At 30.0% G+C, this 288358-nt stretch overlaps 2 protein-coding genes and 1 non-coding gene across 3 annotated transcripts in view; 1 reads left to right on the top strand and 2 right to left on the bottom strand.

Annotated features, from left to right (window-relative positions):
• Positions 1-396, bottom strand: part of LOC123302305 (IDLSRF-like peptide) — a gene marked incomplete at its 5' end in the record, with an annotated part of 24843 nt that extends 24447 nt beyond the window's left edge. The window contains one exon of the mRNA XM_044885175.1: positions 255-396. Within this exon, the coding sequence (XP_044741110.1) occupies positions 255-396 (142 nt within the window). The remainder of the gene's footprint in view (positions 1-254) is intronic.
• Positions 397-43832: 43436 nt separating this feature from the next.
• Positions 43833-43989, bottom strand: LOC123303144. Its single transcript, XR_006535578.1, has one exon. It is a non-coding gene; the product is annotated as a 5.8S ribosomal RNA (ribosomal RNA).
• A 48836-nt stretch (positions 43990-92825) lies between these two features.
• On the top strand, positions 92826-266703 carry LOC123302680 (inositol 1,4,5-trisphosphate receptor). Its single transcript, XM_044885721.1, is given in 40 exon segments — positions 92826-92942; positions 93096-93236; positions 93317-93387; positions 96458-96573; positions 98282-98863; positions 103249-103351; positions 103793-104318; positions 111246-111411; positions 114553-114699; positions 118619-118920; positions 124168-124485; positions 124833-124988; positions 125597-125741; positions 130916-131063; positions 140581-140759; positions 146981-147150; positions 148971-149262; positions 149413-149452; positions 156345-156661; positions 159307-159507; positions 167738-167853; positions 170164-170299; positions 171933-172190; positions 179197-179317; positions 180887-181029; positions 188999-189416; positions 194384-194616; positions 197623-197793; positions 215185-215484; positions 216482-217144; positions 220953-221145; positions 227432-227554; positions 233745-233917; positions 235679-235843; positions 246737-246921; positions 247873-247879; positions 250572-250790; positions 252358-252523; positions 265651-265811; positions 266256-266703. Coding segments are annotated over 39 exon segments (8307 nt in total). The 5' UTR covers positions 92826-92942; positions 93096-93138; the 3' UTR covers positions 266535-266703.
• Positions 266704-288358: the final 21655 nt, after the last annotated feature.

The raw sequence follows: 288358 nt of genomic DNA, 5'->3' as shown, positions 1-288358 counted from the left end.
ATATGTACGTAGTATTAGTAATGATACTGCACTTCATATTAGGATATTGTGTATATGCATATAAACCACAAACAGTAGTTTAGTATCTTACCCCCTTTCAGTTGTTATATTTGGCAAGGTTCAGAATAATATAATTATTTTTTTGATTAAAATTAAAATTGGCCATTACCTAACAATTAGTTTATAGCTCATATTTTAGATACCTTTTAGAAGGTACATTTTTCACTTCGTATCTATTTAAATTTTTTTCTCACCTGCAGTACACAGTCGGGAATCTTCATCGTACCCATCTGGACAATCTGGTGCTCCATCACATAAATATTGAATTGAAATACATATTCCATCTCCAGGACATTTGAATGGCTCATATGGATGACATGCATTTCCTGCAATTGTTTAGTATCCTCTATTATAAACAAATATTTAAATAAACAATTAATAATATACTATGTTAAAATATCTTCAATTACAGATACATACATATGAACTTTGATATTAATAAAATGAACTTTTATATTAAATATGATCAAATATGTATGTGTACTTGACGATACCTATAAAAAATTATTATTATTAACTATGTTAAAAGGGATTATTGTAACGCTCAAATAAATGCTCTGTAATTATTCCTGAAATTGAATAAATATTAAATTATTTAAAAAAAATTATTATACAATCATTTCACACTTGGCATAAAACACTTTCACCCACAATTGAAATGATACAAGGTATCTAGAATAACCTCAACTAATACTAATTATTATATTGCGTATATCAGTAGTCATGGTTAGCCTACTTACGTCCCTGACGTCTGTAATGCGGAAGCTTTAGACATAGGGTACACGTTTCTATATCATCCTAATACGCGTGCTCCATATGTTTGTGGGCGTTGTTTATACATATTATATAAACTAAGAATGTAAGAGAATACGTACTGTTTTTTTTCATATTCATGCATGAATTTTGGAAATCATTTCAAATTCATAAAATATTATGTTTTAAAGTTTTAATGTTATATTATACAACATAGAAATGAATAATTTATTAGCAGATAGCAACACCTATAAAAAATTGAAAAAAGACCCGATACAAATGTAGTTAAAACAAGGGAATAATATTATAAACGAATTAATTAATATCTTTAGGCATAATATTTACGAAATATGAAGAAAATTCAAAATTAAATATCCTACATCTCCAAGAATCTATGGCGTACGAAAGACATAAAAATAAACTTGTAAATTAGCAGCAGTGAGTTGTTTAAATTCACCCAAGTACAATTTGGCATAACACCTTCATGATATTTTATCACCATTAATAGAAAGATCACAGTTTACTAAAAAGAATTCATTTGAATTTGTGAATTTTAGTAAAACTTCAAAAATTAATGACAACTTTACTTTGGTATCGTTAGACATAGTATCATTATTTACTAATGCCCAAAAGACTTTGTTTTAAAGATTATTGATGAAAAAAAGTTTAAAGTTTAATAAAAATTAGAAAAGAGATTGTAGTTACATTAATATGGCTTTGTTTAGAAACTAATTATTTTTGTATGAGAGCACTCATTACGCTTAAATTTAAATGTGCAGTATGGGAAATCCAGCAAGTACAGCAATTGTAAGTATTGTTATGGAATATGCGATCAGCAAATTTATTAGTATTATTTCTTTCGAAATACCTTTCATTAAATTATATGTAGATAACACTATTTTGGCAGTACCAAATGACAAAATAAATGAAACATTAAATTATTTTAACGCTTTTCATAATGATTTAAAATTAACTATGGAAATTGAAAATGAGGAAGCATTTTTGAATGTAATGGTCAAAATTGTTCGTAATAAAATAATAACAGATTGGTACACAAAACCTATTTATTCCTGAAGATTTCTAAATTTTAATTCAAATCATCCGTTATCACAAAAAGCTGGAATGATAACTAGGCTTCTAACAAGAATGACCCGTTTGAGTAAAAAATGTTTTTATGCAAGGAATTACGCAAAATAAAATCTTTATTAATAGAAAATAATTATTCGAAATCATTTATAGAAGCTAACATAAATAAATTTAAAGAAAAATTAAATAGTAGAAATGGTAATATTGTAAGAATAACAAATCAAATTTTATACTCTTGTTACGTATTTTACGAATTTTAGAATTATTGAAATTAATGATTTTAACAGAATGAAATGAAAATATAAAACACCCACCAATGTGCCGATAAAACGACGTTAATTTATATTCAACTTACCACTGGAGAGATCGAGGGGGAAAAGGATTATAGGATCGTGGTTTTAGTTTGAAGCTTCTTTGATTTAAATTCGATAGCTTCGAGATTGTTTAAACACTTTTAGATAGTTAATACGGAAACACAAATAACGCGGTGGGTAATATGCACAAAATTACTATTTAGTTACCGATGAATTATGAATACAAAAAAATTAGAAAAAATTAGGAATTAGATTGACAATTGGTTCATGAAATAATTTATGTAGAATATTCAAACGATTCGAACTTTATTGTTCTAACATATTAATTAAAACTAACGATACACACACACTTTTAAATGTAATTAACAGAAATTAATGGCCGACTACTGGCCATGGCTAACGTACTTTTTTGAATGAATCGATCCTGACCGTGTCAAGCATTTGATGAACCTGAATTTTAGTGCACGATCAGGAAAGCAGATGGCAGCGTTTGCCAATACGTTAATTAATTAAAAACGCCATTGATTTGTACTAAAAAACAAATCGGCGTGAACAACTCTAAATTCCCTTATATTGACATGTACCCAAATGGTTTACTGCCACCAACCAATCTTAATTATTTTACAAGGATAAGTATTGGTAAAATCCTTGAGGGCAAATTTAACACAAACACTGTTTCACGTTTAATTCTAGTAAGTCGTTTAATTTTAATTGAGTTTCTTGATGAATAAATTATTATTGAGTTTCTCGACGAATATACTTTTCCGTGGTAAGGATTATTATCAGTTGATCCCAATTTTAATATCAAATAATTACTGTATCCATATTGTTTAAGTTTGTATAATCCCTGTATCCATATTGTTTAAGTTTTTATAATCACTGTATGCATTCTAATCATTAAGGGAGACTTTAAATACAAAAACTTCTAGGTCACAATATTAAATATTGTGACGTAAAATTAATAATATTAAATATTAATTTTGCTGACTAGCTAAATGATCAAAACACATAACATGCTATACAAAATATTAAAATTGGGTTATTTAAAAATATTATTGCTTAATAATAATAATTTGATTGATTTAGTGTTTTAGAACCACGATTTTAAGGATAACGTCGTCCAGGGCCTAACAATATATCAAAATTATCGCAAAAAATTAGTAAATGTTTTTCCTATACTAACATTAGTTTGGCTTTTTATAATATAGAAAAATTATACAAAATTAAAAGATTCTTTTAATCAAGATTATCAAACGGGAGTAGTATGTCGTATACCTTACAACGATTGTCATTTATCATACATAGGACAAACTAAACAGTATTTGCAATCGCCTATTAAACCACATCAATATGACTGTAAAAACAACAAAATTTTAAATGATAATTAAACAGCTTTAGCAGCACATCTTTTTGATTTGTTTGATAAAACGATCATTTTAGACAAAGAAAATTTATGGAGTAAACAGAATCTAAGCGAAAAGATAAATTTGAAAATGTTCACAGTTTACAATTAGGTTTCTATTTTGAAATCGAAAAAAATGTTAATTAAAAGACTTTTTAAGGGACAAGCTTTTATTGTACTAAAAAGTAAAAAATAATTTTATCTAGAAGTCACTCATACCCGACTATTTGTAAAAGCTTGAGGCGGTTAATTTAAAATATCAAAAATGAATCGGAACGTCTCATCTACTCCACATGCCTAATTAATTTTCGATTCATCCTTGATATTAAGCGCCTTAAGCTTTTACAAATAGTCGGGTATGAGTGACTTATAGATAAAATTGTTTTCTACTTTTTATTACAGTAAAAGCTTGTTCCTTAAAAAGTATTTTTTATTAAAATTTTTAATTTAATAGTAAACAAATGTGTTTATATAAAATATGGTGCAAGCGATGGGAAAATCAGGACGGCGCAACCTTGCTATGCATTTTCATCCAAACTAAATGTGCATGCAAAATTTCAGCTCAATCGGTTGGAAATATCTACTTCAAAATTGAGTTCAAAGAATTCACTGTATTAACATACATACATACAATGGTAAGATAATAATTTTGTAAAAAAACAATTTGAGTATGAAATAGTCTTTCCGTAGAACCTGGAGAAGGATTAAAATTAATCCGAAACTAGTCGTAAAAAAAATTTGCAAAAAATAAATAAAAAATTGGTCCAAATACCTGAAAAATAATAATTTTATTATGTTGATATTTCACCTCACGCAAGAATATAGTTTTAACTTACACGGTACTATTCTTCAACTTTGAATGGTTCAAAGTTACAATATTTCCGAATTTTTTTTATTCTAGATAAGTTCAGGTTATGAATTGCTTACAATGTTTGATTTTTTTTAAATCGTCACGCGATTATTTTCTCATATGCTAACTTATCAATTATAAAACTTTTGCTTTCATACACTCATATCTTCAAAATTATAGTGGTGCCTGATATTTTGAATATATAATTTACGAAGTTCAGATTTTTTGAATTTTCCATCGCGAAAAAAGATTTAACTATTTAGGTGTGAAACATTAATGCTGGGAGGCGCTGGCAAAAATTAATATAGTAACTGCAAATGTTGCGGAAATTTTTTTTATTTATTTTATTTTTTTTTTTTTTTCACTGAGATTTTGTCGAAAATTATTCGAGAAAGTTACACAGTCATATAATAATATAATAATAATTAAATAATAATAATATAATATAAATAATATCACAATTGTATAATAATAATCGAAAAAGTGGGATAATTTGACCAAACCAATTAAATCATTCTTCAGATAGTCAGTGAATGAACAAATTTTCAATGTTTTACATACCTATATCTCTCAAATTAAACCTCAGATCGAAATTTGGAAAACAATTTTTTTTTACTCTCGATAAGCTTATTTTGGAAAGCTAGATTTCTGCAGTAGATTATAGAACACCGTGTATAAATATGAAGTTTTTAAAACTTATATGACTGCACTGGGAACCTGGTTGTGTATGACATTTACGCAAACACACCTTATGTATAAAAAAGAAGATGTTACGCAGAAATTGAACCGCTTACCTACAACAGAAGTGACGAAGTAAGGTACATCCTTGGCCAGATAAGTAGAGCACCCCGGCTCGAATCCCGACTTCTGTGTAATTGTTGTACTTCTTTGTATTTGTTTAAATGTACAGTGCGTAATGTACGCTAATCCTCTGAAGTAGACAGCCTCGCCCCCATATGTTATGTGATATAATGTATAAGTATTATCAAAGATAATAAATGAGAACTCTAGGATTTTTTGAAATAAATTTAAATTTTTGCCCAATTTCATAGATAATTTTTTTATTCTTTAAATACGTACTTCAAATACCAAGTAGTCATCGTCAGTATGAATTAAATAATCGTAATTACTATTATAAAGCGTATGTTTGCGAGTATGTACGTGCAGACTGTAACCAAAACAGCTCCGAGTAACATACACTTTATAATAGTAATTAAGATTAGCTAATGCATACTGATGATTGCTAGTCGAAATACATTTATATAAAAACAAAAATTGATCTAGGAAATTGGTGCAAAAATGGAAATTGATTTATATAATATACTTGATATAATGTGCTAATAGGGGAAAAGCTACTAAAAATATCATGTATGGGAGAGTCCCTCATATATAAATGTACATTTGTTTTTATAATGAAAATTTGATTTTAAAAATTCAAAAAACGACGGTTGATTGCAGCACTTTTTGGATACTTTCAAGGTTTTTCTCTTATGTATTAGCTCAAACCCTCAAAATGGAGCTTTGAAAATCGGCATGCACTTCGAACTATTCTCAAAGAAGTGGTGCATTTTGTGGTGTCAACTTCCCAACTTTCCCCTTTTTATGACAAAATATCATGGTTTAAGTCTAAATATCAGGAGGTAGTGTTTGTAATGGTAGCTGTAATAATCATGTTCAACAAATGAGTGTAAAACCGTGAAGAGCTTTGATTAAGGTGAAAAAATATGTGTACAAGTATTACAAATCTTCAAATATGTTAGTGAAAGTAGCATGGGCAATAGTAAAAGGAACAACACAATTTTTAAATCGGTAAATGTTGTAATGCACTGCTCACTGAAAGAAATATAACGTGCTCCTAAGTTTACACTCAACTTAGCAGTTAATTTAGAACTGGAAACCAGGAGCATCGGCTGTCTCTTCTTACAGAAAGCGATCAGCTATCGTAATAGATTACAAAACAGCGATAAATTGCTGCAAATATCGTATATGGTGGTCAGTAAATTGGTTGAACGAATAAATATACAAAGCCCTATGTGAAGCTCAGTCACTCACTGACCTAAGCAAAATTTTACATACTTCTAGATATGATAGGCCTTAAATTACGATTTTCAGTTGTATACATGCTAGAAAGAAATTATATATTTCCTATAGTTATAAATATAGTCATATTTCCATTGCAATCTTTCGAAAATAGGAAACACTCCCTCTCCATTATGATTTTTACTGCTATATTTGCTAGAAAGATGAAATTTCTTCTATTCGGCGGAGAACTTCTCATTATTAAACGAAGAAGAAACGATTACGTCCTAACTTTACCATACTGCTGTAACTGCTTCACTACTTAAAACTGCTGTAACCTTTTCATATAATGCTAAGGAAGACTAGCCTATAAATAAATTTTAAAACTTTTCCTCCACTTTTGTTTACAAAGCCTTCATAACGACATGTATAGATTTTCTTTTAAGTAACCTTTCAAAATAGCAATAGTTTTACATCTAAATTCGAGTAATACTTATTTTTAACTTTACACTCAGGGAAAACAATAATGTTAGTATGGTATTTTATACTAATGGTGAATATGTATCTGTATAATCAACACCACGTTTCTGAGAAAACTAATGCTTTTTGCCACTAGTTGAGCTCGAAACTGCAAATTATCAAAATCAATTTTTTTTACTAAGCACTCACCTGCACCTCACTATAAAAAAATCACCTCAATTGTCAACCAGTTCCCACGCTTCACTGTCTTCAAATGACTGTAGCTCAGCCACTGTTCGATCCACTGCTCTGTCTCAGGCCGCTCAAGAGCCTCTTAGAAAATAATCTTCTCGAAAATTAGAAAAGTACTGGAAACGCACATTGACGCTTATTCACATCTGTCACTTGTACGAGCGTTGATGTTGACTAGATTGGAATTTCTTCTGTTGAAATGGCAATTATTGTTTCATTACCTTCAGTATACACAGAAGAATCTGGAGAGCTGTCAAAAGGATGCACAGTTTCTGGAATATTCGATTCCCCCGCTGAATGTATTGTTCTCTACCAAACAGTCCGCTGGTGTTTCTGCATCAAAAATCAAGTAAGCTGATATTTTCCTGAGTTTCTCGACCCTTGAGTCAACAAACAACTTTGTGATTGAAATCTCAACATATTAACAACAACAGATAAATCTGCAGTCGCAGATTCTACAGCATTGTTTTATTTCGAATAAACCAACGCTCTTGCTTGATCACAACATAATTTCCATGATCAATTAGCTCACTTACCGATAATAAGTTAGTTGTTAAACTAGGGACATATAGCTCCTTTTAAACTGTTATGTGGCATTCTTAGTCAAATATATATCTCCGAAACGGATGACTCTTGCAAAAGTCAACCGATAGTTAATCGAACACCGAGACTGTGTAATTTATTATAAATAAAAGAACAGGAGGGATTCTTCCGTCAATCACCATATTCGAGCGGTAGCTGCGATTGGTCGATGACACGGATGACTTAGGTATTATGCTAATTGTACAATATATGTATCCACTGTGTAATATTTAATGGTAGCGTTCACTAGGTCATTGACATGGCCCTTTTTGAAGTTTATGTATTTCAAACAACTTTGTTTAGTTAATTAATTAATTTTTCTCATTAGCGTTGTAAGAAGTGGTGGGACATTAATATTTTAACTTAGATTTAATGTAATTAATTTCGCTCTCTTTATTTTACATCGAAAATTAAAGAAAAATTAGGTGATCCGCCTCAATTTTACATAATTTTCCATCATACTTTTACCTTAGATTTTTTAGGTAAATTAAATATAAAAAAACGTCGCTAAATATAAAGTTATATATATTTGATATAAAAAAACTAAATTGGCAAGATAATGCATTAAAAAATATATCCTTCTTTTCATTCTATATTCATGGCTTAAATGTTTGGAAATAAAATTTTGGTTTTTAAGAATTTTGTTTTAAATAGCAATCAAGTTTTTAAATTCCTACTCACGATATTTAAAAATTAAAGGATTGTTATGTTACATAACATTGTTCACATAACAAAATTTAAAATTTTACCTGCGCATGATTGAAGGACATAGCCGAGGTGATGTCAATGGAGAGGAGCATTAAAACAACCTCTTTGCTTATCGAAATTCGTACGATCAACATCAAATCGATAATCGTTGTAATCATCCTACAACAATATATTTGTTCAAAATTTAACATTCGTAAAATCTAATAAAATTGTACTTTAAAATTAATGGCCCAAAACGTGGGCACGAACATGTATATCTAAAATTTAATAAAATGATAAATTTACAATTGTGTTAATTGGAATTTGGAATATTAGAGTAATTGGATTGCTGATTCAAATGGCGGTATCCCAAAGATAATTATCCACATAATTGAAATAAAAGGTAATCTTTAATTATTCATTAAAATTCAGATTTCCGTTATGGATTGTTTTCTTACCTCGCTATAAATCCTCGAAACTTCACAATAAATTGTAACTAATTGAATTTTGGAACAAGAATAATTGGATTCCGATTCAAATGGCGGTATCTCCAAAAGGATAATAATCCCCATTATTGAAAATAAAAGGAAATCTATAATTATTCTAGAATTCAGAATTTCCATTGTGGATTGATTTCTTTTCACATAGTTTCGTCGTCCATTTTTTTTAATTATCAAGTGAAGTCAATCAAGGTTCGTAACTACCAACTTCAAGTCGAATATAAACGTGTTTTATAAAATTTCTTAAACTCTATTCTTATAAGTATCAAGTTTCGCATAATGTTGTGTCACTCGTAAAATGGGCCCAGAATAAATTTCCACTAATTTCCACAATAAATATCAAAATATAAATATATTCAAATTTACTCTCAAATTTAAAACAACTACTAAAACGAAATAATCCCAGTGCGGCACCAATCATTAAAAGGCAACGACGTCTACATTTCCGACCAATAAGCTAGTTGATTGATAATCAATTATAGATCACTAATAGCGCTGTTGTAAGATTATTTATTTTAGTCAAGAACCAAACCTAACCAACTTTTAATTACAACACACTACCACACAACATATGGTAGCAAAGTAATCCGAAATAATACTCGACACCTGGTGACACAACAGGATATAAAATGTTTATTTTAAGAAAATAGATTTCTAAATAAAAAATAAACTATTATCTCTTCTGTAAACTACACTTTTATATAATACTTTTAATTTTACATATCATTTAAATTCTTGAAAATAAATATTTTAATTGTACAAGCCATGGTAACATTGTTATCACAGCTAAAATGATCTTTTTTGTTTGTATGTAGTTTAAAATAACTTGTATAAAAACTATCAAACAACCCACGGCCAGAATGTTGAATGACCTGATGTGTGTGATATAAGGCTTCGGCTTTTATTTCACAAACTCCAGAAAATCCTTATTTCTGGCTTAGGGTAAGAATATACTATTTTGCTAGTCGTACTTAGTCGATTAAAAAAAACTTGTGATTCAAATATGATGAAATTAGTAAAAATCAATTTAATTATTTAGAATATTTCTCTGTTCTAATATTTTCTCTCTCAAACATCATTTAATCACGTAATCAAACTCTTTTTAATAAGCTATTGCATCAAAATATAAATTTATATAAAATTATGTAGAGGTTATGATTTACAAAGTTAAAGAATATTTAACGTGCAAAATGTTTGACGCATAAGTAGAACGAGTGAGCAAATACCTCATCACGCGACTAAAGATTATCGAACAGTTGACGCATGTGCTGACAAGTTAACTACGCATTTGCTTGTGGTGATCAGTTCGACCACCACAGATTATATAGATGTGTTAATTGTTGTAATTGTGCTAAATTTATAAAATTTATTTTTGATGAACAAAACTCATAACATAATTTATTAACTAAAATGTATTTATGAAAGCCAACAGTGGCGGTTCATTCCTAAACAGACAATTATATTTACGACTGCAATAGTACTCACAATGCTTCCGTCCTAAATTCAGATATAATATTTGTCAGTCCGGAAATCCAACTATCATTGGGATCACGTAAGCTGGATGTGTTAAAACAAAAGCTTAAGCAATATGTCAGTCACTCTAAGACATTTCAATTGGAAAAAGTGGCCTGCTGAAGCAAAGAGTGCACGCTCGGTTACTTGAATGAATTACGAAGCAAAAATGGAACAAGATCATGAAAGTTCGACGAAAGGAGTCTTAAATTCTGAAGCTACTCTTTCAGAAACAAGTGATACAGCGTAGGTTCAAAAACTTAACGATTTCCAAGGAGAAAGAAATAAACGCAAAAGCCCTTAAGCCCTTCCACAACTCACAATGTTATAATATATAAATGCTATATATAAAAATTGAAACCAACGCCTTCCTCAAAAAAATTTTATGTGCTAAAAGAAAGTTCAAAACAACATACACCGTTCATATTATAATTTGTACAAGCCTTGTCGCCACTGATCAATGTAAATCCAGTAAGATATTGACATAAATAGTTACTTTATACAAATAATGAACGGTAACAACGTCAAGGTGCAAGTCAGCCCTATTGACAATTTGAAGTTATTAAAATCTGTGTTTGATGCAAATAAAGTCGCACGACACACATATAGTTTGGAAGAATAAAAAAATTCAGAGTGGTTCTTAAAAATATGCAACATAATGAATGTTACAAATAGATAAATGAAAGAAAATAAAAATATTTTCTTCATGGACATTAAACGTAGCGATAACAACAACGAGATTTTTAAAATTAAAAGGTTCTTGAACTCCGTGGTTATTTTCGAAGAACCGCTCAGTGTACGCGTTCATTTCGCTGCTTGAAGTGTGCAGGCAACCATGATTATAGAAGTTGCTTGCAACACAAAGAAGATGGTAAGCCAGCAACATTTGTTCTTTACAAAGGCAAATACCCTGCAAACTATAAAGGATACATGACATATGACAACAGAAGAATGACAATTAGATACGGTATGGGTCTTGAAGTGAATACGAAGCAAAATTCGGGCCAGAGTACTCGACGCATTCCGAACAATCTATCCGAACATAAAACAAAAGCACCAAGTTCCCAAAATTATCCCACTACGCCAGTCTAGAGGTAGTCAAACGGGGGTAGTCAGGCAACTTATGCCCGAAGATTAGTAGGCAGTTAACCAACTTTTGACCAAACTTTAAGAGCGGCCAAAAAGTATACGGCCAACACATCTGGTGACGCCACTGATCCATAATTATTCAAATCAATTATATCGATCGTTTTTAATAATCGATCTTGTTTACAGATTTATATCTATTTTTAATAAAAAATAATAGATTATGCAATTTGTACAAGCAAGTTCGAGATACTCAGTTTTTGACCTCCATGAGGACAAGATAGATAGTTTTTTCGCTGCTTGAGAACACACCCGTCGTTGTGAACTCAAAATTTTCTATAAAATTTAATAAGTTCCGTATATGTGTATAAAGTTTAAAAATTTATGTAAGAATACTTTAAGTGATAAGTGCTCCTATGCATATCTTTTAACCGTCACCACTCCTTAAAATTTTCCTTAATTTTATGGAGGCGGTTAATTATTGAAGCCACGTGGAGAAAATAAACCGGTAAGTGTTTTTACATCCTGCTATTTTTTTATTTTGTGCACATTTTGTGGAACTGTTGCTTCCGCTGCACAGTCCACTTGCTCAGCATTTTCGAAGCCGAATTTAATCGACTTATTGCTAGAAGATTGTCGGCTTCACCATATTTTGGACCTAGCGAACCGGATCTGGATCATATTTTTATCCATAACGCGGATCTGAACCGGTTAATGATCTTGTTATTTCAGTTTTAATTATTTTTCTTAATTATTATTCTATAATTTATGTTAAATTAGTTTTATTAAAATTGAAATATTAATAATAGTAAGAAGTGTTTCAATTTTTGTTAAAAATTTATTGAATTATCAACTTGCTTGTACAAATCTGTTTGGGTGTTATTTAGAATTTAAATCACTGAAACTTGTAATTGTTTATTCCACATTCCAGGTGTTAGAGATACATATTGAAATATTATACAGCGTGTTTACTTTGTATATATATTTTTTTTCTCATAATTTATAAATTATAATAACTTATAAATTGAAATTCCACAAAGCTGAATTGTTTTATTGTATTAAAAATTAATTTATCCGCTGCTTAATTTTGATAATTTCTTTAATTCGCATCTGTAAACTTGTAATTAATTCAAACTCATAAAATTTTTGTGAAACACATTATATATTTCAATAATATTATTTTTTGTTATATTTAATTCGTTTCAAAATGACTCGTGAACAATCACTTAAACGTGAGTTAAGCCAATATGAAGGCTTAAAACAAATGTACTTTTTACAAATTCAACGTATTCATGGTTATACCAAATTATTGAATGACCAATCTGTTTTAAAAACTTTTTTGGCTGAATATACCACTGTCAACGAGATAATGTCTGAAATTAAGGATGCTGTTCTGAAAATAAATGACATTAATTTACAATTAGATGAAGCATATGAAGTAAATTATCAAACTATTAGTAGCAGCCAACAATTGGTTGCTCACAGAAACGCCGCTTATAATGAAGTCAAGCCTCAAACCTCTAGCTCTGTACCTACAACATCTTCTAATATGACACCTGTTCTACCTAAACTTGTATTACCAACATTTGATGGTAGTAAAAAACATTGGCCTTTTTTTTGGGAAACCTTTCAAAGTTTGATTGACAATAATAGATCTTTGGATGATAATTCGAAAGTAAACTATCTACTTTCAGCATTGCGTGGACATGCATTAGAAATGTGTACGGGCATTATCCCCACCGCTGCCAATTATCAAATAATTAAAGATTTATTAAAGGAACGCTTTGAAGACAAACGACTTTTAATGGACACTTATCTATCACAGTTATTAAATTTTAAACAATCTAAATTGGAATCCGCTGCGCATTTAAATTCATTTTTAGAAGTTTTCGATACTTCGGTTTCTGCTTTGAAGAATTTAAAAATTGATGATTTGCTTGATTATGTTTTAGTTTTTATCGCTCTTTCCAAATTAGATTGTGAAACTAGAAAGTTTTTTGAAATGTCTTTAAAGGGAAACACACTTCCAACTTATTCTGGTTTCATCTCTTTCATTAAAGGCCATATTAGAACGCTATGCAATTCTTCCTCGTCTGATGCATATAAAGTTAAAACTCAAATTCCAAGTGCAAAAACAATTTCAATTAATCCTCAAAAATCAGCTAAAAGCACACACAGCTTTGTAGCCAAAAAGGAGGATATTTTTAAATGCCCTGCATGCACTCAACGTGTGTCACATAGCATATATCGCTACAGTAAATTTAAAAAATTGTCCCCACAGGAAAGATACAAAATCGTTATGGACAAATCATTATGTTTAAATTGTTTATCCGATAAACATAAAATTAACGTTTGTAAATCTGAAAACTTATGCTCTGTCTGCAAGTCAAAACATCACACGATGCTTCATTTTGACAATACAAAGTCATTCAATTCGAAAACTAATGAAGATAATTCATCTGTTGATGTATTAAATGTTGTCGAAAAATCAAAAACAAATACCAATGTTACTGCTTGCTCTGCGGTTCGAAATACAGTAGTAACTAAAACTGTATTATTATCTACCGCAATAGTGAATGTACAAGATAAATTTGGAAATATTCATTAACTGAGGTTTTTATTGGATTCTGCATCTCAAAGTAAATTCATTACCTCCGAATGTTGTCAAATTCTAAATTTACCAATAGTAAAAGTTTTTACATCCTTTATAGGTATTGGATCGCATACGAAATCAGTTAGAGGTCAAACCTATATATTGGCATCGTCTAGATTTGACCCTACTAAATTTTATCCATTAGAATTCTTAGTTATAGATAAAATCACCAACCAGCTTCCTTCAACAAACATCGACATTACGTCCTTTGAACATTTGAAGGAGTTATATTTGGCTCATAAGACTTTCCATGTTCCTTCAACTATATATGGAATAATAGGTGCATCCACGTTTGCACAATTATTAGGAACAGCTAAAGTTATTGGCCCGTCGCTCAGTCCTATAGCTGTTCATACCCCCTTGGGATACGTGGTAATGGGTGAAGTACCTACATGTTTTGAAACAACTACGACTCAAAACTTCTATGCTATTACCACTCCGGTCGAATCGTTAGTAAAACAGTTCTGGGAACTAGAAGAAGTTCCAGAATCCTCTAGTCCAAATCCTGAAGATATGGAATGTGAAAAAATATTCACTTCTACCATAACTAGAGAATCTTCCGGGCGGTATACCGTGTGTCTGCCTTTTAAGGAAAATCTTCAAAGACTAGGAGATTCATATAATATGGCACGAAAACGCTTTTTTAATCTGGAGAAACGGTTCCAAACTGAACCTTCGTTAAAAGAAACCTATTCGTCGATCATTCATGATTATATTCAACAAAATCACATGACATTGGTTCCTTTAAATGATGTGACTTCTCCAAATTATTTTATTCCACATCATTGTGTGCGCAAAGTTGACAGTCTTACTACTCCACTCATAGTAGTGTTTGATTCAAGTGCGAAGTCCAGTACATCAGTTTCCTTGAATGAGTTATTGCATACGGGTCCCAAGCTTCAATCAGATCTGCAACAAATATTATTGAATTTTCGATTATACTCGATTGCAATGACTGCAGACATTAAACAAATGTATCGCCAAATAAATATTTGCAAAGAGCATCGTAAGTTCCAGTTAATATTGTGGCGTGACTCTCCTGAACTCCCTTTATCGGTTTATTCGCTGAATACCGTTTCTTTTGGAGTAAAGCCAAGTCCATATTTAGCTATTAGAACAGTTCAACAATTAGCCAAGGACGAGGCTGCAAATTATCCTTTAGCTTCTGCGGTTGCAACTCGTGATTTTTATGTTGATGATTTGGTATGCAGTGTTGCAAATATTTAGAGTGCAGTCACTCTTCATAAACAAATGGTGGAGTTATTCTTGGCTGGGGGTTTTCCACTAGTTAAATGGTGTTCCAACTCTGCCGAGTTACTTCATCACATTCCAGAGAACCTTCGTTCGTCTCAGTCTATAACTTTTGATACGGAATCCTTAAAAATTTTGGGATTAAATTGAAATCCTAGAGCAGATATGTTCTCGTTTAATACGGATATTTCGACAGCAAAATGCTCGAAGCGAAATATTCTGTTTTCAGTTGCGAGAATGTTTGATCCTTTGGGTTTTGTATCACCTGTCGTTCTATTTGCAAAAAATTAAATAAAGGAACTGTGGAAACGCAAACTTAATTGGGATGATGAAGCTCCATTACCTATCCAAAATAGTTAGAAGAAATTTATTGAAGAACTGCATTTATTGGAACAATTTAATGTTCCTCGCCATCTGCAAATTAATTTGAAAAGCCAAATCGTATTAATTGGTTTCGCAGATGCAAGTGAAACGGCCTACGGCGCTTGTATTTATTTTCGCACTATAAATGACGAAAAGGTAAATATCAGTTTAGTTTGCTCAAAGTCCAAGGTTTCCCCTCTGAAAACAGTGTCAATACCACGATTGGAACTTTGTGCCGCGCTTTTACTTGCAAAATTAATTTCTTTTGTAGTAAAAACTTATAACGATCGTCACAGTATTTCAAAAATTTTCGCCTTTTCCGATTCAACCGTTATATTGAATTGGATTCACTCGTCCCCACATTTGCGTAAAACATTTGTTGCAAACCGAGTTTCTAAAATACAGTCCACAAGTAATTATAAATGAACATGAATTTGATCCTTTGGATATTTAGATTCCAAATCTTGGTACCACATTCCTGGAGTCGAAAATCCTGCAGATTGTATTTCTCGGGGCTTATTGCCAGCTGCTTTCATAACAGCGGCCCTTCATGGTTAATAAATCCTCTTGAAACTTGTCCTTAAGAATTTATTCCCGATATTGAAGAATATACTGACGAAAATTCAATATCTCTACATGTGTCTCAAAATCTCCCTAATGGAATAAATGAACTTATACTCAGGCATTCGAGAGCTATTTAATTCAAGTAATTCAGAATAAACAATTTTCTAACGAAATAAAGGCTATTGAAAATGGCGATAATTGTTCCAAATCACTTATAACGCTTCGTCCATTTTTAAATAATAAAATTTTACGCGTTGGAGGACGCTTAACAAACGCTTCAATTGGGTTCCAGAACATTAATTTGGTTTTCGTAAGGAGCATGGCACCATTGAACAAGTACGCCGACTAGTTAAAATCATAAATCAGACATTCGAAGAGAAAAGTTTTGACAAAGTTTGGCACGCAGGATTACTTTTCAAAATAAAAAGATTGCTTCCGCATACATTGCATTGCATCATCGAATCATATATTCAAGAGAGATACTTCCAAATCGAGTGTGATGATGAAATAAGTGAACTACGTAAAATTCAGACCGGAGTTGCTCAGGGAAGTGTTGTTAGCCCAACTTTCCATTTACTATTCACTCCTGACTTACCAAACGACACTAGCCACAGCGAATGTATTTAATATTTATTGTTATTTTTAATCTATCTATTTGTTTTCGGTTATTGGCTTTTAAATTAAATTACAACGCATTGGCACATTAAAATATTCATTATTTTTATTTACTTATTATTTATTATTAACCAGGATACATAAGTATATTGTTGGATTCCTCTTGATCGGCATCCTTTCTCAGACTTGACGTCACCACAGGATGTTCCAATTTATTTCGTTCCAATTTATTATGCAGTCGCTGTCGCCAGGGCAGTTGAGATGGCAACTCTGTACCGTTGGTTTCTCTTGACTAAATTACAAGTATATTCGGTCACTAATTTAGTATATGGATCAAGTCTGCCTTGATTCGTACTATTTTAATGTTCCTCGACTAGATTACTAGTATGTTTGGTCACTAATTAGTGTTATATAGGGGTCGTGGTCGCGGTCTTTCATGTGCTCAATATAAAAAGGTTATTGATCGGTATTGTGATTCCATAAATTGTGCATTTTGTGATGAAATTTACCATATTGCATGCTTTAACGTTAATTTGGAAGAATTCAGCAGACTTTTTGATACAAAAGAAATGAAAGATTGGAAATGCAATAATTCTATCATAACCCCAAAAGTGAATATCAAAACAGTCGTTAAAAGTGTTTAATTTGAAATAATTAATATACCGGAGGAAAACAAATATGTGCCTACACAAGTAATTATAAATGAACACAAATTTATTAATCAAGAAAATGTTTTGCTTAAGAAATTAACACAAGAAATATCAGATAAGAATAAAATGTTTGAAGAAAAATCAAAAGCGGCTGAAAATCATATTAGAGCCCTAAAAGTAAATCAGAATAGAGTTGTAGAATGTGATATGGGTATGGAAAACAAAAATAACGTCTCCCAAAAGCCAGTTATAAAAGAAAATTAATAAGAAAAAAAAAAAATCAGAAACAACTACTAATAAAGATGGTGTAGGCAATTGTAGTTACAAAGAAGCTGTATGTAATGGCTATACTAAACACGGCGATGGAATTTTAAAAAACTCAAACGGTACTTACAAAAATTGTTACAGCCGATAAAATGGAATCAGATAAAGAATTCAAAACAGTAACATATAAAAAAAGGGCAGATACAATTATTGGGACAGGAAAAACAGACGAAACTAACTAGCAGCCGAAACACTAATTTAGATTTACATTGGAAAAGTAAAAGCAAATGTTACAAAAGAAAATGATTTCATAAAAAAAAAAAAAAACAGGAGAAGAAAATATGATCTGCGAGGTGCTAAAGAACTTGGGATCTAAGAAAACTTTAAAAAAAGTGGGTATTAACAGCAAGTACAAGGAAAAAATGTGCCATCCTGCCTTTTGGCGCGTGGAACCACCTCTTAGAAGGTTCAATTTGAATTTATTCCGTTCCAAACCAATGAAATAACATATGAAGTAAACATATGTCTTCTTCATTTCTTCTTATGCACTTTAATATACAAGGTCTAACAAACAAAACACCATTTTTAGAACTATATCTAAGTGAACTACAAATATCTTTGGATGTAATGTGTATAACTGAACCCTGACTCGTACAAAAACAGTTGTCAATGCTATCTGTCAACATTTGGTTGTTAAATCTTCTTTTAACAGAAGTAAAAAAAGAGAATTGTAACTTGTATTCTCATAAACCGAAGATTAAAAATAGAAAAAGGAATTTGAAACTTTGTCATCTGAAATTGACTTCGAATGCAGCGCTGTGAAAATAGAAGAATTAAATATTGTCGTTATTTGTATATATAAAGCCCCATAGGGAAACACTGAAATATTTTTTACCCAATTGCAAAAGTGCCTAAATTGTGTATCCAATAAGAAAATATACAAGAAAGTTATCATATGTGGGAACTTCAATATCGACTTACTCCAAAAAGACATCACTACTAATACACTTCAAGATATACTTATATCATATAACTTTCAAATAGTCATTAATGAGCCAACTCGAACTGCAAATAACAGTGCAACATGCATCGATAATTTTTTCATGAATTTTAACTATTGTGGAGTAAACATTCACCATAGTCTATTATCAGACCATACATTACAAATTTTCACGATAGATTTAACAAAAAAATTAAGCACCAAAGATTATTATGAAAGAAGAAATTTCTCTTAAAGCAACATAAAGCACCTTCAAGCATACGGAAACCACTTTGTTTTACATGTATACTACGCTCATATAGATTCAAATATCAGATTCGGTATACTGTTTTGGGGAAACTCCCCCAACGTAATTAAAATACTTTTCTTACCCCACGCGACAGCTTAAGATGTCGCGTGGGTTAAGAAAGAAATATTGATTTTAAATTATTAAATCATAGATTTTTAATTATTTTCTCGATTAAATATTACTTTCTATTAATATATACTATTAATTTACCAATTTATAAAATTTTTAAGACGAAGTTAATTCAATTCCGATACTATTTTTGATGTAGAAGAATTAAATATTGATGATTTTTTTTATATTCAAACAGCCATAACTTTTGAGTAAATCTAATTTGAAAAAAATCAATTTTTTTTATTTTCGTCGATTTCTTTCATTAATTTTTTTGGTGTTTGAATCTATTTGAATTAAAAATTGTTGATTTGCGAAATAAAATAACATAAATATTTATCCATACACGTGTGATAATAATCCAGAACATAGATTGCTTACACAAGCTAAGTGTTTCTTTCCGGTAGTCACAGATGTCACTCTATCAACAAAATTATTAATTTTATACCAGTACAAAATTATTAATTTTATACCAGTGTTGGAATAATTAATTTACGTCATTAAAGAACGCTGATTGCATTAAGTAAAATATATCTGCTATTACTGGAGTAAATCTAAGCAAAAAAAGGCTGTTATATGGATTAAAAGTTCGAGCAGCGAAACTTTGGGGTTTTTCTTTTCACATCAAAATAAGTATTTTTTGAAATTTTTTACTTTCCTGGAGTGGTGCAATCGAATTTTGCACTAGATTATCAAGAAAAAATAGTAATATTTTTAGGGGGTGTACTTATTTGGGCCAAAAATTCGAGATCAGCGACCCCAAAAACCCCTTTATAAGTCATAAAAATTTTGAATTTGCAAAAATATGAAAGCGGGACGGGGAGGGGTGGATGTTGTAAAAAGGGCTATATTAATAAAAACATCTAAAGTTTTGGGTTACTTTAGCATTTTAAACTATTTTGACCTCTTTTTAAAATCTTTTAAGATACATTTATTCCATACACCCCTTCCCCCTAATAGCGCGGGGGTGAAAACTTAAAAATTTTGCTTTAAACCATATAGACCTCTTTTAAAAATAGTTTTCTGAAGCCAAAGCAAAAAACACCCCCCAAAGCCAGTCCATACACCCCCCAAACAATTATTTCCAGAAAGTGTTAAATTTTCCGTTTTTCGCAAAAATATGGATCAAGGAGTCATTTTACGGGTAATCCACTTATTAGAAAATCGAAAGATAATAAAAAATGCTACAATTTTAAAAAAAATTTAACCCCGTAGGACAAAATGGCATAAAATAGCAGCCATTTTAAACAATTTACTAAATTGGAAATTTTGGCCGAACTATGTAACGGATTTCGCTAAAATTTTAACCGAAAGTTGTAAGTAATGAAACCTACTATTGATATTAGTCTCATTAAAATCAATCAAATAATTTTCAAGTTACGGTCAAATGAACTGTTTTACCATATGTATGTATACATATATATAACTGGGAGGGGAAGGGACGAAACTCCCCCAAAAAAATATGAGGAGTAGTTCTTAACATTGACTACAAACCTACCAAATTTGGATATCCACCGATGTCCCCTTTTGCGAATATAAAATAAAAATGATAAAATTTCTGAAAAAAATTCCATTTTTGACGCCATTTTGTTTTTTAAACATGTTGCACCACTGGGAAAGTAAAAAATTTCAAAAAATACTTATTTTGATGTGAAAAGAAAAACCCCAAAGTTTCGCTGCTCGAACTTTTAATCCATACACAAGGCGTAATTTCACTCTACTATATTGCAATTGAACTAACACAGACCGGAAAAAAAGGTATTCTATAAGATATTATAAAAATTAAAGCAATCTCACCAAATGGTATAAAAATTAGTTAAAATTTAATAAAACTTAAAAAAATGCTATGAAGTTTAAATAAATTTTATAAAATTTGATATAATTTTATATTTTTCGAGAAATTTGAAATAATTTTATTAAGTTTAGAAAAATTTTATAAAATTCGAAAATATGTAATAAAATTCAAAAAGTATTTGTAAAATTTGGAGAAATCTTATAAAATCTAAAAAAATTTTATGCAATTAAAAAAATTTTTATACCATTATCGTTAATCAAAAATAAATTATGAAATTTCAAAATAGTTTAAATTTATCTAAAAATATACTTAAATATTCTGATTTCGAGTCAGAAAAGCACATTTTTCTTTTAAAATATTAAAATTAAAAATCGTAATTTTTAAACTGTATATCACGTGATCTTAAACGCGAGCAAGCCTTGCTGTGATGTCATATCGGTATGAGCCATAGACCATCAATTAGTTCAGTGTAGACAGCTGGGTATAATATATCCATAGATAATAAGTATTTATATTTATTACAATCAGATGTCTATGAATATATCTGTCAAACTTATTTGTGTTATTTCGTGTAATGATACCGATATTACGTCATCAAATTGGATGCCCGCGTTTTTGATAGTTTAAAAAAGGTTTAAAATTTAATTTAATTTTTTGGCAAGAAAGCGTGTGTATTTTTCAGAAATAAATTTTTGGTGGCTTTTTATTAGCAAAATCAACATTTTGAAGTACTTTTTCAAAAATAGTAGGATACCCTATTAAAAAAAAGTTTATGAAATTTGAAAAAAAGGTAAAAAATATTATACTCTGAAAAATACTAATATCTTGAATTACCGTAATGTAAAAATATTTATTAGAAATTCTATAAATTTTTTTCAATATTCAATGCCTCCACAACTGCTTTTGGAAAACAGAACAATCAGTAAATTTTATTTTTAACTCACCGTCGCGTTGCATGAAACGGCTCCTACTGTACTTCAAGTCCCTGTAATATAGTTTTAACGACTTCACCATGGATCTCATGCTTGGAAATAGCTTTTATATAAATTAAATTAAAAAGGAAATAAAGCGGAAAAAATAAGAATTTCTTAATCCTGACGAAAGTATGATAAATACGCAAAAACACTGATAAACTTTTTTTGAAGAAAATAAAATTCCCTGAAACTTTTGTTTGAAATGTGCTATCCACTATTTCCAATAGATAACCCATATCATAGATTAATAGAGCAGGAATTTTGATTCACTTGCAGTCTCCGACCAAGTGTCAAGCATGGCAGAACTATGATTGGGAGATTGATTTGTTTTAAAATATATAATATAAATTTTGAATTAAAATTTTTTTGATGATTTTAATATGGCAAAAAAATGATCTTGTCGTTTTTGTTATCGCTATTAGTTACAGGTTGAATATTGTATTTTTATAGCTACAGATCCGTGCAGTATCTTTTGATAATAAGCTTTCGTGAAATAAAATCTTAGTTAATCCATTTTAAATTTATAAGGATGAATTCTTGTTGACTTCGAGTTGAGACATAGTTATTGAAATAAATACCACGATACTCGAAATAAAATTGTATATTAAGAAATTCTATTTAAAAAATACAATTAAAAAACATACAACGGACTTACATGTCGCTAAATATCGATATTTCGATTGCAACGCAATCATCGTCAGTAGCAAAATTTATTCGTATAACCCATTACAAACATTTTACATAAAATTAAAAATAAACAAAACATTACCAATAACACAGTATCGATTTACAAAAAATAAAATTACAAAAATTATCACAAATTTGAAGAAAAAATTTCTCAATACCACCAAACTTTTTGTAAACATTGCACAACAAATTATTTAGTGGGTTTGAAAAATTCTTTTATCGACCTTAATTTATATCTAAAATTTGGCATCGTTTGTGAAATGGGTGTGTCCAAGTTTGCTATAACTGACGAGAATTGTTTTATGACTTGACCTTTAACAGTTGTCCATTTTATCAATTCAGAGTCAGGTATAGGACCTTTATCCCAGTTCAGAGTCTTATTGCCTGCTTTATGGATTAAAATGTTTTCGTAAGCATCTAAACTATTGTGATGTCTGACTGATTTAATTAACTTGGCAGGTAGAATTTTGTGTTCTGTATTTAAAACATGGTCCGCAATGCAAGATTTCTCGATTCGATGATTCTTGACATCACTTATATGTTCTTTTTCGCGGATTGACATCTGTCGCTTGGTCTGCCCCAAATAAATTTTAGGACAATCCGAGCAAGAAATTTGGTAAATACCCGATTTCTGGGCGTCCGGAATTGGATCCTTGGTTTGACCCAAGGCGTGTTGTAATTTCTGAGATGTAAAACCCACAGACATCACAATAGTTTAGATGCTTACGAAAGCATTTTAATCCATAAAGCAGGCAATAAGACTCTGAACTGGGATAAAGGTCCTATACCTGACTCTGAATTGATAAAATGGACAACTGTTAAAGGTCAAGCCATAAAACAATTCTCGTCAGTTATAGCACACTTGGACACACCCATTTCACAAACGATGCCAAATTTTAGATATAAATTAAGGTCGATAAAAGAATTTTTCAAACCCACTAAATAATTTGTTGTGCAATGTTTACAAAAAGTTTGGTGGTATTGAGAAATTTTTTCTTCAAATTTGTGATAATTTTTGTAATTTTATTTTTTGTAAATCGATACTGTGTTATTGGTAATGTTTTGTTTATTTTTAATTTTGTGTAAAATGTTTGTAATGGGTTATACGAATAAATTTTGCTACTGACGATGATTGCGTTGCAATCGAAATATCGATATTTAGCGACATGTAAGTCCGTTGTATGTTTTTTAATTGTATTTTTTAAATAGAATTTCTTAATATACAATTTTATTTCGAGTATCGTGGTATTTATTTCAATAACCATTTTAAATTATCAGAAATTATAAGTAGTATTGTTGCAAAAGTGGAATAGAGTAAAGAATTTCTTGTAAATAACCCAGCGATAAAAACTCAATTAATACCCCTTATATCCTTTACCCCTATATCCAACGCGATGTCGTAACACAATATATACCCCACGCGAAAATTATCCAAAAATTGCAATAATTAGCTAAACATTGCTAAACTTTGACATAAATCAAAGTAAATTACAATTGCACAAATTATTAGATCAACTAAGACTATACATGTTTGACTGAAAACAAAAAATAATAATAATCTAAGATCTTATAAAAAAAATAAAAAAATAAAATACATAATAAAATAAAAACACACGTAACGGAAACTCTTACACCATTTATTTTCATGCTATTCCATCTAAAACCATACATTCCAAAAGTAGCAATCACATATATTTCAATCTCTCACATAAACTTAAATATCTGGCACATTTCGCGTAGCATAGCAAACATGCTCAGACTCCCTTTATTCCTAATATCTTCCAGTCAGAGCAATCTTGTTGACCACTCATTTAACAGATGTTTTGTCATCCATTTCATTCAAAAACTCATTCAGCACACTCATTGTTCTGTCATTTATACAAGTTATTTGCAACCTTTTATCAGAGTTAATTATTATATTACGACAATTGATAGCTTTTTGAATACAGAGATATTCAACCTTCATAACTCCAAGCTCAAAATTAACTGTTGAGCTTGGCGTAGATTTAGATAAACACAGTACTTCTTTATAGAAATTATGCAGTACCAAAGTAATTTTTTTAAATTGGTGTTGTAGTTATTACAATTTGTGGTCCATACTTCACTACCATGGGTTAAAATAGGCAAAACCAAAGCATTGCACATTTTCACAATCACATTTACTGGGAAATTCTCATATTTGTACACATAGCGTCTTATATAAATAAATATTATTTTGGCTTTATCTCTCATTCGCTCCACATGCTCATTCCAACTTCCATTCCCAGATAACACCACTCCCAGATAAAAGTTCCTAACATTCTCAATCATTTGCTCTTTATACATCCATACCTCATTTGCACTACACTTTCGTTCATTACTCACAATCATCATCTTTGTTTTTCTCGCATTCCCGATCGAATTTCCACTTCTCGCAATACTCCTCTAACGCTCTTAAACTTCTTCTCATCCCACCAATTGATTTGGATGTTAGTAGCACGTCATCTGAATTTAAAAAATCTTAGTTTCATAGCCTTTAATACAGGGAGCCGTAATACTCATTTTTTTAGATCAGTCTAAGGCATTGGATCAGTCTAAGGCATTTGGATCAGTCTAAGGCATTCGATTCTGTTGTCACAATCTCTTACTTCAAAAATTGTATAAAGTTGGTTTTAGGGGCGTCGCAAGCGAGCCTTTGTCGGATTACTTAGATAATAGATACCAAAGAGTTGAATCTAGTTATGATGGACATTTTTATTATTCCGATTGGAAAAAATTTGTAAAGGGTATACCCCAAGGAAGTGTTTTAGGTCCAAAACTGTTTCAGCTCTTTATAAACGATTTACCAGCATGTATTTTAGATTGTAAGGATGCGACGTGTGATATTTTTCTATATGCGGATGACATCACGATGATTGAACATGATGGAAATGAATCGATTTTGGGCAACATGATCGAGAGAGCAATTAATTTAGTAAATGATTGGTGTCGTTCTAACGGTTTATCTTTGAATTTGAATAAATCTCAAATTCAAAAATTTAAAATCAGTAATAATAATAAGCGGATAGATATTATTCCCGGCTTATCAAAAAAATAAAATTTTTGGGTATCACATTGGGTAGATAAAGTCCACATAGATTCATTATGTGCAAGGCTAAATAAAGTTTGTTTTCAGATAAGAATGATGAAGAAAATAATTGATATAAAATCTCTGTTGCTTATTTATTATTCAAACTTCTACTCGATCATGTCGTTTGGAATTATTGTATGGGGCTCTAATAACTGCGCCAAAAAGTTTTACTATCACAAAAAAAGGTTATTAGAATTATATTTGGTCCAAAAAAGACTGAAAGTTGTAGACACATATTTAAAGATACGAAAATTTTGACGTTTCACAGTGTTTATGCACTTGAATTGTTAAAGTTTTTCCTGAAAAATAAATATTAATTCAATACGAATAAAGTTAGTATAAATCGTTATACAAGACAGCAGCGCGGTTATGTGAGCTCCTTATGAAATTACAAATGTATAGATTTAGGACCTCGAAACCCGGCAATTCGCAATTCGCCTGTGTAATAAATTTATAAGTTGTAAGACAATTAATTCTATAATGGAGAAAGATAGATCGACTTTTATAACTGCAGTGAAAAAGTCCTTATTGATTATTTGTCCGTATTCGCTAGACGAAGTGTTGCTATGAGCCTTAGACGAGATTTTTTTTTCATTTTTATATTTGTTATTTATTGATACAAAGACTTTGTTATTAGGTCACTTACAAATTGCTTTGCAAATTGTATTATGGATAGGTTTATTAAGTATTTTATTGAAAGAATTTATATTCCTTAAATATTTGACTTCTCAGTTGCATTGATAATTATGAGAACATTGAATTTTAAATTATACTGGTTTCATTTCAAAAGAAATGAATTTTTGTTTTTTATCTATTCAACTGAGATAATATTTTAATTTGACTTATGTAATTTACAGTTTAATTTTTTTATGTACTTCATCTAAGTACCACTTGTATTCCAAATCCTTAACCTATTCACACAATGAGTGATACTCAGGAGGCATTTGATCTTTTAGTATCAGATATATATTTTTCGAATTAAAAAAATGCAGATTCTTCTTTTCGTTCTATTTCATGGTTTAAATGTTTTGAAATAAAATTTTTTTTATGAATTTAGTTTTAAATAATAATATTAAATTCCAACTCATTTTAAAATTAAATGATATAAGGTATATATTTTTAAGAAAATAGTTTTAAACAGTAAAGTTCCAGTAATTCTACAAACGACCCAATGATAAAATCGAATTTGATGCTACCAAGACGTCGTGTAGATTGAAACATCCTTAAAAGCTCTGTAGCTGTTGCAAATATAACCTAAAAAATGCATGGAGTCGAAAATTCGGTTATTTTTATTTTAAAGAAAACATCGAAGCTACAGAAAAGTTTCAAGAAAAAGATAATATAAAGATCTATCGAATGACCTGGCTTAGATTAAGATATGTTATATATTTTACAAGAAAATCGCAAAATACCCTCAAAACTTGCTGTTTTTTTATTTTTAACGTATTTATTTTAATTTTTAATCAAATGACTCCATATTTGGTGAAGAGGTAGCCTTTGTTGAGTAGAAAAAGTATTTTTGCAAAATTAAAAAAATTAAAATTATGATATTTATAGTGAAATTACGAAGAAAAGACCTTTCGAAAACTGACCTTTGCCCAGCTATGATAGGGCCTTCATGATTTATTCGAAAGTTTAATTCTTCGTAATACATAGTAAAATTGTACGATAAACGTTTGAAATATTCACCATTTTTACCTCAAATTATTGAAATAAAATTGTCAAATTTTTCGGATTTATTTTTTGCGATAATATTCTATAGATTGATAATACATTTTGTTAAAAGGGAAGCGTTTTTAAACAATTATGCAAACATTAATAACTGTAACATAAGCTTGTTAGAAAAATATTTGTTTTTTCTTAAATTATAATTGAGTTTAAAACAAATTTTCTTTTTCCAGTAGTACAACGGTAAACTGGTTCAATTTTAAGTATAATTTTTTTTGCATCCACATTTCCCACCTTTACACCCTGTTGGGCATCGACATGCTATTTTTTTGGCAATATCGTTTGGAATGAGATCGTCTCAGGTATAAATCGGTACTTTGATTTCATTCCATATTTTACATCCACACTTTGTTACAACGGTATCCTTTCCCTGGTCATACCAGGTCTCGTTTAAAGAACCTTGCCAAGCAAAAAATCTTTACATTATAAGGATACTATTATCTTGTTTTCGGCTAGTTGATCAGTATTTGATCTGCCTTTATAAAAAAAAAGCTTTACATTTCAGAAGCGTTTGTATCTAATATTTGGATAAGTTTGCTCTTTCCCTGCTTATAGAAACACTATACAATGTCGCTGCCAGTCACGGTGTAACAAAATAAAATAAATTTTTTGAATTCCGAATAAATGAAGAATGCAAAAAAACATAACAAAAAAAAAAATTGTGATATGTTTTTTTTTTTTTTTTTTGTAAAGTTTGACAATTTTGTTACAATTTTTTTAGATAAAACAGTATGAATAAATATTTGCAACGTTTATCGTTCAATTTTACTATGTTTTACGAAAAATTTAATCCCCGAATTGATCCTAAATTGATCCTGTAAGCCCTGCCAGAGCTGGGAAACGACCAATTTACGAAAACACCTGTTTTCAAAATTTCACTATAAATCGGAAAATTTTCTTCTTTTTTTAAATTTGCAAAAATTTACTTTTTCAACTCAACAAAGGCTACCTTTTCACCCAATATGGAGTCATTAGCTTGAAAATTAAAAAAAATACGTTAAAAACCGCAATTTTTTATGGTAATTAAAATTTAACTGTTTTCATTTGTGTTGTCTCGATATGTATTATATTCGATCATATTTCAACTTTATTTTTTTTTAATACTCTTTTCTGTTATTTTTTGTTTTTTCCTTATTATTTTTACTGAATTTGATTTTTGTCGGTTTCAGATATTCATTTGGTAAACTTTATTTTTTTTAAATTTTTCTAGTTTTTTTGCTTTATAATTTTGCTTACTTCAATTTCATTTCATTTTTGTGTCTGTTACAGGATCTCTAAAAATTTTTAATTCTGTTTGAAGTTCACTAATTAAGAATTTCTTTTGTTTCAGATCTTCCTTTGGTAATACTTATTCTATTTCTTTAATGGATTCTCTTTTCTATTTTTTATTTATTTTTTGAATTTGCTTATTTTAATTTAATTTGATTTTTGTCTGTTACAGGATTTTTTAATTCTAACTATTTATTCTGTTTCAGGTACACTAATTAAATTTTTCTTTTTTTCTTTTTCTTTTGATTCAGATCCTCATTTGGTAAGGTTTATTATAATTTTATTTTATGTTAGACATTTTCCTAGTTGTTGCTTAATATCCATTTCATATAATTTATTTTGTCACAGTATTTTGTTATTTTTTAATTTTTTACTATGTTTTAAGTACAGGATAAATTGTTACTGAGGGTAAATTTTTTAAGTTTTTGGTAATTTAATTTTCTCTTTAGTTTTATGATTTCTGGATTTTATATCATATTTTCAATTTTGCTTATTATTTTAAATTTTTCTTTTACTTTCAGGCTTAATTCCTTATTTTGTTTGTTTATATATTTTATAATAGTATTCACAACGATAATTCTATCTTAGGATTTAAACTTAATATTTTATTTAGTCTAGTACAATAAAAATTTTGTTTCTAGTCCTAATTTAATAAATTTTTAACAGGTAGTGACTAGGTGGAAATGTGAGTTTAAGGTGTAAGTAACATAGTAAACAACAATTAATTCGAGACCTTTGTAAATTACGAAATGGGGGTTCGTTTTAGGGGTTGAAATATTTTTTTTTTTTGCCATTTAAGGCAAAAATGACCTTGTAGCGGAAAATGATAAGCAGGAAAGTTCTTGATAACAATTAATTGTAAAACTTTTGTGAGGAACTTTTTTCAACATAACATATTTCTTTGAGATTTTTCAAATTTTCCGTTAAAATTTCTCATTTTTCAACAACAAACTCTCTTTATGTTTTTTCGATTTTCATATTCTGCTATAGCTTATTTAAGCCGTTGAAATGTCTATTTTAAAATGGTCTATCTATGTGTATGGTTTACTTTTCATTCAACCGCTTAAAATCCTGAAAAACCAAAAAAATCGATTTTTCGTCTGTAAACACAATTACTCCAAAACAAAAAAATATATCAAGCTAAAATTTTATAACGTGCTCAAGGCGTAAAAAGTTAGTAAAATTTAGTAAATGAGCAACATAGGTCAATAGGTCAATTTTTGTAGTTAAAAAGAAACACTTTCACCAAGGTACATGAAAATTAAATTTGTTTTGACCGAGAAAAAAAAATGAAAACGAAAAAAAAAGTTTTTCGTGATTTTCTCATGGAATTGGAGGCTACGTTGAGAAAAGTCCATTACAAAAGTTTTACAATTAATTATTATCAAGAACTTTTCTGTTGAACATTTTCCGCTAGGAGGTCATTTTTTGGCCTAAATCGCAAAAAAACCTTTTTTAGCTCCTAAAATGAACCCCCATTTCGTAATTTCCAAAGGTCTCGAGTTTAATTGTTGTTTACTATGTTATTTATACCCCAAACTCACATTTCCACCTAGTCGCTACCTGTTAAAAATTTTATTGCTCTCAAAACCTAATTAGATTAGGCTAATTGTGTTTCAGGTGAACGAAGGCAATTATATTTTTTTAGAGGGTGTAACATAAATATTTATTTTATCGTTTCATATTCTGGTAAATTATTTTATTTTAATTTTAAGGGTAATATTTTATTATTTGTTTTAGGGCGTTGCAGTGATTTTATGTTTTTTAATTTTTCGTACTTAGGTAATTTATGTTTAATTTTAAGAGGTTTAAGTAATGCTACTGAAGAGGATTTCCAAAGCAATCAAAATCGGTCTAGCTAATTAATAATAATTTCATAATCTAGGTTAATATTTTTATTGTGGGTCCTGAAGGGGATATATTTTAACAAAATGCATAATACAGCCCACAGAAATGGACATCCTAATTTGAATAAGAGAAATGCATGTGTATATTTATAAACATACATCATTTTAAGTGAGTGTACTCCCACGTTCTTATGGAACGGTGTGTAAATAACGGAAAACTTTTCGAATTACCGAGATTGTACTGATTTATGTCTATGTATTCTAGATTATAACAATGGTAAATTATTAATCGTTATAAAAAGTACACAATCACAATAGCAAGGTGAAGCTTAAGAAAATTATAAAATAATTGATCTGTAATGCATTTTTTGTTTTTAAATTAGAAATCTTTTAAAGATTACGTATCCTGTTTATACTGTACTCTAGTATTGATAGATCAGGGATTGTAAATGCTTTTTCCTCTTCGAAATCTCTCATAACACACTTTTGCGACGAATATAAAACCTGAACGCATATTTATCCCAGCGGTTTTTAGTTGATGAGAAGATTGAACATCCATACTCTCCAAAAATCTTATCAAAGGCTCAAGGGATACATATCGAAAAAATTTTTTATTAAAAGGAATTACAATAGTTATCAATTATACTTTATAAATTACCTAGGCCTGCACGTCAATTCGTATCATAATGGGTTTTGAACTTTTCTTACCGATTTTTGATCGATTAGTGAAAAAGCAATCGTCACAATTTATTTTTATTTTTTTCCACATCTTTTTCGATTTTTTTCTGTTTAAATTGTTTTATAAGTCCTCCGTACTTTCCTTCTAATTTGAGGCATATTTACCATACAAAAATATTTTTTAAATTTTATTGGCTACTTAGAATTATTTTTATTGGAAATAATGAAAATTTTACACGTCTGTTTGTTTACTCAAAATATTTTGAATTATAGTAGTATCACACATGTTTAACCGTTATAAACTACCAGTACCCTACCTAATGATGTAATTTTTATTGATTTATTTATTTAAGCCTCTTCAATTCCCTGGTAAGAATATCTAAGTAACAATTAGATCTAATAATTTCTAAGTAACAATAATAATAATATATTGTTGTGTGCCCACTTGGTTAAGGTCCTGGAAAATGCTGCCGCTAACCAGTCTTGAATGTTTTATAGGGAAAGGACTGGTAAAATCCTTGAGGATAATTTGTAGTTAAATAAATACAAAACACAGACACTGATATTCGTTTAATACTTGGTATGTTGTTTATTTTAAATTTGTAAGTCTTGATGATAAATTTTCAACTTTTGAAGTCGTAGTATATGGATTATCGTATGATTATTAAATGATCCCAATTCTTATCTCGAATAATAACTGTATTGTTCAAGTTGTATAAATACTGTACAATTCTTATCATTTAGCGATGTCTTCAAATACAAAACTTTTAGGCCAAAATATTAAATATTGTGACGTAAAATGATCAATATTAAATATTAATTTTGCTTACTCTAAATAATCAAAATAATACTTGTTTACAATTACTAAAATTAAGTTGTATTTACATTAATAAAATATTACTTAATAATATAATTTACTTGATTTAGTGTGTTAGAAACGTGATTTTAAGGAAAACGCCGCCCAGGGCCTAACAATATATTACATAATTTTACTAAGGACCTCTCGACAAGTATAGGTCTCTTCCATCTCGCTGCACTTTTTCCTATCTTTGTGTATTGTATGCACATATGTAATGTGTATAGGGACTACTCCCTATAAAAATATATACAGCCAGACTAATGAAAACATATGAAGAACTCATTCACATAAAAGAAGATACAGAAACGTCGCTTGAAACGCTATCCTCTAAAAATCACATAACACATAAAATTCTCAAATAACACCTATATGAAATTCAAAGAATTGAAATCAAAGCTTCAAACTGTGTCCCCTAATCGAACCAAAAGATGAAAAAGAGGACTAGTCAACGGTTTAGGTTTGATCATAAAGTGTAGCATTGGTAATATGGACGATAACGACGCGATAGAACTAAATGACGAAATTATTTCTCTAAAGACGAACCAGCAAGACATATTGTTATGAACCCAAATGTTATGAGCCCTGGGAGGCTGCCACCACCAGTCTTAATATTTTATAAAGAAAGACTTGGAGATTCCTTGAGAATTAATTTGAAGTAGGACAAAATTAAACACTCATATCTTTCTATTGATATTTCGTATAATATTAATTTGTTTCGATATGTTAGAATATATTATACAAAGTTATCACTGGTATTGACGTAGATGAAACGATTTGCTTGAATGTTTATACGATTTTACAACCTTCTAAGTATTGTATTATCCGAGTTTGAATAATTACTGTATGATTTTTGATTATTTAGTTTGTCTTTAAATATAAAACTTTTAGGTCAAAATGTGACGTGAAAATAAAATATTATATATTAATTTTGCTTCCTATAGCTAAATAATCAAAAATGTACTTTGTTTACAATTACTAAAATTAGGTGATGTTTACAGTAATAAAATATTGTTACTTAATTATAATTTGATTGATTTAGTGTGTTTGAACCACAATTTTAAAGATAACGCCGCCCAGGGCCTAAAAATATACCAAGGAGGAAGACATTATAAATCGAATAAATTTATCAAATCAATTATATAAATTGATTTGTTACTAAATCACTCAAATAACATAATGGAAGCTATAGTTTTGGCAAAATTCAATATTATTTCTAACAATTATTAAATCACAATGAAATAGAATATATGGATTGCGACGCATTAACCAAATGTCGCGGATAAATATTTATTCTAATACTATAAAATATTAGTATAAAACAACAATCTCAAAAACATAAATAAAGTTAAACGTTTTGAATTTAAACTCTATTCTCCAAGAATTTATTTAAAAAGGAAACGTTAGAGTTAACTTTGAAAATAACTAACCATTGATTTGAATCGAAGTTATTATACTTAAGTTATAGGACCACACCAACAGCTGCGTCATAAAAACTGTGAAAGGGCCAGAGGCCAATCCCTTCAGGTACGGTCGAGAGTGGAAGGTAATAAATGGATTGAGTTGGAAAGTGGGAAGAGACGCCGAAATGTAAAATATAAAACGTTTCTTTTGTTTTACGAGGTTTACTTCAATAAACCATTTATCCAATTTAAAACAAATTCTGTACAGAGTATGATTCAATATCGTCGAAATATTTCGATAGTAGATCGCGAAACTGAAACTTCAATTTTACCCAGTGGCTAAATACAAAAATAAAAGAATTCTCGAGCTATTTTGCAACCAAGTATGTAAGGCACTGCAGCATCAACGGTTACAGCAATTGATTAGAATGCACTCCAGTTAATAGCGAAGACATAAACCTTGAAGACGAAAATCTTCAAGATGAAATTCTTGAAGACCAAGTTTTAGAATGTTTTGATTTTCCAAATATATTCTTGACAAAAATTTATCAAAATATAATAAATATAAATTTAAATTTGTATGATTTGTAACAATTTGTATGATTTTTAATAATTTTTATTTTCATAGTGCTAATTTTTCAAATTTAAGTCATTAAAGAAATGAAAATAATGAAATAAAAACTCTTAGAAAAGCTTTCAAATATAAACATTTCATAATTTAAATATCAAAATTCTTATTCAAATTAAGATGAGCATTTCTGTGGACTCTATTATTTATTACATATATGGGCTTTATTATATATTGCAATATATTGAATGGAACTGTGCAAAAATACTATGAATTTGACAATTTCTGAAGTGTTTTCATAAATTTTTCAACAATTAATGTATATAATGGATTTTGTTAAAACATATCCCCTAAAGGACCCACAGTAAAAATATTTAGCTAGAATTATAAAATTATTATTAATTAGCTAGACCGGTTTCGATTGCTTCGGCAATCCTCTTCAGTAGCATTAAACCTCTTAAAATTACAAATAAATTACAAAAATCCGAAAAAATACGCATCATCCTGAAACAAATAATAATAAAATATTACCCTTAAAATTAAAATAAAATTATTTACTAGATTATAATAATAAATCTTTATGTTACACCCTCTACAAAAATATAACTGCCTGCTTTCAACTAAAACACAATAAAATTTTAAGTTAAAATCCTAAGGTAGGATTATCGTTATGAATATATCAAACAAACCAAAGGATTAAGCCTGAAAATATAAGATTAATAAGAAAAGTTGTAAATATTAAAAAAACCAGAAATCAGAAATTAAAAAAAAATAGATAACCAACACCTTAAAAAAATTTTTTTATCCTCGGTATACCTAAAACAGAAGAAATTATTGATTAGTGTACCTAAAACAGAAGAAATTATTAGTTAGTATACCTAAAACAGAAGAAATTATTAGTTAGTGTACCTAAAACGGAATAAAAATATAAAATAAATAATAAAATGAAATTGAAGTAAGCAAAATTATAAAGAAAAATATAAAACAAATAAAAATACAAGAAAATAGAATGAAAAAATAAAAAATTTACCGAATGACTAACTGAAACAAACATAAATCAAATTAAGCAAAAATAAAAAAATTAAGTCAAAATTCAAAAAATAATAATAGGAAAGAGAAATAAATAAAAATAAAGTTGAAAAATAGAAGAGAATATAGTATCTCGAGACAACACAAATGAAACAGGTATCTAAAAGAAACACTGCCCAGATTGTGTTGTTTTTCGATCACCATTTGATCCCGTCAAATAAAATAGGTAAAAAGTGATCGAAAAACAACACAATCTGGACAGTGTTTCTTTTAGTTACCTGTTTCATTTGTGTCGTCTCGAGGTACTATATTCTATTCTATTTTTATTTATTTCTCTTTCCTATTATTATTTTTTGAATTTTGACTTAATTTTTTATTTTTGCTTAATTTGATTTATGTTTGTTTCAGTTAGTCATTCGGTAAATTTTTTATTTTTTCATTCATGTATTTTTTGTTTTATATTTTTCTTTATAATTTTGTTTACTTCAATATCATTTTATTATTTATTTTATATTTTTATTCTATTTTAGGTACACTAACTAATAATTTCTTTTGTTTTAGGTACACTAATTAATAATTTCTTCTGTTTTAAGTAGGGGAGGTTGGGGTTGATTGTATCAAGTATTGATTGTCACATTTAACATAACATACAATCAAACGTTATAATAAAAAATTTCATCGGTAAACAAAAAGAAACAACAAAAAACCTGTTAGTTTGTTGTTGTTTAAAGTTCATTCAGGACACCGCTACAGGTAGACGTGTTTGTGTTTTTTTTATTCAGTGAAAGTTTTTGTTTGTGCAATTACGTTGCTTTGGTAAGTATACTTAAATTTTGCATTTTAATATATCTTTATTAATATTTATAATGATAAGTATACGATCTATGATATCGATATATAGTTATATAAATATACATTGATTTGAATTAATTTTTGAAAGCTATTTTCTAGAACGTGTTTTGGGGCAGGTTGTCTCAGCTTGACGGGGGCTGATTGTCACATGTGACAACTAACAAGATATGGTTAATCGAACATAAAAAAAATTGTTTTCCATTAAAATTTTTTCAAATATTTATGATAAAACATCGAACATAAAAAAATTTTTTTTTCCATTTTATTATGTAATACAAACATTCATGGGTAAACAACAAACTTGTTGTTCGATGTTTTACCATAAAAATATTGTGATTCTGTGAAACAATTGTGATTCTGATTATTCTGACTAAATATTAAATCGTTAGCTTATCTATACACATAATATATGGACATATGTTATATAATGTATTACAAAAATTATTTTATAATAAAAAATGTATAATAAAAATTTTTTTTAAATTTTTTATACCCTTTTTTTATCATAATTTTGACAGGGTCCGATATAATACATGAGATATATATGTAGATTTTCTAAAAAAATTTTATACTATTAACGATAGCATATTGATATGTAATGAGCATTTCGGTAACAATTATTATAAATGTTGATAACTTAGAGTATTATCGGTAGCAATTATTATAAATATTGTTTAGTTTGTTTATATTTTGATAATATTTATTAAAATTATTTCAAATAATAATTATTATAAATTATTCGTAGTATATATTATAAAAATCGTTAAATTATATTTAGTTTATTTCAATTTTTATTCATAAAAAAAGCTCTTTAATTTAATAAAGAGCAATTATTATTATAATAATTATTTATATGTATTATTATTATTATTAATAACATATATTATGAATATTCATTATTATTATTATTAATAATTCTTATTAGTAATTATTATAAATATTATCAGTAAGAATAATTATAAATATTATTATTATTATTATAATAAAAATAATAATAATAATAATAATAATAATAATAATAATAATAATAATGTACCGCGTAATTACCTCCCACGCCAGCAAGGAGGTAGAGGTCTCCTATCCGTTGAATGTCTACATGATAGGGTAGTTTTAGGAATAGCTTGTCAGGTCATAAATAGTTCTGACCCTCTTATGGAACTCGTGCGCGATCACGAGTTACAGGGTAAAGGAGCATTCTTGTTCTCTGCAGCACAACATGCAGCGTCTAAATTGGGCCTTGCTTTTGATCCGTCTAATCGTGATCTTGATGATAACGTGGTCCTTCTCTCCAAATCTCGACTTCGTTTAGCTGTAAAACGAGCTGAAATACGCTCCCTCTTCGAGGATCATCGGCATCGTGACCATCAGGGAATGTTCTACCGTCATCTAGACTCCTGTGGTCTTTCCGTTGATCTAACGTTCTCTTTTCTGCGATCAGCTGGACTCAAGTCCGAAACAGAAGGCTTTATCATCGCTGCCCAAGATGGTGTGATAGCGACGCTAACTCACCAAAAGTATGTATATAAGAAAGCAGTCTCCACAACTATGTGCAGAGCATGCAAATCTCAGCCGGAGACGCTGATGCACCTCATCTCGGCATGTCCTTCTTATGCCACGAACGCCTACATACATCGCCATAACGCTGCCCTCCGCGTGCTGTACTACTTCTTGAGACACAAGTATGAAGTGGACCCTACGCCAGTCCTACCGTATGCTCCAGGCGAGATCGAGTCCGTCGTCAAGAACGAGAAATGCAATATCTTCTGGAATTTCTCGTTCCCAACTACCAGGCAGCTCTCTGCTACTAAGCCTGATATAGTGCTCCAGGATATCTCATCTAAGACTATGTACGTCATCCAGTTCTCTGCGCCTGCAGAAACGAACATAGTCACGAAGGAGGAGCAAAAACGGACTAAATATCTTGATCTCTTACAAGAACTACGACAACTACACCCTGGCTACTCTGTCAAAATGGTTGTCCTCATTATCGGTTGCCTAGGCGGAATTCGTCCCACTCTCGAGACGAATCTATCTCAAATTCCGGTCTGCAGGTCTCATCTTCGTCACCTTATCTCTTCCATGCAGAAGGCTGTCATTATAGGCACCCTTCGTACATTGAGATCGCATCAGACTGTCTTCAAGTAACAGCCCTTGAAGTTTCTTTTTTTTTCTTTTTCATTTTCTATTTTTTTAGTAAGTTCCACATCGCTGCGGTGCAGGGACGGAGCCTGCTTGACCAGGACATTAGACAGACTTACGTACCACCGACTCGGAAAACAGACGGACCAACAGACGTCGCGTGGACTGACGGACGTACAGACTACACGGCCACAAGTCAGTGAACTTTCTTCAAAAGACGTAGCTGCCTTGTGAAGATTTATGTCTCTCAAGGAGATGGGAGGCTCTGGGGTGTAAATCCTGTATCCTCTCTCCCTCCTTGGCAGGCATGAATTCGTTAATTTCAAATTTTAAATCATAATAATAATAATAAGGGCAAGCAATCCCTAACCTCACGTCCGAGCCTAGCACTAGGACACGTGCCATACCCGGTAACCATCAATTCCGCTCAAAGTGATGGGCTAACGAGGTGGTTCCGTGCTGACTCAGCGGAGCTAAATAAGTCAAATCCAAAAAATGTCAAATTTGAGAGGCAGATTTTTCGGTCCTCAGGCGGGTAGTAGTCGACCCAGTCCTACAGAACTCCGCCCCCCTGCAGGTGACGCTTCTACCTTACCTATAGGGGGTAGCTCTCACGGATATGAGGGAGAGCAATCAAATTTGGCTTTGGATCCCAGGCTAGTCCCGGAGACTAGACGTGCCGCTGACGACGAAGAGCCATCTCAAGGCACTTCTCAAGAAAGTCGAGCGAGCACTCAAAACAGTCGTCTTCAGCGCTTTCAATGGACGAAGGCACTTAAGGCTGACCTGCTCACTTGCTACGAAGCAAGTGAACCATCGAGACGTGGCTATATGAGCAGGATGCACACCCTCTGGTGCGAAAAGCATCCCGAACTTTCCCATATGAAATCGCAACATCTACGCGATCAAGTATCCCGTCTCAAAAAAACCGAATTTGACAGACCCCGAACAGGACAAGAGAAACGATGCAGGACTACGCAAGCGGAAGTGAATCGAGGTGATGAGATAGAGCCGGCTGCTATTGGTGTAGTTCATTCAACACGTGAGACATTAGTCGCTGAGACGTAGGATGGAATATCTCAGGATGAGCCAGTATTAGAAAGTGAGAGATCTGATACTGAGACACAGGATCGGGTATGTCAAAATACCCCACCACCACCTGTGTTAGAGGCTTCACCACCTACGCCTCTGATACCCGAAGATATCCCAGCACTACCTGTGTTAACGGCGGAAACAGCCACGCCACTCACTTCGACCACGGAAGCGAACGTAGAGGAAACTCCGATCCTTCCTGCTGAACCACCAAACACTCGTTTGGAACAGCTTAAAGAACGGTTTCAAAATATCCTGTTCAAAACCGATAATGACCTTTCCAAACGCAAACGTCCCAAGTACCGCAAAACGTTTGCCAAAGCACAAGACCTTGCTTTAATCAACCAGATCGTCGACGATAATCTAAATCACACAAGTTGCCTACTCGAAATCGATGGCTCAGTGCTCTTTCTCCTGCCCCCAAGTCTACTGAGACAGCCGAGGAAAAAACACGCAAGCGTATAGAGCAACTTGACTCCTAGTTGACCCCTCTTCGACAGACGGTATCACGTATCGAGTGTGTGTTAGAGTACCAGAAAGCTGGTAAACCCTTCACCCCAAAGGTGCGAGCCTTCGCACGTGAACTCAGGCACCAACACCACACACTCAACAAGGGTATCCTGCTCACTATCAAACAGCGAAACATTGAAAAGATACGTGCACTAGCTCTCGCTCGGAAAAAGCTAGTTAAACGCGAGAAGTGTATTCGAGAGAACAAGATCTTTGTAAAAGACATCAGTATATATATATAAAGAAGCTGGGTGAACTACACTTTTGACACACAGAGTGATAAAAGTCACTTAGTCTCGATGAAAAAAAATTATAGGAATTATAAAACACAGGATCGGAGCAACATCACGTTCCTGCAAAGCGCCTGTAGGGGAAGTGGTCGTTCGGTGGTCCACTCGAAGCAACATGTCAGTCATCCTATGACACGAAATGTGCTAGTAATGAAACCCAACCATCCGAGCTTGGCGTCTCTCCCCTAAAACGATAAGACAGAGACGCCAATCAGTGGACGGAAGGTGGCTGCATATATACTTCCCCCATCTACACGACAATGATCGTAATTTAATAGGATCAGTCGTTGATCCACTATGGTGGCTACCCAGGTATTTCGCAAACCAAAGTTTGCGAGCGTACCGGGTCAGTGGATGTTTCCAATGGGCACCCTCAGTGCGAGGCAAAACACTTAGGTCTACCTAAGCAAGAGGAAAAACACTTAGGTCTACCTCCTTCATATTGGGCTGCTAATGACCATGACCCACCACCGACTCTATTTCGTCATGACCATACGGTGGAATCCCACGTAAACGGCCACATCCCCGACAGACAGTCGACAGGCCCGGTGAAGCTCATTGTGTAAAAAGGATGGAGTCGAAGGAAACTAAGAGACGCAAGATTGTTTTGTGTACCATAGGTACTATGTGCGTAGGTAGTGAGCGGAGCTTAGATGTTATAAACCTAGGGAGTTACGCTCCACATACAACACACTGTTATAATTCAGCAAAATTCGGATCGATATAATTCCCAAAGAAATTAAGCATAGCGGTCAGTCATTTGGTTGAAACGTACCCAATTCATATGTGATCCTCGCAACGCGCATTCTCAGATGGTACTAAGGGTTCTACGGCTTGCACCTAAGCCCATGAACGCCCCAGCAGAAAGCGGAGACCAAATACCCCGATATGAAACTGTTACGCTATAAAACGAAACGTGTTCCACAGAATATTCGGCAGACATCAACTCCGAGAGGTTACAGTAGTCCTTATATTTCGACACTTTGCGCTGATGTGATTCATCCAAAGAAAACCCGTCTCCTATTATCTGGGCATCAATTACCACAACACGACGATCTCGTGAAGCGATAATATCTGGTTTTCGCTTACCCTGATTCGTAAGGAACGCACGTTCACAAACGACGTCCCACCCAATACGCCTAAGTTCTGCGGTGACCATGGGTTCTGAAGCACTTCTGGATGACATGGTGTGCCGTCTCGGATGCTTGGCATCCAGCTCGACATTGTAGATCGTAATCACGACCTCTAGAAGTTCTGGCACGAGTAGGAACGGTGTTCGCTCGAATATGGTGAAAGTCCACATAGTCTCTTCCAGTGAGGCAGGAGGAACGAAGCGAGACCCAGTCCGAAGACGCAGGAACCCGATGCGAATCCTTCAATCCACCACCATCTACAGAACCATGCAGAGCTTTTGCCATGGTGTTATTCACAATCACTTTCGAGGTCAATTGTACACCATGACTTCGCAGGACGCGCGAACACCACTCGAGTTGATTACAAACCAACCACGAGTGGGAAGCGGCCTGGAAGTATGGGGAATTAGACTTCTCAAGCGATTATAGCCGACTCTTACGCATAAGCGGGATAGCCATTCTTAAACATGGAATACCAATTCCTTCCTGTTTAACAGGCGTATGATAATATTCGACTTTCGTATCTTTTGGAAGTCTGAGCCAGAGTCTAACATACTTGCGTACCTGGAGATCCAGCTGGTTCAAGTATCCAACAGTTGTACGTCCTAACACCCAAAATTGATAATGCCTGGGGAGTAGTACGGTCGTTAGTATCTTGAGACGTTGCTGTGGTTTAAGAGGACCCTTGGTCAACTTAATAAGATCTTCTTCAAGTTGTTTATCTCCGAAACGGACTTTATTGCTACTGAAGTTAATGCCGAGATAGCTCCACAGATCAAGCACAGATTTCTGTGGAAGATAGTCACCCGCGAACGTGAATAAGGGTTCGGCAATATGCTTCACCTTCTTATCACGCCCACTTGCTATCTGGCTTGTAGCGAAGGACTTCTTAGTGTTAAGGTGAAGTCCCATCACATCTAGTATGCCGGTAAACCGGTCTAGGCTATCTTGGAGACCAGCAGTAGTTGATGAGATCAAAAGAACGTCATCAGCAAAAGCTAGACCCCCAACGATGGTACTACCATCCAATCGAAGACCAACCTCTGGGTTCAACTGGTTGAGAGCGCATAAAATAACCAAGTTGAACAGCAAGGGTGACAATGGATCGCCTTGTCGAACACCCCTCCTTAGTTTCACATTCCTACATATTCTCCCATCGTGCACCAAAGATTTTCGTGCCTCATTGTATAACCCCTCTACACTTGAAATAATGCAGAGTGGGAAACTGTATCAAAAGCCTTTGCTACAGAGTTCTTAGTCTTAAGAGTCTTAAGAGACTCATAGTTACTCCCGCCGTTTACCCACGCTTGCTTGAATTTCTTCACGTTGACATTCAGAGCACTGGGCAGAAATCACATTGTGTCAACACCACGTTAGGGCCATCACAATGCTACAATTTAATTAGACAGTCCGATTCCCCTTGTCCTTGCCTGTTCTGAGTTAATCGTTAATTGATATATATAAAAAAAACAATAAACAAACAAATGAATTTTTGGTTTTTAATTTTTCTTCAAAATAAATTTTTAAAAAAAATTTATATAACATATAATTCAATTTGTAAAAATTGTAATTATAATATATCTCGATCCTCAGAGCCAATCCGTATCCCGATGTTACGGATATATTTTGCCGACTTACCTTACCTACATTATTCTATCGACTAGAGGCTTGCTACTACCACCAAGATCTGCACCGATAACGGCTCCAGATAGCCTCACGACTAATCCTTCCGCGCACACCATCGCGACCCTCCTACTCAACGTCCTACATGATAAAAAATGCATATTTTCTATTTTTAATTAAACAAATAATTATTATTATTTTATTAAAAAAACAAATAATAAATTATTATATGTTTTTACAAAAATAATATTATTATTTTTTAATAAATTTTTTTTCCAAAAAAAAAAAAAAATAGATATATTAATGAATTTCATCATTCGATCTTTGAGTTTCTCAGGTTTACCCCTAAACGGTTTCACGTACTATTTAACTCTCTCTTTAAAGTGCTTTTCAACTTTCCCTCACGGTACTTGTTCGCTATCGTTCTCGTGGTAATATTTAGCCTTAGATGGAGTTTACCACCCACTTAGAGCTTCACTCTCAAGCAACTCGACTCTAAGGAAACTTTATCTATCATTAATAATATTATCACTAAGGGCCTGGCACCCTCTATGGGTATATGGCCCTATTCAGGATGGACTTGTATATATTATATATATAATAGATTTAAAAAAAAATCTTCCTAAACATTACATTCCCCAAGTGTCTGTTTATCAGGCACAGGGTTCAGTGCTGGGCTTATCCCTATTCGCTCGCCGCTACTAAAGGAATCCTTGTTAAATTATAAAAGAATGTTTTGTTGTTATAACAACTTATTTATTCATTCTCGTAATTTAAAAACGTTGACAAAAATAAAAAATAATTTTTATTTTTGTTTCTTTTTGGCATAACATTCATATTAAATAAAAATATAACATTTTAATTTAATAAAAATTTATATATTTTTATTATAAGTAAAAGAATATATTTTTCTTTTACTAATCTTTTAATAATAATATCAGACAGACATGGTCTAGAAATATTTATTTCATAGACCGCAATATGCGTTCAAAATGTCAATGTTCATGTGTCCTGCAGTTCACAAGTTGACGCGCAATTTGCTGCGTTCTTCATCGACCCACGAGCCAAGTGATCCACCGTTTAGGGTTAGCTTTTTTAATAAAATAATATACATATAAATATTATTATTACTTAAAAATAAATATATATTTAATGTATATATTAAAAAATATTAGTGCTAGCTAGATAAATAACTAATAATAATAATCAATTAATTAATCATATATTTATTATTATTATTAAAAATAATAATTATAATATATAATATTATTATTGAAATTATTATTAATTTATTTCAATACATAAAAAATGTGTATATAATGAATGTCTAATAAATATGTATTTTTTTTTTTTTATAAATGTATGTAAATATTTTTATGTAATTAATATTATTATTATAATATGTTCATTATAAACATACATAAAATATATATACATATATATTTGTATATTTATTTTAGTTATAACAATTATAATAAATATATATTAAAATATATATCATTAATTGGTTTCATTTTATTGAAATATATTAATGATAAAAATTTTTTATTGATAACAATTTATGATATAAATTATTTAACTCTTCTTATATAATTTTAGTAAATTATTTGATATGTTAATTTATTATATTATCATATTTACATTATTATCAAATACTATCGCTATTTTATTTCATTAACTAGTTTCATATATAGAAAATATATATGAAATATGTTTATGAATTTGTTTTTAATTATTTATACATTTAAACAAAAATTATTTATGACATAACATTATATACGTATCTTTTAGGTTAAAAAAGAGTATAAATATATATACATATATTTTTAACCCTCCAACTAAAAAGCCTTTATAGTTAAAATATATTAATTACTATATGTTTATTAAAAATAATTATAATTAATTAATTAATACATATGTAATTTATATATATTTTTACCATCCAACTGTAAATCTTATCATTTTTTAATTTTTGCACATTACAACGTAAAATATAAAATCTATATTTATATTTACAAAATATAATAGTAATTTATTTATTTGTAAATTCTAATATTGGATTTCTTTATTTTTGTGTTTTCTGTATATGCTAAATAAAAATGATGTTACCTCGAGAACCACTGTTACTCGTTGTACATTGGAATATGTAAATAACAGTTTTATTTTATGTATGATTCTTTTAATATACACAAACACACATAAAAAATACAATCAATTAATATGATATGTATTAATATATATGTATGTATATCATATATATAATTAACATCAATATAAAAAATAAATAAATAAATAAAAATTAAAGATAAAAATATTTAAATATATAATTTTTTTATATTATTTATTGATTATTCATCGCAAAATTACGTTAACACTCACATCAATTATTGTATTCCAATAATGGAGTACATATATTTGAATCAAGAATATTAACATAAAAAAATTATGTAAGTATCATATGACATATACGAACTATATCATATTATGTTTCTATTCATTATTGAAACAAATTGTTATTGATCATGATCGTTTTTGTCCTCTTTTTGAAAGGTATCTATCCATATAAAATTGAAGAAGAAAAAATGTGCTATATATATGATATATATTGAACATTCATGTCTCATCCCCAGACGTTATGCTGAGTTTGGTATAACAAAACTAGTATGCAATAGTATATCAAGCAGCTTGTTGATATAATCTTCAATATGGTATGATTCCACTGATACACATATTAATTATATTATTTTATTAAATCAACGAGAGCTTATCAATTTAAAAATATAATTTTAAATAAGTTTAAAACACAGATACACAATTATTTTGATACAAGCAACTAAGTATTTATGGTGTATATTTATAGTGCGAAATTTAACTCAAACTGGGCCGATATCTCTGTTGAAGGCATCGCTATTCGAACTTAGTTCCTATGGACTCACTCCTTTCAGTTTTCGACACACCCTCAAATATGAAAAATGCATATTTTCATAATCTTTCACATATATATTTATAATATATATGAACATCACTATATCATAATTGGTATCTGATCGAATAATCATTATAAAAAAAATACAATATTAATTCAATTTTTATTTTTATTTTTTTTGATGGCAAATCTTTCATATTTTACGGTCCTACCCGTTAAATCATACTGTTAAATCATATTCAGATAATTATTCGCTTAACCCTGTTGAAATTCTTTATTTCAATCGAACAACAACATTATATAATCTCCATTATATATTGAATCGCTAATATGATTGGATTTTATCATATCAACTTGCGAATAAAAATTATAATTATTCGCTTAACCCTGTTGAAATTCTTTATTTCAATCGAACAACAACATTATATAGTCTCCATTATATATTGAATCGCTAATATGATTGGATTTTATCATATCAACTTGCGAATAAAAATTAAAATTATTCGCTTAACCCTGTTGAAATTCTTTATTTCAATCGAACAGCAACATTATATAGTCTTCATTATATATTGAATCGCTAATATGATTGGATTTTATCATATCAACTTGCGAATAAAAATTAAAATTATTCGCTTAACCCTGTTGAAATTCTTTATTTCAATCGAACAACAACATTATATAGTCTCCATTATATATTGAATCGCTTATTTGATTGGATTTTATCATATCAACTTGCGAATAAAAATTATATATTTTTCTCGATTATAACATAATTTTTATTATTTTTAGTAAATGAATAATAAAAATAACTTTCGTTTGATTCTATTCATTTACAAAGTGCTAGCTAGATTTTTATATATATTTAATATATATATAAATATGTATACATATGTATACATATATTCTATTATTATTATTATATATATTTTATACAAAACAAAATGTTTTTAAAACAAATAAATATAAAAAAATTATAAAATTGATATGAAGAATTAAAATAAAAATATGTAAAAAATATACATATATATATATATTTTTTTTCTTTTACTATTTTATTTTAATTCATAAAAATATCCTTGTTCTAATAATTTTTTTTATTATTCTTATTGTTTTAAAAGTTGGATGGATTTTTTTTTTATTAAAAACAATACAAAATATATATATATATATATATATATATATATATATATATATATATATATATATATATATATATATATATATATATATATATATATATATATATATATATATCAATAATGATCCTTCCGCAGGTTCACCTACGGAAACCTTGTTACGACTTTTACTTCCTCTAAATGATCAAGTTTGATCAATTTCCCAGCAACATATCAGAAATATCAGAAATATTCCTGCGTACCAGTCCAAAGATCTTACTAAATCATTCAATAAGTAGTAGCGACGGGCGGTGTGTACAAAGGGCAGGGACGTAATCAACGCAAGTTGATGACTCGCATTTACTAGAGATTCCTCGTTAATGTGAAATAATTACAATCCACAATTCCAACAATGGTCGAATTTCAAATGATTTCCCAAATCTTTCGACTAAGGCTTATGTATCACATTCTGATATGACCATTGTAGCGCGCGTGCGGCCCAGAACATCTAAGGGCATCACAGACCTGTTATTGTTCATTCTCATATGACTTAAAAGTCATTTATCCCTCTAAGAATATATAATACAATAAAACTATTTTAACAATTAATAATTAAATTTTTATATATAAATTAAGAATTATTGTTTACAGCATAATTAGTAGGCTAGAGTCTCGTTCGTTATCGGAATTAACCAGACAAATCGCTCCACCAACTAAAAACGGCCATGCACCACCACCCACAATATCAAGAAAGATCTCTCAATCTGTCAATCCTTATTGTGTCTGGACCTGGTGAGTTTCCTAGTGTTGAGTCAAATTAAGCCGCAGGCTCCACCTCTGGTGGTGTCCTTTAAGTTTCAGCTTTGCAACCATACTTCCCCCGGAGCCCAAATGCTTTGGTTTCCCGGAAGCTCCCTATTGAGTTCAAAGAAGTAAACTTCAACAGATAGCTAGCTGGCATCGTTTATGGTTAGAACTAGGGCGGTATCTGATCGCCTTCGAACCTCTAACTTTCGTTCTTGATCAATCAAAACATTTTTGGCAAATGCTTTCGCTTCTGTCCGTCTTGCGACGATCCAAGAATTTCACCTCTAACGTCGCAATACGAATGCCCCCATCTGTCCGTATTAATCATTATCTCGGAATTCCGAAAACCAACAAAATAGAACCGAGATCCTATTCCATTATTCCATGCACACAATATTCAGGCAAAATTTGAGCCTGCCTTAAGCACTCTAATTTGTTCAAAGTAAACGTACCGGCCCATCTCGACACTCAATTAAGAGCACCGCAACGGGATTGCAATTGGGGGCTGTCACCGCTCTTAACGGTTAAACACTTACGACAAATTACATAATAAAAATATATATAATGCATTAAATAAATAATAACACTAAAATATACTTTATACATAATCTGTACCACCCACCGGTAGGACGTCCCACATAACATGCTAGTTAAACAATGCGAGCATTGAACCAACAGTGTAGGACACAGATTCGACTACGAGCTTTTTAACCGCAACAACTTTAATATACGCTATTGGAGCTGGAATTACCGCGGCTGCTGGATCCTCGTTAAAGGATTTAAAGTGTACTCATTCCGATTACGGGGCCTCGGATGAGTCCCGTATCGTTATTTTTCGTCACTACCTCCCCGTGCCGGGAGTGGGTAATTTGCGCGCCTGCTGCCTTCTTTGGATGTGGTAGCCGTTTCTCAGGCTCCCTCTCCGGAATCGAACCCTGATTCCCCGTTACCCGTTACAACCATGGTAGGCGCAGAACCTACCATCGACAGTTGATAAGGCAGACATTTGAAAGATGCGTCGCCGGTACGAGACCGTGCGATCAGCTTAAAGTTATTCAGAGTCACCAAATTAAACGATGCAAATTAAAATTTACACCGATTGGTTTTGATCTAATAAAAGCATTCCTTCCATCTCTGGTCGGAACTCTGTTTGCATGTATTAGCTCTAGAATTACCACAGTTATCCAAGTAAATGTGGGTACGATCTAAGGAACCATAACTGATATAATGAGCCTTTCGCGGTTTCACCTTAATTTGGCTTGTACTGAGACATGCATGGCTTAATCTTTGAGACAAGCATATGACTACTGGCAGGATCAACCAGGGAACTATTTGTATTTATAATATTAAATATATAATAATATATATGATTTTTTTTTTCTTATTATAAGATAATTAAAATAATTTTTATATAAATATTGTGTGCTCATATAAGAGTGTAAAGTTTAAAGTTTCGTAATATCATGGTGTCCATAGACATGCAAAAGCGTCATACCAAGCCATATACATGCCTACACCACCTTTGTTGAATGATACACTTAGAGTATGAAAAATAAACAACTTATACTATATCATACTATATCATAAATGTGATACTGTTGAACATAATACCACAAAATACAATATTTTATATAGATATACATTCATTTCATTGAAACTTACAAACACTATTCATATATCTCAAAGAGATTAAAGTCGCTGCTTCAAACTCGTAGCCAGTTCTATAAATTATAAATTACAAACCATAACTGGTGGTATAAATAGTACTTGCCCATTATATAGCTAAAAGATATTTAAATCATAGCTTCAAACTCGTATTGTCAGTTTACTACCGATAACCGTACTATATACATATATACATATGACACATACACAATATATTCAATTTATTATAAATATGCTATTAACAATCACCTATCTGTATAACATCTATTAAGACACTCTATTCGTATGGTACAGTAGTAATATGTTGTGATATAGATAGTATTCATGCACTTATATAGCTTAAAGAGATCAAACTTCTTGCTTCAAACTCAAAAATATAAGTTGCGTTAAAATGATTTAAAATGTTATAAAACGTAAAGATATATCAAAATTTTCGAAAAAAAAATTAAAAAAAAAAATTTTTTTCAGCCAAAAATCTTCGATTATGAACAAAAAAAAATTTTTTCTCTTAAAAATGAAAATTATCATATGAATTGTAAAAATTACTATTTATTATTCAATAAATACATATTATCAAAGATATTAATAAAAAAAATTTACAAATTTTTCATAATTCATATACACTTTTTTTTTAATCATTGAAAAATTTTTCATTGTTTATGATAGAACATCGACTATAAAAAAAATTTTATTTACATTAATCTACTTTATTATGTTATAAAAGGCAAAGATATTGAAAAAAATTTCAAAATTTTTATTTTTTATATATAAAACTTTTTATTGTTTATGATAAACATCGATTATAAAAAATAATTTTTTTTCAAAAAAATATATCATCTTTCATATACGATATGCGGTGACCGGTATATGGGTACCATAAGTACCCACAAATCATATTTTCAATAATTCTATTATAAATGATAAATATTGTGACTACCTAACCCAGACACTGTGACAACCATCCCTGACACGGGGCTAAAAGTCACAATTACCTTTTTTTGAAAAATGTAATATTTCGTCAATACAAAATGTTAGAGTCAAAAACTATTTCTTTAGTTGTTATCTAGATTAGATAAACTATCCATTGATGTATAAATGCTAATGCTAAACTAAGCCTATAAGCCTTAAAAATTCAAAAGACTGAAAATGTGACTTTCAAACCCAGTCTCCCCTACACTAATCAATAATTTCTTCTGTTTTAGGTACAGAATTTTACTTCATTTGGTAACACTTTTTCTATTGTTCTTTAACTAATTCTATTTTATAGTTTTAGGTTAAAGCAGGCAGTTATATTGTTTTAGAGGGTGTAACATAAACAATTATTATTATAATCTGGTAAATATTTTTTCGGATTTTTATAATTTATTTTTTAATTTTAAGATTTTTTAATTTTAAGGTTTTTTAATTTTAAATGTCATATAGTTTAAAATCAAATTTTTAACCAAAACCACAAAATAATCTTCATTTTCGTCAATAACGAAGTTTTAGCAAAAAAAAATAATTTTAAGGAGACCCCCCCCCCCAAATAGGAGGTGTAGTTTTTAACATTTACTACAAACCTAACAAATTTGGAAATGCGCCGATGTCTCTTCTTGCAAATATATAATAAAAATGATAAAATTTCTGAAAAAAATTCTATTTTTTAGGCCATTTTGCACCACTTCCGAAGAGTAAAAAATAATCTGTTTCAAAAAATATTTTGTGGTGAAAAAAAAAAGCCTTAAAGTTTCGTTGCTCGAATTTTTAAACCATGTAACAGCCTTTTTTTCTTAATTTTATTCCACTATTACAAAATAAATAAATCTGCCCATAATACAATTTGCGAAGCAATTGCATTTCTATTTGACATGCGCTAACCAATAATGATTTTCAAATAAACCACTGGTTACTGTTTCTCGCAATGTGAGCAATGGTAAACCTTCTACCTATTGCTTAGGTTTTTATTATAATTGATTTTTTTAATAGATTTAAATCTTTTTCAAATATAATGGAATTTTTTTTTTAGTATTATTTAAATGAATAAAAGTGATAATATTTAATAGAGGTGTAAAAGTTAGATAGTCAGAAGATCCTCATAATAGTAATTTCCAAGGAACTTTAGAAGTTCTTGCTAAATTTGATCCATTTTTGTCTGAACATTTGACGTCTTTTACACACTCTGGTAGTAGAAATACGTCGTTATTGTCTAAAAAAATCAATTCAATTCAATTCAATTCTGTATTTGCTCTTTTCCTATACATTGTTGTACGTAGAGTAAGTCAATTTCATATATAGTTTATCATACATAATAACATGTGTTTTGGATCTGTAATCATTCATAATAACGAGGATCCTGATAATAATTAAATAAATAAAAACATGATATGCAACTTAGAAGAAGTAGAAGCGGAACAACCATTCGGTCAAAACCGTTCAATATTACAATTATAATCGATCAATGGATAAATCACATTTATATAAGTTGACTGGAAAAACGGGTGAATTCCATATTTCTTTATGTTTCAAAAGACGTGTCAAAATAGTTAATATTAATAAATAAATAAATTAGTATCTAAAACCCATATCTTTATGTTTCAAAAGACGTGTCATATGGTTAAGAAATAAATAAATACCCAAAATCCAAATATTTATAATTAAAGAAACATGTCAAATAGTTAATATTATTAAATAAATATCTAAAATCCATATCTTTTTGTTTCAAAAGACGTGTCATATAGTTAAGAAATAAATAAATACCCAAAACCAAATCCCAAAAATAAATATATAGGTAAAATAAATAAATAGTTAAAACTCATATCTTTATATTTCAAAAGATGGGTCAAATAGGTAAAAGTTTTTTAACTAAAACTACTTACATCCCATCTACACGCACCCCAAGCAGTTATGCCGTATGACATTACACTAAAAAATTTACGTAGTAAATATTTATTAAAATTTTTTGGTCTACTTTTTGTCGCATCATTCGTAATTGGTAACAGATTTTATTTAGGTTACTAGACATAAGTCAATATAATTGTTCCAGCTATGTTTATTGTCAATTTCTAATCTTAAGAATTTGGCATGATCAACCAAATTGACTTCAGCGACAGGTGGCATTCCCACTTTCCCCCTCCTATAATTGATAATCTTTGTTTTTGATTTGTTTAGATGAAGGTTGTTCATTTCACACCATTCATTTATTTTTTCGATTGTCAATTTCACTTTACTATCTAAAAGATTTACATCTTTATCTGATACAATCGCTTTTGTATCATCAGCGAAAAGAATTATTTCATTATAAATTTCATCTTTTAGGAACATGGGTAAGTCGTTGATATATAAAAGAAAAAAGCAATGGCCCTTAGATCGAACCTTGCGGAATGCCATACTTAATGGTTTGCCATTTAGAATTATGAATCTCAACATCCTCCTTACTTGAACTCTCTGCCTTCTATTTTCCAGATACGATGCTACTAAGTTATGAAAGTGTCCTCTGATTCCCATTTGATGCATTTTATGCAACAATAGGTTGTGGTTAACACAGTCAAATAAAACATGTCACAGAAAATGACTGCCATATTAAGATGTTTATCGAATTTTTTAAAAATTATGTCATTGGGTGTGAATATTATCTCACTCGTATCTTTCGATTTTCGGTATCCCAATTGATAATAGGCCGGAAATTATCCAACATGTATATTTTTCGGTTATCTTTTTTGATTGGTATTACTTTTGTAAACTTACAGCGATCAGGAAAAGTGGCAGAGTCTATCATTTTGTTTCCTATGTCCATGATAGGATTTATTATAAAATCAAAAATAGTTCTAATAATATGGTTTGAAATATGGTAAATATACATTGATGTCTTATTATTTCCTCTTACAAAGTTTGCATATTTCATGTTCCGTTAGGTTTATGAGACCCGCAGACTTCATATTAGTTGTTAACTTCAATCCAGTAGTGTCTAGATACCGGTCTTCCCCGTGCCCACATTAATGAAATAGTTATTTAGTTCTGAGGCTATTTTAGAACTAGAAGTGACAACAGTATTGTCGGCTATGATAATGTATTGTATACTCGAATCATAATGTGTCGTCATTTCATTTTTTATCACTTTCCAAACTGTTTTTGGATCATATCTCAATTTTAATAGTTTTTCCATGATCGAATGTTGCTTTGCCCTCTTAATGACTTTATTATAAATATTTTTATATGACTTATAGAAATTATTAATCTTCCTACTCCCTACAAATTTACTAATACGGGCTAATTCTTTTAGTTTTATACTCGAGATTTATGCCCTTAGTGACACATTCAGGTTTGCGATATTTTTGCAGTTTGCTCTCGTTAGTGGGCAAGCCAGATCCAGGTGATATACAAATATATTTAAAAAAAACGTTAAATTTATTGTTCACGTCAGTTTCCAAGTAAACATCATCCCATGTTCCAGCTTGAAAAAACTCACGTAGTTTATCTATGTTATGTTTGGATAAGTTTCTATTAACGACCGTAGAAGAAAAACCAGTTTTTTCATTCTTAGGAAAACATTTACTAAAAGTTATTGCATTGTGGGCAGGGAAGGTAAAATCAATTATTGAAGTCCTGTATTCTATAAAGTTCGTTAGGAAGTTTTTTGTTTTTATTATCTAATAAAAAATTAATATTAAAATCACCACAAAGGACGTATTTTTTAATCTCAGAAGTTATTTTGTCTAACATGGTTTGTATTAACAATGAAGAAATTACATTGTTGGTTAAAAATAAAGTGATACAGCATATTTCTACTGAAATAAAATCTGCTAAGCATTTTTCTATCTATGTAGATTCTACGCCTGATATTGCACACATCGATCAGTTTACTGTAATTGTTGTCATATATGTTCAAGAAAATGGTAAAATCGTTGAAAGATTTTTAGAATTCACACCAAATACTGGCCATAAAGCTAAAAATTTTGAAAATGGTTTGCTAAACTCTTTGGAAAAATAGTTTAGGCATAAAGAATTGCCCTGAGCAATCTTACGATGATGCAAGTAATATGTCAAGAATGTATTCAGGGCTTCAAAAACGAATAAAACCATTAATTCTTTAGCAGATTTCGTTACTTGTGCTGCTCATTCTTTGAATTTATTAGGAGATCTTGATACAGCGTACAAAAAGGCTCAAAAGTCTTTCTCAAACTCGTTGGTCTGCTCGACATGATGCTTTTTATGCTTCAGAAAAAGAATGGGCTGCAATAATTGATGCATTGCACTATACTGAAGTACACGAGTACATGATCTGAAACTATTGGATTACATTGAAAATTACTGCATTTGGAAACAGCGTTGCTAGTAACTGTTTGGAATGTGATTTTAGATCGTTTAAATGTTGCCAGTAAAAAGCTTCAAGAGTTCAAGTGGATTTATCATCTGTTGTCCAAATTTATGGCTCACTTTTTTTCTTGAAGATAGCAGAGGTAAACAGTTCCTTCAATATGCAGAAAAAGCCAAAGCATTGTCTGACGTCCAAGATTATTATCGTTATGATATTCATCCCAGAAATATCAGAAAGCTTCAGTCGGACGAGTAGCGGGAAAATGAAAGAGCACCTATTTCTGGACAAGAAAATTTGCGTACAAATATTTGTTACTCAATTTTATGTATTCTAAGTACAATAAGCTGATTCGGAAAAATGCATATGATAAGCTTCATTAAAACTTCAATCTTTTGTTAATTTATCTGAAATTGATACAAATCAGTTATAAATCCAAGCAAATGAGCTCATCAGTAGGTATCCTGACGAATAATCATTTGGAAATTAATGTATTCATTTAAATTATGAACTTATTTAATGTGAGTAAAGTAAAATTATTTATACGAGGATAAAGACACTTTAGCTTTTGAAGATATAGATATTGCTCTACCTATTTCTTCAGCATCCCAGCTACAAATTGTTCAGGAGAATGATCTTTTTCCATAAAATAGGTAGCAAGGGTAAAAAAAATACTTAAGTGTAAGTATAGACCAAGATAGACTTAATGCTCTAGTATTATTGTCTATTGAGTTGAATTAGTGCGCGAAATTTATTATAAAGATATAATCGATGTTTTCGCGCAAACCAAAGCCAGGAATAAGAAAGTGATTCTATGAAAGTGAATGGTATATATACCAAAAAATCCGCCACTGCCTGAGGTTAATATTACTCTAGAAAATAAATAACCTTTAACGTAATAACTGTTCTAAGGCCCCAAAAGTTCCAAAACCTCAAATTTCTTTTTCCGAAATTTTGTTCATTTTTAACAACGGTTTGTTAATAAGCTTTGGCTTTATTTGGACGCTTCATACTTCTGTATGTAAAACAATACAAATCTTGTGCACGCTTAAAGCATGTTAGAATTACCAATACACGGTTTGTGAATGTAAAAAAATAAAAAATACACGGTTTGTGAATGTAATAATAAATCTTGACGGAATTTATATAGCAAAGAGTATAATTGTGTAAATATTGACTATATTCATTTCCAACAACATTTATTTGAGTTCACACTGAAAACATAGGTAATTAATATTATTAAAAGTATTTTTTATTAATAATAATTAATTCTAATTTTAAAAATGTGTACCATTTTCACCTAGCAAGTAGCTACTAGCAATATATTTTCGATATAAAATTCATTGAACCGAATAAACAATTACCTTTAACACATGAATATTTTCAGTCTAATGAAACATGTTGAATATACAAACTTTTTGTATTAATTAGAAAAATTCGTCATAATTAGGGAAAAATCATTAAAGGTATATTTTCATGCTGACGCTTCACGCTGAGTTTGAGCGTCAAATTGCTGCCATTTGGAAATACACTTAGCAGCATCATATCGTAAAATCCCAAATACAGTTTAGCATTTAATATAAAAATACGCGTCAAACATAGTTATTCAATATCGAAAGTCGATATTTCGAGATATTCATACTAAAAGTATTATCCTAAGTTCATTCTTAATAAAACACTTAGTAATGATAAAAAGTTGAATATAATTTTATTTAGCCAGTACTCTCAAAATCAATCCTGAGAAAAAAGGATTAACATCTCGAAATATCGACTTTCGATATTGATTAAATTTTTTTGACGCTTATTGTTCAAATTTGACACTAACGCTTGACGCTGAACATAATTCTATTTTATTTATCTATGTGAAACCCTAATTTGACGCTGAAAGTCAGCGTCAAGCGTCATCATGAGGATACATGTTAAGAGTTTTTTCGACATTTGATTTTTTCAATTTGATGCTTTGATTCGAGTTTTTGCCGTTTTTCCGGGGAAATTTTGTCGAGGGATACAGTGACGATACTGTTTTTCCAATATAGTAGCATCGAGTTACTGGATTTTGGTGCTTAACTTCATACCAACCCCGCCTGATAATATAAAAAAGGTCAAATGAGGTGCCAAAGTTTGTGAATAATACAAAAAATATTCAAAAGAAATTTTTATGAGAGAAAAAAAAAAACTAACGAGAAGTTATTTAAAAATCTAATTTTTGAATTTTGAAATCTACAGTCCTTAAAACGAACTTTATCTCATTTTTTTTATGAGAAACAAATCTAAAAGTATTATATCAGAAGTATCGTTCACACGCCGATGTAATTTACTTTCAAGTAGCGGTAGATTCATAAAAATACTACCAAGAGGCTGATGACACTAGCAGATAATTCTGTCATAGATATGTTCATCATTTTTATAGATTGAATTTTAAAGAAAATAAAATATTATTTAAGATATTAAAGAGTTCAGTACTTTCAACTTAAAGTTCCAAAACAAAAAACAAAAAAAAAGATTTACTATATATTCGACTGTATTCTGAATTAATATTTATTGATCAATTGTCTGTCGTTCCGACGTTCGTGGCAAATCTTTCTTCATAAAGCAAAACTTCATGCAACGATGTTGTTTCAGTATTAATAATACTGATTACAATAATTTGTAATTATATTATATAACAATAAAATTTAATCGAAAATAGTGCAATATTAATGACTAACAGTTCATTTTTCAACATTATATACATTATTCAAATTAAGATGAGCATTTCTGTGGGCTGTATTATGCATTTTGTTAAAACATTAGTGTACCTAAAACTGAAGAAATTATTAATTAGTGTACCTAAAACAAAAGAATTCTTTATAATTTTGCTTACTTCCATTTCATTTTATTATTTATTTTATATTTTTATTCTGTTTTAGGTACACTAACTAATAATTTCTTTTGTTTTAGGTACACTAATTAATAATTTCTTCTGTTTTAGGTACACCAATCAATAATTTCTTCTGTTTTAGGTACACCATTTTACTTCATTTGGTAATACTTATTCTATTGTTCTTTGATTATTTCTATTTTTATTTTTTTGTTTTTAATTTGCTTATTTTCATTTGATTTTATTTTGGTTTGTTACAGGTTTTTTAAATTCTAATTATTCTGTTTTAGGTATACCGAGGATACAAAATTTTTTAAGTTGTTGGTAATCTATTTTTCTCTTAATTTTTTGATTTCTGGTTTTTTTATTTTTTTATTTAATATTTACAACTTTTCTTATTAATCTTTTATTTTCATGCTTAATCCTTTAGTTTGTTTGATATATTCTTAACGATAATCCTACCTTAGGATTTTAACTTTTACTTGAAAGCAGGCAGTTATATTTTTTTAAAGGGTGTAACATAAAGATTTATTATTATAATCTGGTAAATAATTTTATTTTAATTTTAAGGGTAATATTTTATTATTATTTGTTTCAGGATGAAGCGTCTTTTTTCGGATTTTTGTAATTTATTTGTAATTTTAAGATTTTTTAATTTTAAGAGGTTTAATGCTACTGAAGAGGATTGCCAAAGCAATCGAAACCGGTCTAGCTAATTAATAATAATTTTATAATCTAGCTAAATGTTTTTATTGTGGGTCCTTAAGGGGATATATTTTAACAAAATGCATTATATACATTAATTGTTGAAAAATTTATTAAAACACTTCAGAAATTGTCAAATTCATAGTATTTTTGCACAGTTCCATTCAATATATTGCAACTCTTACTTCCATTCAATCGAATTCTTTCATTACATTCGAATTAAAAAAAGTAAAATGGCTTCTTTGATGGCCAAGCACTGAACATTGCGGCAGGTATATTGGAAATTGGGTCTGGAAATACCTTAAACCATTAGCTCTTGTAAACTGGAGAGAAGCACATTTCACCAATCTGATTAATCAAAATTGTATTATTATTGGTAAGGATATCCCATATTGTTTGAATGATTGAAGGAAAGAGATGGGATAATTTTATACATTTTGGAAACTAATTTTATTGGGTACTAGCTTTTGCCCACGGCTTTGCTCGTGATTATGATTCATTTTAATATATTCCAAAAATGATTCATTTAATGAATCGTTGATTCATTAGAGACCAATTTTACTTACATCACCTTTGAAAACAATGTGGCATTCATCCATGGAGTTCGCTGTGCTCCTTTAAGGAATAAAATAAAAGTGTGATACAGTATACTTCTTTCTCAAACCATGAGCACATATATCAATTTGTACAATCCTACCTTAAAAAATGACAAACTTTTTTCCCTATTTTAGCCCTTTGAACAATGAATTTCTTGAAAACAGTAAATAGTACAGTAAACTTTTCTTTTTAACCATGAGCTCATATACCATTTTTTGCAATTCTAACTTCAAAATTGATAAAGTTTAATGCAAACTTTCAACCCTACTTTGAACCCCTCACAGAATAAATTTAAAAAAATACATGCAATAAAAGAGACGGTGTATACTTGATCTTCACCCATCTACTCCGTGGAATGAAGCTGAAAATAGGAAAATTTTGGAAATAAGCTCTACTTACCATTCTATTCAAAATCTATACCATGCCGAAGGGCGCTTTTTATCCTAAGGGGGTGAAAACTACCCCTTATTGAAAAAATACTATAAAAATTAATAAAAAGTGTTTTAAGGGCTTTGTAAGAGTGGGGAATGATAAATCATGTTGAATATGAGTTATGCCATGATTTATCATCACAAGCATAATTTTCAGAATGTTTCAACCCTTAATAATTACCATAAATTACGATGAAAAAAACGATTTTTCGACATTTTCACAAGATTCAATGCTTAAAACTCATGGGATTTTTTGAAATTTTGTAATTAAGCTCTACAAACCATCCTCTTCAAAATCTACCCTATGCCGATGTTTTATTTTTTCAATTAAGGGAGAAAACTACCCCTTATTAGAAAAATGCAATAAAAACAATTTAAAAGTGTTTCAAAGTGCTTTGCAGGATTGAGTATAATAAATTATGTTAAAAATGCTTTGAAACATCATTCAATCCCAAAAAACATCCCCTTTATCCGTAGATCATCCCTTGTATTTATCAAAATGAATAAAAATAACAAATTTATCTTATTTATCGTTTACTTTTTTGCAATTTTGTAATTAGGCTTTACTTACAATCCTCTTGAAAGCCTGCCTCTCCCAAAGTGTAGTTTTTGCCCTTAGAGGGGAAAACTACCCTTTATAAAAAAAATTTATAAAAAATAAATAAAAAGTGGTTTAAATTGCTTTGCTGGATTAGGTAATAATAAATCTTTGATTTTTAAATAAAGATGCAATTGAAATTTCACATAAAATTGTGTAACTTACGAAGGAATAAGATACATACTTTTATGTGAAATTTCAATTGCATCTCTATTTAAAAATCAAAGATTTATTATTACCTAATCCAGCAAAGCAATTTAAACCACTTTTTATTTATTTTTTACACATTTTTTTTATAAAGGGTAGCTTTTCCCTCTAAGGGCAAAAAGTACACTTTGGGAGAGATTGGCTTTGAAGAGGATTGTAAGTAGAGCCTGTTCTGTTGTGTGCATGCAGAGAGTGGGAGTTTTGTTGCACACATATGTATAATACCTCTCACTTAGATGCATTGCTTAACGCATGTGTTCTGTCATACTAGTGATATACTCATCTAGATGGTACAAAAACACATAGTATACGTTTTGTCATCATATAGGTGCTATAAATTTACTTTGCTCTAAAAAGCTTAAAAAATTTTTTTTGGTTTTTTTGCGATAACTTCCGTAATTTTTCATCGATTTTGATTTTTCAAAAAGCATTTGGAAGTTAATTTTAAGGACTATAATATCTGAAAGGCATCTTTTTATAACCCTTAGTTTTGAAAAGGTAAAGGGTCAAAAGGCTCAAAACATGGGATGTTCACGCGGGTATGCGAACTTAGAACGTTAATATCTCCGTTAAATTTCATCTTAAAAAAACAAAAAGAGAATGAAAATGTTTGTTAAAAATAGGCCTACATTTTTGTTACCAAGTATGTTTTTCGTAACTGTAGTAGTTTTTTAGTTATTTCGAAAAAAAACAAATTTTTGATTATATTCGAAAATTTTAAAAAAGTTGATCGTGCCTATTTCTAAAAATAAGTCTTCAAATCCAGTGAAATTTCTTGATCACATATTCTAGACTCAAATGAAGTGAATTGTGCAAGGAAATTGATTTATTACAATTTAAGTGAAAATGGTACCCATCCTGTGTGAGATTTATCTTTTAAAAATTTGAATAGCCCACGTTCTTTCAACTGTACCTCTTTTGTCCGATCGACTTTTAACACAGCTAATTTTGAAGGTATTTTCAAGCACTACAAAAAAGATTCTGCTTATAAAGCTATAAAATTTCATTTTTTCCCCGTTTTTAAACGTCAAACACCAAAAAAAAAAAATGAATAAACAAAAAGATTTTTTGATACGGTATTACTTACTGATCGTTGTATTTAATAAAACGATTAAGCAATCATTCTCTTTGTTTTTTTATTGGCTACAATTTTAAAAACGCCTAGTTTTTGAGTAATTCAGGAAAAACCTACTGAAAACATGCTTTTTTTATATCAAATCTGCGCGCTTTCTATTGCAAATAGCTCAAAAAGTATTTGGTTAATAAATGAATGTATATGACATTTTTTGCTCAAAATTGGTCACTCTATCGATTCCAGGGGTTATTTTGACCAAAGCTATTTTCACCCACGAGAAGGAGTGGCAGCCACCCCCAAGAAGGAAGCGCCCTTCGGCCTGATATAGATTTTGAATAGGGTGGTAAGTAGAGCATATTCCCAAAATTTCATCAAAATCGATTCAGTTACTTGGATTTCGGAGGTCAAAACCTTCATTCCCTGGAGTAATCTGATAATTAATCAGATGAGACAATAAAATGTTTAACTAACTTTCCACTTTTTTTTTTTTTTTTGTGGCTATTTTTAATTCATTTTAATCAGTTTTCCGTGAACCCAAGCCAATACCATCATTTTCTTAAATTAATTATCTTTCTCCTGGTACCAAATTCGATTGGTTAACAGATCGGTGTAGATCTGTTGATACCAAATGAACAGGTGTAAGCCAATATAGGTAACTACATCGATCTGTTAACCAATTCAAATTAATATAAAAAAAAGATACTTTAATTACGATAATAATGGTATAGGCTTGACTGTAAAAAAATCCTTCATGGAAAATTGGTTAAAATTAATTTCATTAAAGATAACAAAATATATAATAATAGGAGTGTTCAAAAATCAATAAAATTTTGTAAAAATTATGTCTCGTCGGGTTATCAGATGGGTGAAGATCGACCTTATACAGTCACCCTCTCTGGATTGAAAACTGGAGTGTATAATTTTCCTTTTTTGATTAGTGTATTATTTATTTTTATGAACAGAAATTGGATACCAATGTCAACATTTAAAATATGAATAGGAACATAGGGCTTATGAGAGGAAAGAAAAAATTTAGTAGATATTTAGAAACGTTATTCTATTAGTAGTTGTATAATAAATATTCTTTCTAGCATATTTGATTTTTTTTATAAAATAGCTCTATTCTATTTTTCCTTTAAAAATAATTCAAATCTTTATCTTCGATGGGTTTTCTCTCGACTTTTCTGTCGATTAAAACCTTAAATATACAGCAGTATAATCATCGTTTCAAATATTTTGTACAACGATAATATCAAGTTTCAGACTTTGAGTTTATAAATAATGATTCCAAACATACCGCTTGTGAGAAATAAAATTAAAATTATCTGTAAATATACATAAACCACCGGAAGTTAAAAAAACTGTAGTAACATGACAAACATGCATACGTTGATCCATATTTGTCTAAAAAATTATTAGCATGGGTTTTCCATATACAAAATTCGCATCCCCTTTTTACCCCCTTAAGGGGGGAATTTTGGAAAATTAGGCTGTGCAATGAACCGCCAGTCATTCAGGTCAAAGCATTTTAAAGATACAGATTTACAATTGACTGTTGTTGTTTTTACGTTTCAAGGTTTTGATTTTTATAACCATAATGATTTAATCGTAAATATGACAAAGAATTTTTTAGTTCAATACCGTTTCGGAGTTATTATTATATATATATATATATATATATATATATATATATATATATATATATATATATATATATATATATATATATATATATATATATATATATATATATATATTTTAGATTTCGAATGTATAAAAAAAATACTTTATTTAATTTAACAACAATACAATGTTAAAACTTATTTTAATTTAAATTCAATAACAATTATACAACTTATAATTCTATCGCTACAATCAAGCGTGCAAGAAGCCGAACTTGTGTAATGAAAAAGACAATCGATTATCAATTTAACGATGGCTTATATACTAAATTTTGGTATGTTTTAGAAAGTATCGTATAGATTGGAATGCAGTTTTTAATAGGAATGTTTTTAGAAAGCTGTTTATAAATGATGTGTATAAAATACGTCATTGTATATTTGTTTATAACGTCCTTGACATATTTTATATAAGTATACTAATTAATAATATAGGTGAACTAGGATATATAACTCCTCCCTCCTTAAGATGGAGCTTTGAACAGAAAAGTTATTGGGGCTTTTTGTGTAAGCTCCACAGGCTCTTGGGGTGCTATATTTTATCTTTTCGATAATTCTAGCATGATTCTTTCTAATTTATAATATTTAATATAACTAAAAATAAATGTTGAAATAAGAAAAATAATTAAGATAATAATATTTGTCGAAATATGAAGTTTAATACATCCAGTGTAGAATCGTTGGATAATTGCGTTATTTCCATGTTGTTGTAGATTATTTGTTCCAATTTATAAGTAGAAATACTTGATGAGATGGTTCCATAAATTATACCATTAATAATAACCATACATTTGTTGTAATGGATATACAGTTTTCCAGTAAATTTGGTGATGTTTTTTCCGCAGGTTGTATTAATATTTATAGGTTTATTAACGTAAGCAATTATGTGGTTACTTTCGATTTCTTCTATGAAACTTGTTTCGACAGTGTGATGTAACGTGCATTGCGCTGGTTCGTTTTGTAGGATTTTACTTCGCAAGTATTAATTGAGTTATTTTGTAATTGTAATTGTTTACACATATAGAGTTGTTCTATCTGCTTGCAAGGTTTGGTTACGAATGAATATTGTTTTTGATTAAGGAACAGGTAGTTGGATTTTGGGATAATTATTGTACTATGATTTGTGGGTAGAGGTCTTAGTCTGTAGGTTGTGTATGATTCATTGGTCATTTGTGGGATTTGTACAGCAAAAATTAGGTTAGTGTTGTTGAAATACGCTTTTAATTCTAGGATTTCATAAATTTGTTCGTCATTATAATTTTGAATGATTTGTGGTAGTTTGCTTTTAACAAGTGATAATTAATTTTTTATTTAAAATGTTTTTTGATAACAAGCCAAGTTGTGCCAATTGCACTGATTGGATAATGTTATCTACATGGTCGGTAAGTGTAGTGATTTGGGTTTGTAAAGAAAAGTAAACTTGGGTGGCAAGTAGTTGATGCTCGATATTACTGAAGTTTTTTATGGATTTTGATATTTTGCTTGAGCACAAACTTCACACGAATTTATGTATGTCGTTATTTTTTGTTTCATATTATCGAAATAATATCGTCTCTTTAAGTGTTGTAATGTCTCATCGATACCTCTGTGTATAGATATATCGTGATAGTCTTTTATGAGTTGGGATTGTTCGTCGATATTTTCAAGTATTTTAGTGCAACGTATTATTTTATAATTTTGAAAGTATTCTTTATGAATGTTTGTTATTGTAGAAAAAGTTTCGTTGTCTGTGTAGACAGCGTTTACTTTATTAGGCGAAAAGTATTGTTTGATAATATTCGTGATTGATTCGATTTTAAAGTGGGGATTTTCAAATACTTGTCGTTTTCTAGTATTTTTAAAAAATGAAAGATTAGAATGTTTGTTACTGATGGTTTTTTTAAATATTATTTGATTGTTGAATTCATTTAAGGCTCTTTCTGCTATAGGTATGCCTTTATAGAGGTTTTCGTCGGCGGAATGTTGAGTAGATATTTCAACATCAACAGAGTGAGTTTCGTTGTTATTTAGTTGTATGCGAGATAATGCATCTGCATTGGTATTTTGTTTACCAGGTTTGTAATCGAAAGAAAAATCATACTCGGAGAGTTTGATCACCCATCCAGTTAATTTCGAGTTAGTTTCTTTGATGGAATGTACCCATTTTAAAGGTTTGTGATCTGTTAAAATTCTAAATTTTCTTCCATAGAAGTAGGGTCTGAAAGTTTTACATGCCCATACAATGGCTAGTAATTCTTTCTCTATCGTAGAGTAATTACATTCAGATTTGTTAAGTGTACGTGAAGCATAACTAACGGGTTTATCTGAGCCAGGTGTTCCTTGGGATAGGACAGCGCCAATAGCATAGTTGCTAGCATCTGTTGTTAAGATAAATGGATTTTCAAAATCAGGGTATTGTAATATAGGATCATTACTTAAGAGTGTTTTCCAGTATTCGAAACATTCCCTGTATTTCGTATCATTTATATTAATGACTGTGCCTTTCTTTAAACATTCTGTCATAGGTTTGGTTATTTTGGCAGAATTATTAATAAAGCGCCTATAGTAACCGATTAATCCTAAGAATGATTTGATTTCTGTCACTGTTTTCGGAATTGGGAATCTCTTTACAGTATTTAGTTTCTTAGGGTTAGGTTTTATACCTTCTATAGTGACTATGTGTCCTAAGAATTCGATTTCTTTATGGAGAAATTCACATTTGTCAAGCTGTACTTTAAAATTTGATTTTCTGAGTTTATCGAATACTTTGCGTAACATGTCAATATGTTCGGTTAGTGAAGATGAGTAAATTATGATATCATCCATATAAACTAATATTCCTTTACCTATGTACTCACGTAACATATTGTCCATTACTCTTTGAAAGGTAGCAGGAGCGTTCTTTAAACCAAAAGTCATTCGAGTAAATTCATAATGACCATTGTCTACTGAAAATACAGTTTTCGGGATATCTTTCGGATTCATTTCGATCTGATGTAAGCCGCTGGCAAGATCTAAAGTAGTGAAGTATTGACTTTTTCCTAATTTGTCTAAAACGTCTGTTATGTTTGGTAGAGGATATTTATCGTCAACAGTTTTTTCGTTAAGTTTTCTGTAGTCTATGACCATACGCTATTTTTGTTTACCGGACGCGTCGGCCTTTTTACTAACTATCCAGATGGGTGAACTCCAGGGTGAATTAGAAGGTCTTATGATATTCTTTTCTAACATCTCGTTTATTTGTCGAGTCACTTCATCTTTGTATGTAAGGCATGAAAGTCATGCCTTGATCTGGTTTATGAAATATGTCTCTATAGTTAGAACAGAGCTTAAGGGTATTATTTCTTTCTTCGTTGTTTAAGTGAGATGTACGTAAATTATCTACAGCGAATTGGTAATCGTATGCGTTCCTGTTTTCAATGTTGTTAAGTTCTACTTGTCTAATTTTATTAACGCGTTCTGCGCGGATTGGTTGTGAAATTATTATTTTTTGTTTCTTTTGTGAGTCGTTAGTCACAAGTACTTTAGCAATGAAGTTATTTGCTTCGTATACGCCAGATAAGATTTTTATGTTATCGTCAATTTCAACATGGGGGATAAGCACGTCGCCATTCTTTATATTGGTTTTTATGGAAATAAACTTTTGTTCGTTTCCGTTAATAGCATGAATTTGGGGTCTGTCAAGGGGTTTTAAATGCAACTTGTTTATGATTCCGTTTAGATTTATAGTGTTTGAATCATAATCAATATTTGCTTTGAGTTTTTTCAAAGTTTCATTACCGATTATTCCGTCAAAGAAATGATGGAATTTAAATATGAGGAAAAATATGGGATTGTCATTATTTAAATTTGCTAAATAATCGACTCTGACTTTCTGCGTTATTTTGTGTTCTTTCAATGCAGTTTTTACGATAGTATTTGTTGGAATGGTTGTTGGGAAATAAATAAGATGTTTTGGGTCGAGAAAATTGTTGTCAGCTCCAGTATCGATTAAGAATCGTAACTTATCGATCTTAATATATGGGAAGGTACCGTTGGTTTTATGGTAATTTAGTTCTAACAGTCCGGAGGATCGGATGTCGAGGCTACGTTCGTAAAATTTTCATTTAAACATTCGTTCGTATCGTATTGATCGTACGGGGGGTCATAATATTCACCCTCTTGATGGTAGTCAATTGGATCGTCTTGGTAATCGTCAGTTTCGGTATTATGTAATACTTTTCTTGTATCACCCGAACTAACATCCATTGGGGTTGGTCTATATGATTGTTGTTGTTGTGGTCTATAAGTATTGTTTAAGGGTTGGTTTGATTGTTGTGGTCGGTATTGCTGTTGTGCAAAGACAGGAGGTCTTTGATGGAGGGCTTGACTTTTATAAAAGAGGTTTTGGTTGTTGTACATTGGGGAATTTGACTGGTGTGGTGGCTTGAAGTTACTATTGTACGTGTTATTTTGAGGATTTAGTGGTGGTCTAAAGGTATTGAAATTATTTGGGGGTCTATGCATGTAAGACGGGGTGTAGTTAGTTTTTTGTTGTGGTATCATGGGTTTTGAGTCATGAATAGGTCTCCTAGAGTTATCAGAATTATAACTAGGTTGCCTATTGCTAATCCTAAACCGGTCTAAATTTGATTGTTGCATACTTAATTCGTTCAAGCATATATCGTATGCGTTTTTGATCGAAGTTGGATTGTTAGCCCTAACTATGTATCCTAGTTTGGGATCTAATCCTGCAATAAATGATTTTAGCACAATCATTACATTCAGGTCCGTTTGTCCAAGGATATAGTCTGCTGATTTTGATTGGTCGATCGAATTTAGTAATCCCGTCTGTAAATCAGATACTTCTGCAAAATATTGTTCCAAAGGCTTATGAAATAGTATTGAGCCGATGAAGAATTGTTTCTACAGTGCGTCTATCAGAAAATTGCGTTCTTAAGTGTGTTTCAATAGTTGTCCAGTCAGCTGGGTCTCTTATGGAAATTAACACGTCATTTGCTTTACCGATTATTTTGTTCCTTACTAAATCAGTGATAATTTCTTCGTTCGTAGCATCGGTTGCTGCATTTACAATTCTGTTTGCATTACGCAAAAATCGATTTAGGGTTCCAGAGGAACCGTCAAAGGTTGAAATGTTTTTCAACAAGTCCATTACAGTTACTGCAGAAGCCATTTCGTTACTAATATTATTTTTTAAATTTACGTTATCGTTCAATTCAATTGATTCAACTTGTTTTATTATTTGGTTTAACACTGGTAAATAAGTATTTAAATTATTATTTGTTAAATCCACAGAGTCAGCGTCTGAGTCTGTGTTTGAGTCCGAATCGTCTGAGAAAATCGATTTTCGTATTTCAACAGGGGAAGATTTGGGTTTTCGTGTTTTGGGGAATTTGGGCATTAAGGGTGTTATAAACAATAATCAAAAGTAATACTACTCACAGTTGGATTACGAACAACATCCACATTATGTTTTAACAATTTAAGTGTTGATTGTTGGACCAGAGTTAACTCCACTTGCATCAATATCCACTTGAAGTGTTCAACAATGAACCACAATGCTGCTTACTTTCCAGAATACAATTTTCGATTGAAAATATAATAAAATTTATTTGTTTAGTAGATTCAATCCATTAAGCATTAAAATGCACTCGTAAATTTCACTAAGTCGATTAGTTTTTGTTGTGATTTTACGATGGACGCTGATAGTGCTGTAATAACGACACTATCCTACCGGCTGCGCCATTTATATTTTAGATTTCGAATGTATAAAAAAAATACTTTATTTAATTTAACAACAATACAATATTAAAACTTATTTTAATTTAAATTCAATAACAATTATACAACTTATAATTCTATCGCTACAATCAAGCGTGCAAGAAGCCGAACTTGTGTAATGAAAAAGACAATCGTTATCAATTTAACGATGGCTTATATACTAAATTTTGGTATGTTTTAGAAAGTATCGTATAGATTGGAATGCAGTTTTTAATAGGGATGTTTTTAGAGAGCTGTTTATAAATGATGTATATAAAATACGTCATTGCATATTTGTTTATAACGTCCTTGACATATTTTAGATAAGTATATTTTTTTTTTTTTTTTTTTTTTTTTTTTTTTTTGTAAGGAGGAGGGGAAATCTTGCATAAGACATCCTCGTGGATAGTGTCGAGATTCCTACCAGATAAGTATACTAATTAATAATATAGGTGAACTAGGATATATAACTTATATATATATATATATTTATTGCCTATTCAACTATTTTCGCTGTCGACGTCTCCTTGGTCGATCTCCCTGGAGAATCTTCATCATCATGGCCGCTGCATCGGCCACTGCTTTCCAATTTTCCTCACAGCGAACCATAAGGCCAACGAGGTTTTCTGGCGTACCATGGCAATGGAGACTTGCATCCAGTGCCGCTCTCTCTGCAGCGAAACGGGGGCACGAGAAGAAAATGTGATCCGCCGTTTCCTCTTTATTTGGACAACTTGAACATGGAGGTTCGAAGTCCAAACCGAACCTGTTGAGGTAGGCTCGAAAGTTGCCATGTCCGGTCAGCACCTGCGTGACATAGAAGTCCACTTCTCCATGCTTCCTGTTGAACCATTTCGCGATGTCTGGAATCAGACGATACGTCCATCATTTGACGATGATTCCCAGCGTCTTTAACACATCTCGAGTGTGCGGTCTCTTTCTTCTGACGTGAGTGTTCTTATGTCGTCAGTGTCACTTTGCCTTCGTTGGTACACACAGCATCATATGATACCGTACGGTAAGCGCATGCGACGCGCAGTGCACTTCTCCTGTAGACACTAATCATTGGGCGAGCTTAAGAAGCGCTATCCATGGCAGACGACTAGTTTGGTGCGGCGTAAAAAAGAATCGAGCTGGTGACCGTTGAGAGGAGCTGTCTACGGCTCTGCCTTGGTTCTCCTGTCTTTGGTATGAACCAGGTCAGTGCGTTTACCACCTTGGTTGCTTTTTGGCTAACTATTCGAAGATGTTCGTCGAACCAAAGCTTCGCGTCGATCTGGATGTCCAGGTATCTCAGCGACTTTTGAGATTCAATCTCACAATCTCCGATGGAAAGGGTGATGGACTCCCTTATTCTTCGGCCGGTTACCAAGACGACTTCTGTCTTGTGTTCGGCCAGTTGCAGCCCAACGGATGTCAGCCACGGATGTCCAGGTACTTGCCGACTACTACCATGGCCACGTCGTCGGCAAAGCCTACTGATGTACAGTCTTCTTCAGGCATCGTCAGGTTCAGCACAGCAACGTACATGATATTCCACAGGAGGGGCCCAAGAACCGAACCCTGCGGAACACCATATAAATATATATACAAAGATATATATATATATATATATATATATATATATATATATATATATATATATATATATATATATACGGGCCCGCAGGAGGGGCCCAAGAACCGAACCCTGCGGAAAACCATTTTATTTGACTGTTGGTTATTTGCACTGACTCTAATGAAATAATTAATACGTTGACTTTATTAACAATTAATCATGAAAATTTTTATTATTCCATTATAATATATGTAAATGACTTTATATGTTTCATTTGTTTTGTGTGTTACCAATAGAACAATAGAGTAAACTGTTTATGCTTTTTTTTGACATATGTGCGTAATAATTTATAAGAAGAGATATATTAAGTTGTATTAATAACCTGTAATTTAATTTGTAAGTTGTTTTTACTGATTTATTTATTCTGAAAGAATAAATAAATCAGTAAAAACAAAGTGAAAGAGGAATGAAAAAGATTTTGAATTAGCTGGATTATCAGAAAATAAAACATTGTGGTATACACTACCTGTAGAGTACCAAAATTTAAACGATCACAAAATATTATTTGAAAAATCAGCGGTTAAGAGAGCTGTTTTAGCTATTAAACCGATTAATGGATTTCGGAAAATTGCTTTAAAAATTGATGACGAATTAAAAGAAGAATATTTTGATGATGACGGGAATATGTGTTTCAAAGATATTCCATTAGAAGAAATTAATTCAACTTTAGAAGACAGTGGATTGGGACAAACTGAATTTGACAATATTTTAATTAAAAAAATCGAAGAATTGGAATTAAAATTGAATCGTGCTGACTTGAAGTTATATGAAGTTGAAAAAAAGTTTATTTTGGAAAAATTCGATAGAAAAGTAAATTCGACAGAATGGTTGGATAAGTTTGAAGAAGAATGTGATAGACATAACGTAAGAAACGCTTCAAAAAGGGTGGAAATTCTTCGCTTCTTTGTAGTAGGTTCGTCCAAAGACTGGTACGAATCTAATTTAAAAAAGATTGGTTTAGTAGATTGGGTGAAATGGAGGGAATCTTTTTTAACAGTATTTGAGGATAAAGGATGGACAAAAGTCAGGAAAGCACATAGTTATAAATTTCTAGGAGGTTCGTTAATTGATTACGCGTTAAGTAAAGAAAGACTATGTTTAGAAATAGAGAGAAACGGTACAGAAATTTCACGTATAAACATGATTGTAGTTGGACTACCCATAGAAGTACAAAACAAACTAGATCGTCAAGACATAAAAACTATTGGCGAACTTTTTACTGAATTAAGAATATTAGATGATTCATTCAATAAAAAACAAACAATAATTAATTTAAACACGGATAAGCGAAATGAAAAATCAAAAGAAAAAATGGATGAAGTTAAAAAAAAATCAAATGATGTACAAAAGAAACCTTGTACCATATGTGAGGGGTTAGGATGGCCTAATCGATTCCATCCGGTTACAGAATGTAGAAATAAAAATTTATCAATAAATAAGAAACAAGTAAATCTAAATGAAGTTCAGAATGAAACAAATGAGACGATGAATATTAAAATAGATGATGAATATTTAAACTAAATAGCCCGGAGAAATTGAATCCATTAATAAAATTAAACGTGATTGTCGACAATAAAATGAAAATTCAAGCGGTTTATGATAGTGGTTCAAATGTAAGTTTGATTAATCAAAGAGTTGTAGACGCTTTAAAATTGAATTTACTTAGACATAAAGATGTATTCCAAACAATTAATGGATTGAATTTCTGCACAGCCCGGGCAAACATCACCTTAAAAATAGGAACTTTAACAAACAAACTTAACACTTACGTTGTTAAAAATAATAAATTCTCTTATGACCTACTTTTGGGCCTAGATGCCATTACAAAATTTAAACTTTTACAAGATGATCATTTGAATGTATTACAAAGAGTGAAACCAGATGAATTAATTAATTTAGAAGAGATTAAAGATGATACTTTTGAGAAGAAGAAAAATAAAGAAGTAGAATTAGATAATTCTACTGAAGTGAGATTTAATGAATACGTAGAATCAATAAAAGATAAAGTGAACTTGAATCACGTTGAAAATGAAACAGGAAAATTACAAATTTATAACTTATTGCAACAATACGCGAATATTTTTGCAGTTGAGAAATTTGATGTTGGAAGAGTTTCCAAAGAAGCTGAAATTAAGTTGTTAAGAAATGAGTACGTAACTGCTCGAGCATATAAGTGCTCTATACCTGATGAAAATGAAATTAAAAAGCAAGTGAAAAAACTTTTGGAAACGGGCCTAATAGAAGAGTCAGATTCGCCATTTGCGCCACCAGTTACTCTGGCTTATAAAAAAGAAGATGGTCGTAGGACTAGGCTCTGCATAGACTTTAGACAATTAAATAAATTGATTGTACCTGAATGTTATCCTTTTCCAACAATAACTGATGTGATAGATAAAGTTTCTAATTGCAAGTTTTTTTCGGTTATGGATATAAATTCAGCGTTTTGGTGTATTCCAATAAAAGAAGAAGATAGAGATAAAACATCATTCGTAACGAAATTTGGCAAGTTCAGGTTTAAAGTTCTTCCCTTTGGATTAAAGAACGAACCAGCAATTTTTCAACGTACATTATCGAACATCTTAAGACGAAATAATCTAGACGACTTTTCCATCAATTATATAGATGATATATTAATATTTTCTAAGACATGGCAGGAACATATTCATCATATTGAAAAGTTATTATACACTTTGAAAAATGAGGGTTTTAAACTAAAATTAGAAAAATGCATTTTTGGTGCTACGATGGTTAAATACCTTGGACATACTATACAAGAAAATAAAGTATCCCCGGCCCAGGAAAACCTGATTGCAATTAAAAACCTCAAACGCCCAACAGATAAATCAGGTGTTCGAAGCATATTAGGATCAATAAATTTTTATTTGAAATACATTGAGAATAGTGCTCAAAAATTTGAACCTTTACATCGGTTACTTAGAAAAAATGTTGAATTTCAATGGACTGACGATTGTGAAAATTCTTTTAATTTAATTAAAGAATACTTGTGTTCATCCCCGATATTGGCTATATATGATATGAACAAAGAATTAATTATTGAAACTGATGCTAGCTATAAAGGTATAGGAGCAACATTAAAACAGCCACAAACTAATGGTTTACTACATCCCGTTGCCTATTTCTCAAGAAGATTATCAGCGAATGAGAAAAAAATGGACGTCATTCACTTAAAGTGCAAAGCAATTAAGGATGCAATAAAGTATTGGTAATATTATGTTATTGGAAGAGAGTTTGTGGTTTGTAGCGATCATAAACCTCTAGAAAATCTAAAAACTAAAGCAAGAACGGATGAAATATTGGGTGACTTAATTCATTATTTGTCTCAATTCAATTTCAAAATTGTATACAAAAAAGGCAAGGAGAATATATTAGCGGATTTGCTATCAAGACAACCGGTTTTAGAATATTTTGAAAATGAAGACGCTATTAAAGTAGTGAATCTTGTAGAATTAAATGAAATAATTAACGATCAAAAAGAAAATATTCAAGAACTCAACACTGCTACAAATACGGAAAAACGAAATAATATTACTTTTAAAAATTTACGGGGTAGATCAAGAATATTTGTATCTACTTCATTTGGTATGAAATTAATACAAAGAGTTCACGAAAATTATGGCCATATTGGTGTTTTCCAACTAAGAGAAAAGATAAGACAATTTTATTATTTCAAAAATCTTGATAAATTAATTAAAAAGTTTTGCAAGAATTGTTCAATATGCAAGGAAAATAAAGCTCGTCGAAGCAGACCCATTGGTTTATTATCAAAACTGGGTCCAGCAGTGGAACCATACCAAATTATGTCCATAGACTCCGTAGGTGGTTTTAGTGGAAATAGGTCAAATAAGAAGTTCATGCACATATTGGTTGACCATTTCAGTCGATACGCGTGGATCTCTACTACCACAGGTCAGTGTGCGAAGGATTTTATAAAACTGATAGATCCCATTGCAAGAGAGCATAGAATTAATATCATCCTAGCTGATCAATACACCGGAATAAATTCTGATGAACTTAAACATTATTTACGGAAAATGAATATTGAATTAATATTTACTTCAATTGACTGTCCTCAATCAAACGGTCTCAACGAAAGACTGAACCAAACTCTGACAAATAGAATCAGATGCAAGATTAATAGTGGAGATCGAAGAGCCTGGACAAAAATAGCGGATGATTGTGTGGCCGAATACAACAAGACCATTCATAGTTCAACAAAATTCGAACCACAATATTTATTATTAGGAAAAATATCTAATATAACACCAATTGAAGTCTTAGGAAAAAGAAATTTAGCCCGTGATCGAGAAGAAGCTATAAGAAATTCGAATAAAAGTTTTGAGCTAAATAAAAAAAGAATAGACAGAAACAGGAAGATATATGAATTTAAAATAGGAGATCAAGTGTATGTAGAAAACGGAAATAAACTCAATCGTAAGAAAATGGATAGGGTCAGAATTGGTCCCTTTCCAATTTTAAGGCGTATTTCATCTAACATGTATGAGGTTGGGTGTGGAAAAACAAAGAAAATATCTAATTATTTCCACAGTAGCAAATTGTCACTTTATTCCCCAGAAAAAGTGACTTCAGAGGGGGAGGTGTAAATGACTTTATATGTTTCATTTGTTTTGTGTGTTACCAAGAGAACAATAGAGTAAACTGTTTATGCTTTTTTTTGACATATGTGCGTAATAATTTATAAGAAGAGATATATTAAGTTGTATTAATAACCTGTAATTTAATTTGTAAGTTGTTTTTACTGATTTATTTATTCTTTCAGAATAAATAAATCAGTAAAAACAACTTACATATATAGTGCGATCATTTCAAAATTTGCTTAATTGTTAATAAAGTCAACGTATTAATTATTTGAATATTTTTGATTTGAATAGAGTCAGTGCAAATAGCCAACAGTCAAATAAAACAAGTTGCATAGCTGAAATTATCATTTCGCAAGTATTATGCTCATCATACTAGTAAGCCTAGTTATTATTAACAGGACGTTGCCATCGACAATTCGAAGGACACCATCTAAGGAAGAATATCCGTAAAGGAAGGATCGTAAAGCAATTGGCTGTTGTTGGTATAAAAAGTAGCAAGTATATGAGTATGAATATACATACATACACAGTATGATCATTTCAAAAGTATCCACCATTAATAACTCTTGATGTGATTATTGTTTTGAGTAAAAACAAGTCGATTTAGATATCGAAGGGTAATTTAAAAAATGGTACCTAGAGAATTTTAAGTTTCACCCTTCGCCCGTAGCCACCCCAACTTTGAAATCTCAAATGGCACTCCCTATTTTGTTATACGCTATTTGAAATGGCATAAAATGCTCTATACCCTTTCAAATGGTTTATAACAACATAGTCTATTTTAAGAACCAATCGATCAATTTCAATTTTTTATCATACATAAACAAAGAATTTTAAGCCCCTTCAAATGAGGTATCACAAAGTGACTTTTGAAATTTCTAAGTTGGGGTGGGTAGGGGTGAAGGAATGAAACCTAAAATTTTCTAGTTACCATTTTTAACTTTCTCATCGATACATAAATCGATGTGTTTTCACTCAAAACAATAATCACATCATCTCAAGAGCTATTAAGGGTTGAGACTTTTGAAATGATCACACTGCATATATGTATATATTCTTACTTATATAGATAGGTATTTGCAACTTTTTATACCAACAATAAAATCTTGCTTTGCGATCCTTGGATTTTCGTCCTTTTCGAATTGTCGATAGGAGCGTATTTTTGATAATAACTAAGCTTACTAGTATGTTTGTAAGTTACTTGCGATGTTGAAATGATAATTTCATGTATGCAACTTGTATTACTCGACTGGTGTTTTCTTGCATTGACTCTAATTAAATAAATATTACGTTGAATAATTAAAAACTTTATTATAACAATTAATTATGAATTTTACGTGTGAGCTTTTTGTATCTAAATATTCGCTTTCCAATCAAAACTGACAAATATGAAATAATCATAGCACTGAAATTTTTCTGATATCATTTCAAAACTTATACTGCCTTCCTTTAAGCCCTTGTATATTGTTTTGTAAAAAATTTTACCAATCTCCCAATTCGCTTTTAAAACAAGTCAAAACAGAATTTAGATTACATCTTTCCTTACAAAATGGGAGCCGGGTGAAAAAACGCCTAAAATATGGGAAAAATTTGTTTTTTGATATTTATTAAAAACGAAAGTTGGGAGATTGGTTAAATTTTTTACAAAACAATAGGCAAGGGCTTACAAGAAGGCAGTTTCGAATAGTGTCAGTTTTGTTAGGAGAGCAAATATCTTGGGCCTAAAAGCTCGTACGGAAATTTTTTTAGCTCATTTACAAGAAAAATAAAAAATCTTTCGAGTGGTCTTCAAAAATTTGTTCTAAGACAATTTTTAAAATTTTGGTACGTTTATGAACTTCGTGCAACAGGTGATTAAAATTGATTCCAAAACTGTTAGCAATAGATTCCAAAACTAGATAATATAAGATTTCAAACGAGCTATAGTTGTTCTAAATTCGATGATTTTTCGCAAAAATACAGCTGTTTAGACTTGTGGTTGAAATTATTTGTACTTTATTTTCAACTTTGATGATAAATTTTGCTATAACTTCATTACTCCGGTTGACAACGAGTTTCAGGTGGAAAAAGGTCAATAGTTAATGAAACTTTGAGATGTTGTTCAGGGATGGGTAATTAACATTTTCTCAAGTTTTCAACCTCAAGGGCCCTGTGCGAAAAAAGGAGGGGGAAATTTCAAAATTGTTTACCTTCCTCCGATTTTTCATCAATACCTTTTTTTCCTTGTGTCCTATGGCACAAGCACTTCGATACATTTTTGTAGTACGTTAAATTTCCGACAATTGACTATACATGTATGTATATTAGTTCGTTACCGAGATATGGCACTTCGAAAAAAGGTCCTTTTTCAAAATTCGCTAACAAATGCCTAGAAATACAGAATTCCACCTTATTCTTTTGTAGCCGAATTATGATGAGTTATGGTTACTGGTTACAATCACCAACTTTGGACATCCGCTCCCCACAAATGGCAATCCCAATTCACAAAAGGTAATTTTCTTCTTTGATGAAAACAAGCCATATTCACATCATATTGGTATTGATATTAGTTACTTTACGGGTCGATATTCCTTCCCCCCCCCACTTAATTATTATCTCAGAGTTGCTGGGTGACAGGTACCTATGTTATATAAAGAGACGCCCCCTTATTATTATGTTTTCGTTATTATACTAGCATACCTACACCAGACCAAATGTCAGCACAGTAGAGTACAGAGGAGAGAAATAATCAGCTAACCAAGGTGGCTTCTTCCGACACCCTGATTTCACTCTACCACATTATAGGTAAGTACCTATACTTTTTTCAACGCATCAGTCTGCAAGGTCGTTCGATGTTTGTTTTTTGTCTTCATCCTCTTTTTCTTACTGAGCTAAGTAGATATTTAAGTACAGATTACTATAGTAATTTATAATAAGTCAATGTAAGTAGCTTAGGTAAAAAAATACTTGCATTATTACGTTCGTAGTAATATTTACTACCTGTTTTTCTGATTCCTGACAGTAAGAAAATGCAGAATTGTCAGGAAGAGGTTATTTCAGTTCGGGGTTATTTCAGTTCAGTCGTTGAGTTATCATATCAAGAAAGCTTGGTGAATCCGTGTTCACGTAAATTCAAGTACTTTTCGAAGATGGCGTATGGCTTTTACATCTAGTGATTCAGACTTTGTATTATAGATCAAAATGGGATTTTTTTGGTAACAAAAACCTCGAAAACCGAATACAATATTATTTTGTTAAGATACTTGTTTTAATCTCGTTTTATGTTATCGGTAGTTGTTAGAGATGAGATGATTAATTTAGCTAATAAACGATAAGAAAGATATTAAATAACACAAAGATTTTATTCTTAAACCAATCAATAAATAAAAAATATTGCTCAAATGAATTATTGTTCAAACAAAATAAAGTACTTAATTAAAAACGTAAATTAATGAAACAAAATAGAAATATCAAAGTATCAAACCGGAGAAGGAGAGTGTTCTCCTGGACTTTTCCACTGAGAGGGTATTGGACTATAATCAGAATTTCACCGTCGAGGAATTTCAAGAAAACCTCCACTCGTCATGTGATACATCACCTGAACCGGATGACATTCCGTATACCATGATTCGGAATCTTCCACTTGAGCAGAAAGCCAAATTGGTGGATCTGTTCAACAGAATATGACGCGGTTTTACTTTTCCGGACACTTGGCGAGACGTTACACTCATTCCTTTTCAAAAGAGGGTTAAGATCCCTCTTACGCTGCGAGTTATAGTCCAATATACCTTACTAGTAGTGTTGGCAAACTCCTAGAGATAATGGTGAATTGCCACCTGGTCTGGTATTTGAAGACCCAACATCTTATCTCTTGGTATCAGAATGGGTTTCGGAAGGGTCATTCCACCATTGACAAACTAGCCGCTTTCGAGGATGCTGTATTAAACAGTTTCATGTCAAGAGAGCATTTGGTCGCCGTAGTCTTTGATATTGAGAAAGCATACGACATGACCTGGAGATATGGTATCCTTGAAAGGTTATCGCTCTGGGGTCTTCGGGATACTTTGCCAACTTTCTTAAAAGCCTTTTTATCTCCTCCAAGATGCAGGGTACGGGTCGGATCGACACTCTCGAGGCCGTATAACACTGAAAACGGTATACCGCAAGGCTCAACCCTAACTGTGACTCTTTTCTGTTGTATATTCAATCAAGTCACTGCCACTGTAAGTCCCCGTATATTGCGCTGCTCGTATGTTGACGATGTTACCATTTTCTCTAGTGGAAGTAGTATGACTCACATACACGAGAGTCTCCAGTACCATGGATAAGGCGGCTAGAGTTGGTTTCAAGATATCAATACCGAAAAACCACCTGTATGCACTTTTGTCGGAAGAGCATGACGACCCTCAGCTCTTTGTTGGCACCTCAAGAATACGGGTGGTGGACAATGTTCGATATCTTGGTTTAATCTTGAATCGGAAGCTCTCTTGGAAGCCGCATGTGAGTTACTTACTGAGAAACTGTCAAAGATCTTTAAATATTCTTCGCTGTCTGTCGAGCACAAAAAAACGGTACCCACTTCAAAAACTAATGAAGAATAATAACACCAAAAAATATATAAGAATGTTCACAACAAAACTTAAAAATATTTCAAGACAGCTTTTCACAGATTCACTATTTTGTAGAGCGATAATTCGATGGATAACTACACAGATGATATTGATAACTGACGATAGATAGTGGCACGATCACTTCAATTAATTTTTCACTAATGGAGTCGATTTGCAATGCTCTGCGAGCTACGCACATTTATTTTTGTAGAATGAGGAGGGCCACTTTCATTGGGTCTGCCATTTTGAAATAGATTGAAGTCGAACGCAGGCATAGTATTTAATAATGAAAGTCAAAAATAAAACTATCGGACTTGAGTCAGATTTAAACAAGGTGATTCACCAAAGCTGTTGTTAAGCATGGCTTAATTTTCGTTCAAGTCAGAAATGTTTCAAACGGTAGCCAAAATGAGGTTTATAGCTAAAAATTGAATTCGGATTCCAAAGTTGGTGATTGAAATCAAAAACTATAATTACACATTTTATGATAATTCGGGTAAAACATCTGTATGTTTTGACATTTTTTAGCGAATTTTGAAAAATTGAGAAATCACGTTTTTTTTTTTGAAGTGCCATAAGTATGTCGGTAACGAATTGACATACAAACATGTTTGAATAGTCAAAATTGTAGAAAATTTAACGTTCCTTAAAAAAGTATAGAAGTACTTTTGCCGTAGGACGTAAGGAAAAAAGGTATTGAGGACAAATCGGAGGAAGGTAAAAATGTTTTCAGTTTCCCGCCTCCTCTGTTCACACAGGGTCCGCGAGGTTGAAAACTGGATAAAATATTAATTAATCATCCCTTAACAACGTCCCAAAGTTTTATTAACGTTTGACTTTATTCCACCTTACCCCAATTTTTTTTTCCTGTCGGCTGCCTTGGGTTTCGAGATATCGAAAGCTAAATAAATAAAACAAAATTTTCATTATTTTGAAAATTACTCCAAGTATCGAAAAAAAAATTTCTTACCTTTCGTCTTATATTGTCAAGTTATAACATAATTCACCATCAAAGTTGAAAATATATATTTTTTTAATTTCTGCTCCACTACCGTGCTCATGTATCCTTAATTAGTCGGGCTCAACGGGTTTTTTTTTAAATTTACAATAATTTATTAAGCTTTTAAATTTAATTTATATAGTTTTTTAAAATTTCAACCACTCTTTTTGGAGAAATATATGAAAACATATCATCCATCTACCGCTTTCCCATAAGACCAATGTTAAATATGCCTACTTTTGAAAGCATTCATTTATTTATTTAAATAATCGGGCAACCTACCTAAAATTTTCAAAAATTGATTAAGACTTAATCCAAACCACGGGGGTTTTTGAGATTGCTGTACACGAATATTGCGACGAAATCGGTCTTCGAGGTACCTGGCGACTAGAGTAAATGGTATCCAAAAACCCCCGTGGAACAAGTTTGAAATCATTTTCATCACTATTAACCGAATTGTGAATTTAATATTTACCGTAAATTTAAAATGCAATTTTAACGCACATTAATTATGCTAAATGCATATTTTTAATTTCTTATAAATCAAATTAGGTCTCAAAATTTCCTGACTCTCTAACGAATCAAATGGCGAAAACCACATTCAAATTCGACTTATTGCTCAAATTTTTGGAACTTTATTCCTTCGTTTCTTGGCCACAATTTGATAATGACATTCACTTGACAATTTGACGCTGTTTTTTAAATAGATGGCAATCTGATCGAAATTATACGATGTGATCAAATTTGACACTAAAAGCTGTCGTCATCATAAAATTGCAGCTTAACGCGGTAGTGTTCATTTTTAAAGTTGAAATCGGTCAGCGAGCCGGGCGAACGACTGCAAGTATATACAATTATGTATTGTTTGTATGTATATCTAAACGAATTCACTTATTCAATTTTATTGTGGTGTTAAATGTAATGACGCCATATTCTGTCCAAACAAAATGATATACAACAAATAATATTATAATATATGATTATGATGATTATTATCATAAGATAGATATAAACGTAAAACGTGTAGTGTGTGACTGAAACTGAAAAACATATCTATGTGAACATATTACTGTAGTAAGTCATCTATGTACATACCTCTATGTACTTATTGTTTCTAATCTAGAGGTCGTCTATTACATCCGATTACAACCGAGAGAGTGACTTCGTACCGGAATTGATAGATTAATTGCTGATTTCATACCTGCATATGCATAATAAATCAGAAGTATATTAAACTTATTCCAAAGTTTGTAATTTCAGCTTGATATCTCTTTTCGTTTTTGAGTTATCGTATCCACATACAGACGGACAACCGAAAAGGGACTAATTAGGTGGTTTTATGAACACCTTTACCAAAATTTTGTTCCTTGCAACAATATTTTTAGGCGTTACAAACTTCGGGCTAAGCTTAGTATACCTTGATATATATATTACATTTATACAGGGTATAATGATAACATCATTAGAAATGTTGATAATACTAACAAAATTTTGGTGTTCACAAAACCACTTAAGACTGTTGTCTACCTACAATATAGTAAAAATATTTTGGTTTATATACAAGGTAATAGAATATGAATATGTAATCAAATTAATTACAATTTTTAAGCATACAGCACCAACTATTGCACACATAGACAATATTTATAATAAATATTGTGTGTCAAGTGATGTGTATTTATAAAGGGTATATAAGTACACATAAAAATATGTTAATTAACGCCATATATTAATTTTTGTAAATAGGTGATTTTCACGCCAGATTTAGTCATTTAACTCCAAGATAGGTAAAAAATACGCATAAATTGAGTATAGAACGACAACACAAGCTTGTACAAAATAGAATTAAAAACGATAAATATTTTTATTTATTTAATTTTAACATTATATAGCATACAACATATTATACATTATATATCATAATATGTTGTATATAACTAAATTTTTATGAGTTATTATGGGTCTGCGGGTTTTTTGGCCCTTGCGTTCATCCTGTGATTGAATTCACTCTGTGATCTACGGGTTAGCCATGCCTTTAATGGGGTCGAGTTAGTACAGGTCTGCAGGTATTTGGTCCTTGCATTCACTCTGTGATTGAATTCATCCTGTGATCAACAGGTTGACCATGCATTTAATGGGGTCGAGTCAGGGCGGGTCTGCAGGTTTATTCATTTTTAGGCTTGAAAACATTAACCAAGAAAATTGAGCATATTTTCCTGAATTAAAGAAAAACTGTAAGTTTCGGTATCTCCGCAGACGGATTCGTAATCTACGTAAAAAATGCTTGAAATTGTTTTTTTCCCTGATGTTCTAGGATGATTTTTAAGGAAAATAGCCCAAACTGAACTTTTACCAAATTCGGTTTTGTTTGCCTCCCTCCAACGTTTTCTTTGTGGAGCATTTGGTCCAAATCCCTTTTTTAATATAATCATTAGCTTCTTCAGTATTTTGGAATTCCGACATACCAATTTTAATTTATAACCAAAAAAAAAACTTTTTAATTTGACATTTAATTCGGCGGGTAAATTGCAAATCTAAACATTTTTACCAACTTATTATACCATGTATATATGAAATATACATAGTATTATAAGTTTAGTCCCAAGTTTGTAACGCCTAAAAATATTGATGCTACAAAAAAAAAATTGGTATAGGTGTTCATAAAATCACCTAATTAATCCATTTCCAGTTGTCCGTCCGTCCGGCCGTCCGGCCGTCCGTCCGTCCGTCCGTCTGTGGTCACGATTACTCAAAAACGAAAAGAGATATCAAGCTGAAATTTTTACAGCGTGCTAAGGACGTAAAAAGTGAGGTCAAGTTCGTAAATGAGCAACATGGGTCAATTGGGTCATGGGTCCGTAGTACCCATCTTGTAAACCGTTAAAGATAGAATAAAAGTTTAAATGTAAAAATTGTTCCTTACAAAAAAATAAACAACTTTTGTTTGAAACATTTTTTTGTAAACATCACTGTTTACCCACGAGGGCGTTAATTAGGTACAAATTTTATAGTATTTATTAATTCGCGATCGCAAGATACGGTGGCGCCGCGCAGCGAGGATTAGTGAAACTATTATAGAGGATTTTGAGTTTTGACAGCTACACAAGTGCTGAATGTTTTTGTTGTTGAGATGGAAATTATCAAAAATGAAAAACGTTGTGGTGTTCCCCAGTGTGGGAAAACAAGATCTACAGGCGTCAGTTGTCGCACAATGTCGCAAAAACATGCTTGCACTTGCTTCCCGCGCCCGCTTTGCAAGAACAATAGCATTCGATTTTTTGTTGTCATTGGCTACAAACACTTTGATTTAGATCTCATGAGGTTTCTCGGTGATGTTCGACGTTTGCAAACATGAAGATTTGATTAATAAACAATTATTTTGCTTCGATTGGATACCACAGAAAAACAAGTTTTGGAACGAGAAAGCGCCTCTCCTTCCATCAACGGCCTTACTGATCCACCAAGTAGATAAAATATATCACCAATAATAATATCCAGGGCTTTCTCCATGTTAAAAAAACAAATAAACAAAAAAAAATGCAAAAATTTATTTTGACAACTTGAACGAAAATCCTCTATATCGGCCATATTGCATTCACACGAGAGCCATCTCTAGGTAATTTCGTTCGCCAATATAGGAATATCAAAGTGAGTATCTTTTGTTATTTACATGACGTCAAAAAAAACAAACGATTGCGCATCAACACTTGCGCATTATATGAGAATATCAGTTAAATATGTCAGATATGTATGTGAAATGTGACAGAGTTATCAACACTGCCTATACATGGTATTTCAACAATTAACTCAGTCAGTTGTTTGTTTTCACTTGTTATAATATTAAAATGTTGTTGTTCATATTTAAAATAATTTTACGTTATATAGCTGTAAATTAAATTTTAATGCTGTTAAATAACCATTATTGCAGTTTTTTTCATACATAGATGTTCAATTTAATATTTTTCTGTGTATATTATATAAGAACTGTCCCCTCTTATTATCTGGCGTTAAAACACACTTTTTTGACGTGATTTTCACCTTTATCGACGTAGATTTAAATCGCACCTTAATATAAATAAATCTGTTCAACAATAAAATGGAATAACTTTGGGTTTATATATATCAATAATGAAACGGTCAATAATTTTATGGTTTTTTTCCTTTTCTTTAATTTCAGAACAAATACATTAATGTTCAGTTAGTTTTTTGAAAATATCTGAAGGTAATTTTTTTTTTGAATTAAGAAAAAAAAAATTTTTTAAACACAACCTCATTTCGCTCTCCATATAAATTATCCAAACTTTGATTAAATTTATCTCGAGATAGAAACGGTCAATCGACTTCAAATTTTTATGGTAATTGTTAGTCCACCATTTTCGTTAGTCCATCCGTCTGTTTATCCATGAATACGATAACGCAAAAACCAAACCAGATAGCGGATTTGGAATTCTATAGCGTGTTGAATCCATTTTTAAAATTAATACAAATTCATCGATTTTGCGACGATTCGTCAATTTATTTTGATTATATCAAGCTCTGAAAAATTAAAAAAAAAATTAAAATAGAAATTATTATTTCATGGTAAAGAACAATAGATAGAATTAGTGTAACAAAACAATCACCACAACAGTTTTTTGCTTTGCTTTTTTCCCCCGTTTATAAATGTAAACACTTTAAAATTATCATTATACCCTGTATAAATGTAATATATATATATCAAGGTATACTAAGCTTAGTCCGAAGTTTGTAACGCCTAAAAATATTGTTGCAATGAACAAAATTTTGGTAAAGGTGTTCATAAAACCACCTAATTAGTCCCTTTTCGGTTGTCCGTCTGTATGTGGATACGATAACTCAAAAACGAAAAGAGATATCAAGCTGAAATTTTTATAGCGTGCTCAAAACGTAAAAAGTGAGACTAAGTTCGTGTATGAGCAACATGGGTTAATTGGGTCTTGAGTTCGAAGCACTTATCTTATTAACCTTAAGAGATAGAACAAAAGTTCAAATGTAAAAAATGTTTCCTATAAAAAAATAAACAACTTTTGTTCAGAAATATTTTTTCGTAAACGTCACTGTTTATCCGTGAGAGCACAAATTAGGACAAAACTTTGGTGTCTGTTTTCTCCAAAACAATTAAAGATGGAGAGTTGATAATTTGCAGATTGCTTTAACTAGCGGTCTTGAGTCTTTTCTCGAAAAACGACAAAAAAATTCTTGAAAACACTTTCGAAAACCATATAAATGGCGGCCGAAAGGCCGCCATAATTGTGTTGGTTTTTTAAAGGAATCCATTTTTTTTTTAAATAATGCAAGCACTCATATTCAACACTATCTATACAAGGTATTTCATCAATTGAGTCAGTCAATTGTTTGTTTTCACTTATTATTATTATTTTTTTTTTTTTATTCAAAAACAGTATAAATAAATTAAACACAGCATATTTAAAACTCCATAAATAATTCAAACTAAATTAAATTAAATAATTATAATTAATTTATAATTAAATATTCAAGACATATAAATTCGGAAATACTTACGTTTGTTGAATTAAACAATATCACTAAAACAAAAAACAAAGATTATTGGATAGAGCGCCACCATAGAGTACCTATGCAATTATATAATTAATATCACAGACTGATAGTTTCAGTAATGTTTAAATTATGCAAATTGCAAAATTATATTGTTGTTGGATACTTTTGTTGTGATATTTTAAATTATCAACTTATTTATGGAAAGCTTGAAATCAGATTTGTACCGTTCAATAAGAGATAGTATAGAATCGGAACAAATCTGGGTATACCTACTGCACTTAATGTTTGAATGTCGAGCGGCAATTCACTGTAGCATTCGTTTTTATAAAAAACATCTCACATTTGTGACTCGTATCGAGTTTCTCTGTGACGTTTGACCTACGTAACAAAGGTCGTAACAACATGGCATCTTGTATGCAACATCAGTTTTATTAGCATTGGCACCTTTCTTGAAGTTTTGAATAAATGAATTTTGAATGAACCGTTTTTAAATTGTGAAATACTAAATTAGCCCTCCCCCTTTTTTCAGAAATACATAAAGTAAGAAGAGTTATTATGGATGCTCTTATGTATAAAACAAAGAGGGAATTTACGGTGTGTGATGTGCGCTGTATCGTATGTTCATGTTTACACATATACAATTACAGATTAAATGATATGATTACGCATCACAAACATTCAAACAGTACATCTTTCTTTGTTTTATACATGAGAAAGTTCATAAGAACTCTTCTTACTTCATATATTATGAATCCCAAACGGGATGCTTGCCAAACTGTATATAATATTCTTCATACAGTATGCTTCTTGAAGTATATACTTCTTGAATATATACATATATGAGAAGCCCTCATGTAAGGTTCATTAATTATGTTTATAAGAACGTTAAAAATACATTTATTTAAAATTTTAGTAGTGAATTTTTGGTTCTTATTAATTGTACCCAAAAACAGCAGTTTTTAATATTAATTTCTATTAAAGTTTAGTTAAGTTAAATTAAGTTTTCTATTAAAATCCTAAAATCCTATACTAAAACCGGTAATATTATAAATAATATATATATATTTATATACAGTAGAATCTCGATAACTTAAACCTCGGTAACATAAAAACCTCTGTTAGTTCAAAAAATACTATGTTCCCTTCCCATCAGAGCCCAAAACCTCTATAACTTAAAATACGCAACCTCTATAACTTAAATAAATAATCTCTGTATAGGCCCTCAGTAACTACAGAGAAACATGTACATACCTCTATATTAACTAGGGTACATAGAAACATGTACATACCTCTATATTAACCTTTACCTAACATAGACACTTGATAACTTAAAACCTCTATAACTTAAAATATTTTGTGTTTCCCTTGGACTTTAACTTATCGAGATTCTACTGTATATATTTATATATATATATATATATATATATATATATATATATATATATACCGTGTTTTATCACTGACTGCAGAAAATAAGCTCATCAAGAGCAACAAAAAAACTATTTTCCACATTTGGATCTGAGGCCTAATTTTTTTTTTTTTTTTTGGATTTGGTCAAATTCTCCCACTAAATAGGATGTCTTACAATCTATTAACATTCATAAAAAAAAAGTCAATAAATAGACAATATTGTATGTTTGTGTAAATACAAATACATACAATACATAATTACAATTAAGTTAACAGCAAAACATGTTTTAGTCTGTTGGTGAATTTACTTAACAAAACCAACTGTATAGAGCAGGAGCCGGTCGTTTCATTAATACATTAGTAATGTGTCAAATTTATTATTTTCGAAATAGCTTAAAAATTATTTACATTCCTATATAACATATGCTCAATGCGACCTTCAGATATCTAGAAGGAAACTACGTAGGAATTTCGAGCTGGAATTTACAAAATTTTTCATTTTCTAAAAATCATTATTTCTTCTACAAATTCAAGAAAACCTTTTTTCGGAAACTTAAATAAATAAATGAAGTATGTTTAGCGTGGTATCCAAATTTTAAGCTATTATCAAGCTACAAACGGCCAATGAAATGAATGAATTATGATTCATTTGTACATTAATCAAAGCACAGATTACATTAATCGCAGTCTTCTGATATTCCTAGATAATAATTACTAAAATTGGAACGTATAAGTATTTATTTTAATTTGAATTTTGAAAATTATATGGACTGCAAACAGAGAATAATGATTATCTTCTGATCTTCGTAAAATGTTATTTACAGACCACTGGACCATTCCTTTTTTCCTCTTTTCTTCGAAAAATTGACATATTGGTCGTTTATTTACCGAGCGATAAGATGTGAATGAAAAATAAAAATTTTTGGGCAAGACCTTGCAGTTGTTAGTTCTTTTTTTAATATTTAAGCTCATTCGTCGAGTGTGAAGTTCAATACATTTCACAGAAAGTCGCTTATCGTGAGATATAATAACGTGAGATATATTAACAAAAAAAAAACAACAAGAACTATGTATTTTACAAATAAAATACAAGATTTGACTAATAAAATATCCAAATATCCATTAGACCTTTTTTTGAGCATAAACATTCAGAAAAAATGGATAATTTAGATTTTTTTTTTGGTTCTTGGTTATCAAAACTGAACGGCCAAAGCCAAAAGTCGAAAAAACGTCGATTGGTTTTGATATTTCCGTTTATTATATAAATAGATTAATCATAGGAATAATGAATTTTATATATTTAAACGAGCAATTGTTGTATATATATATATATATATATATATATATATATATATATATTTTAGGGTGAAAAATCGATCTAGGCTAGGTTTCATTATTAGAAAGGTATTAAATAGAGCTAAATAAATATTTTTGGCAATAAGACTAGGTAATATTAGAAATTAGAACATGAGATTAATTATAAAAAAAATTTTTTTTAGTTATAAAATTTATTTTACAAATATAAAAATTCGCTAATTATAGTAAAAAAAACCATCGTTGGCCTACATCTTCTATAAAATTCGACTGGATACAGAGCCTGTAGCACTATTGAGAACTACTTAGTTAATCTATAGCAAAAAATGGATGATATGTATCACATATTCGTGTTCCTATGTCAATAAGACTTGAATTGTAATAAAGAGCAGTAATATTTAATGTTATGAAGTACGTTCGAAGTACTTTCATACATACACACATAAGTAGTTTCATACGTATACTCAATGTCAGAAAAAATGCTCGTTTTAAAACATTCTAAGTGTTACTATTATAACATAACATATGATGAGTACGCTTAGAATGTTTTAACTGTAGCATTTTTTCTGACAGTGAGATACATATGTGCGTACTTTCATACACATGTACCTTTTTTGAGCATAAACATTCAGAAAAAATGGATAATTTAGATCATAGCTCAACAGATTTCTGATCAAACATTTTTAAAGTGCTGATCGCATGTTTGTCATTTTATTGATTTGATAATAATTAATCTATTTGCCTTTCTTTCATATAGACAAGATTCTATCAATTATTCCAATTTTTCAAAAAGAAATTCACTTGTTGGCGCAATTTCAGCGTAAGCGGGCTTTTATGCATAATAATTGATATTTTTTTAAATTACTCTAACACACATACAACACATGTATCTATTATGTATGTAGCGGAAGTGGTATATAATGATCCCTTAGGATAGAATGATCCCTAGTTGTTTTAAGTGAACCATTAAAGCCATCTAGTATATTTATCGATAGATGACTTCAGCGTGATCAAATTAAAAGTTCAGCTAAGACTTGTGGCGATTAATTAGCTAATTTGTGTTTAAATATTAATTTTACTGCTTATAATTTATGGTAAGGAAAATTTCAACGTAAAGTTCCTTTTTTGTTATAGTCTTGCCGGTCGGTGTTATGCTGTTGGCTTAATATTATAACATATTTTGAATGGCGTATAATTAATATTAAGGTCAGTTTTTATGACGATACTCAAAAATGTCGTTACAGGTAAAATGATCCTCTTTATATACGTTAAAATGATTCCTATTTTGTGCGTAAAATTATTATAGATAAAATGATTCCCCATCATCTGACGGGTCTTGAATGTGATAATTTAGATGATTTTACCAATTATCATATTTTCATACTAATCGTTGATGCTATATAAAAGATAATATTTTATGTGTACTGTTTGGTTAAAAATGCCATGGGATCATTTGGCCCACTATTCTTACAAGATAGTTAAACGATCCCTTTTGAGAAATATTGAATAGTTCTAAAAATTTGAACATATCAAAGGCAATTGACATGCCAATATTGTAACACTTGAATAAAGAAACCAAAAATTTGTTTGTTTGGCTATAAACTAAAATATCAATAGACAAATTGAATTACGGTTTGTTAAGAGAAAATTCGTTGCAAGGCCGGACCCATTTTTTATGTAGGAGAAAATAAGTAAGTAACGGGGGAGGGGAAATAATTAAAACAGCTCAATTTAGCCACGTACGCGGAGGGTGAAAAGTGGTTTTTCACGATTTGTGGCTAAAGTATTGATTTTAGAGAAAAAAGTGCTAGATAATAGATAAATTCAATAACTTTAGTACTTACAACTTTTTGACCTAGCCTTAAATTTAACGAGTAAAATGTAAAAAAATAATTTGTTTGTTTTTAGTTTTTCTTCTTTATAAAAAAAAGCAGAAAAATTTGAAATTTTTCAGAAAAGGGATGGAAAATATATTTTGTTTCATTGACTTCAACATGGTCTCATTTTCTTCGTAAAGATGCATATTTTACTTTAAAAAATTTCAAATATATGGTTGAATGGATAAATATTGTTGAAATTGCCAAAAACTAAAAATTCAATATTTTTATATACCATGTGTGTTTGTATCATCTAGGCATAATATATCTGTAGTATGACATAATACATACGTTTAGTAATGCATCTATAAGCGAGAGATATTATATACATGTATTAAACATTAGTTGGAAGACGCTTGGAGAGTGGGAGTTTTTTAGTTATAGATTACTAGTAAGTTCATCAATCATCACTGCATACAACAAAAGATCTGTCGTATCGTATCTGTAGTCTTAAAACACATGTATATAATACCTCTCGCTTAGATGCATTACTAAACGGGTGTATTCTGTCATACTACAGATATGTATATGCCTAGATGGTACAAACACACATGGTATACATTTTTTCAATGTCTATGATAATCATACAATTAATAGTAAACAACTCGTTTGTAATTAATATTTTCGATCTTTCTATTTATTTTTTAAAAAATTTCAAGATATAAATAAAACAAGTGAAAATAAACAATTGACTGAGTTCATTGTTGAAATACTATGTATAGACAGTGTTGATGACGCAATCTTTTGACGTCATATAAATAAAGATATCCACTCTTAAATAGCCACACACACATAAACCTTTTTTCAGGCGTTAAATGAAAATTATATATAATAGAGATAGACTTCCGCGAGTGGGAGTTTTTTATTGAGAATTTCCTCCTCTTTCATAATCTTTTTTTTTTTCTTTATTTATTATTTAAATTTTATGAAATATTAATATTTAATTATTATAAAAACGAAATACTTTTTTTTCATCTTTAATTGTTTATGACTAATTGAATTTTATGTTCCGAAAAATGCTTCTGGCACATTTTTCTAAACACTATTCCTAATCCAACGAGCTATCACACTTATTTTTTACTACCATTATTTCTGTATTTCACCAATTTGAATTTGTCCATTAGACAGACTAAGTTTCATCATCCGTACGCACATATTCATTTACTGTGATAGTAGCAGAAGGCAAAAGGTCAAAGTAGATTTCATAACAGACGTTATCATTAAAATTTGGACAACTTAAAAACCAGAAAAATTAAATTCGATGTTAAAAAATATAAACTTTATTTTTTTTTTTTTTAGTCCAGTGTAGTTACGTAAATCGAAGAGGGGTGACACAAAAATTAGTGTCATTAGATTTATTGATCCAACCATTCGATATAGAGGGCTGTTTGGAGACCTTAAATCTTATTTTGCGTTTTCGGAAAATTAACCCTTTCAACGCCATGTTGGAAAATGCCTTTTTTTGCTATTTGGCTCATATCTTTGGCTCTTGTCAAAAATAGTTTTGATGCAAAAAAATTTTCAACTTTTGTTTGAAACATTTTTTCATTAATATCATTGTTTTCCTGTGGATAAAATTTAAGTTTAATTAATTTTCGAAAATCGAAAAATAAAAGAGTCGTATTTTGCAAATAATAATTTATATACCTATTATTAGATGCAAGTTGATACTCAACACAGGCGTGATTGTCATGGAATAGCTTCCATTCCATCTTTTTTTTTTTTGTAAAACTAAGGTTTTACGTGAATTTACTCTTTCAAAGTAATTTTAATTATAATACATATAGGTATATATTATTGATGTGATTGAGATAGTGCATTATATACAGAGGTTGTGTGGTGGCCACATAAGATTTTTATAATAAAATGACAGACACAGCACAGCACACGTCTCATATAATCTGTTATTATGTTCTGCTTATATTATTTATAATTCTTATTCTTTGCATGTTTTATCTGCCAGTACTACCTCCTACCTTCTACCTGAACACAGGCAATAATCATACATACACATTACACACAGCATTCTCGCATATCACAATTATAATATATGAATACACACACTCACAGTCACACGGGTGTTGGTGTTGGTGTTGATATAGAGTGTAGTCATGTAGTGTACACCAACTACCTATATCACTAAATAATATACTCAGTCTCAGTAATACATTACTTATATACTGTAGCAGTTTTATAATATTTGTAATTGTGAGTGTATGCTGTATATCCAGTTACATTTTTATTAAAAAAAATAATACACAACATTTATCTTTCAAATTAATGGCAACTGATAGTACTTAAGAAAATAATTTTATTCATTTATGTAACAACATCTAATTACAATATTCAATTCAATTCCATATACAATTATACAAATTCAATGTAAGTTTAATAACTGTCATTTTAAATTAACAATTGTCACTTCTAACCTTTTTGGACTAAAAAGACATTTTGTTACATGAAATATGCCCATTTTGGGAATATTATTTGTATATAATATTTTATTGTATTCGTTGGTAAATTCATTCTTTTTAGATGTTTGTGATTTCGACAACATCAAAATTTAACCTTTAAAAAAATGAGTGAAATTGACAGATCTGGAAGTTTCCTTCATCTAGGAGATATTGTATCTCTATATGCTGAAGGAAATGTTAGTGGTTTTCTTAGTACTTTAGGGTAAGTATTCATAATTTGTTTTTAATTTAAAAAAATAGTGTTTCCATGCATTTATCGTTATATGTGTTTATATTATATAGGTTAGTTGATGATCGTACTGTGGTATCTCCGGAGGCTGGAGATTTACAAAATCCGCCAAAAAAGTTTCGGGGTAAGTAAATCTTCAATTTTTATATAATGATTAAATAATGTTCCTGATCAGCAAAAAAGTAGATCCGCAGAAGTGGATTTTTTATTCTAAAAATTTATTTTTGGTGGAAGTTTAAGCTCATTCAAACATAAATAAAGTAAAAAATAAAATTCAAATATTGTTTAGGTAAAAGTTCAGTTCACAAATTTTTTTTATGTATGTTCAGTTAAAAACACCGAGAGAGCCGTAAATATATATATATATATATATATATATATATATATATATATATATATATATACTGTTATTGACTGCAGATCGTCGGCCTACAGAATAACCTCACATAGACGAAGGAAAAAATCATTTACCAATTTTGGATCTGAGCCCTAATTTGGGCGCTACGGGTATGACTAAAATTTTTGCCCGATTTTGTTGTCATATTTTCCCTGTAGAGATTACCAAAAATTAGATTTTTCAACTATTACCTTAATAGTAATATTTTGATTTCTATAAAAAAGTTAAAGTACTCTATATTTTACAGGTATGGACTAGTCATAATTTTAAAAAATGTTACAATTTTTTATGTTTTGTTTGCTTTTTTTTTATACCATGCATATATGTATGGTATAAAAAGTATATAAGTAATATGCAAGGTATACTAAGTTTAGTCCCAAGTTTGTAAAGCTTAAAACTATTGATGCTATGAACAAAATTTTGGTAAAGGTGTTCATAAAATCACCTAATTAGTCCATTTCCGGTTGTCCGTCCGTCCGTCCGTCTGTGGGCACGATAACTCAAAAACGAAAAAAGATATCAAGCTGAAATTTTTACAGCGTATTCAGGACGTAAAAAGTTAGGTCGAGCTCGTAAATCAGCAACATAGGTCAATTGGGTCTTGATCTATGGGTCCTTAGGACCCATATTCAAAATCGTTAGAGAGAGAACAAAAGCGTAAATGTAAAATATGTTCCTTATCAAAAAATAAACAACTTTTGTTTGAAACATTTTTTCGTAAGCATCACTGTTTACCTGTGAAATTAGGCGTAAATTGTATAGTATGTATTATATAAGTTGTATATGTATGTGCAATGTGATAGAGTAATCAAAACTATGCATGGTATTTCAACAATTAACTCAGTCAATTGTTTGTTTTCACTTGTTTTTTTCGAAAATTTGACTTCAAGATGCTATAGAAAAAAAAATTTTGACTTGTCAATACATGAAGAAACTCAAGACGAACAAAATAAGGCCATCTAGAACAAAATCGATAAAGTTGGCATTTAGTTTTCAGAAAAAAATTATACTTTACACATTTCTAAACAATTTTTTTCACCTAACCACGCAGTTTTTGAGTTGTTGCCGCTGCAAAAAGTTTGTTATCAACAAAATTTGACAATTATCGACTAGTTTTGATAAAACATTTTATTAGAAAATCCAACTTATTATTATGTATTTTTCACTATTTTAAACATTTCTAGAAGAGTAAAAACTAATAAGCTAAAAAATCGATTTTTTTTAATTTTCGTCGAAATTGATTTTATTAAAATTTTTTAAACACCTATATCTCGATAACAATGAGGTTAGGTACAAAATGTCAGTACACATAAAATAGTCAAAAATATAAAATCAGTTGAGTTTCTAATAAAATATTTGATCAAAACCATTCTATAATCGTCATTTTTCTTGATAACAAAATTTTAGCCTGAAAAAGTGATTTTGTTTAGAATGGCAGATATCTCAAAAAGGGCGAGGTTAGGTGAAAAAAGTCACGAGAATATTTGATCAAAACTACACAACAATCGTTAATTTCGTCAATATCAAATTTTCATCAAAATAACTTTTTTTTAATGCTTGTATCTATAAAACGGTGAGGTTTAGAAAAAAATTTCAAAGGACAAAAAACGCTTGGAATGGCTTAAAATATATTATAGCCAACATGTTTCTTTTTTTCTTGATTGGTTGTTATGAACTTGTAAGGTTGAACTTGGTTATTACAAACTGACTTTTTTCTACAGCCTCATACACTTTGTGCCGGGTCTCTTAAAAGTCGGAATACGATGTACTTTTTCATTAAACACTTACTACTACCACATAGCCGTGCTAATTTGTAAAGCATCAGGTAGACGTAAATACATAGTTATCACAATGGCCAAAAAACCCACAGAGCCCTGCTTGATTTCATTAAAGACATGGCCAACCCCTTGGATCATAAGGCGGGCGTAATCAAAGATTTATCACAAAGCCCAAGAGCCGTGCTAACCTTACCGCAAGAAAGGCATGGCTAACACGTGGATCACAGAGTGGATGAACGTTATCACCGAGTTAATACTCTCAAATTATTATTTTTCACGGTATTAATTATGAAAAAATGTTTCCAATAGAAGTTTTATTCCAAATTTGTTTCCGCAAAGTTTGCTATAAATCTTGTAATTTTTGAGATGTATATTTTAAGAACAGAATAAAATATTAACCTCTTTTAACCCCTCTAACTTCAATGTGCTAATTTTTAACACTCGGCGCAGAAAGAGGGGTGTTCATGTTTCATCGCTATATATATGTATGTGTGTGTGTATGTGTCTGTCTGAATGTTTGATTTTTTTTATAGATAGTTATGAAGAGTGTTAGCTTCAAGAGAATCGGTTCAGTTGGGATGTTGAAGTCCGAGGTTAAAACTTAGAAGAAACTCCACTAATTATCCAAAGAACTCCATAAAGTTGTCAATAAAAATGCTTGATATATTGATTACCATAAAATTAATGATAATTTATCTGTAAATAACTAGCTGTAGCCGGACTAAATGAGTAATTATTAATGTCCTTGCTTGGTGTACAGACTCCCAAAAAAATTCATACACTAATAAAGTTTCAAGGGAATGTTCAAACGCGGTTAATAATTGTTTGTTTACGAGATAAGTTTGAGAAATATCAAATCGTCCAGAAGGTATAGACAACCATTACGGAAGTAAGGTTACAGTTATAGAGAGGGTTTATACATTTTATTAAGACACCGTCGTAAGACATTTGTTTGTTTGAGCGAACCATTCAGTAAAAAATTGATTAATAAGTATTACTGATGAATTTTTATTTTTCAGATTGCCTGTTTAAAATATGTCCTATGAACAGATATTCGGCTCAAAAACAATTTTGGAAAGCTGCAAAACAAAGTGCAAACTCAAACACGGACACGACTTTATTGAAACGTTTACATGTATGTACTTTATTATTCATTTATAATACAAACAGCTTTTGTTCGAAACATTTTTTCGATAATAAAATGAATAGGGGCAAGATATCAAATTGTTTTAATTTATTTTAATTTTTTTTGTAAAATAGTTGTGAAGAATATGTGCACGTTTTTACAAAGTGAATTTTTCAAAATTTCAAATAGCGGATGCAATATGGCTCATTTTTAGGCGGGCGTAAAAATGAGCCATAACGGATGATTTAACGAAAGTGAATTCAAATTTCTATAACAGGGTCTTCGCGGTCGACCATTACTATTCTGAAGTAACAATTGAACAATTCAAAATGGCGAAGTCAATATCAGAAAAATTTATTTAACAAAAACGCTATATATAACGAAAATGAACCAAAATATCTACTTGGTAGTTTTCAATGCCGCTGACCTTTTCAATCGATTTTATTAAATCCCCCATTTTGAATCTTCCAATTTTCACTTTAAAGTCACCATCAGCGACTTCCAAAATCTGTGAATGAAAATTTAATATAAGTTTACCTTCGTTTTATTTTCTTTATGTCAGTCGACTTGCTACAAAATCACAAAAAAATGATATTTTGGGATGAGTATATCTGTATTAGTGTTTGCATTAGATTTCTTTATTTTTAATGCAAGCCTAAAAGAGGCTTTTTTATGCTGTTTTTGGTTTGATTGATATATTTCTAAGAGTAAAAAACTTAAACGCCTTATTTAGATAAAAATTGATCTAGTTAAACAATTTTCGATTGTTTTGTTGTTGAAAGTTATAATATACTAAAACTATATAGAGATATCATCTTTACCAACCCGAAAACAGTCTAAAACTAGCTTAAATAGTGAAAATAAACAATTGATTGAGTTAATTGTAGAAATACTCTATATAGACAATCTTGCATATGGGTGCTTGTATTAATTTTGTAAGTCGACCCTAGTGGCTAAGTTGGTTGCATCGTAACCAACTCCGCACGCGGTATGCCCTGTCCCTATAAAAGTTTATCTAATTAATGGTTGTGGTGGGCTGCTGTAGTGCATGATATATGCTTGAAGGACCCAAGACCCACATGACCTATGATACTCATTTACGAACTCAAATTCACTTTTTACGCCCTGAGTACGCTATAGAAATCTTAGCTAGATATCTCATTTCGTGGTTTGAGTTACAGGACCCATCTTATAAACCGTTAGATATATAACAAATGTTCCTTAACAAAAATAAACAACTTTTGTTTGAAGCATATGAGCAACAGAAGTCGATTGGGTCTTTGGTCCGTGGGACCCATCTTGTAAACAGTTTAAATGTAAAAATGTTCCTGATAAAATATAAACGTTTTTTGTTTGAAAGATTTTTTCTTAAACATCTCTGTTTACCCTGCTGACTATTTCTCTTTAGTTACATGACGTGAGAAAACAAACGATTCCGTTATCAACACTGTATGTACATGGTATTTCAACAATTTTCTCAGTCAATTATTTGTTTTCGAGTAAATTGCAAAAAATTGTGAAAAAACGTGAAAAATCGTAAATTTTTCCCGAATTACCCTTTTTTCTGCACATATGAAAATTTTTATTCTGCAATTTTTAATCTAATTGGAAGGAAGTAATATTATATTGGTAATTATACTTATGAGTAATCGTATAGTATTCGTAATTCGTGATAGGTATATTTGTTACGAATTGTTAAAAATAATTATTGTTACAGCATGCAGCCGAAATAGAAAAGAAACAGAATGATAGTGAAAATAAAAAGTTATTAGGCTCGTTTGTACAATATGGCAGTGTGGTACAATTATTACACTTAAAATCAAATAAATACATGACTGTGAATAAACGATTACCTGCATTATTAGAACGTAATGCAATGCGTGTATACTTAGATGCGAATGGTAATGAAGGCTCTTGGTTCTACATTCTACCTTTCTACAAGTTACGTGCCAATGGTGATAATGTTGTTTTGGGCGATAAAGTTATATTGAATCCAGTCAATGCTGGCCAACAAGTCTTACATGTTGCTGCTAATTATGAACTAGCAGATAATCCGGGTTGTAAGGAAGTTAATGTTGTCAATGCAAGTACATCGTGGAAAGTCACGCTGTTTATGGAACATCGTGAAAATGCTGACGAAATTTTAAAAGGAGGTGATGTTGTACGACTTTTCCATGCCGAACAAGAGAAATTTCTTACTATGGATGAATATAAAAAAAGACAACATGTGTTTTTAAGAACGACCGGTAGAACAAGTGCGACTGCTGCTACTTCGAGTAAAGCGTTGTGGGAGGTTGAGGTATGTTATTTACTACATTTTACTTAGGGTTTCTGGTTTTTCGACCTTTCTTATTTCTTGAGCCGCGAGAAATCTTTACCAGGATTTCTGGAATTTCTAGCGAAACTTTAAAGTTTTTTATTTAATAGGATGCTATTTTCTAATTTTTGCTTTATTACAAGTTAGACTGACGTATAAGATCAATTAAATAAAATAATTAATTAACAAATCAACAGCAAACACTAAATTTAATAAAAGTATACTCAGCTGGTCTATATAAAAAGTAAAAAATATGGTATCACTTCTCGTTTTATATAACTATTGGATCCCTACCAATTCTTTAAATTGTGTAATTTTAATTTGTTATATATTTTAAAAATGATTGTTGGGTTGAATAAGTGATTTGGATAACAAAATACCTTAAGTTGGTAGCGAAATGTTTATTTTTTTAAATGTAAGTTTTTATAGTTATCTAAATATGTACTAGTAATTTTCTTAATTAAAGACTTTTGTACAACAGTCTTTAATTAAATAAAAAAATAACTAGTGAAATTAAATCAAAAAAATTACTAGTGTGTATTCAGATAACTATATAAACATATTATGTGATAATTCTAGCAAAATAAATATTTTTCTACCAACTTAAGTTATTTTGTTATCCAAATCACTAAGGCAACGCAGCAATCATTTTTGAATTGTTTTTTTTCAAATAATGATACAAAAAATATATAACAAATTGAAATAAATAATACGCAGTAACAATAATTAAAAATCGTAAAAACATTTTTTAAAACTGAGTTTAGTTTTAAAAATGAAATTAACTGTCAAATTTAAAGATCAGCTTTTGCTTAACTTAAATATTCAACTTCAAAATTTCCCTTTTTTACAAAAGCCAGTGTAATTAAAATTTATATATTAAGAATAAAATAAAAACTTAAAATTATAATATTTGCTGACATCTAAACGTGTTATATATAATCAAAGGAATTTTTTAAAACTCAAATTTGCACGCGCAATGCGTTATAACATTTCCGATAAACAACAGAGATAGAAAATCAGATGATAATACTAAAAAATTAATTAAACAGAAAGTATAAGGTAAATCGTTTGGAAATTCTTTTATGTACGTTAGAGTCTTTCTCTTACCTATAAAAAAGTTATTATTGGAAGCTCAAGTTTGCCGATTTTTTATAAACCCGCAAGTTATTGAACAAGGATATCTCATGAACCATGCAGTAAAAAAAATTAATTTAAGTATAATCTTTGGAAAAAATATAACTGAAATTAGTTACAAGTTTAAGTGATTTAGGTAATAAACTATTTTGATCTAAAAATGCCTTTTCTTTGATATTTATAAACTATTATGTTAATAACGTCACAGTCTTTCGATTAAGCAAATCATAATTAACTTTCAATAATTATACTAAATAACAACTTGGGTACTACAAAATAAATAACTAATTTTAATTGTTCAAAACTTGCAACGTTTTATTGATTATTTTCAATTTTTTCAGGCAATCTAAAAATTATACAATTATAAGAATTAAAAATGAGAAAACTATGTAAAAATCTGAACCAAGTTTTCATTTGAGGATAACATCTTCATTCATTTCATTTAACCAATACAAAATATGTATGGGAGCCGGTGAAAAATATTTGCCTGAGTGTACTCAACAAACTTATATACATGCGTATTTGTGCTTTTTCGATTTACGCCTATAAGGTGGGACAGAAGTACACTACTTCCGAATACCACTTTCTCTTTATTTAACCTTAAAAAAAAAACTATTGAATTTCATATTTTGGACAAATCTCAACATTTTTTACCTAACCTCACCGTTTTCGAGCTATAAGCATTTGAAAAACAAAAATGAGGATTTTCGCAGACAAATTAATTTGAAAACCATTAGAAATTATATTTTGGACGATTTCGTTATTTTGGAAAATATATATTATTATGTGCTTTTGGTAAAAAAATTGATGTGAAAACTATATGACTTTATATTTTGTACAATTCTACACACTTTTTAACTCGTGAATTTTTTTACCTTACCTAACTGAATTTTTTAACCTATATCAACGTTTGAAATTTCTTTACATAAGAACACAAACTGCAAAGTTTATATAAAAAAATAGGAAAACTATCGCAATTATAAAAGATTCGAGGAGTAAATATGGCATAGCATAGTATAGTAGGCACTTTAGAGTGTTTAAAGTATGGTTTTGATATAATCAGGGTTCGAAAATATCCGATATTTATTATAAATATAAAAATATCGGATATTTTTGATATATATCCGATATATATCAAAATTTTGATATTTAAAAAAAACTAAAATGTTTTAAAGGTTTTATTTACCTAAGCACTTCAAATCAGACAAATGAAATCAAAACATAAAATATTCTTCTAGATCAGGCAAAATCAATTAAAAATAATAAAATTTTTATAAATAAAAATCAACTTTAAAACAAAAAACAATTTTATAAATTGTTATCTGTCAATGGTCATACCTACACTTAGGCAACAAAACAATAACATTACAAATAATAACTCTAGAGTATAATCAGTCTTTTAATTATCAAATCAGTTATCAGTCATTCGTAATAAACTGTTAATTATAAAATAAATTAAAAAAATGTATTTTCATAATATTGTGCGTGGTTTGACTGCAAGGAATATAAAGCTAGATCATCTTCCGATTCTGAATCTTACTTAAACTTACTCTTTAGTAACGAACTTTTTCTGACACGACACGATTTGAGCTTAGTATAAGTAGGTTTTAACTCTACTCCAATGCCATCAAAATTTGGGAAATAGAAATACGGTAACAAACGCCAAAAATTACTAAATAATATTAAATTTTTTAAAATCATTTTTGTATTGATATATATCATAAAAATTCACGTATTATATATCATGATATATATCCATTGATATATATCCTCGAACCCTGGATATAATATTTTGACATTTAATAATAATTTGTATTGGTTAAATGACCTGTATATTGATGTTATCCTCAAATTTAAACTTTGTTCATATTGTTAATATATTTTTCTTATTATTAATTCTTACAATTTTATAATGTTTAGATTGCCTACAGAAATTCAAAATAATAGATGAAACGTTGCAAGTTTTGAAAATTTAACACTAGTTATTTATTTTGTCCAAGTACCCAAGTAATAATTTAGGACTATTTTTATACCATGTATATGAAATATAACAAGGTATACTAAGTTTAGTCCCAAGTTTGTAACGCTTACAAATATTAATGCTACGAACAAAATTTTGGTATAGGTGTTTATAAAATCACCTAATAAGTTCATTTTCGGTTGGCTGTCAACACGATAGCTCAAAAACGAAAAGAGATATCAAGCTGAAATTTTTATTGTGCGCTCAGGGCATAAAAAGTGAGGTTGAGTTCGTAAATGAGCTGGAGTATGAATCAATTGGGTCTTGGATCTGTAGGACCCATATTGTAAATCGTTTGAGATAGAACAGAAGTTTAAATGTAAAAAAAATATTCCTTATAAAAAAATAAACAACTTTTGTTTGAAACATTTTTTCGTTAACATCACTGTTTACCCATGAGAGCGCAAATTATATAGTAATAATATGGGAATATCAGTTGAGTGCCATGCATGTATGTATGTTTGGCTGCTTCTTTACTTATATGACGTAAAAAATAAACGATTACGTAATTAAAAATGTCTTTACATGGTATTTAAACAATTAAATCAGTCAATTGTTTGTTTTCACTTGATTTAATTTGAACATAGTACCGCAGCTAAAACGGAACTAGCAACCTGCAAAATAATTAACAAAGAGATTTGTTCGTTTATTTAAATAAATAAATGACTTCAAAAGTAGGCATATTTAACATTGGTTTTATTCTGAAAACGGGAGATGGATAATATGTTTTCATATATTTCTCCAAAACCTGTCGGTGGCTGTTAAAACCTTAATGGGGAAACAAGTTAAAAAATTAATATTTTTTTAATTTTGATGGTAAATTATGTTATTACTTGGCAATATAAGACGAAAAGTAAGAATACAATTTTTGGATATCTCGAATCATTTTCAAAATTACGAAAATTAAAATTTTTATTTTATTATTTAGCTTTTGATATTTTGAAAACCAAGGCAGATAGCGAAAAATTGTATTCCTATTTTTCGTCTATATTCATGAAAATATAACAAAATTCATCCTGAAAGTTGAAAGTAAGGTACAAATAATTTCAACCACAAGTCTAAACTTGCTTTGACGCTCGTACTACCTTAATATGATAAAGTAATTAAATATGTAAATAGAAAAAAAAAGTAATTAATATAAGAGTAATAGATATTGATGCGGTTAATAAAAACTGGTGAAACAAAATTTATTTGTCTGTTATATGTTTTTTAGGTAGTCCAACATGATCCGTGTCGTGGCGGCGCTGGACATTGGAATTCGTTATTTCGATTTAAGCATTTAGCTACTGGACAATATTTGGCCGCAGAAATTGATAGTGACCAAACAATGGATCATATGCGATCAAAATTAAAAGGTATGTACATTTTAAAAAATTTAAAGAAATACTCTTCCGGGCTTCTGATACTAAAGTTAAAATTTTTATTTTTTTTTTTAATGAGTTCGTTCGTGATGATTACGAGATGCGATAACTTTTGCTTGTATGGATATAAGAAAACAAAAAAAATTTCAGTAAAATTTTCAAGTAATTTGTTTATTACGTTATTAAAAAAAATTCCAACGAGGCTAAAGCCGGATTCACACGTCCATGCATTTTGTACAAAGCATGCTAGTACAAAGAAGCTTGATCGTCTGCAGGATGATTTTATTCTAGTATCAGGCTTACACAAGCGACATGAAGATTTGTCGTTTTTTCATTATACGGCTTTACCAGCCGAACTCGTGCAAGCTTGCATAAGCATACGCATTTCACGAACAGTTGTTGCAGCCATAGCAATTTCGTCATCATCACCCATCGCTGCAGCAAAAATTAGTGTGATTGTATAGTGTGTGGAGTATGGAATTTGTGACCGGCTTAACTGATTATTTTATGAATTTATTAACAATTTTCTCTTCGTTGATCTAGAATCAACTGGAAGCAACACAGTTTATCATTTGGTATCGGTAATGCATGGTCATGACATCGCTTCCTTGTTTGAGTTAGACCCAACAACTATAACACGTGCTGACTCATTAGTACCGCAATCGAGCTATGTACGATTACATCATTTTTGTACAAATACATGGGTACACTCAACATCCATTCCTATCGATAAAGATGAAGAGAAACCAGTTATGTCAAAAGTTGGTTGTGCAACAACAAAAGAAGACAAAGAGGCATTTGCATTAATTTCTGTATCACCTAGTGAAGTACGTGATTTAGATTTTGCAAACGATGCATGCAAAGTGTTGTCGGCAATGTCTACAAAATTGGAACAAGGTACAATTTCACATAATGAAAGGCGGTAAGTGTTCTTCATTTTAATATTCAATTTAGAGAAGGTTTCTAATATTTTTTAGCCAAAGAAATTCATTTTTTTTTTTTTTATTACAAATTCGAATGTAACAGTTTTTATAGATGTTTTCCGAATACTGAAGATCTCATTAAAAAATAAATCAGCAACAAATAAAGATATTTCAAAGAAACATGTTTAAATCATGTTCTTCTAATATCAATTAATTTACTTTTGATTTTTTCCTTCATTTTCTACGAAATTGTTGTTGTTTTTTAGTCACGAGTACAGGGTAGCCGTGAGTTACGGTAGCCACGGGAGCGAAAGTCCGTATGGGTCGAGCTAGTACATGTAATTCCTCATTAACGTAAAAGAGTCCGTCGTACAAGTCCATTAAAAACAAACCATATAGATCCATTAAATGCAAAATTCAGTTTTTTTTTTATGTTAGTTTACTATCATTGCATTTGTCCAAACAAATTTAATATTCCAGGGAATGAAAGTTTTGACCTCCGAAATTCAAGTAACTGAATCGATTTTGATGAAATTTTGGGAATATGCTCTACTTACCACCCTATTCAAAATCTATATCAGGCCGAAGGGCGCTTCCTTCTTGGGGGTGGCTGCCACTCCTTCTCGGGGGTGAAAATAGTTTTGGTCAAAATAACCCCTAGAATCGATAGAGTGACCAATTTTGAGCAAAAAATGTCATATACACGTATTTATTAACCAAATACTTTTTGAGCTATTTGCAATACAAAGCGCACAGTTTTGACATAAAAAAGCATGTTTTCAGTTGGTTTTTCGTGAATTACTCAAAAACTAGGCGTTTTTTCAACATAGTTGTCATGAATAAAATTGTAGCCAATAAAAAAACAAAGAGAATGATTGCTTAATCGATTTATGAAATACAACGAACGATCAGTAAGTAATACCGTATCAAAAAATCTTTTTGTTTATTCATTTTTTTTTTTTTTTTTGGTGTTTGACGTTTAAAAACGTGGAAAAAATGAAATTTTATAGCTTTATAAGCAGAATCTTTTTTGTAGTGCTTGAAAATACCTTCAAAATTAGCTGTGTTAAAAGTCGATCGGACAAAAGAGGTACAGTTGAAAGAACGTGGGCTATTCAAATTTTTAAAAGATAAATCTCACACAGGATGGGTACCATTTCCACTTAAATTGTAATAAATCAATTTCCTTGCACAATTCACTTCATTTGAGTCTCGAATATGTGATCAAGAAGTTTCACTGGATTTGAAGGATTATTTTTAGAAATAGGCACGATCAACTTTTTTAAAATTTTCGAATATCAAAACAAATTTTTTTTTTTCGAAATAACTAAAAAACTACTGCAGTTACGAAAAACATACTCGATAACAAAACCTTCACCTTTTTTTGACCCTTCACCTTTTCAAAACTAAGGGTTATAAAAAGATGAAACTTTCAGATGTTATAGTCCTTAAAATTACCTTCCAAATGCGTTTTGAAAAATCAAAATCGATGAAAAATTACGGAAGTTATCGCAAAAAAAATTTTTTAAGCTTTTTGGAGCAAAGTAAATTTATAGCACTTATATGATGACAAAACGTATACTATGTGTTTTTGTACCATCTAGATATATGAATATCAATAGTATGACAGAATACATACGTTAAGCTATGCATCTAAGTGAGAGGTATTATACATATGTGTTCAACAAAACTCTCACTCTCTGCATGCACACAACAGAAGATCTGTCGTATCGTATCTGTAGAGGCAATTACATGCTAAACACATGTATATAATACCTCAATTAGATGCATTGCTTAACGCATGTATTCTGTCATACTAGTGATATTCATATATCTTGATGGTACAAAAACACATAGTATAATACTCATATAACACACAGCACATGGACACAGACTCACACACACACACACATATATTTTTGCAATTTTGTAATTAGGCTCTACTTACAATTCTCTTCAAAGCCAGCCTCTCCCAAAGTGTACTTTTTGCCCTTAGAGGGAAAAACTACCCCTTCAAAAACTACCCCTCATAAAATGGCAGCCATTTTAAACAATTCACTAAATTGGAAATTTTGGACGAACTATGTAACGGATTTCGCTAAAATTTTAACCGAAAGTTGTTAATAATAAAACCTACTATTGATATTAGTTTCATTAAAATCAATCCAATATTTTTCAAGTTATAGTCAAATGAACTGTTTTACCATATGTAGTATGTATACATATATATATAACTGGGAGGGGAAGGGACGAAACCCAACCAAAAAAATATGATAAGTAGTTCTCAAACCTACCAAATTTGGATATGCACCGATGTCTCCTCTTGCGAATATAAAATAAAAATGATAAAATTTCTGAAAAGAAATTCCATTTTTGACGCCATTTTGTTGGTTAGACATGTTGCACCACTCCGGGAAAGTAAAAAATTTCAAAAAATACTTATTTTGATGTGAAATGAAAAACCCTAAAGTTTCGATGCCCAAACTTTTAATTCACACACAAGGCGTAATTTCACTCTACTAGAAGTTTGAGGTTTGTTTTGCAATTTATGATACAAAATGATGATGTCTTTTTGTCAAAAACATTCGCATCTTTTTTTTGCGTATGAAAATGTTAAAAAATACGCGAATATTCTCCCTATCACTACTAAGGACTACTAACCAAGCCAGCTCACACAACACACACTACTGCAAAAGCAAATATCGTATCATACAATTCTAGTGCAATAAATAAGCCGGGAAATACCATCAAATGTGGAAAAGTGGTGGAACAGCTCCGATTTCAAGTTCTCTTTCTTTAAGTTCGCTGTTCATTAATTCAAGGTCAAAAAGCAATTGAGGATGGTTTCAACTCCATTGAAACTACCCCTAGAAGTGTCAATGATAAAAAAAATTTGAAAATTCTGAATTGCACCTCAGAAATTGTTTCTCTGCGGTTTTGTCGTTGATAATGAATTTGAGAGCAAAAAGCAACTGAATATAGTTCCAAGCCACCCTTATAAGTAACCCAAGTTACTTTTTGACCTTTGATTCGTGATCAGCGACCCCAAAAACCCCCCAAAAGACGATATTCGAGGAAGAATTTTAAATTTTTTCTCTGTCACTTCTAGGAGTGGCTTCATAGATAATAAATATTTATATTATACTATAGATAGGCATCTCTATCATCACCAAGGAAACTTGAGATTTAGTTCTCACTCGATCCACGAGATAGCGCTTCAATCAATTGACCGCCTTTTTTAAAATACTCAATGCCAAATTCTAAATACAATTTAAATTTTTACATTTTTTTTGTTTTACTGTTTTAGAACATGTTTTGGTATCACATTTTTATTTGAAATGCTATCAAATATCCTTTTTTCCAAATCATTTACTTAAAACAGTAAAACAAAAAAATAATTCAACATTTTAAAGGAAAAAAAACGCTTTTAAATTATAAAATAAATTTATTAAACAACTAATCTTTTATTGTTATTTATACTTTTTTTATCTAATTTTTTGTTTAAATATTTAATAAAAATTTTTAATTTGTGTTTCTTACAACTAAAATTAAAACTAAAAAATGTTTGCATCCGTGTTGTAATTAAGAGTGTAAGATTTTGCAAATACGCAAACTGAGGTAAATACGAATGCATTATCTCGAAGCATTTTGAATATATTTTTCGAAAATGTGTGTTTGGCCACAACAATAATTTTTTTTTGAATATGTCCTAATTTCAATTAAGGTATGTTCATTATCTGAAGCAGCATCTTCTGTTCATGGTGGTAATGCAACTGCGGTTGATTCGCTGATTTGTTCCTCTTAAATATTTAAAGCCACAATCTTTCGACTGGTAGACGCGATAGGTGATCCTAAAAATTGATTTCATTTAAATTTGCCATATCGTTTACAATAAAGATTTATTAAAAAAATTTTTGGAACAACAATTAAAAAACTCATGGTCTATATACATAATAATATGATTTTAGGTATCAAATAGTACAAAAGCTGTTAAATTTCAATAATAATTCCATTTTTTGTGATTTAATAAAATATAATTGAATCCAAACATATTGTAAATGGATACAAAACATGCCTTCTCATAGAAAATCATAGAAGATTTGGATGTTTCGCTATCAAAAGCTCTCCTTTAAAATAAACGCTAATAAAAGCTACATTTTTCAAACTTTTAAGGAAATAAACTTGTGTTTAATGGCAATTAATACAGTAAACATAACAAATTAAAAAATTCATTAATGAATATTTAATATCTCTATAGCTTTTATTTTTATTCTTATAACTATATTGTTATATTTACTTGTAGCGTAAATTATAATTGTTAATTATAAGTGCATAACAATTAAATTCGGTATACCTGAAATTCACTCACCAGGTCGTTTTGATGCAGCTTTGTTTCAATTTATGTTTACCGTCTCTGTATGTATAAATTGTGAACCTAAAATAAATAAAAATTACCTTATAATCAAATCGTGACTACATTCGTGGATTATCTGTAAGACCTACTTACAATAGTAAATTAAGCACATTTATTACATAAGGATTTTAACTTACTACTAAAGTGCAGGCTAGGAAAAGCATTAGCCTTTAAGTTAGTTCGAAATTTTCCTCTTGAAACTTGAAATTTCCTTTCGTCGGCGAAATGTAAATCGCAGACACGATAGTTTTCTCGTTTAGAATATTCGATGTCCGTTCGACCAATCGCTATCGTCCATTCTTTAAATCGCTGTAAAATTAAGTCTTTCAAGAAGATTTCTTCCCAAGTTAATAATTTTTTTACTTACCTCAGAATTCTAAGGAATCATATGTAAACTAATCTCGTTTTGCATTTTTCCACAAGCTTTCACACAACAATGAAAAACCATCTTTTAATTTTAATATTTAGAATAAATATTTTAAAATAACTGACACTATTTCAGAAAAGTTTTTGTATTAAAGTCTGTCAAGTATGACCAGGTAACTACGATCAAATGGTTTCTATGGTTATATTTTTATGTTTGTAGAAATTAAGAAAGTTTATGTGATACATTAAACGTTTTTGTAATATTCATTGCCTATAATATTTAAGTTAAGAGCTTGAATTTACTTTAGTGCCATCTCTTGAATCGAGTGATGAGTTTTTGGAGCTCACATGGTAAAAACTGTTCAACTTTCCCATCTATATTGTAATTTATTGTCTATGGGTGGTTTGGAGCTACATTGAGTTGCTTCTTGCTCTTAAATTCATTATAAACGACTTCAAAAGCCGCAGAGAGACAGTTTCTGAGGCAAAATTTTGAATCAAATAAATATTTGTCTCAGTCACTGCAAGGGTAGTTTTAATGGGGTTGCAACCGTATTCAGTTGATTTTTAACTTTGAATTCATGATCAACGACCTCAAAAACCCTCGGGAGACGATTTTTGAGGTGAAATATTGATTTGTTTTCACTGTAACTATTTGGAAAGTTTTGGGATGGGAAAACTACTCTAATTTTCTCAGTTTTTTTTTTGTTATGCCTAGGTTAGTGCGGCTGAATGTTCCTAGAGGTCTAAGGAATACGTACACAAAAACTTTTTGTAATCGGAGCTGTTCCACCACTTTTCCACATTTTCCGGCTTATTTATTGTACTATTGTAAAACCCCACTATTTATATTTGTTTATTAAGCATTGTGTATAGTTATTATAGTAAATAATATTTGACAATGATTCTTTTGTAGCAATGTTTTTGAACGCAATGTGTATACTAAAATATTTGCTATCTACAACTCATTTCACCGACTCTGATTCGAAAGGACGTAAGGCGCCAATGCGGTTTGCGATGGTTTTTGTGGAGTCTTAATCAATTTTTATTTTCCGGTAGACATTAATAAAAAAAAAAGATTACTAACTTAATAACTATTAGTAAATATGTAAATAATATCACCCAACTCGAATGTATAAAAGTTAATAACTATTAGTAAATATGTAAATAATATAACCAAGTCGATTCCAAAAGATCCTAGCCTAGTACGAACTTTTTTTAACTTTTTGTTTTTCAAATTGGCTCCTTTCTACTCAAAACACTATTTTTTAATCGGTCGGTACTCATTCTCCCTAAAAGTGTACTTTTACCGATTGACCTAAACTGTCGGTTTTATGTTGGATAATACATTTTCGAGTGAAAAATTCACTACCTAATTCTACAATCATTGGACCAAAAAATGGAAATTTATTAAGTTGATTTTTAGAAATCTGCACATTTAGTAACATCTTAGTCTATTTTTTTTAAAATGACATAATCTAAAATTCAAGAAGTCTATTTTGACGCCTGCTCAAAACAGTAAAATTTTTTATGGAGATGTACTCTCACGTGCAAAAAGTTTAGAATGAAAAATAGAGTCACTAAAAAATTAAATAATAATAAATTATTGGCCCGAAATTATAGAAACCCTCTTTAACAATCATTATTTCATGTACGAAACATCATCCATTATCAAATCAGGTCCTATATAATAACATATCGAAACGGATATTAGTACCGAAAACCGTTTTATAATTGGTCTTCCTTGTCCAGTGTAAATTTTCATTCAAATAAAAGCAATTTGTTTGTATGTTGAAAATAAATCGCATATTCATAATTTTCGTATATATATTTTATTTCAGTAGTTTAAAATTTCGAATTTTAAAAATAAAAATTCAATTTAATTGAAAAATTTTATAAAATCCACTTTTGAAGATTTTTACAAATTTTTGAAGAATTTTCCATTTTCCAGAGTTTTTTCCAAAGAAATAAAAATGCAAATATTTTATGTTCAATATTTCATACCCATATCTGAAATATTCTTTCGTGAAAAAGGGGCTACAGTCTATTATATTTGAATTGGATTCGCACATCATTTTGAACATACTCGTATACAAAACTTTCCTTTTTTTATGTTACTATAAAATGCATTATATTTAATTTTCAGAGCATTAACAGCTTTACTTCAGGATATTGTGTACTTCATAGCTGAAATGGAAAATAATCAAAATAAATTTGAAGCATTAGACTTAAGCATAACCAATCCTAACCGTGATAGACAAAAATTATTACGAGAACAATCAATTTTAAAACAGTTATTTAAATTACTTCAGGTAAGTTTAATTTATTAAAAAAAATTACATTTATTCTTTTATATATGTCACAGTCAAAACTCTTAGCCAGTCAAAAGTACTTTTAACTGAAAAACAGGCACAAGTACTTTTAACCGCACAGGTTCGTTAATAGTAGTTTTGTCTGAAAATAATTGGTTAATAGTACTTTTGACTGTAAATTTGCGGTCAAAAGTGATTTTGAATGGCGCTTCTGGAAATCACTAGAGAGGAAAATCAAAAATCAAAATAAATTTCGATTTTTGCCCCAATTTCCTCGATCAATTTTTTTTATTATATAAGTACGTATTTCTACTACCAAGTAGTCATCATCACTATGAATTATCTAATCGTAATTACTCTTAATGTGTATGTTACTCGTTGCTAATTTGGTGGCGAACTACACGTGCAAATGCGCTTTGTTAGTGAATGCGAAAGTCTTTCAAAAGAATCATTTGGGATGGATTTCAATCGTAGATTGTACGATTATTTTTCTTTACTTCAAAGGTACTCCACGGGTCTTATAGTTTTAGAAAACCATAAGATATCTGAGCGACACTATTAGGCCAGTCATATTTTACACAAAAAATCGCTATATTTGCAAAAAAACGGTTAGTTCTAATTTTTTAATATGCACTATCAGTAGCGCATATCCAAGTTTGCAACTTCGAAAGACCTAACTTTGCAGAACTCGAAAAACTTCAAAATTTTTGCCCTTTTTTTTGTTTTCTCAATATAAATCCAAAACTATGCGTTTTTTAGAAAATATTTTCTATAATTTTTTAAAATAAAAGAAAATTGCTGCAATTTGAGATTAGAATCAGCTCTTTAACTTCAATACTTACCGAGATATAGCTCTCCGAAAATTGGCAATTTTTTCGAACAAAGTGAAATTTTAATACTTCTAGTTTTATTGCAAATGTTATTAGCTTTAATATAAGCAAAGAACGATGTCTTTAGCCCATTTTTTGCCAAATTGCTCTGTTTAGTTCTCAAAATGGTTTGAAGGTAGTTTGAAAGTATAAATCATATACATCCACAATATATCGGATTCTAATCGAAAAATAACTTGTCTTATCGGTAATAGATATGAGGTAGGAATTATGTTTCTTTCGTTTTAAATTAGTTATTTTTTAAATTTTCGTTTATCAAGTTCTGAAAATAGATAGTTTCTTATTAAAAACTTAAAAATCAGAAATTACCAAAAATCAGAATCAATTACCTAATTATTTTTACATAGGTTTTTTCTTACCCTTTATTTTGTTTTCATAGGGATGATATATATTTGTTACACAAAAAGTTGTTACGATTTTTTAGTCTAGCCTCTCCACCCCCAAACAAATCAAAAACGTGCTATAAGGAAGTAGTAAATATTAAAACTGATTATTTTAGTACCTAAGTAAAATGCCAACATATGATTGCGAAAAAAATGTATCAATTTAATCTGTCTGAGTTAGTACTCGGCCAACGAAAATTTTTAAAGTAAAAAAACTTTGACTTATGTACAATCCCACCGTGCTTTAAATCACCGAACCAGAAAGTCTTGCGCACAATATATGCTACCACTTTATGGAAAATTGCAACAACCAATGTGAATTTAACGACACAATCGAACCATTATGGTTTGAAGATTCCTCAAAATCCACATGTTACTGATGCCATGATAACGATGACAAAATCGAAGAGGATATTTCAGACAAGTGACTTTGACTGTGATGTAGATATTAGTTTCTGCAAGTAAATAAATGTATCAATATCTGTGTAATTCTAAGCTCAAAATTTAAGCTGTAAATTTGGAAATTTAATTTTCACAAATGTCTGTATTATCGTATGATGTAATAGCTTTTAGTCCACTTATACACATAAAAATGTAGCGCATGTCATAATAACTTTAAAAAATAAATATCAAAATCTGAAAATAATAAATTATTTATCTTCGACACATCACTTGCACAGCCTTTTAGAATTATCAGTGCTCTAAGAAACAAAAAATTAGGGTATAAAAGTTGCTTAAGACAGTCGCCTAATCATATATCGACATTTTACTAAGGCACTAAAAAAATCATTTTCCATATCTACTATTTCCTAAATTTATTTTAAAGTAATAGATGACCATATCGCAAATAACAGAATCGCTAAACTTTTCCAACCGATTTGGACTGGTAACCTATTTTTTCTTGAAGGGTATATTGTAGGCTATAATTTCATGTGAAAATTTTCCGGTTATCCTATGAGCAAAGTTAGCATCCCAAAAGACAAAAATAAAAATAAGGATTGTTAGACTTTATCGACCATGTTCACCTGCCAAATTATTTTTTTCTAGAAAGGGTTGTGCAATTTTGCATTACAAATTGCCCTGGCTACATTATTGCAATCGATCTCATAGAGTTGTTACAGCCTATTATTTTTACGGGTTTAATTCCCGCTTTAAAACAAGGTTTAGACTGATAACCGATAAAATAAATAATTTTGCGATTCGCTTCCGTTTTTCGACATGTTTGGATGTTTAAGATTTGTGAGTGAACTCTATGGCCTAAAGACATCGTTATATTAAACATTTGCTATAACATCTTTTCCTATTATTTTACCCATAAAATGAGTATTTTTCCCAATATCAAAGTCAAAAATAGACCAAATATTAAAATTTCAGTTTTTTCGAAAAAATTGTTAATTTTTAAAGAGATGTATCACGGTTAGTATTAACTCTATAAAGCTGGTTCTGATAACAAATTTTAGCAATTCTCTTGCAAATTTTAATGTTCGATATGACTGGCTTATATGGAGATCCATCCCAAATGATTCTTTTGATAGACATGTTTTCGCATTCACTAAGAAAAAAGCGCATTTCGATTGCCCCTTCTTCATGAAAAAATCTTTAAAGATCGTTCCCTTCAAGATTGATTTTTACATATACTTGTTGAATTTACAATGGCAATAGTTTTTTATATGGCTTTGACCATGAGTATTTGTCCCAAGTGAGGACGAACTCGTATACCACCAAGTGCTTTATTTGAGTGTTTATCGTGGTTTTTGGCATCTCCTGGTTCTCATCGATTCTTGAGTATACAGGCCCAGCCAACAATAACTTATGTTGTCCCAAATTTTTAATGGATTTTAACATTACTAATACGTTATTTATTTTAGGGTCCATTTTTAGAGAGTTCGACTGGAGAATCATCATTTTTAAAAGTGGAAGAGTTAAATGATCCTAGGCATGCACCATACAAATATATTTTTAGATTGTGTTATCGAATATTGAGATTAAGCCAACAAGATTACCGTAAAAATCAAGTGGGTATTACGTTTTCTCAATTTTTCTAAATATGTAGAAAAATTATCTAATAAATAATAATATCCCTGCATATGTATTAAAACTTTCTTGATTTGATATTGTTCGTTTCAACTTGAAAAATTAATTGCATTCGTTCATTGCACGTACGTTAAGTCATTTCAGCTCGTAGTGCTGCCTCTGAATAAGTGTTTCACTAGGCTATTCTACAGCGTGTTCCATTGGCGCATTCATGCAATTTTTCTGCTTCTATGAGTCAACCAAATTAAACATGAAAAGAAGGGGCTGAACGTTGCATCAAATCAGGTATGTTTTTTTTTTTGATATGTTGTTTGCAATGTAAAGGCTATGCTATATCCAAATTTTCGACCTCGGAAAACGACCGGACGAAAAATAAGAAAACCCCTTAAAAATTTTGTTTTTGCCGATTTTGACCTGGAAGTATGGTTTTTCATAAAAAATATGGTATTCATTTTTAAAGAAGGTTAAATTTGCAACAATTTGAGATCAAGCTGGTTTTTATGGGACCGATAGTTTCAGAGATACAGATTTCGTCTCTTTTTTCAAGTTATACGATTTTTCGCAAAATTCCATCATGCAAATCGTTAGAGATAGAACAAAAGTTTAAATGTAAAAAATGTCCCTTATAAAAATAAACAATGGTTTGAAACATTTTTTTCGTAAGCATCACTTCCAAAGAATTTCCAAAAACACAAATTCTAGAAAACTAGAATTCGACATATACAGGAAACCTACACACACTGAAAGATACATCACAGCAGATTCAAACAGCCCACCACAACACAAACTAGCCATTTTTAACTTCCTAGTGAATCGATTAATAAAAATACCATTATCCACCAGAAATTATTTCAAAGAATTTAAACACATCCACCAAGTTGCAATATACAACGGATTTGATCCAAAAATAATCAAGAATATGATCCGCAAAACAAAACTCTGAACACAAAGAAACAATTCAACAAAATTGGAACCAGAACAGAATAGCATCGATAAGAAGAAATGGTGCAAACTTACATATTTTCAACCATGCATCAACAAATTAACAAAAGAACTTGGAGAACATAACCTTAAAATAGCTCCCATTAGTAGAACAAAATTAAAACAATTACTTGGAAATCCGAAAGATAAAATCAACATGGAACAACAATCGGGTATATATTGCATTGGATGTCAAAATTGTTCGAAGAAATATCATGTGTAGCCGCTCACGTTATCGAAAACGACCACAAAATTGACAAATCAAACCTTAAGCTCCTGAAATCAGTACCCAATCCTTGCGAATTAGACGCTTATGAAAGCATCTACATTCAAAAACTGGGTAATGAAACAATGAACTTGGACAAAGGACCTATGCCAAATTCGGATTTAATAAAAATTGCAAAATCGAGGTTGAATTCTAAAATTGTTAGTACGTTGTAAAAATAAATTATTATTTATTTTCATGATTTATTTATAGTTTGTAATTTAAGTTTGGTTTGTAATTTATTATTTTAAACGTCAAAAAATACTTGAATAGGCTTGCGCACAAGTATCATGCTCATTGGCCTAGCACTAGTCAGCTGATGGAAGCTGATTGGCTGTCGCCAATGACATAAAATTTGACAGACACTGTGAACAGTATAAATTGTAAGAACACGAAAGTATCAGTGTGCAGTCCGCCACCAAATTAGCAAAGAGTAACATTCATAATAAGAGTAATCACGAGCAGCTAATTCTTACTGATGATGACTACTTGGTAGTCGAAATACGTATTTATAAAATACAAAAAAACTGATCTAGGAAATTGGGGTAAAAATCGAAATTTATTAAACATCACTGTTTACCCAGAAGGCGGAAATTAGGACCAAATTTTTATATTTTTATATCCTTTTTCTCCCAAACTTTAAAAGATAGGGAGTTGATTTGTAGATAGCTTGAAGTAATGGTCTTGTGAAACATTTTGGAAAAACGTAAAAAAATTCTAGAAAATATTTTTCGAAATTTTCGAAAACCAATGATGTTCCAACCAAAATAACTTTTTATAAGAAACATTTTTTGCATTTAAAGTTTTGTTCCAATTTGCGAGATGAAATTTTACGTAAAATCGTGTAATTTGAAAAAATAGACAAACTTTGAAAAGCTATATCCCCGAAACTGTGGGTCCTATAAAAACGAGTTTTATCTCAAATTGTTGAAAATTTAACCTTCTTTAAAAATAAATACTACAATTTTTGAGGAAAAACCAGCCGGAACAAAATGGCCATAAATTGAATTAAGGTCAAAATTTTCGAGGTTTTTTTATTTTTCGGCATGATCCGGCCATCTGCTGACATCGGATATAACGATGCCTCTACAAATCAAAAAAAAAAAAAAACCTAATTTGATGCAGTGTTCAATGTTTAATTTAATTGGCCTACTAAGTATTTTTGAAGTAAATATAAGATTATGGGTTAGCCATTCATTAAAAGAACCTTTTTTTAAAAGAAAGAAATATGATAATTATGTAGTTTTTTGATAATAAAAAATATTATTTTTCTATTAAAAGAAATTTTAGTGCTGAATGAGTGTTTGCTCATCTGGCTTTGATAAGGGCCTGGAGTCTTCGATGTATACTTTGATTTTGTTTAACTTTGTTAATTCATCTTGAGTTCAACCTTCTTGTTTCATGTCTACCATTATTACAAATAAAGCAACCAAAATTATTACCGAATTTTCTTAAAATTATCAATAGATGTTTGTATTTGATTTCTGCTGGTTTTAGTACACTTTCGGAAGAATATTTAAAAATTGTTTGTTATTTTATAAAGAAAATACTTTCAAGTTTAAAATTTCCCCCCAATTATTATCAGTTAATCTGCGTATTCAATTCAACTTTAGTTGGAAGATTATAATTTATCAATTAAAGTTGAATGGACTCTAAGATATTGAGAATCATTGTTTTAATTGAGTTCATCAACTTACTACTGAATCAACAAAAAAATAAACAAACAAAACAAAAAATGGAACCGACCAATTAATTCTATCGTTCGATTTCGCCTTTTACATTTTTACATTCAAGTTGAAACCAAAAGACAAAATTTTTCTTTCAAATGTTTTAGACATATGAGTTTCACCTTTAGTTTATAGATAAAATAAAAAGATATTAGAGTGTGGCAAGATAAGCTAAAATAGTTTCAATTGAAATATATGAATTTGTTGGTCAGATTAAGTTTAATTGTGAATGCACCTTTATCCTGTTCGCCGTTTGATAATTTACTGAGTAAGACTTTTATTAAACTAACAAAAGTACACGAACAGGCTGAAATATTTTCGAAATTAATATTTTTTTGCTTACACCTTGACAGGAAATTTACTATAACTTTGACATTAGCTTTCAAAGTCGCTTATAAATTAACTCATTTTCATAACTCGTCAGCACTCACGTTATGAGCATTATGCTCACGATCGATTTAAAAGATGAATAAATTCTACTTTTCCAATGGTATATGTGGTTGAAACTTTTTATATCTTCATATAATTTTCTAATATTTCATAGAGAGAAATGCTCACAATTTCAGAATGACTTGGAAAAAATAGAGTTTTAAAAACTATAGATAGGTTGAAAAAATTTGAAAAATTCATAATATGAAAATAGATAAAATTATATGAAGATAGAAAAAGTTTCAACCCCATATACCATTTGTAAATAAGATTTATTTATGTTTTAAATCAATATGAGTTGATTTATTTATGAGCGATTTTGAAAGCTAATGTCATAGTCACAGTAAATCTCTTATTCCGACCAGAAAAAATTTTGATCGGGCCTTATTTTCTTATAATATTTGATATGTTCAAAAGTTTGCTTAGGTTTTCCCAACCTTTGGTTTGCTTAGGTTTGTATACAAATTTAATTGATATAAATAATATGAATTATTTCAGGAATATATTGCAAAACATTTTGGATTTATGCAAAAACAAATTGGCTACGATATATTAGCTGAGGATACTATCACTGCACTGTTACATAATAATAGAAAATTATTAGAAAAGCATATTACAGCAAATGAAATAGAAACGTTTGTTGGCTTAGTGAGAAAAAATATGTCTAATTGGGAGTCAAGATTTTTAGATTATTTATCGGATCTTTGTATATCGAATAAAAAAGCAATTGCTGTTACGCAAGAGTTAATATGCAAAAGTGTGTTGAGTCAAAAAAATGCTGATATTTTAATTGAAACCAAGTAAGTTTAAACTATTTTAATTAAGGGATTAGAGACAGTTAGAGAATTTATCGATATATGTATGGGTTCTATAGGTATGGGTCCACAAGAAATCATTCAATTAAAAAAAATTTAATATTTTAATAGTGAATGTAGTGCGTGAAGTTTCTTGTTTTTTTTTTTTTAAATAAACAAAATGTCGGACTTAGCCAATTTTATATCAAATTTTCAGACAAAAAAACAGTATTCGTCGGATTCTCTTGAAATTTCAGACAATATTTTCAAGATATTATAGTTGAGAAAATGCAAAAAAATCGATTTTTTGAAAATTCTGACAGCCCCTAATCCCTTAAAGTTTTTGAAAAAGTCACTAAAAGATTTAAAGAAGATCACGCGTTTTCTGGCAAAGGAAGGAGCCCAAGATCAGTTTCTTATTTCGAAAAATCGGAGTTCTGAAATTTTTTTATATAGAATCGTATTTTTTTAAAATAATTTTTTCGTTAAAGTTCTAAAAAATGGTTAGATATTGTTTTATTTTACAAGTAGACATGTATTACAGGTTAGTAAAGTTTAAATATTAAATAATATTTATTAAATAGCAATTATTATGTTGTAAATACGCATCAGGATTTTATAATGGATATTGAATATTAAGACATGCGCATTAATAATCTCATTTATTATCCTTCTCAATCATCTTGGCGAGGTGGTTCTCACTCTGTTACCAGTTCGAGTTAGTACATTTTCAAAGATAATCACCACTTTTACATGTTACTTTCAACTGCAAACGTGGCTTGGAAGAAAATTACCTGATACAAAGTGGGGGTGGCAAGAAGTGAGTGCAAATAAGATAAAAATATTACAGCCTCGTTTCACTGAAGATCCACTTGTGCCAGAAAATTTACTTAAAAATATCTCTTGTAGCTGTGAACGGGGTTCTTGTTGCAGAAGTTGCAGAAAACGATGGTTTTAAATTCACAGATTATGCTCAAAATGTCATGGTTCAGCCGATTGTTCGAACGTTGAAAAAGTAACAGCAACTTTGAATGACTCTGAAGATGTTGATTATGAATCAGAGCAGCCACATCTTTCATTGAACCAGAAACATGCAACAGCCGAGAAACTGTGTGATTTAGGAGAAACGTTTGAATGTGAAGAAGAATCAGAGTTTAGTGTAGCATCGGATAATGAAAGTGAAATTGATATATTGAAAAATAGACCAAGATTGGCTTAGATTATTTCCTTATTTGTAAATGCACACTTTGTAGATAATTATGTAAAATAAATTTTTTTTAATTCAAACAGCTGAATATTTTAATTACTAAATTCTCAAAACTTAAAAATAATAAACATGCTTATCGATCCTACTACAAAAAAAAAAAAAAAAAAAAAAAAAAAAAAATTAAGTCCAAAATAAAATGCAGATAACATAATAGTTAGAAAAATTTGATTACTCACGTAGAAAAATCGAGAAATCCTCCTTAATTACGTTTTTGAAGATGCTGACGGCTTTGAAAATGTACTAACTGAAACTGGTGACAGAGTGAGAATCACCTCTCCAAGATGATTGAGAAGGATAATAAATGAGATTTTTAATTCGCATGTCATAATATACAATATAATATCCTGGCGTCTATTTATAACATAATAATTGCTATTTAATAAATATTATTTAATAATTAAACTTACTAACTAACTAACCTGTGATACATGTCTACTTGTGAAATAAAACAATATTCCTTGCAAATAAAACAATATCTAACCATTTTTTAGAACGTTTACACACAATTATTTAATCAACAGTTATTAAAAAATTAATTATTGAAAAATAATATTTTTTTGTATTTTCGCGCGTGTCATTAAGTCGTTGGTATATGGTATCTTCATTTTTTGTGAATACAGAGGTAAAAACAAAAAAAATGAGCAATGAATGAATCTGGTACGATGATTTTCTGAAGTACATTTTTCATTTGAATGACCCAAAAAGGAACGGTTTTTACCATTTTTTCGGAATTTATGAGGTTATATTAAAAATGTTATATAAAAGTTCTAGATTTTGGCATAATCAAGAACTTTTGTATTGAACACATTTCATTTTGAACGCAATTTTAGTGAGAAAACGCAATTATACAAATTACCACTCCTTTTTCATCCCCCAAAAACACCCTCTTACTTTTCTGATGGGAAATAGGCTTATTTTATATTCCTTATAACCTCCTTCACCATTCCCAATCGTTAAACTGCTTTTTACAATTTAAATATTTTTTTAGTTAAATTATGTTAATATATCTCAATCTTTGTTTCTGAGTAATGCTAAAAGTAAGGTCAAGATGATTCAATTTTTTGAAACGGGACTATCTCTGAAAGCTAATGATTTTCGAAATAATATTTTAAATAAAAAATGTTAGTTTTTTATGAGTGTAAATGTTAGTTCCATCGATTAAAATGGGTTACCCTGTACAATATGTACATACATGTTGCCTATTGTTTATATTTTAAATTTATACGATACGTATATTATGTATGTGTTTGTTTATTTATGTTTCTTAACTTCTTAACTTACATAACATAAAAAACAAACTGCATAATCAACACTGTTTATACATGGTATTTCAACAATAAACTCAGTCAATTGTTTGTTTTCACTTGTTTACTCTTATTTTAATGGTAAAATGATCAATAATTTTTTTAAAAGCTTTTTGTATATATCTTATATATTTAAACAAGCAAATATATATTATATCTTGGAAATGACTGAAACGATTTTCATGAAAATGAGTATTCATGGTTTTTTTTGGGGCGAAACGTCGATCTGGCTAGGTTTCATTTAAAAAAACGTCGTTTTATCCGTCTTTTTAAGAAAAATTGAAACATGCACTGCAAAATATGACTGTTCCTAACATCTATTGGTGTCTATCGTAGTTAACGAAATAAAATACATTACCGGGACATTCAAATTGGTATTTGTGTGGAGACATTTTAAACGGTCTTATATTAGTGATAAAATTTGTGTCTTTTTAACTCAAAAAATACCGAGCAAAGCTAGGTCATCCAGATATTATATTCTTATTTGTAGAATGCCTGAAGAAAGATTAGAAAGATCCGAAACTAGTTGCAAATTAAGAATATTGTAAAATATATATGCAAAAAGCTGCGAAAAATAATTTTATTATACATACTATATTGTTGAACACAATTTAATTTTTATACATGTAAATAAGAGTAATGTATTTGTTAAGTTTTATAAACAAGAGCACAAAGGAACAAAAGATTTTCAATTCTACCAATAAATTATTTGTTACTTATTACACTTTGTTTAGATATAATCTTTATTGACATACCGAAGCTAATCAAATTTACATAAATAATACAAATCAAAAATTCTGGTAGTAGTAAAATAAATACATTTCTTTCTTTTTTAAAACTAGTCATAAAATAAATAAAATTTCCCTCAAATCATAAAAATAATATAAATCCTTATTTCCTTTTTATTCCCTTAAATATCATTAATTAATAATTAAAATGGTGTAAAGTGATTATAGGCTTCTCTGCGATCCAAAATATATTTTAAATAACATGTCATTTGTTTTGTAGCTGTTGGGGCAGATATGCTGAGAAAGTCTTCAACCTTAAACAAATTTTTTTTTATGTAATACGGTCCTGTTTTCTCCTTCGGTTCCATAGCAATCCTCTAATAAATGTTCTACGCTCTCTGCTGCGTTACACAACACGCATACTCTTAGACGTCGATCTTCTTAGAGTTCCATTTAAAGCTGTAAAGCCTGAAGTTGGCAATTAGGTGTCTTTCGTTTCTACTCGTGATATTTACAAACTTATCTCTCTGCTGATAATGGTTGAGCCTGCCGAAGAGGCTAAGTCTATTTATATTTGATGTCATTGTTTAAGTTGGTCAAAGAAACTTCCTCTAGTCGTTTTTAACTTGAAGATTTTCGCTCTCACTGCTCAAGCTAGATAATCCTAGCCCTTGTAGTTTTCTAGAAAGAGATCATTCCATTTTTAACCCAAACACAGCACACACAAAGGACTGGTTTAATTCTCATTTCTAGGTCAACCGCAAAATTAAAGGTAAATTTAGCGACACACAGTATTTCTTTATAGAAATTATGTCAAATAAAAATATTGACAGTTTGATAGTTAAGTAAAGTCATAAGTTAAGATCGGCAAAATCATTGCTTGGAATATATTAATGCTGACACTGACGGGAAAGTTACTATGGTTATATATAAACTTTCGCAAACTGACAAGAACAGCACACATCTTCTGGCTTTGATTTTTTGGTATAGTTTTCCAGCTTTTTTAAAGCCCTTTTCAGACTGAGATAGATAGTAAAACCATATCGTCTGCAAAAAGAAAAACTTTAATTTCCTTTCCTTTCATACATCGTGCTAAAGTGTTAATCCCTTCCATCTTTTGGCTAAAGTCGTTGATATGGAGTGAAAACAGCAGTGCAGACAGTTGAAAAGAATAAGATAAATAAAATATATAATTGAAAATCTTTTGTTCATTTGCTCTTATTTACATGTATAGTAATTAAATTGTGTTCAATAATTCAGTATAATAAAATTATTTTTCGCAGGTTTGAAATAACTAATAGCGAAATTATTATTTGATAACATATAACAATTTCAGAAAATAAACCGTTATAGAAAAGTTGTTTTTCCACTGTAAAAAATTAAATTAAATTTTTTAAATTATATAATAAATAATAATAATGGGGTTTAACCTCCGCTTTCCAGACATCTATCTATAACAGAGGCCTATCACATCATTAATTTTTAATCTTTATTTATTTTATTTTAAACTACATCCAATATGCAATACCATTTTTATGATGTGGATGGAGTCGGTTACTTCGTTCTTATACAAGCGACGACAGTGTGATCAATTTTACCTCCCCCATTAATTTTATAATTTTTCACACTACCGCTGCTTGGATTCAAACCCGAAACTTATCAGTCAATAGCCAAACGTTTAAAGACTCGCTAAGCCGCTGAGCCGGTTAGATTTAGCCGGGTTTTTAATAAAAATTATATTCCATGAGATTTATATATACATATATATATATATATATATATATATATATATATATATATATATATATATATATATATATATATATATACCATGGAAGTGAAATCAACCCTTTCTCTATCAAAAGCCCAGCGTCCATTTGTGTATATTGCTTGTGCTATATGTCAATTTAAGTTTACAATAATTAATAGGCTAAACAAGAATTTTTTATTTTAGAATGGTAAAGATAATAAGTGATACTTTTGAAAATGGCGAAGCTGATGTTGAAGTTATAGAAGAAAATGATCATGACCCTGGTTTAATGGAACCACTTTATCCCGATGAGTACGAAGTCATTGTGAGTTGGAATAACGGACAAACATCTATGTCCTTGTTAGAATTATGTAGAGGTGCTAAATTAGGAATTCCGCGTAATGTTGCCATACAAGATTATTATCGACATCAGTTAAATTTATTCTCAAATATGTGTTTGAATCGTCAATATTTAGCACTCAATAATTTATCACCTCATTTGGATATTGACCTAATTTTGAAGTAAGTATTTTTTATTCAATTTTAAATACGTCAATAAAATTTTATCTCAAAAAATCGTCATGTTTAGCAACTTCAAAAGTTCTTTGTTCCTTTTTCCAATAAATTTTAGATGTTTCCAATAAATTTTAGATTTTAACTCAAAAACCGTTTATCATACAAAACAATTATAATTAAAAACTTCATATCCCTACATTTAAATGGAAAACAAAGTAATTAAAAGGATTTTCAGTTTTGCACGAATTAATTCAAAGATAAATTATTTTTTTAACGGGATATCAAGAATCGAAAAAATTGAATTGGTTCCACTCAAAATGATTAGAATGTAATAATACATTTAAATTACTTAGGTGTATGGCAGACGAAAATGTTTCGTATGGTCTTCGTGCATCATTTTGTAGACTGATGTTACACTTGCATGTAGATCGAGATCCACAAGAACCAGTTACGCCGGTCAAATATGCACGTTTATGGTCTGAAATTCCTTCTAAAATGTCAATTCATGAGTAAGTTACTATGTTTAAATAATATTAATATTTAATAATATTATAATAAGCTATCCTTGCAAAGTAGTTAATGCAACCAAGTGAATAGTAATCAAGAAAGCTGTACATAATTGCATCTGAGGAGAATTACATTGCATAATTTGAAAAAAATTTAATTTACCCTGACCGAAAAATATTTGAGAAAGGAAAAAAAACTAAAATAAAAAAAAAAACTCTTAAAAAAATAAAAAAAAAACTTAAAAACTTAAAAAAAAAAGTTTTAAAAACCCTTAGGAACTCGGAATAACTCTGAATTTCTAAACGTTTTTGGGCTTTCTAATTCAGACTGAATGACTCTGAATTGGACTGTCCAAAAACGTTGAGAAATTAAGACTTTTTCAGAGTTTCTAAAACTTAAGAGTTTTGAAGACTTATTAAGACTTTCTTCAAATAATTTTTTGACTAGGGTACTTTGAAAAGCAATCAAAAATTTAATTAATGTAAGAGAATCTTTATGTTTCCCTCCGGGAGCTTAAAGATAAGTTTCGGTAACTGGAGGTATGGGAGGACTTTCAATTACTTATTAATTTTGTTGTCTGTGTTGTATATAAATCATATTTTGATTTTAGTTATGACAGTAACAAGACACCAGATTCAAACAAAGAAGCTGTCCGTGCTAAATTTAGCACAACAATCATTTTTGTAGAGGATTATTTATGCAATATTGTAGCAACAAAATGGTCATATGTTGAGCAAAATAAGTTAACATTTGAGGTGAGTAATTTAATCTATTTAACCCTAATTTAGTTAATGTATGTAAACTTAAGTGTAGCTCACTCACTGATTCATGTATACAAATTCAATTGTCGCCTTTTCCTACAATATTAATTTTGTTTTTCTATGTCTTAAGCAGCTCACTTTAAAAGTTTTAAGTTTGGACTTCAAAACAATTAAAAAACTCTTAACTGATATATTTTATGTCACGGAGAAAGAGGAAGGAAATGGTTTTTTGTTAGCTAAAAGTTCGATCCATGAATTTATAAGATTCAGAATAATTAAGATTGGTTTATTTATATATTTAATGAATGGAAATCACTTTGGCTGACATTTTTGGTAACTGAAATTTGTAATCGGTCAAAAAATGAGGTAATTAGAACAAATTTTTTGCTTGCATTAAAAGTGCTGGAGCTCTATCTAGGGTTATGAATCGGAAATTGACTTTTCTGCTACCAAAATGTTGAAATTGCTATAAAAAAATGTTGTTTCATAGGGGTGATCAGCATCATAAAACGTCACTATTTTAAAAGATTTTCAATATTTGGCAGTACTAAAGTCAATTTCTGATTCAAGACACCAGAGCTTCGCTCTTAGTAGAAACCAAAAACTTGTTCTGGTTGTTTTCATTTTTGATTGCAAATTTCAACTAATTAGCAAGATAAGAACAGTCTATGTTATTTCGATTCATTGAATATAAAAATAAATCTATCTACAATAATTTTAACCTTTACCAACTTATTTCTTCAGTCAGAAACTTTTTTCCTCAAAACTTTTTAACTGACAAAAAAAATTCCGCGACTTTAAAAATCTCTCCGCGGCTTAAAAGTTGCCAGTGAGTTGTTTTTTACCTGTTTTGAGGTCCAAGGAAAGGAAAATAGAAAATGTATGAGAAAGGCGACAACCGGTCACAGTGAGATGTAGTAGGCATGATTGGTAAAGGCATTTTACATGATGATAAGACAATTTTCACGGACAACTGCTTTACTAATATGCTATTGACGTATTGGTAGCGTAATCTTAGCGGTTTCAGTGAAATAATAATTTTATTTCATTGTTTCAGTGAATTCATATATTTTTGAATTTTAATGACATTATTCAAATGTCTTATAATGTAGGTGTCAGGTCATTTTTTTAAACCGACCAAGTTCTAAAACTGCACTACTAGAAATTTAATGTGTTGAAAATAATTTATAATGTGTTTGAATTGTATTTCTAAATATAAATTTTTATTGCTTGATTGATTTTTCCGTGTAATTTTCGAAAACACCAAAAACGTGTTGAGATTACCTAAATTGTTAAATAAATAATCATTAAATATCTTTTAATAATATTTTGAAAAGTAATTATACTACTTATAATCGAGGAAATGAAATCGCAAAAACAATCTGACCCAGGAGAAAACTCCGCGTCAGTAGATTTTTATGAGATCGTTGAAAAATGTTTGTCTGAGTGTGCTCAACAAAAAATTATATTCATGCAAACCTGTACATTATCTATTTACGCCCATAAAGTGGGAGGCAAGTACACTATTTTCGATCACCACATTATCTTTATTTAACATTTTCAAAAACTATTGGATTTTATATTTGAAGCGATTCTAAGCATTTTTTTGTCCTTGGCATTTTTTACCTCACCATTTTCGAGATATAAGCATTTAAAAAAAGTCGGATTTTAGCCAAACTCGTTATTGAAAATAAACATTCTTTTGTGCCATAATAAAATTATTGTTTTGCCGATGTTGCGAGCTCCTGTACCATTATGTTTCTTGACATTTATTACCTAACCTCATCGTTTTTGATATAAAAGCGTTTTAAACAAACACATATTTTAGCCTCAATTTCAACTACATATATAAAAAAATTTATATTTTTGACTTTATGCGCATAAATCGAAAATGCATAAGTTCGAATGACTGATTTTGTTGAGTACACTCAGGCAAACATCTTGTAGCGACTCCCATAAAAATATACTGGCGCGGAATTTTTTCCTATGTCAAATGCTTCATTTTCTACAGTACCTACACAGAAGAGAAATTTAAAACAAATTCTGTTCCAAATTGTTTTGAGAAGACATTCTACACAAAAATATGTAGTTAATTAAATTCATTTAAAAAAAGATATATAATATCTTTTTTCCATGCATGTATTGGTTTATGCAGTTTTAAAAATAATTTCTATTAAACAATTAAAAGTCTCAGTATGATAATAAAACATGTTATAAAAATAATTAGGAATTTTAAATTAACATAAATATACTCATCCAAAGTATTAAAAAGTAAATAAGGCCAATAGAATAACGGCAAAAGATATGGCTTACATGTTGTTATCGGTTACAGATCAGAAGTGGTTTTAATCTCTGGAGGAGAGTACTTACATAATTGATCTGCCAAATCCACTCGCCCGGAACCTGGGGACTGGAGTTATCAAAAAACAAATTCGGCTAAAAATTTTCATTCGCTTTCCTACAAGCGATATAATTTGTAAATGGTGCACTTTAGGATAAAGTGCTATGGAAATTTGTGTTGCTTATGCGTTTTTCTAGAACCTGAATAGAAAAATACCCCAAAAAAAAGTTTTTTTGTTGAAAATTTTTGCGAAAAAAAATTAATTTGTTTGCAAATAATTGTTTTAAATAAATTGACCCCTGTATCTTGCAGCTGACACCTCAAAGAGCAAATAGCTTTGGAAAGTTTCATTCGATCTAATAGTTTTTGCACAATTCCATTTTGCACTAAATGTCTGAAAAAAGTGGTTGACATTAAGCAGGCCGCAAGGTCTTTTTTCGATCGTTTTTTTTCGCAGGCCGCGAGAGAGATTTTTTCGATCGCAATCTGCTTGACGGAAATCGAAAGTGCGAAATGTCAATTTTATTTAACAATTTTATTGCCTATATCCATATTGAGTATTAACCTATATCCATATTCAATATTAACAACAAGTACAGCGGTTTAAAAAACGGCGAAAATTCCTTAGTTGCAAAATTAATTTTCTCAACGAATTTACAACTTAACGAGATGCGGCTTAAAATTTGCTTCGAAAAGAAGAAATTAAAAAAAAAGGCCTCTCTTACACGGTTTGGAACCGAGTTATGGTCCTTTCGTTTTTTCTAACCACGATTGTGACTTTAAATTTGTTGTTACGAAAAACAAAAAAAAAGCAAATTTCTTGTTAAACATCAAACTTTTACTTGCTGAAAACTACAAAGTTTTTTACTTGACAAAATAAAGGGCTTTATGCTGTCTCCTTAAGTTACTTTTATACCATCGGTAGGCAATAGATTATCACATAAAATGCAAATCCCAAACCGTGTTAGAGAGGTTTATTTTTTTGAAATTCCTCTTTGCGAAGCACTTTTTGTAGCAAATTTTAAAACCGCATCTCGTTAAGTTGAAAAGATTCGTTTATTAAACCGCTCTAATTATTGTTAATATTGAATATTAAGAGTATAGGCAACAAAATTGCTAAATAAAATTGACAATTCGTCCTTTCGATTCCCATCAAGCAGATAGCGATCGGGAAAAAATCTGACCTTGCGGCCTGCTCAAAGTCAACCACTTTTTTCAGATATCTAGTGTAAAATGGAATTGTGCAAAAACTATTAGATCGAATGAAACGTTCCAAAGCTAATTGTGCTCTTTGAGGTATCAGCTGCAGGATATAGGGGTCAATTTTATTAAAAACAAATAAATTAAACTGAAAATTTTTTTTTTCTATTATAGTTCTAGAAAAACATCTAAGGAACAAAAAATTCCATAGCACCAGTATCCTAAAGTGCACCATTTACGATTTATATCGCTTGCAAGGCATAAAAAAACTTCAGTCTGCAGGATCCGGGCGATTAGACACGGCAGGTCCATTATGTGAGTACCCTCCTCCAGTGATTAAAACCACTTCTGATCTCATATCCATCAACAGCACGTACAATCCGTAATTCTATTGGAATAAATTTTAAAAACACAAAATTTTAAATTTTAATTTTAAAAACACAAAATGTAATTTATCAAATTTGAACCTCTATGGATCATTTGAATACTTGTTTTTTCTAGCTTAGCAATGTATTGCTCAAAAATTTTTATCATACCTTACCGCTTTGTACGGAGAGTTGAAAGTGTGAGCTTATTAGACCAACATATTGGCATTCCAAGCAAAATTGACATATTTGGATTTAAAATCCTGTATTTTCTTAAATAAACATCACATTTAAATTTGTCTCATATCATTCGAAAAACTAAATTATCTTGTAAAAAAGTTTTATCACTGACCCACTTTTCGTTTTCTCGCAAAATTGATTAACAATAATGCAAAATTGCATCTTTTTACGCCTTTTTTTTTTTCTCAAAGCTATTAAAATTTCAATTTTTTTAAAAAATAACTTTTTTAATTTTTTTTACCATAGAGAAACGACGTAAAAATTATAATCTTCTTTTGTGCCCTTAATTGTTATTTATCTTTGAAACTGTCCTTTTTGTGTAGTTAAAAATGGGCCAAAAAAAAATTTTTAAAATTTAACATCTCAAAGCTTCTCTGCAAATTGATTTTATTAAATTAAAATTCATAAGAAACATTTTGTTGCATCCTTGGACATAGCTTGCTAAGAAATGCTGCTTAGCTCCAAGAGAATAAAAAGAGGAAAAGTAAAAACTTAATTTTTCTCAACTTTTTATTTGTGTGATATGAGAATTGATTTTACAAATCAAAAACTGAAGAAAAAATTTTAAACAGTTTTTTGTTTGCCAAGTTTGTATTGTGTTTTTGAGACCCTTAATTTAACTTTTAACTAAAACATAGCCGAAAATAAAGTTTATATTACCTTTTTATAAAATATAACATTTTTTCTGTGACTTTCTCTTGGAGTTATAGATATTTTGTTTAAAGAGGTTATGTATAACAGAGGCTTGAAAGCATAGTAAACGCAATAAGTGAATTGTTGGCCGTTAAAAAAGAGAACGAAAAAAGGACCATCTTCTCTCTTTGTCTCAGTCTGACAAAGCGCTATATTAATATTTTGAATTATTGTATAAACACGCGCATGTCTGTGTATTTCATAGAGTTAATATATGACAGACGAAGGCAGATATACGCGAACTTGGTTTAGGTCTCTCTCTATTACGATCAACCGTTTGGATGATCACATTACGGTTCGATGTTATTACTTCTATAATTTTGTTTCAGGTAGTCAAATTAGCAAGAGATTTAATCTATTTTGGGTTCTATAGCTTCAGTGATTTACTACGTCTTACAATGACACTTTTAAGTATACTTGATTGTGTATCTGAAAATGATTACGAAGACAGTTTGCTTCCAACTTCAGATATTGATTGTAAGCACTTTTATATTGACAAATTATTCAAAAAAAGGTCAAATTAATGTTACACAATAGATCAATTATTTGAAATAATTAATTTCGAAATTTTAATCATTTGTTTTTGAAAGAGTTCAACAGTCAATCATAATTAATGGCATTTGATTGAAAACATCAATGTTAGTCGATTTCAGAAGAGGGCATAAAATTTATACCCATGTACCAGCCGGGTATCATTTTAAACTATTTAATAGAATATATTCTTCAATGAAATATTAAAGAATGAGGGCATGAAAACAGCGTAAATTTTGAATAGAAATTATTCAACAGCGTGCTCCTATTTCTATCTTAAAGGAAATATATGATAATTTGAAGATTTTTCAAAATTGAAGCATAGAATTGTAATTGAATAAATCTATAGTGTAACTAAAGTTTGATCTACTTTGAACAACATTAATCGGTTTAATGGAATTAAAGTTTTTTTTTTAAAAACAAAAATAATTTTACTAACAACCAGCATGTTTCAAATAAATTTTTAAGTCGAAATTAAATTTTTTTAAATTCGTTGGTTCTTTATAAAAATACATATTTATCTGGATCTGGACCCTAGCTCTGTGGGTATAAAATAATTTTATTTCAAAAAGTGTCTTATAAATAATTTCTACTTGGGTATCAAGTTGTCATTTGGTACGCTATCCGGCTAAAATGCCGTGTTTGAATAAAAAGGATTTTTTTTTCACCAAAAAAAAAAAAAAATTCACTGAATTTCATGTTATGTCAAAGCAAGATGGTAATGGTAGTGTTAAAAACTCTTCTTGCCTAAAGTTTGCCATTACCAGTTTTCAACTAAAGTTGCTTGATTTTTAGTCATATTTCTCCCGAAGACTTATGCTCTGTATCAATTATTAATGGAAAGTGATGAAGATGCATTATAACCCTTTTTATATCTCCTACATTTGGGTACCTTCAGCGGCCTCCTTTAGTTCAAATATGTCCAGAAATTCGAGCTATTGGACTGTTTATTAAGCAAAATAGTTTGGAGAGTATTCTTAAAGTAAAAGTCACTTTACTCGTGGTTATTACCGTTTTGCAAACTTACTTCTAAAATGGGCTAGAGGGTTGAATATTTGTATCTGAGTTGAGTTACTGTCAACAAAGTACATTTTGTGGATGTTAAATTTCTAACTCTACCCTTTACTAAAGTGGATTTACGCACCTATATAGGCCTTTCAAATTGAGCCAGAGGCAGAGTGTTGGAAATTTTATGTGAATTCAGTTAATGCTGAAGAATTGGCTTTGGCAGTATCAACTTCCCAGCCTCTTATATACCGAAATCATGTTTTCTCGCGGTTTATAAATTTTTGCGCAATTTTACAAGTCCGATTAAGTCGATAGGTAAAAATTTGTATGTGAAATTGTTGAATTGCTGCTTACTAGAGATTTGGAAATTTTGATTTTGATTACGACATAACCAGAAAACGTACCATGCAACAAATTGGTACCCAAGTTCAAACTACGCCATAGAGTACTTCTATAAAGTGTATATTCGCAATTCGCAAACATGCTTACAGAGCTGTATTTAGATTCTGGGTGAATATTATCTTTTTATGAAAAAATTAAACTTATGCCTTATATTCAGTAGGCGCATGAGCTATATTCTAAAATGACTTTCACTATTAATTATTATTATTAATTTAGCCGCTGTTTATTCAGTTACTCATCTATTATACCTACCTATCCATATCTATATATAGTTATCAATCTTCTAGAACTTTCTAGGTAGATAAATCGACTTGAAAATTTCATTGTTATACTATTTCTCTAATGATTCGTTGGAAAGGTTGCTTAAAAATGGAGAGGAGTATTTCAATATTTGGCTAGATTTTTATGGTAAGATAACTGCTTCCGTCAGCTTAGTTTCAATTTCATAATGGTTTCCAAATGCATAACACATAACTGCTTATTATTGCTATTCAATTAACATACTTAAAATTTTGGACTTAGTAATATTTTAATTATTTTCATTCAATGGCTTCTTTTTAAATTCAAATCGTTATGATCAACCAAAAATTTTTACGTTAGCTTACACCGAAATAACCTCAAATAACAACAACATAACTTCGTTCTGTCATAAGAAATCGAATCAAATTTGATTTCAAATTCTAGAATACCAAAATCAAATTACCTTCAATCTGAGTTTTTTCCTAGACAAGCTAGTATTTGATAATTAGCACCAATAAAAAAGTTTCCACTAAAGTAACGTTATCATACCAACATAACATATAAGAACCATTTTTTACATTTAAACTTTTGTTCTATCTCTAACGGTTTACAAGATGGGTCCTACGGACCCAAGACCCAGTTGACCTATGTTGCTCATTTACGAACTCGACCTCACTTTTTAGGTGCTCAGCACGCTATAAAAATTTCAGCTTGATATCCCTTTTCGTTTTTGAGTAATCGTTATGACAAACTGACAGACAACCGAAAATGGACTAATTAGGTGATTTTATGAACACCTATACCAAAATTTTGTTCATAGCATCAATATTTTTAAGCGTTACAAACTAGTGACTAAACTTAGTATACCTTGGTATATTTTATATACATGGTATAGCAATAGGTACCTGCATATACTATACACATAGTTCGCATTACATCTAGGCATTATAAATATCACGAGTATGACAGAATTGCTTGGATAGTGGGAGTTTTATAGTTGAACGCATGAACTAGTAAGTTCATCAGTGGTTCAGACTTTAGTATGCCTTAACATGTAATAAAAGTCTGTTGAATAATGTTCATTTTTGTCTTGTTGGGCTAGCCTTATTTCTAACTATTAAAAATTATATTTTGAATATCGTTTATTATTTGTATGTGGAATGTTTGAAAATAAATAATAGTATTCTATTAACGGTATAACATAAAACAACAATGCACACAAATTAAAAGAAAAATAAAACCCCAAAAAGAAAATAATAATAGTTCCGACAAAAGAAAATGTTAAACCATATTTTCGAATATTCCTCCATCACTTGTTAAACAATATCTGATGTGATTGTAGAAAGTTTCTTCCAGGAACTGCCTTACAATTATGGCATTATGTGCAGGACAACCATCTTATTGGTATCATACAGATTCCAGGTCTTTTGGAAGAGCTCTAACATCAGTCAATATGTTATCTTGTAACAAACTCAAATATTTTTGAGAATCTAAAGATCCGTCAATGAAGAATGGTCCTATTATATGTTCACCCAATAGCCCAGCCCAGACATTCAGTTTCTGTGGAAACTGAGTTTGGGTTGTAACATATCTATGTTGATTCGTCTGAGACCAAAATTGCAAGACAGATGGATTATGTTTTCTATTTAATGGAAAAGACAATTTATCAGTAAATAATATATTTCTGATTAAATTATTTTCTTGATTCGCCTTCCAATAATTTTCTTGATTCCATCGCAGTATCACAAAACTCCATCCTGCGATAAGGGTCCTCAGGTAAAATCTGTTGGTGTTTTTCATACTTAAAACATTCGAAATTGTTCTGTTTCCAAATTTTTGCTAACAGAACAATTTAGAGTTGCTTAGACCCAGTTCTTCACCAACTTCTCTTGTAGATTTTTTATCGTCAATAGTACACTACAAACTGCTATATCTCTCTGTTCATTATTTTGTGGAGCTTCTTCATCTTTTTTGTGGCAATTTTTACGTTCAGACAGACAAGCATAATTTTCAAAACTATGAATAATATTCATAACTGTTTGAGAGGTTGGTGATCACCTATCTCCAAATAGCACAATAAATAATTTGACACAGTCCGGTGCCGAATTTCCCTGAAAGTACCATTTGACTATTTGAACTTTTTTTTGTTTTGTGTAATAATAACCCATTGTTAAAGTACGATAGATAATACCAATAAATAGAATACAAACACGTATTTTCAAAAGCATTCACATACTAGTAATGATTGAACGTTATCAAATCAATTAATAATATTTGTATTCAACAAAAACCCCCACTCTCTGCAGTCACACAACAGAACATTTGCCGTGTAGCTTAAATGACATCGTAGCCACGATACAAGTCACTTTTGCAATTTCATATAACACCTATAATAAATCTTATTCAGATGCTTGATATCTTTTTCGTTTTTGAGTTATCGTGTTTACAGGCGGACAACCGGCAATTAGGTGATATTATGAACACCTATTCCAAAATTTTGTTGGTAGCATAAATATTTTTAAGCGTTACAAACTTGGGACTAAACTTAATATACCTTGATGTATTTCATATGTACATGGTATAAAAAAGGCAGGCAATTAATGTCAAAATAATAATTGAAAAGCATTTTTTTTGTATTAAGATTACACTCCATTTTTTAAAACCTTTCGGAAATTGTGAAATTTTACACATTTTTTTGTCAATGATTCCCCTTTAACAAATGGCTGACATAAGACGTTAAAAACTGCTGGCAAAAACTCAATTTTCATTACTACGAAAGCCACTATTAGTTTCCTTTAAAAGGCAAACGAAAATAATAATAGAAGTTTCGCTTCATTATAAGCATACACTCTCGAACGAAACTAATAAAAGTGATGATTTTATTCTCACTTACCTCATTTTGTAAGGTATTATAGGATTGGTCTTTTAAAATAGAATGCAAGTATTCCAGTTACTTTTCTCTTCGGCCAATATTTGTCGAAAGCCTAGTACGACAGCATCGTCTATGAATACTACAAACAATATTAAGTTTTTATGAAATTTAAAAATAATATTTAAAAAATTTCTATACTGTATATATGTAATATATATCAAGGTATACTTAGTTTAGTCCCAAGTTTGTAACGTCTAAAACTATTGAGGCTACGAACAAAATTTTGATACAGGTGTTCATAAAATCATCTTACTAGTCCATTTCCGGTTGTCCGTCTGTAGACGCGATAACTCAAAAAGCAAAAGAGATATCAAGTTCGTAAATGAGCAACATAACTCAATTGGGTCTTGTAAACCGTTAGACATAGAACAAAAGTTTAAATGTAAAAATTTTCTTTATAAAAAATAAATAACTTTTGTGTGAAACATTTTTTCGTAAACGTCACTGTTTATCCGTGAGGGCGCAAATTAGAACAAAACAATGTTACCCATTTTGTCCTAAGCTATAAAAGGTACAGAGTTGGAAATTTTCAAGTAGCTTCAACGCGTGATTTTGTTAAACGTTCTCGAAAAAAAAAAAAAAAAAACTAAAAATTCTACAAAATACTTTCGAAAATTTTCGAAAACCAAATAAATGGCAGCCAAAAGCTAATTGTGTTGGTTTTTTAAACTCTTCTAATTTATAAAAAGACAAAATAATGCAAGCATTGATATTCAACACTTTCACGTCAGAGTATTTCAACAAATAACTCAGGCAATTGTTTGTTTTCACCTGTTAAAATACCAATTTTTCTTTTAATATTTTTCTTTTTTCATATCTCTGCAAAATGTTACTGTAAAAAAAAAAAATTTGGTAAGAGAATGAAGCAAATATTATTTTTTGCCACTTTGCTTAATAAAAGTTACGGAATATTAATCGAAAAATTCTCTAAATTACAAGTAGTAATTTAAGAAGTAAGTTTCCGTATGTCGTTAATGGTCCATCAGATTCAAAAACTAAAATCATTTTTTGCTTACAATTTTATCGTCTATATCACTCTCTGAGTCTTGATGCCCCTTGTATTGTCTCAGATTATTTTCAGATTTATTATTTTCTCGATGCATTTTACCCGCTGCCTCTTTCAGACCATTTAGAAGATGTTGCTTGAAAAATTTTAGAACGCCGGTTTCCCAGTCCTGGGCGACGACACAGCAAATGCTCTATCGTTTTTTCTTCTTTGTCGCATTGCTCACAGAAGTTGCCATTTGTGATTCCTAATTTTTAAGGTTGATTTTGACACCTTTCCTGTGGTAATTCCAGTGGTTAGGCTGATAAGGTTTTTCTTATTATTTTCGATTTTTCCCCAATTTCGTAGACCAATTTTTATATTATAAATAAAAATACACATTTTTATTATAAAGTAGTCATCATCAGTGTCCATTAGCTGTATGAAAGCATCTACATTTAAAAACTGGAGAATGAAACAATGAACTTCTATAAGGGTCCTATTCCAAATGCGGATTTAATAAAAATTGCAAAGTCAAGGTTGAATTTGTAGAATTAATAATAGATTTTTAAATATAAAGGTTATTTTCTTTTATAATTTATTTTTGGTTTGTAATTTTTATTTTTACTTTATTTGTCAAAATTAGATGATAAAATACTTGAATATCATTAGGGATTACGCCCATTGCCAAACACTAGTCACCTAAGCGAAACTGATTAGCCGACATCACAATTTGCTAGATACTTGGAAAAGTATAAATTGTACACACACCAAATTAGCAACGAGTAGTATACATAATAAAAGTAATTACCATTTGCTAATTCATACTATAGTGATAATGATGTATGATGAGTACTTGGTAGTCGAAATAGGTATTTATATAATACTAAAATACCTGGATGACCGAGCTTTGCTCGTTATTTATTTTAAATAAAACTTAGCTAGATCGGTTTTCCGCACCCGAAACTTAACAACGCCAACTTCTGAAACCTAGCTTTAGTGTTTCAGTGTCGGTAAGGCAGTTAGTTCCTCCCAATTAAAAAAAAGTATTACTACTCGCTAATAGATGGTAGTAGAAGTCACATTTTTCAGTTTTTTTCAGATTTTCCTGGAAACACGGATAAAATAACATTTTCTAAAAATGAAACAATCTATTTTTCGATCTTTCAATGATTCCAAGATTTTGGACTCACGGCTATCATCGGTCAAATCGCTAATAATCTAACGATAAAAATGCAGAGAAAAAACAATAAAGGATATGGCTGGATCGACATGATCTAAATATCCTAGAGTTATCAATTTTTATTTTTGAAAATATTTAGAGGTTCTTCTTGTTATGCAGTACTCTTTGTCTTGCCATCAATCATGCCGATCCAGCCATATCTTTTTTGTTTTTTCTCTGAAATTTTATCGTTAAGACTCTTCACGATTTGATCGATGATAGTCGTGAGTCCAAAATCTTGGAATCATCGCTACAAGTTAACAATTATTAGAAAATTTAACAACTAATAATTAACTTCAGTATTTGTTATCTTTCATTACCCATAACTGTTACGCCAATAGAATGACGGATTGTACGTGTTGTTATCGGTTACAGGTAAGAAGTGGATTTAATCTCTGGAGAGGAGTACTCACATAATGGAGCTGCCGAGTCCACTCGCCCGAAACTTGGGGACTGGAGTTATTAAACAAATTCGACTGGAAATTTTGTTTTGCTGCTTTGCAAGCGATATAGATCGTAAATGGTACACTTTAGGATACTGGTGTAATGGAATTTTTTGTTCCTTAGATGTTTTTCTAAAACTTCAAAAGAAAAAAAAAACAAACAAATTTTTTGATGCAAATTTTTTAAAAAATGCCTAAAAACGTTATTTTTAATTTAATTTATTTGTTTGCAAATAATTGTTTTTAATAAAATTGAAACCTATATCTTGTAGCTGAGACCCCAAAGAACAAAATTAGCTTAGGAATTTAGCTTTTTGCACAATTCCATACAATTCCATTTTGCACTAGATGTTTGAAAAAAGTGGTTGACTTTGAGCAGGCCGCAAGGTCTCAGTTTTTATCCGACCGCAATCTGCTCGCCAGGAATTGAAAAGGTGCAATGCGGTTTTAAAAGTTATTCGAGAAGAAGAATTTAAAAAAAAAATAGACGTCTCTAGCATGGTTTGGGACCGAGCTATGGCGTATTTCGTTTTTTTAATCCGCGATTGTGATCTTGAATTTGTTGTTATTAAAAAATATAAAAAAATGAATGCGCTAAAAACATTTTGTAACATTTGACAACTCCCAAAATTATAACAGAAAAATAGAAAACGCTCATCGGCCAGATTCATTCACAAAGATTGCATTGTATGTGATAATCCATTGCCTACCGATGAATTAAAAGTAACTAAAGGCGACAGCATAAAGCTCTTTATTTTGTCAAGTCGCAAAAGAAATGGCGGCAAAAGGTCGCATTTGGAAAATTTTAAGAACAAAGTAGGATTGTTTAAAATTTACGGCAATTGTTACAAACATTATAACAACCCAAAGTGTATCAAAAAAGCGAACAAATCTCAACGTACATCAGAACTATCATCATCAAGCAGCAAAAGTAAAGCACAGTTTTATTTTAAAAATCTGCACTTCGTTTGCGATCATATAAGTATATAAGTAAGCAACGATCGGGTACAAAAAATTCAAGGTCACATTCGTGGTTTAAAAAAGAAATGAAATGGGCCATAGCTAGGTCCCAAACCGTGAAAGAAGCGTCTATTTATTATAAATTCTTCTTTTCTAAACACTTTTCGAAGCAAATTTTAAAACCGCATCTCGTTGAATTGAAAATTCGTTGAGAAATTTAATTTTGTAACTAAGGAATTTTTACCGTTTTTTAAACCGCTGTAATTGTTGTTAATATTGAATGTGGGTATAGGGAACTAAATTGCTAAATAAAATTGACATTTCACCCTTTCGATTCCTGTCAAGCAGATTGCGCTCGGATAAAAACTTAGATCATGCGGCCTACTCAAAGTCAACCACTTTTTTTTCAGACATCTAGTTCAAAATGAAATTGTGCAAAAACTATTAAACCGAATGAAACGTACGTTCCAGACATGATTTTGTTCTTTGAGGTATCAGCTACAAGATATTGGAGTCAATTTTATTAAAAACAATTATTTGCAAACAAATAAATTCAATTAAAAAATAACGTTTTTTAGACATTGGTTCAAAAATTTGCAACAAAAAACTTTTTTTTTCTTTACTTTGAAGTTCTAGAAAAACATCTAAGGAACAAAAAGTTCGATAGCACCAGTATCCTACAGTACACCATTTACGAGTTACATCGCTTGCTAGGAAGCAAAACAAAATTTCCAGCCGAATTTGTTTGATAATTCCAGTCCCCAGGTTCCGGGCGAGTAGACTCGATAGGTCCATTATGTGAGTAATGATTTCCCTCCAGAGATTTAATCCACTTCTGACCTGAAACCGAAAACAATACGTAAGCCATAACTTTTCCCGTTATTCTATTGGCCTATGTGGCTTAGTATAACAAATTGAAGTGACCATTTTTATTCAAACTTTGATTTGTTCTTGAAATTTTAAAATGTTTAGAGACTGATTGGTGATAACTGTTCGATTCTAGTGGTAAAGCGAAGTTATAATAAAATTTTGGTGAAAGAACATCAGTTTTGTAATTTTAAAGTTCTATTTTGGATATATTTTGTAATATAAGAGCTCAATTTGAATGATATTCGCTTTATTTAAAAATATTTTGTTATAAAGCATGGTTTTTAAAAAGTGAATTGAACAAATAAAATTATAAAGGAATGACAGAGATGAATTCTGGTTGCTTTATGATGACTATTATAATAATTACAATTTTAATTGGATAAATGATGGCATTATTTTAGCAGACGGAGGTGTCTTACGATCAATAGGTGACATGGGCGCTGTGGTAACATCTCTTACGTTGGGCTTTGTAGGTCGAACCAATACCAAATCAGCTGGAATTCATACCAAGATCAATGCACAAATGCGTGAATATCCTTTAGTTATGGATACTAAATTAAAAATTATTGAAATTCTGCAGGTAATCTTTTGTTCTAATTTTAAGTTTTATTCATACAAATTTATAAAGGGCTAAGAAAAACAAAAATGAAAGTTATTAAAAATCTAATTTTGAAAGTCTTTAACTTTTTATTATACTGATACCGAATATCCACGTTTCATTTTACATAAGTTAATATTGTTAGTATTAAAAATAGAAATTAGTAACTTTTACACTTTATATTTAAAATTTTTGTGGAAATGGGCTTTATAAATAGGGAATGCTATATATGAACCATAAATTTAAAAAAAATAATAATAATAAATAAATAAAACCTGTAAGAAGCAGTCCTCTATTACCATAGTGACCAGGCCCGTGCACAGGAATTATCCAAGGGAGGGGTTCAAACTTTTGTTCGCCATGTTAGGCCATAAAGTCAATAAAAACAAGAAATTCTTTTTTCGAGCAAGAGAACATTTAATTAGGTCAAAATATGATATTTTGTCACTTTTTTTTAATGAGTTAATTCTGAGAAGCACAGAAAAAAACTTTTCCAAAAAGTGTAAGTACCGTTTAGCCGATCTTCAGATATTGTCGATGTTAAATATGTTTTGAGACGACGGAAGGTTGAAAAGCAGCGTTCGCGAGAATCAGCGTGTAAAATTGAATATTCTAGTTCAAAAAATCGAGTAAGAGTTTTCATCAGCATTTTTCAATTTATTGAGAAAGAGGCAAGCTAAATTTGATAAAACATTGCGATGATTCAAAATTCCATCTATAATCTTCAACTGAATCAGTCTGTATTCATCGCAGATATCGCCTATGGTATTGAAAATCTTCTCCCGGTGCAGAAGCTTGCTAGTCCCAAAAGACAAATCCTTGACACTAACTCAATTCTCATATCAATTTTGAACCTTCTAGGCTAATGGGAGGAGCTGTAGAGGTGTGCAAAGTCATAAAAACTGCAGAAAAATTGATTTTGTGATATAAAAAAGGCGAGGAGGGCTGGGAAATTGACAACTCCAAAGACAAACCTTGACATTAACACAACTAACATACCAATTTCCAACATTCTAGCACAATTTAACAGCGCAATGGAGATATATAAAACATAAAAAAAGGGGAAAAAACTTAATTTATAGAATAAAAGAGGGAATGTGTGTGATTGCTGGAAAGTTAATATTGCCAAAAGGCACATCTTTGCCTTATATATATATAATAATAATAATAATAATAATAATAATAATAATAATAGTAATTTATTTGAAATAGACCATTTACAAATGATATACAAAACGTCAAAAAACAAATATATTACAATAAATCATCCATACAATAAGGCATGCGTTCTAGTAAGAAATTTTTAATTTTTTTTTTGAACTGTGAATGTTGCCGTTCTTCTTTAATTTCGGTAGGTATCTTCTGAATGAGTTTATAGCCAGTGTAGATTGGCGTTCTTTCATAAAATGTGGTTCTGTGCGCAAAATCGAATAGAGCATTCATTCGCGTATTATAATTTTTTTGGAGTTCCACGTTAAAGTAGTTTCTGCTGTGCATAAATTTGAGCAATTCAAATGCATAGATTGCATAGAATGTCAAATAGTTCTTTTCTTTGAAGATGGTACGGCAAGAATCGCCCATATTTACTTTATAAATCAATCTTAATAATTTTTTTTTTGAATAATGAAAACTCTATCCGCTTCAGCACATCTTCCCCACATTAATACTCCGTATTTTATAACAGAATATACATTTGCAAAATAGTAAACTTGTAGTTCACGAGTGTCTAAATACTGTCTCAATATTCTTATTTGATAAAAACATTGATTCAGTTTTTTGCAAACCGAATTTACCTGATTCAAAAATTTTAGATTATAATCTATATTAATTCCTAAAAATTTCGCTTGGTTGCAACTTTTCACTTCGTCATTGAAGATAATATTTGAGCCGTATGGTCAGAAATATTGGTGTTTACTACTTCAGATTTTTCATAATTAAAATGTTTATTCACAATGATGTAATCCAATCCTGTTGCAGAGGCTTTATAGATGCGTGTAGCGTCACTTATTGTGTTACTTAAACCATAAGAATCGAGTACATCATACAGTCGCCGCTTTACCAGATTGTTGCTCAGAAAGTTTATATTCAAATCTCCTAATATGATTAAACATTTGTTTTCAGCTTTATTTAAATCTAATAATCCATTAAGATTAAGATAAGAATTCGTTAATATCCGAATCTGGAGACCTGTATACCGTATAAATAAAATAATTTTGCTTTTCAAATGCTAATTTTATATCAGCACATTCAAAAACTTTTTCTTTACAATGTCTTTTAGTATTCAATGAACTGCATTGTTTTATAAGCTTAGATTTGACCCATATAGAAACGCCACCATGTTTAAAATACTCTCTCGAGTATTATGCTACTAGTTGATAGTCGTTGAAATTTATTATTTCTAAGTTATTATCTTTAGACCAATGTTCAGTAGCTCCTAAGATATCAATATTTTCGCTACGTAAAATCAACTCTAAATTTTCAAGTTTGTTAAAAATTCCTTGTACATTTTGGTTCATGATATTTAAAATACATTCACTGGTTACATGCACTTGGTGGCTTGGCTCTAAATGTGGCGCTTTGTCTGTAATGCCTTGTATGTTAAAGTGCATAATATTGGATTCATTAATCTTTGGCCGCAACGGTTGGTGGCGTCCACTGTTGGTTTGTACTGGTTTTGTTACGAAAAAAGTTTAAATTGAATCTTCTTATCACAGTCCCAACTGGCCAAAAAGTAGGGTCATACATTTTGTCTTTGTATGTATTGTGAATACCCACTTTGAAGGCTTTGTTTGATCCCAGGGTTTTTAGTTCCTCGCAAATAATATTTTCAACATCTGTTTTTTGTTTTATATAATTAATTACAATTTCTTTTGTAACATCCGGTTTGACTCTACCAACATATACCCAAATTTGTGTTTCAGCTGCTTGAAAGCTTGTATTTTCATCTGTTTTCCCTGTGCCAATGATAGTTTCCTTTTTTTTTCTGTGTGTCACTATTTTGAATTCTTCTTCTGATAATTTATTAAGTGTATTGCTTTTTTCATTATCCTCTTTAGTGCAGGCATTCAAATTTGCTTGATTGTGACTAGCGTTGCCTATAACACTAATATTAATGTCCATAGTTGTATCATTGGTTTTTTTACCATAGCCATTGCACACAGCTTGTTTGTAGCTAAGATTGCCTATAGCACCTTCATTACTTGTGGTTCCAGCTGTATTTCCAAATTGATTTTCTTCGATTTTATTTTCCATTTCTAAGATTTTTAAGGTGTTTTCCATACCAGTATCCCGTAAATCTTTGTTTTGTTTATCCTGCATGTTTGCTAGATGGTTTTCTGTCGCTTTTAATTTTTCTTCTAAAAGTTTGTTTTTCTCGGTTATTTCTTGCATTAATTTTTTGAGTAAATCATTCTCTTGTTTCATAAACTTGTTTTCTTTAATAATTACTTCTAATGGAACATATCGATCTTCCTCTGGCATATGGACAATTTCAATTTCAATGCTTTTAACGACTGGTTTGATGTTTAAATTTGGGGTTATGTTACAATTTGTGCATTTCCAATCTTTAATTTCCTTTGTCTCGTTAAGTCTTCTGAGTTCTTCCAATTTTACGTTTTCACATTCAATGTGGTAGCTTTCATCACAATTTACACAACTGATAGAATCACTATGTCGATCAATTACTTTTTTACATCGAGCACATAATAAACCGCGTCCACCGCCCATAGTGGTGGATATGTAGATATATATATATATATATATATATATATATATATATATATATATATATATATATATATATATATATATATATATATATTTAGGCTCTGGACGGCGTTATCCTTAAAAACGTGGTTCTAACACACTAAATCAATCAAATTATTATTATTAAGTAATAATATTTTAATAATGTTACCTAAATTGTAATAGTAACATGGTTTGACTATATATATATTTGACATTGGGTTAGTGTCAAAGATATACCTTTTGACAATATTAACTTTTCAGCACACACATTATATATATATATATATATATATATATATACAAGCCTGTTACTCTATATAAAATGCATTAGGAACATATGTTCAATTATTGATGTATCCGTTAGTTCCCAAAACTGTAGCACACCAGTATCGAATTCGAACCACTGACCAATAATTTATTTATTTATTTATTTATAATTAATTTTTAATTCAACAAATTTTTATTTATTTATTGCCAGGATAATATACATACATACATACATAGTATGCACCTATATAGTATGCACCTATAGAGATGAAAATTAATCAATTCTCTACTAATACTAATAATTTGGATTCGACATATGTAGCACTGTCTAGTGTTCAATAATATATTTGAAAATTTGCAGTCATACAGGGAGATGGATCACATTTTTTAAGATATTTAACCGAAACATGAATCCTAAACTCAGCCTACTACACATTGACAAATAGGGCAAATTCTTAAAATTTTGCCTTGCGCCAGAGATTTTATGCTGATATACCGATTTTCATGACAAAATTCGCATTTATAATTTTTTCATTATTTTGATTTGCACTCAAAATTATTACAAGTTTATTGAAATATTTGAATACATAACACTATTAAATGATCAATTTGCCCAGTTTTTACATTCCATAACTATGGAATCTCTATACATTTAAAATGCGAAAGTAAGCATGTTTGTTTGTTTGTTTGTTTGTTACGTTTTCACGCTTAAACTAGCGAATGGTTTTTAATGAAACTGTACAGCAATATAGCTCATACTTCAGAATAACACATGAGATATAATTTATAAAGATATATTTAAAAAATTAAATCATAATAAAATATTTCAAGGCCATCTTCTCTGATATACTCAATGAATAATTACTATTATAGATTTATAAAAATAATATATTTTACCTGTGTAAAACAATCCCCTCCATTATTTCGAGTGTTATAGGAAAAAGATAAGCAGGAGCAATCTTTATCAATCTTTAATTTTAAACCCAGCAAAGCGGGTGGGTATCACTCTAGTGTAACTGTATTTTATAACTATAAAATTAAAAAATAAACTAATAATTTTAAGTTAAGACCAAAATAATGAAAAATGTGAATTTTGTCATGGTAATCGGTATATGGACATAAAAAAATATTCTAAGCAACTTTTTCTAATAATTTTTTTTCGATATCTCTAACCATCTCTGGTGCTAGGCAAAACTTAAAAAATTTGCCCTATTTGTCAATTTGTAGTAGACTAAGTTTAAGGTTCAGGTTTCTGTTAACTATCTTAAAAAATGTAAACACCCTCCTAGATTACTGTGCAAATTTTCAAATCGATATTTCTGTACATGGCGAAAGTGTGATGGGGTCTTCATCTTAATTGTGACACACTGTATATTATATGACCGTGCACTAACCCACTCTACGTACCGATTGTCAGTCCTCTAGTTCAACTTGGAGAGACTGTATTGAAGTTTAAAGCCATAAAAATGATGAACAAAAAGCGGTTTTTCGATTAAGAACTCTATCCAAATTTCTGAAATGGTCCCCAAATATTATAACATCGATCTGCCCGTAAACAAAATATGTCAAAATACAACTCATTTGTAATTTTTTTCTCGAAACTTTTAATATTGACAAAAGGTTTGTTGAACTCACTAGTAGCAGACAAGTCAACGTCTGGCGCGTCCACTAAATTATAATTGTGTTCTTAGGGTCTTAGAATGGATTTATAACATACCCCACCCCTCCCAGTTGGACTTCGATACAGTGAATAAGTATATATTTATGAAGGAAATATGACTAAAAATATACCATATTAAAAAAATTGTAATAAAATATAGACACGATGGGCTTGGCCATCAGGATTAGGCGGTTTGATTTCATGCGGACGCCCAAAAATATATCTAGTGTATATTCAAAGTAGAGGAAGCAAAATCTTAATCTGATTAATCTTTGAAAGGCCTATCAAACAATTCAAAAAATGGTTTAGCTTTCATTTTAAATAAGAAAAGTGGACTCATTTTTTGCAAAACCACAATTTATATCTTTTATTCCAAAAAATGTGTTTCTAACAGCGATAATTTCAACCTCAAAATGAAACTTCCGAATTTAATATTCACTAAATTGGATTATGTAAAAAAACAGTTAACAGGCAGCCGGTATAATTTTTACTTTTTTTAAAATGGCTAATTGATATTTAACTTTTATAGTTTATTTTGGACGTTCGATTAGATTATCGAATTAGCTGCCTTTTAAGTATTTTTAAAAGAGAATTTGATGAAACTGAAAAAGCATCACCAGAAGAACATTTTGTTTTTGGTCAGAAAAATATCGACTTAGAAGTGATTGGAAGTCAAGCTGAAGGTATATTTGGAAGCAGGTAAATTAAATCTTTATGTTTAATTCATTTAGCAGACCATCTCGCAAACCGCGGTTAAGGCATGAAATACTTGAAAGTGTTGTATATACTCATACTTTTAATTTCAAGATGTAGGACGTACTCAGGATTTACCTGTTGGACTGGCTGAGAGAGATATGCCTATTCACCATGAACACCGAATTTTTTGACGTTTATGAAATGATTCCTACATGTGGTACCTTTTATTTACCAGATTGCGTGACGCAAGGTAGTGTAATTTGTTTATCAGTCTATATATGTATGTATATTTGTTCCCCTTTCTGGCCACCTAGAGATCAAACGCGTCGGCCAATTTTGATGATTCTTACGTCAATCGATTAGTCCGATCGATTAGTAATTCTTCAAACGACCAATGATAAAATCAAATTTGATTATACCAGGAAACCAAAAATAGGTTTGTGCAGATGGAGATATCCTTAAAAACATACCATAGTTTACATCTCTGTAACTGTTGCACAACATAGCCTGAAAAATTCATAAAAGTAAAAAAACCGGTTTTTGTTTATTTAAAAAAAAAAAAACATCCTACAGACAAAAAGTTTGAACAGAAAGTTGAGAAAGTTGTCGATAATAAAAAAGATCTCTCGAATGAGTTGGGTTTGACCAAGATAATTTGAATATGTTACGAGAAAACAAAAATGGTGGTTTTTTATTTTTAACACATCCTTTTTGAGTTTTTTTTTTATTTATTCATTGTAAGAATTCAGTCAACCTAAAAGTGAAGAAATATTAAATAGTAGGGTAGAAAAGCGGGTTTTTGCATGTTTTTATTTTACTATATTCTTAATTTTAAAAAGCCACATTTGCCCATTCCCGTCCTGCAGGAAAATCCTCAGTGTTTAAATTAAAGGTATGGGTATGTATAACAGTCGTTCCAAGTTTCAGCATCAGTATTAATTTAAGGGGAGCAATCAACCATAACATTTTTGTATTCGCCAAAACAGTATCTACAATACCATTTTCAACTCCCTTGTAAAGATAATATAATTGAAGATTTGTATTTATTCGTCGTCTCTTTAGGTGGTGTTACATATCAAATGATGACTTCCCTTCTAGATCGTAAAATAGTGTTTTTTGTGTTTTATTTCCCGCTTTTGCTTCGGAGGGCGCTAAAAATTATTTCATCCTTGGTTTAAATAATGAAAAATTTCCGAAGTTTTAGTGTGTTTATATTGAAAAAATCGTTTAATATTTTTCAGGCACCTAATTTTACTTGGCCATTCGCAGATATGGCAATATTTTTTACTTCAGGGTGTCTACCTTCATACTTTCGTTTGACACAACGCATAATACTTCTATCGCAACGTTTGCCAATGCTTGATTCTATCATAAAAAAAATTCAATAAGCATTTCAGAGTTGAAAAATTCGTGGCTGCAATGGGTGTGGCTCGAAGAATGGGAAACTCATTTCTGATTGTATTAGCTAGAAAATGTCGAAAATTATTTTTCATTCTAGCCAAAAAATGTTTAGTTCCCTCCCCCGTTGAAGCGGGAAAATGCGACACTATTACCTTACATCATCTAACGATATATTAATAATTTTGATAATTTTGGTACTTTATATTAGTCTAAACCTTTTTTTAAGGTCAACTACAAATAATTTAATTAAAAATGTTTCGCAATTTGGAATACAATTGATTCAAAAACTTATTTAAGTGGTTGGTAGGTTGGTTGGTTAGTTCGGTTTTATACCTAAGTTTTTTTATTTTTTTATTTATTTTTTTTTATTTATTATTAATAATTGTAGGTAAATGTACAATAAATTTCTTTTTTTAATATAGTGAAGAATGTGCGGCATTGGACTTAGATGGGCAAGGTGGTCGAACGTTTTTGAGAGTGTTATTACATTTGGCAATGCATGATTATCCACTTTTGGTATCTGGTTCCTTACATCTGCTATTCAGACATTTTAGTCAAAGGCAAGAAGTTCTACAAGCATTTAAACAAGTTCAACTGTTGGTATCTGACACCGACGTGGAATCTTACAAACAGATCAAATCAGATTTAGATGTGTTGAGACAATCCGTTGAGAAATCAGAATTGTGGGTTTTAAAATTAAAAGGATCTGAGGAACATAACAATCAAGGTACATCAGGTATACCAACCTTATATAAATATCATTCTAACCACAATTATGCTCAAAATCAATATTCAGTGGGCAAAAAGTCAAATAAAGAAGAGGATGAAGAAAATATGATCAATGTTAGAAAACCGATTCCATTTTTAAACTCTACGGACAAGAAGGGTTCAGCTATTGATTTAGGTAAGAATTCTAAAAACATTATGGGAAAACCGAATTCAAAATTGAATCAATCGACTCTATTGAAAAAAAAAAAAAATAAATAAATAAAAATAATAATAATAATGAAAAAAGATCAAGGTAACTGTACACGAAAGTGAAAACTTAAAACTTTGAAATAACTACGTAATAAACAAAAGCAATAACACGCATTGTTTTTAAGCGGTCACCCATCCAAGAACTAAGTGTGCTCATTGTTGCTTAGCTTCAGTGATCGGGTGAGAACCATTATAAAATCTTTATTAATATCAATAAAAATACATAAATATACATATGTGGCTTGTAAGGATTGCGTAGCACAACAACCATTAGGTAATACCCGCCATACGCAACAACAGTACATTTCATTGTATATTAAGGTAATTTAAATAACTAAAGGAGGCTCCTAGCATTTATTCATTGTGTTGGTGCAGGAAAACTTAGGGTGAGAACCGTTGTTTTCAATGTGGTATGAATGGAGCACGAAGATGGCGCCTGTTCCATAATTTTTGTTCATCCAAAAAATGCTCAACGTGCCTAAAGAAGTTATCACTTCAAAAAATAAAAAACATACACATGATTTGCATACTTGCAAGTTTGTTATTCTTAGTCCTTTTGGGTTCTACTAGGAATCATTTTAAGGTGAAGAAGTAAACTTGAAGATGTGGTGCTACTCCAATATAATCTTATACCGGGAAGTGTTGTCAACAAAATGAAAAAGTACAAGATTTTCCTGCCGCACCGTGTGTGTCACGCTCTTTTTATGAACAATGTTATACTATTTTTAAAGCTCTATTTTCCCCAATTACCAATGTGCGTTTTTATAATCATATCGCAAAATCGTACGATTATAAAACACACATCAAATTGGAAGGTAAAAATAGAGCTTTCTAACGAGTATAACAATTTTCATAATAAGGGAGTAACACTCGCGTTGTGTTAAGACAAATTTTAAACCATTATTCCCTTTTACAAATAGTCTTGAATTTACGATAGCCATAACAACACTTCGAATCCTATAGTATATTGGAGGGGCGCATCTTTAAGTTCACTTCTTTACCTTTAAAATGAGCATAATAGAAACAAAAATAATCGAAAATGACAAAGTAATATGTCTGAAAATATTAAGTTTTTTTAAAAAAAAACAAATGCGTCACCGTAATATAAAATTTTGAAAATTTATCGTTTGGTAATTGGTAATGTTATCTTAATCCGACATCAAAAAACCCAATATTTTCTGTCATAAAGTAGATAGTACATTTAATAAGCCGGAAAATGTGGAAAAGTGGTGGAACAGCTCCGATTTCAAAAATTTTGTTTGTACGTGTTCCTTAAACCATCATTCATTCAGCCACATTAACCTCGGCATTATAAAGAAGACTGAGAAAAATAGGGTAGTTTTTCCATTCCCAAGAAATCGTAATGGTAGCAGTGAAAAAAATTTTAAAAAATTATAATTTCACCTCGGAGAGGGTTTCTCGAGGTTTTTTTAGGTCGCTGATCATGAATTCAAGGTTAAAAAGCAACTGAATATGGTTGCAACTCGATTTAACTACGCCTGGAAGTGACAGAAATAAAAAATGTATTAAATTTAAAAATGTTTGTCAGAAATCGTCTCTTGAAGAGCTATTAGGTTCGTTGATCACAAATCCAATGTCAAAAAGCAACTGAGGATGGTTGCAACCCCATTAAAACCGAAATTGTCTCTCTGCGATTTTCGGACCCGCTGATAATGAATTTAAAATCAAAAAGCAATTGAATTTATATCCAAGCCACCCCTAGAAGCCCCGCCCTTATAAGTGACAGAGAAAAAATTAAAAATTTTTCGAATATCGTCTCTCTCGGTGATTTTTAAGAACGCTGATCATGAATCCAAGATCAAAAAGTAACTGAAGATGGTTGCAACCGAATAAAAACTATCCATAGAAGTGACAATGATAAAAATTAAAAAAATTCTAAATTTCACTTCAGAAATTTCTTCTCGGTGTTTTTCGGAGTGGCTGATTATGAAGGTCAAAAAGCAACTGAATATTGTTCTATCCCCATTAAAACTGCCCCTAGAAGTGACAGAGGTTTTTGGGTTGGCTGATCACAAATTCGAGGGCGAAAAGTAACTGAAGATGGTTACAGCCCCATTAAAACCAACCAATTCATGAAAATTTAGAAAATCCTGAGAAATGGTGTCTTGGTAGTTTTCGGGGTCGATGGTCAGTTCTAGGGTTGTTTTTAATGGCGTTGCAACCATCTTCAGTTACTTTTTGTCTTCGAATTCGTGATCAGCGACCCCAAAAACCCTCTAGAAACGATATCCGACGAGAAAAATTAAATTAAAAATTTTTTCTCTCTCACTTCTAGGGGTGGTTTTAATGGGAATGGAGCGACATTCAGTTGCTTTTTTATCTAAAATTCATGCTCAGCGACTCTGAAAACCACGGAGAAACAATTACTGAGATGAATTTCAGAATTTTCTAAACTTTTTTATCATTGACACATCTAGGAGTACTTTCAATGGGGTTGCAACCATCCTCAGTTGCTTTTTTATCTCGGATTCGTGAACAGCGATCTCAAAAACCCCTTAGAAAAGACGATTTCTGAAGTAAAATTTTTAATTAAATAAATATCTTATCTCTGTCACCACCAGGGATAGTTTTAATGGGGTTGCAACCGTATTCAGTTGCTTTTTAACCTTGAATTCATGATCAGCACCCTCGAAAACCCTCAAGAGACGATATCCAAGATGAAATTTTGATTTTTTTAAATTTTTTCCCCTGTTAATATTTGGAGGACTTTGGGAATGGGAAAACTACCCTAATTTTCTCCGTTTTCTTTTAATTGCCGAAGAATGTGCGGCTGAATGTTTCTGAAGGTTGAAATTGGATCTGTTCCGCCACTTTTCCACATTTGATGGTATTTTCCGGCTTATTAAGAGTATATCGGTAGGTAACGCTTCAACGACAGGTTAAAAAAAAATTTTTGGCTAAGTTTTATTCAGAAAATTAGCATTTTCACTAAATTCTAAACCACGTTTTGCCTTTGCCACATTCTAGCACTGAACTAAATATAAAAAAACTGCATAATTTCTAAAAGATATCGGTTCATTGGTTTTTGAGAAATCGTGTCCACCTACATTTTACATAAGACCAAGAGTGAAGTTTAAAAAAGAGTAGTGAAGCTGAGAAAATATATTTTTTCTTTTGTCTATTCCCGGTCCATAAAGTAAATATCCTGTTGTAGCTGAAATGGCGGTTTATCCTTTTAAGATGAAGTCTCAACATCAGGTCTTTCTCAGAAGATGTTTACAAAAATTTGGCAATTATATTTCAAAAAGTATCTTGTTAAAAAACAATAGATAATGCGATGTTTAATAAGAAACCGTCTCTAAGGGAGTCCTATTTTGACCATATGGGAGTTCAGTGGTTGAAATATCGATAAGAATAATAGACTATTAATGCAGTCCAAAATTCGGAAATTTATTTCCGAATGAATAATCTTGTTACATAATAGTAGCTAAGCAAATTATGACAGAAACACCAAGTATTAGATTTTATTGCTAAGATAGGCTATTCGCAGAGAATACGATGAAAACGACATCTGATGGCAATATTAAATCATGCTCTGAGAACATTAGTTAATATGTGTTGGAAGCCAATTAAAAAAGTAAAATTTAAAGTAAAAAATATATTCTTCCTATATAAAAGTAACAATACTAGTTGAATTAAATTTTTTACTTGGATAACCTGAAAAAAAGAAGTAGAATAAACAAATATTATGTGAACTGTCAAATTGACAGATTTGATATGTCAAAAACTGTTATTGTTAAATTTATTAAATACTAGAGTGAGACCCACCCGCTTCGCTGGTTTTAAAAGTAAAGATTGATAAACATTGCTTTCGCTTATCTCCTTTATATAACACTCGAAAAATAATGGTAATGATTGTTTTACACAGGTAAAATATATGTATGGTTTTCTATTTTTTTAAATGTATAATAATAATTATTCATTGAGTATATCAGAGAAGATGGCCGTGAAATATTTTATATTGACTATTTTTACAGAAATCTAATTTATGGTAATGTCAAATGACTACTTTTACAGAAATTTTTAATTTATGGTAATGTCAAATTAAATTAATTTTTAAATTTTGTTAATTTTTTAATTAATATATCTTTATAAATTATATCTCACGTGTTATTCTGATATATCAGCTAAATTGTTGTACAGTTTCATTAAAAACCATTCGCTAGTTTTAGCGTGAAAGCGTAACAAACAAACATAATTACTTTCACATTTATAATATAGAGAGATAGAGATTTATTTTCTTTACTAAATCTTTCACATATAAAATGGAATTTGTTATATAAAAAAATATAAATATAAAATTTATTTTAATTCTGAATGTGAGCATGATTTTGTCCACATCGAGCGCTATGATCGACTCGATTGATCGACCATGCGATGTGATCTCTAGGAATATAGCGATAGAAAAACGAACTATAGGTGCTAGCTCTCATAGATGTATAACATTTAACGGAAATGTTGTATACAACTTTGTCAACCAAACACATACAAAACCACACCATACCATACACATTTAAAAATAGTAAAGGGACAATTTTTGACAACACAAATTTTATTAAAAAATTATAAAAAACATTAAAATAATTGTTTTTATTTTAATTTGGGTCACTATGTCGTTTAATTCTAAAACAAAAAGCTATAAAATTTGTTTACTCATGGCGCTGACATCTTAGTGTTAAAATCCAATATGGTAGACCATCTACACACATTTTTAATCAATTCAATTAGATAATTGAAAATTTCTTGCCATGTAGTTACAACCTTTTTTTATAAAAACCACAGCTTTCTAATATAGAAAAATAAACTTGAAATTTGATATTGTCAACTTTCTCGATAAATGTTGCCGTTTTCGAATAAAAGAAAAACGAATCCTTTTTAACTGAACTTTGGTGTAGCGTTGCCATTAGGCAAATTTGCAAATATTTTTAAAATCAACAACAATTAACATTATTCTATCATTACACTTTAAGTTAAATTTATTTCCACGAATTGAAGATGTCGTTAAGAAGAAAGCTAGGGTTGAGACATAGTTATTAAAATAAATACCACGGTACTCGAAATAAAATTGTATATTAAGAAATTCTATTTAAAAAATACAATTAAAAACATGCAACAGACTTACATTTCGCTAAATATCGATATTTCGATTGCAACGAAAACATCGTCAGTAGCTAAATTTAGTCATGTAACACATGATAAACATTTTTTACAAAGTTAGAAGTAAATATGTAAAACATATTCAACAAATTACAATAACACTTACAAAAAAAAAATAATAATAATAATACAAAAATTATCACAAAATTGAAAAAATAAATTTTTTAAAGCCACCAAACTTTTTGTAACAGTTCACAACAAATTATTTAGTGGGTCCAATTTACTTCGATTTAGCATTCAGTGACTTAAGTCACTTTTTGTATTGTAGCTACTAATATGTGTGCAGATGTCACCAAATTAGCAATGAGTAACATGCGCTATTTATAGCTAATTCATACTGATGATGACTACTTGGTAGTCGAAATACGTATAAATATAATACAAAAATTGGTCTTGGAAATTGGGGCGAAAATCGAAATTTAATTCGGAAAATCCTATATTCTCATTTATTATCTTTGATAATACTTATATTGTTGACCTTTCTTTAAGTATGGAATACTTATTTTTGTATTATTATTTTTTAGTTTTTAATTAATAATATAATTAATACTGTCATTTGTTGATAATGTTTTACATACTTTAAACTTTGTAAAAAAATGTTTGTAATGTTTTATATGAATATATTTAGCTACTAACGATGGTTGCGTTGCAATCGAAATACCGATATTCAGCGAAATGTAAATCTGGTATTTTTTTATATTAATTTTTTAAATAGAATGTCTTAATAAACAATTTTATTTCGAGTATCGTAGTATTTATTTCAATAACTATAATATAAATCACTTTTTTTTCGAAAATAATAATAAATCTGTGACTTAATTTTGATATGTTGTCATATGATATGCGTACAAAAGTTTTAAATAATACATTATTATTAGAAAGAAAGTAATTTATGTTAGTTTTCCAATCTAAAAATAATCCCAACTTTCTTCGTAACGATATCTTCAAACAGATTTCCTAAAAATACTCGATGCCAAGGCCAAAATCAGTCAAAATAGACTAAAAAAAAATTTTTTACACGTCGCAATACATTTAGCTTCAAGCATAATTTATAGAATAACGTTAATTGCTGCTAATTTTAAAAAATATTTGCAAATTTCCTTTGCAAGGTGTAGCGTTGCTTTATGAAAAATGCGGTAAAGATTTGGAAGAAATGAGGAAAATCTTGAAGCCAATATAACTTGCCTTTTAGGAACCTTGCTTAAAAATGCATGAAAATTTGATCAATCATGCCCCAAAAGGTATGCAAAATCAGTTAAAAGAGAATATTAGCGTTATCGTCTGAGCTAGAAGCACCTAGCATGACGGATTAAATCATTACAAACAAAAAACAAGTGCACTGTGTGTGTATTTTTTTAATGTTATTACTCATAAAAATTCATTTAGAAAATTTAGTACTCCTATAAGCCTAATATCTTACGTCTTGAAGAAATAAGAGTCAAGCGTTAAACAAATTGGATCCAACAAAACAAGGTTTGCACTACTGCGGCATTATTGATTTTTGTTTTGTTTTTGTTTTGTTTTGTTTTGTTTTTTTTTTTTTTTTTTTTTGTGAAAGCGTCTTTTGATTTATGATATACAGGAAATGTTTTAACCCATTTTTATCCACCAAAAATTGCAAAAATATTATTTTGATTAAGATGTTGGAACACCGTTGCATCCAGAACAAGCAGAAGAATATCGTAAAATTCAAAAGATTTTAATACGAATGAATCAGTTGTGTACGCAAGGTGGACAAATGCCTCGGCCACGCAAACATGAGCAGCGGTTGCTACGTAATGTTGGTGTACATACAGTGGTATTGGATTTATTACAAATACCGTACGATGAAAAAGAAGATATACGTATGAATGAGTTAATGAGATTGGCACATGAATTCTTGCAAAATTTTTGTTTGGGCAATCACCAGAATCAAGTGTTACTTCATAAGCATCTAGATTTATTTTTGAATCCAGGTGTAAGTATAAATAAAAATCATTCGTCATTATTTGCTTATCCATTACACACTATTAGTTTGATTTCCCCGAGGAGTCAGATTCAAATAAAACCAAGTACCTCTAAATTCCTCTCTAAACCTGATTTTTAACATAAAGTTTTCTTAGACATATAACAGATTAAGCTGAGTACAGCGTGATCCGGCAGGTTGCTATAGCTTGGTAATGTTGGTTCTTCTGGCCAAATGGGAATTTCCCTAATAGACCAAGAGCCAGTGACCAATTTTAGGTGGTCATTTCAAAAGTCACGAAACATTTCATAGTAAAACCTCAATACCTACAGATACTGAAAAGCCACTTCTGGCAGCACTATGTGGTCGGGGTGGACTACACTAAATTTTGAAGGGGGGTAAGAAATAAGACTTATTTTTCTTACCCCCATAAGGGGTAAGTATAAGTCATAAAATTTTAGGAAATTACTTTCGAAAGTATTTTAACTTCATAGAATTTTTGCCAGAGCATTTACGTCCCTCCTAATTGTTGACAGAACGCTATAAATATTTATTTAAAAAAAGTCCAATTTTGTCATTTCATCAGTCTTGAAATTTTAACAGAATAAATATAATACATTAATCATTCATAATATCTAATGCCAGAACGAAATTCCATCACCAACAGTTTGCCAGAGCGAAAGAAGTGTCCGTGCGAGTGCGAACAATGCATATGGAAACCTGTGGGTTAGAGTGAGAGCGCTTATTGGGCAAATGTGGACGTAGATTTAGAATGATTATATATCAAAAAATAGATTTTTCTTAATCTTAATCTTGTTGAAACATCACTTTTGAAAGATTTTTATTTACCTTTGACGCAGATATTCTAGAGGAGAGTAAAATATATATAAGCTGGATATATACAATTGAAGAAAAACTTTATTATTCTAATTAAAAAATACAAAATTTATGTTTGTGGAATTGTTCAGTTGTTTAACAGTCTGCATCCTCGTTTGCACTATCATATTAGTCGTCGTGATACAGAATCACTTGAATCTTCTATCAACTGAATTTGAGGCTTTAATATCCCATCATCTGTGAACAAGATTAATAATTATTAATATTTTACGACTTGATATATATACATATGTATATAATATGTATACAATTTATACAAAAAATACACTTACCATCAATATTGGCATCATATACTCTGATATCAATGTTGTTGTTAGCAATAGCATCACTTACTGTAGGTGGTAGCTAATCTCCCTCGAACCAGTGAAGATTGGAGTCAATATTGTGGGCAATTGCAGATGTGCATTTCTCCAAATGCAAGCGTTATATTTCGTTATAAAACTGAACTGCACTTCAAAAATGTTAGTAAACGACTATTGATATGTTGAATCGTATGCAACACCCCAAACCGTTAGACGATCCCTACTTTTTGTTCATACCTGTGTTCAGGCCGATGCCCAATAAGCGCTCTCATTCTAACTCTCAGGTTTCCATATGCATTGCTCGCACTCGCACGGACACGTTTTTCGCTCTGGCAAACTTTTGGTGATGGAATTTCGTTCTGGCATTAGATATTATGAATGATTAATGTATTATATTTATTCTGTTAAAATTTCAAGACTGATGAAATGACAAAATTGGACTTTTTTTAAATAAATATTTATAGCGTTCTGTCAACAATTAGGAGGGACGTAAATGCTCTGGCAAAAATTCTATGAAGTAAAAATACTTTCGAAAGTAATTTCCTAAAATTTTATGACTTATACTTACCCCTTATGGAGGTAAGAAAAATAAGTCTTATTTCTTACCCCCCTTCAAAATTTAGTGTAGTCCACCCCGACCACATAATGCTGCCAGAAGTGGCTTTTCAGTATCTGTAGGTATTGAGGCTCTCCAACTATAAGAAATTTTAAAATATTGTTTTTACTCATAATATCTCATTCTCATTGAGAAAGGTCTGGGTACGATAAGAAAATAAAAATAGCTCCACGAAATTTTTAAGTGCATTGTAGAAAATTGAACGGGAAATAATATCCAACCAAAAGTTATCAATGTATTTTAGTGGACTATATTAACATCTTTAAAAATCGAAATTTTGCGATTCCCTCGCTTCGAAATTAATAAAAAAAACTGGACTGGTTTCCGGAAATGCTGAAATGGACATCGATTAAAGTTTCATCTATATCTGAAAAATTATACTTTTGATAGAAACAGTTGTGATACAGTGGTACACAAATTATGGATGAAAAAAATTTTTATAATGATTTCCACAAGCTGCGTTAAGAAACTTCTTTCCAAAAACTCTCAAACTGCAATAAAAAGGAAAAATTTTGAAAAACCACTTAGGTCAACTTTATATAGTGATTATTGACGTTTCAAACCTATAAATTAGAAACTTTTACATTTGGATCATCGTGCCCTTTAGTGGATAGCTATGTTTGAAGGCCGAGCAAAAGTGTCTAAAATCTCTAAACAAATACAACATTTTTTACTTTTAACAATAGGAAATCTCTTTTTACAGACTTTTCAAAAATTATGTTATAAACCTTGTGTGGCAAGTGAACATTAAATTTTTTTAAATTAGTATTGCCTGCCATTTTATAAAAGAATATTATTGATGAAAATTGTGATAATGATTTGTGATTGAACATGTATTTTAGATTCGAGAAGCTCAAACTGTTTGTGCGATATTTCAAGATAATTCAGCGTTATGTAATGAAGTCAATGAAAAAGTCATTCAACATTTTGTACATTGTATAGAGACACATGGGCGTCACGTACAATACCTTAAATTTTTACAAACAATTGTCAAGGCTGAAAATCAATTTATACGAAAATGTCAGGATATGGTTATGCAAGAAGTATGTAATTTTATTCATTCTTTGTATGTTACCCAATCTTAGAAACATTAGCTTATATCATCATTTATAAAGAAATACCTAATTAATCGCCACACTACATAGGCCACAAACCCTAGATTCATTTCAATCACCTCTACAACCGAATATGCGCGCACATTAAAAGGACTTCGTATAATCTTCATGATTAATAGGCTCCGGTCAAATCAAGTATTTTATTTTTTTATTGTTGTTCTAATTTTATACAAAATTTTAGTGGTAATTTTCAAGCTGATTCAAACATAAACTCTTGCTCATAACTGATAAAAGATAGAGAAACTCTTTAAATTAGAAAGCTCTTCTCCTTGAAGAGATCTTTTCAGTTAAAAATTTGTGCATTGTTTAATTTGTAGTGTTTAGAATACACTCCAAAAGTATGCAGCAAAATTCGTATTTTTGAAGTTTTGAATGGTATAATAGACCCGGTAAAATCTGTCATTGAGCATGACTAATTTTCGGATGGAAAATTTTCGCAGGATCTAATTTAAAAAATGCTCCTCAACATAAAAGTGCAGATTGCCGGTGGGTAACTACGTAGGATATTGATTAAACTAATTTTTTTAAACAAATAAATAATATTAAAAGAATTGCTTCGAGAATTGCTTGTTAAACATTTTTCTCTAAACCCTGCAGTTTTCAAGTAAAAAATTTGTGAAATTTCAAAAAACGCGATTTTTACGTTTTTCATTCCTCAATAAGTCTATGAAAAAATCAGATTTTTAATATGTAGAAAATTTTTATTAGTAGTGTAAAGCTAAGAGAGCGCGCGAAAAACCATCCAAAAATAACGACTTTCTGTTCTCTACATGCTTGAAAGATGAGATTTCCAAAAATCGACTCTAGTTAACTCAAAATAATATAATAAAGTCAAATTAACGGAACAAAGAACGGATTAAATAAAGGTATAGTAGTTTTTTAAACTTTTACACGCTTTTAGAATTAAAGTTAAGTTTGAAAACTTTTTTTACCACGTTCCCATGTAATTTTTAACAAGCAAGACATAATATACACCATAGATATTTCATTTTTATCCAATTTGATTGAAACGGGTTTTCTACAAAAATTGTTAAATTCTTGATCTACTTTTATTGTTTGCAAAGAATTTTGTTAAAATTTTTTAAAATAAAAATAACTATTATTTTCATGCATCCATTTGAGTATTGCTAAGCAGGTCTTAAAAAGTTTAATAAACTATAGATGTTTGGATTTTACTCCTTAAGAATCGATTTTCATATGAGGCTTCCGGTGTGAAAACAATATGAGGAGTAAAATCTAGTGATTCAATGACCTCGTTACGTTTGTGGTGCGCAACTTATAGTGCGCAACTTTCACTTTTTAGTAATTACTTTGTATAACTTGTACACTTGTGTCCTGTCGACAAAGCAGCTATTGTTTGAAACTACCAATAAGCTGACGGGCACAGCACACTTAAGCATACTTATATAACACTTAAGAAGTAAACTTCAGTCGTGCGTCAGAGCTGACACAGACAATTTTTGTATTGCGTTGTATTTTTAAGGATTCTAAAAATATATATTTCTAAAGGATTTTGCAGAATTATGAGAAAATAGATTTCGTAATAAGTGACTATAAGGTAGTTTTTAGCAGGTTGATTAAAACTGTTAATGGGCGCCAAAGTTTTAAAATAAACAATTGATGAGATGGCGGCTTAAATTGTTTTATTTTCCGCTAAAGTAAATGCGAGTACTTCAAAATTTAACGAATTTATTATTGCATGTAAAGTGAAAATATTGAGTGAGAAAAATATTACTAGCATATATTTTTTCATTTAATCCCTGATGTATACCTAAGGATGTACGAGCGCCATGGCAATTTTGAATAAAAGGCTTGTTTTTTTTTCATTCTGAAAATTGTAGGATTACCCAATTTTTTAAATAAATAAATGAATTTAAAAGTAGGCATATTTAGCATTGGTCTTATGGGAAAACAGCAGACGGATTATATGTTTTCATATATTTCACCAAAACTTGTCAGTGGCAATTTAAAAAAAGCTATTAATATTGAAGTTAAAACCTTAATAAATTATTGGAAAAAAAACCCCTTGTGTCCGACTAATTAATGATGTATGAGCACGGTAGTTGGGACACAAATTAAAAAATATATAATTTTGCAATTTTAATGGTAAATTATGTTATAACTTGACAATATAAGACCAAAAGTAAGTTTAAAATTTTTCGATATCTGGAGTCATTTTCATAATATCGAAAATTAAAAATTTTTCTTAAAGATCGTTTTTGATATTTCGAAAACCAAGGCAGATATCGAAAAATTATATTTTTTCTTTTTCGTCTAAATTCATAAAGTAATAACAGAATTCATCATCAAAGTTGAAAGTAAGGTATAAATAATTTCAAACACAAATCTAAACTTGCCTTGGCGCTCGTACTACCTTAAAGTATTTCGATACCGTAGAAATGAAAATGATAGCCAAGAATTAAAAATTTTATATTTCAATTAATCCACCTTTTATACGTCTTTTGTGAAAAATTCATATCCATTCTCTGTACAGTTTATAAGAAATTAAGATATATTTTTAAAAACACTAAAAATCAACATTTAGTACGACTCCTCCAAATACATGTAAAAAGAACTATTTATAGTAAATAAATTCTCTTTCGTTCAGAATAGTAGATTTGAAATTTTACATACTCATAAATTGACACACAAAATTCCAAATTTTTTGTAACATTATCGTTTTGGTATCGCAACACTTTAAGGTAGTAGAGCAGTATCGAAGTCATACCACTCTAGTCATATTAGGAATAATTTTTTTTTTTTTCAATCTATTATATAATTTTTCTCATAACATGTGTTTATAATTTATAAGTTGAGAATTCTGGTGCAAATTGGTCTCCCAACATCTCCTAGAAGATATGGAACGCATCATCATCATCATCATTAGAGTCACTCAAGTGCAGAGTAACAGTATAGACTTATAGAGTCTAAAATAAAATAAAAATCTTTTTAGGAGTTACGCTCTTTCATCTAAACACGGCAGATATGTATGTAATACATAAAAGGAATAATCCTTAAATACATCATATCATGACCAATGTTTAAGATGGCCAATATAATAAATAAATGAAAATGTTCAAAATTACGTTATTTACAACTTTTTTATATATATTTTTCCAGTTTACTGTAGGAAACGAAGCGTTTGACCAAGGAAAAAACTCCGTGCCGGTTGATTTTTATGAGACAGCTAATTGAAAATGTTTCAATGAATGCCCTCAACAAATTCATATTCATGGGATCTTGTGCATTTTCGATTTACGACCATATAGTAGGGCAAAGGTTCCCTACTTCCGGACATTACAATTTTCTTTATTTAATATTTAAAAAAACTATTGGATTTTATATTTTGGACGATTCTAAGCATTTTTTTATCCGAGATATTTTTTACCTATCGTACCATTTTCGAGATATACACCAATCTAAATACTTTTGATATTAGTTAAATTTTGAATTTTATAAGCTTTTTGATTTTTCTTTCAATTATTTTTAAAATCTAATAATCCATTCCTAGCAATGAAAATGGAAATTTTTTAGAAATTTATATATAAAATGACAGGTAACAAACAGGGGACGCAAAAATATGAATTATGAAAACGTTTTTAATGTTTAATGGTATAATTATCATAGGCATTATACATTGAAAATGTACACATGAAAAAATTGAATTTTAGTTTTTGGCGATTTCAACAATGTTTTTCCATTGCAATGTTACGTTTTTATTTTTTTAAATTAAAATATACATCCTTACGAAGTAAATGAGACCATGTTCAACTCTGTACGATGAAATAATAGATTGTTCATCCAGCTCAAGAGAGGGGTAGTTTTTGCTAAAAAAATTGAATATCTCAAAAACTATTGACCAAGACCCAATTGACCTATGATGCTCATTTACGAACTTGACCTCACTTTTTACGTCCTGAGTACGCTGTAAAAATTTCAGCTCGATATCTTTTTTCGTTTTTGAGTTATCGTGTCCACAGACGGACGGACGGACGGACAACCGGAAATGGACTAATTAGGTGATTTTATGAACACCTATGACAAAATTTTTTTCCTAGCATCTTTATTTTTAAGCGTTACAAACTTGGGACTAAACTTAATATACTATGTATATTTCATATATACATGGTATAAAAAGAGAAGCTAAAAACAAAAAAAAATAGTTTTTTACATTTTACTCGTTAAATTTGAGGTTATGTAAACAAATGGTAAATACAAAAGTTATAGATTTTTTTATTACCAAGAACTTTCCTATTTAACTTTTTTCTCTAAAATAAATACTTTAGCTACAAATCGCTAAAAACAATTTGTTACTCCTTTTCACCCCGGCGCACCCCTTTCCGGCTAAACTCAGCTGTTTTAAGTTTGTTTCCTGAGATATACATATTATGTCCTACACAGTGAAACGGGTCCGATCCTGCAACTAATTTTTTCCTTAACAAAATGCAATTCAGTTGGTCTAATATAAGCACTTGAAAACAAAAATTCAAAAATTTTGCCGAAAACTCGCTATTCATAAACTAAAGATTATTTTGTGGTTCCGGTCAAAAAAAAAATTGAAAGCCATTTGATATTATATTTTGGACAATTTTTAGTATTTTTTAACTTTTGAAAATTTTCACCAAACTTCATCATTTTCGATTTATAAGCGTTTAATAAAAGTATGGATTTTTGTCGAAAACTCATTATCGAGGAAACTCGAGACTATTTTGTGGTTGTCGTCAAAAATTTTATTCAAGTTTCCATGAATATGATTTTGTTGAGGGCACTCAGAGAAACATTTTTCACGAGCTCCCAGTTTCTTACAGTAAATTGGAAAAATATATCAAACAAAAGTTGAAGATTGTAATTTTGAACATTTTCATTTATTCATTATATTGTCCATCTTAAAAATTGGCCAAAATATGATATTTTTAAGGATTATCTTATGTATTACATACCTACATATCCTGCCGTGTTTAGATGAAATGGCGTAACTCCTAAAAAATTTTTTCTTCTATTTTAGACCCTATAGTCTATACGGTTACTCTGCACTTGAGTGACTCTAATGATGATGCGTTCCATATCTCCTAGGAGATGTTGGATACCACTTTGCGCCAGAATTCTTAACTTCTAAATTATTATTATAAAATATAAACACATATTATGTGATCAATTATATAATAGGTTGAAAAAAATAATTATTGCTAATATTGTGTGTCAATTAATGAGTATTTAATACGCCTTCTGTATAAATTTCAAATCTATTCTCTGAACGAAAGAAAAATTAATTATTATAAACAGTTCTTTTTCCATAAGGTATATGGAGAAGTCGCAATGAATGTTTATGTTTAGTGCTTTTTAAAATAGTACCATTTACATTAAAAACTTGTATCAATATTGCTCAAGTTTAAATTTTTTTACAATTATACCAAAATTAAAAACTTTGTAAGGCTCATTTTTTAATAATTTAAATAAAACTGTGCATAAAAATTAAGCAATCTCCTAGGAGATGTCTGTAGATTCATCTTCGTCACGCTTTTATATAATCCTTGCAAGATATTCTTTTTCTACCTTTGGCTCTTGTATACTGATGTTTCCCTAGTTGCACCAACTGTTGTACATAATACTTGCCAGATCGCATGTGTGAATCTAACGGTGTATTTATAAAATTAACAAGTTTAAAAAAACTACATACCATTGATATTTTAAACATATTAGTTACATATTTACTCGCTAGATCCCACTACAAAAATATTTTTGTTAAAAGGTAAATCTTTCAAATATTCGAAAAAAAAAATAAAAATTAAAGGCTAATCAACATGATTAATTTTTTTATTTCATGGCCAAGATATATTTGATAATAAATTTTTATTCTAAATTTTCTAAATTACAAATAAATGTCAGTTAAACAGTTGACTACTTCAGTTTAAATAACGTTGTCAAATTGTAGTATGTATGTACGGCTGTTTTTTTGTTTTTTTAATTATCCATTTAAGTATTTATATCTTTTCTTTAACCCTTCGTCCATCGCATGAAATTTCCGCACTGAGTTGGTCGCGCTGATTTAAATATAATACGCCAGGCATAAACAAGAATTACACCAGGCGAATTTTCTATCGATGAAAATGAGAGCAATTACTTTTTTGACTTTATATTTTTAATAAATTGGTATTTATTTTATTATTCTTTAAAAAAATAATATATTTAATTAAATAACATCTGATGCAATCTGATGTGTTTTTTTTTAAGAGTTATAATTTCTTAGAAATAATTTTTAAATCATAAATAAAAACACTAATTACCTTGATAACAAACAAATATTCTTTCGATGAAAATGAGACGTAACGTAACCTCAAAGTAGATTTATAAATCATAATCAGATGATTAACTTGAGTATCTGACAACGCTGTACTTGAAAGCAACTACCAGACTTTGGTCGCGTATTAGGCAGATCGCCGCATTTTTGTAGTTCCAGGAAATTTAAAATTAAATATTTAAACCATGCATATATGTAACATGCAAGGTTTATTAAGTTTAGTCCCAAGTTTGTAACTCTTAAAAATATTGATGCTACCAACAAAATTTTGATATAGGTGTTCATAAAATCACCTAATTATTCCATTTCCGGTTGTCCGTCCGTCCGTCTGTGGGCACGATAACTCGATAACGAAAAAAGATATCAATCTGAAATTTTTACAAGGTACTCAGGACGTAAAAAGTGAAGACGCAAAAATTGGTAGGGCGCTTGACATGAACCCAAGAAGTCCGAGTTCGAGTCCTGGTTCGAGTGTATTTTTATACCATGTATAAATGAAATATACATAGTATATTAAGTTTAGTCCCAACTTTGTAACGCAAAAAAATATTAATGCTACGAAAAAAATTTTGATATAGGTGTTCATAGAATCACCTAATTAGTCAATTTCTGGTTGTCTGCCCGTCTGTCTGTCAACACGATAACTCGAAACGATAAACGAAAAGAGATATCTAGATGAAATTTTTACAGCTTGCTCAGGTCATAAAAAGTGAGGTCGAATTCGTAAATGAGCAACATAGGTCAATTGGGTCTTGACCTATGACCATCTTGTAAACCGTTAGAGATAAAGCGAACAAAAGTTTAAATGTAAAAAATGTTCCTTATAAAAAAATAAACAAATTTTGTTCCAAACATTTTTTCGTAAACATCACTAATTACCCGTTAGGGCGCAAATTAGGCGTAAATTGTATAGTATGTATTAAATAAATTGTATATGCATGTGCAATGTGAGTAATCAACACTATTTATGCACGGTATTTCAACAATTAACTCAATCAATTGTTTGTTTTCACTTGTTTTTTAATGAGTTCTAGATTATTTAAAATATGTATTAAATTTATTGGAAGCTTCTGAGCGCTTATAACGCGATAAGCAAAGGGCTACTACCATCGTAACATCTACGATAAAATTTTTTCAATTTTAAGCTTCTGGCGTTCATAGTTATATCATAATTAAAAAAAAAAAAAAAAAAAAAAAAACAACAAACATTAATGCGGCGTCGAAAATATCACGTGATGGCAGAAGGGTTGAAAGATTTTAATTTTTAAAATTTCCGAATTATTTGTTTTATTATATATTGGTGCTTTTGAGCATTCCTAAAAACATTTTGTTAAAATATATCCCCTACAAAAATCCTCAAAATGCATAATACAGCCCACAGAAATGCTCTCTTAATTTTAATAATTCCTAAAAACGTTTTATAAGATATACACGATAAAGTATTACAAATTTATTTTGTTTTATTTATCAGCCCGGTTGCAATCTTAAATTTGTACACTTATAAAAATATCTCGTTTCACACTGGATTGATAAATGAAATACATTTAGATTAGAACTTTATTTTAAAATCTTATTTCCGAAGTATCTCAATCAATTAAGCTACGAAACTGCAAAAACCTCAAACATCTCGAAGACGATTGATTGTCGTTGACATTTTTGGTCAGTATGCTAAGAACTATCTTTTATCAAATTTTTAACCAATTTGGACCAAAGGAACCCCCTAAAGGATTCTGCAGATGTATGCTTTGAAGGGTATAGTAAAAAACTTTAAAAAAGCGCACCTCTTTTCACTATAATTTTGAATATTTGGCAGCATCTAATCTAAAAATAATAATAATAAATTGATTAAAAACGTTTTAGTTAGTGAATGCTGGCGAAGAAGTACTTATTTTTTATAATGATAAAGCATCATTTAATCATTTTGTGGAAATGATGCGACGTGAAAGACATTCCATGGATGAAAGTAGCCCATTAAGGTAATTTATTTTTATTTATTTAAATTTATGATTGATTGTCTTTATTTTTTATTATTTTTATTATTATTAATTTAATTATTTTTTAAGGGATTAGGGTCAGTCAGCAGCTTGTTAAATTGTACTTTGAACCCCTAAATATTGTTGAATACATCTGATATGAAATTAAAATTAATACACACACGATTGGAAGCTAACTACAATCTTGAAATCTTCGTTCTTTTATAGTTGTTAAGAAAATGAAAACTTAAGTTTTGCTCTAATTTGTGCTCTCATATATCTCATCACTCTATGGTCAACTGACTTTTTTTTTTCAAAATATTGGGTTACCTATATATTAATAAATTCTCGAATCAGGAGGTAATGATTTTTTTCTACGTGGGTAGGAGGTTATCGACCCATTCACGGAATCGCAGCTGACGGTCACAAGACGTGACTCTTAAATAACTCTTCGAAACATTTATTTTATTGTTCTTAAAAATTTCTAGTAAGTAAATGAAATGACATCTGATGTAAATGTAAAAATTTTTTAAAATCTCACGAGAAAATTTAAAAAAATTTTATATATAATTATTTAAAGATAATTCCTTAGAAATAATTATTAAAATCATAAATAAAAATATAAATAAATATAATAACATTTTATAAATCATAATTATATTTATTTAAAAAAATAAAACACAGATCGATCCATGGTTAGCTTGACAACGCTGTACTCGAAATCATTTAGCAGACTTTGGCGCGTACTAGGCGGATCGCCGCATTTTTGCAGTCTCTCCTCGGTCCATTTTCTTTATTTTACTTTATTTAACTATTATTAAGTTAATTTTCTTTGCAAATAAAAGTTAATTATTAATAACCGACAATGAAAGCTGGTTGTCAAAAACTTGTTATTTTATTTTACGTCAACAGATGGCGCCAAAACACTAAACGTAAAATACGTTATGTACAAAACTCAGTAGGTAATATACCAAGTATTATACATGTATGAAACTATGTATTATACGTATTGACTATGTGCAAGGGGGAGGGTCTTAGGTTTGGCAATACACGTGACGCGCCGATGGAAAAATGCCGAACTATTTACACGCCAGCCGCCGACAATGTACATTGAAAATACATTGACAACTACTTTTAATATAGAGTACAAAATGTAGTATATATTGTATAGTGTATTTATATTATACTAGTATTATACTTTGGTAAATATTTCGAATTCTACTTATTTAATCTCAGTTTAAATATTAAAATTATTAATGTTATTTTCTCAATAAATTTTTATAATCAAAATAAGGACACAAAATATAACGATGTTAATATATGTGTCTATGTTTAATAATTAACGTTATACTTTATAATATTCAATCGACTTCAATCTTTAAGTGTAAAATAAAGATTTTTAGTGCATTTTGTGTATAGTGTTATCTTTATTTAGTTGTTATCTCTCTTTAATATATAGTGTTTAATATTTGTGTATTTGGTATCCTTGTTACACTTCTGTTTAAATATGATACCAATTCCACATGGTGGTTGTAAAATATTGTGTACTCTTTTTAACACTCATCTAAATACTATAATGCTATTTCATTTTTCTACATTTAATACACATTTTCATTGAGAACGAGTTGAAATAGCTAACGAATGTTTATTTAATAATTACAATACCTTTTTTGGCGTTAGTATATAATAATTATAACAAGTATTGCAAAAAACTTTCTGCTCTTTTTACATGCAGTTCAATGTATACAAAGAAAAACAATGGCCGCATGACGGGTGAATAGTTCTACACTTTCCACTAGTTGGCGCCACTTGGCTTCATGCACATAGTCCATAGTATTTTACGTACCCATCCCTGCTTCGCGAGGATTTATTTTATTAAAAAAAAAGCTGGTTTACTGGTAGCTATTTAGAACTTTTGATTAAAAATAAAAATCCCTCATTCTTGCACAAGTTTTTCATGCTTGAAATAAGTTCAAACAAATTAAAATAACTTCAAGAAAAAAAAAAAATTTCATTCAAATCCACCAAATGGTTTTGTTAATTAAAGTGATCATCGACTTTGAAAACTTAATTTCGAGTACAATAACAGGTACTATCTATTTAATTTCTCCTTCGAATCAGTTATTCGTAGACCACGTACTGATTCGTTTCGATTGAGGTGAAATTTGTAGGATACAAATTTGTTATTTTCTAGGTCGCATTTTTCTAAATGCAAAAAAAAAAATCTATTTGTGGAAAATCCTGACTGACCCTTAACCCCTTAAAGATGTTATATCACTTATTTGCTTAATTAAATTATTACTGAAATTTTAGATATCATGTGGAACTAGTTAAACTATTGGCATGTTGCACAATGGGTAAAAACGTTTACACTGAAATTAAATGCCATAGTTTATTACCATTAGATGATATTGTAGCAATGGTTTCACATCCTGATTGTATTCCTGAGGTAAATATATTATTATGTTAGCTAAAAAACCGTTCGGAACAAAATTTGTTTGTTTTTCATTAAAAACAAAACATCTTTTATAATATGTCGTAGTTACCAAAAAGTACTGACTTTTATTTGTATCAACAGCCATGTTAAAAGGGTGCAAGATAGAGAAGTAAAAGTACAAAAAACTGATCTAGGAAATTGGAGCAAAAATCGAAATTTATTTCGAAATATCCTAGAGTTCTCATTTATTATCTTCGATAATATTTATACCGATTTTGATATTTATAGAAAACCGACTCATACTGACAGATACATCACATCAGATTCTGATTGTCACAAAAGCCAAAAATTTGCAGTTTTTCACTCTTTAATAAATAGATTAATAAATATTCCACTTTCTAGATCTTCTTATCTTAAGGTATTAAAATACATTAAAAACGTTGCCGTTTTGAATGGTTACTCAATCGATGTTGTAGATTCTATCCTCCGAAAATGCCAACGGCTTATAGGAATTAGCGATACAACCTCCTTTGAGAATGTTTCCGAAAAGAATAAGTGGGCTAGAGTTATATTTAGCCATCACTGTAATAACAAGAAACGTAGAATTTTGAACATGCCTGGGATTGCAGTTGGTTTTACATCTCAGAAATATAATATTCCTTGAGTCAAACCAAGGATCCAATTCTGGACGCACAAAAATCGGGTAAATTGTCGAAAATTGCTCGAATTGTCCTAAAATTTATTTGGGGCAGATCAAGCGACAGATGTCAATCCGAGAAAAAAAACATATAAGCGATGTCAAAAATCATCGAATCGAGAAATCTTGCATTGCGGATCATGTTCTAAATACAGAACACGAAATTCTACATTACAAGTTAATTAAATCTGTTAGGCATCACAATAGTTTAGATGCGAAGGTATTTAAACCGCAAGACAGGCAATAAGATTTTCAACTGCGATAAAGGCCCTATACCTGACTCTAAATTGATAAAATAGACAATTGTTAAAGGTCAACCCATAAAACAATTCTCGTCAGCGAACTTGGTGTGTCCATTTCTATAAAAGAATTTTTCAAACATACTTAATAATTTGTTTGATGTTTACAAAAAGTTTGGTGGTCCGAGAAATTTTTTGCTTCAAATTTGTGATAGTTTTTGTATTTTTATTTTTGTAAATCGTTACTGTAATTGTTGGTAATGTTTTGAATATTTATTTTTAATTTTTTGATTTTGTGAAAAATGTTTATAATGTGTTAAATATGAATAAATTTATTTACTGACGTTGATTGTGTTGCAATCGAAATATCGATATTTAGCGACATGTAAGTCTGTTGTATGTTTTTTAATTGTATTTTTTAAATAGAATTTCTTAATATACAATTTTATTCCGAGTATCGTGGTATTTATTTCAATAACTATTCTTTTGCAATATTTTAACGTATAAAAATGATACTTGGGCTTTTATTGAGTATAATAACCGCATAGATTTCAACGATATGACCTCGATCAAAGAGTTACTTTATTAAATATTTTCGCCTCGTTATCTTACATCATTTTAACATGTCTGCTAACAGAAATCAATTCAGGACATTTTTTACATGCTTTCATTTTTCGATAAAAGGACTGAATAAATTTTAAATTTTAAGGTAAAAGAAGCATATGTTGGATTTTTAAATCATTGTTACATCGATACTGAAGTTGAAATGAAAGAAATTTATACATCGAATCATATGTGGAGTTTATTTGAGAAATCATTTCTAGTTGATATGGCTTTAGTTGCTACAAATTTGGTTGATCGCAAGCATGCAGATAAAGCGCTTGAAAATTATGTTACAAATGGACTCATGAATATTATATCAACATTTTTTAGCAGTCCGTTTTCTGATCAAAGCACCACAGTTCAAGTAAATTATTTTCGATACAAATATACCTCTTATACACTTAGCGTATGTAATTCGTACTTTATAAAACTATAAGAATCCGTCAAATTGGGGATGGCTACGCACTCAAAAAAGGATATTTTACCCTAAAAATACGTATTTATGTACATATCTCGAAAACCATAAAATATATCAAAATTTTACTAGAGGAAAAAGTTAATCAATTTACCGAAAAAAAGGTCTATTGTACGTCTTTCATGTCTAGAACTCGAATAGCTTAATTGGTAGGGCGCTTGACATGGACCCAAGAAGTCCGGGTTCGAGTCCTGGTTCGAGTGTATTTTTATACCATGTATAAATGAAATATACATAGTATATTAAGTTTAGTCCCAAGTTTGTAACGCTTAAAAATATTAATGCTACGAAAAAAATTTTGATATAGGTGTTCATAGAATCACCTAATTAGTCAATTTCCGGTTGTCTGTCCGTCCCTCTGTCAACACGATAACTCAAAAACGAAGAGAGATATCTAGATGAAATTTTTACAGCTTGCTCAGGTCATAAAAAGTGAGGTCGAGTTCGTAAATGGGCAACATAGGTCAATTGGGTCTTAGGTTCGTAGGACCCATCTTTTAAACCGTTAGAGATAGAACAAAAGTTTAAATGTAAAAAATGTTCCTTATAAAAAAATAAACAGCTTTTGTTTGAAACATTTTTTTGTAAACATCACTGTTTACCCACGAGGACGCTAATTAGGTGCAAATTTTATAGTATGTATATGGGAATATCAGTTACGTGTGGCTATTTAAAAGTGAATATTTTTTTATTTACGTGACTTCAGAAAACAAACGATTGCATCATCAACACTGTCTATACATGGTTTTTCAACAATTAACTCAGTCAATTGTTTGTTTTCACTTGTTTTCAATTCTCTTTAATTAAGATTACTAGACAAGATATTTGTCAATTTAGTTTGCACTGTATATGCATCATATTAAAAATATCAATGATAATCGAAGAGACCATGATGTAAATAAATATCGTATGCATGATTAAAAGTAAACAACAAAAACATAAAGTAAAGGTCTATTGTATTTGTTCATGTCTTTAATCATTTTCGAAATAATCGCGATTAAAAGACTTGCTACGCTATGTAACCATTTTGAATTTGTGTCAAATACGTAGAGTGTTCGGAAAATTCGGGTGCTGTAACTGTCACAATTTTCGTTCATCATTTTAGGTTTGTACCGAATCCATTGGATTTCCGAAAAAAAGTTCCGAATAAAGGTTGCTTTTCGTTAAAAAACCAACAAATTTTTTTGAAACATTTTTTATAAAACTCATCGGACTTGACACAAATTCGAAATGGTTACTGTCGTTAAAAGTTTTATAATCAATATTGTCTCGAAAACGATTAAAGATAGGAGAAAAATACAATAAACCTTTTTTCGGTAAATTTATTAGACTTATTTTTTCTCATCTTGAAAAATGTTAATATATATTATGTAGAGATGAAACGGATAATGGTTTGGCTGGATACCGAATATTCGGCGAGGTACGATTCCATAGCACTGGATATTCGGATAATAGGATTTTCGGCCCGGTATTTTCATTTATTTTCACTTTTTGTGATTTTGTGTTTGATTTAAGTTTGATTGATTAACAAGAAATGTCATCATCAATAAAACGTTCGCCAATTTGGCAATATTTTGAATTAAACTGTGACGATAACAAGTACGCTTCATGTTTATTGTGTCAGACTATTTAGAAGTTCTTGAAACTGAAAAAGCCGGACAAAAAATCATGGTAGAGATAAAAAAATCTTACGACGAATCTTCTTCTGACAGTAACAGATCATCGCCGTCATCATCACCTGCTAAACGAATGAAAGAAGATGAAACTGAATCCAACTTCACGTGAAACTTATGACCCTTTTTGGGACTGTTTCAATGAAGTGGCAAAGAATAATAATAGTGATTGTCGCGGTCAAGGTCAAGAAAAACAAAATCCAATTGCAGACAAGATTAATTTTTTTAATGACATTTTGAATCGATCGCAATCACGATCCATACATTTGGTGGTCAGTTAAGTTGAATCAGTATCCGCAGTTGTCAATATTTGCTAGAAATTATCTTCTTGCGCCTGGCAGTAGCGTTTACAGCGAAAGTATATTTTCATAAGCTGGTCTGGTATCGGGAGTCACCGCTTATCAACAAATGCGGAAAATTTGGTATTAAAATAAACTTGTATAAAATAACGTGAATATTATTATCGGGAATTCGGCCGGATACTGAATTACTGTCCGGTATTCGGCCGAATAGTGAAAATAGGACGGATAGGCCGGCTACCGGATAGTTACCGGATATTCGTTTAATCTCTAATATTATGATTTTTGAGATATGTACAAAAATATACATTTTTGGATATCATAACAGGATCGTTTTTTTTAAATGACTGACTTAAATACGGTGTTTTGAAAATTATTTAGTGTTCTTTAATTTTTTGAGAAATTGAAAGTAAACTTCATTCCCTTTTATAAAGTCATCTTGCACAAAACGTTGTGCAGCACATTATTAAAGTAATAATTATACATACACTAAGTGGGTAAAATTATTTACTGTTATAAAATTTATTGTTAATAATTATAGGAAATTATGTATCACAATGTTTGGTTTTTAAATTGTAAGTGCAGTTGGTTTTGAGTGAATTGTCCCTTCCCATTCTATTAACAAATTGTTAATCGACCGTGAAGTGCAGAATACTATCAATCATTTAGCATTTACGATTATCGTTCATTTATTAAAGCATCATTTTTAGGGAATTTGTCAAAAATTGAAACTCTGAATTCAAGTAATAATTTAGTAAAAAAACAAAAATAATTGGTTTAAAAATAAATAGTAAAGTAAAAGTAATAATAATTGAAATAATAATAATAATAATATTTTTTATTTTTTATTTTACTCTGCAGTAATCCACCATAAAATTCAGATTTTTTAATATAAATCTATTGTAACATATGTTTCGTCTTGTTTCGAGACATTTTCAAACAATAAAAATTATATTTGAATATTGCTTCTATTTATACTAAATCTTTGTCATAAATTAAAAACAAATTAGGACAAGACAAGCAAATTCTTTAAAAAAAACAATTGGTTAAAAATACAATACATCACAGACAAAATAATTAGAGATAAAATTTTATAGCAAAAATGTAAATGGCATAAAATAATGATATGTAACAACAATAATTAGATAAACATAATTCATATGATTTTAGTAACCATATCAATAATAAACAAAAATAAAATAAAAGAAATATAAATATAAATAATGCAATGGAGCCTAGTATATCACAGACAAGTTATCACAGTGTTTCAGAAAGGGAATAATATGTCAAGTCCGTTTGGTCATTCAAAAGTTTTTTAGGACCATTTTTATGTTTGTGAATCTCTAACGATTCCAACATAGTCATTTTTATATTAGCTATGGCTGTACAAAAAATTAATTAGTTTATAACAAATTTTCCACCACCCTGAACGATGAGCAAGTTGAAAATTCGGATTTGCGGGTCAAAATATGTTGAAATACACTCCTTTTTCAATGGGACCTGCAAATGCATACGAAACCCACTCAGCGCCTACATTATAAGGCATACTTTCACCAATTTTCATTAGATTTAAATTTTTTTGCGAGAAAAAAAAACGAAAAAATCGGGATTTTGTAATTTTTTCTGAGAAGGTGATAAATATCCGATATAAAAATTTTTCAATTTTTTGTTATCTAGAACATTTTTGTGGAAAATTTGCTCTAGGATGTTCAATTTCCCAAAAAAATTCGAAAATACACTTTCAGACCCATAAAATCACCCCTATTTCACCATTTCCAAAGATGTCGTGTATAATTTATTTTTTTTCTACTACTTATTAGTCTGGTTCACATGTACAATTTTTTCTAACTTTTATGTATATTCTCCGAAAATTACGAAATAGGTGTTATTCGATTCGTAATTTTATGTAGAAAGTTTAATGAAAAATCCGAAATGGCGCTGAAAAAAATTGCAAAAGTTATTAACTATTAAGTGAAAAAGAAAATAGGGGGCTCAGTTTTTTTTGTATAACTTAAAAAATATTGAAAATTTTCAAAATCTGAAAAAGACCCAAAAAGATGAAGAAATTTCCTAAAATAAAGTTCCGACTGCCGGAATTGTTTCTATAATATTTATAATTTTTACAAAGCCCTGAAAATAGCGCAAAATACTGCAAATCTGGCTCTCGCGCGCGTTCTGTCCCTGAGACCCACTAACAAAAAAAATTATTTAAACATATAAAATGTGAATATTAAGAAATACAAAAAATTAATGTAGTTTTGAGATACATGAATAAATTTTTCCATTAGTTATGTAATTGTTAACAAACAATTGTTTCTATACAGAATGTTAACATAAAATCTCCGATAATTATTAAACTAAAACCCCAGAATTTTTTTCCCTCCGTGAAGTTATTCTTAATAGGCTTACAAATAAATTACCGTTTTTAAAATTTAAAAATTTTGATTTTTCAATTTGTTATTAACATTTGAAAATTAACAAATGAAAAAAAGTAAGGAAAACAATTTTTTGTTTAAAATTTTTTAATTGTTTTAATTTTTTATGGTTAAAATCTACATAAAAATAATTTTTTCACTTTTTTAACAATTGTTGTTTAAAAAATTGTTATAAACAAATACATTGTTTATGAGTAAATCGAAAAATTTTTTTTTGCAATATGTTCATTAACCCAAATGATGATTTAAAAAAAAAAAACGGTTTCTTAAAAAAATTTATTTGTTGCTTAAAAATGCAATTGTTAATTAACAATCTTTTTTAGCTACTAATTATTAATATTAAGGAACCGTTTAAATTCTAAAATTTATAAATTCTATTTTCCTTCCGGATTATATAAAAAAACAATTTTTTTATTAATTTTTCATTTGTTTATTAAATAAATAATTTGTCATAAACAATTTTTTTTATCTGTTTATTTTTTTTATATACTTTCTTTATAATAAAAATAGACATGCGTTGTTTTTTACAAATTTACTATTTTTTTTTATTTTTTTGAAAAAAATTTTTTTTTACTATAAACAATAGTCAATAATTAATAATAGTAAACTATTTTTTTTTTTTTTTTGTAAAAAACAACGCATGTCTATTTTTATTATAAAATAAAGTACATAAAAAAAAATTGTTTATAACAAATTATTTATTTAGTAAATAAATGAAAAATTAATAAAAAAATTGTTTTTTTATATAATCCGGAAGAAAAATAGAATTTATGATTTTTAGAATTTAAACGGTTCCTTAATATTAATAATTAGTAGCTAAAATGGATTGTTAATTAACAAACGCATTTTTAAGCAACAAATAAATTTTTTTAAGAAACAGTTTTTTTTTTAAAAATCATCATTTGTGTTAATGAACATATTGCAAAAAGAAAATTTTCGATTTACTCATAAACAATGTATTTGTTTATAACAATTTTTTAATTAATTTTCATTTGTTAATTTTCAAATGTTAATAAAAATTGAAAAATCAAAATTTTAAAATTTTAAAAACGGTAATTTATTTGTAAGCCTATTAAGAATAACTTCACGGAGGGAAAAAAATTCTGGGGTTTTAGTTTAATAATTATCGGAGATTTTATGTTAACATTCTGTATAGAAACAATTGTTTGTTAACAATTACATAACTAATGGAAAAAATTGGGATAAAAATTTTTAAACCGCGGATTATTGTTTATTCATGTATCTCAAAACTACATGTTTATATGTTTAAATAATTTTTTTTGTTAGTGGGTCTCAGGGACAGAACGCGCGCGAGAGCCAGATTTGCAGTATTTTGCGCTATTTTCAGGGCTTTGTAAAAATTATAAATATTATAGAAACAATTCCGGCAGTCGGAACTTTATTTTAGGAAATTTCTTCATCTTTTTGGGTCTTTTTTCAGATTTTGAAAATTTCCAATATTTTTTAAGTTATTCAAAAAAAACTGAGCCCCCTATTTTCTTTTTCACTTAATAGTTAATAACTTTTGCAATTTTTTTCAGCGCCATTTCGGATTTTTCATTAAATTTTCTACATAAAATTACGAATCGAATAACACCTATTTCGTAATTTTCGGAGAATATACATAAAAGTTATAAAAAATCGTACATGTGAACCAGACTATTATAGTCCAAACTAAATTTTTGCAGTGGTTTTTTGCCTTTAAAAAATGTCAAAAAGTAATTGAATCAGGTAATATGTTTTGAAATGTGAAAAATGTGAAAAATAGGGACGTAGTGCTCGAGTCTTACATAGAAAAATTATTTCCAACTGTATTAGTTAATTAGCGGCAGAGTGGAGCTTATTTAAAATTGTGTTATCATTTAGACATGAAAACATTGTAAAATCATCAAACAGAAAACAGTAAGATCGCGAGCGATTAACAATGTGTTAAGTTTAATGTTTATAATAATATTTTTTATCCTAATTAACAATTAATTGATTAAGGCTGCATTTATTGTAGCCAACCAATACGTCATTATTATGAGTTTAGGAAATTTAGAACTCACTCACGCTTTTTTTTAGATTACAGGCTTGTTTTTATTATGTTAGTATCAAGTAATCAGAGTAGTTTAATCTGCTGGAGAGAAAAAGTCAAAGTAACGCTAACGCTAATATTTGCATCATTTTTTTCTAGTCTAAAAAACGGGTGACCATTTTCTTCCATGGTTACTTAAAATTTTTTCTACCTTCTTTGATATGCTGAAACCAATTTTCTGCAATAATTACCTATAAAATAGTGCCAAAAATTGTTACAAACAATTGTACGAATCAAGCAATAGAAATAATCTGTTTATATTTAAAAAAAAACTTGGTAATAGATTAAAATTCTTATATAATGTGAACCAGCCTTTAAGAATGCTTTCTTTAGAGTCGAATGTTTTCAACTAAAAAATTATTGTTAATGTTAATTATTACTAATTAATAAAGTTTCCTTTATGTCAAAAAGACTAGACAACCAATGTTTGTTCAACTTCTTCAAGGAGCTTTTCGAGTCTCACAATGTTCTTGGCTTACTCCTTCACAGCGATTTAACGTGGAGAATTGTATCCGCACTTTATCTGATGTCGGTAAGTATCAAAATTTGTACCAGGTAAAATATTAGGGAGTTATTGCAGTTCTTCCAAATAAAATAACCGATACGTTAAAAATATTCAATATAAATTCAGCACATATCGTATATTTAATTTGTAGGAAAATGATAAAACTTTTTTATCGCTGTGCTTGTAAAATAACAATTAATTGAGTTAATTGTTTAAATCCTCTGTATAGAAAGTGTTTAATGTCAGTTTTTGAAATCTTTCCTAAGACCACTAATTGAAGCTTTTCACATGTTTTCAAACTCACTTTTTACGCCCTGAATACACTATAAAAATTTCAGCTCAATATCTATTTCCGTTTTTGAGTTATCGTGCTGGCAGATGGACAGACGGGCGGACAAACGGAAATGGACTAATTAAGTGATTTTATGAACACCTTTATATTACTAAATTTTTTTACCTAGATTTTGCTCGAATCATCAGTATTTCGAAGCGTTTCTAACTTGGAACTAAAATTAGAAATATCTGTATACCTTGATACATATTTCATATATACAAGGTATAGTAACCAATCGATTAAAGCATACGTTCAATTGATGAAAATAATCGGTCCCGGTTATTACTTTGTAATATTTTGCGCTTTCTGATTTCATACAAAGTTAGCGTTAATTTATCGATAATTATAACAGGAACACTGCCATATTTCCCTAGTAATTAATCGAAGACTTTTAAACGCTTCTGGTTTTTTAACGATCTTTTAAACGATCAATGTTTTAATATACACAGAAAAATGATTTTTTGACGGACAAAATTTTTCTTGAACGAAAAAATTTTTAGATTTGTAAAATAAGAAAAAATGATTCGAAGCATTTTAAATGAAATTTTACATACAAAACAAGTGAAAACAAACAATTGACTGAGCTAATTGTTAAAATACCATATGTAGGCAGTGTTGGTTACGCAATCGTTTGTTTTTTTACGTCATGTAAGAAAAGATAGATAGCCACTATTACGCACAAACTAATAAGATACCTGTATACATTCTATATAATGGCCAAATCTTATTTGCGCCCTCACGAGTAAAACGAAAAAATGTTTCAAACAAAATTTATTTATTTTAAGGAACATTTCTTACATTTAAACTTTTGTTCTATCTCTAACGGTTTACAAGATGGGACCCAAGACCCAATTGACCTGTTTTTCCTTTACGAACTCGACCTCACTTTTTACGTCCTGAGCACGCTTTAACAATTTTAGCTTGATATCTGTTTTCGTTTTTAGTTATCATGTTTACGGATGGACAGACGGGCGATAGTCGAAAATGTACATAAAATTAGGTGATTTTATGAACACCTATACCAAAATTTATTTTATTTGTATTTTGCCAAGTTTTTTAAGCGTTACAAACTTGGAACTAAACTTAGTATACCTTGATATATTTTGTATAGACATGGTATAAGAAAAAAATAGCAAGAATAAGTTTACAGAAAAATTGCTTGAGCCAAAAAAATCATTTTTTCTGTGTATTATTTCTATGTACTGGACTTGTGTGTTTTTTTGTAAATAGTGATGTATAAGATCTTTTAAATATTTTTTCAGCTAAAGGTCGAGGTATAGCAATACCCATTGATTTGGAAACTCAAGTAACTGGGATGTTCAGCAAAGCTTCGTTGTTATCCAAGCAAACCAGCAAATGGCTTTTAGCATCAAAGACACCAAAAATTGAACGATCGCAATCACAGGTTTGTAAAACTTTTAAATAAGTTCTTCTTTTTTTTCTTCTTTTCGCTTATATTCTATTAATTTTTGCATGAATATATCGAAAACCTTACGGTTTATCAAAAAATCAAATATATCGACAAATAAAATTTTTTTGCATTTTTGTTTATTAAAATTTCGGCCTCAAATTTGAAAGGGATTGAAATTTTTTTCCCTAATTTCTATTTATCATTTTTTTTGCAAAACCACTTTTGACTCCAAGTTTTTGATCAAAATATAGATAAGTCAAAACTAGTTTCAAAATGTGTTTTTTAATCTACGTTTTTTAAAACGAATTTTAATAGATAAAAGCTTGATGTCTCGAATCGAATTTCATCCCTTTCAACCCCCTAAGGATGTATGAGCAAATACATTTTCAATTTTGATGATAAATTATATTTTAACAATATAATACGAAAAGTAAGAATAAAATTTTGTTTAATTATTCAGCTTTCGCTGTTTCGAAAATCGAGGCACCCATAGAAAAACTGTATTCTTATTTTTCGTCTACATTCATGAAGTTATAGATAGCAAAATTCAACATCAAAGTAGAAAATAAGATAAAAATAATTTCAACCCTAAGTCACACATCCCTTATATGGACGGAGATTCTTGGTTTTTTGCTTTTCTATGCCATTGCATATATTTTGACTTTTATTAAAAAGTTTTTTATACCATGTATATATGAAATATACATAGTATTATAAGTTTAGTGCCAAGTTTGTAACGCCTAAAAATATTGATGCTACAAAAAAAAAATTGGTATAGGTGTTCATAAAATCACCTAATTAATCCGTTTCCGGTTGTCCGTCCGTCCGTCCGTCCGTCCGTCCGTCTGTGGTCACGATTACTCAAAAACGAAAAGAGATATCAAGCTGAAATTTTTACAGCGTGCTTAGGACGTAAAAAGTGAGGTCAAGTTCGTAAATGAGCAACATGGGTCAATTGGGTCATGGGTCCGTAGTACCCATCTTGTAAACCGTTAGAGATAGAATAAAAGTTTAAATGTAAAAAATGTTCCTTACAAAAAAATAAACAACTTTTGTTTGAAACATTTTTTTGTAAAGATTATTGTTTACCCGTGACAGCGCAAATTAGTTCAGAACATAATTGATATGTTATATATATATAACACATAGTATCAATTATTTGCATAGCAACAACATTGTTTATTTCAAACATATACGTCACTTATAAGATTGTATTATTTGTTTGTGTATCCGTCTGTGGACACGATAACTCAAAAACGAAAAAAGATATCGAGCTGAAATTTTTTACAGCGTACTCAGGACGTAAAAAGTGAGGTCAAGTTCGTAAATGAGCATCATAGGTCAATTGGGACTTGGGTCCGTAGGACCCATCTTGTAAACCGTTAGAGATAGAACAAAAGTTTAAATGTAAAGAATGTTCCTTATCAAAAATTAAACAACTTTAGTTTGAAACATTTTTTCGTAAACATCACTGTTTACCCGTGAGGGCGACAATTAGGGCGGAAATTTTATAATATGTACTATACTTGATTATCAGTTATGTATGTGTCACATGTTGGTATATGTAATGTGATAAAGAAATCAACACTGACTATACATGGTATTTCAACAATTAACTCAGTCAATTGTTTGTTTTCACTTGTTTTTTTAATTAGTTTTTATTCATTGCAAGTGAAAATTATAAAAAAACTTTCAAAATATGTCGTTTTTTGAGATTCTTTCATAAGAGCCAATGTATTTTATATCGATTTTCAATGACTTTGTGAATATCTCAAAAACTCTTGAACATTTTGAAAAAAAATTCTACTTGTTTGTAGTAAAGAAAAAAGATTGTTTCCTCAAAGTTTTAAATTTTACCGATTTTTTTTTCTAAAAAAGAACAATTAAAAACGAAAAAATTAGTTTTTTACATTTTAACTTGTTGAATTTGAGGTTAGGTCAAAACATGTCCAGTACCAAAGTTAATGATTTTTTTTATCTACAAGTTGACCAATTTGACTTTTTTCTCTTACATCGTTACTTTAAAATCAAATTCAGTTATTTGAATTATTTTGCCCGATTTATATATTTTATTTTTCTACACAAAAAACGGGTCCAACCCTGCAACGAATTTTTTCCTTAACCAAATGTGATTTAATTGATCTATAAACACATTTTATGAGAAAAATTATATAATAAATTGAAGAAAAAAAATTATTGGTGATTTCATTAGAGTGATATGGCTTCGATATTGCCATGCTACCTTAATATTTTCAAAATCGGTTGGTATCAAATTACGCACTATAGACCAACAATTCGAAACCACATACTAATTTTCTATTTCTTATAGTTTCTGAGAAAAACTCTAGATACTTTTGTGTACACAGAAATTTTTATTTTACCCTTAAAAATTTACGTACCTGATAGCCTGAAACAAAAAACCCCAAAATTTGACAGGGGTCTAAAATTTTTGTGCTTCACTCGATTAAAGTAACTTATATTTATCGTTTTTTACGAAAACGGGAATTGAAGTTAAAATAAAACTTTAAGCACACAAAATAATTTTATTTGTATCTATTGAATGACCCTCATGCATTAATTACGTAAGGGGTTTTGGGTAAGGGGGGGAGGTTTCAAAACCTTATCATGTGCTTACATGGGGGGAGGGGGGGGGGGGTTAAATCCATTCTTATGTAAGATTTTATGAGTTGAAATTTAATATTAGATGTAATGTATGTGTATCGCGTGTATGTACTGCAGTCTGTGTGCTAATTTACGTCAAACTGTAAGTTTTGTAACTGATCCTTTTCTAATAATGTTTTATTATTTGGCAAAACGAGATTTAATCTTACGTAAGAAGGGGAAGGGTGGAAGTTCGAAAAATCTTATGTATGCTTACGTGAAGGTAGGGGAGAGTTTCAAATATCGTGAAAATCATGCTTACATAATTAATGAATGGTCCCTTGTACATTATTTAATAATATAATTGGGTTTTATAATCCATCTAGTTAAGCGGAAAAAAATTTGGAAACTTGTGTAAAGGGTCTAGTCGTTTAAGCATAAGAAAACTGCATTCAGGTCTGATGAAGGGTTCTTACCTTGTTTCTAGTCTAAATTAGCTAAACTTAATCTCACACTTCTAACCCTTATAATTAGGGTAACAATATAGGAGTAACAAACCTGAACGTAAAAATTTTTTTCTCAGTACCTATTGAAGATATCTTCATGAAATTGAAATTGTGCATGACTATCGATAAACTAATTATAATTATTTTTTAGAATTTGGCAATATTAGAAATTATAAAAAACAAGAAGTAAATTATTTGGGGGTTGTTTTTATTAATAAATACCGGGCTAATATTTACCTTTTTGCAAATGCACTCATCACTGTTCACAATGAAAGAAGTAATTTTTTATACCCTGTGCCTATTTATGAAATATATCAGTATATTTAGTTCCTAATCACCTAATAAGTTCATTTTCGGTTGTCTCTCTAACTAATTAGTCTAACCGTGTATTCATCCGTCATAACGAGAACTCAACAAGTGAAAACAAACAATTGACTGAGTTAATTGTTGAAATACCATGCATAGTCAGTGTTGATTTCTTTATCACATAGCACATACAAATAATATACATAACTGAAAATCAAGTATAGTACATATTATAAAATTTCCGCCTACTTGGCGCCCTCGCGGGTAAACAGTGATGTTTACGAAAAAATGTTTCAAACAAAAGTTGTTTAATTTTTGATAAGGAACATTTTTTACATTTAAACTTTTGTTCTATCTCTAACGGTTTACAAGATGGGTCCTACGGATCCAAGACCCAATTCACCTATGATGCTCATTTACGAACTTGACCTCACTTTTTACGTCCTGAGTACGCTGTAAAAATTTCAGCTCGATATCTTTTTTCGTTTTTGAGTTATCGTGCCCACAGACGGACGGACGGACGGACGGACAACCGGAAATGGACTAATTAGGTGATTTTATGAACACCCATGACAAAATTTGTTTCCTAGCATCATTATTTTTAAGCGTTACAAACTTGGGACTAAACTTAATATATTATGTATATTTCATATATTGACTATGTGCATGAAGCCAAGTGGCGCCAACTAGTAGAAAGTGTAGAACTATTCACCTGTCATGCGGCCATTGTTTTTCTTTGTATACATTGAACTGCATGTAAAAAGAGCAGAAAGTTTTTTGCAATACTTGTTATAATTATTATATACTAACGCCAAAAAAGGTATTGTAATTATTAAATAAACATTCGTTAGCTATTTCAACTCGTGCTCAAATAAAATGTGTATTAAATGTAGTAAAAAAGGTATTGTAATTATTAAGGTAGTACCAGCATGAAATCACTTTTCGACAGATTTGGCCGAAATTTTTTTCTCGGGTTTATAATAGCTTTATTTATGAATTCCTAAAATTTCATAATTTTTGACCGTTTAGATCGCGAGATATTTAAAGACAAAGTTCGCGATTTTGAGGGTCATGTCCCATTTAAAGCATGTAAAATGTCCGGTTTCTCCAACTATTTTTTATGATATTATTATAAATTGAAGAAAAAGTAGAAAAAAATGTTTATACAATACAATTCTAAAAAAAAAATTTAGAAATTAATTTTCACTTTCGAGATATTAATTTTGACGTAAATTGATCGAAATTGGGACGTTGGCATAATTATTTCCCATTTTAAACGGTCAAAATTTCTGAAACTTTGGGAATTAATAGTAAGCATTATTAAATTCTTAAATTTAATTTTTCGTTAAATTCTGTCGAAAAAAAAATTGTACCATTGCTTTAACATAGAAACTGCAAATACCATGCTGGAACATCCTTAAATAAACATTCGTTACCTATTTCAACTCGTTCTCAATAAAAATGTGTATTAAATGTAGAAAAATTAAATAGCATTATAGTATTTAGATGAGTGTTAAAAAGAGTACACAATATTTTACAACCACCATGTGGAATTGGTATCATATTTAAACAGAAGTGTAACAAGGATACCAAATACACAAATATTAAACACTATATATTAAAGAGAGATAACAACTAAATAAAGATAACATTATACACAAAATGCATTAAAAATCTTTATTTTACACTTAAAGATTGAAGTCGATTGAAAATTATAAAGTATAACGTTAATTATTAAACAAAGACACATATATTAACATCATTATATTTTGTGTCCTTATTTTGATTATAAAAATTTATTGAGAAAATAACATTAATAATTTTAATATTTAAACTGAGATTAAATAGGTAGAATTCGAAATATTTACCAAAGTATAATACTAGTATAATATAAATACACTATACAATATATACTACATTTTGTACTCTATATTAAAAGTAGTTGTCAATGTACTTTCAATGTACATTGTCGGCGGCTGGCGTGTAAATAGTTCGGCATTTTTCCGTCGGCGCGCCACGTGTATTGCCAAACTTAAGACCCTCCCCCTTGCACAAGGATCCATACATGGTATAAAAATTAAAAGAGATATCAAGCTGAAATTTTTATAGTGTATTCTTTTAACAATATTTATTATTAATATTTAACAACTTTTTTTCGTATACATCATTTTTTTCCCGAGAGGGAGCAAACTTAGGACAAACTTTAGTTTTCATTACTAAAACTATACGTGAAAAAAGGTTAAAAAATTGCAGATAGCTTCAAAAATTTGCTTTTAATTTCATTAAGGTGATCAAATGAGTCAATGCTCGGGGAAAGCTGTGTTTTTTTTAAATAATCGTTTCAATATATATATGGACAGATCCATTACTTTTCGACTAAAGTGTGCGGCGGTTGGATCACCGATTTTGATGCCAATTTTTTCTTGAAAGCACATCAGAAAAGGAGATGATCCTGAAAATTTGAGCCAGATTCGTCCAAATGGAAGTGTCGAATAATTTTTTGAATTTTAAAAAGTCGATTTTTTAGTCATTTTCAAAAATTTATAAAAAATCGGCATCAAATCGGTGACCCACCCCGTCTCTCTTTCGTCGAAAAGTAATGGATCTGCGAGCTTTGATGTAATGAGCAATGCCTTGATTTTGCAAAGTAATATTTTTTTCTGCGTTATATCGGATTCACCATTCATTGTTTTCTTTCACTCCGCTATATATTTTCCTGATTATCTTTTTTTTTCGAATCTTCTAAGTCTTTCCTTATCAACCTCGGTCAGCATACATGTTTTCTCGCCATATGTCACTAGTGAGCAAATAGGTGGAGTAGGCCCTGAATCCAGCCGGTATTCGTTCTTTCGTTCGTTGATGGACATTGAATATTGTGAATTGGTATCGGTACAATTACAAGATTCCTTGGGTTTTGTGTTTTGTTTGATGACCCGATCATATATTGTATTTTTTTTTTCATTAATTACGAAACTGACTTTCTAAGCCAAAAGCAGAAACTTCGTTAATCAGTAGTGGAGACACTTAGATCAAATTATGTTTTTACATCCCCTTCCACTATGTGACGAAGGTTGGCAGGACGAGACAAATTTTTCCAAATTTTTTTATGAATTTAAAAAACGTGTCCGTACCGAAACGATTATTTTGCAAAGTATTTAATATTTACACTTGAAAGTTTATTATATTCTGTTGTAAAAACGCTATTTTACGTTGTCGTACGAGCTTTTTGTACCTCTTTATTAATGGTCAATGCCAAATTGACGTTTTTGAACGTGTGTTCTAAGATGTTTTTGGATTTTTTAAAGTTAGGAAAGTTATAAGTATATTTTTTATAAACTTGCAATGAAAGAGTCTGGATGAAGTCACTACTTTTACCCTTCGAATACCAGATAATTTTTTGCTCGATCTCAATTAACCTGGATATTTAACAAGTTAAAATAGATTTTGCTTTGAATGTTAATAACGCGATCAAAACTGGTCATACAGAAACTCATAAAAGCGCTTAATGAAGAAAAAGCTACAAGCTTTGAAGTGCTCTTATTGAAATTTTTGCAAAATAACTTTTAGACTCGAAGCAAGCTTTTTAAGCTGAAAAAAGAAAACAAATTGGATATACTTTATAATCGAAAACAGAGAGGTGAAAAAGGAAAAATTTTTTTAAAATACAAAACTGATTGAAAGTTTTGAAAGAAATTGTCTTTCTGTATTGGAATGAGACCAGACAGATTCAATCCTTATTCCAGCATATACAACGAGTTGAAGAAAAAGGGTTTAGTTGGCTTTGAATACTTCGACCAAAAGGGTACTCTTTTTAAAGTAAATAATGAAACGGAAATTTTTTCTCTCCCTTTTCAGTCATTGCTACGAAACGGAAAGGGATGTTAAAAATAATTTGAACGCAGGGTATCAACGACAAAGCTTTAAGGTATAAACTTAAAAATAGTTATAAACACTTAAAAATTGAGGGAGTTATAACTTATGGGTATTTGTAAATAGCCTATAGCCTGATAGCCGAAAACAAGTGAAAACAAACAATTGGCTGAGTTAATTGTTTAAATACCCTGTATAAAAAGTCTTGAATGTCAGTGATTCGAGGTTCTTTCACAAGACCACTAGTTGAAGCTACCTGCAATTTTTCAACTTTCTCTTTTATAGTTTTGGAGAAAATGAACACCAAAGCTTTGTCCTAATGTGCGCCCTCAGGGATAAATCATTATGTTTACGAAAAATGTTTCCTACAAAAGATATTTATTTTTTTATAAGAAATATTTTTACAATTAAAAATTTCTATTTATAATGATTTACAAGATAAGCCCTACGAACCCAAGATCCATGTTGCTCATTTACGAACTAACTCACTTTTTACGCCCTGAGCACGCTATAAAAATTTCAGCTCGATATCTCTTTTCGTTTTTGAGTTATCGTGATCATGGACGGACGGTCAAACTTGGGAACAATTACAATCTTGGGACTAAAATTAGTATACCTTGATATATATTTATGCAAAGAGAGGATAAAAATTAACAAAAAGTATATTGTGATGTTTTTAGATAATTCGTTTAGATCGAAGCATTATCGAAGGTTTACAAGACATTGTGTCGTTATTGGAAGAACAATTAAAACCACTAGTATTAGCCGAATTATCGTTATTGGTAGATGTTCTTTACAGACCAGAGTTGTTATTTCCCAATGCCACTGAACCTAGAAAACGATGTGAGAATGGTGGATTTATACGTAAACTAATTAAACATACTGAAAAGTTGCTAGAAGAAAAAGAAGAAAAACTATGTGTGAAAGTTTTATGCACACTTAGAGAGATGATGGTCATTGATAATGAATATGGCGAAAAGGGGGATCAACTACGTAACATATTGTTGGAACGATATTTTGGAAAAACCTTTCTAACTAACCCAGATGTTGTCGAATTGGGTAATTGTCCTGTTGTATCAATAACGCATGGCCCAGGAGGTATGTATAAGGTTTATACAAATTAAATTACACACTTAAAAAATTCTTAATGCCAATCGATATGAAGTTGTCTTAACCTCATCGCAAGATCAAATATGGCGAATGGTACCACGAATGTGATACCGTACGGGGTTGAGTGGTGAAGTTGACGCAAATGCATGAGATGTTTGTATAAAAGTAGTATACTGTCAAAAAAATTTCAAATATTGTTGTTTTGAAATGCAACAGAGGTTTAAAAAATATTTTTTTGATTGGTTCTATCAATTATAAATATTATAACAAAATACTTAAAGCAAATCTTCTATTTAAAGCAAAAGCAAGAAATTTCCTCTTAATTCATCGATTCGCTTTATTTACACGATTATATATTCCAACAAGTACAATTTGATTTTCCATCAATAAAATGCATGACTTTAGACTAAAATCAATATATTTCATAGAAGTAATGACTTTGTTTATTTAACTTCAGTGATTTTGTATCAATGAATTCATATTTTAAATTCAATCCCATTCTATTGTAAATAGAAATATTTAACTGTGCTTGTTTCAATCGTTAGGAAATTGTTTGAAAGTATTTTTACTTTATTTCAATATGAAACAGCTAACTTCGAGACGAGGTTGTCATTCTCTTAATTTTTTTTTCAGTGTATAGTTTCTAATAAACGGCTTCCAACTACTTTTTAAGTAAAAATAAAAAATACGTAATCAGTTTGTACACATCTTAAACTGTGGCTATAGATTTCAAATCCAAAGTTCAAGAAATAAATATATTTACTTCTTTTACGAATTCGGCCGGGGTATAAGTCAATTGTCTTGTCTCTATTTTATCCAAAAAAATGATATTTGAACTGTGAAAAACAAAGAGTTCATAGTTCTGACAAAATTATCTTTAATTTTGTATGCGGCTCGCTAGATAAGTAGGATATCATAGCTAAGATATCCTACTTTTAAGAATGAGATGATTTGTTTTTATTTTCTGAATAGCGTTAAAGCCTAAAATTTCAACAATTTTTTACGAATAACCCTTAAGATTTAAAGTTGATCTTGAAATAATCTAGAAGGCCGGACTCAAGGTCATTGTGAACTTCATCAATAAGTTTATCTCATTTAATTGCTAATTTCCGTGTATATGACTTCCGATGGAATAGCGTTAAGATAAACGGTCAGCGCATGTGTGTTTTATGTGGAGGAAAACTGTGACAGCTGGAGATCTTAGAACGCAACTAAACAATATGCAACTACTAACTGCTATAAATATTTTAACCGTCCAGTCAACGACCGGTTATCCGGGTATCCATTTCAGTTTCCAAAGTAGAATTTATCAACTTCTCTTAAAAAATATGTATGACCGCTCGGATTCCCAGAATTGAAGTAGTTTGACACCCATTTTTTGTCAAATTTTTTGGTAATTAATCATTCAGTCACAATTATTAGCTAATAAACTTCAGACTCCCTCCGTTTAATGATCAGGTAACCGGGTACCCACTAGAATAATTATGGATGAAAGCCCGATTTATATACACTAAAGAGACTTTTTATAAAAGTTTTGAGGTAACTTGACTTTTGAACAAATAATAAACAATATCATTTATAATTTGTTTCTTTTCATCATTCTTTTTTATTTTAGCATAACGATTTTCACATAACGAGATTGTGATACAATGTTCATCATAAATAGGAAGCTCACATACCGAAAATGATTTTCGAGTTTTGTGGCGTTTTTTAAATTCGCTTTGGAGACAAGCGTAGCACACCCCAGTAATATTTTTCCTTCGGGTGAATCGAATTTTGTTTGGGGTCTCGATGATTCAGATGCTGTATGCTGCGCGTATGGGTTTAAAGCTCGACTTAAAAAACTTTAATCGCCACATTCTTTGTCTCAAATGCTTCATGATTTGTGTATTTTGGTAACGATTTTCGACAAATGGAGTGCGCAACTCTCTGCCCAGTTGTCGATAAAATAATCGTCGTTCATATAAGAATTTTTCGAAAGCACTTCATTATTATCATAAAAAAGAATATATGCTGTAAGGCAAGCAACATCGAGAATATTGTAGAAAAAGGCTATAGGCCACCGTTGAGTTGATCTTTTTGCAGTACATCAACCAAGCATTTTATCTATCGTGTCCACTCCAGCTTTTGAACAGTTATAAATTTCAATAATTGCATTGATGATAGCATGATCACTACCTTATTTTTTTGGCACATAACTGCATATAGTTACTTTTTTATGAAAGTAAAACATAGTGGATAATTCTTCCGTGTTTTCTATCCAGCCATTGCTGGTGGAATGTACGACTTATTTTTCTTCAGAGTACCAACAATTGTGAAATCCCAGGATAGCAACACTTTTGCCAATGGCAGAGTAGTGAAGAAATTATCCATTGTAATGTTTTTACCAGGCCCTTTGTACGATGTCATTAATTTCCGACTGTCAATCCCTCTCTACCGTTACGCAATGCTTACAGTACATGCGTTCTAGACAAAGTGATAATAATAACTTTCTTGGTTACTTATCGTACACTTGTCTCCATTTGTTTTATTTTATTTTATTTTTTTCTTTGGAATATATACTTTTATTATATTGTATTTCTTTTTTTTATTTATTTTTTTTTATTTTTTTGTTAGAATGTAACAAGTGTAATTTTTTTGATTTACGTATCAAATATATATATTGAATTGTATAAATTTATCTTTTAAAAATCCACAAATTTGTAGGGAGCATATTTTGATTCTAATCTCTGTTCTAACAAAATCGAACTATCCAAGCCAAAGTAAAAGGTAGAGATGAAACGGATATACGGTATCCGGCCGGATACGAACGGATTAAAGAACACTAAATAATTTTCAAAACACCGTCTTTAAGCCAGTAAAAAAACGATCCTGTTATGATACCCAAAAATGCATATTTTTGTACATATCTCAAAAATCATAATATGAGAGATTAAACGAATATCCGGTAACTATCCGGTATCCGGCATATCCGTCCTGTTTTCACTATTCGGCCGAATACCGGACAGTAATTCAGTATCCGGCCGTATTCCGGATAATTAAATTCAAAAAATTCTCATTATTTTATACAAGTTTATTTTAATAATTACACGTCAAAAATGTTTGTTTTTTTAATTATTTTAGTTATCAAAATTAACAAGTGGCAAATTGTGGTGAATTAATGCCAAATTTTCCGCATTTGTTTGTACAAGGCGACTCTGCTTGGCTTCGTATACCAAACCAGCTTCTGAAAATAGCCTTTTGCTGTAAACACTGCTGCCAGGTGCAGAAAGATAAATTCTAGCAAATCTTAACAACGGCGGGTACTGATTCAAATTAACTGACCACCAAATGTATGGGTCGTGATTGGGATCGATTCAAGATGTCTTTAAAGAAAAGTCAGTCTCGTTAGCAATTGGATTTTGTTTTTCTTGGCAATCACTACTATTATTCTTAGCCACTTCATTGAAACAGTCCCAAAAACTATCATAAGTTTCACGTGTGAAGTTGGATTCAGTTTCATTTTCTTTCATTCTTTAGGTTTCATTCGTCAGATACTCTACAATGATTTTTTGTCCGGCTTTTTCAGTTTCAAGAACTTCTAAATAGTCTGACACAATAAACATGCCGCGTACTTGTTATCGTCACTGTTTAAATCAAAATATTGCCAAATTGGCGAACGTTTTTTTGATGATGACATTTCTTGCTAATCAATCAAACTTAAATCAAACACAAAATCACGACGACAAGTGAAAAAAAATGAAAATACCAGGCCGAATATCCGGTAACAGGATATCCGGCGCTTCGGTCTCTTACCTCGCCGAATATCCGGTATCCGATGTTCGGCCAAACCACTATCCGTTTTATCGCTAGTAAAAGGCAGCAGTATATATATATATATAAAAGTAAAATTTAAAAAACACAAAATTTTACCAAAACCACAACAGCTTATTTAAATACTTTCTAATTTTGAAATCTATTGGTTTCACCCTATAGAATAAACTTTGTATCACCCTATGCCGCTATGTACGAAGGGTTGAAAAGGTGAGAAATTTTATCTCTAAATTTTATATGAAGTTTAGAAGCGTACCAAAATTTAAAAATTATTGTGCAAAAAATATGCTAAAAGATTGTTTATTTCATTATTTTAGAGCCTAATTAGCCGAGCGGTCTAAAGCGATAGACTTTAACCGAATGAACCGTAACAAATTCCGGAACGGTCTTTTTGGACTATATCTTCTGAAATAGTCATTACATTGGGGTTTATCTCATATCATTCGAAAACTGAACTTGTGTCTTCTTTTAAGTCCTTGCAAATTTTTATCAGAATGACAAACAGATGAAAAACGCCAAAAACATGGAAAATGCTGTCTGTGCCATGTTTTAAAAACGAAAAGTGATAGAGAGGCAAATAACCTAATGCAAGGGCTTAAAAGAAGGTTATTTCAGTTTTCGAATAATATGACACCAATTTCAGTGCGATGATTATTTCAGAAAATACAGGATTTTAAATTCAGAAGTGCCAATTTTGCTTGGAAAGTGAATATCTTGGATCATAAAGCTCGTACGGAAATTTTTTTATAGCTCCTTTTCAAGAAAAATAAACAAATTTTCGAGTGGTCGCAGCAGATTTGTTATAAAATATTTGTAAAATTTTGCTTCTAAACATCATAAAAAATTTAGGGATAAAATTTGTCACTCTTTCAACCCTCCATACAAAGCGACAAGAAATGCTACAAATTTTTTAACATTCGAATCCAAAACTAGACAGTCTAAGTTTTGAAATGAGCTATTGTCATTCCAAATTCGATGATTTTTTGAAGAAGTAAAGGTGTTTGAAATTTTAGTAAAATTTCGGGTTTAAACGTTTTGCTTTAATATTTTTGATGAGTATAGATGCGCCACTTTTTAGGGTAGTGTAGCTAATTAAATCCTATATAACTTAAACTGGAATATAAAAAGTTGTTTGTTTTCAGCTAAAATACTGAATCGTGCAGGTCGAACGTTACATGAAGTACAATGCCATTTGGATCGTGAAGGAGCATCGGATTTGGTAGTGGAGCTTGTTATTAAATCAATTCATTCGCCCTCAATATTTAATGAGCTAGTATCGGTCGGTATTGCCCTATTGGAAGGTGGTAATCCAATTATTCAAAAAAGTATGTTTAATAAACTGGTTGCTGGTGATTTAAGTCAAGTCTTTTTTAAGGTAAGAATTTTCTGTTAAAATATGCTTGTATTTTACTAATGCGTGTCCAAAGAGATCCTTGATTAAACAATGAACTCTCTCCAAAATTATGGAAGCCAACTTTTCAAAAATGTGCAGGCTGCATATCTAGCAATAGCGAATAATCGAACAAATAAAAGAGTTTAGCATACAGTTTAGTGTGATCAAATTAACTTTTTAAAAAATACCTACCAAAGTTCCAACCTCTTATCTTTAGTAAAAGTTACTAAAATAATTATTTTAAAGTACAACATTACAATAGGATGGGAGTAATGGGAGCAATTGTAATGTTATAATTTAAAATAATTATTTTAGTAACTTTTACTTAAGATAAGAGGTTGAAACTTTGGTGGGTATTTTTTTAACTATTGAAGCATATGATCACGTGAAAAAAGTAGCGCGTTACCGCACCACAACTTTTTTAGGGCCATTTTACAAAAGTCTTTTTTTTTTTTGCATTCAGCTGCGGTTTGCAAAAAGTATACATTCGATCTTGCTGAAATTGTGTGTGATACTTCATGGGCACAAAAGCTACAATCTATTTAAATCTCAGCTTTTAATCTTTAAAACAAGTAGAGTTATGAATTTTTGAAATTTCGAGCAAAATTGATGGTGTTTTGCAATTTGTGGGGACATCGATGGATCAATCGGGTTTATTCGCAGCTCACTTTTTTCGTCTTTTTACGGCGCCTATGCTTATTAAAAGCTTTTTTATTTTTAAATCAATCCGACGGTGTCTGACGCGCAAGACCAGATTAGGCCACTTTACCATTTTTTTTAGACCCTTTCCGACCATCAAAAAATATTCGATTTTAGTTTCTTCAATTTGTATCATAATTATCTACTTAAGGCAATTTTTTTCTCCGACCTCAAAATTATCTAAAAATTGGCGCCATTTTTTTTTTTTTTTATTTGATCACACTAGTAGGAAAAAAAAAAGTTTTAATTTAAGATCATAAAATGTCAAAAAATAAATCTCTCTTCACTCTGTAGATCAATAGTTATATAGTGCCTAGGGGTGCTTTTTCCTAAGGTTTGGTAACCACCTCTTCTAAAGGATGGAAAAAAAAAATATTGAAAATGGCAAGAGGAATCGATAAAGTGACAAAATGGAAGCAAAAACTGTAATATAAGTATATTTCGAAAAGTTAATACTTTCCAAGATATCGACGATTGAATTTCGAAGATTTTAACGATAATAACTGAAAAATTTGACGTTTTTTCAAAAAAGTAAATTTTTTTCAAAACTTTTACTTTTTTTTTCAAAAAGTAAATTTTTTTGTTTCTCGTACCTTTTTTTTATGTTTTATTCAGCACAAAAACTAATGAATTTACCTCGGGAACTAAAATTATTGCTTGTTGCTTTCCAATTTACTTTATTTAGGTACTGACAACATGCTCACAAAGTTTTTACAGTTTCAGATAAATTATTTTTGAAATATTGCACTTTAAATGCAAAAAATTTTTCAAAAAAACCAAAAAATTGTGTTTATTGTTAAATAACTCGAAAAATAATACAGTTACAAAAAAAGTTTAAAGGGTAAAAATTAAGATTTTTTTCGCAGATTATTTTATTTTCCAAACTTTTTTTTTGTAATTTTATTATTTTTCGACTTATTTAACGGTAAAATTTTTTTTTCCGAAAAATTTATTGTATTCAAATTTCTTTATTTCTAAAAATATATATATGAAACTGCTAGAACATTTTGAGCATGTTGTCAGTACCTAAATAAAGTAATTTGACAAGCATTAATTTTAGTTCCCGTGGTAAATAAATCAGTTCTTGTGTTGAGTAAAACATAAAAAAAAGGTACGAGAAACTTACTTTTTCATTATATGGAATTAGTTTAATTTAATTTAGTAATTTTATACATTTATTCTGTTTTTTTTTTCTTTCTTTCTTTTAGAAAATATTAGTTGTTTTACAAAGAATTTTTGTTGTCGTTGTTTAGTATTTAACTATTTATTTATTATTTATTTTTACTATGTATTATTCTGAATCGTAAAATGCATTCAATTATACATATTGAATGCAATTGTAAAAAATATTGTGAAATTTTTTCTTAACAATAAATTTACTTACTACTACTACTTTTCATTATTACTCCGTTAATTTTCGTATTAATGAGTTGACGATTTTCTCATTTTTAAGGTTTTTTAAAGTAGATTTAAAAGTGTATGATATACTTTTTTGAAAAAACGTCCAGTTATTTAAGGTTAAATACTCCGAATTTCAATCACCCAATAACTCGGAAAGTTTTGACTTTTCGAAATATACTTAAATGCCCTTTTTGCTTAGATTTAATTGCTTTATCGATTTCCGTTACCATTTCCAACATATATTTTTCTACCCCTTGAAGAAGCGCTTGCCACCCCCCGGAAAAAAGCATCACTAGACACCATACACCTTTCTGCCCTCGTTTATTGGAGTAAGAGTTTTGGCTTTAGTGTTCCATATATTTTCAGAAAAAGGAGAGGGTAGTTTATTGATGATTTTCATTCAGAATTTGTTAGACCACGGCTTTATTGTTAAAAATTATGATTTTTTGCAGAAATTTTCATTTTTTGATGTTTTTAAAAGTTAAGATTTTAACAAAATACGTCGTTTAAGACGTATCTTTGAACTTTCAATTATTATAAACAAATTAAGGATCAAGAATTAAGAATTTCTTTCTGATTTTGTTTCTCTGCTCAACGAAAAGTCAACAATACACTTCCCTCTCCGAATGAGTATAAATTTTAATAAGAAGTAACAACTGCATAAGTTCTTGTTCAAAAATTTTTATTATCTCTATCGTTCGGAAAATAAACAAAAGTTTTTGTTATAGATCAGTTACTTTTTGATGGTGCATTATATCTTCTTTTTTTTTTTTTTTTTTTTTTTTTTTTGTCCTGCATATAAAAACTGGAATAAATTCATGTATGGACCAATTTTTGTTTCAATTTATTTTTAAATTTTGAAAGACGTTCGTTTTCTGCCTTTTTCAGGTATTTTATGATAAGATGTGTGATGCACGAATTGAGATCAAGTCAACAGTTAGTGTTAATACTTCCGAGCTTGCAGCCAAAGCATATGAAGATAAAACAGAAGGTAAAGATTTCCATAAAGCCAACAGACGACATGGATTTAAATCAAATGGTTTGGCGATTTCTGAACAGGTAATTATTTTTTATTTATTTTTATAACATTTTGTGTCAGAATTCAATCATTTATCATGTTTCCGAAATTATATATTAAATACCGTTTCCATTTTATAAAATTAACGTTTTGATCTTTTGAAAATTAGAACATAACTATTTTTCATTTTAAAAAAATTCGATAACGCAGGAGCTGCGTTACCAAGAAAAAAATTAAATAAACCAATTGATGGTCCTGACTATATGTAAGAAAAATGAATTATTTGTTATCAGATTAATAAAAATACAAACATGCAATTAGATCTTTTAAAATGTTTTATCAAAAGTTCATTAAACTATCGACCCGGTCAATTTAAACATTCGAAGGTACGAAAATTCGCACCCGGCGAATTCTGATAGGATTGTTAAAAACACTATTATAAATGAAATCTAAAAAGTCCTCATCGATCCGATGAGTTGAACAAAATTTACGCCGGGTCAATTGTCACATAAACGGGTTTTTTGCGTTTTTCAGCAAAACGGTAAGTATAAAAGTCATAAAATAAGCTCAGATAATTAAATATAAAAAATGTCCCAATACTTTTTTCCTAGCAGCCACCGTTTCTGAGATATTACGATTCAAAAAGTTGAAAGAGTAATCGTCATATTATGCACACGTCTCCAGCTCACCTCATGGTCACAGATTTCTGCTCTATAAGATATTGGGAAAATTCATCAGCTCTTTCAGTACTTGCATTGATTAATGTCTTCATACCACGTTCAACTGTAACAATTTCACCTTCAGTTAAAAGTTTAGCATAAATAAAACAATAAATCACTTGAGGTAGTTTTTTTTTAACTAAACGATTTTTTTAGGTACGTGCACTACCTCAAGTGTACTTAGCGCCTTTTTTTTAACGTGATTTTCCAGAAACCCAGGTGAAATTGTTACCGTTGAACGTGGTATGAAGACATTAATCAATGCGAGTACTGAAAAAACTGATTAATTTTCCGAATATCTTAAAGGACAGAAATTTGTACCCATACATGTAGAGTGGCGTAAAAATTATACTCGGAAGTGCTCTGTTGCTGCAACTATTAAACGACAACATGAAGAACGATCGATGAGCACTTTTTAGATTTCATTTTTGATGATGTTTTGATCAATCCTACCAAAATTCAGAATGGTGCTAATTTTTGTACCTTCACTCATTTTTTTTGATTATTTTGACCGGATTATATTGTTTAATGTAGATACTTATTCCGAATTCCTGTAGATACAATAGAAGCTACGTAATTCGTACGTATGTGCTAGAAAAATTCTTGAGTCTTAAGATAACATACTCATTAACTTGTCTTCAATAATGTGTTTTTTTCCAGTCACTTTTTTTATTTCAAAATTATATGTTTTTTCCTCATTCATAAACATAAACTTAAAACTTCAAATATGAAAAGCATAATACATAATGTACATAGATTTCTTATAGACACATAATAATAATAATAACAATAATAAGGTTATTATTGTCCCAGTAAATGGGAAAAAGCCTCCCCGTTTTGAGAACACTCTGCTCTCCAACGTTTGCACTTGTCGATCTTTTTCCTGATACAGTTATACGGCGTCCAAATTGTACAGTGTTTGTTCGCGTTTTGACTTTTTTTTATTGTGTCCACGCAATGAACTCTGTCTATTAGCTGAATTTTTACTTGTTTTTTGCGTTGACATACTTTTAATTTATAACTTTGACGTGCGGTAAGTGCACTGCTCTGCAGTCCGTAGGTTAGATCCGGGGTGATACAAGAGTTAAACACTTTGCTTTTCAATTCAAGCGGAAGGCCGCCTTTCATGATATCTTTTAGTGACCAGTATTTCCTCCAGGCATTAGTGATTCTTTGTTGAACCTCGAGTTCTGAACTCTTATCAAATGCTATAATTTGACCTAGATATTTAAATTTAGAAAGTTTTTATATTTTTGAGTTATTAATTTCGTGATTTATGGCTTGGTTTGCATTTGACATAATCTTTGTGTTGTCATAATTGATAACAAGGCCTACTTGTTGACTAAAAAATTCAAACTGGAGATTCGCTCTCTGAATGTGAAAACAGCACTATGTCCTCTGCAAACCAAAGATTTGACAAATGAACCCCATCTATTATAATATCCAATTTATTCCCAGTTCAATTGGTCAACAACCACTTGTAGAACAACGTTAAATATTTTAGGCGATAATGGGTCCCCTTGTTTTGTTCCTCTGCCTAAAGGAAATACCGGCCCTTCAATTTCAAATTTAATTAACGCTGAGCTTTGCTCGTAAATATTTTTTAATAATCGAATGTACTTTTCATGAACCTGAGCTTTTTTAAGTGTCTTCCAAATGAATACATGTTCAATGGTATCAAACGCTTTATAAAAGTCAATGAAAGCCATGTCCAATGTGGATTTATTTTCTATGACTTGGTTAATGACCTGTAAATGATCGCTAACAGAAAAACCCTTACGAAATCCTGCTTGTTCAGGAGGTTGTAAACTGTCAAATTGCTGTTCTAGTCTATTCAGTAAAACCTTTGTGATAATCTTGTACATATTCGATGATATACTAATAGGTCTGTAATTGCTAATTTACAGACATAGATTTATTTATATCACCTCTCCAACGTGTATGCTCTCTTTCCCCTGCTCTATTTAGGTCGCGTGAATTCCAATTCGTAATGAGTTTGATGGTTTAAAATAATATACGTGACATGCCCATGCCCATTTTAGCATACATATTATGTTAATTTGGTTTTTCAGGTTTTTCATCTAATCTTTTCATTTCTACCACGATTTTTCCTTTTTATGCGGATTATACTCCGTTTATTGCGCGCTGTGCCGATTTCAGTTGATTTATTTGTTTATTTTTTTTGTAAGTGACCAAGTTTGATATCCGTATAGCTTATGGTAAAATAAGCTTACGTACACTTTCTTTTTGAGGGATCTATGACAGATGGGATAGGTAGTAGAAAGATAAAAGTAAGGTAAAATATATGCTTTGGAAAATATTATTGACTCAGCATGAAATAACAAAAATAATAGTTTAGTATAAATAATAGGCGGAATACATCCGCAGATCATTAGAGTGATGGGACACAGCACCAGACCACACCAATGATATTGTTTAAAATAATAAAACAAATATTTTTGACCCACCAGATCATTTCGGTGGTGGAATAGCATCCAAACACGCTAAGAGATATTTCATAACACAAAGTGAGGTCGAAGTTGGAAAAGAAAGAATATGAGAGAGATATTTTATTGGCATATAATTTATATGTTGTATCTTTTACATACATGTTGGATACATATAAATTCTCTGTACAGTACTATTGTTAGAAAGTTAGCGTACTCTCGTCAGTTTGACATTTTTTATTGCTGCGTTCCCGTAAAAATGTGTTTATATTATTGTCAATTAATCGAATACTATGACTTATGAGTACATTATATTTTACATTTTATCTATGGAGTACATACATACGCACCATGTATATATGAAATATGTATCAAGGTATACTAACTTTAGTCCCAAGTTTGTAACACTTAGAAATATTGATGCTACGAACAAAATTTTGGTATAGATGTTCATAAAATCACCTAATTAGTCCAATTTCGGTTGTCTGTCCGTCTGCCCGTAAGTACGATAACTCAAAAATGAAAAGAGATATCAAGCTGAAATTTTTATAGCGTGCTGATGTCGTAAAAACTGAGGCCAAGTTCGTAAATGAGAAACATAGGTCAATTGGGTCTTGAGTCCGTAGGATCCATCTTGTAAGCCGTTAGAGATAAATCAAAAGTTATTTCTCTAAATGTAAAAATTATTTCTTATAAAAAAATAAAACATTTTTACCATTATTTATTTACCCGTGAGGGCGAAAATTAGTCGCAAATAATATAATATGTATTATATGTTAATACCAGCTATGTATTTGGCTATGTAAGAGTGGCTATCTTTTTTTACTTGCATGACGTAAAAATACAAATGATTGCGTAATCAACACTGTCTATACATGGTATTTCAACAATTAATTCAGTCAATTGTTTCTTTTCACTTGTTTTCTAATATTATGATTACTTATCAAGTTTATATTTTAAAACAATTAATTTGTTAATAATGTTTTTTTTTTTTTTGTAAATTATCCAGTAACATTGATATTTTTCCAATCAATACAGAAATATTAAATTGAAATGACACAAATTGTTTCCAACAATAATTATCTGGGATTAATAAATAATTAGACAGAAAAAAAACTGTGATTTAATTTTATTTATAAGACTTATCTTTTAGAATAATATAAAAAAATATATAAATATAAATATTCAATTTTCATCGAAGCTGGTGCGTACTTCACCGTATGAATCATCACTGGTACAGCATTGCTCATACTCTTGTTCATTGGGGTCAGTCTCTGAAAAAATATTTTTATTACAATAGAAAATTGATTGAATAAAAAATTATATACCTTTATTATCTGCTGCTTCGCCATCGTGATTTTCATTTGATTTTATTGCTTCTAAAACGGTGATAGGCATGCAGTCACCTTTGAACAAACAAAACTCGTATATACCATTTATCAATTTGTATAAAAAAAAAAAAACGGCGCTATAAACCACTTAAATGATGTGCGTTTTTTCATGCCGGGTCAATAATATATTTCAACGCATATATTTTAACTTACTTACCTTGCCCAGTACTTATCTCACCTGTAAATGCCAGCGAGACAAATCATGTCCTATATCACTGTCATAGACGATACTTTTAAGCTATGTATATAACTAGAAGGGTCAAATTCGTGCTCAAATCTTTATGGACATGGACTCTTGGATTAATCGTTGTGATACACAAAAATTATTGAAAGTTTAGGTTATGCGCCTATTGATTTCTTTTTTTTTCATAGAATATTAACTGACCCAGGTAGTATAGTCATCAGGTAGTTTTACCTGGAAAATTTCCGGGAGTTTTGAAAATGAGTGATTTTATTGATTTTGAGGTGCTCTTTTCGAATTTCCACTTTGGTACCATGTATCTTTGCCGCTCGCGTCGCTATATTGGAAAAATGGCATCGAAAAGCAGTTTTTTGACAATATCTCCTTTTCGAGTCATTTTACGAGGAAAATATATACAAACAAAATTAAACCTCAGAAAACCTACAATTTATGTCTTTACAATTGTTTTCGTAAAATCAATAGTTTCGGCGGAAAGTGATTAGATTAAGTGAAAGATTATACATTTTGATTCAAGTATTTAACGTTATAACTGAAAAATTAAAAGTAGTATAAAAAACCTTGAAAATGAAAAAAGTTTCTGAATATTCAATTTTCTGTTTGAGGATATCTTTCTTATGAGTTTTAAGTTGTTGGTGCATCTCAATTAGTCCCTGGGTTTGTTCGTTTATTTAATTGGCTTAAATATTATTTTTATTTTTTTATTTTATCTCCTAATAGTACAATCAACGAATCTATAATTTTTTGATTCCTTTGAAAAAATTGTTTGCTGGGTGTATCGGCTTACGGTTTTTTTCATTGGCTTTAGAAAATTATTTCTAAAAAAAGTCTATATGGTTTATAGTGGAACTTTTAAGTTTTAACACCCACGCTATTGAGATGAGTTTATATCGTAAAGTAAATTTAATAGAATAAAATAACTTTTAAAAGATTTTAAAAAGCTCAAAATGCATAAAAGAGGTAATTAATAAAAATATCTTAAATTTTGGGTTACTTGACCTTTTTAAAATCTTTTAGTTATTAGTAAAATTATTTTATTCTATCTGATTTACTTTACGATTAAACCCCCTTCACAACAATGGCTCGGGGGTTAAAACTTAATAGTTCCGCTTTAAAAACACAAGTCGATACACCCATTAGCTTCAATGTGCGAACACTTTCTTCTAAAATCAATTCAAACAATGGATAATTTTTATTTCTTCCTCATTAAAGTAAGAAGAAGTATCGTTCACACCCTTTTAGCTTCAATTGCGCTTGCAACAGTTGATTGTATGAATTGAATTTAAAATTGTTGACTATTGTAACATTGAAAAAATTAGTTAATTAATTTTTTTTTTCAGTTGAAGTAGGCTAACCAAGTTCATTTTTTCCATACCAAATCACGTACTAAATTAAATTAAAAACGAACTCAAATTGTGGGCGCTAAAAAAATCTTATTATATTTTACTGTTCAACGTTTAGTAAAGGTAATTTTAATTTTTCCACAAAATCAATTTTCAATTTTGACTTGCAAAATATATTTAGTATACCGAAACTAAATATCTAAAAAAAAATGTTGCATCTTTAAAATTTTTCAGTTGTTTATTAGGCTATAAAGACTGTGTACAAAAAATTGGCCACTCAGGGGGTGTTAAACTACCTTTTAACACTTTTTTTTGTGGGGGTAGTTGGGGGTTTGAATCAGTTTTCTTACAAAAAAAAAAAAAAAAAAACTATAGATCAAATATAAAAAAAATTTTTTTTTTCGACTTTCTAGCTTCAAAACTGACCGAGATATGCCAATTTTAAAATGGAATCTTTTTGCTAATTCAATCAAGTGAAAAATGAAAAATCTTGTAAACCGTTAGAAATAGAACAAAAGGTTAAATGTAAAAGTTATTCCTTAAAAAAAAATTAACAACTTTTGTTTGAATCATTATTTCGTAAACATCACTATGATCATTTTAAACTTCTAGTAGGACCGATGGGCATATACAGAAATTTTTACGATATACCAATATTGATACAAAATCAATAGATATCATATAATTGCTTCGTCAATTTTGGTTTTGGAAATCTGAAATGATTACTATTTCGTTATGATTTACATTTATGCAATTACTATAATGCTACTTTAAACACGTGAAAACAAACAATTGACAGAGTTAATTGTTGAAATACCATGTATAGATAGTGTTGATTACGAAATCGTTTGTTTTTTCACGTCATGTAAGTAAAGAGTGACAGTCACCCAAACATACATGTCACACACACATGACTGATATTCTCATATAATACATACTATACAATATTTGAACCTAATTTGCGCTCTCACGAGTAAACCGTGATGTTTTCGCAAAAAGTTTCAAATAAAAGTTGTTTATTTTTTTATAAGGAACTTTTCTTACATTTAAACTTTTGTCCTACGGACCCAAAACCCAATTGACCTATGTTGCTCATTTACGAACTCGACCTTACTTTTAGCGTCCTGAGCACACTGTAAAATTTCAACTTGATATATTATTTCGTTTTTAAGTTATCGTGATGAGAGACAGACGGACGGACAGCCGGAAATGGAATAATTAGATGATTTTATGAACACCTATACCAAAATTTTGTTAATAGCATCAATATTTTTAAGCGTTACAAACTTGGGACTAAACTAAGTATACCTTGATATATTTCATATACATGGTATAAAAATTGGAAAACTCCTTTGGAGACCATTTTTTTTTTCATTTTCAGAAACATGGAGAAAAAACATTAGCTAGATTCATTTTCAATAATACTCATTTTTTTGAAATTAAATTGAATTGTCTCTATATTTGAACAAAAATCGAAAATAGAATGATTGCCATTTTTAATTACTCTGTGTTAAATCTGAATGTTATAAAAACAGTTAAGATTTTATTTGAGTTCACTAAAAATCTCCGATAACTAACTACATGAGTTTTATCTGATAACATTTTTCCAGACACCTTTTCCATACCAGAAATCCAGAAAACACCTTCTCCATAACAAGAAATATCACACATTATCCAGGCTAGTCACTATTTTCCAACCAACACCATTCAGAAAATAACTGCCGGTGAGTTGACTTCTAAAAACTTGAAACTTTTTGACTTCTTGTGATTTGTTAGATTCGAATCAAGAGTGAACAAGAAAAAGTATCTTGAAAGTGTAAATTTAAAAACAAAAAATTGTTTTAAGCTAGTATAGCAGTATCGATTCGGGTAACACTTTAGTCAAATCAGCAATCATTTTTAAATTGTTTTTTTTTACAACTGATAATATAAAAAATTTTTATTAACTATAAACTAGCTTGATACCCGACCGCTTCACTGGGCTTAAAAGTAAAAACCACCGCTTCATAGCCTCCACCTCTCTTGATCTCACTTATCCCCCTTCCATAACACTCGAAGGGATTGTTTTACACGTCTAAAATATATACAGTTTTCAATTTTTTAAAGTGTAATCTATATATATAAAACAAAGTCGTGTTAGTTACACTACTTATAACTAAAGAACGGCTGAACCGATTTAGCTGAAAATTGGCAGGGAGGTAGTTTAGAGCCAGGAGAAGGACATAGGATACGGATTTTATCCCGTTCGACAGCATTCCCGTGGGACTTGATAACTGGGTTGGGTTTCTATGATGAACTTATTGACCAATCCTTAAAAGTTTGTGGTTTAAATCTAGAACATTCATGTTTTTCCCATGGTCAACTATACGTGGGTCGGAAGACCATCTGCGTTGTTTGTTTTTGCGCCTGATAATAAAAAAAAATGTCGTGTATCACAAGGTACTTAAATGAAGAGCATCCTATGTACTAAAATACAGAAATAATTATGAATGATTAATGTATTTTTTACAATTAAAAAAAAAAAAATGCTTATTTATTGCCATTAAGGCGGAACAAAGTTCGCCGGGTCAGCTAGTATAGTCATAATTCATTGAGTTAAGATTACTATTATATATTCATTCGACATATACAATGCAATAAATAAGCCGGAAAATACCATCAAATGTGGTGGAACAGCTCCGATTTAAAAAAATTTTTGTGTACGCGTTCCTTAGACCTTTAGGAACATTCAGCCGCACTAACCTTGGCATAACAAAAAAACTGAGGAAATTAGGGTAGTTTTCTCATCCCCAAAGCACTCCAAATAGTAACAGAGAAAACAAATCAATATTTCAACTCGAAAATCGTCTGTGGAAGGTTTTTGAGGTCGCTGATCATAAATTCAAGGTTAAAAAGCAACTGAATACAAAAAACTGTACTATATTCAAAATTTTGCTTCAGAAATCGTCTCTTGTGGAGCTTTTAGGTTCGCTGTTCATTAATTTAAGGTCAAAAAGCAATTGAAGATGGTTTCAACCCCATTTAAGCTACCCATAGAACTGTCCATGATAAAAAAAATTGAAAATTCTGAATTTCACCTCAGAAATTGTCTCTCTGCGGTTTTGAAGTCGTTAATAATGAATTTGAGGGCAAAAAGCAACTGAATATAGTTCCAAGCCACCCCTAAAATCCACCCTTAGAAGAAACAGAAAAAAAATTTTTCCTCGAATATCGTCTTTCGGGGGTCTTTTGGGGTCATCGATCACGAATCCAAGGTCAAAAAGTAAATTGGATTGCAACCCCATTAAAGCTACCCCTAGAAGTGTCAATGATAAAAAAACATTGAAAATTCTGAATCTCACCTCAGAAATTGTTTCCCTGCGGTTTTCGGAGTCGTTAGCCATCAATATGAGGACAAAAAGCAACTGTATGTAGTTCCCAGCTGCCCCTAAAATCCACTTCTTGAAGTGACCAAAAATTAAATTTTTTTAAATATTTATCATTGTCACTTCTAGGGGTAGTTTTTTTTGGGTTGCAATCTTCTGCTATTTTTTGACCTTGGATTCGTAATCAGCGCTCCCCAAATACGAAATTCCCCGAAAGACAATATTCGAGGAGAAATTTAAAATTTTTTCTCTGTCACTTCTAGGGGTGATTTTAAAAGGGATGGTGTTACATTCAGTTGCTTTTTAAATTTAAATTCATGATCATCGACTCCGAAAACCGCAGAGACAATTTCTGAGGTGAAATTCAAAATTTTTTTTATTGACACTTCTACGGGTAGTTTTTATGGGGATTCAACCATCCAAGTTACTTTTTGGCCTTGGATTCGTGATCAGCGACCCCAAAAACCCCCCAAAAGACGATATTCGAGGCAAAATTTTAAATATTTTCTCTGTCACTTTTAGGGGAGGCTATTGGGGGTAGCTTGGAGCTACATTGAGTTGCTTCTTGCCATCAAATTCATTATCAACGACTTCAGAGAGACAATTTATGAGGCAATATTTTGAATTAAATAAATTTTTGGTCTCTGTCACTTCAAGGAAATTTTTAATGGGGTTGCTACAGTATTCAGTTGATTTTTAACCTTGAATTCATGATCAGCGACCTCAAAAACCTTCGAGAGACGATTTTCGAGTTGAAATATTGATTTGTTTTCTCTGTTACTATTTGGAGTGCTCTGGGGATGAGAAAACTACCCTAATTTCCTCAGTTTTTTCTGTTATGCCAAGATTAGTGCGACTGAATGTTCCTAAAGGTCTAAGGAACACGTACACAAAAATTTTTTGAAATCGGAGCTGTTCCACCACTTTTCCACATTTTTCGGCTTATTTATTGTACTAATAAGTACAAATCAATTTATAACAAAACTAGCTGTTAAACCCGGTTCGCTGGGTTGTTTTTGCACATTTAAATATCAAAATTGTTAAATGAAAGACTTTTTTTTTAATTCTCTCTGTGTGTACGGAACAGTAAGATTTTTTTGGCCGATCCCAATATTATGTCTACACTCTCTGTGTGTACGGAAAAGTAAGGGAAAGATCGATAGAAACCCATGGAAAAGTTCTAGAAAATTCGATAGAAATCCATAGAACATTCCAGAATGTTCGAGAAAATTCTAGAAAATTCGATAGAAATCCATAGAACATTCCAGAATGTTCGAGAAAATTCTAGAAAATTCGATAGAAATCCATGGAACATTTTTGCGCCAGTAGCGCCATCTAGTGAAAATTGTACTATTGACAGTGGGGCCTATTGTACTATTAGAACTATTTTTTTAATCTATTTTCTATAAATTTCTAGATCATTTTTAATTCCACCCCCACCAAACTCCCTTATTCACAATGGGAGCCTAAGGGCTACCCAATGACATAATCCCCTACCGAAGGTCAATGGTTAGTTTTAGGGAAAATCGGGGACATACAAACAAACACTCTCTTTTTATATATATAGATTATCTATAATGAAAATAATTAATGTACTCTTAATAAAGATAAAGGTGAAAAACACAAAATTTAAACAATAGACGTCTCGCATGAATTTTTTTTTTCGCCACAAATTTACATAAAAATGAAAGAATAAGTCATCTAAAGTATATTTATGTAATTTTTTTTTTTTTAAATTAACAATTCCAATATTTTTTATTAATTATTATTAAAAAAATGAAGAATTAATTCTAAAATTATATTTTTGAATAAGAAAAAACTTTAAGGACTATAACATCTCTAAGTTTCATCGTTTTATAACCCTTAGTTCTGAAAAGGTGAAAGGTCAAAAGGCTCAAAACATGGTGTGTTCACGCGGGTATTCGGACTTAAAACGTTAATATCTCCGTTAAATTTCATTTTAGAAAAAAAAAAACATATGAAAATGATTGTTAAAAACAGGTCTACATTTTTGTTGCCGAGTATGTTTTTCGTATCTGCAGCAGTTTTTTAGTTATTTCGAAAAAAAACAAATTTTTTTTTATATTCGCAAAATTTTTAAAAAGTTGATCATGCCTATTTCAAAAATAAGCCTTCAAACCCAGTGTAACTTCTTGACCACATATACGAGAATCAAATGAAATGAACTGTGCAAGGAAATTGATGTATTACAATTTAAGTGGAAATGGTACCCATCCTGTGTGAGATTTTTCTTTTAAAAATTTGAATAGTCCACGTTATTTCAACTGTAACTCACTCAATTTTTATCCGATCAACCTTTTAACACAGCTTATTTTGAAGGTCTTTTCAAGCACTACAAAAAACCTTTCGTTTATAAAGCTATAAAATTTCATTTTTTTCTCCGTTTTTAAGCGTCCAACAACAAAAAAAATCAATTAAAAAAAAAAGTTTTTCATACGGTATTACTTACTGGTCGTTGTATTTAATAAATCGATTATACAATCATTCTCTTTGTTTTTTTATTGGCTACAATTTTGTTCATGACAACTATGCTGAAAAAACACTTAGTTTTGAGTAATTCACGAAAAACCAACTGAAAACATGCTTTTTGTATGTCAAATCTGCGCGCTTTCTATTGCAAATAGCTCAAAAAGTATTTCGTTAATAAATAAGTGTATATGACATTTTTTGCTCAAAATTGGTCACTCTATGGATTCCAGGGGTTATTTTGACCAAAACTATTTTAACCCCCGAGAAGGGGTGGCAACCACCTCCAGGAAGGAAGCGCCCTTTGGCATGATATAGATTTTGAATAGGGTGGTAAGTAGAGCCTATTCCCAAAATTTCAACAAAATCGATTCAGTTACTTGGATTTCGGAGGTCAAAATCTTCATTCCCTGGAGTATTTATCATATTTCATATTATTTATTATTTCTCCGTGCCTTGGCGTTAAGAAAGCGAAGTGTTGACGTCACTGCCGTTTGATTTTATAGCTTAGAAAAACCATTATCAATTGTAAATTAACATGAGAAATTTATTTTTAAAAGAAAAAATTTATTTAATTTTTAGTGAACTTTCAAAAAATAATAAAATAAGAAAAAAAAAACATGCAACTTCTCTTTTAAAGAGATCAACAAAATTCATTCAAAATACATAACTACGGGAGTAGGATATTTATATCATTCCTTTACGCTTGAGTTACCACTTTTTAAATAATGTCTAAATCCGTCGATATCCAATATTTTATCCTACCTCCCGTGACCATGTTTCTATTAAACCTAAAAATGAAAATTTATCAAAATATGAATAAATTTCCTATATATTTTTAATTTCCTCCTAAGTCCTTCAACGTTTCAGTAAAGAAAGCTTATATGTTTTTCAAATTGGGATTCTTGTTTTTTTTTCTTTTTTTTAGATGCTAAATATGGTCTGGTGTTAAGCTTCTTAGCTTCTTGCTTTGTTTTTGTTTCCGTACTCTCTCCTTCTTGAGATGATTGTTTTATTGGTCTCTTATTCAAATTTTTTCTTCCTTTTTTCCGCCTCCAGAATTTGCAATGGTTTTGGGAGATCATCGTTTAACATTGCGCGTTTTTTTATAATATTCTCTTTGACAATAATTTCACTTTAATTGGCCGAGAATGACAACTTTTATTATTTCCGATTCTATAAACTTCGCCCACTTGTTCTGGTGTGATGCATATATTAAGTAAGTTTTTCATTTAACAAATTTATGACTCTGTGTTCGACATCGCATTCATCCTCTGGTTCTTCTATTCCTTGAATTATTAAATTGTTGCTATTAATTTGTTTTTGCATTTGTTAAATTATTTCGTTTTGGTTGACCACTTTTTATTGACCACTCATCAATTTATTTTCTGTGTCTTTTATTCCTTCAATAATTGTATCAAGAAGTATTTTATTTTCTACGCTAAGTGACATTATAATTTTTTAACAATACAACAACAACAACAACAAGTACAGAAGAGAAGTGAATAAATAAAAATAATAATAAAAATAGTAACAGCTGCCAAGATTTGAACCGATGAACCTCCTGAGTTGATAAGTTATAAAGCGGGTATTTAACCACTCAGCCACGTAAGACGGTATTAATAAGTACAATTTAATTAAAAAATGTGTAATTCAATAAGTATTATAATATTGTCAATTAGTTCTATGGATACCTTTCATTTTTAGGTTAACACTGCACATTGAAAATTTTAGTGAGTTTTCTAATAAAGCATATTTCAAAACGTAAATTTCACATAAATTCACTGATAAAACTTAAATTCATGTAATTTTCAATTTTTAATTCAATTTTAATATAAGCAATAACTGACTTACACCATATTCCTTAAATTTATACGAATAACTCCTTTTATATTATCTTAAGTTAAGATAATATAGTATTCTAATCTTGCAATGCATGATGGGAAATGTGTCCAGCGTTTGACATATTAACTGTCAACTAAAGTAATTTCATGCTAACTGTCATAACTCCCATAATAATACATATCTAAAGTATTCTTAATACTGAGAATAAGTAAATTAGTGATGTAATTTAAAAAACAGGTTGTTATTGGCGAACGAAATTACCTAGAGATGGCTCTGGTGTGAGTGCAATATGGCCGATATAGAGGATTTTCGTTCAAGTTGTCAAAATAAATTTTTGCATTTTTTTTTTGTTTATTTGTTTTTTTAACATGGAGAAAGCCCTGGATATTAATATTGGTGATATATTTTATCTACTTGGTGGATCAGTAAGGCCGTTGATGGAAGGAGAGGCGCTTTCTCGTTCCAAAAACTTGTTTTTCTGTGGTATCCAATCGAAGCAAAATAATTGTTTATTAATCAAATCTTCATGTTTGCAAACGTCGAATATCACCGAAAAACCTCATGAGATCCAAATCAAAGTGTTTGTAGCCAATGACAACAAAAAAATCGAATGCTATTGTTCTTGAAAAGCGGGCAAGTTTTGTATCCACTTTAACCTTAACTTTTTGCATTTTGGAAAATTATGAAAACTGACGCCTGTAGATCTTGTTTTCCCACACTGGGGAACACCACAACGTTTTTCATTTTTGATAATTTCCATCTCAACAACAAAAACATTCAGCACTTGTGTAGCTGTCAAAATCCTCTATAATAGTTTCACTAGTCCTCGCTGCGCGGCGCCACCGTATCTTGCGATCGCGAATAATATTATAATATTATTTTTGAAAAATCTAAATTTATTTGCGAACAGTCTTTGTAGAACTACGCATAGATAAATGAACTTCGAGAACTAAAAACAACAAGATTTTAAACCAATACTGCCCAACCACAAAGATAATACATTTTTGAATTTCTGTTAATTCACAATTATCAGGTATTTCGATGATATATTGTGTTTCATTGTATCAATAATGACGCTCTTTAATTTTATGACGCAGAAGTTCGAATAATGAAACATAGTTCTATTTATTGACAAGTTTAGACTGTGCCAATTTTTCACAAAACATCAATTTCTTTATCTGACGTTATGGAACAGAGATACTCATAAGAGTTCATGTAATTTTAATAAATTGTATCTTTTAAACGATACGAATTTTTTTTAAGGTAGTACGACCGCCGAGCCAATTTTAGACTTAGAGTTGAAATTATTTGTACCTTATTTTCAACTTTAAATTTTGTTATAACTTCATGAATGTAGACGAAAAATAAGAATTAAATTTATCGATATCTGCCTTTGTTTTCGAAATATCGAAAACTAAATAACTAAACGAAATTTCTAATTTTGGATATTTTGAAAATTACTCCAGATATAGAACACTTTTATTCTTACTTTTTGCCTTATATTATCAAGTTATAACATAATTCACCACCAAAATTGAAAAAATATATTTTTTTTTAGATTTGTTTCCCCACTACCATGCTCATACATCCTTAATTAGCCGGGCACAACGGGTGTGTTTACAGTATCAAAATACCTTAAGGTAGTACAAGCGCCAAGGCAAGTTTAAACTTGTGGTTAAAATTATCTGTAACTTATTTTCAACTTTGATGATTAATTTTGTTATAACTTCATGAATGAAGACGAAAAATAGAACTATAATTTTTCGATATCTGCCTTGGTTTCAAAATATCAAAAGCTAAATAATTAAACAAAATTTTCGATATTTTGAAAATTACGCCAGATATTGAAAAATTTTATTCTTACTTTTCGTCTTATATTGTCAAGTTATAAAATAATTTACCATCAAAATTGAAAATTCTAAAAATTCTAAATAATTAAACAAAATTTTCAATTTTCGATATTTTGAAAATTACGCCAGATATTGAAAAATTGTATTCTTACTTTTCGTCTTATATTGTCAAATTATAAAATAATTTACCATCAAAATTGAAAAAATATGTTTTTTAATTTGTTTCCCCACTACCGTGCTCTTACATCCTTAAGTAGTGGGACATAACGTTTTTTTTTTTTATTTTTTTTCAATAATTTATTAAGGTTTTAACTTAAATTTAAATAGATTTTTTTTTAATTTCCACCGACTAGTTTTGGAGATATCCATGAAAACATGTCATCGACCTACCGTTTTACCACAAACCAATGTTAAATTTGCCTACTTTAGAAGTCATTTATTTATTTAAATAATGAGCTTTTGAAAAATTTTAAAAAAAATGGTAGTTAACCGTGACCCTCGCTACTGCTATATCAGCTTAAGTTCTATTCCCGTTTTTGTAAAAAAAAAAAAAAAAAAAAAAAAAAAACCATAAATAAAACGATAAATAAAAGATATATCGGTGTTACGATTCAGAGTACGCAGATTACGAGAACGTAAAAAAATTTGCGTCCACCTTACGCAAAAAAGTTTCCAAAGCTCTACTCCGAAACTGGAATTTCCGAAAAAGATAGAAAATTGATGATTAATAAATCTAATAATAACAAACTAATTTCATATCTTCCTCATCTGATAATCTTAAGGAGGTAAAAGAGATTAAATTTCTTAAAAGAACAAATAACCTTCTTTTCACCTCTTTAATATTTTCAAATCAGGTTAGTATGAAATTAGACACAATACACCGATAATTTGAACTTATCTAGCAAATGGAAATTTTCTGTCATTTAGAATTTCCGAGAAAATTCTTAAGTTTTTACTATAAAAGATAGAGATTGCAAATTTGTGGGAAGTTTCGAATAGTACGTTGATTGAGCTTAATTTGATTCCAACCCTATCCGATATTTTTAAATGGATGAAAAGTGGGAAGAGATCAAAATTTTTTTTATAACATAAATTTTATCAATCAAAAGATGTTTTAGAATCCATAGATAAAAAAATTCTTTTCTTAGGAGAGTTTTTCTATGGAAAGAAAACACTAAAAATTTCAAACATCTGTATCTTTGCGAAAAATCATTGAATTTTGAACCGTAATAGCTCATTTGAAAATTGTACTTTCTAGTTTTGGTATCTAATGGTCAATAATGGTTATAGCCCGTTATCGCTTTTTTACGGAGGGTTCAAAGGGTGAGAATTGTACACCCTAAGTTTTATATAAAGTTTAGAAGCGTACCAAAATTATAAGAATTATTTCACAAAACATTTGTTAAGACCACTCGGAGGCTATAAACAATTCCAGTAAGAGCTTATTGGAGCAACATATTCGCCATCCAAGTAAAATTGGCAATTTTGCATTTAAAATTCTGTTTCTTCTAAAATAATTATCAAACTAAAATAATTGGAAAACTGAAACTGCCTTCTTTTAAGTCCTTGCATATTGTTTTGTAAAAACTCTCCACTTTTCGTTTTTAAAACATGTAAAAAACAGCAATTTTTATATTTTAGGCGTTTTTTCATCTGGCCGCCATTTTGTGAAAAAAGTTTGAAAATTTGTTCTGTATTTTAAGTTCCCTAAAAGATTTTTCCCAATTTGTATGGCCCACCTGATATAATTATATATTGTTGTGATTATGTAATAAATAATTTTTAGATGCGAACTGAACTACGGCAAGCTGGTCTTGCAACCTCACAAGCGTATTCGGCTGCAGCAATTGAAGGATGTGAATCAGGTGTAACTCGTCAAGGTGAAACCATCGTATCAAATCAAGTTGCTGGTCCTGGTGGTACAGTATTTGTAGATGATTTGTATGTGACGACAGATAAAAGTGAGAATAAAATATATGATGATTCAGCTGATTTAGAGAATCGACTATCACCTAAAGTACTCATTATGCAACCAATTCTACGATTTCTTCAATTATTATGTGAAAATCATAATCCCGATTTACAAGTAAGTTTATCACTATTTGTTAAATAATTATTTCAATTCAAAAGTAATTTGTTCTGTGATTCGCAATACACTGCCTAGAAAAGCATTATTTTCATGTGTTTCATGTGTTTATGCTCCATGAATTTGAATTATTGAGGCTCCAAATTGTTCGTGTAATGTAACACAGGGCTGTTGCGTCGCCAGTTCCTGTACATAATCCATTCTTACCCTCAAAACGGGATCTCTTTTCATGAAAATATTTCTTAATATATATATAATAAAGTGATTTGACTTATTTGTTCTGTGAGTCCAATAACCAATCCGCTTGTATGCATAAAACCATATGGGTACATGAAAAACGCGCTTCCTTACTAACTGAAAATTCCCTGAGATTCAATGTTATAAATTTTACATTAGGCTCTAACGAGCATCTTTACTAAATTGTATTAGTAGAACCCAAATTTTTTACTTAAAGCCAAATAGAATATTAAGAGGAAATCGGAGTTCTAAAAAAATTTTTTAGCTGAATAATTAGAATGAAAAATATAAAATCCGCGCTCTCTAAAAAGTGGTGAAGAAAATTTAATTTGTTTATTTTTCTTAAAAATTTTGATATATTTTCGAATGAAAAAATCCCATCTTTCTGGGAGTTTTGTTGGAATTGTTTTTCCATTTACGGCGGAGCTTCGCGTCGAAAATTATATTTATTCGATTTTGAAAACGATAAAAAATCGTATTCTTCTTCCATATATATAGAAAGTAAGGAAAATACTTTTTGGGACTTTTACTCACTCTCGGAGGGGGGGGGGGTTAGGCTATTAGCCACGATTGGAAACTTAGATTATTAAGATTTCTAACTAAATTGCGAATTTAGATTACATCGAATAAAAAAAGCGCATTTAGAGAGAAAATTACAGTTTTTTTAATAAGCATTCATTATTCCAATTTGCTTGGAATAACTTCACTGACTATGACAGATTGTTTGGAAACAGTAATAAAAAATAGTTTTTAATTCCAGAATTTACTACGAAATCAAAACAATAAAACAAATTATAATCTGGTATCGGAAACATTATTATTTTTGGATTGTATATGTGGCTCAACAACCGGTGGCTTAGGACTTCTTGGACTTTATATCAATGAAAATAATGTTGCGTTAATCAATCAAACATTGGAAACATTAACAGAATACTGCCAGGGTCCATGCCACGAAAATCAAAACTGTATAGCTACACACGAATCAAATGGATTAGATATAATAACTGCGTTAATTCTAAACGATATAAATCCACTCGGAAAAACGAGAATGGATCTAGTTTTGGAATTGAAAAATAATGCATCCAAATTATTATTAGCCATCATGGAAAGTCGTGGAGATGGTGAAAACGCTGAACGTATATTATATAATATGAATCCAAAACAGTTGGTAGATGTAGCATGCAGGGCTTATCATCAAGATATTTTAGAGGACGGAGAGGATACTGATAGTGAGGTGGGAACACATAACGAAGATGATGTATCACCAAAGGAAGTAGGCCATAATATTTATATATTGTGCCACCAATTAGCTCAACATAATAAAGAATTAGCAACGCTACTAAAGTCACCTGAGACACCGTTAAACGATTCCAAAACTAATCATGCTTTATTGTATTATGCAACGCACACAGCTCAGATTGAAGTAAGTTTTATAATTGTAACTTTAACTCTATGTAAACAGTAATTAGAGGTCGTCCATAACCCATTTAACGCTGATAAAGGTCGCTAAATCGATATTTTTTTCAAAATGCAATCACAAAGGGGGGGGGGGTAGAGGGTGCAATAAAAGAACATGGTAAATAAACGTTACGTGGGATTTTACTGTTGGGATTTTTTCGCCTAGCGCTTAGTTTTCGAAATAAAAATTGCCAAAGTGTCTAAATATTCATTGTTTATAGCTCGCGATGCCAAAAGCTAGCTTCTATATCGATGTTCGATATATAGAAATAGGAATATCGATATGTTAAAGATATCGATATATTTAAATATTGATATTAGTGATGGGACGAATGTTGAATTTTGTCCATTCGCTAATGCGAATGCTAACTTTCAAATGAAGTGCGAAATTCTAATGTAGAGTTGAAATTATTTGTACCTTATTTTCAACTTTAAATTTTGTTATAACTTCATGAATGTAGACGAAAAATAAGAATTAAATTTATCGATATCTGCCTTTGTTTTCGAAATATCGAAAACTAAATAACTAAACGAAATTTCTAATTTTGGATATTTTGAAAATTACTCCAGATATTATCAAGTTATAACATAATTCACCACCAAAATTTAAAAAATATATTTTTTTTTAGATTTGTTTCCCCACTACCATGCTCATACATCCTTAATTAGCCGGGCACAACGGGTGTGTTTACAGTATCGAAATACCTTAAGGTAGTACAAGCGCCTAGGCAAGTTTAAACTTGTTGTTTAAAATTAACTGTAACTTATTTTCAACTTTGATGATTTATTTTGTTATAACTTCATGAATGAAGACGAAAAATAGAACTATAATTTTTCGATATCTGCCTTGGTTTCAAAATATCAAAAGCTAAATAATTGAACAAAATTTTCGATATTTTGAAAATTACGCCAGATATTGAAAAATTTTATTCTTACTTTTCGTCTTATATTGTCAAGTTATAAAATAATTTACCATCAAAATTGAAAATTCTGAATGTTAACTTTCAAATGAAGTGCGAAATTCTAATGTATTAAGGATGTTCCCTCGCCAGTAATAGAAAAAAATAAATTAGTAGATAAGGATCCGAATTTTTAGTATGTTGTAGTTAACGATACATATTATTAAATCAAAAAAAAAATTTGGGTATCTTATCGATCAATTAAGAGAGTTTTTATTAATTAAAAATACACTAAATAACATACCAACCTCATATCATGCTATGTTATTTAGAGTATTTTTAATTAATTAATTACTCTCTTAATTGATCGATAAGATACCCAAATTTTTTTTTGATTTAATAACATGTATCGTTAACTACAACATACTAAAAATTTGGATCATTTTCTACTAATTTGTTTTTTTCTATTACTGGCGAGGGAACTTCCTTAACTTAATTATGTAATCCTTATTATTTCTCCAGCATGTTTTTTTCTGTCTATACCTTATCTCTCTTATTCCTTTATCAAATTCCATGATTCTCCCTTCATTTTCAAGCCTATCATGTTGGATTCTGACAAAAAATATACTCAAAGGGTAAAATTGTACCGCTTAGAGAAAACAGGCTAGACAAATAATGAATAATAATATTTTAGATGAGTTAAATAACAAGTGTATCAGGCAAAAAATGATTGGAATGTAACAGTTTTTATAGTTTTTTTCCTAATACTGTACAAAAAGATGATTTTTTGTCAAAAACAATCTCATCATTTTTTGCGAATGCGAAAGTAAAAATACGCAAAAATTTGCGCATGCGAATATTCGTCCCATCACTAATCGATATATGTAATATAATCTAGTGCATTGTACTTGTAACTTTTGCACATAATAAGCAACGTGAGTACATATTTGATGGCATAAACATATGGTGAAATCACACACAAAGCGATTATTGAAGGCAACCGATACGCGATTAGCAGCGGAACTGTACGAAATAATGCCTAATTAGTGTAAAATCATAATTTCAAAAAGTTTAACTGATAATTATTTTGATAATCACGTGTTGATTATCGTACGCGCTTAACCAAAGGCTTATACAGTGGCCCGATTTTGATAGAGATGATTTTTTTAAAATCACTATTTCATAAGTATTTCTTAACATCGATATTTACTATTTGAAAAAACTATTGTTTATAATGATATGTAAAGTCCAATTCGGTAAAATAAAAATAATTTTTATATAACAAGAAATAAAACAATTTAAACTAAATTATATTTATAAGAAGAACATTTTTTCTTTTCTAATTTTGTTTTGTTTGTATTTCGTTTCCATGCGTTTTTTTTTTTTTTTTTTTTTTTTTTTTTTTTATTTTAGGATATGAGTTTTTTGTAAACAAGATGACAGTCGTAAAGGTTCGGATATATACAACTTTTTAATCGTTTTTACTCGATTTTTTAGCAAAAAATAATAATGTTTTGATAATAATAATTTGATTTCTTTTTTACAGATAATAATTTTTTTTAAGCTTGGATATTTTCGTGAATATTTGCAATCAGAAATTTAACAAAAGGTCCAAAATTTTGATGTTCTTTTTCTTTATTTGATTATACTAAAATGATTACATGAAACAGTATATATTTCCACAAAGATCATCATCAATTCTTGTTATAAACTCCTATTTTTAACCCCCGAACTAAAAAAAAGGATGTTATAAGTTTGACCGCTATGTGTGTGTGTGTCTATCTGCGTGTCTGTCTGTCTATGGCATCGTAGCGCCTAAACGGATGATTTTATTTTTTTTTGGTTTCGTTAGAAAGGTAATTTAACGGAGAGTATTCTTAGCTGTGCTTCAAGTGGGAGTTTAGGGTTCCGTACCCGAAAAAAGTAAAAAATTTGCGACGATCTTATAAATGCTTAAGGGAAAAGGTAATTTAATGTAGAGTGTTCTAACTGAGACTTATGATAAAAATATAATAATAAATGGCTTCGATCAAATTTTCGATATTTTGAGTAAAAATATAAATCTCAGGTATGTGGTCATTGATTTGCCTTTAAACATTTGAGAGATTTTTGGGACTTTAAAGACCTACTGAAGACAAATTAATACAAAATTTACTTTAAATCAGGCGTTATTTATTTAAACTAACTCACTTTAAAATAGAAAACTATTTTTCAACCTTTAACGTAAATATAAGCGGTCGCGTCAGTTGTATCTTAACTCGCGTATTTAAAATTGAAAATATATGAAATTTGCAAAACTTAGTTAAACAATAATGAACGAATATCTGATCATAATCATGCTCAGACTGTATATAGCACGTCTTTTATTCGATGCAAGCGCATCTTTTAATCGATGCTGGGGAGTGGGGTAGGGCGGTGTACAGAACACTCCCTGGTTTAGGTACTAGGAACCTATTTTTATTACCCCTTTTATTCTTTTTATTATTATTATTCGATGCTTAAATCGATCGAAAAAGTTATATCCTAAATTATTATAGAATTATGATTGTAATGTTTAATTCCTGCTTCAAAACATTTACCACCTTAACTGCTAGGTCATTTTAACCCTAAAAAATTAAAATATTGTAAATGAAATACAAACCTCTTGAAAAGAAAATGGGTTTTTATGAATCAGACTGTCTCTCACAATACACAATCTTTAATATATCGCTTCGTAAAAGAGGTGGGAGAGAAATTACGATGATTAGTCAAGAATTTAACAACGGTAACCTTCCGACGACGAACATACCGACCAACCTACCGACGACGTAGTTAATAAGGAATATTCAGTAAGATTAATTTTCCAGTCATTTAATTATATTTGTATTTTTTTAGATTGTTCGACACGACAGGACTTTAGAACAAATTGTATTTCCAATCCCTGAAATATGTGAATATATTACTTCTGACACCAAAACAAAAATATTTCATACTGTGGAAAGAGATGACCAAGGATCTAAAGTATCAGACTTCTTTGACAGAACAGAACAAATGTTTAATGAAATGAAGTGGCAAAAAAAATTACGAGGTAGCTCTGTGTAGTGTTAAAAATAATTATTTACAGAATCTTAAGAAGGTCTTAACAACTCTTTTCCACTTATAGTAAGACTCAAAATGAGTGGATTCAGCTAAATTGACTTTTCAAAGTTGCTCCGTTTAAATGTTATACGGCCCTTAAATTTTAATTTTTAATTCTTTTTTTCTTTTTTATTTTAAAATAAACCATACGATTTTGTGGTATTTTTTATTTTATTGTACCAAAATTATAAACAAAATTATATCGCAGGATAGCGATCAATATGGAAAACCTGGAAACGTCAAGAAATTTAGACATTCTGATCAAAAGTCAGGGATTTTTAATATCAGTTAGGGAAAATGAAATATAAATATATTATTATGGCCTCAAAGACATAACGTAAATGAATGCAAAATAAGCCATTTTTGCGCATCATAAATACTCGAAAAATGAGTATCCATTTGTAATGAAATTGGATGTACAAAATATAAGTCTAACAAGTGAAAACAAACAATTGACTGAGTTAATTGTGGAATTAGCATGTATAGACAGTGTTGATTATGGAATCGTTTGTTTTTTCTCGTCATGCAAGTAAAGAGACATAGACATCCTTAAATAGCTAGACATACATACATGTCACACACACGCATGACTGATATTCTCATATAATACATACTGTGTAATTTGCGCCATCGGGTAAACAGTGATGTGTACGAAAAAATGTTTGAAAAAAAAAGTTAACTTTTTTATATGGAACATTTTTTACATTTAAACTTTTTTTCTATCTATAACGGTTTACATGATGAGTCCTACGGACTCAAGGCCCAATTCACCTATGCTGCTCATTTTCGAAATCTACCTTTCTTTTTACGTCCTCAGCACGCTGTAAAAATTTTAGCTTGATATCTTTTTTTGTTTTTGAGCTATCGTGCTCACAGACAACCGAAAATGGACAAATTTGGTGATTTTATGAACACCTGTACCAAAATTTTTTTCGTACCATCAATATTTTTGGGCGTTACAAACTTGGGAATAAACTTAGTATACCTTGATATGTATTACATATATACATGGTATAAAAAGTGAAAATCAACAATTGACTTTTGGACAAGTTGAATACCAATGTTTGCATATTTTTTTAAATAAATAAAATAAATATTTAAAAAAAATTCCTATAGGATTTTTTGATTTTCAAAAATTGGAAGAAAAAGTATTTTCTATAATTTTTTTTTTTTTTTAAATCTTAATTTTTTTAAACGAATTTTTAAACAAACAAAATTATCCCTGAAAATTGATCTCTTAACATTATCAGATGGGTTTGGTATGATATTAAAATCAAAAGGCTCATTATTTGAAGCTACCTGAATATTTTCAACTCTCTTTCTTTTCAACTTTTCAACTCTCTTTATCTTTTATAGTTTTTAGACCAACTGAATTGCATTTTGTTAAGAAAAAAATTAGTTGCAGGATCGGACCCGTTTTTTTTGTGTAGGGCATAATATGTATAATTCAGGAAACAAATTTAAAACTGCTGAATTTAGCCGGAAAGGGGTGCGCCGGGGGTGAAAAGGGGTAACAAATGGTTTTTAGCGATTTCTGGCTAAAGTATTTATTTTAGAGAAAAAAGTTAAATTGGAAAGTTCTTGGTAATAAAAAAATCTATAACTTTTGTATTTACCATTTTTTTACATAACCTCAAATTTAACGAGTAAAATGTAAAAAACTAATTTTTTTGTTTTGCGCTTCTCTTTTTTAGAAAAAAAATCGGAAAATTTTGAAATTTTCAGGAAACGTTCTGTTTTTTATTAGCAATTAGTGGAATTTTGCTTTTTTTAAAAAAGTTGAATAGTTTTTGAGATATTCAATTTTTTAGCAAAAACCACCCCTTTCTTGAGCTGGATGAACAATCTATTTTTTTTCATCGTACAGAGTTGAACATGGTCTCATTTTCTTTGTAAAGATGTATATTTTAATTTTAGAAAATAAAAACGTAACATTGCAATGGAAAAACATTGTTGAAATCGCCAAAAACTAAAACTGAATTTTTGCATGTATACATTTTCAATGTATACCTACATGCAATGTATTTCAATGTATATAATGCCTATGATAATTATACCATTAAACATTAAAAACGTTTTCATAATTAATATTTTTGCGTTCCCTATTTGCTACCAGCCATTTTATATATAAATTTCTAAAAAAATTTCATTTTCATTGCTAGGAATGGAATATTAGGTTTTAAAAATAATTGAAAGAAAAATCAAAAAGCTTAGAATTTGTATTTTTTTTTTTTTATATTATACAAATTTAAGTAACTCATTCAATTATTTTTTTGCCTTTAACTTTCTTTTTCTTGGGGCTTTTATTCTTTTTCTTTTTCTTTCTGGTCGATTATTAACGCTGGTTCGATAGTAATTCCTTCGTTAAATTGAATGTTTAACAAATAACTTGGCCGTTCTTAATTTTGGTCAGAAACGTCAAGTGTTTTTTTATCAGCATCTTTACTATAAAAATATCTAGTTCGCTCAAATTTTGCATTTCTCGCATGTATTTTTCCTTAAATCTTTTTTCTCTGTACCATATTTTAAGCTTTTTGATTTTTCTTTCAATTATTTTTAAAACCTAATATTCCATTCCTAGCAAAATGAAATTTTTTTAGAAATTTATATATAAAATGGCAGGTAGCAAATAAGGAACGCAAAAATATTAATTATGAAAGCGTTTTTAATGTTTAATGGTATAATTATCATAGGCATTATACATTGAAAATGTACACATGCAAAAATTCAGTTTTAGTTTTTGGCGATTTCAACAATGTTTTTCCATTGCAATGATATGTTTTTATTTTCTAAAATTAAAATATACATCTTTACAAAGAAAATGAGACCATGTTCAACTCTGTAGGATGAAAAAAAATAGATTGTTCATCCAGCTCAAGAAAGGGGTGGTTTTTGCTAAAAAATTGAATATCTCAAAAACTATTCAACTTTTTTAAAAAGAGAAAAATTCCACTAATTGCTAATAAAAAACAGAACGTTTCCTGAAAATTTCAAAATTTTCCGATTTTTTTTCTAAAAAAGAGAAGCGCAAAACAAAAAAATTAGTTTTTTACATTTTACTCGTTAAATTTGAGGTTATGTAAAAAAATGGTAAATACAAAAGTTATAGATTTTTTTATTACCAAGAACTTTCCAATTTAACTTTTTTCTCTAAAATAAATACTTTAGCCAGAAATCGCTAAAAATCATTTATTACCCCTTTTCACCCCCGGCGCACCCCTTTCCGGCTAAATTCAGCAGTTTTAAATTTGTTTCCTGAATTATACATATTATGCCCTACACAAAAAAACGGGTCCGATCCTGCAACTAATTTTTTCCAAATTTGACTAATATCAGAGGTATTCATTCAGACTGATGTATTTGTAGAACAACGGAAAACGATTTTCCTCACTGAAGAACAAGGATATTTACGAACAAACGCTTAAACAAAACTTGTTGATTTTTTCATAAGAAACATTTTTAACAATTATTCAATTTGTTCAATAGTTTAGTGTTTGTAAAATTTTGTTCTCTCTTACGGTTTAGAATACGGACCTGACGCCCAATTCAACCCAATTGATTGATTCAACTCGATATTTGTTTTCGTTTTTAAATTAGCGTCAAATGGAAAAGGACTACTTTGGTGATTTTATGAACACTGAAAATATTTATTCGAGGTGTGAGATCAAAAAGTTTTACTAAATGAAGACGTTGAAATTGATCTTGACTATTATAGTAATTAAAAACACTGCATACAAATTCCACACAAACTTTTATCCCAGTTTCGCATCATCTTTTAATTTTCTTTTTTTAAATTTTAGCTCAATATTTTTTACACTCAAATTTCGGACCTGCATTTTGTGGGTTTGATTTCAGCCTTCAGATAAAATGGGTATATGTCAAAATTTGTTTCAAGGTACATATATTTATTTCAAAAAAGATACATTAAGCATTTTTGCTCACTAAATTGTCAGACGCGCATAAATTCCTCAGTCCGATCTAAGTTTTCGAACAAAATAAGTAGATGCCAATATTCGTTTCAAAGTATATTCATTCCAAAAAACATAGACAAATTTACATTTTTTGAGTTTTGAAAAATTAGATTTCCAGAGTTTTTCTCCGAAAATATAATAGATAGCAGGTTCCCGTTTTGTAGAGAAGTTCAAGTTATTGATTTATTTCGCTTAAATCCATATCAACAAGATTTAATAATATTAAAGAGATGGCAGGGGATAAAATTTGTTTTGGAAATCGAATTTTACCCCTTTCACTTGGTATTATCAGATAGCGTTGATAATTTAGTCAACTTTCAACTTTCTACGTCTTATAGTATAAGGGAAATTTCGGGAAATTATAACGTACAGTGGACAAAAGTTTCTTTCCGTTATGATAATCTACACACTCCGTAACGTAAAACTCCAAAATTTGATTTGAAAATTAGAATAAATCTTGCTTCTTACATATACGAGGTGGATATAAACTTTCAAATTAAAAACTTGTTCCTTATAAATACTCAACAATTTTTGTTCGAAACATTTTTTCGAGAACTGTGTAGATTCGGAAAAAATTGAATTCAAATTATTTCAATACTTGCTTTATTTTTTAATAACAATAATTTTAAATTCAAAATTCCCTCTCTCTCTCTTTCTGTTATCAGAATTTGAATACAAAAACTTACTTCTAGAATATAAAAAGTAGTTTTATATTCAATTTCTGCGCCATTTATTTTTATAGAATTGTCCTTCATAAAAAGATAAATATTGTGGGAAACAAATGGAAAATCCAAAATATGATGATAAAGTATCCACAATCTATGTAAGGGTAACGGTTGTTAGCGTGACTAAAGTTGCATTTCGACATGATAACCATGTTTCTAATTAATCGTGAAAACGATCAAGATGAAATATGACTCACCAAATCGTCACGTATTCGTATGTTTGGAACAAAAGTGATTTAGTTTTTTATGAGAACCAACTTTTTAACTTTTGCCCTTATCAGTTATGAACAAGAACTTACCTTTTAAGGAATATGAAAGTCAAGGTGAATTTCAAAGTATGCACTTAGTACAGTTCTTTTAACCCAACAACTTTTGTATAAAACTGTTTCTAAAATCTATATTTTTCGAGTTCTTATGCTGTTCTGGTACTTTTTTAATGCCTTGTATGTAATTGAATTTTTTCACTTTCAAATGATTTTGGTGCACAATTAGTTCCTGTCCGGGGAATTTTGAAAATCGAGTCAGGTTCAGATCCAAGTGATACTTAAAATTAGAGATGAAATTGACTGTGGTTTTACCGGATATTCGGACCGGTAGTACCACTTTTTTTCACTTGTCATCGTGGTCGAGCGATCGTCAATTTGGCAATATTTTGATTAAAACAAAGAACATCGGACTTAGCTCATATGAGACTTTAAAAGCTGAATTGGAAAATCGTTTTAAATCCTTAGGATAGAATCCAAACTACCTAATTGCTGCCTTTTTAGACCAAATATTCAAGTACGACTATTTAGGAGTTCTTGAAATTAAAAAAGAATAATAGACTATATACAAAACTCTTACGACGAACCTGCTAAATGAATGGAAGAAGATAAAACTACATCCATTTTCACACGTGAAGCTCATGACACTTTTTGGGACTGTTTCAATGAAGTGGCGAAGGATAATAGTAGTGATTGTCGCGATCAACAAAAACTAAATCCAATTGAAATTGACTTTTTGTTAAAGACATCTCGAAAAGATCGCAATAACGACCCATACATTTGATGTTAAGTTAATTTGAATCAGTATCCGCAGTTGTCAAGATTTGCCACTTGTTAATTTTGAGTAGTAAAATAATTAATATAACAAACATTTTAGACGTGCGATTATTAAAATAAACTTGTGTAAAATAATGTGAATTTTTTGAATTTTATGACCTATCCGGAATTCGGCTGGATATTACATTACTAGACGGTATCCGGCCGGATAGTGAAAACAAGATAGGTTTAATAAACATCATAATTGAGGTTTTTTAATCAATAAAACAATGTCAACACATTTAATTTTAGCAAAATCGCGGAATCTTTTTTAAATTTTCTATAAAAAAGAGGATATTTTAAACTTGTAACTAGAAGGCCATATGTCTAAGCACCTTTATAAAAAAATAAGTTTAATCAAATCCACTCCTTTTGAAGCTACAAACGGTAAATAATCGTAGAGGCCTTTCGGAGACTCTATATCTATAGATTTCAAATATGTAATGTCGATTTTTTTTCAGGGCAACCGCTGTTGTTTTGGGTTAGTAGTTACATGTCGTATTGGAGTAACATTTTATTTAATTGTGCAGTTCTTATTAATTTAATCGTTGCATTTTTCTACCCTTTTGTCGATTCTATACCTAGTAAGTATTTCATATTATTTTTTAAGTAAAACTTCTTTAGACCAGTTTTGAGTTTTTTTTTTTTTTTGTGGTGTCAAAATTTAGATGCAAAAGAAATGCGTTACTATGGTTTTATTACCTCATCATTCAAATAGATAAATGTAAATATTTTGAAAAAGTATTACTAATGACGCCGCACAAATTAAATGCAAAAATCCTGTCGATCAAATTGTTTGAAAATTTCGTAAAAATTCCTTCTTAATATGTTAAATGGACAATTTTTGAAATATTTTTTTTTTTAAATTATGAAACTAAATTTTTACATTTATTTCAAATTTTTGTGTACTTGATATAAAGTCAAAATCTCTCATACATGATACTTTTAATAGCTTTTTGTGTCTCAAAACATTAGTAACACTGTAGACATTAATCGACTCGAAAACATTACACAAAACCCGAGTTCTGTGTAAGTCTAGATATTCGGTCTAGAACATAACCAACACCATCACTCCAGCGAGGAACAGTAATATAAAGTATAAAAAAATGTAGCAGTGTAAAGCGTTTGTGTGTTCTATATATATAAACATACAAATAGAATAATTACACGAAGAGGTTACGTATAACACTGTGCTACAGTGATTTTGAACTTTTCAAGTGACGTGGCATACGTTGTAGGTCTTGGTGAGTACATCAAGAAAATGTGTTTCAAAATTGTCGAAAGCTCCCAAATTTTCATCTTATTGTGGGAAAACTGTTTTTCGTGTACTCCGCGCACTTAATTATAACTCCCTCAATTTTGAACCGATTTTCGATTGCTTAAGGGCATTGAAAACTAGAAACATTCGGAATATATACATTCATATATACTTTCTACAAAAAAAATTAGGACAGTTTATAAAAGTTATCTAAGATTTACTAATTTGTTTCACGTTTTTTTCCGTTTGACGTCTTTTTATGTCACAAATCCTTAATAACAATTACTTTTTTTACAGTTATTATCAAAGTACATTCTATCTCGAGTAAAAAATTCTACGGCTTATCAAACTCAGTTGAAAAATGTTCAAGGTACAATGCTGTTTGTAAACAAGAAAATTTGACTCTCATGACTCTCCTTTTTCATCTCTATAGGTGCATACTATATATGTGTATTTGAGTATTATATGTATGTATGTATGTATATTATCCTGGCAATAAATAAATAAAAAAATAAATGATGATATCGATGTCGTGCCATGTCAGCAGCATTGTGAATATCATATCAGTATATCATTACCATCGTATTGATCATGAAAATTGTATGTCTTTCTTTCTCTTTATTTATAAATAAACAAGTGAAAACAAACAATTGACTGAGTTAGTTGTTGAAATACCATGTATAGACAGTGTTGATTACGCAATCGTTTGTTTTTTACATCATATAAGTAAAGAAAGATAGGAAAATATATACACCTACATGTCACACAAACTTAACTGATATTCCCATATAATACATACCATATAATTTGCGCCTAATTTGGGCTCTTACGGTTAAACAGTGATGTTTACGAAAAAAAATTTCAAACAAATGTTGTTTATGTTTTTCTAAGGAAAATTTTTTTTATTTAAACTTTGGTACTTTGGTTCTATTTCTAACAGTTTATAATATGGGTCATACCGACCCAAGACCTTGGCCTATGTTGCTCATTTATGAACACGACTGCACTTTTTACGTCCTGAGCACGTTATTTCAGCTTGATATCTGTTTTCGTTTCTGAGTTATCGTGTTTACAGACAGACAGACAGACAGACATAATGAAATGGACTAATTAGGTGATTTTATGAACACCTATACCAAAATTTTGTTCATAGCATCAATATTTTTAAGGGTTACAAACTTGGGACTAAACTTAGTATACCATGATATATTTTTTCTCAATTCAGTGCAAAGAGATGCCGAATAGATAGCAATTGTAGGGTAACTGAATCCGTATATGAAATTTTGAAAAACGTTTTAACAAAATGCGTTTCTAATGATTACAGACGAAACTTATGTTTTAAAAGATATATAGTTCGACAGAGTCGCAATATATACATCGGTTACCAGTGACACAGCATTTTCCTGGAGACGAAAACTGCAATAGTAATTGATATCTTTCGTTCATGTTTTTTTTGAGGGGGGCGGGAGGTCTAAATAGATTCTATAAGACACGTGATAAGACGAAACCTAAGCTACTGCAGTTGGAGTACAGTTACATTAATCAGTGGTTGTAATCGTTGGTGCAAAGGTCTATCGTTAATATATTTTTTCATACAATGTGTGGTAATTGTAAAAAGTTTTATTACATCTGTGAATTGTTTATTGACAAGCAACATCGTGTAAAATTAGAGACGAATAAAGCTGTGAAAGAAGCTTTTAACCATTTCTTCTTTGACCACGAGTATAATAAAAGTGTTTGGTATGAACTACTTAGAGTATGCCTGTTTAACATGTTCCAGCGCACTCAAAAAATGGAAAACCTAACAAACAGCCTTTGCCATTTTCAACCCTGCTGGTTTGGCATCGTCAAATTTGCCATACACAGGAAAATTGCTCCTTTTTTTAAATATACACCGTTTTTTACATAACATTACAAACACAAATTATTTCTAACAAATTATTTACAAACTTAATGATATAAAGACTCTCCAAAACCATCACCATGAATCACACGATGGTAATGATAGATATACTGAGCGCGACACTACATCGATATCATCATGAGAGTCAAATTTTCTTGTTTACAAAAAGCGTTGTAACTCGAACATTTTCCAACTGATATTGATAAGCCGTAGCATTTTTTACTCGAGATAGAATGTACTTTGATAATAACTGTAAAAAGTAATTGTTCTTAAGGATTTGTGAAATAAAAAGATGTCAAACTGTAAAAAACGTGAAAAAAATGAGTAATAATCTTTGATAACTTTCATAAAATGTTCTAAGTATAGATAAATATCTATATTCCGAAAGCTGAATGTTTCTAGTTTTTAAAACCGTTAAGCAATCGGTTCACAGACGGAGTTATACCTGTTCGGATTACACGGAAAACGGTTTTCCACAATAACTTTAAAATTTGGGGGTGTTAGACAATTTTGAAACATATTTTAATTTTGTTCTCACCAAGACCTACAACGTAAGCCAAGTCCATTTCCATTTTTTTTTCTAGCACAGTGCAATTAGAGTCACTCACATATAACAGAAGTGACTAATCTCAGCTTAGTTTGTGTAATTTTTTCGTTTCTTTCTATTTGTTAGAATGATATACTTGGATTCAAAGTTGATTAGAAATAAAGTCCAGCCAACGAGATCGTATTTCTGGCGTAATTTTTGCCCTAGACATTGGAAGACTTTTATTTTATTTGTAAAGATCTATTAAAGAAACCCTACACAATGGTATGGCTGAAAAAAAATTAGCGCTCCTCAATTTTAGACTCAAGATTATCGGATTTAAAATTTTATTTTCTTACATCCGGTTGTGTGGTTTCAGAGGATAGTCCTCTAAAAGTATAATAAAAGTCAATCAGTGCTTTTTCTCCTGAGGAAAATATTGCACCAGATACAAGATCCCATAGAAAAATAACATGTTATGTCCAAGTCATATAAGAAAAAACTATACATTTTCCATGGATTCGTATAACTTATGTATATTATTAGATAGGGAAATATTTAAAATAACGTCTTTTTAACAATTAAGCCTTTACAATAAAATAGTCTCTTATTACTCTTCAAGATTTTAGTAAATAATGTTTAAAGATTACTCAAAAATTGAAAATAATATATAACTCGATAAGGCACCGTGCATTCGCAAATATAGCAAGAGGTTTTTGAGTAAAATTACAAAAATTGCAAATATAGCAAGAGGTTTTTGAGTAAAAAAGTTAAATACTCTTCTTTTTGTTTGTATTTTGTGGATATTGCAAGTTATTTGTGTGTAGTTTCCGACTTAATTCAGTGTTTTGGTATTTGCTTCTAAGTATACTCAACCAAAGTATTAAACAAAAAAATTTTTTACACAAAATTTTAATCAACTCGCAGTATCTCTGCGCAAAATCATTGAATTTAGAACCACAATAGCTCGTTTCAAAATCTAATACTTTCTACTTTTGCAATCTATTGCTAAAAAATTGTTATCTCTTCTTGTCACTTTGCACGGAAGGTTGAATGGGTGATAAATGTTATCTTTAAATTTTTTATGAAGTTTAGAAACGTACTAAATTTTTTTATAACAAATCTGCTAAAACCACTTAAAAGTTTGTTTAATTTTCTTGAAAATGAGCTATAAAAATTCCCGTACGCTCTTTTTGAACCAAGATATTCGCATACCAAGTAAAGGACCCCGCAATATTAATAGGAAAATGGCTTTCTGTGAATCTTTTTCTCAACCACCCTTAACTGTTCTTTCTATCATTGCACAATGCATGTGCAGATTTTATCGCGCGTAGCTCGAAAATTACCCGTTAAAAATGTTTGTGGCCATGAGAGCCTTTGATCAGAACGATTCGAAGAACATTTTGCGGGTGGTTTGAAAAGGTTTCATAGAAAATCATTTTCCTAGTCATGTAAGTGCTATAAATATATTATATATTTAGCTATGATCGCCCGTAGCTTGAAAACTACTCGTAAAAAATTTTTGTGTTTATTTAAATCACAACATAGTATAAAACAAAGTCGTTTCCTGCTGTCTATATGTCCCTATGTATGCTTAGATATTTAAAACTACGCAACGGATTTGGATGCGGTTTTTTTAATAGATACAGTGATTCAAGAGGAAGGTTTATATTTATAATACATGCATATAACATAGTGGAGAAACACTGAGAATTTTGGAAATTTCTAATGTGATGTCGTAAATTAACACATTTATATTTAGTATCAAGCATTGTATCCGTGCGGAGCCGAGACGGGGTTAGTGTTTAATAATCATACTAGCGTGTACTGCGATCACTTTCTTATTGTGTTGTACTAACTTGCCACTTGTATATTGTGTCTCTGTATTGTCAATGTTTGTGTCTAAAATATGCAAAAATTCTGTTTTTTGACATGTTTTAAAAACGAAAAGTGGAAGAATGATAAGTTTTTACAAAACAATATATCAGGGCACTTTCGAGTTGTCTTAACAAATTATTTGAAAATAATTTTTAAAACTTTCGGACTTTTTTACATTTTTTGCCCTTTCAACTCTCTGTACAAAGTGGTAAGGGGTGATCAAAATTTTTGAGCAAAAGATTCCAAAAATAGAAAGTTCAAGTTTTCAAATTAGCATGTTTAAGATTTCAGATAATACTTTTTTTTGTTTAAAATGGCGTCTAGGTGAAAAAAACGCCAAAAATATGGAAAAATTCTATTTTTTTACATGTTTTAAAAGCGAAAAGTGGGACAGTGGTTAAAGTTTTTAAAAAACAATATACCAGGGTTTAAAAGAAGACAGTTTAAGTTTTCGAACGATATGAAAAAAATTTCAGTGCGATGATTATTTTAAATTAATAATTGTCAATTTTGCTTGAAAAATGAATATCTTGGTTCAAAAAGCTCGTACGATACTTTTTTATAGCTCATTTTCAAGAAAAATATACAAACTTTTGAGTGGTTTTAGCAGTTTTGTTAAAAAATAATTTTTAAATGTTTTTACGCTTCTAAACTTTATATAAAATGTAGAGACTATAAAGCGGGCAAGGGGTGGTAAAAATTTTTTAGCAATAGATTCCAAAAGTAGAAAGTACAAGTTTTCAACTGAACTATTGCGGTTCCAAATTCGATGATTTTTCGCAGAGATACAGCAGTGTTAAAAAATTTTCTGTTTTCAAATACTTTGGTTGACTTTTTTTGACACATTTTTTAAGAATGTATACAGTGTATCGCATTTAAGCTGAAGACACCCTCACACTATCGGAATATCCGTTTATAGGAATATCGATTTGAAAATTTGCACAGTCATACCAGGAGATGGGTCACATTTTTTAAGATACAGACTTGTAATAATTTTAAAATCTGTAATTAAAAATTTCTCATTAAAAATCTGTAATTAAAAATTTCTCATTTTAATTTCTTTGTGACATACCTTGTTTTTTCTGCGCTCTTCATTTATTTGAATGAAAAAAAAGGTTTTACTTCTAACTCCCGTAAAGGTTGTGCACAGCACACTCTTTTTTTATATTGTACATGTTCTAAAATTAAAATTATATATTTCGATTTCAGAGCTAAGTTCGCATTTATCATGTTTAATATGGGCAGTATTGTTAATATCTGCAGCCATTGTAATTACATTACCTAGAGAACCTGGTATAAGAACTCTTGTAGCGTCAACGATATTACGGCTTATATTTTCAATAGGTCCAGAGCCAACGTTATGGTTGTTAGGTACTTTAACTGTAAGTATATAATTTTTAAATCATAATTAGTGATAACTATGCCATCAAATCATATCTTTATGCAGAATAATTACAATCAGTGTTGCCAGACCTCCCGTTACAACGCTAGATCTACCTTTTATTTATTATGTTTTGTTTATTGAAGTGATAGTCCTTTGCGGTATTTCAAAAAAAATTATTATAGTCAACTGTTTGAAAATTTAGATACAAAAGTTAATATCATTCTCTATTGTTATACGCCGAAGGTTGAAAGTAGAGATGAAACGGATGCCGGATATCGGATATTCGGCAAGATAGTAAGCGGAAAATTTGATAATACGGAAAATTTGGTATTCATTCCACACAATTTGCCACTATTTAATTTTGAGAATTAAAATAGTTAATATAACAAACCTTTTTGACGTGCGATTATTAAAATAAAAATGTGTAAAATAATGATAATTCTTTTGAATTTTACTATCCGGAATTCGGCCGAATATTAGATTACTATTCGGTATCCCGCCGGAAAGGAGCAGATTCAAATCAAAGAGCAGAGAAAACATACAAAATGAGGCCGAACTAGATCTAATTTTGACAGACAAAAAGTTGAATTACTTAAATTGTAAATTTATCAAATCCAGTATTAATTTTTTACTTGTAAAATTTACATTTAGTTCGTCGTTTCGGATGTTTTATCTGCTCTTTGTTTTGTTTTTGTCAACTATCAAATGCAGTGTGTCTCACAAGATCTTTCTCATCATAAAGCATGATTAACGATGAATTTCAGTTGAAGAATATTGGACGAAGTCGAAATCAATCCAACTTATTCTAAAACGCATGAAAATCGATGCCTATCCAACTTGACTCAAAATATATTTTATCCCCTACCTTTCTTTTGAGGATAGGGTGTTACATTAAAAATTTAAACGCTAACCCCTATTTTTTATGTCAGATTTGGATTCTTCTCGGAAAAATTAGGAGATTTTATTCTTATTATTTTTTGCGATTCGCCATAGATGGCGCTGCAATCGGAGGAAGTAAAGAAATAATCTCCATATCCATTGTTAGGGGCATTTTTGGTATTGTTGGGTAGAGTTTCGAAAAATATTAGATACGTGTTTTTTATTGTTTACAAATCTTCGAAATAATAGGGTCGTACGGGTGGTCTGGGCCACCCATGTAGGATATTTAACGAATTAAATTCAAATTTGTAATTAATTACATGTTTAGGAAAGAATAGAGATTCAAAAGCAATGTCACATTATTTTAGAACAAACTAACAATAAGATTAAATTTTAGTTAGATGATACATCGATTATAACCTCAGTTCTGAACTAAACACCACATTTTACGAAACACAATAATTTTAATTTAAAAGTATGCGAAAACAGCGAATCTTTTTCTCCAAAAAAATTTAAGAGATATATTTTAAATTGGAGATGTTTCTCCACGAAAAATTTGATAAGCTAATAATTAATAAAAGTCGGAGAAAATGTTTCTCCGATTTTCATTAATTATTATTTATCTCGTGTTGAAACATCTTCGATTTTTATATACATCTTAAATTATCGCGGAAAATGCATTATCCTGTTTTCGCATCTTTTTCAAACAAAATTACATAAACTAATCAATCTTCAACAATTCTATTGTAATCTACCGTTTTTAAAGATACAATCTGCGTTTTTTGAACGACATAATCTGGCTACACTGACCACTGACCACTGACCACTGACTGACCTATTAAAACAACGTGACTTATTTGTCCCTTTTTTTTGATTACAGGTTTTGTTGAAAGGTATTCATTTGGTTAGTATAATGGGTAATCAAGGTACCCTAACCAAAACGTTAAATGAAATAGTGATCGATGCTGAATTATGGTATCACTTAAGTTATTTAATATTTTGTGTACTTGGACTTTTTATGCATCCCTTCTTTTATTCAGTTTTGGTAAGTAGTACAGACAATAAAATCAAATATACCTTGAGCTCAAAAAGTACGTGAAGAATATGAAAATACGGTTATAGGTAGTTGATAGGATGTAAAAAATAATATAAATGATCCTGTATCACAGGAAAATGGAAAATTAACTCCGAGAAATCAGTATTTTGGAAATAAATCAAAAAGTATACTTTAACTGAAATAAGTTTTGTACAAAAGCTGTAGCTGACGTAATACTGCACATTTCGTTTATTTACTTTTTTATGTTAATATATATATGCGTAAACTCATAGCGTATAACCGTAAAAACACACTTTCCCCTTCATTCGACGTGAAACTAACATGTTTATTTTAAAAACTTAAATTTTCTATCCTTTAGACTTCTATCATGCTAGATAGATGGGAGGTTTTTTGCAATTGGTGGGGAATTTTTTCAAATGAATGAGGTTCTTCGATAAACTGCAAGTTTTTCATTACTAGCCTCTCGAAAAGTATTTTGCATTCAACGCAGAATAAGTGCGAGTTAAGACGATAATTCGAAAAACTTATCCTATCTCTCTACAGCTACCTCTCGAAAATGGTAACATGAGTTGTAATATTTATTATAAACTTATGCGCAGAACTGTTATAAGAGATCAATCTGTGTGCAATACGAAAACATAAGGTCTAATTGTACACACTTGAATAATATAAGGTATATAATGTCAAAATGTGTGCAAAATACAAGGTTCCTGTACGGTAGTAAAAATAGGCGTCCATCCATATGTAGTTCTTAATTATGAGTTAAATACGTATGCAGAATTAAATTTTAAGATGAATTAAAGACTTTGAGACCCACTGGATGCATAATTGTAATATTTAGGACCCAATCAAGTGCAGAACTGTTACAAAAGGTCAACCAAAAACAAAATTTTTTTTTCTTATTTCCTTTGCTTAAGTTAGTGATTTTTGACAAAATTTTTATTTATATTAATTTCATTAATATAATTTTAAGGCAAGTGCACAGTCAGAAGGACTTAAAAAGAAGTTTTAAATTTTGTTTTCTCATATTATTAAAAATTGTAACGAGAATCTGATAACTCTGAGAATCGATCTTAATCACAACTGGGCGAGAACAAGAAAAAAAAATTAGACGCTTTCTTTACAGAAGTTGAAAAAATCGTTGATTTTAATTTTATTTTATGCTCCATTTTGTTTTCGCCCGTCAAAATTGAGATTGATTTTAAGACAAAAGACTCCAATGAACTAAATGTATTAAACTTCATTAAAATCAGTTCTGTCGACCCGGAAATAATTTCTGCACTACTTAAAAAACATGATTTTGAGAAAACAAAATTTTTTTACGTTAGGCGTTACGAATAATTTCATTACATTACGCGTTACGTTTAATGCTTTACGAATTTTGACCTGAAATTTTACAGAATTATTAACATCATTTACAAATTAAATCCAAGTTTTCGACCTCAGCAGGCGACCGGGTCACACCAAAAGATTTTGACCTGGGAGGACTGGTTTTTAAAATAAAAAAATTGTATTATTCATTTTCAAAGAAGATTAAATTTGAAACAATTTCAGATCAAGCCAGTTTTTATAGGACCGATAGTTTCGGAGATACAGCTTTTGTTTGGTTTTTCAAGTTACACGATATTTTGCAAACTTTTATATGTGTATGGTACCGTTCGAGATTTAAGAGAAAAAAATTTAAGCGTAAAAAATTGTCCTTGTTAAAAAGTTGTTTGAAACATTTGTTCGTAAACATCACCAAATAAATGAATCTAATTAGCCCTTTACTCCCTCTTCGTTGGCTCTCTTAGGGTCTTAACAGACTCTGAAGGCAATCCCCCCCCCCCCAATCACTTGAGCAAATTATGAGATTATTTATATTTTTAATTACAGGCGTGAGAATGTAAAATATAAATAATATAATTTGCTCAAGTAGTTTGGGGGGTGGGGTGCTTCAGAGTTTCCTGAGACCCCTAGAGAGCCAACGAAGATGGAGCGAAGTGTTTTATTTATAAAGGGTTAAGGTTCATTTATTTGGTTTTCGAAAATTTGCGAAAGTCTTTCCTAGGATTTTTTTCGTTTTGTTAGTATGTTCTGAAATCAATTTTTGCTCATTCAATCAAATGAAAAAGCATCCATCTTCTCCGTTAGAAATAGAACAAAATTTTAAATAAAAAAGTTAGTCCTTATAAAAAAATAAACAACTTTAGTTTGAAATATTTTTTCGTTTACGTCTCTGTGTACCCATGAGGGTGTTAATTAGGAAAAAACTTTGGTGTCCAAATAAGAAAAAAAAGTTTCGCCAAAACTATAAAAGGTATGGAGTTGAAAATTTGCAGATATCTTCAAATAGTGGTATTGTGAAACATTTTCTAAAAACGAAAAAATTCGAGAAAATACTTTCAAAAATTTCGAAATTTTTGAAAGAAATTTCTATACGCCCGTACAAAAATAGGTAAACTGCGATGTTTATGAAAAAACATTTCAATCAAAATTTTGTTTATGTTTTTATAAGAAATAACTTTTATATTTAAACTTTCGTTCTATCTCTAACGGACAAGATGGATTCTTTTTCATTTAATTGCATGAGTAAAAACCATTTTAAAACTAACATATATTGGGCAATTTTGAAGTTATAAAGTCGAAAATTAAATCAGCTAGAACTTTTATTTAAACTTTTTTTTTTCATTTGATGCATAGTTTTGTATTGTAAATTAAAAAAAATCATTAAAACCCCCCAACTATCCCTCAAAAAGGGGGCTTGCCTCCACTCTTTGAGAGATCGATTTTTTGGTACAGAATTTTTACTACGTTATAAACTGTGGGTTTCAAAGATTCAAGACTTATTCAATTTTGTTGTGCAATCAATGAAAAATCCATAGAGAATATCACCATTGCCGGGGGGCTATTCCAAATTTCTGAATATCTAAGAAGTAATAACTAACGTGTGAGTTATAACACACGGAGCATGGATCCGGTTGAGAAATGAGATGAGTTTAAAAATAAATCAAATTTTGGATAGTTGAGAAGAATAAATATAATATTAACATAGAAATAAAAATATAAAGAAGCCGAAATAAATAAAACCGGAAAAAAAATTATTTACGCTCATTAAATGGAATATAGCAATAAAACATAATTTATTTAAAAGATAATGTTTTAAATTTTCAAAACATAAATCATGCGGCTCATATTTTATTATTTAATTATTTGAATTTATTTGAATTTAACGATGATTCATATAATTCTATTTTTAAGCCATGTAGTGTAAGCGTACTAGTTTTTTTAAACAAAAAAATTCGTTACAGGGCAAACTCAGCAGGAGATGGTCGATAAAGGGGTTAAAAATGTTGGGTAAAAAAACCAGCTGAATGTTTTCCGGTGAAGAGGGGTGGGGGTTTAAAGATGTAAGGAACGTTTTTTTTGCGATTTGCGGCGTAAATACTCGTCCTATCAAATAAAGTAAAATGTAATAGCTCTCGACAGTAAAAAAATCTAGAACTTTTATTCTAATCATTTTTTAACATAAATAAAAAATTTTGTTTGTTTTAATTTTTATTCCGCGAAAAAAATGCAATCGTAATGTAATTTGATAGAATTGAATCTATTTCAATTCTTAATAGCCTGGTATTTTTCTTATGTTAAGTAGTTTCTGAGAAATTCACGTTTTTCGATAATGAAGACCTAATTTTAAAGTCGCTCAAAAAGGTTTTTTTTTTTTAACGATAGGCATTTTTTGCGGCGGCTATTTTTCGTAAAGGCATCAAATTTCATATAAAAAAATAAAAATATATTACTGTATGCAAAAAACTGAAAAATTATATAACAATCAAATTTCATATCCATTACCATTTTGTAATTTTGTATGCAATACAAATTACATATTTCTAATATTGTGTGGAAGTTGTCTCATATACATATGAATATGAATTTTGTATGCGAAATGAAATCTTAAAATTCAAAAAACTGAAAAATTATATTTTTTATGAAAAACAACGCTTTTTTCTCTTTCTCGGCCTGTAGCGCTAATTATGTATAAAAAATAAATAATTATTTCAACGGCATCTTAAAAAAAAAAGAAAATTTTCTAAATAAGACGTATGCAAATATTATTATATTAAAACTTTGGCAAATATATTATTTTGATATACTATTATTAAGGGTAATACTTATTTCCGTTCAATCAAATTAGATATAGTTTCAGTTCATTAAAAAATGCAGCGTTATAAAAATGTAATCGCTTTTATTTCATATTTTGAAAAATGAATTATACATATAAACATTTTTATTACATGTATCTTGATTTTTTACGTATAAACTGTTCTTTGTCATGTTCATTATCTTCTTCGTCTTCTTCCTCTACCTTTTCTGTTTCTTCTTATTGAGTGTCTTTTTTTCCTTTTTGTTCATTATTATCTAATTCTTCTGAGTCAAAATCTTCTGCATCAATATTAGAGCAGTCGTTGCAATTATAACAATTCAAACACAAATTGGTGCATTTTAATCCATGTTTTTTGGAACTACACCTTAAGGTATTGCCTTAAGGTATAATTTTTTTGGCAACTGCATGATATTTTTTGCAGCAAACTGTCAGGAATCAACTTATCCTCCGTGTATTTGGGCATTAAATTTTCTTCCGATGACAACTTCCAACCCCAATCAGTAGGATTTTTTTATTTCTAAGGCAAGTTTGAAGTTGCGAGTATGCCCTGAATACATGTACTGGAATAAAATTAGTAAAAAAAGGCTGTTATATGGTTTAAAAGTTTGGGCAGCGAAACTTTGGGGTTTTTCTTTTCACATCAACATAAGAATTTTTTGAAATTTTTTACTTTCCTGGAATGGTGCAACATGTCTAACCAACAAAATGGCAAAAAAATTGAATTTTTTTCAGAAATTTTATCATTTTTATTTTAGAACTACTTCTCATATATTTTGGGGAGGAGTTTCGTCCCTTCCCCTCCCAGTTATATAAATGTATACATATGTTTTGATTTTAATGAAACTCTACCAATAGTAGGTTTTATTACTTACAACTTTCGGTTCAAATTTTAGCCAAATCTGTTAAATAGTTCGGCAAAAATTTCCAATTTAGTGAATTGTTAAAATACCATTTTATGCCATTTTGTACTACGGGGTTACATTTTTTTTAAATTGTAGAATTTTTTATTATCTTTCGATTTCATAATAAGTTGCATACCAGTAAAATGACTCCTTGGCACATATTTTTGCGAAAAACAAATTTAACACTTTATGTAAATAATTCTTTGGGAGGGTGTATGGAATGGCAGTTTTTTGTTGGGCTGTTGTAAAAAGGGCAATATTATTAAAAACATCTTAAGTTTTGGGTTACTTTAGCATTTTAAACTATTTTGACCTCTTTAAAATACATTTATTCCATATACCCCCTTCCCCCTAATAGCGCTGGGGTTAAAACTTTAAAATTTTGCTTTAAAACATATAGACCTCTTTTAAAAATAATTTTCTGAAGCCAAAGCAAAAACTGCCAGTCCATACACCCTCCAAAGAATTATTTCCAAAATTTTAGTGTTAAATTTTCCGTTTTTCGCAAAAATATGGGTCAATGAGTCATTTTACGGGTATGCAACTCATTATAAAATCGAAAGATAATAAAAACTGCTACAATTTAAAAAATGGTTTAACCCCCGAGGACAAAATGTCAAAAAATTTCTAAAAAAAATCCCATTTTTGACGCCATTTTCTTGGTTAGACATCCACTCAGAAACTCAGTTAGAAAAACTTGAATTTCTCAGAAACTACTTAACATAAAAAAAACCAGGCTATTAGGAATTCAAAGACATTCAATTGTATCCAATTGCATAACGATTGCATTTTTTTCACGAAAAAAAAAATTAAAAAAAAAAAGGTTTTTTACGTTTTACTCTAAAATTTTCTAATGTTAAAAATTTTTTAATGTTAAAAAATGATAAGAATAAAAGTTCTACATTTTTTTACTGCCGGGATCTTTGACGTTTAACTTTTTTTGATAGAACGAGTATTTACGTCGCAAATCGGAAAAAACGTTCCCTACATCTTTAAACCCCCAACCCTCTTCATCGGCAAACATTCAGCTGTTGGATTTTTTACCCAACATTTGTAACCCCTTTATCAACCCTTGCCCGTTGAGTTTGCCTTGTGAAGAATTATTAAGTAAATTGACTACTTTTTCAGTTAGTACGCTTAGTCTAATGGTAGATCCTACCAAAAACATAAATGTGTAAAAAGGCGTATATGTCACAGAATCCCAATAAACTCAATTACGTCAGCCCAAAAAAGTTGTGAAATCCCGTAGAGAAAAAAATTCTTCGAAAAAAATTTATAAAAATGATATAAATTTATTGAGTAACTTTTCCGTAAAGAAGCATTAAAGTATTACATTAGCAACTTTTCGGTGACTTCATACCTACACGCACTTGTATAGGAGAACAAAAGAAAATCGTTAACCCCCTACTACCTCCCTCCTCCCCTCTAATGTTATGACGTTATAATTTTTTCACAACTTTTTTTAAACATCAAAATTTAAACAATCAAAGTATTCTTCAGATAAAAGTTAAGAACCTACTTAACAACGGCCTAATTTTTTTTACAAAAGTACGAAAATTATTGGTTTAAATTTCTTGTGTAAGTTTCTCCTTAGTATGTATTTATTTTATATTTTACTTCGCAAGTTTTTATTTTTGGATTCGTTTTTCTATTCCGAAAACTTGCGAAGTAAAATATAAAATAAATACGTACTAAGGAGAAACTTACACAAGAAATTTAAACCAATAATTTTCGTACTTTATTAAAAAAAATTAGGTCTTTGCTAAGTAGGTTCTTGACTTTTATCTGAAGAATACTTATATATTAGAAGTGCGCACATAATTTAGAAGTCTCTTATAATCGGTATAGCTTAATCATTCCCTTTATAGATAAATCAATTATAGTGGAAGTGATGGAAAAATAATAAGGCCACTAACCTTATCATGTTTTCTTATCAAATCTAAACGTGTATACAAAATTTCAACTCAATCGGTTGAAGATATCTGCTTTAAAATTGAGCTATAAGATTCCCCCATTTAACAAAATATGGTGGAAGCGACTGGAAAATTCGGTCAAGTCAACCATAAAAATTCAATGTCATTCAAAGTGAGCGTACTTACAAAATTTCAACGCAATCGGTTGAGGGTGTCGGCTTTAAAATTGGGTTGCAAGATTATTTATTGTTGAACATAACAATACCATTGTTTTTAAGAAAATAAAATTTGTTTCCATAGCAACGGTTAGTTGTGAACGCTACAAGAGATATGACCAAAATGGTTTAAAACTTCTTGTGAATAGTTTGATTTTGCATTAACGAAAAAAACAGGACTGATTATTTACTTTCTCGAGGGAAAATGATTGTTTTTTCGAAAAAATGTTTCAAACAAAAGTTGTTTATTTTTATGTAAGGAACATTTTTTACATTTAAACTTTTGTTCTATCTATTACCGTTTTCTCGAAAATTGCAATTTCATATTTTACTTTATTTGCTCTTCACGGGAAAACAATTACCTTTCAAAAAAATTTTACAGAATTCTTTAATTTGATGCAAGGAACATTTCTTACATTTAAACTTTTGTTCTATCTCTTACAGTTTTTGCTATAAAGGCAAATTAAAATTTTCCTAATTAATGTGACAAAATCTGTTTTCTACATGGTACTTTGAATTTGATAGGGTATTATTGTTTCGAAATATTTTATTTAATTTTTATAATATTTTAAGTTGGAAATATTGAAATACACAATTAATTTTTAATTAATTATTTAATATTTATTCAAATTTAATCAAAATTTAATAAAAATTATATAAATAACAAATTTTTAAGCGTATTTTAGTTTTCCCATACAAAGTGTATAGGAAAAAAAACTAGCCATCTGATTGGTTCATATTTTAACATTGATTTTTAAATGGGGTAAAAATGCAAAGGGCTATTTGACGTCCTGTATATATAGTCACAGCAAAAGCATACACATTTCACATACATCATCATACATTACACTTTCAATTTTCGATTTTCCATTTTAAACTAATCTACGCTTCGCACTGCTGTAATATATGATAAGATGATATTTACTTTTTTTTATACCATGTAAATATGAAATATATCAAAGTATATTAAGTTTAGTCGCAAGTTTGTAACGATTAAAAATATTGATGCTACGAACAAAATTTTGGTATAGGTGTTCATAGAATCACCTAATTAGTCCATTCCCGGTTGTCTGTCCGCCTGTCTCCCCCTAAGCACAATAACTCAAAAACGAAATGAGGTTGAGTTCGTAAATGAGCAATATAGGTAATCTTGCAAACCGTTAAAGATAGAACAAAAGTTTAAATGTAAAAAATGTTCTTTATAAACAAATAAACAACTTTTTTTTTTGAAACATTTTTTCGTAAACATTAGCACAAATTAAGTGCAAATTTTACAGTATGTATTAATATGGGAATATCAGTTATGTGTGTGTGGTTTTTTAAGAGTGGAAATCTTTCTTTACTTACGTGACGTCACAAAACAAACGATTGCGTAATCAACACTGTCTATAGATGGTATTTCAACAATTTACTCAGTCAATTGTCAATTAAGTCAGTTATTTATTCATTGATGAATAAAACTAATATTTATTTGCTACGACTTTGCTAAATATTAAAATTTTAATTATTTCTATCTTATCGGAAAATGAGTCAGGAAGCATTCCTATAGGGGCTTCGCACATATTTCTCCAAATAGGTAATTAGCATAACCACAATTTTAAGAAAATTTCAAATTCCAAAATTCTATTTCTAAAATGTATTTTATATTCTCAACGAATTCGGTTTAAAAGTGAAACTTCAAACTTCAAATGAATATGAATTTTTCAAGGATCCAGGATTACAAATCAAAAATGTTAAGTCGATTCAATAAAATAAATTTGTTCCTTTTTCAAAGAATTTCAAATGAATACAAATTTTCTAAAGCTACAAGCTAACATAAATAATATCTAAAATCGAGTCAATTAAAATGTTATTGAACATTTAATCAAACGTAGGTGATTAATTATATTATGGAAACATTTTTTGTATTGTATTGTATTCAGTATTATCAAATCACGGGAAGACTGATTCAAACAGTCATTACAAGATAAAACTAATTTATTAGTGCTTAATGTTCAATACAAAGCAAAGATAGAATCAATACGTATTATAAAACAACTAGCTTGATACCCACCCACTTCACTGGGCTTAAAAGTAAAAACCACCGCTTTATAGCCTCCATCTCTCTTGATCTCACTTATCCCCTTTCTATCACTCTCAAAGGGATTGTTTTACACAGCTAAAATATATGCAGTTTTCAATTTTTTAAAGCGTAAAATAGTCATAATTCATTGAGTATATCAGAAAAGATTAAATTTTTTTAAAAATATATCTTTATAAATTACAGCTCATGTAATAATCTGATAAATAAGCTATATTGTTCTACAGTTTCATTCAAACCCATTCAGTAGTTTTTGCGTGAAAGGGTAACAAACAAACATTTACAGGGAAACACAAAATACTAGCTTGATACCCGTCCGCTTTACTGGTCTTAAAAGTAAAAACCACCGCTTTATAGCCTCCACCTACCTTTATCTCATTTATCTCCCTTCCATAACACTTGAAAATATTGTTTTACGCAGCTAAAAGATATTCATATTTTTCTTTCTGCCCCGAGTATACTCTCGAGCAATCTTCGCAGGTTAACTTGTAAGTACCTGATTTTTTTCATTTTTTCCACTTTTGATTTGTTGTTCAACAAGAAATTAGACAACTTTACAGGCGGTTTGAAGGCATTATTAACTCCATGTGATTTTCAAAGTTATTTAACTTTAACGTTAACTCCTTGACGAGAGAATCTATATCATAATCCATTACTTGCAGCGATGTTTTTTATTGTAGTCAAGTCTTTTTCCAAATTTTTATCACTTAATGGGATATTTAGACCTCTATGGATCATTGAATTTAAAGAGGCCATTTTTTGGGCACGTGGATGGGGACAATCCATTTGAATGGTGGTATCTGTGTACGTTGGTTTTCTATAATTATCAAACACAAAATGGTCATCTACCTTGGTAAATTTTAAATCCAAATAATTTAAGGAGTTGTTCAGTTCCTTCTCTAATGTGAATTTTAATTTAAAGTCAAGTGAATTTACATGGTCCAGAAAAGTATTCATTTGTCAATCCGACCCGTCAAAATGAAGAAAAATATCATCCACATACCGAAACCAAAGGATGATGTATTGTTTTGGCTGTGGTGACATTAACATCATTTCTTTTAGAGAAGACATATATATCTCTGCAAGTAAGGGACTCAAGGGACTACCCATTGCCAAACCATTTTTTATAATAGAATTTATTATTAAATTTAAAATAATTTTGGTCTAATGATAATTGAAGACACTGATGAATTGATTTCTTCTTTAATTATAAGATTTCAAGAATTGCCAAATGGTTCGCTTGGTCCCACTGTTACCAATCTTCAGCAACAAGTTTCGAGCTATACAATAATTATCTCGATTTTACTATATTTCTACCTGCTTTTCTTTATAATTTTGTTGATTTTACCTTTTGCGAATTTGATTAGCGGTAGCAACGAATCTATAATATTTACACGATTCTTTCCCGGTGTCAAACTTAATAGCCAGAAAATTATCTTTGATTTAGTCATTTTGGATGCTATGGCTTACGTAGGTGGTCTGATGCTATGGTTTATGAATCTGACTATTCCTCTATGGAATTTGGAACTAAAATAAAAGGAAAAAAAAAATTTTTTTTATCAATGAAATGTTTTAATTAATGAAATATTCAACAAAACTTCTGAAATAATTTTAATTTCATTTTCAGTTATTCGATGTTGTATATAGAGAAGAAACTCTATTGAATGTAATTCGATCTGTAACTCGTAATGGCAGATCAATTATTTTAACAGCGGTGTTGGCCCTAATTTTAGTCTATATGTTTTCGATTATTGGTTACATGTTCTTTAAGGACGACTTCTTAGTGACAGTCGATGAAGAGACCATTAGTAAGTATTTTATTATAATTTCAACCAAAACAATGAAATTCAATTGTTGACTGACGATTGATTTGATTGGATAATTAAATTGCGTGTGACGACAATTAAAATATACAAAGACGTTTATGTGATGGAGAAGGTCACATAAAAATTTCATTTCTAGCAAATAGAAAAAATTGAAATTTACATTTATTTATCCAGCTGGAAGTGACTAGCTGGAAAATTTCTAGACAATAGTCTTAATTATCTGTTTAATCTTAATTATATTTAATAAGCTGGATAATGTGGAAAGGTGGTGGAACAGCTCCGATTTCAAAAATTTTTTGTGTACGTATTGCTTAGACCTTCAGGAACATTAACACTTCGGCCTTGCAAAGAAAACTGAGAAAATGGTTTTCCTATCCCCAAAGCACTCCAAATAGCAACAGTGACAACAAATCAAAATTTCACTTCAAAAATCGTCTTCCGTGGGTTTTTGGGGTCGCAGATGATGAATTCAAGGTTAAAAACAACTGAGTCGGGTTCCAACCCCATTAAAACTACCCCTGGAAGGGACAGAGATAAATAAATTAAATTCAAAATTTTACCTCAAATTTCTTGAGGAGCTTTAAGGTTCACTGTTCATGAAGTAATTTAATACAGGAACTCAGTAGTTTCTAATTTCCAAAATATGATAGTTTCCTCTAAAGCTATTTAATACCATTTATAATGTTTTAAAAATTGCTAACATCTGAATACAATTTAATGTGCTTTTTTATAATTAAAATAAAAACACTTTTTATAAAAAAAAAAAAAAAATGCACAAAACTTTTCATCTTTATTAATCTGCAATTAACAAAATATTGTTTAAAATGATACAACGTCAACAGGTTTTATTTTCGTAGCGTCTGTCAAATAGTATATTACACATGAAGGTTATATAACTATAGAACAGGAGAAAGATCGCTATGTACTAAAGCATTAGCGTACCTGTCCCTAAAAATTTGTAGAATTTATAGTTCATTTTATAAATTCACTAGCCGCGCTGTCATCTAGCCGCGCTGTCATCAAGAAGTAGTATTTGTGAAGTTAGCTGTTGTTGTTAGCATAATGTACAAATTGATATATCATTTGAAATTAGCGCACAACAGCCCGCTTTTATTGATACTAATAGGTTGGCTGATAAGTCCCCGGTCTGACACATAGATGGCGTCGCTAGTATTAAATGCATATTATTTTTATATAGTACCAACCTTCAAATGATTCGTGTCAAAATTTGACGTCTGTAAGTCAATTAGTTTGTGAGATAGAGCGTCTTTTGTGAAGCAACTTTTGTTATTGTGAAAAAAATGGAAAAAATGGAATTTCGTGTTTTGATAAAATACTGTTTTCTGAAGGGAAAAAATACAGAGTCCGGAAACTCATTATCAAGCCAAGTTTTTGCTTCCACTGTATTTTTTCCCTTCAGAAAACAGTATTTTATCAAAACACGAAATTCCATTTTTTCCATTTTTTTCACAATAACAAAAGTTGCTTCACAAAAGACGCTCTATCTCACAAACTAATTGACTTACAGACGTCAAATTTTGACACGAATCATTTGAAGGTTGGTACTATATAAAAATAATATGCATTTAATACTAGCGACGCCATCTATGTGTCAGACCGGGGACTTATCAGCCAACCTATTACGTATTGATCGCAGCGCCTCACTTATTTTATCCATATTTCGGGGACAATATTTTCTATAGCGATCGTTCTCCTGCCTATATGCTTCATGATATTACACATCAAGGGAGCAAAACTAATGAATGCCTCAAATCTCTTTTTCATTGCTCCCCGAGGCGATCTGAGCCATTCTAATCTCATGGTGTGTATACTATTTTTCTGCTCGACAATTTAAGTTATTTCATTTATCTATTCTTGAACAGAAGTACTCAAAGTAGAAATGATTATGATAGCATTATTTTTTTTTTAATATTTCAAATTTTTAAGTAGCAGAACAAAATAAAAAATAAAAATTAATACAATGCTTTAAGTAACTTTATAAATGTTTAGATAACAAGAAACACTATATTTTAATGTTAAGTTTGTAATCTTATAAGTTTAAATTTCGGAAGAAGCATAGACATGCAAGGGAAGACGCTAACATATCTCGATAAGAAGGGAACGCTGCCTAAATGATCCTTTTGTCCTTGCCTTGGACATATAAGTAATATTTATTATGTATCAGTAATTACATCTACGTCTCTAGAAATTACTTATACCTTGGGTAAATATAAAATTTAGTATTTTCAACGTCAATGTTTAAATTTTTTTTTTTTTATAAAAAAAATATTGTATGTGCCTTTTTTTACCAATATGTGAAATTCTTGACGTGGTAGAGTCCGTGTTATTTGGCATCAGATATTAAGCCAAAATAAGCATTTCAAAAAATTAGGGCTACGTACACTAGCCCTTCCTTGGGTTCCTATAAACACGTTACAAAAAGTTTCATTGAAATCGATACTATTTCCTAACTTTTCCACTATCGACACTTTTTTCCGGCTTATTGACTGTGTTATACGTAAATTGTTGATAAAAAATTTAAAAATCGAGTCTATTTTATTGATTTTTATACCATGTATATATGAAATATACATAGTATATTAAGTTTAGTCCCAAGTTTGTAACGCTTAAAAATAATGATGCTAGGAAATTTTGTCACATGTATTCATAAAATCACCTAATTAGTCCATTTCCGGTTGTCCGTCCGTCTGTGGACACGATAACTCAAAAACGAAAAAAGATATCAAGCTAAAATTTTTACAGCGTACTCGGGACGTAAAAAGTGAGGTCAAGTTCGTAAATGAGCATCATAGGTCAATTGGGTCTTGGGTCCATAGGACCCATCTTGTAAACCGTTAGAGATAGATCAAAAGTTTAAATTTAAAAAATGTTCCTTATCAAAAATTAAACAACTTTTGTTTGAAACATTTTTTCGTAAACATCACTGTTTACCCGTGAGGGCCCTAATTAGGCGGAAATTTAATAATATGCACTATACTTGATTATCAGTTATGTATGTGTCGCATGTTTCTATGTGTAAAGTGGTAAAGAAATCAACACTGACTATGCATGGTATTTCAACAATTAACTCAGTCAATTGTTTGTTTTCACTTGTTTAAAAGTAGCTTCAAGGAAGGAAAAGAGTTCATTAAAAATTATCACAGCTGCAATGTGATAAGCACTGAAATATTGTTAATTAACTATTGCATAACTCTGAATTTTTCCATTTCTTAATTTTCATATTTAATATGTTTAAATAATTTGTAATGATTAAGGGTCTGAAGTGGGCGTGACTTGTGCAAGCCAGAGTATCCGTTTTCAACCCTCTAGGAAAATTATAAATATTGGCCCTAAAATTTCGGGAGCTTGGACTTTTCTTTAGAAAATTTGTTCCTTTTTTTGAATTTCTTTTGGATTTCTAAAATCTGTATTACTTTTTGAGACACTTGCAAAAAACTAAACCCCTATTTTTTTTCACTAAATTATTTATAGCTATTGTAATTTTTGCAAGCGGTACTTTACTTTTCTCAAAAATAATCGCCATGCTATTCCAAATCGAAAGATACTTTAGACTATAAGGTATTCCGAGCCCAAAAAGTTGAAAAGCACCCGCCAGTTTCTTGGTTTGTAAGTTAGTGTAATAGTTCAAAGTTAAAATTACTAATTTTTATAATTGCAGCATCAGAGACTAATCAAAATGACGTAGGATATTGTCGTTTAACGAATGGTGAAAGTTCTAGTGATAAAAAAGAGAGAGCTTGCGACTCATTGTTAATGTGTATAGTAACAACAATGAATCAGGGTCTACGAAATGGAGGAGGTATTGGAGATATTCTTCGTGCTCCTAGTAGCAATGTAAGTATCAAATAGATTTTTAATCGGGTACATTTATTGAGATCATCGAAAATTATTTAATCAGTCAGGGTCTAGATATTCACTTTCCGTTTAAAATTAATTGAGCTAATATAGCACAAAATGATGATATAGAGTAAAATATAAAATAGAAACTAATTCAAATAATATAATTTTTTTTTTATCGGTTATTCACGAAGCCATCTGTCTTGGTTTTTAAGTCAGTAAGCCAATAAACCAATTTTCAAGCAAACGTTTTTTTTAGGGTTCCGTTGACATTTTACCGATTAAGGTTAAGGTTTATCACTTAATCTGTATGTGGTCTAGAGCAGATTTATAAAAAGGCAGCAAGAATAATCGTTTAAAATATTATAGCCGATAAAATCTTTAAAAATGATAAATTAAAAAGCCATGATTTGCAGGGTGTCTTAGTATGTTTCTGTAAAGCTTTTTCGAAGGTCTATTTCTACGCTATACGGTTCATTGTCGTAAAGCCAAATCCCTCGGTTTTGTAATTAAAAGTGCCTCTTTGTAGTAGTAAACAATTTATTTAATCTTATTTTTATAGAAACTTAAAATAGTACGAGTCTATTGAAGTAGAAAATTTGGGAGTTTAATTTCTAAACGCTCTCCACTAACGTTTTATGATTGAATTGAAATTTATTGTAATTTTTTAAGCAACTATGTACTTAAGTTTTGCTAAATCAGTTTATTTTGAACTGCTTTTTACTTGGTAGATAGTTGTAAAGATATTTCAATACTATCCAGTAAAACACAACAAGCAATCTAATTTTATGCTGTTTACAGAAAAATTGTTCTAAAAATATATATTATGTTATCTGATACAATTACCTCAGCTTCCATTTCCATTTTAACATTTTACATTTAGTGGGTTTTCAAGGAATAATTTTCATTCAAAACTCTTATTTTTTAATTTAATTTATTTATTAGGGTTTAACCGCTCTGGGAAACTAACACTTTTCTCCATTGCTCAAGAGTAGACATTAATATGAATGATTAAGAATAATTTTCTCTCACCGTTTTTCCCAAATTTTTATCCGTTTTCTTTAATAACTTTGTTATTTTTGCTTTGACTAAAAGTTACAGAACCAAATTGTAGATAATTTAATTTGTTACAAAAATTTTTTTTACAAATTTCTTGTGCGATGAATAGTTTGTCCGATGTAGCGTAAAACCATTCGCAATACTTTTTATAAGAAGGCGGTGGCGGGATGACTTCTATACATTAAGCTCAAAAAAAGTGACATTTACATGGAATACTGGAAGAAACATATCAGAAATAATTTTTAGAACAATTATTTTTCTAATATCAAATATTATACTAAGTTTCTCGTTCTTGCCAAACATAGAAATCCGCGAGGTTGCAATCTATTTATTATTTATCAGTATCTCAAAAATTAATATATTTATCATGTCTCTTAAACCATTTCTATTTTCATAATTTGAGCTGTTTGTGAAATATGTTAAGACTCTGACTGCTTAAAATGAGTGTAGTAAGAAAACAATTATTTGATTATTTATAACTTTTTGTATTTGTATTTGTTTGCAGGAAGCGTTGTTTGTACCAAGAGTTATTTATGATCTGTTATTCTTCTTCATAGTTATTATTATTGTTTTGAATTTAATTTTTGGTGTCATTATTGATACATTTGCTGACCTTAGATCTGAAAAACAACAGAAGGAATTGATACTGAAAAATACTTGTTTTATTTGTGGTGAGTCATGTTTATGTATTTAAATAATGTGTTTATATCTACACAGTAGATCCTAGAAATTCGAATCTCTATACATGAGTTTCTTGAAAGCTCGAATTTTTATAACCTCATTCATTTTTCAGTATTTGCAATCTTTCCTATACAGTTTTTATTTTTTACCATGTATATATGAAATATATTAAGAGATTTAATTTGTGGAAATCCATAATTATTGGTTTTGTAAATGGTAAAAATAAATTGTTTCCACAACTTTTATTTTTATTTCCAAATCCACTTTTTATCTTATAAGATTGTTGACATGTTTCGGGTTTTATGCCATTGTCGAAACTGTGAAATTACACTTACAGGTGGCTCATATTTATACAAAAAAATTTTTTTACAATCTTTGACAAAGAAAATACGTCATTTAAATTGTAAAGTACAAACAAAAATTTGATAATCGGTGGTAAATTCTGTTTACAATAAAAATACTCAATGAAATGTATTCCGACCTTGCAAAATACAGTTGAATAAGTCAAATTTGAAAAATAAAAACACAAACATTAGTGAAAAATTCCTAGAATTATAGAAATAAATAAATAGATATTTAAAATAATATTTTGCCAAATTAATGAATGGGAAAATTAGATCAGAGAAAACAGTTTTGATGGAAAACAATTAATTTTTTCATTCAATAGATTGTCAGATCCATTTTTGTGTTTATGGATTTCCAGTCCTTCTAACACGCCCAGTCTATGTCCTTTTTTTGCTATGTGGAGAACCTCTAGTTTAGTGTTTGGTTTATGATCGTTTTAATTAAATTTCTTTGCCTTTGCTTTAAATAGTGTATTTGGTTATTATGGTCGCATATCTATCATGTCTAGTCCATATGTGATTGAGCCAACTTCAGGAAGATTGTTGTTACCAGTTAACAGAGAGTTTGAAATAAACATTTTGATCATTTTTATAACATTTACCATATTTTTTCTTATATATCTAACAAGCATCGATATAGCGCAGTTAGGATACTAAAATCAATAATAATCCTGTCGCTGGTTCAAATCCGACTTGAAGAAATTTAATTTTTTTTAAATAAACCTGTAAGCAGGTATAAATGTTTTATTTTTTTTTACCTGCTCGTGTAGTTGTGACAATCATATCAGTATTTTGTTTTATTTTTAAGTGGTAGAAACAATAAAAAAAAATTGTTTAAAACTATGTTGCATTTCAAAACAACAATATTCGAAATTTTTTAAGAAAGTATTTTACTTTCATACAAACAACTCATGCGTTTGTGTCAAATTCACCACTCAACTTCGTACGGTATTTTTTCACATTCGTGGCACCATTCGCTATAAATGATCTCGCATATCGGTTCATACTAAGAATTTTCTTACAGTTTGTATATAAATAAATGTGCAATAAAACAATAAAAACAAATAGTTGGGAAATGTACGTTTATACTAGTATTCGATTTTGAATTCTGTTTTGAGAAAAGGGAACAATTAAACTTTTTCCCCACAAACATGAGAAGTAATAAAAAAATCATAAACAATAAGTATTAAAAAAACGGTGTGTGCATGGTACCATTATCTTGAATTACCTTTTACCATTACCATTATCATTACCGTTTGTTGACTTGAACATTTCTTATTTTATTTTTTGCTAACTCCATATTATTTTAATTACGAGTTGATTGAGTTGAGTTTGTCGACTATAGATGAGTTGGTTGGGCTCTGAAGCTTTTAGCCCTTGCGTTCAAAAATGGGACTTTATTACAGAAAACGGAGAAATTATCACAAACTATATATAAAAGTTCGGGTTTCGAATTTTACATGTATTTTCTGTAATAGTGTCCCATTTTCAAGGCAACGGCTAAATACCAACTTCTCTATAGTCGACAAACTTAACCCAATCAATACTTATAAAAATACAGAGTTATATAAAAAAAAAAGTAAGAAACGTTCAAGATAACAAAAATGAAATAGATAACAAATCCAATAGATTAACCTATGATAATAAAAAAATAAAAAAATAAAAAATTTTGACTGCTGCTGGATTCGAACTAAGTAAACATCAAAATACATACTAATGCTTTAACCTGCGCGGCCATATGATATTCAAAGAGTGGGCATAACATAACATGGTACTACAATAGTTTTCATAACTTTTTTGTTTTTATTCAAGGTTTAGTAATCGAATTAACGTTTGGCAAAACAGTTTTAGATTTTTGTATATTTAAATAACATAATATTAAAATTACAGACATAATAAATTGCTTTGAATTTTTTATAAAAAAAAGCCTAAATGGTCGAGCGGTCCAAGGCGTTAGCCTGTGATCGTTCGTCTTTCTAGGCATAGGTTGCGGGTTCGAATCCAGGCAGCGGCAGTGTGAACATTTAAAATTAATAAGGGCGGTAAAATTGATCAAATTGTCGTCGCTTGGGTAAGAACGAAGCAACCGAATCCATCCACATCAAATTGTAATTGTAAATATGTATGTAGTTAAATAAATAAAGGTTAACAAATAATGATGTGGGTGGCCTCTGTTATAGGCGTATATGTCAGAGAAACGGAGGTTAAACCCCATTATTATTTAAAAAAATCGCGTATGACACATAATTTAATTTGCAATGTTAAAAGGGTCTGGCAATAAAAACTTGTCTAATTTATCTTAAGCCAAATAATTGAAAATTAGATTTTCTAAATTTTTTATAAAATTTAGAATTATTATTTGTAACCGCTATTGCCAGCCAGGTAGCCCAGGCTCTAACTGAAGAACAAGAAGAACGACATATACTAAAATCAGCTGATCTGAAATTCTTATTTTCCCGTCGTTGCTAGCTCCTGTACTAATTATTCTAATTTTTATTTTCTGCGATATGTACATACAAAAATATTGAAAATTAGGCAGTGGTGGTGATGAGAACCAAATTACCTCAAAAAAATTTAGGATGCGGTAGTCGGATAACTCATGATTGCTTCATCTGAAATTAAAAAACCAAAGGGATTGATTTTTGGCAAAAATTGCTCTTTTTGTTAATTAAAAAATAAGTTGTAAAGTAAAAAAAAAATCCATTGTTCAGAAAATAGTATCTAGTATGTAAATGAAGTGTGCAATGTTTAAGCAAAATCGGTCCAAAGGTTTTTGAGAAATTTAGACTATCGACTTTAAAAAAAATTTTGAGAAAAATGCGATTCAAGTTTGATACATGAATAAAATTGAGAAAGAAATACATAAATAAAATAGAGATAAAAAAGCCGCTCGAAGACTCAAACGCCCATAACTCTCAATGACAGTTTGTTCCCAATGACTTCAAATTTTCCGAGAATATTTCCTAAGTTGTAGTAACAGAAAATAAAAAAAAAAGATTTTCAAACCCTTGTCCTCACTTAAGAACCAATCGATCGATTTCATTTTTTTTATCATGGTTGAATGTAGAATTTTATGCTCTTTCAAATAATGTATCGCAAGATAGGGGAAATTTAAAATTTGGGTAGGGCCTGATCTAGGTATTTAGCCGCTCCGGTCAATAATAATATTTGCCGCCCTTTACACTCATACCATATACAGGCTGGCTTTTTAATGGTTTTTATTTAAATCAATAAATAATTTTTTTTTTAAAGATGAAAATGCTTCAAACGAAAAATATTACTTTCAAAGGGACACATCTAATACCAGTATCGAATTCGATCTAAGTTTTCACGTTCAATTAAAGCCTCACACGGATTCATAACTGACAAACATTAGGTGAACGCTTTAAATTAGAAAATTGTTCTTTATAAATACGAAAGCATTTTTTGTTTAAATTTTTTTTTGTAAACCGAATAATTTAGACAGGAGTTGATAGCTTTTTGTGCGTTTATTCATTGAATTTAAATTAAAATGTTCTTTATAAAACAAAAAAGCACCACTATTATTATTTTCGAAGAGTGCCTAGACTTCGCAGAAACAATTTTGATACTAATAAACCATTTTTTGTATGACTTTTCAGTCCGTTTTTGTGTAAACTGTACGTTTGCGGAAAAATGTTACTTTTTTAATTAAGCAGAACTTTCTAATTTAAAGTCTATCGATTACCAGTTATGAAGTGATAGAGTGAGTTTTCAAACCTAGATCAAGTTTAAAGTCTGCGTAAGATGGGCGCCTACACACCCAAAATTTTTCGCTTGAAGCATTTTTATCGATAAAAGTAATTTTCCGAGTTTCAAACATATGTCAACTTAAAAAAGCATCTTGTATACAGGGTACGTGTATTATATAATTATAAAATGTCGCTTAAATACATAGGTTCCAAAGGTGTTTTTTAGTGTTTTATAAATTAAAATGAATTTTTCCATTTAATTTCGATTTTCGGAATAACTCTGTCTTTATTGAAATCCGATTATCGAGATTACTGTCTATCATATTTTAAGAATTTGATGCCCCAAATTTTTGTCGCTCCGGGCGGTTGCTCGGTTTTCGCCCCCCCCTCCTTTGGATCGTACACTAAATTTGGGATGACTGGAGCGAAGGGATGAAAGCTAAAATGCATTTACGATTTTTGGGCATGTATCATTTTTGAAAAATTATATTATTTCTTATACTAAACTTGTATGATAGTTTGGGAATTTACTGACTACTATTTTGTTTGTTACATTATTTTGGAATTCGATATCTATAAACTTGTGTAAATAAAGGATTTCTAAGTTTTAAATGTTATTACACAACGACAACACACACACTTTTACAAGAGTATATAACGTACAACACCATTCATAAACCAGGAATCTCCATTATTATTATCTCTTTAGTAAATTATTATAGTAAATAATATTTAACAGTGATTCCCTATTAGCAATGATTTCCAACACAATTGGTATATTTTTATACAGTTTGGCAGCCATCTCGTTAGCCAATTAAAATATATGTAGTAAGAAGGGTTTTTATAGATGTTCTTATGTATAAAACAAAGAGGGAATGTGTGTGATGCGCGCTGTATCGAATGTGTTCAAGTATACACTAAACAACTACAGATTAAATGATATTATTACGCGCGCATCATACACAATACCATAAAAACTCTTCTTATTATAAACTGTATATATTTATTTGTATGTTTACAGGATTATTCACGCCAATCGACATGAAAGACTAAGTCTAAACTGCTTGATTTTAGGAAAATTTTGTTTCTGCGACATATGGAGGCTCATTGACTGTATATTTAAAAAACATTCCTCTGTAAAATACGAAAAGTATCAAAGTTGTATTTTTTAAATGGAACATTCTGTATATGATTTAATTTTCAGGTTCTACAGCCAAAAGAAAGTTTCATTAATTTTTCATTAGATTGTATTTTCTGAAAATATATACCTGTATGCACTTTAAATTTCTTAAAATCAGTTCGAATCCTGAAAATATGAGTTTTTCATGAAAATGTTAACAGTTGGTTTTAGGGAAATTTTATTTTATAAAGATTTATATTTCACAGTTGCTGTTGACGTTATGACAGTTTAAAACTTGTAATTCTTTAGTTATAATTTTGAGGCAACCTACATACGCAACATTTTTTAACATTCGAATTCGCAAAAAAAATCATCATCATTTTGTATCATAAACTTCAAAATAACACCAAACTTCACCAATATGTACTTAACTCACATTTTTTAATCACTTTTTAATCACTGTTAAATTTGAATTTTTCACAAATGAAATTATAGTAAACTAACCCCAAATTAAAAAAAAGCTGAATTTTGCTTTTCATGGACTTTCAAAACGGAATTTTGATTTATATCATTTGTTTTTAATAGACTTATACGACGGACTCTTTTACGCTAATGCAGAATTATATGTACAAGGATTCACAAAGTCTTTCCTTTTCAAACATTAAGACTTTTGGTGGCAGCCTAAGACCTTTTGGTACACAACAATATACTCAAACAAAGTATTAAGGGAAAATTGTTTCAAACAGCTATGTCTCTGTGATAGGTCACCGCATGGGGAACCGCAATAGCTCACTTTAAAACTTGCACTTTCTAGTTGTGGAATCTATTGCTCAAAAATTTTTATCATCTCTTGCATGCTTCGCACGGATGGTTGAAAGGGTGAGCAATGTTATCCTTAAATTTTATATGAAGTTTAGAAGCATACAAAAATTCTAAACAGCAACAACCAAGATGTTCGCCTCTATAAAAACCTCTATATTGTGAAATAATCATCAAAATGAAATCCTATTGTTCGAAAACTCATTGGAAAACTTGTATTTTCTTGTTTTGAAATTTATTTTTCAAAAATTGTTATCGTCCCTTGCCGTTTTATACTGAAGGATGAGAAATGTAAAAGCGTGCAAAAATTTTAAAAACCTGTTATCTGTTAAGACCAATCGAAAGTTAGCTTATTTTCTAACAAAACTTGAAACTACAAGTTTTCAAATGTCCTACAGCGCGAGCGGTTTCAAAGTTGCTAATATTTCAAAGAGATACAGCTTTTTTATATTTATATACACACCGTGTTTCAAAGGCATTGCTAATCAACTTTTTCATGTCAGAAAATTAAAGAGGCTAGTTTATTGACTATTTTTATACTAAAAAATGCACTGAAAAATAAATACTAAATAATAAAAATTTTAGTTTTAGTGGTAATTTTCATTGCTCTGGTATTTTTCGACTTTTTAAGGAAAAGCATGCGCGGGAAAAAATTAGGAGATAAAAATTTAGAATTTAACAAAATACATCGTTTAACAAAGAATCGAAGATAATCAGATAATTTGATAATTAAACGCGACGATAAAGCCAACAAATAAACTGCTCAACATATAAACTGCTCAAGTTAATTATTTAACAGTTTTTTATTCTTGGTAAGCGTGCACTTGTTAAATAGAGGGAGCTGTCAAAAAAATATTGTAGTTTGATTGGAAATACCAGTTGAACGAACACAACTTGTTGACGAATGGATTTGAGGCAAGCTGTGCATTATTTAATGACTAATAACCACAACCTATTTCGGCATTATAAAAATGTTGAAGTATTCAGTGGAATGCTGTGGAAATACGAATTTTGCTTGGAGAAATTAATGTCATAGATGTAACGAAAATAAACCAGGAGTATGATTATGATGAGAAGGAAGGCAGTGGAGATTCTGGCGGGAGTGGTGGTGTTGGAAATCCACCAATCTCCCAAATTTGTGGATGGTGAGAATGAAGAATGGTCGTGAGGCAATTTGTTGTATTGCGTAAAGGCTTAATGTCAAAATATATGGTGCATCAGTATAATTAAAGTGTATTGTAGTGGAAATATTGACACCGAACGACATTCTTTTGGGAATGGAAGCCATAAGAATTCTACGAGGCGTATACGTAGATACACAAGGGTATCCACAGTTAGGTGCGCACAAGAAAAGTGAACTGCAGATTCATGTTGATGATTTTTCAACGGCATTTGTAGATGGGCGGTGGTTAGTAGAATGGATGGAATGGAATGTACCAAAATGGCCAAACAGGCGTACCATGACGAAGTGCAGGCGTGGATCGGTTATGGGTGGCTTCAACCGTACAATACAGTTTAACTGTATTGTAGTGATAGTGATTTTGATATTAATTAAAACTAATAAAAGAAGCTACAATTATTAAATAATCAAATTTGGAAATTTATATGAAATCGGAAACTTGAAACATGAACAGTTTGTTAGCTTCATCGTCACATTTAATTATCAAATTATCTCACTTTTTTGATTATAACTGAATCGATTTTAAATAATTTTCGCGAAATTCTGTCCTCGGTACAAAAATAATAACTTTATCTCTTTGGAAGAAATTTGCTAAACAATTAAATTGAAAGCAGATCCTTAAGTAAATATATATGTTCGGAAGTGAAATCCAAACTTAAAGTAAATTGTTCGGAAATTAATTTTTAACTATATTAAAATATATATAAACTTTATTGATATGCCAATTGGCTATTCAAAGTAATACATTGTTAACATTATATAAGTTATACACAGAAAATCAGAATAAAACTGAAAGATAGCATAGCACAAAAAGAAATATCATGGAAAATATAAATAATAGAAATTTTAAACTAAATGTCCAATCAGAAATAAATGAATAAAATAAAATAAAAGCGAAGTCCAAGATGAAACGCAAATATTTATACACTGCTTTAAGATCTACAATATTCTTAGCGTCCAAAATCAATTTCGTATTATTTAATCCGCGACTATAAAGATCGTCTCTTTCATTCCCTCCTGTCCCATAGCACTTCTCTATAAGATGTTTAATTGTTTTAATTCCGTTACACAGAACACAAACCCTATCCCCGCTTCGGTTTTTCTTATTTTCCCAAGCAAACCTGTTCATTCTGAAAATAGCAATAGTTCTTCTTACATCTTTGTCTGTTAAATTTACATACATTGCTCCACCCTCATAGTGATCCAATTTTGAATACAAATCCAATAAAACCTTATTCCTCACATCCAATAGCATTTCTTTCAGGAAATACTCATACACTGTACTTTTGACATGTTTTCTGATCTCCAAATAATTGTCATGAGCCACATCCATCGCATTAAATCCTAATTCCAATAATTTGTTTTTAATTATTGCAGTTGTATCGTTTAAGCTGTAACAATTTCTCTGTAATATTTTGTTGCTTAAATGAATTCGACAATAATAGTTTACAAAATGTTGTAATATAGTAGCTTCGATCGAGATTTCCCCTAACTCCAACTTAACCGCACTGTTTGGTGATGATTTTGCAACTCCTAAAACTTCTTTATAAAAGCTATGAACAAATATACGACTTTTCACATTTTTTTAGGCCCCAAATTTCTTTCCCATATAATAAGATGGGTAGTACCATCACCCTAAACATATTTAATAGAATTTTAGGTGGGAAATTTTCATAGCTATAAATTTTTCTTCGAATCGCTATTAATGCTTTGTTGACTTTCTCAATCATTTTGCTTTGATGCAGACCCCATTTTCCGTTGCTACAAATAAAAAGCCCCAAATATTGAAAGTTATCAACTACCTCGATTTTGAAAACATTATATATCCAATTTTTGTTCCTGCCCTGCTTGCTACCATTTCGGATTGTTAGCATTTTCGTTTTTTTCACATTAACCGTTAACTTCCATTTGTCGCAATAATCTTCAAGCCCTTTTAAAGCTCTTCGCATTCCACCAACTGAGTTTGACAACAGAACTGCATCATCGGCATATAACAGAATTTTAATTTCATCCCCTTTGATACACTGAGAAATAGTTTCAAGGCCTTCCATATGATTAACAATATCATCGATAAATAAAACAAACAATATAGCAGACAATTGACATCCTTGTCTTAATCCCTTCATAGTGTAAAATACGTCCGACACATGATATTTATCAACACGTACACAGCATCCAGGTTCTTTATATATTGACTTTAAAATTTCCACCATATTTTCAGACATTTTCATTTTTAACAGTTTTTTCCATAATAAATTTCTATCGACAGAATCGAATGCCTTTTCAAAATCAATGAAACAGCAATACAATTTATTACGTTTTAATGTAAGTGTTTTTTGAATCAATGTTCTCATAACTAGTAAATTGTCCAGTATCTCATACCCCACTCTAAATCCTGTTTGATATTTAGAAATTTTCTGTTCAGTCTCAATCCATTCTTGAATCCTCATTGACAACAGCTTAGTGTAAATTTTACTGATACTCGGCATTAAAGTCCATCCTCGATAATTATTTGGATCCAGTGCACTTCCCCTGCCTTTAAATAAATTACAAATTATACCGATATTCCATTTCTTTGGAAATATTTTGACTTCCATGAATTTGCTTAATAAATTCACAAAAATAATCAAAAACCCACACTTTAAAAATTCATTCACAATACCATCTCTGCCGCCAGCTTTATTTGATTTTAAATTACTTAGTACCAAGCGAACCTCTGAAATATTTATCGCTGCATCCAAAACATCGCTGTAAGTATTATATTCTCTTTCATCGCTAATTTCCCCAAAGTTAACTTCCACATAATCACACTGTTCGCCGTATAAATTCCGATAGTGTTGAATCCATTCATGAGGTGCAATATTATTAAAATTATTATTATTATTGGCTCTATGATCATTATTTTTCAATAACAACCAGAGCCTCTTATTGTCCTTTGCCTCTAAAGCTGCATGTATTTCCTGAATATATTTTAATCCGTGCGCAAATTTCCGTTCTGCATAAATTTTTATATTTTCGACATTCTACATATTCTACAATGCTTTCCTGATTTACATTTTTCCTCATGATTCGTAATTTACATTTTAAATCTTTCTTCTTGCTGTTACATTCAGCATCAAACCAAGTGTTTTTGTTGTTTGCATTTGGCGCTCGACCAATAAACTCACTTTCCATTTCAATGCCCAAGAAACTAAACCATTTATGCATAAGCGAAACTGTATTGGTTATATCATTTGATTCAAGCATCCATTTTAGGCCAATTAAAAATAACTCAGTTTCATTTCCATTCAAATTACATAAAAAATTATCCCTCTCATTTTCCTTCCATTTAAACTTTCTGATTTTACATCCAACTGAGCGTTTTTCTCCTTCCTTTTTTATCGAATTCAGTTGTACCTCCACAGGAAAATGCTGTGATTGACTTTCATCTCCCACTTTTAAATCAATGCCGTCGTTCCACACTGCGGGCGTTACAATAACTTTTAGTTCTACCATTTAAAATTATAAAATCTAAATCGCGTACAAATTTTAAAAATTGCTTACCGTATTTATTCAAAGCCTTATCCTTACTTTTCCTATCCCTTATTTTAGTATTTAACACATCATACACAAAAGAACAACAATATCTATCCACTTCAGTTTCATCATCACCTTCTGCATTTCCAGTTCGAGCATTCCAATCCCCACCCATAATTATTTCTGCCTTTCTATACCTTTAGACAAGCTTATTATTTCTTCTTGCAACTGGTTGAAAAAGTCAATATTGGCCAAAACCGAACTTTCTGGATGTAAGTAAACTATTCCCAACAGAAAAACTGTGTCACTATCCTCAAATAAAACCCACATTACCTCTTGTAAACTACTAAAAATTTCCGTAACTTTATTTTGAAACTGCGAACTATAGAACACCGCTAATCCATCCGGAAATCTACCTCTTTCTACAACTCTACTTCTATTTTTAACTAAACATTCATACCCATCTAATTCGAATTTCAAGCCGCCTTTTGACCATGTTTCAACTAAACAAATAAAAGAAAACTTTTTTATATAACTAATAATACTATTGTCCTGTAACTTAGATTTTAAATCCTCTATATGCCAGAACACTACACTTAAGTTTTTCTTAAAATCAATTAGTTTTTTGGTGGTTGATTTTTATTGGATCTAGATCGGAGAGTTCGCCCTAAAACATCTCTCCTTAAAGCATCAGTCGTGCCTGCATTTGGTGTTAGGCCCAGGTCCTCATCAGCTGCTGTCACATCATTGTACGACTTATTTAGCTCATTAACGTCATACGAATCCTCATGCACCACAATTTTCTCACCTCTGATTGATACTCTCTTACTCTCCTCTCTCAGTCTTTTAGCATAAAGTTGTAAGTTTTTGCGAGTCTCTCGTTGCTTTGGCGTTAGATCATCATTTACAAAGCTATCTGTTCCCCTTAGCTTGCTTCTGTTTGAGATTATTTCCATCTTCTTCTTATAACTAGCAAGAGCAATGAAGACAGGTCTAGGAAATCTACCATTGCGCTTTCCAATACGATAAACGCTTGCAATATCGTCAGGTTTTATGTTAACTTGTAGCTTCCCTGGTGGAAAAAATATTAGAAAAAAGAATAATCTTAATAAGTCTTAGGAAACTCTGAAAAAGTCTTAGAAATTTTAAAAAAGTATTAAGAACTCTGAATAACTCTGAATTAGAGTATTCCGAAAACGTTGAGAAATTCAAAGTTCCTAAGACTTTTTCAGAATTTCTTATTCTTTCTTCAAATATTTTTTCCACCAGGGTTATCAGTTATTAAAGATAAAGCTTTTTGTTCCAAATGGTTGGTAGTTTCCTCCTTACCTTCATCTATTCCAAAATATATTAGGATGTTCTTTTTTAATTGTCTCTCCATAAATTCAACTTTCGACTCCATTGTTTCCACTTTTACTCGCAATTCTTGATTTTCCTGTTGTAAATCCAGGATACCTTGCTCTATGGCAGTGATTTTATCATTCGTCTCACTACAAGTTTTCTTTAAGCATCCAAACTCAGCTCTGCAATCATCCGCAAATTTCTGGAGCATTTCGCTTAAACTCGCGATGGTAGCCATATTAATTAATTATTTATAGATATTTTGCACTGTACAAATAATTTTAGCCCACTCCACTATTTATTTAAAAAATAATTTTTTTTAAAATTTTTATTAATGGAAAATTTATATACGTAAGCTATTGAGTTTATTTTTTAATTAAAATTGATGATTAATCAATTTGCCAACTACACAATTTTTTACTCTGAATGAAGCGCGTACAAAAATTTAAATTAAACATTTAAATAAATCAATTAAATATTCTTCTTATTTAAAATACAGGCTATTTACACTTTCAGTGATTATTCTTGCTAAATTCGACAATTAACTTTACTTAATTCTTATTAGTTAGTTAATACTTATTACATTACATTACTTTACTTTACTATATCTCTCCTACTAAAATATGTATACAATTTTATTGATATTTATGTCATATGTATCTATCCATCGACAGAAAATCTACATTATTTTAATAGTCACAATTAAAGAAACTACAATGTGAACTAATATCTAGGGAACCAGCGCTTAGGCTATATTATTTTTTACAATTAGAATTAATTTTTTTGAAAAATATGAAAAGTGTTCATTTGGAATGGCCAAAATTTTTTCTATTTTGGTGTGCAGTATTTTGAAAACGGAAGATTTATGAAAAATTTCTCTCTGTAACCTTACAAAGTGGTGGTCGGAAACCTACCAGTTTTCAATGTGATCACAAAGGTTTTCTTATACTTGGGTGACTGTTTTGAATAGTTGACAAGACAAATGGTGTGTGAATTTTGCATACTCAAACCCAATGTATTACAGATTGTGTATTATTCTTTTAATATTCGATAAAAATTTAGAAATTAATTTGTGGCTTGATTTTAGGACTGAATCGTTCAGCATTTGATAACAAAACTGTGAGCTTTGAAGAGCACATCAAATGTGAACATAATATGTGGCACTATTTGTATTTTATTGTTTTGGTTAAAGTCAAAGATCCAACAGAATTCACTGGACCAGAAAGTTATGTATACGCAATGGTCAAGGTAAGGTCGTTTTTATTTTTACTGTCTTATTTTTAATCTAGATCAAAATTAATACTTAGAAGAAAACATTTTGTTTACAAGACACATACTACTAGACTGGATGTCAAAATTTGATTATTTGATTACAAAAAACATGAGGTTATTTTTTTAAAGCTTTTGACGGGCTATATCTGAATTCGAGCTCAAAATTGCTCTTGTACATTACGTTTTCGAGACCAAACCATTTTACGCCATCAAAAAATTCTGTTTATCTACCCCCTTTCAAAAGCCATTTTGAATTTTTCTGGGAGCGGATACCAACTCTGGGGAATTTTTCTGGGAGCAGAAACCTACTCTTGTGTTTTACGAGTAACTTTAAAACTTAACAGTATCGAAAAAATACTAGCAAATAATTGAACCAGAGCTTTTATCCTGATTTTTGCAGCTTTCTTTTTTTGTATGCAGGATTCAAATTTGGATTGGTTTCCAAGATTACGTGCAATGTCTTTGGCTGTATTAGAAGGTGAAGGTGAACAAGTCGAATTCCGTAGTTTACATGCTCAACTTGAACAAACACAAACTTTAGTGACACATTTATCACAGCAATTAATGGAATTAAAAGATCAAATGACAGAGCAACGTAAACAAAAGCAACGTATGGGTCTTTTAAATTCTGCACCACAATTTACACAATCATTAAATGTACCACCCGCATCTATTATCAATAATTATCAAATTCAATAAAATTTATTGAATTTGGAACGTTCTTTATACAGTAATCAGTAACCTTCGAATCATAAGAATTGTTAAACAGTCCCTTAAACATACCTTTTAAGTTTCTTTAATTAATTTATACAATCAAATTTATACTATAACATTGTTTATAAAGTTGGCATGCACGAAATTTATAATATACGGATCACGGATGTAATTTAAACAATTTATTTTTGTGTAAAATAAAAAATACGTATTTTAAATATTTGTAGCGGAAGACATTTGTAAAATATTTTGTATTTATTCGGATAGAGGTTAAAATTCTGAGAAGAAAAATCCTTTGGAGTTTTTCTATCTGTCTGATCGTTAACGAGTTAAGGCTTCATGAATATCGGTTTTAATTTTAACATTTCTTGATAAATATTAGAAAAACTAAAATATTTAATAATCAAAGTTATAAGAAATAAAATTTACACAGTTTGCCGCCAGATCATTTTTTTTCTAAATTTAAGGATGTGTGAGCACGGTATGGGGGCACAAATTTAAAAAATATATTTTTTCATTTTTGATGATAATTATAACTTGACAATTAAGACGAAAAGTAAGAACAAAATTTTTCGATATCTAGCGTAATTTTCAAAATATCGAAAATTGAAAATTTTGTTTAATTACTCAGCTTACGATATTTCGAAAACCAAGGCACATATCGAAAAATTGTAGTCTTATTTTTTGTCTACATTCATGAAAACAAAATCATCAAAGTTGAAAATAAGGTAAAAATAATTTCAACCCTAAATTTACCCTGCTCTTACATCCTTTATATGAACGGAGACACTTGGTTTTTTGCTTTTCTATGCTATTTGTTATATGTTGACTTTCTATCAAAAAGTTTTTTTAATTTGCTTTCATTCATTCCAAGTGAAAATTATCATAAACTTTCAAAATATGTCGTTTTTTGAGATTCTTTCATAAGAGCCAATGCATTTTGTATCGATTTTCAATGACTTTTTTCTTAAAAAGCATGGATACCTATGCTGAAATTTTAACCACATATTATTATTGAGTAAAAGTCTACCTATAAAAAAATTTTGAGCCTTTAAATCAAATATTGTTGTCATGCTTATACATCCTTAAGGTAGTTTGGTAGCTACATCACTTAAACTTGGCCCAACATTTTTTTTCTATTTATTCAAAAGATTACAATTTTCATATTTAATAAACAATTGACTTAGTTAATTGTTGAAATACTCTATAGACAAAGTGTTGAATGTCAGTCTAGCATTCTTTTTAATAAATTAGAAAAGTTAAAAACCCAACACAATAATGACGGCCTTTCGGGTGCCATTCATTTTGTTTTTTGTAAAACTTTAAGCCGTGACACCTTCCTATGTAAGGAATAATATAACATATTCTGCACCGTTTCTACTCACTTTGTATAACACTGTTAATGTGTAGACTTTGTCCAACTTTTCAAATCAAGCTTTTTTATTTAAAATTGCCTTGGTGCTCGTACATCCCTAATAAGTATACTATTTAATCAATACCAAGAGAGATATTTTAATTTTTTGTACCATTGGTTGTAAAAAAATAACTCAAAAATGATTTCTGATTTAAATAGACCGTTTCCCGCCTCAACAACAAATATCACAGCTGCCACCTTAATATTTACAGAGAAATTTACGTTCAAGTTTCAAGAAAACAAAATTCGAATTTTTTTGGAAAGTCTTTATTTGTTTTCAGAAAAAATTATGGAAATTCAATTTATTCGAAAGAAAATTTCAAATTTCGAAATAAATATTAAAATTAACGAAAAAAATGGTCTGATGATTAATTATATTAAATTTTATTTTCTATAACTTTACTTAATATAATAATTCCAGTTTTTCTATTATTAATCGAGAAATTCTCAAAATTAAAGACGATAATAACTAATTCTCAACTCGTGAACGTCAGATTGGAAAACCTCACTTTTGTCTTTTTTTGTCTTTTTTGTCTTTTCTCTACCATTTTTTTGCTGTTCACCATTTTTGGGACATTTTAATCAAATTTAATTTGATTAATGCTTATCGCTTTATTTAAAAACGATGATATCTATTATATTATAATTAGTGCCGGACAGACGTTAAAACGCAATTTATAGCATTTTTACTAATTTTGGATACTAAAACCAGAAAGGTAGAAAGGATCAAAGCGAGTGGAGGAAGGTTGGTTGTATGTTTTTAAGTTTTGTTATATAAAATTAATACAATTTTTTTAAAATAACATAAACTTTGTCTTGGAATATATTCGACTTTACTCCTTCGCTAAACAACACCCTTTTCTCTTCATTAAAAGTAAGGGATGAAATGAAGCATTTGTTTGTTTGTATGGTTGCACTAAAACTAAAAGATTTAGTATTTTTTAAGACTATCTCTACTACTTTTTTAAAGAGATTCTAGTCTGGAACAATAAACTAACAAACAAACAATTATAAAAACAAAAAATGTATATACGTATTTTATATTTATAACACTCACAGATTTTTCATTTAGAACTTTAATAAGCCTTCACGGATGGGATAAGTATTCTTTTCGGTATAGTTTACCCTATTTTTTCCAAAATTAAAAGATAAAATAGGGTAAATACTCCCTTGGGGTATGTATATTATTAGTAGAGATGAAACGGATAAGCGGTAACTATCCAATATCCGGCCTATTTCCACTATCCAGTCGGATAACGGATAGTTATCAAATACCCGGCCGAATTCAAAAAATGAAATCATTCAAGAAATTCAAAAAATTCTCATTACTGAAAAATACTTGACTTTAAACTTGTTGTCGTTTAAAGTCAAGTATTTGATCGCATACTTGATATTTTGGATATTGTTTAAAATCATCCTGAATATAAGATACCACAAGTTTGAAGTCAAATATTTGATCGAAATCACACAATAACCGTTAATTTATGCAATATCAACTTTTTATCTATCACTATTTAATGAAAGTTTTTTTTTTTTTTGTTTCAATCATCACTTATATCTTAAAAATGGTGAGTTTTAAGAAAAAATGGCATGAGACAAAAAATGCTTAGAATACCCCAAAATATAAGATTCAATGTTTTCTCAAATTTCATTTTTCAGCAGAATTAGCTTGGGCGAACTTATGATTTTTCTTTGATGACTAATATGACTTTTTTCTACACACTCATACCAACATTTTGTACTGGGTCCCATAAAAAGTCGCATGCAATACAAAATGTACCTAGTTTCAATTTGGGAAGGCTGTAGTAATTTTTTTTTTACTCATTGACGTTCCTTCATTCTACAACAAATGTCGTACCAACGGAAGGTCTAAAGTTGGAGACATTTAGTATTTGGATTTGAATAATTTTTTGTACCAACTACCTGTGGTTGCATCTATTTTTCCGTACTGTTATTTGTTATAGTATAAATATTATCTTAAAAAATGAATAATATTTTACAAATTTGATTAGACTTGTTAGAACTGGTTTGCTTTGAAAACATTTGAATTTTTGAATATTTAAGTTTGTTAAACTGATTGTTATGATTAAAGGGCTCTTTTAGGCATTTTCAAATTTCACTTTTGAATGTAATATCATTTCATCTCAATATTATCTTATGTTACAATTACAAATAGTAATAATTTAATGCAGGATTATATTCATAATTGTATTACATTGTAAATTAATATGTAGTTCAATTTTTTTAGTTTTCCATCTTATAGTATAGTCAAAAATTTTATTTCATTTATAATTAAATAAGTCCAATTAGTCCAAAATACGTGTTTCAATAGCATAGGAGATCTTTTTAAAAACAAATTTTAAAGTATTCATTCTAATTGGGTTACCTAAAATACCAATCTTTAAGTGTTTTCTGGATTAAAAACAAAATACTTTTCAGATTTTTGTTAATCTTAAATTGAGATTCGTCGCTAGGGGGCTGAAAAACAAAGACATCAATTTACCATGTACAAAACGATAAGATTTAGACTTTTGGCACACAGATTTTGTTATTTAGAGGCAGACGATCTCGAATTGTCCACAAGACCTCAATGAGATGCATGTATATTTTGTCATTTTTAAATGTCATAATGAGAAAACGCTAAAGTTTGTAATATTCGAATAACACACTCAAGATCGAAATTTTTAACATTCTGGCAGAAATTTAACATTTTTATAGTATGTTCTTTTTGTTAGTATATTATAAAACTACACTAAAAAATAAAAAAATGATAACGTCATCCCGAAGTTAGTCGTTTCATATTTAAGTAAAGTACAAATACCTTCAAAGAATGGGATTGAATTTAAAATTTGAATTCATTGATACAAAATCACTGAAGTTAAATAAATAAAATTATTACTTCCATAAAATAAATTGATTTTAGTTTAAAGTCATGCATTTTATTGATGGAAAATAAAATTGTACTAAGTTGGAATATATAATCGTGTTAATAAAGCGAATCGATGAATTAAAAGAAATTTCTTTGCGTTTGCTCTAAATAGAGTATTGGGTGATTATGATCGCATATCTATCATGTCTAGTCCATATGTGATTGAGACAACTTTATGAAGATTGTTGTTACCAGTTAACAGAGAGTATGAAATAAACATATGTAGACTGATCGTGTAGTTGTGACAATTCCATCAGTATTTTTTTTATTTATAAGTAGTAGAAACAATCAAAAAAAGATTGTTTAAAACTATGTTGCATTTCAGAACAACAATATTTGAAATTTTTTAAGACAGTATATTACTTTCATACAAACAACTCATGCGTTTGTGTCAACTTCACCACTCAACCCCGTGCGGTAGTGTTTTCACATTCGTGGCACCATTCGCTATATATGACCTCGCGATGAGGTTGAGACAACCTCATATCGGTTCGTTTTAAGAATTTTTTTTTTCAGTGTATTCTTTTCTACTTACATCGAGTGTAATAAGTGTCAAAAGTATGCAAAAGGAACACATTTTGTATTTCATAGAATAACAATAAAAAAATTCAAATAACAAATTGGTAAATACATTTGAGGTTCTATTTAAATTAAACATAATTAGCTAATACTAGAGTAAATCTAAGCAAAAAAAGGCTGTTATATGGATTAAAAGTTCGAGCAGCGAAACTTTGGGGTTTTTCTTTTCACATCAAAATAAGTATTTTTTGAAATTTTTTACTTTCCCGGAGTGGTGCAACATGTTTAAAAAACAAAATGGCGTCAAAAATGGAATTTTTTTCAGAAATTTTATCATTTTTATTTTATATTCGCAAAAGGGGACATCGGTGGATATCCAAATTTGGTAGGTTTGTAGTCAATGTTAAGAACTACTCCTCATATTTTTTTGGAGGGATTTCGTCCCTTCCCCTCCCAGTTATATATATTAAAATTTCAGCGAAATCCGTTACATAGCTCGGCCAAAATTTCCAATTTAGTAAATTGTTTAAGATGGCTGCCATTTTATGCCATTTTGTCCTACGAGGTTAAATTTTTTTTAAATTGTAGCATTTTTTATTATCTTTCGATTTTATAATAAGTGGCTTACCCGTAAAATGACTCCTTGATCCATATTTTTGCGAAAAACGGAAAATTTAACACTTTCTGGAAATAATTGTTTGGGGGGGTGTATAGACTGGCTTTGGGGGGTGTTTTTTGCTTTAGCTTCAGAAAACTATTTTTAAAAGAGGTCTATATGGTTTAAAGCAAAATTTATAAGTTTTAACCCCCGCGCTGTTTGGGGGAAGGGGTGTATGGAATAAATGTATCTTAAAAGATTTTAAAAAGAGGTCAAAATAGTTTAAAATGCTAAAGTAACCCAAAACTTTAGATGTTTTTATTAATATAGCCCTTTTTACAAAATCCACCTCTCCCCGTCCCGCTTTCATATTTTTGCAAATTCAAAATTTTTATGACGCATAAAGGAGTCTTTGGGATCGCTGATCTCGAATTTTTGGCCCAAATAAGTACACCCCCTAAAAATATTACTATTTTTTCTTGATAATTTAGTGCAAAATTCGAGATCAGCGACCCCAAAATCCCCTTTATACGTCATAAAAATTTTGAATTTGCATAAATATGAAAGCGGGACCGGGAGGGGTGGATGTTGTAAAAAGGGCTATATTAATAAGAACATCTAAAGTTTTGGGTTACTTTAGCATTTTAAACTATTTTGACCTCTTTTTAAAATCTTTTAAGATACATTTATTCCATATACCCCTTCCCCCAAACAGCGCGGGGGTTAAAACTTATAAATTTTGCTTTAAACCATATAGACCTCTTTTAAAAATAGTTTTCTGAAGCTAAAGCAAAAAACACCCCCCAAAGTCAGTCCATACACCCCCCAAACAATTATTTCCAGAAAGTGTTAAATTTTTCGTTTTTCGCAAAAATATGGATCAAGGAGTCATTTTACGGGTAAGCCACTTATTATAAAATGGAAAGATAATAAAAAATTCTACAATTTAAAAAAAAATTTAACCTCGTAGGACAAAATGGCATAAAATGGCAGCCATCTTAAACAGTTTACTAAATTGGAAATTTTGGCCGAGCTATGTAACGGATTTCGCTGAAATTTTAATATATATAACTGGGAGGGGAAGGGACGAAATCCCTCCAAAAAAATATGAGGAGTAGTTCTTAACATTGACTACAAACCTACCAAATTTGGATATCCACCGATGTCCCCTTTTGCGAATATAAAATAAAAATGATAAAATTTCTGAAAAAAATTCCATTTTTGACGCCATTTTGTTTTTTAAACATGTTGCACCACTCCGGGAAAGTAAAAAATTTCAAAAAATACTTATTTTGATGTGAAAAGAAAAACCCCAAAGTTTCGCTGCTCGAACTTTTAATCCATACACAAGGCGTAATTTCACTCTACTATAATAACTCTGTATTTTTCCCACAAAGTACGTATTTATAGTAGGATTTTCTTGTCTTGGACTAATCTTTGGGCAAAATAAAATCGCAAATCTTTATTTTGACTGTACTATTAATAAATACAATATATATTTTGTTATGTTTTGTATATAATTTACTTGAAATTTAATTATATAGTTATTTAGTTTGTATATTTAAAATGGTAAGTTGACACGATTCGTAACACATGAACGCAAACTCTACTGACGTGGACGCAAGGTCCACGCATTTAAATTAATTCAATGCATTTCTTCTATTGTGTGTAAATTAGAGCTACGATTCGCGTCTATTTTTGCACTCAACCCGCTAATTTTAGTAATTTTAAATTCTCATAGACTAAAATTTACTATAGAACATAAAAAATTACAGGACTGAAGAAATGAAAAAAAAATTTTCGAAAAAAAAAAAAAACGTTCTTAATATTTTTATGAGGAACGATTTTTTATAAGTTTATGTTATATTAAAGTTTTATTTTATTAGTTTTTCTTTCCATAGCTCCGGTACAGTCTGATTTTATTACAGAAAAATAAAATTTTTCTTCTTCATACTTGTGTAATTTTTTCAGAATTAATTTACTGTAATTTTGCTACCCATAATCTTAGTATTTGTTGTAAAAATTTTGAAATATTTAAAAAACAAATGAAAGCAAACAATGTAACAATCGAGTTACTTGTGGAAATACCCTGTATAGAAAGTGTTGAATATCAGTGCTTGCATTATTTTTTTATAAATTAGAGAGAAAAAATCAACAGAATTATGGCGGTCTTTCGGCCGTCATTTATTTTGACGGAAGTATTTTTTAGATTTTTTTTTAGTTTTTCGAGAATATTTCACAACATTACTAGTTGAAGCTACCTGCAAATTTTAAAGTCTCTCTCTCTTTTATAATTTTGGAGACAATCGACATCAAAGTTTTGTCCTAATTTACGCCTTCACGGATAAACAGTGGCGTTTATGAAAAAATGTTTCAAACGTAACTGTTTATTATTATTATTTATAAGAAACATCTTTTTCATTTCAACTTTTGTGTTATGTCAAACGGTTTACAAAACGAGTCCTACAGATCCAAGACCCATGTTGCTCATTTACGAACTTAGCCTCACTTTTACATCCTGAGTACGCTATAAAAATTTCAGCTTGATATCTCATTTCTTTTTTGAGTTATCGTATCCATAGGTGGACAGACAGACAACCGGTTATGGACTAACTAGAAATGAACACCTATACCAAAATTTTGTTCGTAGCATTAATATTTTTAGGCGAGATTTAACTTACTTAGTATACCTTGGTATATATTACATATATGCAGGGTATAAAAATATTCTGTAGCGTTGTTTTTTCCATCTTTGGTCCGCCGTTTTTATATTTTATGCTATCGCAATTTTTTTCTGTGAGAATATTACATTATATACTTTCGATTAACATTAAATACGAACAGTTGTACCTAAAATTTTTCGCTCACTTAATCTCTAGAAGATTTTCCAATTATTACAGCTCGTGGTTTGTCATGAGTTGGTACGTAGATATTTACGATTATAAAGCAGCGAATAATGTCAATCAGTCATTATAAGTCGTTATGTTAAGTGTTCCACGAAAAATATTGCGCCTTTTTCATTCAAGACTAAATTTTAATTTTTGTTGAGAATATTTCAAATTAGCTTTTCGTGATTTTTAGGCCATAGAGACTAATATTATAATTTCTAAATCGGAATATATTATTTATTTTTTGAAAATAGTTTTATTGTTACACAAAAGAAGAGTAAATTGATGTGTGAAATAAACGCAAACGACTAGAGTGACTTGTATTTGACTGAACTGTGTAACTTTGTCAATTAAAATTAATTTAATCTGTGTGTATGTAAGTGTTAATATGTTAATGTGAGTATGTGTATGAAACACAGCAAATTAAGTTGTTTTAGTTTACAGCGATATGTATGCGTTTTGTTGTAAGGAATTAAAAATTCATTTATGTCTACAATTCAATCCCAAAAGTCTAGTATATACCTTTATTTCCACTTGATGTGAGTTTATGCGTGCCATTTTTTATGGAACACTCAACATACATGCAAAAGTATAGGGTGTTTGGAAAAATAGTATAATTATTAAGTTGTACATATATGAAACATCAAATCTGGTTTACAAATTAAAAATTTAATTTTTAGCGTTCGGTTTTTAAAAAATGGATAATTTCTGGAATCATCTTTATTTTCCGTCTGTCACAGACATCTTCATCAGAAGCTATGTTTCACATAGATTACAACAATTTATTATACGTGCAAGTAAAATTTGTACTTTCAATTTTTATAGTTTTTTAAATAATATTGATTAAATTATAAATTATTTTGGATTGAACTATGTTGGGATAGCTAAAAACATGGTAAGCTTTGTTTCGTTGTGAATTAAATAATCATTGTAATGTACGATTAAGAAAATAGATCTTTTTTTTTTTAAAACCAGTCACATTTTGATAAATGATCTAAAAACAGGGTAATTTTTTGAAGGTAATCGTGGTTCAAGTTTTCACCAAAGTTTTTCTTTCGTAAGTGTATTTGCTGTAATCACTTATCCAAGATGTTCCCTTTAAAATATTATAATTTAAGTAAAATTTGTTATATATAAGTACAAAAATGTAACTTTTTGGCTTGAAATAAGGTATTTTTTGAAATATGTAGATGTTACAGGAAATGTTGATACTCCAGTAAGAGTTGACTCTTCCTAGGTAAAGTCGACTGTTCCTGGTCTTTTCAGTAAAAGTTGATTAAAATCGAAAAGTGTTGAAATTTAATCAACGTGTACTAGGCAGAGTTAATTATAGCTAGATAAAGTATTGTTAACTGGAAATTGCAAACATGCCATCAAGCGAAAATAATTAGTACTAAATAGTACGGGACAGTAATCGTTTCAAGAATAATCATTTTTATTATTTTTATTATATACATTGATTAATCATCAAATATTCCTCTTTTGATAAAAGCATAAAAATTATTAGTATTGACTTCGATGAAGAATTTGCAAAACATTTATTCGAGTCTCTGACACTGTTATTTTTTCACGAAATGTTACATTATGCGCGTAAAAACGAGCAAAATGAATAAAATTTGTTTAAAGTAAAATTTATTCATTTATTTAATTCACATATGGAAATTTAATTTACATAATTTTAACAAATAACGTAGATGCATTCTATCGGATTCATATTTTGGAAATCCATTTTAACAACATCTATAATTGTAATTAAATTTTCAAAATTTGCGATTTCGGTTAATGTATTAAATTATTTTTCATTTTTTATTATATCACAAAAATCAGTCAGCAAATCACTTTTGACCTGAATGCCAATATCGATGAATTTTGTTTATAATGTCTCAGTATTTTCCTTTAAAAGTTCGTGATCCTAAATATTTAAATTTTTATGACCATTAAATTCATCAGTAAAATGAATAGTAGTTGGATTATTTGAAGTATCCGGTTTTGATTATGAGTAGATTGATTAGCTGCAAGCATTTCATTTCTACTCTTTTCTCGTTGTAATCTTCTTGCCTCTCTATCATTATAATTAATATCCATTGATACTGTTTTTTTTTTAATCATTACCAGGTAGCGATTGCAAAAAGGAACTTCATTTTTTTCAAACTTCATACGCGTTTATAGAATCTAAATCTCCATAAAAATTATTTAATGTTTTTAATTTACTTTCAAAATAATATATTAATTTTTAAGCTGAAAAATAAGTATAATAGTAAGTAACCTGATAAGAAATAATCTGATTTTCTAAAGTGCAAAGAACAAAATTGCATATATTCTGTAATTTTTTTCTTGATCTTCAAAACTGTAACATTTTTCTACAGTAGCTTTTTTTTCCTCTACTCCAAAAAAGTTTGTAATTTCATTTTCACAAAACAAACATTTTTTTTTGAGAAATCTTTAAAACCGAACATCTGTATTTCTCATAGTCTTACTGCTGCATCCAACAAAATGTTTGACTTCTATTTGCTTTTGGAGGGAATCGTGTACCCAAAGTTTTTTCCGTATTTTTCATCGTTTTACTGAATTTTTTTGTTTCAGAAAAATGTACAAAATATAAATAATCGTAAATACAAGTTAGTTTTTTCATACAAAACATAATACACTTAGCTGACCGTACGTCGGTAGTTCCAATTTAAACTACCAGATGGCAATACTTGTACTTACCAGACATCAATATTCACTTTGTCTTGAGATAGTAGAAGTTGACGTTGATGTAGTAGGAATCAACTTTTACTAATCCATAACAGGTATAGTTAAAGCTTCCTAGGAAAAATGTATTTACTTATTTTGAATCAACTCTTACTGATGTTTGTAGTAAGAGTTTACTTTTCCTAGGAAGAGTCAACTGTTACTGACAATAAACTTTTCCTGTAACATAAATATTTCATTAGCAGCTGCTGCTGTCTTTGTCATGTTGACATTAGGTAAAAATACTCTATCAAATTTAAATCACAACTAACTAGTAGAAGTTGGCTTTATGTGCATTAACGATTTAAAGTATTTCTAACGACATGAGCCAAAAAATATTTTTGCAAGAAAAATTCCAAATATTTACCTTTTAACGACATAAAGTTATAACTCTCTGTTAGCTGCTATAAATTTTCAAAGTTGTAAACAATTAACATTTAAAATGGAGGAATTCATACTCTTTTGAACATATTTTCGAATATTTTTAGTTTGCGTTCTTGCTGTAGAAAATAACTTTGCACCAAAAACTGTATATATGTAAATAAACAAATTAGGAATTCTTGAGCCAAAATAGGATGTAATTGACATTGTATTAAAACAATAAACAAAAATAACTTAACTTTTTGACGAATGTTTAGTCTAATTTGGAAGTGAATTGTATAAGCGGCGACATTCTTGAATTTACTCTATGTATTGTAACTATGAGATGAAAAAACACAGTAGGACTATATAGTAGGTATATAGTAGTATTTGGTGTAGTGTTGTTAGACTTAATTAAGTAATAAACCACTATTTAGAGAACTATATTTTTGTCTTTTAAAGATATCACGTTCTCTCTTAAACCTTAAAAGGATTATAATATATGTAGTTAATGTACATGACAAAGATAGCAAGAGCAATGCATGCCATATGAACTATCATTGAAGATATATTATAATTTAGTGTTTTTGGCCACTTTTTGAAAAGTTGTATTTGAAACGTTTTTTTTTTTTTTAAATAACAAATGTTTATTGTTTTTAATAATGATCTGCACTATTTTAGAAGCAAATACTTTAAATTAAAAATATAAAAGTAAGTAAGAACACTTTCGTTTGAACCTCGGTCGTCTTCGAAAAGTGGCCTTCATCAAATAGAATGTTTTTCAATTGAATGAGTTTGAATATTTCTTTAAATGTGTTTATATTGTTGGTGTTCAATAATTTTTCCAATACCTTGTAAATAATATAGTTATTAATAAGCCTCATACATACAGTAATTTATTTGAATTACTAATTGTTATGATACGATTTTTCATACAAAATTATGTTAACTTAATGTCAATTATACAGGCCGTTTTTGTACCATCTAGGCATATACATGTCTGTAGTATGACTGAATACATCCGTTTAGTAATGCATCTAAGCGAGATGTATTATATACATGTATTTAACATTAGTTGGGAGACGCTTGGAGAGTGGAAGTTTTTTAGATAATTAATAATATTTGTATGCAACAAAACTCCCACTCTCTGCATGCATACAACAAAAGTCTTGTGTATCGTATCTGTAGCCTTACAATATATGTATATAATACATCTCACTTAGATGCATTACTAAACGGATGTATTCAGTCATACTACAGACATGTATATGCCTAGATGGTACAAAAACGGCCTGTATTGGATCACTATTAATGAAAAATTGTATCGCTTTGTTAACAAAAAAAAAATATCTTGAATTATCTAATCTTGGATTCAAAGATAATATGATTTCAAACAATTATACATTAAAAAAAATTAAAATAATGACAACCTTCTTCCGAAGTTGGCCGTTTCATATTGAAATAAAGTAAAACTACTTTCAAACAATTTTCTAATGATTGGAACAAGTACAGCTTAATATTTTTATTTACAATAGAATGGGTTTGAATTTAAAATTTGAATTCATTGTACAAAATCACTAAAGTTAAATAAAGAAAATCATTACTTCCATGAAAGATACTGATTTTAGTCATGCATTTTATTGATGGAAAACTTCTTTGCATTTGCTTCAAATAGAGTATTTGGTTGTTATATTCGCATATGTATCATGTCTAGTATATATGTGATTGAGCCAACTTCATGAAGATTGTTGTTACCAGTTAACAGAGAGTTTGAAATAAACATGTTGATCATTTTTATAACATTTAACATAGTTTTTGGTATATATGTAACAAGCATCGATAGCGCAGTTGGTTAAGCTAGGACACTAAAATCAATAGTAATCGCTATGTCGCTGGTTCAAATACGACTTGAAGAAATACAATAAAAAAGAACTTATTAGCAGGTATTAACCTTTTATTTTTTTACCTGCTCATGTAGTTGTGACAATCTTATCAGTATTTTGTTATAATATTTATAAATGGTAGTACCAATCAAAAAAAGATTGTTTAAAATTATGTGGCATTTTAAAACAACAATATTGAAATTTGTTAAGACAGTATATTACTTTCATACAAACAACTCATGCGTTTGTGTCAACATCACCACTCAACTTCTTTGATATGACTTCCATAATATATCTATCTATATGGAAACTCACAAACATTGCGAACAAAAAAATAGGAAATCATTTCTAGAAGATTTGCTAATGTATTGTTGTCAGGGCCGGATTTAAATTTCTGCCGCCCTGGGGCACTGAAGAGAATGCCGCCCTATGACTGAAATTTTATTTTAATAGTTTTGATATCTTATTTTTTAAGAATTAGAATAACTAATTAATTGCAGAAAAAAGAACCGCTTCATAACGAGCTGACTATCTGGTTGCAGATAAAGATTTTAACGCAATTCTTTTTTCAGTATGAAACTGTAAGACTTCCCAGCGATGCGTCGATGCAGTAAAAAAGTTGTATAAAGTTTGTACTGTATGAAAGAATGAAGCAGCTTCTGGGGCGCATTCTACTGAGTGAACTCCAACTAAATTCATAGAATGAGCAGCACAAGGAGCATGTTCTGCAAGATATAATTTCATGAATTCTTGCCTGTAAGCCCGAATAAATCCCTGATACATTATTCGCGTTATCATATGACTGACTTTGACAATCTGAGAGATCAAGATAAAAAAAACTCTTGAACAGATAATACAGCAACTAGCAAATCTTCAGCTTTATGTCCAGAGTTCTCAATAAACATGAGAAAAAAAAATTTTTTTAATTCTTCAAAAAAAAAAACTATATCAATTCCAGAAAAAAAAATATCAAATTTTATTTTTTCAAACCTTTATGGAAATAAATTAATTTTATTTTAATATAGTTTTCACTTAAATTTAATATATTATAATATACAAAATTTTAATTTGATACATAATGCAATTATATTTCTTGAAAGATCAAATGTTTATTTAAAAGAATTAGTTATTTATATATTGTATAGAAAATGTTTTCTCACTTTCCAAATTTTGCCGCCCTAGAAAATTTGCCGCCCTGGGCGCTAGCCCCGACTGACCCTAGTGTAAATCCAGCACTGATTGTTGTCTTTGAACCATTTTTTAAGTCCAAAAAGTTTCTCCACTAACAATACACACTTTGTAATTAATCACTGACAAAAAACTCAAACGTAAAGTATTACTTGCTCAAAATAATAAATAAATACAAAAACTGATTTAGTATCAGTTTTTTGAACTGATACTAAACTACTAAACTGCTTACTTATTATCAATGGGAGGCGAAGGGCTATCGTCCTCTGCAACCGTGTGTCAGAACAGTGGATAGTTATGAAAAAAAGTAAGTGTTGTATATACAAACACTTGGCTTTCATCATTTATATTGAGTGTTTACACTAGGCTAAATTCGTTGAGCATGACCGATCCATTTATTGTGTGTGGGATTGCACGAGAGAGTGATTTAAGTTTTTCTGGTTCATGGCAGCGATAATTGCCTTATTTATCACCTGTGTTTTAATCTTTTGACTTGAAACATTTCCAACTTCTTTCAAAGCTTATTAACTCTTTGTTCTCTATTTTTGTTGCGTCTTCTATATCCCTCAGAACAGTGTGTCCCATAATGACGGAGCATTTGTTTTTGAGTGCTGTCATTGCGCCTGCTGCTTGCCTTGCCAGTTCATTTATCTTACTGTCTCTCATTCACAACACTGTGTCCGGGAACCCAGCAGAGAGTAATTTAAATCACTCTGATTTTTGATCTTGTCGTTTTAGATATTGACTATCCGTGTAGATGACGTTTCTAATTGGTTTGTCACTTTCATTTATAATGTAAAAATTTTGGATGGCCACCTCTTCTGAATGTACTGTCTCCTGTCCTCGTTTAAATGATCCATCCATGAAAATTGATGTTTCATTCTTCTCTAATTCTTTTTCTCTCTCTTAGGATTCTTTAAAAGGTATTTGAACAGTTCTTCTAATTAATTTTTGGCGACCAAATAATCTGTCGGTTATATTAGCAACCCTGGACTTTTTGTCTCTCTTCATTGTCTACTCTATGGCTTTTAGTATCCTTGCACGTCCATAATTGATTGACTTCCAAAGGCCTGAATCTCGGTTCCATTGTTCCATTCAGAAAAATTTAATTCTTGGTGGCCAAAAATTATATTTTTTCACTGCTCGTCCTTTGATTTGATTGGTTGAACTGAAGTAATAATTATAAAATAATTAAATAATAGCGCAGTTTGCGATTAATTTTATTACTTCCAGCGACATAGCATTTCTTATATATTTAGATTTGTTTAATTCGAATTTGACTTCAGAATTGATCCATTATATTAAGTTTTAAAGTACGAAAGACTCGTTTTTTTTGGGTTTGGAAAGAGTAATTTTCGAGTATAAAAAGATATTGAAATAATTCGAAATGGTTGCTAAAGAAGGTGAATTTGTTAATGAAATAAAATAATTTTGATCGAGTTATTAAAAGAATGTAGTTATTATAAATGTTGTTTCCGTTGTTTAAATTTGTTAACAATAATTAATATATTTAATGAATGTTTTATATAACACGTTATGTTCTGTTAGTTTGAATTAAAGTTGAAGTGATCGATTGGTCAAGTATTATAATTAATATTAATATATGTAATTAATGATTTTAAAAACTGTAATAGTTTTAATTAATTAATTTAAGTGATGCATTACATTTTATTAAAAATTGAATAACTATATATAGAAAGTTTCTATTTAAAAAAAGCGTATGTTGTTATTGAAAAATAATTATTTGTGATATTGTACAGTTTAACATAATAGTCTAATACAAGTCAAAGCTGTTTTATTCGACCTCAATCACTTTTATTGTTCCATCAAAATAATATTATATTGTTTTATTCAAAAAAAAATTGTTTGTTCAATTATTCGTCCTGCACTCATAAGTTGTAATTTTTGACTGATGTCGTTCACATACCCAACCGTTTTTCGGTTTGACCATGTGTTAAATGCAGTCGAGTCACGGATCTGCCAATCTTCAACTCTTGAGTTTACCTTATTAGAAGCAGGGCTAACCCTTTAAACACCTGTTTATTTAATCGCAGGATTTTCACGTAGAAGCCAAATCTGTAGACTCGTGCTAACCCGACCCCATTAAATTGGAAAATTTTGGATTGGTTGTTTTCTAGATCTCAATTTGTTTTTTCATACATATGTTTGTGTTGCGAGCTATATTGGCAAAAATACGAAAGAATGAAAACACCTAAATATATATCCTGATAAAAAAATTCGATTCACGAATCAGAAATTTCAAATTCAACCAATCGGAATGAATAGGATTCAACTAGAAAAAAATTTTCGATGCATTCCAATTGAAACTAATTAAAATTTTGAATTGAAATTTCATTGAAATGAATCGGATTTAATTGAAAAAATTTCCAATTTATTCCGATTGAATTTCGATTGAAATGGGATCGAATTGAAAATTTCAAATTGGAATTGAATCGGAATATAATTGGAATCAATTGTAAATTTGAATCGTACTTTTTTATCAGGGAAGACATTACGAAAATAATTTTAAAATGTACAGTCAATAAGCATCCAAACAAATTGTCAATACAACTTTTTATAGATTGTAGACAAATGTAGTTTTTTCAAAAATATGAAAGGCTTGAAAAATCAAAATATTCAAATCGATAGAAAAACAATCTACAACTTTCAACTCACCTACCTTTTCCAAGTGTATATACAGGGTTATTCACGTTGCGATACGTAAGATTAAGGTTAAACTGCTTGATTTTAAGAACAATTTGTTTGGATGCTTATTGACTGTACATTTTAAAATTATTTTCGTAATGTATCGGATGTCCGGAAAACACGAAAAGTATCAAAGTGGTATTTTTTTTAAATGAAACACTTGTATATTATTTTATTTTCAGGTTCTACGATCAAAATAGCAGATGCAATATGTTATTCTTTATCAAAAAACATCAACTTTCCTATAGCTAACTGATTACGTTTTTATGGAAAACGCATATTTTCAGAATGGGAACTGATTTTAACAAATTTAGTATGCATATAGTCACTTATGGATAATTCAATCGATAAGCAGTTTTCGAAATATTCTGTATTTTCTGACAACGTAGCGCCAATTTTAACGTGTAAATTGTCAACGCCTGCCTATATCAGTTTTTAGAAGCAAATTAAATTTGGAATCTACTAATCGATTAAATCGATAGGTGACTTTATTCACATAATTTGTTAAAATCAGTTCGCATTCTAAAAATGTTAGTTTAACATATGTTTACACGTAAATATTTGGCTATGGGATGGTTCATGGTATCTGATAAAGATTTACATTTTACGTCGGCTGTTGACGTAAAATACAGGGTATTGTAGACAGTTTAAAATTTGTAATTCCTTGGTCATAATTTTGGGACAATCTGTATACGGAAATCGATTATTCTCAATTGCAAAAAAAAAACTCATTCGATTAGTAGACTTCAGGTTGAATTTGGTTTGAAAAACAGATGTAAGCTTTGAGAATTTATACATCGAAATTGCTCCTGCATTTTCTAAAAATACAGAATATTTCGAAAACCGTGAATTTTAAGTCAGGTAAACTAATAAAACTCATTTTTATTTTGACCGTAGAACCTGAAAATAAAATAATATACTCGGTGTCCCATTTAAAAAATATCAACTTTCAAATTTCGAGTTCCCCGTACATCCTGCACGTCACGAAAATAATTTTAAATTGTACAGACAAAATGAGAAACAAGGAGATACTTTCAAAAACACAAATCCGCTCAGCAATGATTATTGAGGCTGAAATGGATCTGGACACGTAATATTCTAAGACCAAAAGTCGATTTAACTTTCAAATTTCGAGTTCCCCGTACATCCTGCACGTCACGAAAATAATTTTAAATTGTACAGACAAAATGAGAAACAAGGAGATACTTTCAAAAACACAAATCCGCTCAGCAATGATTATTGAGGCTGAAATGGATCTGGACACGTAATATTCTAAGACCAAAAGTCGATTAGATATTCTGAACACCAAGAATGAACAGTAGAAATTGTGGGAGACAACGTAAGAGATTACATTCTGCCCTTATTGTGAATACATTCGCAAAAGTGATATATATGTCCATCAACTTCGCTTTTATCCTACAAGTTAGCTATTTATTGGGATCAAGGTTTATTTTATAATTATTATTATAAAATTGCGTTAATGGTCGCTGTTATTGAAAAAATAATGGGAATCAAAGTAATTTACAAAATTTCTTACATAAAACATACTGTTACTTTTTCCTAAGATTAACGGATTCTGAGCAAAAGCGATTCAAAAGGTTGTAACGTTTATTTTGCTCATGATACATTTCTTTCCTCATCATCTTTGAGGTAGAGTGCAAGATGCAGTGTTTTAATCCCCAATAGGCAATCCATGCTTATTTATGATTAAAAAGGATTTATTCATTTAAGAAAATAAATTATTTTTTTATTAGCAAAATGATTATTATAATAAATTATTTTTATTTCTATTTTAAAATAGTTTTTTTTTTTTTTTTTATTACAATTTTTTTTTTTATTACAAGTTTTTTTAATGTTTACCTACATAACAAAAATTATTATATGACAGTGAAATGATTAATTTCTTATTTATCAAACGATTATTTATGATTATTTTTCTATTCTATCAGGAACTACCATGTCCAATACATCATCAACTTATACTTCCCTCTCCCCTATTTCCATAGTTTCAGTCAAGAAACGCGATTGATTTTCATCTTCAGTAGGCTCGGTGATTGTAGTTTAAAAAAGTATATGGTATGGCATTCCTAACAACAAAATAAAAATAGTCAAATTCAAATAAAAGTCAAGTCAAATAGAATAGATCTGGGCTGAGTGAATCTCTTTGTTTAACCACTGTTTTAATTTAAAAGAGACATCCAACTTTTGTTTCAACATAGGCTTTGCCGCACGAATAAATTGTATGTATAAGTCTGATATACTTTGTATCTACACCGGCATGTTTTAAGCTTTCAATGATAATAAGGTATTTTAAATAATTAACTTGTATTCCCTCCCAACTTTCAATCCCTTGGGGTGTATGCAATCAATATACTGATGTATATTTTGGAATACAAACTTGATTTATGGTAAAGATAAAAGATCAACCTTTGAGAAATTTTTTTTAAAACCTGCTTGGTTTCGATGATTGGTGCTCAGATAATACTCCAGAAATCCTTTTTCGTATAATTTTTGAGAAAGTCCTATAGATGAGCGATGTTCGACATATTGGGAGATAATTGTTAATATTTTTTTATCTCCTTTTTTATGAATAAGTTTTATTTTCAAAATTGTCCATTGTACTTGATTTTTGGTTTCAATGACTAAATTAAATATTTTCTCAATATATTGATTTAGGTTCTCGCAAGGAAGTTTGATGTGATTATTTGTAATTTTCCTTCTTCCACCTGCCCTATTTGCATTTAATATATTGACTAATGAAATTATAATTTCATCTTTTAAAATCGGAGGTGTATCTTCTGATAAAGGTAGATGGACAGACAGAGATTTCTGTGAAATAAACTTTCTAATATAAATTGGTTACTATGAACAATATGGTTTCACGATCAAACTGTTCGATGCCATTCTCGTCGAGTAACGACGAAATCCATGTCTTTGGTGAGTGAGGCTTCTTGGATTTTAATAGTTTTTTTAGTAAAGGAATTATTGACTAAGAGATTTTCCATCGTGTCGTTTCTATTTTTAGTCATAGGGTTTAGCAAAATGAAACTGCATTTTATGCAGAAAGCAAGCCACTTTACCCAGTGATACTAGGGACCAATATGAATGATTTCATTCGAGGAAACACAAATTACATTCACTGGAATTCAAGATGGCGGACCTTTTCCAAAATGGCGTCTTCATAATTTAAAAAATTTATAGAATCAAAACGGTTGCACCGATTTAAGTGATTGAGGTGTCAATCAATTCTAATTGACATCTCTAATCAAACGAAAAACATACCAGTTAAAAAATTAAAGATGGCGGCCGAATATTAAGAAAAATGTGTAATTTTTCCATAAATTTTTTCATTCTAGTGAAAATAACAACTAAATATCCTATGATATGGTCACGTATTTTTTAATTTAAATAAAATCTGATAATATTATCTACAAAATAAAAAAAATTGCGTGACAATCCGTCGAGTAGTTTTTGAATTATACGCATTACAAAAGAAGCGCCTCGTTTTGAAAGGCTTCATTGCACGTAATGTGATGCATCGTACATATACCAGTAGACATGTACTTTCTTCCTGGAAAGAACTCCGAAGTTAATGAAATTTTTACAGGCTATTTGGGGACACCCTAGGATGTCTATAATAAGTTTTCGACCTCGAGGTCCCTGTGCTTACTTGAGGGGGAGGGGCAAAACACCAAAATTTTCGGACTTGTTACGATTTTTCGCTTATATCTCGTTACTAAAGCCTATTTTGTGTTCTATTATACAAAGTTGTAGAACATTAAATTTCGAGATACAGCCCATCAAAGGTAGACAAAGTTACTCGAAATGTAAAAAACTAGCCGAAACATGAAGGTTTTGTCCCTATAACTATTTATTACCATCATATCGTGTCAATTATGTGAATCGCGCATCAATATCAACAGTTTAATATAACTAAGTCCTATGGCCACAGTCCTACCCCCTACCCCTTTCCCAACTTTCCCCCTTCCCCAAACGTAAAGGTGTCTCATTTTAATGTAAGAAGTGCATTTTTAGAAATCTTTACCTACACCAAATACTCTTACGTTGTAAACACAATGTGATGTCAAGAGGTGGGAGTAGGTTCCACCGACTAAGATTATTGTTTTGATTTGCAGATGTTGTTACGAAAATAATTAACAAAATACCTACCTTGTTTGGTAAACTTCCGTCTCCATTGAAAACGGTAATGTTGATGGCTTTCTTGGCTTCCCATGCACGCCCACGCGTGAACTTGAAATTAGGTCCTGTATGAGTAGTACTTTGATGTGGTGGTTTGAGTGGTATGAGTGAAAATGTTTGGGAAATTCGATAAAATGGAAAATGCTACCCCAATAATGAATGACTTTTTTCATTTTCAAGCAATCAATTATTGAATTGCATGATGGGAAACTTGATTTACAAAGAGATTAGATTTACAAAGAAAGAGATTGTATTAACAACTTGGGCTTTATTGCTAAATATCATACACAATCAGTGGAATAAGGTAGTTGTTAACATTTTCCCACAAATTTTTAAACTTTTCCGAGTTTTTAAATGTATAATGTTTTAAATATAAACATATATAAATAAA

The sequence above is a fragment of the Chrysoperla carnea genome, chromosome X (assembly GCF_905475395.1).
Source record: "Chrysoperla carnea chromosome X, inChrCarn1.1, whole genome shotgun sequence".
In the NCBI taxonomy this organism is placed as follows: Eukaryota; Metazoa; Arthropoda; class Insecta; order Neuroptera; family Chrysopidae; genus Chrysoperla; species Chrysoperla carnea.
This window is presented reverse-complemented; position numbering and strand designations above follow the sequence as displayed.